We start from the raw sequence: 214,498 nt of genomic DNA, 5'->3' as shown, positions 1-214,498 counted from the left end.
TACCCTTAGCGGCCGCCGTTAAAAGGCGTATCGGCGGTCGTTAAGGGGTTAAACATTCCTCCTGTGTTTTTATTTTGTTATCCCTATATGCACCATTTATCAAATTTTCCGGGTATCTTTTTTCCTTAAATTTTCTTTTTAGAATTTTAGACTGAGCTACATAATCAGATTCTCTCGTACAATTCTTTCTAATGCGAAAAAATTGGCTGTGGGGTATATTAACCTTCCACTTCTTGTAATGCGCACTATTGAAATCTAAAAAGCCATTTGAATCCACTCTTTTGAAGTGGGATTTCATAATGATTTTTTTCCCACTATGGCTGATCTCTAGATCAAGAAATACCATTTTTTCTTTCTTAATTTGTGATGTAAAGGTAATCCCCCAGCTGTTATTATTGAGCTCCTTTATTAATTGTGCCGCTTCCTCCTCTGTCCCCTTCCATATGATAATCAGATCATCTATGAAGCGCTTATAAAGCCTTATTTTGTCATAGAAAACAGGCTTGGAAAGTAACGATGAGGACTCGAATCGCCCCATGAATAAGTTTGCAAAACTTGGCGCGACCCGAGTCCCCATCGCGGTGCCGAGCAACTGTAAGTACAATACGCCTTCAAAAATGAACACATCGTCTTCAAGAATAAATTTCAGACCCTTTAACAGAAAATCTCTCTGTACGGGGAGCATCTCTGTCTTTGCTAAATAAAAACCCACTGCATTTACCCCAATTTCGTGATTTATGTTGGAATATAATGAATTTACATCCAATGAGATAAAGGAATAGTTATCTTCCCATTCACTATCCCTCAGCTCCTCGATTAATTGTGTGGAATCTCTCAAATATGAAGGAAGAGACTTTACTAGATCTTGCAGAAACAAGTCAATATAATGAGAAAGATGACAAGTTAAAGACCCTATTCCTGATATAATTGGTCTGCCAGGTGGTTTTTCACAGTTCTTATGCAACTTTGGTAAATGATAAAATAACGCCATGGTTGGCGCAAGATTTGATAAAAACCTTTTTTTCTGTTTTATTGAGAATGTTCCTCTCATAGGCTTCCTTAATCATATGGTGATAGTCCCGAACAAAGGATTGTGTAAGATCTTCTTTTAGAATTTTGTAATATCTCATATCAGACAATATGTTCAAAGTTTCCTCAATATAGTCAGATCTGTTTTGCACAAGTCCTAGTCCCACAGGAATTAGGTTTAAAACAAACAAGGACTATAATCAATTCAAAAATAAAAAATTTACATGATATTGAAACAACTATATCTCAAATTAAATTACCTCTAAATATGTCTACCCCCGAGAATATTCACACCATATTTAATAAAAATGCAAAAAAGAAAAAACCTCCACCCATTGAAAAAAACATTCCATTAGAGCCCAGGATCATTATAATGAAAAATGCTCCAACATTACTAACTGTGTAATGCCACTCATTACAGGTGTCCTCCACTGAACAAAGCAATGCCGCCTGTTTAGTCCTGTTACCACATTTGAACTGCATTTAGCCTACTTTATTATTTGGGCCTACTAACTGTGTCTGCCACTCATTACAGTTTTCCTCCACTAAACAAAGCAATGCCGCCTGTTTAGTCCTGTTACCACATTTGAACTCCATTTAGCCCACTTTATTATTTGGACCTACTAATTGTGTCTGCCACTCATTACAGTTTTCCTTCACTGAACAAAGCAATGCCGCCTGTTTAGTCCTGTTACCACATTTGAACTCCATTTAGCCTACTTTATTTTTTGGGCCTACTAACTGTGTTTCCTCCTCATCCTGCCCATTGCCCAGTCACTGCTAGATGAGTCTGCTGGTACATTGACCCAGACCACTACATTCCCCTTGCACTCTACACAGCCAGAATCTGACCCTGCTGAAAGTCAGGTTTCCCTTCCCGCATACTATACCACCTTACATGATGACAAAGAGGAAGGTGCAGATGAAAGTGCAGGTTCCTTCATCAGGTGGGGGGGCATACTCATTGGCGACGTCACTGGCACAGGGCCCCTCATAGTACGCAAAAGTGTCTCTGCCAGTGGGAGGCGCCACCCGCTGTCAAACACACCGCCGTACTATGAGGGGCCCTGTGCCAGTGACGTCGCCAACGAGTATGCCCCCCACCTGATGAAGGAACCTACACTTTGATCTGCACCTTCCTACGAACAAGTGGGCCCCCCTGCTTGCTGAGGATCACAGCACTTGCAAAGTTGAAATACTTACCTCTCCCTGCTCCACTGCTGTGACGTATTCTGCGTTTCCTGGGCCCACGAAAATCTTGAGCCAGCCCTACCCCCCCCCCCCACAACTTTAGCCAGATGACCCCCAGTTTTCAATGCCTAACTATTATGATAAAGTAAATTAAGATTGACAAGCTTAAGTAATAAGAATTGATGTTTTGGGCATGAAAATGGGCACTGTAGGTGTTTTCCTGTCCTCCACTCACTGCTGACTTTGATTCCCTATTGACTTGCATTAGGTTTCGTGTTTCAGTCAGCCCCCGACTTTTCGCAATAATCAGCCGATTTCACCCGACCCAACAAAGTCGATCCGAAAAAAGTAAAAGTCCCTCAACTCTAGTAGAGATGGCTTCTGTCCTGGTCTCTATGACTGCCTGGGCAATTTGGTAGGTGGTCAAGAGACAGATGGGTGCTCTTCAGTGCTCTGTGCCTAAGAGGATGTGGCACTAATTGAAGTCAATGCGTTAGCTGCCATCCATCCGACAACGGCTTCAATTTGTTCGCCCCCCAGCAGCGGGGCACGGCGAGCTCCTACAAAGCTGCACATGAAGGACTGTTCCCTGCTAAAACTGGGGGATGATGAGTCACTGGTGCCCGCAGCAGGCACAGAATCCCCACGTCCTCTCCCTGCTCCACCTCCACGCCCACGCCCACGTGCCTTACTCCCTGCCTTCTTCATCTTGGTAGACTGATAAAGATAGGCAGAAAAGTACTAAGGGCTTAGTGTGCTTTATTCCTGAACAGCTGTTAACAGGTATAAGGAACACTAATTTTATCAAGTGTGGACTAGACTTTAATATGAGCTAATGTGGCCTTCACAACTCTAAAGTGGAGTGTTTGGTGAACTTTATAAACTTTTTGTTTTTTCCGCAGAACAGACTACACAGTGAGCTGCACTCACACAGAGACCATGCAGACAGCCGTAAATGGCGCTGCAAGGCCAAAAAAAAGCTCCTCTATGTAATTCTATATAGTGTTTTTCCACAATCTAGCTGGATACGGATGGAAAGCCACTAATAGGATAAATTTGAGAAAATGTGCAGCAGGCTGCACTAATTGAAAAACGGACAATGGTACGGTATGAGGCAGTGACGCACCCTGAGCTGACTACAACCAGCGGTGGCTGCAGACCAGACTACAGAGTGAGCTGCACTCACACACAGACCTTGCAGACAGCCGTGAACAGCGCTGCAAGGCAAAAACAAGCTTCTCGCACAGCGGTTGCTAAATTAGCCTGGGTAAAGCACAATGAAGCAAATCGCTATCTCTAAACTGGCCCTCAGTCAGTACACAGTGTCCTGTCCCTGACTGAATTCACAGCAGAGTGAACCCAAAATGGTGGCGGTGACTTTTATAGTGCATCATGACATCATTTCAGCAGCCAATCACAACCATGCCAGTACTTACATGACTACCATGCACAACAGGATGTGCCCACACTTCTAATCATTCCTCACTGGCTGATTTCTGGCTGTTTGAATTATGGGAACTTCCGATTCCGGTATCCGATATACTGAAAGTATCAGAACTCGGTATCGGAATTCCAATACCGCAAATATCGGCCAATACCCGATACTTGCGGTATCGGAATGCTCAACACTAATGGACACCCAACCAGGAGTGTTCACTGTGAAGAAGTGAGGGGCATCAAATCCGAGGGTCGATATATATCCCCCAGGATGTGGACGGAGTCCTATTAGACACATTGGAGTGCCTTGTATTCACAGCAGGACATCTGTGAGTCACAAGGCAAAATGAAAGTACGGTAAGTGTGCACCTGGTCAAGCTATTTTGCCAAGGCAATGTTCAGGAAAATCCGGTAAGGGCTTTTATTTTTGAAGCAGACTACAGGATGGTAGTGGGGCGATCCGCTTACTCCAAGCCGGGTCTTACAAGTGGCCCATGGCCACAAGTTCCAGTTAATACCCTGCAGTATAGGGTTTGGGTGTGTCAGTGTTTGTTTACAAGAAGCAGAGCAAGTTGCTCTGCAGCATCCAGCTTGTGTGAAGTAACACACAGCCAAGAGCAGCGAACGCCTGGCACCTCGCAGTGTGATACAGTGGTGTAGTCACCCTCGGTCACAGGTCTCATGTACGGACTGTTGTGATGCCCCTGCTGTGATCCGGATGCCCCTGCTTAGAACTTTGTGAGTTGTTTGGACATTAAACACATTTGCTGTGAACTTTCCTGTGGTCCCTGCCTATCTGTCACACTGCACCAACCCTGCTGAATTACATATGGTTGGAGAATGTGGGCAGTGTGACTTGAGGCATACCCCAAAGCATGCTGTATGTCGGTGATAAGGCCTGCAACACTGAAGCTTAAGCCTGCTGACAAGATGGAGGAAATAATAAGACAGTTGATGGTCTGCTCTCAACAGCAGAAGTTGCAGAAGTTTCAGCAGCAGCAGCTACAGCAGCAGCAAACCATCAATTTGATTCTGCAACAGGTTGCTGCTCAGCGTGAGATGTTCTCCCCACTGACAACCATCCATTCAGAGGCATGGTACAAAGTCCGGTCAGCGCTGAGTTAGATGGGTCTTGAGGATGAGATGGAGGCCTTCGTCACCGTCTTCAAGCGCACTGCTGAGCGGGAGAGCTTGGCATGTTCACAGTAGGCTGAAGTGTTGGCCCCCTTCCTGATGGGAGATGCCCAGAAAGCCTACCTGGAGCTCAGTTGGGATGATGCACTGGACTATGGGAAATTGAAAGGTGAGATCCTTGCCCGAATTGAGGTTTACACATATATACATGCACAACGGGTATTCCAATAGGTTTTTGTGGTGTCTTGTCCAGCCAAGTCTCAGGCATATGACTTACTGCAGCTGGAAAAAAATGACTCCAGCCTGAGACCTTAACTCCTTTCCAGATGGTAGAGAGGGTGGTGGTCGACTATGTGGTGAGGGATTTGCCAGCAGCTATACAGCATTGGGTGGGACAAAGGGACCCCATACTCTGGACCAGGTGGTTGGACTAGTTGAGCGGTATATGGCCACTCAGGAAATTATATGGGACACTGCTCCACTTCGGCTATCATGACAGGCAAGGTCCACAACCCTCTGCTGGTGCTAATCAGAACCGAGCCTGTACTGAGGGGGTAACCTGGAGTGAGGGTAACATAAGTCCTGTTTCTCCTAAATCGTCCCAAGGTCCAGTCGTGCTACAGCTATTAAGTGTTGGCAGTGCCAAGGGTCTAGACATGTGACTGCGTGTATACTCACTGAGTGTCTATGTATGCCCAGCCTGTCTGCACCACAACTACAGGCACTGCCGGAAGCGAACCCCAACTATGCCAGGTACTTGTCAACGGGTTCCAAACGGTGGCTCTATTGGACTGGGGGAGCTTAGTGACTCTGGTCCATGGGTCTCTTGTTGCCAGAGACAATCCCAATAGACAGAAAGTGGAGGTGGTGTGCATACATGGAGAACTCTGAGAGTACCCGACCATGGAGGTTACATTTTCCACACCATGTCGAGAAATAAAACATGTGGTAGGAGTGGTGACGACCCTTCCATATGGGACTGTGTTGGGAAGAGACTTGCCCCTGTTCTGGTCCCTGTGGGAGACCAGGGTTAACCTTCCCAGGGTAAATGTTATTCCGGGGGCAGAACCCAAAGATCCTGTGTCAGGGATACCTGTCGTAGGGGTCACCAACCTAGGGACAGAGTGTAACCCCGTTCGGTTTCCCCTAGAGGTTTTGGCAGGAGAGGTCAAGGAGACTCCACCGATCACAATGCTGAAAGTGTCTCCTGGTAAGTTTGGGGCAGCTCGGCTCCAGAATCCCACTGTGACCCAGGCACGGGAAAGAGTAATTGAAGTAAATGGGGTGCATTTTACCAGATGCAGAGGTGGTGTTCCCACGTATGGCAATCAACAAGGAGTTATTATATAGGGTTGATAAAATCCCGGATGAGGTGGTAGAACGGAGAACCATAAATGGCATAAATTTCACGAGAGTAGAAATAGTATAATAGGGACTGACAAGACTTCAACTACACCCTATCCAACAGATGGACACCCAACCAGGAGTGTTCACATTTCCAAAAATCATTGGCAGACCCCATCAAAGTGGCATAAGCTTCACGAATGTAGATATAGTATAATAGGGACTGAAAGGTCTTCTGTTACACCCAATCTTACAGATGGACACCCAACCAGGAGTGTTCACATTTCCAAAAATTACTGGCAGACACCATACCAATTTCACCATAGTATAAATTGTACAATACAGACCGACAGGTCTACCTATATACCCAATACAGCAGATGGACACCCAACCAGCAGTGTTCACATTTAAAGAAATGACAAATGAGGGCCTTACACCACAGAAGTGGCATTAATTTTACAAGAGTAGAATTAGTATAATAGGGACTGACAGGTTTTCCACTACACCCAATCCAGCAGATGGACACTCAATCAGGAGTGTTCACATTTCCAAAAATTACTGGAAGATACCACAAAGGTGGCATCAATTTTACCACAGTAGAAATAGTATAATAGGGACCGACAGGTCTTCCTCTACTCCCAATCCAGCAGATGGACACCCAACCAATAGTTTTCACATTTTAAAAAATCAAGGCCTGACACCACCAAAGTGGAATAACTGTCACAATAATAGAAGTAGTATAATTGGGACCGACACATCTTCCACTACAGCTAACCCAGCAGATGTAGACCAACCATAACTGTTCACTAGTGATGACCGAGCACTAAAATGCACAGGTGCTCATTACTCAGGTCGATCAAATTGGAATACTCGGGTACTCGACCCGAGCAACGAGACCAATGTAAGTCTATGGGAAACCCTAGTATTTTTACCTCGATCCCCCGCGGGGGTCAATTTAAGGTCTAAAAACATCTGAAAATGATGGAAACACAGCTCAAATGACATGGGAACATCATGAGGATCACCCCTGGAAGCATTTCTGACTCCAAGGTCACAGTTGTAAGCAATGTTGTCAGAGTTTCACGCCATTTTTACAGGTGCACCAAAAAACATACAAACACAAAACTAAAATGGATTTTGCTGGGAAATATGTTAAGGTTCATTCTTTCCAGGCTAATGACTTGTATATAAGGCAAAATAATTAACCCCAGACCAAAATGTTTCTCCACCACTTGGGCTATGTTCACATGCAGCGTTTTTTATGCGTTTTTCAACTTTTACATTGCTTTCAACCAATACAAAAGCAATCACTGGGAAATGTCATTGTAACATTTAAGAACCCCAGCTGGCCATGTGTTGTGTGACACATAAGGGGACACATCTTGTTTCATTTAGGAATAAGGCAAAAAAGCCAACGTTGTGGCTTCTTCAGAGGAAGAAACACATGTGCAATGTTTATATATATACAGTACATATATTAATATACTGCTAATCATTAAAACTACAAACACTTTTTATTCAGCCTGGGTGTTCCCACTTTATGGGCATGCTTTTCTTCCTCTTTTTTGCCATGTTTCTATATTTGCCCATGGTGAAACCCTTTTAGCATTATATGGCGGTGCCCTCCACACCTTTCCTTTTTGCCATTTTTGAAAGAGGGACTCAGTCTTAAAGTCTCAAAGCCTATTTTTAGAGGGGCATCAGGTGGCATTAATATTCTTAAAGGGACATTTTTAAACAGTGGGTCTCCTATGCTGTTATTGCCTATGAAGTGAGTGGCGGGGCTGCCAACAATTTCAACGCAATCCAATACCCCTTTCACGAGAGGTACAGGAAGGCTTCCTGAAAAAATGTTGCATTGAATGCAAGGCCTGCCCTGCTATTAAGTTATATGCACCCCAATAAGCGTTTGAACCCACATACTGGATGGTCACAGGAAAAACCATTTCACATTCTTCAGTCGGTCCTGCCATACTGTTTTCTTATGTATTACCTGCAAGGCCTGCCCTGCTATCAAGTCATATGCACCCCAATAAGCCTTTAAACCCAGGTACTGGATGACCACAGGTAAAGCCACTTCACATTCTTCAGTTGGTCCTGCCATACAGTTTTCTTATGGATTGAATGCAAGTTCTGCCTTGACCCAAATTTCCACGCACCCCAATCCCCTTTGGAAGAAACATGGAGGAGGGCCTAAAAAAAAAACTGTCCCATTACAAAGGAGTGTGTATGGGCTGACAAATATTTCCCCAAGGGGGTCAATTTAAAAAAAATATTTGTTGGGGATCACAGACACCCTTGCCAAAATATTGACTGTCTGTAGCAGCCCGGAACACGTGAACCCTTGTAATCTAGTGGTGGAAAATGATGAGAAGTGGAGGAAGGCCTCATTAAAAACTAGGCCCAATTTAAAAGGAGCGGGTCTCCTAGACTTGTAATGCCCATTCACTAAGTATATGGGCTGACAAACATTTCCCCATGGGGGTTACATTTTTAAAACATTATTTATAGGGATCATAGACGCCCTTGGCCAAAAATTGAATGGCTGTAGCAGCACAGAACACGTTCACCATGGTGTTCTAGTGGCGGAGAATGATGATATGTGGAGGAAGTCATTATTAAAAACTAAGCCCAACGTTAAGGAGCGTGTCTCCTAGACTTGTAATGCCCATACACTAAGTGTATGGGCTGACAAACATTTAACCATGGGGGACACATTTGTATAAAAATTATCTATTGGGATCACAGACACCCTTGCCAAAAAATTTACTGTCTGTAGCAGCACGGAACACGTGAACCCTGGTGATCTAGTGGTGGAAAACAATGTTGAGAGGTGGATAAAGGCTTCATTAAAAACTAGGCCCAATGATAAGGAGCGGGTCTACTAGGCTTGTACGAAGTGCATGGGCTGAGAAACATTTCACCATGGGGGGTACCTTTTTTAAAAATCTTTTATGGACATCATAGACAGGCTTGGCAAAAATTGTGCTGCCTGTAGCATCACAGAACACGTTAAGCGTGGTGAGTGACCTAGTGGTAGAGAATGAGGAGACATTGCTGAAGGCCTCATGAAAAACTAGGCCCAATGTCATGAAAAACTAGGCCCAATGTAAAGGAGTGTGTCTCCTAGACTTGTAATGCCCATACACGCAGTGCATGGGCTGACAAACATTTCCCCAAGGGGGATACATTTTTAAAAAATATACTATGGGCATCATAGACACCCTTGCCAAATATTGTACTGCCTATAGCAGCACAGGACACGTTAAGCCTGGTGATCTAGTGGTGGAGAATGAGGAGACATTACTGAAGGCCTCATGAAAAACTAGGCCCAATGTTAAGGAGTGCGTCTCCTAGACTTGTAATGCCCATACACGCAGTGCATGGGCTGACAAACACTTCCCCAGGAGGCATTTTTTAAAAATATACTATGGGCATCATAGACTCCCTTTCCAAAAATTGGACTGCCTGTAGCGGCACAGAAGACGTTAAGCCTGGTGATCTAGTGGTGGAGAATGAGGAGACATAAAGATAAATCATACTGAAATAAAATAAAAAAAGGATGTGAATCCACCGATGAAAGTAAATAACAAAAGAGGGGGGCGAACACAGGTTTATATATATGATGCCAGAAGCAACGAGATATGTTTGTCCCTAGCAACAGCTCAGAGACAGGGATATAAAAAAATATATATAATAGTATTTCAATATTTTCATATTGTAGAGGTATACACTGGCTCATAAAAGGATGCTGCAGAGATATTAAAACTGGAATATATAAGAATAAAAGGGAAAAATATACGTACATCTGATTTTGATGACAGTTCCCCCTGGGGGAGTTTATTTTGGTTTCTAATTAGTAACGGGCATCTGAAAAACACCCTTGCACAAAAATTGAGTGACTTTTGCATCACAGAATACGTTCACCCTGGTGTTGTACTGGTGGTGGATGATGAGGATAAGGAGGATAACATCAAACAGACGAAAGCAGGAAGCGGATAGCCATGTGTGGTTGGGGAGAGGTGCATGACAATACACCTCCACAAAAAAGACAATGTATTACAGGTTATGTTTCGGTGTTTTCACTTGGTGGTGTACAGAAATCTTGCCCAATCCAGCCCTTTGTTATTTTTATTAGAGTCAGCCTGTCAGCATTTTCAGTTGACAGGCGGATGCGCTTATCTGTTATAATTCCACCAGTAAAACTAAACTAAAAATGACAAAACACTAGCAGCAGGGCAGGCCAGGACCTCCAAGGCGTAGAGAGACAGTTCATGCCACGTGTCCAACTTGGTTACCCAATAATTAAAAAGCACAGAGGAATCACGGAGGACGTTTGTACAATCTGCAAAGTACTCCCTCAGTATCTTCCCAAACATTGCACTTTTTGTGACAGCACCCCTTGCCTCTCTGCCATCACGATGGGAGGGTCTGAGAAAACTGTCCCAGAATGTTGCCATTGTTCCCCTGCCTGAGCTGGATTGTATTTATGTCTCTCTCGCTTGGACTCCTTGGTTGTACAACAAACTCTGACGTCTGCTGCCAGCGTTCTCACATGGGAATTTTCTAAGTAATTCCGCTACAAGGGCCCTCTGGTACTGCAATATTTTAGTACACCTCTCTGCCTCTGGTAGAAGAGATTGAAAGTTCTCCTTGTAGCATGGGTCTAGAAGTGTCACCAACCAGTAATGAGTGTCACCAAAAATTTCTATAACGCAAGGCTCACATGCTACTAACACACTGCTAACAGGCAAGACTTCAGTGTCCTCACCAACAGGACGACTGACGATGCTGTCCTCCTCCTCCTCCTCCTCCCTGTCCTCAGGCCATGCTCACTGAAAAGACGGTATGACAGTGCAGCACCCCAGAGTCCTGGTTGTTGCAGTACTGCGGCTCCGCCACTATGGGGAGCTATGGTACGTCTGATTGCACTAAGGAGTTTCTCTGACCAGGTACATTCTCACCACACTTCACACTCCGGCCACCAGGGGGGGTGGTCCTATCTAGTAGGCCACTCCTCACAACTCTGGTAAAACTGGGGGTTGGACAGGAAGACAGGGAGAAGTAGCTGGGAAGAGCTAGTGAGAGGACCTGTCAGGGATGGGGATCCTGGCAGACTCCTCAGAGCAGAACTAACCAGCAAACAACGGGAATACAGAAAAGGAGAATACCAGCAGGGGTTTTGTTGAAAGAGGCAGCACCTTGCTGAGGCGCAAACAATCGGTGGCCGGAACGCCGAGCAAGTAAGAGACTTTAAGTACATTGCAAACCACGGCAGGACAGCTAATTACAGGTTGGCTGTCTCACTTAACACCTAAGCAGACAACGGAGGCAGCTGTGGGAGAGGGGCGACTCTAGAGTCCCGGAAGAACTCCAGGCCTACCCCGTCATACGGGTGCGTCCTACCATATCACCTGGAGGACGGAGAACGAACAGTAGAGACAGAAAGAAACAGTTGTGAGGACTATCCCGGGAGCTCAGCAGGGAAGAACTACAACACACAGCGCTAGAAGGTAGATACTGATTCCCACCTGTGAGGAGAACTCCTGATGTGTCGTTGGACCGGCCGGTCTCTGAAAACCCAGTTAACAGCGCTCTGGACTGAGGTCTCCAACATCTTCAGTAAAGAGGTAAAGAGACTGCAAACTGGTGTCCTCGTTATTTACCGCGACCTGCACCGTTACCACACCACTTATTGCACTGGACGTCCCCCATTGACAGACAGGGCCACGGACCGGGTCTAGCCACCGTGACAACCCCGAGACTGAGAACTAGAGGCCCGGCTCCGGGTACCCCTCGGCCCTGCGGCGGTGTGGGGGCGCTCCAACAGCTGTGCTTGTAGTACCATCTATAGCGCATGAAAGTAGCTCCAGTTCCTCCTCCTCATTGCCTACCAATCAATGTTGGGAAGACATGAGGCTGGGCTGAGTGTAATCCAGTGAGGAAGGCGTTCCAGCTCCATAAAATTCAAATGCTTTATTTCTCCATTAAAAATTGGTGTAGTACAAACAGTCCTTGCCTTAGTGCAAAAGTCCAAGTACAGAGTACATGCGACGCGTTTCGATCGTACCTGATCTTAGTCCAAGCATTGACTAAGATCGGGTACGATCGAAACGCGTCGCATGTACTCTGTACTTGGACTTTTGCGCTAAGGCAAGGACTGTTTGTACTACACCAATTTTTAATGGCGAAATAAAGCATTTGAATTTTATGGAGCTGGAACGCCTTCCTCACTTCGTTATGTATATCCATCTTAGTCCAAGATGATGTTCCGTGCACCTGCCTGGATTGGTGAGCTGGCTGTGGCTTCTTATAGCCTTTTCTTTTTGCACATTTGCACTGAGTGTAATCCCCCTGTATGGTTCCTTGGTCCATATGGTGACACTAATTATGGCGTCATCGCCGCTCACCATCTTGGTGCAGTCCTCAAGGTTTTGTAGGGTGGTACATATTTCTTATATCCATGTCCACTCCTGAGGTCTTATGCGTGGAGTCTGAACTGAATATCGACGGCCTTGTTGATGTTGGTAGTGAACAACTGCCCTCTTCTGCTCATAAATCCTTTCCAACATATGCAGTGTAGAGGTCCAATGAGTGGGGACATCACACACCAGTCAGTGAGTCTGAAGCTGCAAACGCTGCTGAATCACTGCAAGGGCGGCTGAAGCTGTAGCTGACTTTCTAAAATGGGCAGACAGAGGGCGTACTTTCCCTTGCAGATCCAGCAGCTCCAGGTAGCTTTTCAGAAAACATTGAACCACGAGGTTAAGCACATGGGCCAGGCAAAGTACATGTGTGAGCTCACCTTGCCTCAGAGCCACCACTAGGTTCCGGCCATTGTCACACACGACCATGCCTAACTGTAGGTTCAGCGGTGTCTTCCAAATATCTGACTGCTTTCAGCGATATCCACAACTCTTCTGCATTGTGTGGTTTGTCACCTATGCAAATTAGCTTCAGCACAGCTTGTTGCCGCTTGGCAGTGCTGCAGTGCTTCCAGCTTCTGACTGATGTGTTGATTTCACAGATGGAGGCTGAAGAGGAGGAGGAGGTGCAGGAGCTGTAGACTATGGGGGCAACCCTGATTGACATAGGGCCCGCAATCCTCGGCATGGGGAGGACGTATTCCATCCCAAGATCCGACTGGGTCCCGGCTTCCACTGTTAACCCAGTGTACCGTCAGTGAGATGTACCGTCCCTGCCCACAAGCACTTGTCCTTGTGTCCATGGTTAGGTGGACTTTCCCAGTAACAGCATTGTTGAGGGCACGGGTAATGTTGTGGGACACATGCTGGTGTAATGCCGGTACGGTACACTCAGAGACATAGTGGTGACTGGGGACCGAGTACCTTGGGATGACCACCGCCATCAGGTTGCGGAAAGCTTCCGTCTCAACGAGCCTAAAAGGCAAGATTTCGAGCGCAAGCAGAAGACAAATGTTTGAATTTAGTACTGTGGCCTGTGGGGCATTGGCTGGGTATTTCTGCTTTCATTCCAATGAGTGGGGTATAGACAACTGAAGGCTGTGCTGGGACAAGGATGTGGATGGGCTTGATGATGGTGCTGCTTGACTGTGGGCAACAACAGGTGCAGGGCTAGAGGCATCTTCACATGCACCGTGGACTGGGGATTGGCTTCTATGCAAAACAGTGGAAGAAGCAGTGGTGTTACCTGCAGACAGTGTTCCTGGAGACTGGGGTTCGGCCCACAAACTTGTGTGCTTTGCTGCCATGTGCCTGATTATGCTGGTGGTGGTCAGGCTGGTAGTTTTGCTACCCCTGCTGATGCGGGCATGTCAGTTGCTGCAAATGGCCTGTTTGGGGTTATCAGCCCAACCAGACTTGTTAAGATCTAACAGTTGGAATGGCAACTTCCCTCATGTTGATGTTACGGGAAACGGATGCATGCCTTCTGTCTGTGGCCATCACACTGCTTCTTTCTGCCTGTTGGGGTGATATGCCTCCTTCCCCATGTGTGCTGCTGTCCTCGCTCTGCATATCCTCCTGCCAGGTTTGGTCAATCACTATGTCATCCACCACCTCGTCTGCCACATCCGAACCCTGATCCTCCTCCTGACTTTCTGGCAATTGTGTCTCAGCATCGTCCACCTCTTGTGACACTTTCTCACCATCGCCTTTGTGTGACTATGGCTGGTCAAAGCTTTGGGCATTGCTACATGCGATCTCATCTGGCCCCACTTCAAGTTGACCATCCAAGAGTTGTCTCAGGGCACTCGGCACGGTGGGAGGAAGGATGATCAGGATGAGGAATATCCGGTCCATACTCACGGCTACTCAGACTTGACCATGTGAAAGACATTGTGGTGGTGGTGGTGGCTAAGTGACTGGAAGCATTATCCGCTATCCAACCAACAACCATTTCACACTGCTCTGGCTTCAATAGTGGTGTGCTGTGATCCCTTAGAAACTGGGACAGGAATGTCAAGCGAGAAGATTGTGGGTCTTTGTTGTGGCCCACTTTTAGCTTGACCACAGCCTCATCCTATGCATGCACCATCACGTCCACTTCCTTGTCCCTTGCCCCTTCCCTTGCCCATTTTAATTGGACTACTGTACTATTTCAAAAGCTCAACACAAATGTATTTATTTGGAGCAAAATTATATCTGATCAGTATGCCTTCAAAGCTACGATTTTTCCACCACAGATGCAACATGCCTCAGCCTGACATAACAGACTGTATAATTTTTTTTTTGTTTTTTAGAGATTTTTGTTTCAAAGAGCGGAACAAGGCTACCAGACAGAACTATGGAACTTATGCCTGCGAAGCTATGATTTTTCATACAGAGATACACCAGGCCTCAGCCTGACTGTCTACTTTTTTGGGGGGGGTTTGGAGAATTTTTAAAATAGAAAAAAACAGTGGAATAAGGCTAGCAGACAGAACTATGAAATGCATGCCTGCGAAGCTATGATTTTTCCACCACCGATACACCAGGCCTCAGCCTGATATACAGTAACAGACTGTATACATTTTTTGCTTTTTTTTGGATAATTAAAAAAAATAAATAAATAAGTGGAACAGGGCTAGTAGACAGAACTATGGAACACATGCCTGCGAAGATACGATTTTTCAAACACAGGTACACCAGGCCTCAGCCTGATATAATAGACTGTATAATTTTTTTTGGGGGGGTGAGAATATTTAAAATAAACAAAAAGTGGAACAAGGCTAGTGCAGCACCCCAGGGTCCTGGTCGTTGCAGTAATGTCATTTTCCTCTAGGGGAGAGTGATATTACGTTTGGAGGCAAAGAAGGACAACTGCATCCAGGTATCACAAACATGCAACACATTTCACACTCCAGGCCACCAGGGGGAGCTCTTGCTCCTATTTATTAGGTCACTCCCCACATAGGTAAAACTGGTTGCCTGTAGGGAAAGTTAGTTAGTTGCTGGCTGAGCTCTGCTCAGGTAGTTGGTCCCTGACAGGGGTGGGATCCTGTCAGAGATCGAGGAAGAAGGACACGGAGCTGTGCATGCCCTAAGAGCTGCAGCTCCCATAAAAAGACACGGAAAGAGAACTGTATTGCAGAGAGGGTGAGAAGAAGTCATAGCAAAGGAGTGGACACCATAAGGGGACCAGCCCTACACAGGCTGCCTCCTTCTGAGGCGCTGGATCCCGGTAGCCAGAACACCGAGGGAGCAATGACCCTTTATGCCTTGCTCTAAAGACCAGCCGGACAGCTAATTTTACGTTCACTGCCCGCCCTACACCCAGGAGGCACGGTGGCACCCCTTAGAGGCGGGGCATGATAGAGTCCCTATAAACTGCCTCAAGCCACCAGTCATACTGGTTTGTCCTATCCTATCTGGGGACAGAGAGACAGAACATCTACAACAGTTGTGAGGACCTTATGAGAAGCTTAGCAGTATGGGACTACAACACCACGGCGCTAGAGGAAGGCTACTGATTTCCACCTGGACAAGGGGACTCTGGACTTGCCTCTAAACCGCTGAGCTGAGGACACCACCCTGCTACTGCCCATCGACTCCCCTCCACCATCACCACCCGGCCGGGTGTGTAGCCGCCTGGAATGGTAAAGGCCCTGGGAGACCCTGAGAACCTCCGACGCCCCGCTGCAACCTAATAAACAGACTGTGGACGTCCAGGGGGAGTGGGTGACCTTCAGGTGGACCCATACCACCACCAACCTGATTGGGTTCCCTGGGGAGGCTCAGCAGGAGGGAGAGCGCATTGAGGTTATCATCCAGCAGGAGTACCGCTGGCAGCTGGCCCTGCAGCTGGGGAAGCAGAGTGAGAGGGAGGAGAAGCTCAAGTGCCAGGCCGCGCATGAAAGAGACTTGCAAGCCAAGGCCCGGGCCAGGAAGATAGGCCATGGGGACTGGGGCCCGCGGAGGTGCGGGACCGTTGTGGTGTTTCGCCTCGATGCTGGCTGGGGGTTCATCAAGGAACCGGACCTTTACCCCGAGATCTTCGTAAACAGATGGGATGTGGAGGCACACTTGATGGAGGGCCACCCTGGCAGGGACCTCTACCCTGGTGACCACGTCACCTACACCAGACATTGGGGAGACAAGGGATGGTACGATCTCCATGTGCACAAGCGTGAACTGAACGAGGGGAGATCGCCATCTAGAGGCTCAGAGCCATTGCCACCGGAGGCTCCACATTGCCCAACACTGCCCTCATCTGGCCAGGTGAGAGACACAGCTGCCCATGACAGAACACCCATTGTTCTGTGCTCCAGATGCGCAGGTGCCCTAGTGGAACAGAGGACTGTAAGTACGCAGACTCCCATTCAGAGTGCAGACGCACTGTACGTGATGCCTGGTAGCCGTTCATATCCGAGGGGACTGCCCCCACCAGTGCTACCACCAGAACTGTTTAAATAATTCAAAAATCTTGAACTGACTGTAAATAGTTAATTATATAAGAATAAACGCGTGCACAGCCGTTAGAGAGGTGCCAGAGTAGGTTCCAATACAATGAATAATAGCAAAAAACTCGGCACTCAGACTTAACTTCATCAGATAAAGTGTTTTAATGGTGTCCACGGGAAGTAACAGAAAAAACATTTCAGTCCTATAGCAGGACCTTCATCAGTCACAATATTTGATCATGAACGGAAGCTAGTGGACCCGAAAGATTGTGGCTTTTCATTAAAGGTACCGTCACACTCAGCAACTTTGCAAAGAGAACGACAACAATCCGTGACGTTTCAGCGTCCTGGATAGCGATCTCGTTTGACACGCAGCAGCGATCTGGATCCCGCTGTGCCATCGCTGGTCGGAGCTAGAAGTCAAGAACTTTATTTAATCGCCAGGTCGGCGTGTATCGTCATGTTTGACATCAAAAGCAACGACGCTAACAATGGATGTAGTGGAGCTAACAACCAGCGAGAACGAGAAGTGAGTCGCCGTTAGGTCACTGGATCGCTCCTGCATCGTTCTGGAGTTGCTGTGTTTGATGTCTCTACAGCGACCTAAACAGCAACGCTCCAGTGATCTAGTTTAGGTCGGGTCATTGTCTATATCGCCGCAGCGTCGCTGAGTGTGACGGTACCTTTAGGTCATATATATAGAGGTGGACACAGCCAGTGTCTCAGGGGAATGGCCAAGTCCGGCGGTATTGCCTTCTGTGGAATGGAGCCTGCGTGTCCTGGTCAGTGGAGGATGCGGTATCCACTCTGTCATCCCTCTGTTATCCTTGGGCTGTGTAGTCTCTAGGAACCCACAACCTGTGGTGAGCAGAGGGGATGCTAGGCAAACGGGGTCCCCTGTGCTCTGAGTCTTTTGCTTCAACAGTGCAGCCTATCCCCGGAGAACGATGCTCAGTCTATTATTGGGTCTCCCAACAGGAATCAGGGGCTCTGCACTAATACCGTGGGAACTAGGGGCCACTGTCTCTGCATGGGTCACTGTCTCTGCATGGGTCACTGTCTCTGCATGGGTGTCAGGGCGCACCTCCCCAATCACAGCAGAGTCTGCTTTAGCGTACTCACAAGATGCAGTCTTTCTGGACAATCTCCCTGTCTCTGTCCTCCGACCAGGAGCTCTCTCTTCCTCGGAACGCAGCTGCGTGCCATTCTGTCAGCTGTATCCACTGCTCTCCCTGCTGTGCCCGCTGCTCTCTCCGCTGCACACGCTGCTCTCTCCAGTACACGCTGCTCTAGCCCTGGAATGTGCGCCTTTTTCCTTTCACAGCCCAGCTTCCTTCCTGTCCCGGTCTCTAAGTCTGCCCCCAGGGAAACCTGCTGCACAGCTAAGTGGTTCCAGGCACAGAGCAGAGAAGGTAACCCCCTTAAAAGTGCTTTGCTGACAATCCCTGCATTGTCATTGGTGCTCTAAAGAGCCCCAGAATTGCAGGGCGGAGGCCCGAGCTCCCGCCAGATAATTCTGGAAATACTCGGTGGTCGCCGAGTACACCGAGCATAGTGATACTTGGGTGAGTAACGAGTAGTGTTGAGCATGTTCGCTTATCACTAGACAAAACCCAGTGTAAAATATCTGCCCTGTAGGTAAACTTTTTTTTTCAGCAAACTGGTGTCAAGAACTTGTATAAGACACTCCAACAAAATTTTACAGTGCAGCGCCCCCACGCGTAAGGGCAATGGGGTACTCGGTACTGGGTCCCTCTCGGTTCTGGGGATGTCACGGTTGCCCTACCCGGTCCATGGCCCTTTGAGGAGCGTCCAATTAAAGGTGTAATTTGTACGGTGTTCGTGATGCCACCTGTGGTGTTCGGTCAGGGCAACCGACGCTGCTTAGGGGTCCGCTGGGGGTGATGGAATGGCAGCTAGATGGTATACCTTCCCACAGGTGAAGTATGTCCCCAGGGCTTCCCAGATGTGTAGGTGGTGATGGTGGATGATGTAAGGCGCAATGAATAACGAGGACACAAAGGTTGCAGTCTCTTTACCTTTTACTGAAGACTTCAGCGTCCACAGTCCAGAGTACAGATCACAGGGCTGGCAGAGCCCGGCTGGTCTGAAGGCAAATCCAGAGCTCTCTTATCCAGGTGGAAATCAGCAGCCTTCCTACTAGCGCCTGTGTGTTGTCAGAGGTGTATCTAGGGTTTCTGGCACCTGGGGCAAGAATTCAGTTTGGCGCCCCCCCCCCCCCCCTTCCGGACATATGTGATTTTCAATCTTAGTCATGTACCCACGATTTCCTCTCCCTAATGCTCTCAATATTCAGTGAAAAACTGAGAGAAGCAGGATGACGAGAAGCTCGTTGTCACAGGACCACAAGTATGAAAATCGCATATGAGTGAAGTGTCCATGTGATGACTGCTGGAACCTGCAGAGCTGAATCCTGACATTGCAGCTCCTGAATTGTCACAACTAATGCACTGCACATTTTTAGGATTCTCCCTTGCCGGTGGACGGTCATGTCAGCCCAAGCATGCGATTTGTGTACTTCTGGCCACATTCCGACTAGACGTGCCCGGCCTCACTCAGTTCATTTTCATTGACTGAGGCCACACATGTCTAGTCAGCATGTGACCGCATTAATGTAAATCTCCAGCACGAGAGAATCCTGACAGCGTGCAGTGCGCACTGTGAGAAGTCAGAAGTCTGCAGTCACAAAGAATGACTGCAGACTCATTACAAACCTGGACATCTCCTTTAATGCTCCTAACATAAATAAAAACATGAGAGTTAGTCAGTATCACAAATAACATTTACATCCAGGTACCTTATAGATGACGTCGCCTCTGGAGTCGTTCTTCTTTTCTACATCTTGTCCAGACCCCATGATGAGTTTTCTCATCCACAGCCGTCTCTGCAGACTTCCATTTTCTCTGCTCATCTACAGCAAATCTCCACATGATGCCCTTAAAGATACAAGTGTCATTATAATGCTCCTGACTAAAAAATTTCCCCTCACTATATTGTCTGCACAAAATATGACCCCACACTGTCCCTCTTATGGTACATGCTCTTCACACTGCCCCCTCCTTTCTATACCGCCCCCCCACTGTCCTCTCACACTGTGTCCCCCTGTAGGGCCCAGTATTTATACTGTACTCTCTCATCACACTCCCCCTCCTTGGTATACTGTCCCCTCCTGGCTGTGCCCTTACACTGTCCGTCCATGCTATGCCCCCACTACTCAGTTTCTATTCTGTGTCCACTCACTTTTCTCCACCCATACTATCCTCAGCTTTCTCCCCCCATGCAGTGTTCTCAGCTTTCTCCCCCCATGGTGTCCTCAGCTTTATCCCCCCATACTGTCCTCAGCTTTCTGCCCCCATGCTGTCCTCAGCTTTCTGCCCCATGCTGTCCTCAGATTTCTCCCCCCACGCTGTGTCCTCAGCTTTCTGCCCCCATGCTGTCCTCAGATTTCTCCCCCCACACTGTGTGTCCTCAGCTTTCTCCCCCCATGCTGTCCTGGGACTTTTGTCCCCATGCTGTCCTTAAATTCTTTGGTGTCTTACCACCAACCACAACGCTGTGTCCTGCGTTATCGCCTATGAAGAGCTTGTGAGCTTGTGAGTAACGTCAGCAGCGTGCGTGATCATATGACCTGATGATTACGCTGCTGGCCTTTCACTGAGCAGGAAGTGCCGGGGGTGGTCAGGATGTTGTTCAAGTGTAGTGAAGACGCCGCCCAGTACACTACAAGTTCCCGGGAACTGACGCGCAGCACCTTCTGTGAGCCGGCTGTCAGTTTGACAGCCGACTCAGAGAACAGCAGAATTTCAGTGTGGGGGCGGCAGAATGCCGCCGACGGGGAGCCTCCTCCTTGGATCGCTCATCAGGCGGCCCGATGGCGTCCCCCATGTGCCCCGGCTGCCCCCCCCCAGATACGCCACTGTGTGTTGTAGTACTTCCCTGCTGAGCACCACGGGATAGTCTTCACAACTTTTGTGGTTGTTTCTGATGTTCTCTCTCTCTGTCCCCCAAATGGTATGGATAGGACGAACCCGTATGACGGGGATGGCCTGAAGCTTGTTTATAGGGACCCTAGAGACACCCCGACCCCCACAATTTGCCACCGTGTCTTCTTAGGTATTTAGGTCGGGCAGCCAACTTGGAATTGACTGTCCTGCCGGTCTCTGAAGTAATGCGTAGAGTCAATTACTCCCTCGGTGTTCCGGCCACCGGCTACGCACAAGGTATTATCTCCTTGTGCTGTGACTTTGTTCCTCACTCTCTACAATACAGTTCTCTTCTTGTCCTTTCTTAGGATACTGCCGCACGTGGGGCAGGCGCAGCTCCGTGTCTTTCTATCTCGCTAGGCCTCTGTCAGGATCCCACCCCTGACAGGGACCGTCTCTCTGCAGCTCAGATGTTCCTCCTTTCCCCCTGTCTGCCTGACAGGTGTTGCCTGGGCAAAGCCCAGCCAGCGTCTCTCTAACTTTCTATCCAAATCACCAGTTTTACCCTTCTGTGAGGAGTGCCCTACTAGATAGGAGCATGGCTCCCCCTGGTGGATTGGAGTGTGAAATGTGTTGTGATGCCATGATACCTGGATAGATGAACTCCTTTAGTGCCATCAGACGTAATATCACTCCTCCTGGTGGAAGAATGACATTACTGCAGCAACCAGGACTCTGGGGCGCTGCAACAGTACCACAAAAATGCCAGAATTTTCTGTGCACTCAGATGTGATCGCTGTGACGGCCAAACCCACAAGCCAATTGAGAAAAAAGTGTGCTCTGGCTTGCTTTTGAATAAAATAATCAGGATTTAGATGCAAAAAAAATATTCCTGGCCACTGAAACCTGGGACTATGTATATACGGTAAATATCAGTAATAGGCAGCAGCAGCAGCAGAAAGTAATGGAATGGACCCTCTTGCTGTATGCAATGAAGTATGTCACATGCAATTCCTGCCTGCCTAGCACTGATATCTATATACCCACACACACTGCCTGCATGCCTAGCACTGATCTCTATATACCTACATACACTTCCTGCCTGCCTAGCACTGATATATATATAGCCACATACACTGCTTGCCTCCCTAGCACGGATATCTCTATACCCTTTAATTAGTCCTTAGAAGGACTGTTGGTTTAGCTGGATTTGTGTATTCAATAATGGTAGACCCACACTAACTTATACACCACCAATTCTGTCCCTATCTCTGCAGCACCTCTCCCTATACTGCCAAAGTCCGGAGCTGAGTGGGACGAGCAGGGCGGCGCCAGGTCTGATATAGACCTGATGATGCTGTGCAGCTAGCCAATCACTATAATGCCACAACCAACATTGCTGCAGCTTTACAGTGTGTGTGACAGACAATCCCTGCATGTTGATTGGGGCTCTAAAGAGCACCAAAAATACAGGGCATGGACCCGAACTGCTGCTGAACAATCCCGGAAATGCTCGCCAAGCATTACCGAGCCTGCTCGCTCATCACTAGTGTTATCGTTTCCACCACCGTGGCTTGTTATACTAATGAGAGCCTTGTATAAAGGTCCTGTAGCTCTGAAGTTGAATCCCAAATTATAAAGTTCCCAATAAGTACTTGGCAGGTCTTCCCACATCACAGCTTCCCTAGATCATCACTGAAAATTGAACATAGCATAGCAGATCCACATAGAAAGTCATTTGTAAGGGAGAAGAACTGCTAATGCTCATACATGCTTTTATTGTGAAGTCTGCATATATACCTAGCATGTGTGAGTATAATGCTTAGCCCCTTCCATTCCATTCCAGTGACTTTTTACGTAAGGTGTGGTTTTATGGACATGAGCCCAGCCCTAACAAGTCAGGTGTGCTTTACAATATTACCAGCACCAATAACAGGTGGTGCTTGTGCAGATTGATATTGTGGTGGGCTTCAGTAAAGTGGAGCGGGAAGTGGCGCATACGCAGATTGAGATCGGATCGTTATTGAGCGACTTTCCTGGAGACTACCAGATCAATCTACGTAAGCAGTGCTTGCGACTAAGATAGCACAGGCGTGAAATTTAAATAAGGAGGAGGATAAAGATACCAGACACAGCGCTGTGGCTATGGCAGAGCCAAAGACTCTACCAACAGACCTGCCCCGATGCATGGAGACCAATACTTCTAATGATTTTAAAACAATCAGGCTGCAGATTTCTTCACTGAATTTATGTATACTATTGGTACACTGCTCAAAAAAATAAAGGGAACACTAAAATCCCACATCCTAGATATCACTGAATGAAATATTCCAGTTGTAAATCTTCATTCATTACATAGTGGAATGTGTTGAGAATAGTGTTGAGCATTCCGATACCGCAAGTATCGGGTATCGGCCGATACTTGCGGGTATCGGAATTCCGATACCGAGATCCGATACTTTTGTGGTATCGGGTATCGGTATCGAAACAACATTAATGTGTAAAATAAAGAATTAAAATAAAAAATATTGCTATACTCACCTCTCTGACGCAGCCTGGACCTCACCGAGGGAACCGGCAGCGTTCTTTGCTTAAAATGCGCGCGTTTACTTCCTTCCGTGACATCACGGCTTGTGCCGCCCATGTGGCCGCGACGCGACCAATCACAGCAAGCCTAATTCTGCATTCAGGACCTGAAATTACGTCACGGCTTGCTGTGATTGGTCGCGTCGCGGTCACATGGGCGGCACGCAACCAATCACAAGCTGTGACGTAATTTTAAAATGCGCGCATTTCCTGCCTCCCGTGACATCACGGCTTGTGATTGGTCGCGTCGCCCATGTGACCGCGACGCGACCAATCACAAGCCGGAACGTAATTTTAAAATCTTGAATGCCTAGAATTAGGCATTGAGGACCTGAAAATTACGTCACGGCTTGCTGTGATTGGTCGCGTCGTGGCCACATGGGCGGCACGCGACCAATCACAAGCCGTGACGTCACGGAAGGAAGTAAACGCACGCATTTTAAGCAAAGAACGCTGCCGGTTCCCTCGGTGAGGTCCAGGCTGCGTCGGAGAGGTGAGTATAGCAATATTTTTTATTTTAATTCTTTCTTTTACACATTAATATGGATCCCAGGGCCTGAAGGAGAGTTTCCTCTCCTTCAGACCCTGGGAACCATCAGGGATACCGTCCGATACTTGAGTCCCATTGACTTGTATTGGTATCGGGTATCGGTATCGGATTAGATCCGATACTTTGCCAGTATTGGCCGATACTTTCCGATACCGATACTTTCAAGTATCGGACGGTATCGCTCAACACTAGTTGAGAACAGTAAAACTTAAAATTGAGCAACGTAAATCACAACTAATATCCCACAGAGGTCTGGAGTTGGAATGATGCTCAAAATCAAAGTGGAAAATGAAGTTACAGGCCGATCCAGCTTCAGTGGAAATGCCTCAAGACAAGGAAATGTAGTGTGTGTGGCTTTCATGCACCTGAATGATCTCCCTACAATGCCTGGGCATGCTCCTGATGAGGCGGCGGATGGTCTCCTGAGGGATCTCCTCCCAGATCTGGACTAAAGCATCTGCCAACTTCTGGACAATCTGTGGTGCATCGAGATGCTGGTGCGAGACATGATGTCCCAGATGTGTTCAATCGGATTCAGGTCTGGGGAACGGGCGGGCCGTCCATAGCTTTAATGCCTTCATCTTGCAGGAACTGCTGACACACTCCACATGCCACATGAGGTCTTTTATTGTCCTGCATTAGGAGGAACCCAGGGCCAACCGCACCAGCATATGGTCTCACAAGGGGTCTGAGGATCTCATCTCGGTACCGAATGGCAGTCAGGCTACCTCTGATGAGCACATGGATGGCTGTGTGGCCCTCCAAAGAAATGCCACCCCACACCATTACTGACCCACTGACAAACCGGTCATGCTGAAGGATGTTGCAGGCAGCAGATCGCTCTCCATGGCATCTCCAGACTCTGTCACATGTGATCAGTGTGAACCTGCTTTCAGCTGTGAAGAGCACAGGGCGCCAGTGGCGAATTTGCCAATCCTGGTGTTCTGTGGCAAATGCCAAGCGTCCTATGATTATAGAGAAAACAAGTGCACCACTATATACAAAGATACCAGAGGAAAGGGAAAACTAGGGGTGCAAGCTCAGTGGTAAACAATAATGGCCAAAAAAAGAGAAAGCACCACTGCAATAAATGCACACCACAAAATTGTATAGCAAATTATTTAACAATACTGTACATTTTATTGGTACGCCACACAAAATATTAAAACATAATTAAAACCAGACAAGAATCAATCCACTAAGAAAATAAAAAGTAATGCCAAGCATCCTGCACGGTGTTGGGCTATGAGCACAACCCCATCTGTGGACATTGGGCACTCAGACCATCCTGATGGAGTCGGTTTATAACCGTTTGTGCAGACACATGCACATTTGTGGCCTGCTGGAGGTCATTTTGCAGGGCTCTGGCAGTGCTCCTCCTTTTCCTCTTTGCACAAAAGCCGAGGTAGCGGTCCTGCTGCTGGGTTGTTGCCCTCCTATGGCCCCCTCCTCATCTCCTGGTGTACTGGCCTGTCTCCTGGTAGCGCCTCCAGCCTCTGGACACTACGCTGACAGACACAGCAAACCTTCTTGCCACAGCTTGCATTGATGTGGCATCCTGAATAAGCTGCACTACCTGAGCCTCTTGTGTGGGTTGTAGAGTCCGTCTCATGCTACCACAAGTGTGAAAGCAAAACCAACATTCAGAAGTGATCGAAACATCAGCCAGAAAGCATTGGTACTGAGATGTGGTCTGTGGTCCCACCTGCAGAACCACTCCTTTATTGAGTGTGTCTTGATAATTGCCACTAATTTCCATCTGTTGTCTATTTTATTTGCACAACAGTATCTGAAATTGATTGTCAAACAGTGTTGCATCCTAAGGGTATGTGTCCACGTTCAGGATTGCTTCAGGATTCGGTCAGGATTTTATGCAGGTAAAATCCTGACCAAATCTGCACCTGAGGTCACTGGCAGGTCACCTGCGTTGTCCTTGAGTTTTTTCTGCAATGTAAGGACATGCTGTGTTCTTAAAAGACGCGCCGCTTGTGAGTTTTCTCGGGTGTGCCGCATGCATCTTTTACTGCATAGTGGAGACAGGATTTCATGAAATCCCCTCCACTATGCTGTAACATCTGGACGCTGCGTTTTTTATGCATGCTGCTCAATGCTGCGTCAAAAACGCAGCGTTTCCTGAACGTGGACACATACCCTAAGTGAACAGTTTGATTTCACAGAAGTTTGATTTACTTGGAGTAATATTCTGTTGTTTAAGTGTTCCCTTTTTTATTGAGCAGTGTATAACAGCACCATATGGGCACACCTTTTGTCTAATGCGCATAACCCTAAAGACAGGTATTCTTTATATGATCATGTGTGTGTACCCATCACCTCACCTTTATCTGAAGCACAATTAGCATCTGCCTCATAAAGGATCTGGTCAATAATGTTTTAACAAACTTTATATAAATCAGTAGTGCAGCAGAATTGAAGAAACTTTGTGTTCAACATAAATAAGTACACCCCAACAGGTCTTCAGAAAACCTTAACTTTCCTTTTAGAATCAACATTGTCGATGGGATGCCATGCTAAAAAAAATACTCCCACAAATGGGGGTCATTGAGCGACAAAATAATGTTATTTTACACACTCACAAATAAAAGTTCCTAAAAAATTACATGAAAACTATGTTGAAAAAATTGCTACAATCAAATAAAAGCCTTAGGAGCAAAGCTAAACTTTGAACTACAAATTTCTAATCAACAAGAATTCAACCACAGGTAAGTCTAATTATTGATTAAGCGTCCAGCAGACAGTTGACTATAAAAGGATGATACGTAACGAACAAAATCCCTTCCCATTTCAGTTTCATGACAGCAATAGCATCACATGGAAGAGAAATGTCACAAGACCCAAGAAAGAAAATCATTTCTTTACACAAGATAGGTGAAGGTTACAAGAAGGTCATCAAATAATTACTTATCATTCAGATCCTGTAGCAAAAATGATACAAAAATGTAGCAAAGATGGAACAGAGACATCAAGGCCGACTGGAGCCTGTTCTGATGAGAAAGGTTGAAGAAAATTGACATGCAAGATTGCTGCACTAGGCTAATGCTGGACAAAGTCAAACCAGGTGAGTGCTTCCTGTTACACAACAAAGTGTGCACTGCAAAGGAATGGCATGAATTGGTGTCGTCCACAAAGGAAGACCCTCCTAAAGCCATGCACATAAAAGCCACCTACAATTTGCCATGGTCTATGCTGAAAAATAGAAATACTCCTATGATTCTATACTCTGGAGTGCTAAGACCAAGATAAGTGTTTTAACTGATGACTTCAAAACTTTATGGCGTCATAAAGGTGAAGAATGAATGGTGAGCTAGTAATGGCAGTGTCCTTCCTAATGAGGGGAGATCTGCTGTTGTCAGGGAGCTACATTTCATTGATAGTATTATGAATTTGCAGATGTATTGCTCTGTATTGAAATAGAAGATACTACGATCACTCTTTGTTCTTGGTAGAAGTGCACTTTTTCAACATGACAAAGATCTAAAACATACAACTAACGCCACTGTTGTATTTCTAAAAAAGAACAAGGGGGAAGTGATTCAGTGGCCATGTATGTCTCCTGATGTGAGCCCAGTCAAACACCTAAAGTGAATTTTGAAGAGACAAGTTGAGGATTTCTCTCCAACCAGCATCCAGGCTCTAAAAAGAGAAAGCTGTTCAAAAATGGAAAAAGTTAAATTTTGCAATGCCGTCATCTTGTTCATTCCAAGAAGAATTGGTGATAACCTGAAAAATGAAGGAGGACATAAAAAATACTAGATGTAGTAATTTTTGATGTGGGATGTATTGATTTTTGTATCAACTAATCTGAATAAACCTGAAGATTTTGTAATGAGAGTTATATTTGCTATACTTACTTCCATGTTATGGGTTAAAAGAAAGGTTCGATAAAGCCCAGTGTTGTCAAAAATTTGGAAATTTTTCATGTGTTCAGTGAGATATTCATTGAAATCTTCCTTTTCAAAGGGGGTGTACTCATTTATTCTGAGCACTGTATGTTATCAGAGAATTCTGCTTCCTTCTTGACTTATGAACCACTTCATACCCTCAGGCCATGTGCACACGTTCAGTATTTTTCGCGTTTTTTTCGCGTTTTTTCGCTATAAAAACGTGATAAAAAAGCGAAAAAAAAACGCTTACATATGCCTCCTATTATTTACAGTGTATTCCGCATTTCTTGTGCAAATGTTGCATTTTTTTCCGCGAAAAAATCGCATTGCGGAAAAAAAGCAATATGTTCATTAAATTTGCGGAATTGCGGGGATTCCGCACACCTAGGAATGCATTGATCTACTTACTTTCCGCATGTGGCTATGCCCACCATGCGGGACGTAAGCAGATTATGTGCGGTTGGTACCCAGGGTGGAGGAGAGGAGACTCTCCTCCACGGACTGGACACCCTATAATTGGTAAAAAAAAAAAGAATTAAAATAAGAAATAGTGATATACTCACCCTCTGATGGCCCCGGAGTCTTCCCTCCTCTCAGCGGTGCATGCTGCCGCTTCCGTTCCTGTAGATGGTGTGTGTGAAGGACCTGCGATGACGTCACGGTCTTGTGATTGGTCGCGTGACCGCTCATGTGACCGCGACGTCATCGAAGGTCCTGCACACACACACCATCTATAGGAACGGAAGCGGCTGAGGAGATCGGCTGTCTGCAGGTGAGTATAACCATTTTTTTAATTTTTTTAATTATTTTTAAACATTCTTTTACTATTGATGCTGCATAGGCTGCATCTATAGTAAAAAGTTGGTCACACTTGTCAAACAGTATGTTTGACAAGTGTGACCAACCTGTCAGTCAGTTTTCCAAGTGATGCTACAGATCGCTTGGAAAACGTTAGCATTCTGCAAGCTAATTTCACTTGCAAAATGCTAAAAAAAAAACCGCGAAAAAAACGGGAAAAACGCAAAAAAAAAATGCGGATTTCTTGCAGAAAATTTCCGGTTTTCTTCAGGAAATTTCTGCAAGAAATCCTGACGTGTGCACATACCCTCACCCTGCCTGCTGAATTTATCACTCTGAAAAACTGGTAAAATCTGACTTTGTTGTGGAAAAATGGACTGCCAGAACAGTGAGGTGTCAGGTTACAACTACTATTTTACTTAATAGAGAATAGAGAAAAACAAGAGAAACTGATTGCGATGCGGTTAGTAGTTTAGTTTATCCTAGGACAACTGTTTTCTCGCACCCCCATAGCAAGATTCACATCTACGATGCTCAGTTCTGGTCTATAATAACATCTGTGCTGCGGGAACTTCTTTGTGTGTTATAAAGAAAAATAGGAATTAATCTCTCTGTGTGTACTGTGTATTGGAAACATCATAGTCTCCATCTCCATCTCCAAGGTCAAAGAGAACTGAAAATTCTGGTGAGAGTCTGGAGAGGGAGAAAAAAAAATTGAGGATACAAGCCATGTGATGACCAGAAATGGTGTAATTCTTCATGTACACACATTACAGCCTATTCTGAAAAGTTACCTCAAAGCACAAGTATGGTTTAGACAATTATTTCAGATTGCAAATTACAGAAAGGGAAAGTAGCAACATAATACATAAATACCACATATCTATCTAAAAAAAGAACTAAAGTAGCTCTGCGAAATGTAGGGTGCAAGCCTCCGAACACCAACTCAGTGTTCACCCATAAACTAGAATGAAATAGTAGGCAGCACTCCAAAATTAATAAGGAAGACGTAGGTGTCTAATGCTTGAGAAATGCTCACTGTTGTCAAAAAATACCCACACGTTTCGCTTATTGATTTTGGAGTGCTGCCTTCTTTTTTATTGCACTTGACGAAAAGTGACATTGCACTTTACTGGCTAAATAAAGAGCCTTTTTTTGCACATTTTTTTGCTGCCCTCCTTGTTTGTTAGTTATTTATAGGGTTTAGGTAAACCTCTGAAGGCATGCACCCGGCAACATAACTATTAACGCTGCTTCATTTTTTTTTATCTATCTCCGGTTTCTATCTAATCAGATAATCTATCTCATATCTACCGTATTTATTTGTTTATTTTACTCACTGATATAGCGCCATTAAATCCACATCGCTTTACAGACATTATCTGTCTAATATCTATCTGTGCATATACATATATATATAAACAGCTAATAACATTTGAAACACTAGCGACATCTACAGGATATTTATTGAGATAGCAGGAGAAATCCAGAGTAAAATGAATCAATCCCTTAAAATGATGAATATTTGAAATATGTCAGTCTAAATTAATTTCCTTCCCAATATTGCATCATGTAGCTTTCCAGTGGCTTTGACCTCAACGTCCCTAAAGCCAGAGTCTGTAAGGAGCTTGGTATACTCAGATGGCGTCCGTTCTCTGCCTTCTGTCTGGACCAACATATTCAGTGAGTGCAGCTGGGAAGTCACGGGGCCACTTCTGTCTTCATTTAAAAGGACTTCAACTAGCAGCACCCCACCGCCTAAAGATTACCGAGAGAGATAGTGGCAATTATTATCACAAAGGTAAAGCAAGAACCGTCTGACGTTCTGATTGTTATCTCTGGTTGTAACAATAAGCTCAATTTAACATATCAAGCTATGAATGTACATATTAATAACATATCAGATCAATGTCATATCAATTTACTTATTGATAGCATCAAAAACATATTAATATGCCATATTATAAGGCCGCGTCTGAAGTCCAAAGATTGTGATATCTAATAGTCTGATGTATTTGCTACTAAACATAAACAATTACTCAGACAACAGGAATTTATCATATCTCACAGTACAGTGCCAATGTCATTACTACACTACAATTATTAGTTAAGTGAGTATTTTGAGCGTCATCATTTTAATGCAGATTCTCCAACTCCAATATGTATAAACGTGACTGCTTATTGGATGAAGCAGATCAGGTGATGAATATTTGTGTAATGAGGAAAGATGTGACCTAAGGATATGAAGAATATCAACGTATGCAGAATTATTAGACTGCTTGTTTTCTTCAGGCAAAATGGGCCAAAAAATAGATTTAAAGGTAATCGATCACAGGTATTAACCCTCCTGTACCGTCTAAAGGGATATAGGTCATAGGAAGCTGAATAAAATGATATCTTGATATCTGCAGTTCAATGTCTTAATCTAGAGAAATCAAGTATTTCTAATATGTAAATGAGCTGTTAAGACTTGGCTCCAGAGATTATTTTAATTGAAAGCTGTCATTACCAGTGTGAGACATGTAATGACTGACAGTCTGCTCTCATAATCACGCACAGCTCTGCAGTGAGATCAGCGCTAACACAGAAGCAAAATCTGTCTCATAATAAACATTTGCAGCAGCACTTTTTCTCTCATAGTGTTGGCAGCTTGCCTGCAGAGTTGTGCCTGATGATAACCAACACAGCACAGCAGAGTTGAATCTTGTCTTATTGCAAACACATTTGCAGTGATGTCAGCTCTGCTCTTCCCCCCCCCCCCACACACACACTGGCTGCCTGTAAGACTGAACACCTGCACTGTAAATGTGTTAGTACAACGGAAGTGAACTTTGTTTTAAACCAGTGTTAGCTCTGCTGTACTGTGTTAGTTCTAAACTCTCTCAGAGCTGTCTGTGATTACACTGGTAACTGCCCCTTTCATTTAAAATAATCTCTGGAGGAAGAATCTCAGATCAGTATCTGGCTCATAGATTGTAACGCATATTTACACACACAAAAAAACCCTCTTGAGCAAAACATCTGATTGTAAATATCGAGGTATCATTTTATTCAACTTTCTATATCCTACATGCACATATAGATGGGTTAAGAGCGTTCATCCTACTAACAGATTCTCTTTAACTGACTAACACATTTTTATTTTTCAAACATTTTACAAAGGAATGCAATTGCTAAGATATTGGGTCGTTAGCACAGAATCATCAAAAGTTGTGTTGCAAATGGTCAGCAAGGTCACAAAACTATTGGAGAGAGGAATATTGCATGGCCTATAGGCCTTACCCTGGCATGTCAGGCATGTCACTCTGCACAAGGAGAAATATTACCCCTTAAACCCAAGTCAGTGGCATCTCATACAGCCAAATCAGATCTCATGCTTTGCACTGAGGAAGGGCAATACCACGAAACACGTGTCTGCAAACTGAAATTCTGGTTTGGCTTTTATCCTACTTTTTGCAGCAAAGTTTGTTAAATGGTCGATATTGACTTTTAGGTTTGTTATTTCCAATAGGTGGCAGTAGAGTTCATGTCTTCTTCCTCTCTGTAGAGGAAACTTGCAGAGAAAAAAAGATGCAATCATTGTCAAAGATTTGAGAAGAATTAAACATAAAGCAACCAGGAACCCGTTATCCTCCAGTAGTCTTACATTCCAGAACTGCAACCTCCCTGGAGTTCTCAGAAGTAAAGGGAGATAAGTGCTCAGAGAAATGGCCAAAATAAGGAAAGCTGGAACCCGACGAGCACTGAACAAGATATAAATGATGAAATGTCAAGACTGGGCCAAGAAATATCTAAAAACAGATTTTTAGAGATTTTATACACTGAAGAGATGAGAGTGACTATTGATGGACCAGATGTATAGGTCTATGGCTGGATCAGTAATGTGCAAAACCTTCACTACGTCAGTATTATTAAAGATGAGCTACAGTGGGGGGAAAAAGTATTTAATCAGCCATCAATTGTGCATGGTCTACCACTTAAAAAGATGAGAGGACTGTAATTGACATCATAGGTAGACCACAACTATGAGAGTCAAAATGAGAAAACAAATCCAGAAAATCACCTTGTCTGTTTTGAGAAGATTTATTTTGCAAATTATGGTTGAAAATAAGTAATTGGTCACCAAAAAACATGCAACATTTCTGGCTTTCACAGACTTATAACTTCTTCTTTAAAAGGCTCCTCTGTCCTCCACTCATTACCTGTAGCAATGACACCTGTTTGAACTTGTTATCAGTATAAAAGACACCTGTCCACAAACTCAAATAGTCACACTCCAAACTCCACTATGTTGAAGACCAAAGAGCTCTCGAAGGACACTAGAAACAAAATTTTAGCCCTGCATGAGTGCATGAGGCTGGGAAGACAGAATCTGCAATAGGCAAGCAGCTTGTTGGGATGAAGTCAACTGTGGGAGCAATAATAAGAAAATGCAAGACATACAAGACCACTGATAATCTCCCTTGATTGATCTGGTGCTCCACGCAAGATCTCACCTCGTAAGGTCAAAATGATCACAAGAACGGTGAGCAAAGACCCTAGAACCACACAGAGGGACCTAGTGAATGACCTGCATAGAGCTGGGACCACCGTAACAAAGGCTATCATCAGTAACACACTATGCTGCCTCCCTGGCAGATCCTGCAGTGCCAGACGTGTCCCCCTGCTTAAGCCAGTACATGTCTGGGCCCGTCAGCTGTTTGCTCGAGAGCATTTGGATTATCCAGAAGAGTATTGGGAGAATGTGATATGATCTGATGAAACCAAAGTAGAACTGTTTGGTAGAAACAAAACTTGTAGTGTGTGGAGGAGATAGAATGCTGAGTTGCACCCAAAGAACCTCATACCTACTGTGAAGTATTGGGGTGGGAACATCATGCTTTGGGGCTGTTTCTTTGCAAAGGAACCAGAAAGACTGATCCGTGTACATGAAAGAATGAATGGGGCCATGTATTGTGAGATTTTGAGTGCAAATCTCCTTTCATCAGCAAGGGCATTGAAGATGAAAGGTGGATGGGTCTTTCAGCATGATAATGATAATGATAGGAAGCATATGAAGTTCCTGGAGTGGCCTAGCCAGTCTCCAGATCTCAACCCCATAGAAAACCTTTGGAAGGAGTTGAACGTCAGTGTTGCCCAGCGACAGGCCCAAAACATCACTGCTCATTTCAGAAACTATATCTCTTAAAGAATTCATCTTAGGGGGCAGGGAGCATTTTTAAACCTCAGGTGGGTCATAAAATTGTATAACATTGGGCTGAGTACATGAAAAATTACTATTTTTTTCCATTAAATTGTTGCTTTGTCCCCAGGTTATATTAGGGGAAAACAAATAGTACAATTTGTAATGCAATTTCTCTTGAGTATGACAATACCCCATATATGCTTGAAAACTACTTCTGAGGCACAATGCAAAGCTTAGATGTGAAGGATCGCCATTTTCATGGCTTGGTTTTGGAATTTGATCCCTTGACCTATGGCTGCTTAGTCAGTATAGGTGTCTGCTGAGCTATTGCCTTTTCTTCAATGTCCAAAGCTGATAGTTCCAAAGCCCAGCAAGCGTCAATGTTTATTTACCGTCGGTGGTCAGAATAGGTTAAGTATTCGGGTTTCAGGTTTAATAACATTTTGGATTGACTGACAGCACTATAGTTGTTCAATAATAAATTTAATCATCAAAAATACAAATTGCCTAATAATTGTGCACACAGTATATTAAAGGCACTATGAAAAGGCACATGAAAATGTAAAAAGTCAAATTAAAATCGAAATAAAAAACACCAATATCTTGATACGCTATTTTCATAGTTGAAATTGAATGCAAAGAGTTTCTGGACTACATTAAATAACTGCAGGTTCCAAAGGTGAGACCCACATCTATCAGACATTTATGGTATAGAGATTTGACATAAAAATATTACCATTAACAAAAAATTATTATTTTTGTTAAAGATAATGAACTTATGATTAAAAAAAATCTACAATGGAAATTGTATCTGCCTTTGGTTTTTCCTGTCTATCACATTAACACATTTACATTGTCATTTTCCTACAGAGTATGAGCTCACCAGGTCTACAAGACTGGTATATCTTCCGCAGCAGTGCAAGGCATTTTTCTTCTGTCCAGTTATTAATAATCCTGGCCAAAATAAATAGGTCTGCCTCAGGAATAGGATCATTAAAGAAGTCTCCTTTAATAAAGATAAAAAGACATTGTAAACATAAAAAATTAAGACAATACAGGCATAAAATAACAAGAAATTGTTTTTCTTCCAAGAGTCATAACTTTTTGGTATTTTTGCAAGCTGCAAGAGGGCATTGAAAGGCATCATTCATTTGATGTTACATTAGTACCATTTTAGAGTATGTACATTTTCTTGATCACTTTTCGTGCCTTTCTAGGGAGACATGAAGTGAATGAAAAACAGTATTTACAGTATTCATTTTTTTCTTTACAGAGCCTACTTTATGGGTTAAATAATGTAATATTTTGATAGATCAATACAAGCTATATTAATTTATACTAATTAAAATTTTTATTTTTGTAAATATTATAGAAAATTGCAACAATTTGTCACATATTTTAGTTTTTCTAGGAAACTTTTTTTTGGTCATTTGAAAAATCAAATTAACCATCTTTGTCCCAAGATGGGCTTCACAGAAGTACAAAGATGGTGCTAATGGGGACTTAAGTAGTTCTTCGCTGCCACAGTACACATTGGAATTCTGAATGCATCACAGGGGTTCCATTGGGCAACAATACTTATCTCCCACCACCCCCAAGATTTAACTACTTACATGTTACAGTCAGTGCCTGACAGCAGCATATAGTGGTTAAATCTTGATCTGTCTCAACTGTTAGAGACAGGTGCACATTGTGGATTCAGATCATGGAGAGCGCTACAACCTGCACCTGAGGTGTAACGTACTTATACGTTACATGTCAGGAAGGGGTTAATCAATTATTGTTTATTTCAGTAATAGCTCAAGGTTTAGAAAGGAGAGGTCTGCTCTATTCACATTCTGCATTTTTTTATCTTAAAATATAATTTCCATTTCATGTATTTTTTACATATCTACATGTAAGCTTCAATTTTCTAAACTCTCCTAAAAATTATTAGATCAACTGGCTAGCTCTGCATATAGCCAGACTAAGTGTTCACCTTGCTGAATGTTGAGCAGTGTGTTGAAGCTGGTGAGTGAGCAGCTGAAATGTGATCTGTAGTTGGGAGAGAGACTAGCGCTCTCTCTCTGAAGAGAGACTGCAGGGGTCAGCTAGGAAAGCTGAGCAGTCTGTGTGCTGGAGCAGCAGAGTAACATGTGGAAGCTTCAACCTGTTTAGGGTGAACTGGGTATGGAATTGAACATTTCTGTTTGACGCTGAAAGCTGCTGGAGCTCGGCCTAAAGGGGATACAGAGACTGTTAGAATTGTACCTATTCTGTGTGAAGTTTGCTCCAGGAGAATGAACTGTGATCTATTCGGGTGAGCCAGTACTGACATATGCACTCCCTGACAGAAGTTATGTCGCTTTCCATGTTATGTAAATAAAAGCTTATCACCTGACGTTAAATTCATCCATTGGTTGTATAAATTATTCTTTTCAAAGCTTCTGTGTATGTGCCTGGCAAATGAACGGTGGTGAATGCTACCTAAGCCTATCTGAGACAAAGGTCATTTTAAGTAACCCTCAAAGTACAGATTCCATATCAAAAGTCAGTGACAAAGTACAATGTCCTCCATTAAAAACCATGTTATACTATATATCTGTACACTGAATGTACAGCTAGTAAGTCAATACACATCTTAAATGTTCTTCCTTTTTATAACCAATGAAATTTTGTTTACTGCACCTTCAAGGAAATTTATCTGTTGATCCTTATCTGTTATAAAATGTTTCTTAGCTGTTTGCACAACTTTGGGCAGGTCCATTATGGTGACTGTTGACTCATTGTATCTAGATACAAATTGTTTTGCAAGAGCTCCTGAGCATCCTACAAGAAAAAAATAGTTTTCCATGTAAACTGCTGACAAATATACACTGCTCAAAAAAATAAAGGGAACACTAAAATCCCACATCCTAGATATCACAGAATGAAAAATTCCAGTTGTAAATCTTTATTCATTACATAGTGGAATGTGTTGAGAACAATAAAACCTAAAAATGATCAACGTAAATCACAACTAATATCCCACGGAGGTCTGGAGTTGGAATGATGCTCAAAATTGTTTTGCAAGAGCTCCGGAACATCCTAAAAGAAAAGAAATAGTTTTCCATGTAAACTGCTGACAAATGTATGTATACATGCTGCATATACCACTAAGGCTGACGTCACACTAGCAGTATTTGGTCAGTATTTTACATCAGTATTTGTAAGCCAAAACCAGGAGTGGGAGATAAATGCAGAAGTGGTGCATATGTTTCTGTTATACTTTTCCTCTATTTGTTCCACTCCTGGTTTTGGCTTACAAATACTGATGTAAAATACTGACCAAATACTGCTAGTGTGACGGCAGCCTAAGAAAAGGTTTTACGCAGGTGTGGGAAAAATGCTACAAAGTAAGAATAATTTCAAAATAGAATTGCTTATAGTTTAATTTTATTAATTACCAAAATGTAAAGTAAATCAACAATAGAGAAATCTAAATCACATAAATATTTGGTGTGACGGCCTTTTGTCTTCATAACAGCATGCATTTTTTTGGTATGTTTGCACAGTCAGGGATTTTGTAGCATTATAGTCAGGTGTATGTGCATCACCCCAGGTAACCGGTTGTTGCAGTGATGTTGACTTTCTTTCAGGGAGGGTTGATATCACACTTGGAGGCAAGGGAGATTCTCTCTATCAGGTAAGGCACACACATTCAACACATCTGAATCTAGGCCAGGAGGGGGAGCTCAGGACCCGGATTCAGGGGAACTTCCTTGGACTTTATGTATCCTGGTCTGGAGAAGGAGTCAGTTCAGTTGAAGGGAGTAGCAGAGGAGTGAGGATAGGAGAAGAATGTCTGGAGCAGACGGAGGGGCCGAGCAGCCACAAGGGAGCTGCAACCCCTCGAAAGAGTGAGAAATTGAAGGAGTTGAATGTGGAGGAGCTTAGAGGGAAGAAGCACAGAGGAGGAAGAGGCTCAGCAGGGAAACAGCGGAAGGACACCCTGGGAGATAGAGCGCAGAAGCTGGGTACCGGGAGCCCGAGATTGTGCTGTTCTCCAGTATGCACAGCAGAACCGGAGGGCATAGGACTATATGTCAATTGCCTGCATTAAGTCTGGGGTGAAGCAGTAAACTGAGAGCCCGGGTCATGATAGTGATCCTACAAACAGGCTCGCACTGCCTATCGTACAGACATCTGTCTTAGGACAGGGGAGAAGGAACTTTGCAACTAAGCTTCAAGCGGCAGGGACCTCGCCATCTTAGCGCAAGTAGGAAAGGCTTATGGACCTCACCTGGGAGAGGGATCCCCTGTTGCCTCTAAGCCGGCCGGATCACAGCTACCTTGCACTTGGTACTCTGGACTGAGGACTGCTATCATCAGTAAACCAGGTAAAGACTGCAAACCTGTGTCCTCGTTCTTTACTATACCATCCACCACATCATCGGTGCCATACACTTGGGAAGCCCTGGGGACCCCGCTTCACCTGTGGGAAGCATCACCATCTAGCCGCTATACCATCACCCCAGAGGACCCCTATAAGTGGCGTCGGTCCCAACTGATGAACAATAGACATTACAAATGCCCTTAAAGACCTTCCCCTTTAATTGGGCACCCAGGGCCACGGACCGGGTCGCAGCCACGTGACATCCCCTTTAAGTATCGGACCCGGTACCAAGTACCCCGCTGCCCTGGTAGGGCGCTCCATATGAGAAACCATTATACCAAATGTGATAATGATCATCATCTTCATATGTAGCATTAATACAGTCATTAACTGAAACAGACACAGCTGTATAGGAGGTACAAAACTGGGTGAACAAAAGGCAAACTCTGCTACAGGGGTGAGGTTGTGGAAGTCTTTTTCATGTCACAGATCATACATTATGGCAAGACTGAGCCCAGCAAGTAGTTATACTGAATCAGCTAGGTCTCTCTCAGGCAAAGATTTCAAAGCAGACTGGGTGCAGTGGTTGGCCAATGAAACATTGTTCTACATGTGAAAGACAAGTCATGATTATTTCCCTTCAAAATCGTAAGATTTCCAGCAGCGTCATCAGCTCAGATCTATCTGAAACCAGTGAGATCTATTCTACACTTCGAGAACTCTGGACAGAAGTGGACTTCATGGAAGCATTGGGCTAAAAAAATGTAAGTCTTACAGACAAACAAAACCAAGTGATTCAACTATGCATAAAAATATAACAACTGGCGTGCAGAAAAATAGCAGCTGGTGCTCTGGATGGAGAAGTCAAAATTTAAAACATTTGGCTGAAATAGTAGGTAATTAACAAATAAAGTTGCACTCTGTAGTGCTATAGCAGGTAAATATGAAATATATGCTTATATTGTTGAACCCACACTGGTTTATGCAGTTTTAAATAAACCAGCTGAAGAAACGTTTCTGTGCCCAGGGGCGCTGCTATCATGAGGCAAGTTGAGCCCTTTGCCTCAGGTGGCAGTCGTCCCTGAAAGACAGGGGGCGGCAGAGCAGCGGTCAGGACAGTGGTGCCAACTCCCCGTAATCCCTGACATTTGCTGACAGAGTGTCACTAGTGCGGTGTGCTCGCCCCTGCTCCCATCCCACAACCTAATGTCATCCCCTAACAGAGTCTGCCCAGACCGGAAAGTGACTGTAACGGTGCTGGACGGCACTCGCAGAGCAGTAGAGTAAGTAAACATGATCTCCCGCCCGCCCGCGCTGCCTGCTGCATGGCTCTGTACCTCACTGGGGGGGGGGGGGGGGGGGTCTGCAGGGCTGTATTTTGTGTCTGTGTGGGGCTGTGTTTTGTGTCTGTGTGTGTGCAGAGTCTGCCTTTGAATTCCTGTTATCTTATCTGAGCACTATATGGCCACTTCCCTCCACCAAACTGCGTCCCTCAGAGACTCAGTCGTAGGTGATATTCTTCTCATTCCTCTGCAGTCCTTACATGGAGACACAGACCCCACAGGTCCCACCACATGAGACGAATACACAGCGCAGAGCTGAGATACACAACGGATACAACGCAGAACTGAGATACATGATAGATACAGCGCAGCACTGAGAAACACGACGGATACAGCACACAGTTGAGATACAGGACTATACATTACAGAGCGGAGATACAACACGTATACAGCATACACAGCGCAGAGCTGAGATACACGACGGATACAGCACAGAGCTGAGATACACGATGTATACACCATGCACAGTGCAGATCTGAGATACACAATGTATTCTGTACACAACACATTGCTGAGATACACGATGTATACACCGTACACAGCGCAGAGCTGAGATACACGACGGATACAGCACAGAGCTGAGATACACGATCTATATACTGTACACAGGGCTGTGCTGAGATACACGATGTATACACCGTACACAATGCAGCACTTAGATACACAATGTATACACCGTGCACAACGCAGCGCTGAGTTACACGACGCATACAGAGCAGAGCAAAGGCACAGGACTATATAGTACAGAGCTCAGATGAATGACATATACTCCATACACAACGCAGCTCTAAGATACACGATGTATACATCGAACACAGCGCAGAGCTGAGATACACGATGGATACAGCGCAGAGCTGAGATACCCAATGTATACACCGTACACAACGCAGAGCTGAGATACACGATGGATACAACGCGGAGCTGAGATTCACGATGTATACACCGTACACAGCGCAGAGCTGATATACACGATGTATACACCATACACAGCGCAGATCTGAGATACATGATGTATACTATACACAGCGCAGAGCTGAGATACACAATGTATACACCGTACACAGCGCTGAGCTGAGATACACGATGTATACAGAGAGCTGCAATCCAGGGCACAGACACGTCACTGCGAATTACAGACTGTACGCTCACATCCAGGACCGAGGACTGCGGGGTCTTTGGGCTCTAGAAATGGGGCGACTCCGTGTTAGGAATACAAGACGCTTACTGATATTCTTCACCGATCTCCACTCGGCAGCTCAACCAACGGCTTGTGCCGACACAGGAGGCAGCGTCCTACCATCAGGAGACCAGAGCAATGTGGGGCTGGCTGACCGCGCATTTCACTACCCAAGCCAGGCCCCTTCTCTGTGCATGCACAGGCCATGATGGTGATAGGAGACAGATCCCCACTCACTTCAATGGCAGCCAGCCCCCTTCTCTGTAATAGGCGGTGGTGGAGACAGGGCCACTGTCCGCAGTCGGCCAGCCCCCTTCACACACAGCATCTAGGTCACACCAGCAGAGAAAATGTCTTCTGTGAAGGCACAAGGTGGGTGGGGCGGAGCCGCTGGGACCAGTCATCAAGGAAGAACGGCACACTTTGTTGGTGCAACATTGCGCCATTTTGCACAGAGAGCAGCAGTCCTGGTGGAGGCAGAACTTGGGCATTTCAGGAGGTTTTCTCCTCCATTCGCATCCAATGCTGCTTGGAACATGGGCGTGCCCACGGTGGGGAGGCAGCTGCCCCCCCCTAGAAGCAGGGGCGCGCTGGGCACCTATCATGATGAGGCCTGGCCACCTGTTTTTCCTGCCACCGGCCCTTTAAATCTTCAGGCACGGTGGCTATATAGGTGCGTCAGTGAGTCAGTGGCCCATGTGCCCTGCACAGAGGGGTTAAGAACGCCTGAAGTTGAACACCAGGACGTTCTTTATGGGCGGAGAGAGAGTGCTCTGCTCTCCCCGTCTCCCACCACTGGCTGCAGCGTGCCACTGAACGTGTCAGGATCAGGTCTCAGGCATCCGGAGGAGCTCCTAGTACCTGAGGCAATCGCTACAGGTGCTGAGCTGGGGCTGGGCTGATGGATATACAGGTCACGTGCTGGGGGCTGGCTGTGGCTGGGCTGATGTATGTATATACAGGGGCTGGCTGGGCTGATGTATATACAAAGGCTGGCTGTGGCTGGGCTGATGTATATACAGGGGCTGGGGCTGGCTGGTGTGATGTATATACAGGTGCTGGGGGCTTGGGCTGATGTATATAGAGGGGCTGGCTGTGGCTGGGCTGATGTACTGTATATACAGGTTGTGCTGGGCTCAGTTAACTGGGGCTGGTGATGATATATATACAGGTGCTGGGCTCAGTGGGCTGGTGCTGGTTATTATGTATATACAGGTATAGGGCTCATTATACTGTATGGAGTATTATATGGGGCACATTATACTGCATGGAGCAATATATGGGAATCATTATTCTGTATGGAGCAATATATGGGGCATGTTATTCTGTATAGAGCGCTATGTGGTGCCCATAATACTGTATGGAGCAATATGGGTGGCTTATTATTCTGTATGGAGTAATATATGGTTCTCATTATACTGTATGGAGCACTATATGGTACCCAAAATACTGTGTGGAGCAATATATGGTGCTCATTATACTGTATGGAGCAATATATGGGGCATATTATTCTGTATGGAGCGCTATGCGGTACCCACAATACTGTATGGAGGACTATGTGGTGCCCATAATACTGTATGGAGCAATGTATGGGGCTCACTATACTGTATGGAGCAATATATGGGGCTCATTATACTGTATGGAGCAATATATGGGGCATGTTATTCTGTATGGAGCGCTATGCGGTGCCCACAATACTGTATGGAGCACTATGTGGTGCCCAGAACACTGTATGGAGGACTATACTGTCTGATTTATGACCTATTGTAGAATGTACAATAGTTATCACTCATGTAATGTATGGGGGGACTGTATATGAGATGGGAGCCCTATAGGGGGGCTGTATATGTGTTTGGGGGGGCGCCTCAGGCAGCAGTGTGGCTAGGTTCACCCCTGTCTGTGCCTACTAGTGATGGGCGAGCACTAAAATGCTCGGGTGCTCATTGCTCGGGTCGAGCAAATTGGAATACTAGGGTACTCGGCCAGAACAAAGAGCACAATGTACGTCTATGGGAGACCCGAGTATTTTTACCGCAATCCCCCGGGGGTCCTTTTAAGGTCTAAAAACATCTGAAAATGATGGAAACACTGCTCAAATGACACAGGGACCTCATGAGGATCGCCCCTGGAAGCATTCCTGACTCCTAGTTCACAGCCTTAATCATTTTTTTCCGAAATTCATGCCATTTTTCCCGGTGCCACAAAACACACATGAAAGCGAAACCAAAATGGGTTTTGCTTGGAAATATGTCAAGGTACATCCTTTGCAGGTTAATGACTTGCCTGTAAGGCCAAATATTTAACCCCAGACCGAAAATTTCCTCTCCCAATTAGGCTTAGTTCAGACGCTGCGTTTTTGAAGCATTTTTCAACTTTAACATTGCTTTCAACCACTACAAATGCATTCACTGGGAAATGTCATTGTAACATTTAACACCCCTAGCTGGCCATGTGGTGTGTGACACATAAGCAGACCCATCTTGTTTCATGTTGGGGTGGACGGGTGTCCCTGTGTTTTTCGCCATCTGTACTAGGTAATGTGCATTCATATATAGATGTTAGTACTAGATTCGCTGGCACCGTAGCTATGGAATATATGAATTGGATTACCCATCGATTGTTATCATGGCTATCATAGCTATATAAGTCGGTGGCTGCCACTATTATTGCACTTTGCACTTTATACTCTGTGGATTACTTGTATGCAATTACCTTCTTTAGGGATACACCCTGCCTTGGGCTTGGCTTGATGCTGATGACATCCTTTGTCATCTTTTTTAGCCCCATTGTATCTGTCTGTTTGGTATATTTTGTTTTACTTTCTATTGACTATAATAAAGTGTTAATAGTTTTGGATTTCATGACTGCCTTGTAGTGCTTGAGGTTTTCTGTGATTAGTTTTGCAGTTATCCATAGATATCCATACTAAGGTGGTGTTTGGGTAGACTTATAGGTATATGTACATGTTTATTCCACTCTGTGATACTTCAGGTCCCCACCACCCATAATGTTCATCAGAATATTCCTCCATCTTGTTTCATGTACGAAGGAGGGACTCTTAAAGTCACAGAGCCTATTTTTACTGGTGCATCAGGCGGCATTAATTAAATAAGGGCCATTATGAAACAGTGGGTCTCCTAAGCTGTTTATGCCTATGCTGTGAGTGGATGGGCTGCCAAGAATTACAACGCACCAAAATACCCCTGTCATAAGATGTCCAGGGGGGACTCCTGAAAATGTGTTGCGTTGAATTCAAGGCCTGCCCTGCTACCAATTCATATGCACCCCAATAAGCCTTTGAACCCACATAGTGGATGGGCCCATGAAAATCCACTTCACAATATGCATTTTGTACTCTGTACTCCTTTGTTTTACACATTGGCGGCAAGGCCAGCCCTGCTGCACTGGTTGCTGGGGACCTATCCTAATGTGAATCATCTTCTAGGGTGAAGCCTGTATTTACCGTATTTCGCGGACTATAAGACGCACCGGACCATAAGACGCACCCCAAATTTGGGGTGAAAATTGCAGAAAAAAAGATTTTTTATAAGATGGGGGTCCGTCTTATTGTCCGAATTTACAGTATCTTACCTGTGGGCTGGTGGTGGCAGAGCAGGGTCACAGGAGGCATGGTGTCGGCAGAGGTGGGGTGAGGCGGTACGGCGTGCACCTGAGCAGGGTCCCTTCCTGCTTAGGTGGGCGACGCCACGGCCTGGTGTCCATGGGAGGGTGGCAGCAGTGGTTACCGGCAGAGGTGTTGGGATGAGGAGGCACAGTGAGAGGTATGGCGTGAGAGGGGTCCCTTTCCCCGGTGAGGTGATGCAGCAGCCCCGGTAATGCAGCAGGGCCGGGTGAATCCTGTTGTTATCGGTGCGCGCGGCCATCTTCCTGAGGCCACGCGTTCGCAGATGGAGCTCTGCTGCCCGGGGCTTCAGGAAAATGGCCGCCGCAATCCCCATCTGCGCACGCGCGGCATCCCGCGGCCATTTTCCTGAAGCGCCGGGCAGCAGAGCTCCATCTGCGAACGCGCGGCCTCAGGAAGATGGCCGCGCGCACCTATAACAGGATTCACCCGGCCCTGCTGCATTACCGGGGCTGCTGCATCACCTCACCGGGGAAAGGGACCCCGCTCACTGCGCCTCCTCATCTCCACACCTCTGCCGCCACACCTCTGCCGCCACGGTCCACGGTAAGCCTGCATTGCGAATATAAGACGCACCCCCCATTTTCCCCCCTTTTTTGGGGGGGAAAAAGTGCGTCTTATATGCCAAAAAATACGGTATATGGGTAGGAAGGACCCTGCTACAATTAAAGCCGTCATAGGCTGATGGGTGTAGTGCTTGGTCAGAAACCTATATATAAATAACAAATGTCTGACTGAAATTTCCAAACAGAAAACTGGTGTGTATAGGTTGTGACAGGGCCACTGGCAATGTATGCGAGGTAGATATGTATCATGAAGATTGATATCTTCTGTGATGTGAAACTCAGAAATTTCTCTCCAGCATGTTATGTGCTGAGTAGTGTTGAGCATTCCGATACTGCAAATATCGAGTATCGGCCGATATTCGCTGTATCGGAATTCCGATACCGAGTTCCGATATTTTTGTGATATCGGAAATCGGAAGTTCCTATAAGTTCCCAGGCGTTTGCGGTGCGTATGGTTCCCAGGGTCTGGAGGAGAGGAGACTCTCCTTCAGGCCCTGGGATCCATATTCATGTAAAAAATAAAGAATAAAAATAAAAAATATGGATATTCTCACCCCTCCGACGGACCCTGGCTCTCACCGGTGCAAGCGTCTGCCTCCGTTCCTAAGAATGCAGTGAGTGTAGGACCTGCGATGACGTCGCGGTCTTGTGACTGGTCACGTGACCGCTCATGTGACTGCGACGTCATCAAAGGTCCTTCGCTCACTGCATTCTTAGGAACGGAGGCAGACGCTTGCACCGGTGAGAGCCAGGGTCCGTCGGAGGGGTGAGTATATCCATATTTTTTATTTTTATTCTTTATTTTTTACATGAATATGGATCCCAGGGCCTGAAGGAGAGTTTCCTCTCCTTCAGACCCTGGGAACCATCCAGGATAGCTTCCGATATTTGTGTCCCATTGACTTGTATTGGTATCGGGTATCGGTATCGGTGATATCCGATATTTTTTGAATATCGGCCGATCCAATCCGATACCGATACGTTTGAATATCAGAAGGTATCGCTCAACACTAGTGCTGAGGGGTTAATCGGCCATGACAGGGTTGTTTTTTTTTGTGAGTAGCTGTAAGATTAGTGGGATGACTACTCATCATAACTAACCTCAAGAGTGTGAATCGCAGGTTAAATGTCCGACCACTGAGTTTTATTTCTGTGTGTCTGGAGGTAAGAGAGCTCCAGAGAAGCGTTTATGTGAGATTGTGCTGAACTGAGTTATACCCCAAGCGGGCGGACCTCTGCAGGCAGAGGCTTAGGTCGGGTTCACATTAGCGTATGTGTGCGCAGCATATACCTGTATACCGATCCATATGCATCTTGCATACATATATTTAACTTTGTGTACATAGGGACATGCGTTTGCATCAGTTTGCATGCGGATTTATACACATGCGTTGTTTCGCGGTGTGCAGCGAACGCAACATGTTGCATTTTTTGAGGCGTCAATTTAGCGCAGACATACGCATGCGGATGAGTGTGTTAAAATAACGCATTACTGTCTATGGGAACGCATTGGTACGCAAGGACATGCATACGCATGCGTTCTTCACACTAATCATGTCCATGAAATGATTTCACCACCTGCAATACCCCTGCTGTATAAAAGGGGGTCTGGAGACAGGAAGTCCATTACTCTCAAGACTAGTGTTGAGCGATACCGTCCGATACTTGAAAGTATCGGTATCGGAAAGTATCGGCCGATACCGGCAAAGTATCGGATCTAATCCGATACCGATACCCGATACCAATACAAGTCAATGGGACTCAAGTATCGGACGGTATTCCTGATGGTTCCCAGGGTCTGAAGGAGAGGAAACTCTCCTTCAGGCCCTGGGATCCATATTAATGTGTAAAATAAAGAATTAAAATAAAAAATATTGCTATACTCACCTCTCCGACGCAGCCTGGACCTCACCGAGGGAACCGGCAGCGTTCTTTGCTTAAAATGCGCGCGTTTACTTCCTTCCGTGACGTCACGGCTTGTGATTGGTCGCGTGCCGCCCATGTGGCCGCGACGCGACCAATCACAGCAAGCCGTGACGTAATTTCAGGTCCTGAATGCAGAAATAGGCATTCAGGACCTGAAATTACGTCACGGCTTGCTGTGATTGGTCGCGTCGCGGTCACATGGGCGGCACGCAACCAATCACAAGCCGTGACGTAATTTTAAAATGCGCGCGTTTCCTGCCTCCCGTGACATCACGGCTTGTGATTGGTCGCGTCGCCCATGTGACCGCGAAGCGACCAATCACAAGCCGGAACGTAATTTTAAAATCCTGAATGCCTAGAATTAGGCATTCAGGACCTGAAAATTACGTCACGGCTTGCTGTGATTGGTCGCGTCGCGGCCACATTGGCGGCACGCGACCAATCACAAGCCGTGACGTCACGGGAGGCAGGAAACGCGCGCATTTTAAGCAAAGAACGCTGCCGGTTCCCTCGGTGAGGTCCAGGCTGCGTCGGAGAGGTGAGTATAGCAATATTTTTTATTTTAATTCTTTATTTTACACATTAATGTTGTTTCGATACCGATACCCGATACCACAAAAGTATCGGATCTCGGTATCGGAATTCCGATACCCGCAAGTATCGGCCGATACCCGATACTTGCGGTATCGGAATGCTCAACACTACTCAAGACTCTGGATGCGAGCACAAGACTCTGGATGTAAGTATAGAAGCTTTGAAAATGTCTGTCTCTCACTGCATTTTGTACTCTGTACTCACGTTTTGTTTTCTGTTCCTTCTAGACTGTGAGTTTTTCCTGTCCTTTACTCCGTGCCTGGAATTCTCATCTCTGTCTGGGATTACCTGTAATGGATTGCTCCTGTGGCCCTGTGTAAGTATTAGTGTGTGTACTTTTCAATTACTACAGTATGTTGCTCTGCCCAGTCTCACACTCTGCCCAGTTTCACACACATCGTCACTTTGTGTCTTATGTTTTCCTTTTTTCCCTTGTAGACTGTGCAGTGCTGCTGTCCCCGTGCTATGCTGCTGTGCTGCCTGATGTGCTGTTGGACTACTGCCTGTAATGTAAGTATTGGCCTTCAAATTTTTATTTTTTTTTGCTTTGGCTACATTGTGTTTGGCGCTTTTAAACAACTTACATTTTTCATATGTGTTCTTTTCTGTAGTGTGCCAGGAGTCGAGTTCCCGCCGCTGCACAGGGGGAATCTCGAACCATGTCCGTTGCGGTCTCACATTCTCCTCCAGTCGCAGTGGAGCCTGCTCAGCGAAGACGTCGGTCCCAGAGTCTGGCTCAAGCTGATACTTTTCTATTATTATTATTATCATTATTATTATTATAACTGTGCGCTTGGTTACTGCTGCCTTTTCAGACTCTGCCTTTGTAGCCAGTACTGATCAGCAGCGAGCAGGCATTTCAAGGACTAAGTCCTGCTTTTCCCAAACTGAGCGTGCCCAGCAAGTTTGTCCACTGCCACCCCTGTTCCGACCTTTTCCCACCTCCCGCTGCCAGATTAATACTCTGGTGACAGCAAGTCATGTAGGGGATTCGTGAGCCAGTGCGCTATACACCTCGAGCTTCTGGCTGCACGTTTTCCCACAGAGTGGGCAATGGTGGGATTCATTATATCCCTTCTGTCGGACAGGGCGTTGCAGTGGGCTACGCCACTGTGGGAGCGCGACGATCATGTGGTGCAGAGTGCTCCGCTGTTTCTGAGCACTCTGAAACAGGTCTTTTTAAGACCTCAAGTCACCCATGGTACGGCGCTCCAACTGCTGGCATTGACCCAGGGCTCGTCCATGGTCAGCCATTTTGCCGTCCACTTCCGGACTTTAGCATCTGAGCTGGAGTGGATAAAACCCTCATCCCTGTATTTTGGAGGGGGCTGGCTGACCATGTGAAGGATGCTTTGACCACTAGGGAGATTCCTGCCACACTGGAGGAGCTAATAGCTGTATCAACTCCCATCGACCTTCGTTTTAACGTGCAAAGGTTGGAGCGAGCCCAGTGTAGGCAGAGGTTTCGGCTGGCTCCCAACTTCGCCAGACCTCTGGAATCTCCGGTCCAGGCGTCTGAGTCACATGAGCCCATGGAGGTGTCACAAGCGGGATCTAAGTCCCGGACCGAACGTGCACTCAAGGTCTGTCATGTTTGCTGGCAGTCAGGACATCTTGACTCCAGATGTTCCCAGTGGTCAGGAAAACATCAGCATCTAGTGGTTGTAGGAGGAGATACACTAGACACAGTGACATTTTCCTCCAAACTGTCCTTCAAGGAGACAATTACCATAGGCCCATCCACTCTTACGGTAGAGCTTTGCATGGATTCCGGGGCGCAGGGCAATTTTATGTCATCTGCCTTTGCCCAGCGACACGCAATACCCCTGGTGATGCTCGCCAAACCTGTGACTGTACAAGTGGTAAATGGGTCGACACTGCCCTCTCAGATAACACACCAAACCATCCCATTTACTCTATCCATGTCTCCATCTCATCAGGAGATTATCTCCCTGATAGTCATTCGCCATGGCTACGCTACCACTCTCCTCATATAGAGTGGTCCTCAGGGAGAATTCTGGGATGGAGTGAATCTTGTGAGGGTAGATGTCTGAGGGAGTATGTTCAGGTTGCTACAACTGAAGTACCCGCAGATCTTTCCTCCCTCCCCAAAAGGGCTGCAGAGACCCTTCAGCCTCACCGCTCCTATGACTGCCATATTGAGTTCTTGCCTGGTGCTGAGCCTCCCCGGGGTCGAGTCTACCCATTATCTCTCCCGGAGATGGAGGCAATGTCTCACTACATTCAGGAGAATCTGGCAAGAGGATTCATTAGGAAGACAGTGTCACCTGCAGGGGCGGGGTTCTTTTTTGTGCAGAAGAAGAACGGAGAATTACGTCCATGCATAGACTTGCCACCGCTACAGGGCAAGTGGAAAGAGTGAGGCCCAGTGCTAGAATTGGCACATCTTAGAGATGCGCCTTTTCTGGGCTGGCTGAGAGCGGATGTTTTTAGCCTGAGGGGTGCCAGTATCCATGGCCCCTTCCTAGGCTATTAATATGAGCCCGCAGCTGTCTGCATAGCATTTGCTGGGTATTAATTATAGGAAGACCCTACATTTTTTGGGGGGATTCCTCACTTTAATAACCATTTATACAGCTGTGAGCAAATATTAATAACCTGGGAAGATCCACGGGTATTACCAACTTCCCAGGCTATAAACATCAGCCCCCAGCTGTCGGATTTCCCTCTGCTGGTTACAAAAGTTGCACGGGAGCCCACACCATTTTTTTCCGAAAAATCATCTTTTATTAATTAAATACATGTACAGTAAGCTGCTCACACACTGTATTAATTATATTCAGTGTAAACATCTATATATTTACCTATACTATTTGTATTTAATGTATGTAGAACATATCTTCTATCCTGTCGGCTCCCGCAGTGATTTTACAGTACACAACATATGAATTGTCGGCTTTTCTTGTATCTATGCAATATAAATACACATTACAATATATATATATATATATATATATATATATATATATATATACACACACACACACATACATACACCCATACACTCACACACATCTATTCTATGTGTGTATATATAAATATATATATATATATATATATATATATATATATATATATACAGTGGGGAAAAAAAGTATTTAGTCAGTCAGCAATAGTGCAAGTTCTACCACTTAAAAAGATGAGAGGCGTCTGTAATTTACATCATAGGTAGACCTCAACTATGGGAGACAAACTGAGAAAAAAAAATCCAGAAAATCACATTTTCTGTTTTTTTATCATTTTATTTGCATATTATGGTGGAAAATAAGTATTTGGTCAGAAACAAAATTTCATCTCAATACTTTGTAATAAATCCTTTGTTGGCAATGACAGAGGTCAAACGTTTTCTGTAAGTCTTCACAAGGTTGCCACACACTGTTGTTGGTATGTTGGCCCATTCCTCCATGCAGATCTCCTCTAGAGCAGTGATGTTTTTGGCTTTTCGCTTGGCAACACGGACTTTCAACTCCCTCCAAAGGTTTTCTATAGGGTTGAGATCTGGAGACTGGCTAGGCCACTCCAGGACCTTGAAATGCTTCTTACGAAGCCACTCCTTCGTTGCCCTGGCGGTGTGCTTTGCATCATTGTCATGTTGAAAGACCCAGCCACGTTTCATCTTCAATGCCCTTGCTGATGGAAGGAGGTTTGCACTCAAAATCTCACGATACATGGCCCCATTCATTCTTTCATGTACCCGGATCAGTCGTCCTGGCCCCTTTGCAGAGAAACAGCCCCAAAGCATGATGTTTCCACCACCATGCTTTACAGTAGGTATGGTGTTTGATGGATGCAACTCAGTATTCTTTTTCCTCCAAACACGACAAGTTGTGTTTCTACCAAACAGTTCCAGTTTGGTTTCATCAGACCATAGGACATTCTCCCAAAACTCCTCTGGATCATCCAAATGCTCTCTAGCAAACTTCAGACGGGCCCGGACATGTACTGGCTTAAGCAGTGGGACACATCTGGCACTGCAGGATCTGAGTCCATGGTGGCGTAGTGTGTTACTTATGGTAGGCCTTGTTACATTGGTCTCAGCTCTCTGCAGTTCATTCACTAGGTCCCCCAGCGTGGTTCTGGGATTTTTGCTCACCGTTCTTGTGATCATTCTGACCCCACGGGGTGGGATTTTGCGTGGAGCCCCAGATCGAGGGAGATTATCAGTGGTCTTGAATGTCTTCCATTTTCTAATTATTGCTCTCACTGTTGATTTCTTCACTCCAAGCTGGTTGGCTATTGCAGATTCAGTCTTCCCAGCCTGGTGCAGGGCTACAATTTTGTTTCTGGTGTCCTTTGACAGCTCTTTGGTCTTCACCATAGTGGAGTTTGGAGTCAGACTGTTTGAGGGTGTGCAAAGGTGTCTTTTTATACTGATAACAAGTTTAAACAGGTGCCATTACTACAGGTAATGAGTGGAGGAAAGAGGAGACTCTTAAAGAAGAAGTTACAGGTCTGTGAGAGCCAGAAAGCTTGATTGTTTTTTTCTGACCAAATACTTATTTTCCACCATAATATGCAAATAAAATGATAAAAAAACAGAAAATGTGATTTTCTGGATTTTTTTTTCTCAGTTTGTCTCCCATAGTTGAGGTCTACCTATGATGTAAATTACAGATGCCTCTCATCTTTTTAAGTGGTAGAACTTGCACTATTGCTGACTGACTAAATACTTTTTTGCCCCACTGTATATATATATATATATATATATATATATATATATATATATATATATATATATTTGTCTAAGGGTTTTTCTGTCTGTCTGTCTGTCTGTCCTGGAAATCCCGCGTCTCTGATTGGTCGAGGCCGCCAGGCCTCGACCAATCAGCGCCGGGCACAGTATCAACGTAGATGTCATAATGGTTGCCATGGCGACGATGATGTCATAAAGGTTGCCTCGACCAATCAGCGACGGGCACAGTCTGCCGCGAATTCTGGAATCATCATTGTCCATATACTATGGGGACAAGCATATTCTAGAATACCCGATGCGTTAGAATCGGGCCACAATCTAGTATATATATATATATATATATATATATATATATATATATACAGCTCTGGCAAAAATTAAGAGACCACTGCACAGATTCATAAAAATCAGCTTCTCTACATGTCTGAGAGCTATTCTAGTGTCAGTTGAATTCCAACCAGAGGACACCTCATTCTACTTAATGTGATTCTCATTAGGTTATCACCTGAACCAAATCTTACTTAACAAAGGAGAGTATAAAAAAAACCCTGCTGTGGTGTTCACAATCCTCTTGCAATAGGACAAGCTGGATGGCAAAACAAGTGCTAGTAATAGCTGAAAAGTAATAGGAATGAAAAAAATAACTTTACCAAGCCAAAGGAGTTGAAAAGAAAAGTCTTGAGTGAGGAAAAGAAGGGCTTAATTATGGCTCTAGTAGCTGAGGGATACAGTGAGCTTTATGGAGCCTCCATCCTTAAAATTTCTAAGACGGCAGTCCATTACAACAAGGTCAAGCAGCAGACATTGGGCATAACAAAGCTACAGACCGGCACAGGGCGAAAACGACTCTCCACTGCCCGGGATGACCATCATCTTATTCTTATGTCACTCAGCAACCGCGGTATGGCATCAAGTGACCTTCAAATAGAATGGCAGCTGGGTTGAAGTGCACGGCAAGAACAGTTCATAACAGGCTCATAGAGGCAGAGCTCAAGTCATGTAAAGCTAGAAAAAAGCATTTCATCAATCAAAGGAGAGCCCGCCTGAAGTTTGCCAAAGACCATAAGGATTGGACCATAGAGGACTGGAATTACCAACAAGTCCAACCATAGACACAGAATGGTACTTCCAATATACATATGAAACAACCACTAGATGGCAGCAGAATCACTGTCATCCATAAAGAAGCCTACCACGAATGAAGTAAAATAGATTTATTGAAAACAACATAAAAAATAAATATAAAAAGCTACAGCATATCCTCTAGGTAATACCTATGGGAAGAACATGGGAAGCACATAACAAAAAATGTCCAGAAGGACAAGTAAGTACGTATATGTATAGAGCACCTGCCCACCTGTGATCCTATATGGGCCCATAAACATATAGGTGCAAATAGCATCCACTTATGAAGTAATACCCGGTCCCAAGTACATAGGCAGGCTAAAAGTCCCCGTACCTACCCACTCTCCATATGTCTGTGGTAACATCCAAATACATATGACATGGAGAAGGGAAAGTGTACAAAAGTGCTCACCAAATAAAGATGTAGATAGTGTGCGTCCTCCCACGTCTCCTTCCCAGCGCCCCGACGCGCGTTTCGCCCTGGCTTCTTCCGGGGGCGTGATATGCTGTAGCTTTTTATATTTATTTTTTATGTTGTTTTCAATAAATCTTTTTTACTTCATTCGTGGAAGGCTTCTTTATGGATGACAGTGATTATGCTGCCATCTAGTGGTTGTTTCATAGAGGACTGGAGTAGGACTAATTTTCTCTGATGAGTCTAATTTTCGGCTTTGCCCAACACCTGGTCGTCTAATGGTTAGACGGAGACCTGGAGAGGCGTACATGCCACAGTGCCTTGCACCCACTGTGAAATTTGGTGGAGGATTGGTGATGATCTGGGGATGCTTCAGCAAGGCTGGAATTGGGCAGGTTAATCTTTGCGAAGGACGTATGAATCAAGCCGCATACAAGGTTTTCTTGGAAAAACAGTTGATTCCTTCTGCTCAGGCAATGTTCTCCAACTATGAGGACTGTTTTTTCCAGCAGGACAATGCGACATGCAACACAGCAAGGTCAATCAATGTGCGGATGAAGGACCACCACATCAAATCCCTGTCATGGCAAGCCCAATCTCAAGACCTGAACCCCACTGAAAACCTCTGGAATGTAATCAAGAGGATGATGGATAGTCACAAGCCATCAAACAAAGAAGAACTGCTTACATTTTTGCACCAGGAGTGGCATAGGGTCACCCGAAAGCAGTGTGAAAGACTGGTGGAAAGCATGCCAAAACACATGAAAGCTGTGATTAAAAATCATGGTTATTCCACTAAATATTGATTTCTGAACTCTTCCCGAATTAAAACATTTGAACATTTCTCATTTTCTGAAAATAAATACAAAATGTAGTACTTGGAAATTCAAAGACATGTTATCAACTTATCAGTAATGATGAGCAAGTATACTCGTTGCTCGGGTTTTCCCGAGCACTCTCGGGTGACCTCCGAGTATTTGTTATTGCTCAGAGATTTAGTTTTCATCGCCTCAGTTGCATGATTTACGGCTTCCAGATAAGCTGAATACATGTGGAAATTCCCTAACAAACAGGCATTCATCACATGTATTCAGCGTATCTGTAAGCCTAAATCATGCAACTGAGGCGATGAAAACTATATCTCCGAGCAATAACAAATACTCGGAGGTCACACGAGCAAGGAGTACACTCACTCATCACTAGTTGTCAGTAGTTTATAGAATAAAAGAGCAATTTACATTTTACTGAAAAATATACTTTTAAAGAGAAAAATAAGACAAACTGAAAATTTTGCAGTGGTCTCTTAATTTTTGCCAGAGTTTCTATTCTAACCTGTCACTCTGTAATTATACTGAATTGCCGACTTTTAATAATAATAAAAATAATAATAATAATAAATATATATATATATATATATATATATATGCTTTGAATAATATTTCCTTTGAAAACGATGTGTAAATGACAGAGAATTGCTGTATGTAAAAGCTCATGTTAAAATCGCATTGCAATCGGACAGCAATCGCACTGCATTCGGATATAAATTGGATGCTAGGTGTGAGAAATCGGATTGTACTCGCGCTACACTCGCATTACACTCGTGCGACTTTCGGCAGGGAGACTCGGACTGATTTTCCATATGTTAAGTGTGACGCCAGCCTAAGTGTTAGTAATTTGCTGTAATCTAAAAGAAAAAAAAATGTACCAAGGATACCCAAGTGACTTAATGTTTGTTATGGGATGTTATACTGACCCCCCAAACTCACTTCAAATGTGAGGTGGTCCCTAAAAAAAAATGGCTTTGTAAATTTTGTTCGAAAAATGAGAAATTGCTGGTCAACTTTTAACCCTTATAACATCCTAACAAAAAAATTATATTTCCAAAATTGTGCTGATGTAAAGTAGACATGGAGAAAATGATATTTATTAACTATTTTGTATGACAACATTCTCTGATTTAAGTGTACGAAAATTAAAATTTTGAAAATTGCTAAATTTTCAAAATTTGCCAAATTTCTGCTTTTTTCATAAATAAACGCAAGTTATATAGAAGAAATTTTGCCACTAACATGAAGTACAATATGTCATGAAAAAACAGTCACAAAATCACTGGGATACGTTGAAGCATTCCAGAGCTATAACCTCATAAATTGACAGTGGTCCGAATTGAAAAAATTGGCTTGGCCATTAAGTACCAAATTGGCTGTCAGTAAGGGGTTAAAACATATGTAAAAAATATATTATTTTTAGTATTTGGTATAGTATTTTTTCCTGTGACTTATGACTAATGGTTTACCCAACATTTATGATAATTTTGGGGAGTCTACCAAGATTCTAGTGATTGGCAGCAACAGTAATAAGGGCTGTGGTCATGATTGCAACTTGTCAACAAAGAGTAGAGTAGAGTGATTGCTTGACAGGACAGTTGTTTAGTCCCAGTCCTGGCCTGCTGAGGTCTTCCATCAGTCTCTGTGCACTAGCCTCCAGTGATGACATCTCATACTGACAGGTGACCTGACCTCCACAGTCAATCGCAGAGACAGTTGGTCACATGTGTTAATAGGTTATAACTGGAGAGCGTAAGACCAATGTGAGATCGACAACAGGCGTAAGATTAGAAATTTCTAATTTTTTTTTTTAAATTAAGCCGTTATACAATCTGTACAAAGATCTGCCTGATTTATTGGATATACGTCATTGCAGATTTCCATGTCACGTACTGTGGATTTACTGCATACATTTATGTATATGAAATAAATGAAATTAAATAAAATAATGAAATAAAAAAGAAAAGTCCTACAAATTTTACCTCCAAGATCAAAGACTGTGTGGAATGCAGAGAGGTCAAAAGCTTGTATAAGATCTTTTCCATAAACATTCCATATTGTGTCCATATTACGCATAAAAGTCACCATCTCGTCTTCTGATCTAATTACAAATTGGTCAAAACAAAAACGGGAACAGCATTTTATACCTCGAAATACAAAGCATTATGATGTAGATATAATGCAGATGTCTAAGCTGGGTTGGATTTTCTTCCGCTTTTTAAAAAAAGGACAACAGTGGACACCTACAGTTGTGGTTCCCACATGGGCGCCTCGATTTCCAATGCTGACTTGATGGTACATACTGTATGTCCACCCCTGAGCATATCACCCTGATGACCAATTGTGATATCACAGCAGGTTATTTGACCACATCCCTTTTGTGATGTCACGGCTTACCTGACTGAAACCTTCTTGTGATATCACAGGAGCCTACCTGACTGAAAACCACATGATGTCACCAGAGCTTGCCTGACAAAAGCTACTCTTGTAAGGTCACAGCAGCTTACCTGATTAAACCCTGTTGTGATGTCACGGCGTACTTGACTGAAACCTTCTTCTGATGTCACAGTGGTCACGTGAGTGAAGCTTTGTTGTGATGTCATTGCGGCTCACTTCACTAAAAACCACTAGTGATGTCAGAGCTAGCTTGACAAAAACACTATTGTAATGTCCCAGGAGTTTACCTGGATGAAACAATATCATTATAGCACAGTTTATCCAAAAACATAGGTCCCCTGTATATGACCTGTATGTGGCACTGAGAACCAGGCTTTGTGTTATTATGTAGGGTCTCCAGTACATGGACCCTGACAACAACATCTTACAGCACACAAATCTGACTAGTAGGACATCAATATATCCTGTGGGAATACTCACACCCTTATTTTTACAAGGAAAGAAAGTTCAGATCTGTTAGTTTAGTTGCTACCCCAATTATTAGGTATCCTAATCAGTGCCACAGAATTTGAATGAAGCAGCAGGGTGCATGGGCAGCCATCACTTCATTCATCTCCTCCTGACTACAGTCCTGTGGCTGGTGGACAATCGGTGAACAATGAGTAGACAATGGGGACAGTGTATGTCGGGCTCCCAGCGATAACACACAAGTTTATAGCCTCGGGACCAGAGCGTGAGGCTGCATAGAAATACATTCAGCTGATCACTACGGTCCCGAGTGCCGGTGGCAGTGCCAGGTACTGATGCGAGAGACTTGCGCTAGTTTGTCGCATTGCACACGCAAGTGTGACCCCGGCCTAACAGTCAGCTTCTATCTGGTTGACACGTTGGAATATCCCAAAGAATTATATGAATTACAGAAATTACATTTATTTTTCCTGTTCCGCTAGCGGAGAGGGCATCACGAGGGAGTCGGCATTTTGTTTTAAACTTCCAATATATTTAAACATTTCTAAAAAAGTCTCCAAAATTATTTCATACACACTGACAAAATAGAATGCAATTTCAGAATATCTACATAACAAAACCATGCTCTCTCAGTGGTTATACACCAGGAAATACTTTTACAATTGGGCCCAGGACTTAATATTCATTTGCAAAACCAATAATCATTGTTGCAAATTTATAGTATGTGCACAAGTTACCTGTAAATAGCTTCAAATACTTCTTTTGAAGATACCCCAAAAGCCCTCTCATACTGACATTTTCCTTCTCTGCAATATAATAAGGAGCATTATTTGGTTACATTTATAATTGACAAAGCGTTTCCTTCCGTACATGTTATGTGCAATTATCTATTCATGTACAAACATTATCCTGTATGCAAGCTTCAAAGCTTCATCTCCTGCACAAAGGAAAAGGTTACATTTCTGTCATTTTTTCTTATCAACACATCTTAGGAAAAATAGATTAAAAAATAAATAAATAAACCATTTGCCTTAATCTCACTCCTTCCAACAGTTTCTAATACCTAAGAAGCAATTCCAGTCACATATGATAAAGTGTGGACACAATGACTCTTAGTTTTTTGCTACTTTGTGTAAACTCTGCATGGTCCTGAAAACTGTGCCCAAAATACAGCTGTAGTTGTGCTGCAGTATGCGGTCTCAGTAGCATGCTCAATTACAGTATATGTGTGTATATACAGCTGTGTGAAAAAGTGTTTGCCCCTTTCCTGATTTCCTATTTGGTTGCATCATGTTTGTCACACTTAAAAGGTTTCAGATCACCAAACAAATTAAACCCTTTTGTGCCAGAGCCTGTTTTTGCCACTATCACTCACTTTATGAGGTTATAACTCTGGAACGCTTCAATAGATCTTCATGATTCTGAGATTGTTTTCTCGTGACAAATTGTACTTTACGATAGCTGTAAAATTTCTTCGATATGACTTGAATTTATTTGTGAAAAAATGAAAATTTGGCAAAAATTTTGAAAATGTTGCAATTTTCAAACATTTAATTTTTATGCCTTTAAATCAGAGAGTTATATCGCACAAAATAGTTAATAAACAACATTTCCCACATGCCTACTTTACATCAGCATAATTTTGGAACCAAAATTTTTTTTTTTTGTTAGGAAGTTAAGGGTTAAAAGTTGACCAGCGATTTTTCATTTTTTCAACAAATTTTACAAAACGTTTTTTTTTTTTTTTAGGGACCACCTCACATTTCAAGTCACTTTGAGGGGTCTATATGAAAGAAAATAACCCAAACCATTCTAAAAACTGCACCCCTCAAGGTGTGCAAAGCCACAATCAAGAAGTTTATTAACCCTTCAGCTGCTTCAGAAGAATTAATGGAATGTGCAAGGAAAAAAAACAAAAACATTTCACCTTTTCCCTCAAAAATGTTTCGTTATCGCCATATTTTCCATTTTCACAAGGGTAACGGAAGAAAATGCACCATAAAATTTGTTGCGCAATTTCTCCTGGGTACACTGATTCCACATATGTGGAGCAAAACTATGGTTTGAGCACACAGCAGGACTTGGAAGGTAAGGAGTGCCATTTGACTTTGGAATACAAAATTGGCTTTAATCAATAGCTGATGCCATTTCGCATTTGGAGAGCACCTGAGGTGCCTAAACAGTAGAAACCCCACACATGTGACCCCATTTTGGAAACTAGACACCTCAAGGACTTTATCTAGATGTGTGGTGAGCACCTTGAAACCTCAAGGGCTTCACAAAATTTTATAATGTTGAGCCGTGAAGATTAAAAAACACATTTTGCTATTTTAGCCTCAATTTTCACAAAGGTAGGAAGAAACAAAAAATTGTCCCCTAAATTTGTTGTGCAATTTCTCCTGAGTAGAGCAATATCCCATAAGTGGTCAAAAACTAATTTTGAGACACAGTGCAAAGCTTAAAAGGGAAGGAGTGGCATATTACAGTGCAGGTTTTGCTGCTTTGGTTTGAGGTGTCCATGCCACATTGGCAGAGCCCCTGAGGTGCCAGCACAGCAGAAACCCACATAAGTGACCCCATTTTACAAACTACACCTCTCAATGAATTCATCTAGGGGTGCAGTGATCATATTGACACCCACCCAAGTGTGTCACAGAATTTGATACCATTGGGAAGTGAAGAAAAAATAATTCAATTTTTACGACACAAAAAAAGTTTTAGTCCCATATTTTACATTTTTACACTGGAAAATGGGTAAAAATGGTACCAAAATGTGTTACACAATTTCTGCTGAACTAGGCAATACCCCATATGTGGCTGTACAGTACTGCTTAGCCATACAGCAAGACTCTGGAGGGACTGAGCTCTATTTGACTCATGACATAAATTATTATAAAGAGACCCTAAATGCCAGAAGCAGAATCCCCCTCAAGTGACCCAGTTTGGATATATGTATGTATACAGTAAGTAAAGTGATGATTTTGACTCCATAAATGCTTTCCAGAAACATGCAGCAGTGGATGTTGCTGAGTGAAAATTGCAATCTGCCATTGTAGAGACCGGGACGCTGTAATGACCAGTACGTTACAATCACCAGTACGTTATGCCCAGCCAGTTCTTCTGGAGGCATGTCGAGCGCCCCCACTGTCGCAGGGCCGCGGGGTACCCGTTACCGGGCCTCTCTGTCTCGATTTGCGGATTGTCACGGTGGCTAGACCCGGTCCGTGACCCTGCTGAGGGGCATTCAATAAAAGTTGAGAGTGATGATGTGTGGTGCAGGGTGCGATGAATAACGAGGACACAAGGTTGCAGTCTCTTTACCTCTTTACTGAAGGTTTCGAGATACTCAATCCAAAGTACTGTTAACAGGGCTGGCTGAGACCGGCTGGTCCAAAGGCACATCCGGAGTTCCCTTAGCAGGTGGGAATCAGTGTCTACCTTCTAGCGCTTGTGTGTTGTAGACCTTCCCTGCTGAGCACCCCGGGATAGTCCTCACAACTGATTCTGTCTGTCTCTGATGTTCGTTCTCTACGTCCCCCAGATGATATGGTTAGGACGTACCCGTATGACGGGGTAGGCCTGGAGTTCTTCCAGGACCCTAGAGTCGCCCCTCTCCCACAGCTGCCTCCGTTGTCTGCTTAGGTGTTTTAGGTGAGACAGCCCGCCTATAACTGACTGTCCTGCCGTGGTTTGAAGTAATGCTTAAAGTCTCTTACTTTCTCGGCGTTCCGGCCACTGTGACTTTGCGCTTCAGAAGGATGTTGCCTCGATCTTACAGCACGACTCCTTCTGGTCCTATCACCTCTGCGCTGTATTGCCATTTCTCACTCCTTCACAATACCCCTCGCTTCTTGTCCTTTCCTAGGAGACTGCCGCTGTAAGCACAGGCACGGCTCTGTAACGTTCCTTCTTGTTCACTAGGGCTCTGCCAGGATCCCACCTCTGACAGGTCCTCTCTCTCGAGCTCTTCCCAGCTCCTTTCTCCCTTACTTCCTGTCCAACCCCCAGTTTTACCCAAGTGTGAGGAGTGGTCTAATAGATAGAACCACCCCCCCTGGTGGCCGGAGTGTGAAGTGTATTGTGGGTGTGTGTTACCTGGTCAGGTGAACTCCTTTAGTGCAATCAGATGTACCATCACTCCCCTTAGTGGCAGAGCAACAGTACTGCAACGACCAGGACTCTGGGGCGCTGCACTCCCCCCTGGTTAAATCCAGTACTCCCGGACTGGGAAAAGAAAAACAACATTACATGTTAGCAGGAAACACACAAAACTTTGAAACACTATAAACAAGTAAATGCTATGAACCAGTAACTATATAACAATGCTTCCCTTTATGGGAGGTGAGGACACTTGAACGTTACGCAAATCTTGGGTCATGCACAGTTTATGACTCCCAGTCCAGTGAGTGAAACAGCGGGGACCCCGGGTAAACAAAGGGGTCCCCTTTTGTAAGTTTTTGGAGCAATTCACTGTCCATTACTCCGTTGTCCATTTTTAAACCTGTAACAAAAGATATGCACACAAACATTTTCAACTAAATAGCAGCCCTCATTAATACCTCCAAGTTTTGTAGCGGAGTGGAGTTCGATTCTTGGTGCTGCACGTCGATCTCCGCAGTGCAGGGGTTGCTATCGGCCTACCAGGGCCTGCTATGCTTGCTACCGCTGGTGTAGTGCACTGTCTTCTAGCTACGCTTCTAGTGAGTCTGGGTAACACTGGCAGGCTGGAGCTCTTAGGGCTGCTGCTACCAACAGTGGGTACGGCAAATTCGCCGATAGCAGAGGGAGGACTTGCCGGTTCAACGGTTGGCATGGCATCTTCAGGTAGGATCTGCTGAGATTGCGGGCCTGGATGATCTGGCACCAAAATTAGTTCTGGTGGGATGGGTTGACGGAACGTTAGGACAGGTACCACGATGGCCTGATTTATCTGAGTCCAGGACTGGGGAAAATCTCCAAGACTAGTGTGTATCATCTCCTCTTCTACAGGTGGGGAGGTTCCTGGAGCCGTTTCCCTCTCTCTCAACTTATCAGGGCAAACTTTAAGGTCATCCCTGGATATCGCCGTCGAGGTCTCCCCTCCGTCCTTGCTGATGAGACAGACCTTTGTGTTGTCGAAATCGGATGGCAGGATGGTATACGGTTCTGATTCCCATTGGTCATCGAGTTTGTGTAGTCTCCTTTTTCGTTTGAGTACTTGCTCACCAGGTGACAAGGGGATCGCAGGAGCATGCTGGTTGTAGTCTCTTTCTTGTTTCTGTTGGGCCTGAGCGAGGCTCCTTTCCATGCATTCCTGTACATGACGGTACCTTTGCTGTCTCTCTGCATCCCAATCTGTATCCTGCGAGGTATCTTCGGGGGTTAGGACCCCCATGTCCAGATCAACGGGTAACTTGCTAGATCTTCCTCGCATCAGGTACGCTGGAGTGCAGTTGGTGGAATTCACTGGAATGTGATTGTACATGTCCACCAAGTCAGGCAACTTGGTTGGCCACAGGTTCCGTTCCTCTACGGGCAAGGTCTTCAGTAAGTCGAACACCACTTGGTTCATCTTTTCACACATCCCGTTGGTTTGGGGATGGTACGGTGTGGTTCTGATCTTCTTACACCCGTACAGATGGCAGAACTCTTGGAACACCTCTGCTTCGAATGCTGGCCCCTGATCGGTCAGTACCTTCTCCGTGTACCCATGGGGCCTACAAAAGTACTGCTGGAAGGCCTTGGCGGCCATCCTTGCCGTTAGATCCTTGACAGGTACAACCACCAAAAATCTGGAGTAGTGATCTACGATGGTAAGAGCGTAGATATAGCCTGACCGGCTAGGCGTCAGCTTCACATGATCCAGCGCGACCAGTTCAAGCGGCCGTTTTGTGATGATGGGCTGCAAGGGGGCCTTTTGGCTGTCACAGTCCTTCCTGCGTAGGCTACATGGACCGCACTCCCGACACCACTTCTCAATGGCTCTCTTCATGCCAACCCAATAGAACCTCCCTCGGAGTAGCCTCTCCAGCTTCCTCCATCCGAAGTGTCCGACTCCATCGTGGTAGGCTCCCAGAACCATGGGCGCATCTCACCTGGGCACCACTATCTGCCATACTAATTCATGAGTACGTGGGTCGATGCTCCTCCGGCACAGCTTACCATCATGAATAAACAGTTTGCTTCTCCCCTTCCACAGCTGTCGTGCCTCCTGTGGATCATCTGGGCCGGGATGCAACCCTGCCTGCGTCAAGAGCACTTTCACCCGATGGACCGCGGGGTCACCATCCCGGGTCTCCGCCCATCTGTGATGGGGCAGGGGGTTCAGCGTGGCATCCTGTTGGTTCTTGTGCCTGTTCTTCAAATGATGGGAGTACTGAGCGGCTTTGGGGCGATGGAATGCGGGTAGCTCCACCTCTTCAAGTGCCTCCGGGTCCTCCCCTGTTTCTGGCAAATTGGGCATCCGGGACAAGGCATCGGCATTCGCATTCTTGCGTCCTGCCCGGTACTTGATGGTGAAGTCGTAGTTGGACAGCCGGGCCATCCACCGCTGTTCCAAGGCCCCGAGTTTGGCTGTATCCAAGTGTGTCAGCGGATTGTTATCCAAGAAGACGGTGAATTTCGCCGAGGCCAGGTAGTGTTTGAACCTCTCTGTCACTGCCCAGACGATGGCAAGGAACTCCAGTTTAAAGGAACTGTAGTTGTCAGGGTTCCTTTCCGTGGGACGAAGCTTCCTTCTGGCGTAAGCGATCACCCTCTCCTTGCCTTTCTGGACCTGGGACAGCACGGCCCCCAATCCTACATTGCTGGCATCCATATAGAGCAGAAACGGTTGGTCGTATTCGGGTAGGTCAGTACCTCTTCTACCATCAGTGCCGACTTCAAGCAAGTGAAGGATCCTTCCAGCCCCTCGTTCCAATCAAATGGGGCGTTCTTCCCCTTGGTCTTCTTTGATTGGCCCACCAACAGGTCTTGCAAGGGCGCGGCCTTCTTGGTGAAGTCCTTAATGAACCTTCGGTAGTAGCCTACCAGCCCGAGGAACTGCCGGACTTCGTGGAGGTTGCTGGGCTTCGGCCAGTCCTGGATCACCGTGACCTTGTCGGGATCTGGGGCCACTCCTTCAGCACTCACCACATGGCCCAGGTACTGCACTTTGGGTTTCAGCAGATGGCATTTGGACGGTTTCACCTTTAAGCCAAAGTTGGACAGGGCTTCAAACACCTCAGCCAGGTGCTTCAGATGGTCTTCGTAGGTCTTAGAGAAGACAATGACATCATCCAAATACAGCAGTACGGTTTCAAAGTTCTTGTGCCCCAGACAGCACTCCATCATCCTCTGGAACGTCCCCGGGGCATTGCACAATCCGAAGGGCATGTAGTTGAATTCGCAGAGACCCATCGGTGTCGTGAAGGCCATCTTCTCTTTGTCCGCCTCCGCCACGGGAACCTGCCAGTACCCACTGGTGAGATCTAAGGTAGAGAAATAGTTGGCAGATTTTTTAGGCAGCCAGAGACTCCTCTATCCTGGGCAGTGGGTATGCATCCTTATGTGTAATGCGATTCAATTGCCTGTAATCAACACACATCCTCATTGTGCCATCTTTCTTTTTAACAAGGACTAATTGAGCTGCCCAGGGGCTACAACTGTCTCTCACCACCCCAGCCTCCTTCATTTCTTGTAACATGTCCTTGGCACACTGGTAATGAGCTGGGGTTACAGGGCGGTATCTCTCTTTTATGGGCCGATGATCTCCTGTGGGGATATGATGTTGGATCCCTTTCACCTGTCCATAATCTAAGGGGTGTTTGCTAAATACCCGCTCGTACTCGTGGACCACCCTGTAGGCCCCCTGTTTCTGGTGGGATGGGGTAGAGTCAGTGCCCACATGCAATTCCCGACACCAATCTTTCGAGTGCCCTGCAGAACCGTTGTCCTCTGCCAGGTTAGACGGGGCCAAGGGTCCAGGTGTCTGTATCACACTATTATTGACAGCGAACAGTTTGGCGAGCGTGGCATACTTGGTGAGATGGACCTCTTCCTCCCCACAATTAAGGACACATACTGACACCCTTCCCTGGCGAACGTCGACCACCCCCCTGGCTGTTAGGAGAGTAGGCCTATTGTCTGAATATACGGGTTCTACCAGGGCCTGGTAGTCCTTACCCCTGAGGCCTATGGCTGCCCGACACCATATCAACATCTCACTCCTGGGGGGTATCACGATAGGGTTTGAATCACTCACAGTGACACGACCAATTTCACCACCCGTCAGCTCTACCTGCTGTCTCTGCATCAGAGCTCTGATTTCTTTTTGCAGGGTGCGTTGTTCACTGTAGCCAGCGGTTTCTGCTACCTGTTGTAACAAGACAATAACTTCTGCAAGGCAATTTTCTATAACATTGGTACCGATAGTCATCATGGGATTACATTCACGGCGGTCAATATCAACAATTACAATCCCCTGGGCCTTCAATTCCACCCGCCCCACCTTGATGGTGACCTCTTTATACCCCACTTGTGGCAGTGGCTGACCATTACTGGCTATTATGGTGAAATCGTCATCGGGGCCACGAGTAATATCAGTGTCCTCCCAATACCGTTTATAAAGCACGTAAGGCATAGTCGTCACCTGAGAACCGGTGTCCAGTAGAGCGTTCATGGGAATACCGTCGATCACAACAGGAAGAACTGGTCGCCCTCCAACGTACTTGGCTCTCCAATGCTGTGGGCCTGATCGTCCTACTCCTGGGGGTTGGCCCTTTGCCCCAGGGGTTGCTCGTTTAAAGGACAGTACCTTGCAAGGTGGCCCACCTGGTGACAGCGGTGGCAGATAGGTCGTCCGTCCCGATGGAAGCGATCGTCGTCCCGGCCTCTGGTCGGCAGAGTCCTCCTCTGTCGCATCCAGGGGACATCCTCTGGTCTGGAGGCCAGCTGGATCTTCTCCTTGGGGGCCTCCTGTAGGGACTGCAAGGTCCGGGCTAGGGCAGCAACGCTCTTGGTCAGCTCCTGCATCTGGAGGCGGAGTCCTGTGGGGGAGTCGTCCTCTAAGCTCTGGGCATCGGCCTCGGCGGCAACTGGAGCATCTGGCGCCACCTCCTGGTGGTACGTGAGGGCTTGACGCCTGGGGGGTACCGCACGGCTGGACTGTCGCTCCTGCAGCGCCTGGATGGCTTTATCCTTAAATTGCGCAAAAGTCAGGTCTGGATTTTGCATGGCCAGGAAGTGCAACTGGCCCCTTTGGTGACTGCACAGGAGCCCCTCAATGAACCGCTCTTTCAGGAGTTTATCCTCATCTTGCATGCTGCCGGGGTCACTCTGCTTAATGGCCCGCAGCGCCTCCTGGAGATTAAGGGCATAGTCCCGTAAGCTATCCTGCGGTCTCTGTTTGCATCCATAGAAAGTCAATTTAATTTCTGTAGCAGTACGGGTATCAAAGGTGGCTTTAAGCTTTGCAAAAACCTGCTGTGCAGTTCCCTTATCCGTGGCAGGCCAAGACTTCACTTCTCTCAAAGCCACTCCAAAGAGTTGGCGTATTATCATATGAACTTTCTAAGGCTCTGTCAAGGGGTAGAACTCGAGCAGGCTGCAGATCCCTTCTTTAAAGTCAGTCAATGTATGCGACTCCCCGGAGTATCGCGGGAGCCAGGCTACTCCGTGCAGGTACGGCATAGAGAAGGGCATTATGGCCGTTGTGGTGGTGGCAGTCTCCGACTGGCTGATGGGGGCAGCGGGCTCTGCAGGAACCGGGGGTGGTATGAGGGCCGCGGCTGCGTCCGCTGCAGGGACCGGAGCTGCCTCTGTGTCCACGGCTACGACCGCCGTCTCCGCTCCTCCCGACTCAGACATGGCCGTCCCTTCCTCCTACTAACCTGCTGGAGGTCGGGGTTCCTCTTCCGGGGTTGGCGCTTTACCGCGCTTTCTCGTTCCGCGCTCCTTTTGACCGGTTCCGCCCACGAAGCTAAGGCTCCTCCCTTCGTGCTCGGCGATGACGAATTGTGGCGGGAACTCTTGGCGGCTATAGCAATGCACAGTCTTTGCAACAAGTCACAGTCCAAGCACAATAAATCACAGTTCCAAAGCACACATGACCTGATTCTTCAGGCTTAAGTAGATCCTGTTCGTGACGCCAAGTTGGAGTGCCCCCACTGTCGCAGGGCCGAGGGGTACCCGGTACCGGGCCTCTCTGTCTCGATTCGGGGATTGTCACGGTGGCTAGACCCGGTCCGTGACGCTGCTGAGGGGCGTCCAATAAAAGTTGAGAGTGATGATGTGTGGTGCAGGGTGCGATGAATAACGAGGGCACAAGGTTGCAGTCTCTTTACCTCTTTACTGAAGGTTTCGAGATACTCAATCCAAAGTACTGTTAACAGGGCTGGCTGAGACCGGCCGGTCCAAAGGCACATCCGGAGTTCCCTTAGCAGGTGGGAATCAGTGTCTACCTTCTAGCGCTTGTGTGTTGTAGTCCTTCCCTGCTGAGCACCCCGGGATAGTCCTCACAACTGATTCTGTCTGTCTCTGATGTTCGTTCTCTACGTCCCCCAGATGATATGGCTAGGATGCACCCTTATGACGGGGTAGGCCTGGAGTTCTTCCGGGACCCTAGAGTCGCCCCTCTCCCACAGCTGCCTCCGTTGTCTGCTTAGGTGTTTTAGGTGAGACAGCCCGCCTATAACTGACTGTCCTGCCGTGGTTTGAAGTAATGCTTAAAGTCTCTTACTTTCTCGGCGTTCCGGCCACCGTGACTTTGCGCTTCAGAAGGATGTTGCCTCGATCTTACAGCACGACTCCTTCTGGTCCTATCACCTCTGCGATGTATTCCCGTTTCTCACTCCTTCACAATACCCCTCGCTTCTTGTCCTTTCCTAGGAGACTGCCGCTGTAAGCACAGGCACGGCTCCGTAACGTTCCTTCTTGTTCACTAGGGCTCTGCCAGGATCCCACTTCTGACAGGTCCTCTCTCTCGAGCTCTTCCCAGCTCCTTTCTCCCTAACTTCCTGTCCAACCCCCAGTTTTACCCAAGTGTGAGGAGTGGTCTAATAGATAGAACCACCCCCCCTGGTGGCCGGAGTGTGAAGTGTATTGTGGGTGTGTGTTACCTGGTCAGGTGAACTCCGTTAGTGCAAACAGACATACCATCACTCCCCTTAGTGGCAGAGCAACAGTACTGCAACGACCAGGACTCTGGGGCACTGCACATGCACCCATAAATTAGGTGGGCTCTCATCACTACACAAAATGCCAAACATGTGGATGATATATGTGGTTTAGGAACACTGTGTGGCTCAGAAGGGAGGCAGGCAGGGGCGTCACTACCGCGGGCGCAGCAGTCGCCGTTGTGACCGGGCCCGGCGGGTCAGGGGCCCGGCAGGTCAGAGCAGTGGCGTATCCAAGGGGCAGCCGGGGCATGTGCCCCGGACTCAGCTGACAGCGGGCTGCCTGATGATGCGGCGGTCCAAGGAGGGGGTCGGCAGGGCCAGGGAGTGGGGGGCTGTCTAATTATACTCACCTACTCCTGGCATGGTCCCTGCAGGTCCCTGGCTGCCCGGTGCCCCGGCTTCTTACTGTACTGAGCGGTCACATGGTACCGCTCATTACAGTACTGAATATACGGCTCCACCTCCCATAGGGGTGGAGCCGCATATTCATTACTGTAATGAGCGGTATCGGTGACCGCTCAGTACAGGAAGAAGCAGCAGCGCCGTGGAAGCAGGGACTGCACCGTGCCAGGAGCAGGTGAGTATAACGGGGAGGGGAGCGCAGCGCTGTGCGATTTTCACCTCTCCTCGTTCCAGCCGCCGCTTCGTCTTCTGTGGTGACGCTGAGGTCAGAGGGCGCGGTGACGTAGTTAGTGCACGCCTCTGCCTGAGCGTCAGTGCGGAGGAGGTGGAAGATGGAGCGGCCAGTGGCGGCTGGAACGAGGAGCGGTGAATATTGAAAGTGCCGGGGGCCTGAGCGACGGAGAGGTGAGTATGTGTTTTTTTTTTATCGCAGCAACAGCAAATGGGGCAAGTGTCTGTATGGGGCCATAACGTTTGTGCAGCATTATATGGGGGCCATAATGTTTGTGCAGCACTATATGGGGGCCATAATGTTTGTGCAGCACTATATGGGGGCCATAATGTTTGTGCAGCACTATATGGGGGCCTTAACGTTTGTGCAGCACTATATGGGGGCCATAACATTTGCGCAGCACTATATGGGGGCCATAATGTTTGTACAGCACTATATGGGGGCCATAACATTTGTGCAGCAGTATATGGGGGCCATAATGTTTGTGCAGCACTATATGGGGGCCATAACGTTTGTGCAGCACTATATGGGGGCCATAACGTTTGTGCAGCACTATATGGGGGCCATAACGTTTGTGCAGCACTATATGGGGGCCATAACGTTTGTGCAGCACTATATGGGGGCCATAACATTTGTGCAGCACTATATGGGGCCATAACATTTGTGCAGCACTATATGGGGGCCATAACATTTGTGCAGCACTATAATGGGGCAAGTGTCTGTATGGAGCATCTTATGGGGCCATAATCAACGTTTCTGCAGCATTATATTGGGCAAATGTGTCTATGGAGCATCTTATTGGGCCATTATTAACCTTTATGCAGCATTATATAGGGGAAATGTGTCTATGGAGCATCTTATGGGGCCATTATTAACCTTTATGCAGCATTATTTTTGGCATATTTTAATATGGAGCATCTTATGGGCCCATCATGAACTGTATGGAGCATTATTTGGGGCTCCTGATTCAATATGGCTATTCAAAAACACTTAACCTACTGATGTCTCAATTAATCTTACTTTTATCGGTGTGTATTTTAACATTATGGAGATTCGGGAATGTACCTTGGCTTGGTCATACAGTTTCAATAGAGTTAAGGCTCAAATGGGGGAGGTTTTTGGGGGGGCACAGGGGGGGGCCCATTTGAAAGTTCGCACCGGGGCCCATAACTTTGTAGTTACGCCACTGGAGGCAGGCATTTGAATTTGGGAGTGCAGAGTTTGGTTTAGGGGGGGTGAGTATCCATAACGCTTTTCCAGAGCCTTTGTATTAGCACTAATGTAGAAGCCCCTATATTTTTATATTCATAACAGATGATGGACCTGAGTGAGGACTTGCTTTTTGTGTGGATTGAGTTGAAGCTTTTATTAGGAACATTTTACATAACGTTAGGGATCACATTTATCTGGCACTCTACACTGCGCACTTACTTTGGGGTTTCCATCTAAATCTCTGAGTGACAAGACAGATGAAACCCCCGATCCACTCACTATAATGAGGCAGCAGAGTTACGCTGGACTCAGTCTGCCCTCTGTTCAGCAGTGTCCTTTTCAGAGGTACACAAAATTGTCTGACTTCGCTTTTATGTATGACTAAAAAGACGGACACCGCCGGATCACAGGTCTTATGGCATCCACAGTGCTGCCATCTGCTTCATTATGGGGAATCTTCTGCCGGGGGTTCCGTCTGAATCACCTATTTCAGAGATTCACCCGGAAACTCCGGTGTAAGCGCTCATCGCAGTGAGTGGGATAAATATGCGCCGAGCCTTACTGCCATCTTTGGGAGGCAGAATGAAAAAAAAATCAACAGCATGTGAAGAATTAATTGGTTTTATTTATTTTTTATGCCATTCCTCATGCAGTATAAGTGATTAGGCGACTTTATTCTTTGGGTCGGTGCGATTACAGCGATGCCAGATTTATATTGGGTGTCATGATCCAGGAGTTTTGTATCCTGTCTCTCTTTCCTGGTCTGATCAAGTCAAGGGTTAACTTTTCTCTGCCTTCTTCTGGTGCCAGGTCGGCATTTTCTCTCCACTGCATCCCTCAGGCATTGTCAGTTATAGTTTCAGCCTACGGCATGTGTAGCTGACTCTACATACCCTGATTTGTCCTGCTGCTTTTGCTGTCTGTACCCGTGTCTGTTTATTCCCCTCTTCCCACCCTGACTCTGTGTTCCCCTTTCGTGTTTGGATTCCCTGGTACCTGACTTGTCTTGGACTCTGAACTGCTGTTTTGTTTCTTGTCTTTGGCATATCTACTCCTGACCGGTGTTGACCCATTTGGCTTGTTTCTGACTCTGAGGTTTGTTATTCCTTTGATACTGCAGACTAATATCGACCCAGCTTGTTTTACAATCCCGCTGCCACCTGGTGATGGCCTCACTGCTGCGTTGCATGTCTGCTCCTGCTCCTCTTGATTACATTCCAGAGGTTTTCAATGAGGTTCAGGTCTGGAGTTTGGGTTGGACATGACAGGGATTTGATGTGGCGGTCTCTTAATTTTTGCCAGAGCTGTGCCTGTGTGTGCAGGCGCCGGGAAAGGTCAGAGAGGCCCAGCGCCTGCACACTGCAGTACTTTACTCTGCCCTCAACAGGCAGATAAAGTACGCCTGTGCAGGAGCCGTGGCCAGAAGCAAAGAAGAGGACATCATCGTATGAAGATGGGAGGCGCTGGACCCGGACCGCAACGCCTATCAGATCGGACTGCATCGGGACCGCCCCTGGGTGAGTGTCATCTAACTTGTTTTTCTTATCTTTCAGGTTACATCGTGGGCTTATCTACAGCATTACAGAATGCTGTAGATAAGCCACTGATGCCGGTGGCCGCAGCTTATAGGCAAATTTTGGGGTGACAGATTCCCTTTAAACTTTTTTGAATGCTTCAATTGTCGCCATGGGAGAAAAGAAGCTGCAGTTGTCTAATCGCCTCTGACACAGGAGATAATCAGATCGCCTCTGTGTAGCAAAAATGCTCACTTGCTAGGAGTGCCAACAGCTGGGCGGCGATCATAGCAATCTGGCAATGACAACCCCAGAGGTCTGTTGCAGACCCTGGGTTGTCTTGCCAACACATCAGCAACATGGGACCCGGGCGCTGAAGGGCAGGATTACTGACACGCTTCCAGCGTTAAATGCCGCAGTCAGAGATTGACAACAGCTTTTAACAGGTTAAAAGCCACTGGTGGATGGAGATTCCACACGCGGCTGTTAGAGGCACATGTCTGCTGTTCAAAACAGCTGACATGTGCCAGAAAAGATGTGGGGGAGACACGACATGAGCAGTACATGTACAACGCATGAAGTAAAGGGGTTACAATCTTAAGTGCACGGCATGTTATGGAGCATAAGAATCATGGCAGCTTTGGAACAGTCTGGCATGTGCACCACTAGCAACTTTAACTTGCCAGGAATAAGGCAGCAGAATTATACTTTTACTCTGTTTTGGGAGAAATGACAAGGTGTACTTTAGAGAGGTTGTCCACTACTTTAGCATTGATGACCTATTCTTAGGATAGGTTTTCATAGTGTGATTGGTCGGAGTACAACACCCCCGCTGATCAGCTGTTATTAGTGACAACGGTCCCTAGCCGGAAATACTCACTTGCGGAGCTGGCCATCTTTGGATAGTGGGTGGAGCAGGATACTGCACATCCATCTCCTATTGATCTGAATAGGAGGTGGATGTGTAACACCAAGTCTCATCTACTATCAGAAGATGGGCAGCCCCACAAGTGAGTATTTCCATCCACCGCCAAAACCGATAACAGATTATCAGCAGGGGTGTCGGACCCCGACCAAACAGACAATGATGATCTATTCTAAGGATAGGTCATCAATGCTAAAGTAGTGGACAACCTCTTTAACTACTTTACCACCTGAGACGTATCCAAATGTGCATGTGACCTGGTACTTAGTGACCTGGGATGTATGGGTACATCTCATCTTTAATGTGGCACTGCGACTGCGGTCACGGTGCTACCATTAAAATTCTGATGCCATCTTGGAGCTGGGCACATGGAGTCATCTCGGGGGGTGACGACATCCCCTTCAACTATGATCGCTGTGATTGGTTGTTCATTTCTGAACAGTCAATCGCAGAATTTTTCAGTGTTCAAAGCAATCACAGAAATACTGATGTCCAGCCTAGGATTGGTGCTGTAAGAGCACATATCATAGGCTGGTGCCTGGTAGCACTAGGATAACCAGTGCAAGCTCTGATTGGTGGGATGACATTGATCTCGCCAATCGGAGCGCACAGACACTATGACCTGCAAGTAACAGCACTATATAAATCCGAAACTAGAATGAGGAAGTACAGGGTGGTAATTTGCAGATCACAGCACATCTGTGCTGGGCCCTGTGACATTACAGATCCTGCTGCTGTCTGATCATCGCAATTTCTGCTGAAGGAAGTAGTAAGAAGAGTTCCTAGTAGCTGATCCTTGCCTGATCTCTCCGCTTCCACCCAATTACCCTCTCCCCTCTTCTCTGCTGCCAATCGCTGATCAATACTTGATTGATTTTTGCCAATTTTTTCTGATCAACATCCATACTCACTGTTTTCCAGGGCTTCTTTTCTCCCTCCTGTCCATTTTCCTCTCCCCCTCCCATTGCACTACCTCCATGCATGCATCCAGCAGCAGCTGAGCGATGATCAGCGACTCAAATCGCTGATCCACACTCGTGCTAGCTGTTCTCCACAACTTTTTTTTAACTATTTTTCCTCCCTCCCCCTTGCACCACTCCGTATTCATCCTGCAGTCAGTCGCTGGGCCACTGATCAGACATACACCACTGGTTAGCACCAATGCTCATTTTTGGAAATGACTTTTTTTCCCTGTCTATTTTTTTGTTTATGCCATTTTTGTACCACATCCGTGTGACCGTTTTGTGCAGATCAATAACTGACCTCCAATTGCTGCTTTTTTTTTCTTTAGAAAAAAAGATAAAAGTTTACAACACACTCATATATCAAATTTGGAAGTCACACAAGCATCACATATTAAAACAAAAATGTTCTGCTTGTCCTAAACCCAATATTCAGTGGAGGAGGCATATGCTTTTCTTGCCTCTGACATGAACAGCGAGGGAGAGGATCCCACCTTCCTTTATTTTTCCTCCTCATCCTCTTCCTCCAGTGATATCAAACCGCCACGTAGACGCCTCAGGACAAAAGCTGAACCACCATCCAATGTTTCTGACCATGTATGGACCTCAGTCCCCAAATATTGTGAGCCACTGATTCCTGATTTTGTGGCGCAATCAGGAATCAAATTTAAAACCACTGGACTCACAGAAATAGACTTTCAAAGTCTTTGTCAATGAGGATTTTGTAAACCTCATGGTGGACCAAACAAATTTGTAAGCCCAGCAATTTGTCACAAAACAGCCTGTTATCATTTTCCAGCTGGACTCCTGTAGACAAAGTAGAAATGATGACGTTTTGGAGCTGGTGCTTTAAGTGGGGCTACTGAAGAAGCCAGAACTTCAGCAATATTGGAGTGTTGATGTTTTGTATAGTTCTCCAGTGTTCCGAATGGCCATGAACCGTTAACGTTTTGAGGCCATCTAAAAATTTTTGCATTATCATGATAATGCGATATCCTTCCCAGTGATAACCCCAACTTTGATCGTGTTTTCAAAGTTCTGCTGGTCATTGAGTACTTCAGCAACAAGATTGGTGAGGTTTACATTCCCCAAGGGGACATCTGCATGGATGAGTCCCTAATATGTTTCAAGGGGAGGCTGAAATTCCAGCAATACCTGCCCAGTAAGAAGGCCAGGTAAGAAACTAAGCTGTGCAAATTGTGTGAGAGTACCTCAGGATACACCCAAAAGTTTAGAGTTTATGAAGAGAAGGGCTCCCAGATTGAATCCCCTGAACGCCCCCCTGTCCTGGGTGTGAGTGGGAAAATTGTGTGGGATTTGGTGCACCCATTGCTGGATCAAGGTTATCACCTCTATGTAGATAATTTTTATATCAGCGTCCCACTGTCCAAGTCCCTCTCTATGCGAACTACTTCAGCATGCGGTACTGCCTGCAAAAATCAGAGAGGCCTCCCTAATACACTAATTGGGCATCTGCTCAGGAAGGGCAAGAGCAGAGCCTAATGTAAAGACAACATGCTGGTTAAGTACAAGGACAATAGGGATGTCCTTTTCTTGACCACCATACATGGTGACGGCAGCACCACCAGCACTGTACAAGGTACCGCTACTAAGGTCTGCAATCCAGACTGTGTATTGGGGTACAATACGAACATGGGGGAAGTTAATCTCACTGATAAAGTCATCCAGCTGTACAATGCCATGAGAAAGGCAAAGGTGTGGTACAAGAAACTGGCAGTGCACATCATACAAATGACAATGTACTACACTTTATGCTACAGTGCTTTGCGAAAGTATTCGGCCCCGTTGAACTTTTCAACCTTTTTCCACATATCATACTTCAAACATAAAGATACCAAATGTAAATTTTTGGTGAAGAATCAACAACAAGTGGAACACAATTGTGAAGTTGAACGAAATGTATTGGATATTTTAAATTCTTGAAGAAATTCTAAAACTGAAAAGTGGGGCGTGCAATATTATTCGGCTTCTTTAACTTAATACTTTGTTGCTCCACCTTTTGCTGCGATTACAGCTGCAAGTTGCTTGGGGTATTTCTCTATCAGTTTTGTACATCGAGAGACTGACATTCTTGCCCATTCTTCCTTGGCAAACAGCTCTAGCTCAGTGAGGTTTGATGGAGATCATTTGTGCACAGCACTTTTCAGCTCTTTCCACAGATTCTCGATTGGATTGAGGTCTGGACTTTGACTTGGCCATTCTAACACCTGGATACGTTTATTTGTGAACCATTCCATTGTAGATTTTTCTTTATGTTTGGGATCATTGTCTTGTTGGAAGACAAATCTCTGTCCCAGTCTCAGATCTTTTGCAGACTCCAACAGGTTTTCTTCAAGAATGGTCCTGTATATGGCTCCATCCATCTTCCCATCAATTTTAACCATCTTCCCTTTCCCTGCTGAAGAAAAGCAGGCCCAAACCATGATGCTGCCACCACCATGTTTGACAGTCGGGATGGTGTATTAAAGGTGATGAGCTGTGTTGCCTTTACGCCAAACATATCGCTTGGCATTGTTGCCAAAAAGTTCTATTTTGGTTTCATATGACCAGAGATCCTTCTTCCACATGTTTGGTGTGTCTCCCAGGTGGCTTGTTGCAAACTTTAAATTACACTGTTTATGGATATCTTTGAGAAATTGCTTTCTTCTTGCCACTCTTCCATATAGGCCAGATTTGTGCAGTGTACGACTGATTGTTGTCCTATAGACAGACTGTCCCACCTCAGCTGTAGTTCTCTGCAGTTCATCCAGAGTGATCATGGGCCTCTTTGCTGCATCTCTGATCAGTCTTCTCCTTGTTTGAGATGAGTTTAGAGTGACGGCCGGGTCTTGGTAGATTTGCAGTGGTATGATACTCCTTCCATTTCAAAATGATTGCTTGCACAGTGCTCCTTGGGATGTTTAAAGTTTTGGAAATCATTTTGTATCCAAATCTGGCTTTACACTTCTCCACAACAGTATCACGGACCTGCCTGTTGTGTTCCTTGGTCTTCATGATGCTCTTTGTGCTTCAAACAGTACCCTGAGACTATCACAGAGCAGGTGCATTTATACGGAGACATGATTACACATAGGTGGATTATATTTATCATCATTAGGCCGGGGTCACACTAGAGAGGAATAAGGATGAGGGAGAGGCTCAAAATCAAGGCATTGCACAAGGACCAATGTTTCTCTATGGGGCAGCTTCCATCAGCCGTATATTTCTCGGCTGTATTTTAAAAAAATGAAAGTCTATGGGGGCTAGAAAAACACGGATTACTCACAGACCATGCATGCGACTTGCGAATTCAGTGCGGTTTACAGTAAAATCACACTGACAGCTTAGAATAGAATAGATAAAATTAATGTATACACATAGTATAGGTATATATATATACACTCACCGGCCACTTTATTAGGTACACCTGTCCAACTTCTTGTTAACACTTAATTTCTAATCAGCCAATCACATGGCGGCAACTCAGTGCATTTAGGCATGTAGACATGGTCAAGACAATCTCCTGCAGTTCAAACCGAGCATCAGTATGGTGAAGAAAGGTGATTTGAGTGCCTTTGAACGTGGCATGGTTGTTGGTGCCAGAAGGGCTGGTCTGAGTATTTCAGAAACTGCTGATCTACTGGGATTTTCACGCACAACCATCTCTAGGGTTTACAGAGAATGGTCCGAAAAAGAAAAAAAATCCAGTGAGCAGCAGTTCTGTGGGCGGAAATGCCTTGTTGATGCCAGAGGTCAGAGGAGAATGGGCAGACTGGTTCGAGCTGATAGAAAGGCAACAGTGACTCAAATCGCCACCCGTTACAACCAAGGTAGGCCTAAGAGCATCTCTGAACGCACAGTGCGTCGAACTTTGAGGCAGATGGGCTACAGCAGCAGAAGACCACACCGGGTACCACTCCTTTCAGCTAAGAACAGGAAACTGAGGCTACAATTTGTACAAGCTCATCGAAATTGGACAGTAGAAGATTGGAAAAACGTTGCTTGGTCTGATGAGTCTCGATTTCTGCTGCGACATTCGGATGGTAGGGTCAGAATTTGGCGTAAACAACATGAAAGCATGGATCCATCCTGCCTTGTATGGAGCATCTTTGGGATGTGCAGCCGACAAATCTGCGGCAACTGTGTGATGCCATCATGTCAATATGGACCAAAATCTCTGAGGAATGCTTCCAGCACCTTGTTGAATCTATGCCACGAAGAATTGAGGCAGTTCTGAAGGCAAAAGGGGGTCCAACCCGTTACTAGCATGGTGTACCTAATAAAGTGGCCGGTGAGTGTATATATTATATATATTATACATATATATATACACACACATACACATATAAATATATATATATATATATATGCCATTGACACACACATATAAATATATATTTACATTTAATACAGAGCTAGATAGCATAAAAGCCGGTAATTCAATTGCCGGCTTTTGCTATCTCCTTATCAAACCTGACAGGATATGAGACATGGTTTATATACAGTAAACCATTTCGTATCCATTATATTTTTACATATCTCTCACTAATAATGTAAGTAGTTTGTGTGTGTAAAATTTGGGAGCTCTAGGTGTTAAAATAAAGGGTTAAATCACAGAAAAAACTGGCGTGGGCTCCCGCACAATTTTCTCCACCAGAGTGGGAAAGCCCGTGACTGAGGGCAGATATTAATAGCCTAGAGAGGAACGATGGTTATTGGCACCCCTCTGGCTAAAAACATCTGCCCTCAGCCACCCCAGAAAAGGGACATCTGTAAGATGCACCTATTCTGGCACTTAGCCACTCTCTCCCCACTCCCCTGTAGCGGTGGGATATGGGCTAATAAGGGGTTGATGTCATCTTGCTAATGTAAGGTGACATTAAGCCAGGTTAATAATGGAGAGATGTCAATTAGACACCTATCCATTATTAATCCAATAGTAATAAAGGTTTTAAAATACACACACACACACACACACATTATGAATAAAGTATATTAATGAAATAAATAAACACATGGGGTTTTAATATCTTTATTGTATGCTCAATCCAATCGATGACCCTCATCTTCTGAGAAAAAAGGAAAATAAAAAAGCAGCAATATCCCACACCTGTCCGCCGTACAGTCATGTCCCACGATCTAAATCCATTTGAAGGGGTTAAATACATTTACAACCAGGATCCTGCTAATGCAGCCGCCCCTGGCTGTAAAAACTGGGGAATGAATGGAATGCAGCTTCGTTGACTTGCGTTGCCATCATAGAAGCTGCGCCCCCTGGAGGCATAAACTCATATGAACTCTAGCGTGAGAAAATATTCAGAAAAATTCCCACCAGGTCCCCCAAACTGCAATAAATGGAAGGTCACAAAAGAGGTACCATGTTTTTTATAGAAGGGGGATACGCAAGGACACCACTTATCAATGCGACATCTGCCCTCACAAACCTTGCCTGTGTATGAAGGAATGCTTCAGACTGTACTACACATCCGTGGACTGCTAAATTCATTTCTGACTTACACAACACACGCATGGCAACCTGATGAATACTACACTACTAACGTATACCAAACTGATGCATTCTACTCAATTTACATATGCAACTACATTATAAAATTCATATACCAGGAAACCGTAGATAATTTAAAGAATGGGGTCTCTTGTGAGGCATTTCCATTGTTTAGGCGTATCAGGGGCTCTGCAAATGCAAAGGCGTGTACTCAGGAAATATTGCACAACAAATTTTGAGGTCCGTTTTCTCCTGTTAACCTTGTGAAAATATTTTTGGGGGCCTAGAACAACATTTTTGTGGAAAAAAAATGTGATTTTTTTTTTATTTTTACAACTCAATGCTATAATTTTCTGTGAAGAACCAGAGGGTTCAAGGTGTCATTACACTTCTAGATAAATTCCTCAGGGGATCTAGTTTCCAAAATAGGGTCACTTGTGGGGATTTCCACCGTTTAAGCACATCACGAGCTCTCCAAATGCGACATGATGCCCGCATACTATTTCATGAAAGGTTGCATTCCAAAACCTCACTCCATCCCTTCCGAGCCCCAATGTGCATCCAAACAGTAGTTTTCTCCCACATATGGGGTATCAGTATATTCAGGAGAAAATGCACAACAAATTTTGGAGGTCCAATTTCTCCTGCTTCCCTTGTGAAAATAAAAAATTTGGGCCTAAAAGATAATTTTTGTGGAAAAAAATGTGATTTCTTTCATTTTCATAGCTGTATGTAATAAAGTTCTGTGAAGCACTTGGGGGTTCTAAGTGCTCACAACCAATCTAGATAAGTTCCTTGAGGGGGTCTAGTTTCCAAAATGGGGTCACTTCTGGGTGTGGTCACTGTTTAGGCAAATCAGTGGCTCTCCAAATGTGACATGGCGTCCGCTATTATTCCAGAAAATTTGACATTCAAAATGTCAAATGGGGCTTCATCCCTTGCAAGCCCTGCCATGCGCCCAAACAGAACAACATATCCCACAGAAAAATAAATATGAGAGTACACAAAGATCCAGCAAATATAATAATTTATTTGATCCATTTAAAAGCCACAAAATCAAATTAAAATAAAAGACAGAAATTGCGTATAGAGGACGCCCAGCAAAGTTAAAAATAAGTAATGAAGTGGACAACCAAGGGAAAAGAGTAAATGGCTACTCAATGGTTAACAGTGCAGTGAAACTCCTTAAGATATACAGTCCACTCAGTTTATATGAAGCCTCCAAAAGGCAGAATAAATGCAGCAATATAACTGGCAATTAATATGTCAAAAGATGTTAATCACAATCCAAAATAGCAGAGGCAAAAAATAAAAAAATCCGGCCAGTAAAGCTTACATACATATGAAAAAACTCGTATTACCTGTATAATGAATCTGCCACCGAAGGTATGCTCAGGCGTTCCTTCATCCTGATGTTCGTTTTGCCACCAGCTTTTACCGAAGGAGTCCGTTATATTTCCTGGATCTCTTCGTGTACCCTCATATTTATTTTTGTGTGGGATATGTTGTTCTATGTTGTTTTGAAGTGCCACTAATATTTGGGACTTTGTTTTGCATTCATGTTTCCAAACAGTGGTTTTCTACTGGGGTATCGGCATGTTCAGGAGAAATTGCACTACCAATTTTGGGGTCCATTTTTTCCTACTAATCTTGTGAAAAATGGAAAAAATTTGGATTGAAAGTTAAATTTTATTGAAAAAAAGTTAAATGTTAATTTTTTCCTTTCACATTCCATTAATTCATGTTAAGAACCTAAAAGGTTAACCACTTATGTGGTTTTGAACACCTTGCGGGTTGCATTTTAGAATGGTGTCTCTTTTGTATTTTTTCTATCATATAGACCCCTCTAGGGTTGAGCGAAACGGATCGGACAATTTCAAAGTCGCCGACTTTTGGCAAAGTCGGGTTTCATGAAACCCGACCCGATCCCACTGTGGGATCGGCCATGAGGTCGGCTATCTGCGCGCCAAAGTTGCGTTTCGTATGACACTTTAAGCGCCATTTCTCAGCCAATGAAGGTGGACGCAGAGGGTGGGCAGCGTGATGACATAGGTCTCGGTCCCCACCATCTTAGAGAAGGGCATGGCAGTGATTGGCTTGCTTTCTGCGGTGTCACAGGGGCTATAAAGGGGCGTGCACGCCGACCGCCATCTTACTTCTGCCGATCGTAGCATAGGGAAAGGTTGCTGTAGCTTCGTCAGAAGCAGGGATATTGTTAGGGAGGAAAGATTAACCCCCAAACCGCTTGTGCTGTAGCGATTTCCACTGTCCAACACCACCTTTTCTTTGCAGGGACAGTGGAGGCTAGATTTCTGTGCATCAGCTCTGTAGCTTATAAGGCTCCCTGATAGCTGCATTGCTGTTTGTATGCCGCTGTGCAAACCAACTGCTTTTTTAAAAGCAAAAATCCTGTTGCTCTTTCCTTTCTGCACAGTTATTATCTTGTTTATTTGTCCACAATTTTGTGTGCAGCAGTCTTTTTTATTGCTGGCTGCCATACTTTTCCTGAGATCATTGTAGGGAGATTGTTATTGTAGTACAGTCCCTTTTTTTATATATATATCTGCCAGCCACTGTCTGCCACTGAAACTGTGTAGTGTAATACAGTGGGCCAGATTTTTTCTGCAGTTTCGCACACATAAAAAGGCCAATCTAGCGAGATAGATAGAACAGGACAGAATGCTGTGCGGTCAGTATTAAAAACTAGAAAAATCCACCACAGAGTTTACAAAAATCTCCACACCTGACTAAAGGTGCGGAGGGTAAATCTGCTTCCCAGAGCTTCCAGCTTAACTGAATAAATCCATACTGACAAGCTGGACTAGAAAAAAAACATAGAATGTGCTGAACGATTAAGTCCACAACAAGTGGAAAGCAAAAGAACAAAGCAAGGACTTATCTTTGCTGAACTGGTCAGAATATCAGGGTAATCCAAGAGAGATGTGAATCCAAGCAGGAACCATTGACAACTGGCACTAGCTGAAGGATAGAGCCAGGATAAATAGCCGAGCCAGAATAGACGATCAGTGGAAGCAGCTGCTGACTGCTAAATCCAAGGAGCAGCAGTTCCACTTAAATCCACCGGAGGGAGCCCAAGAGCAGAACTCACAAAAGTGCCACTTACAACCACCGGAGGGAGCCCAAGAGCGGAATTCACAACAGTACCCCCCCCTTGAGGAGGGGTCACCAAACCCACACCAGAGCCCCCAGGCCGATTAGGACGAGCCAAGTGAAAGGCACGAACCAAATCGGCGGCATGGACATCGGAGGCAACAACCCAAGAATTATCCTCCTGGCCATAACCCTTCCACTTGACAAGATACTGAAGCCTCCGCCTCGAAAAAAGAGAATCCAAAATTTTCTCCACAACATATTCCAACTCCCCATCAACCAACACCGGGGCAGGAGGATCCACAGAGGGAACAACGGGCACCACATATCTCCACAACAAAGATCTATAGAAAACATTATGGATGGCAAAAGAGGCTGGAAGGGCCAAACGAAAAGATACCGGATTGATAATCTCAGAAATCTTATAAGGACCAATAAACCGAGGTTTGAACTTAGGGGAAGAAACCTTCATAGGAAAATGATGAGAAGATAACCAGACTAAATCCCCCACCCGAAGCCGGGGACCAACACACCGACGGCAGTTAGCAAAATGTTGAGCCTTTTCCTGAGACAATGTCAAATTGTCTACCACATGAGTCCAAATCTGCTGTAACCTATCCACCACAGAATCCACACCAGGACAATCAGAAGGCTCAACCTGCCCAGAAGAAAAACGAGGATGAAAACCAGAATTAAAAAGAAAGGTGAAACCAAAGTAGCCGAACTAGCCCGATTATTAAGGGCAAACTCGGCCAACGGCAAGAAAGCCACCCAATCATCCTGATCAGCAGACACAAAGCATCTCAAATAGGTTTCCAAGGTCTGATTAGTTCGCTCAGTTTGGCCATTTGTCTGAGGATGGAACGCCGAAGAAAAAGACAAATCAATGCCCATCCTAGCACAAAAGGCCCGCCAAAACCTAGAAACAAACTGGGAACCTCTGTCAGACACAATATTCTCCGGAATGCCATGCAAACAAACCACATGCTGAAAAAACAATGGAACCAAATCAGAGGAGGAAGGCAATTTAGGCAAAGGTACCAAATGGACCATTTTAGAGAACCGGTAACAAACCACCCAGATAACAGACATCTTCTGGGAAACAGGAAGATCCAAAATAAAATCCATGGAAATATGCGTCCAGGGCCTCTCAGGGACCAGCAAAGGCAAAAGCAACCCACTAGCGCGGAAACAGCAAGGCTTGGCCCGGGCACAAGTCCCACAGGACTGCACAAAAGAACGCACATCCCGCGACAAGGAAGGCCACCAAAAGGACCTAGCAACCAAATGTCTGGTACCAAAAATCCCAGGATGACCAGCCAACACTGAACAATGAACCTCAGAAATTACCTTACTAGTCCATCTATCAGGAACAAACAGCTTCCCCACTGGACAGCAGTCAGGTTTATCAGCCTGAAATTCCTGAAGCACCCGCCGCAAATCAGGGGAGATGGCAGAAAGAATCACCCCTTCTTTAAGAATGCCAACCGGCTCAAGGACTCCAGGAGAATCAGGCAAAAAATTCCTAGAGAGGGCATCAGCCTTAACATTCTTAGATTCCGGAAGATACGAGACCACAAAATCAAAACGGGAGAAAAACAGGGACCATCGAGCCTGTCTAGGGTTCAGCCGCTTGGCCGACTCGAGGTAAATCAGATTCTTATGATCGGTCAAGACCACAATGCGGTGCTTGGCTCCCTCAAGCCAATGTCGCCACTAGTGTTGAGCGATACCGTCCGATACTTGAAAGTATCGGTATCGGAAAGTATCGGCCGATACCGGCAAAGTATCGGATCTCGCCGATACCGATACCAGATACCAATACAAGTCAATGGGACTCAAATATTGGAAGGTGTCCCTGATGGTTCCCAGGGTCTGAAGGAGAGGAAACTCTCCTTCAGGCCCTGGGATCCATATGAATGTGTAAAATAAAGAATTAAAATAAAAAATATTGATATACTCACCTCTCCGACGCAGCCTGGACCTTACCGCTGTGAACCGGCAGCCTTCTTTGCTTAAAATGAGCGCGTTCAGTACCTTCCATGACGTCACGGCTTCTGATTGGTCGCGTGCCGCTCATGTGACCGCCACGCGACCAATCAGAAGCCGTGACGTCATCCCTCAGGTCCTAAATTTCTAGAAGGGAATTTAGGACCTGAGGGATGACGTCGCGGCTTGTGATTGGTCGCGTGGCGGTCACATGAGCGGCATGCGACCAATCAGAAGCCGTGACATCATGGAAGGCCCTAAACGAGCTCATTTTAAGCAAAGAAGGCTGCCGGTTCACAGCGGTAAGGTCCAGGCTGCGTCGGAGAGGTGAGTATATCAATATTTTTTATTTTAATTCTTTATTTTACACATTAATATGGTTCCGATACCGATTCCCGATACCACAAAAGTATCGGATCTCGGTATCGGAATTCCGATACCGCAATTATTGGCCGATGCCCGATACTTGCGGTATCGGAATGCTCAACACTAGTCGCCACTCCTCAAATGCCCACTTCATAGCCAACAACTCCCGATTGCCAACGTCAAGATTGCGCTCCGCAGGCGAAAACTTTCTGGAAAAAAAAGCACACGGTTTCATCAAAGAACTATCAGAATTCCTCTGAGACAAAACGGCCCCTGCCCCAATCTCAGAAGCGTCAACCTCAACCTGAAAAGGAAGAGAAACATCCGGCTGACGCAACACAGGGGCAGAAGTAAATCGGCGTTTAAGCTCCTGAAAGGCCTCAACAGCTGCAGAGGACCAATTCGTCACATCAGCGCCTTTCTTCTTCAAATCGGTCAGGGGCTTAACCACACTGGAAAAGTTGGCAATGAAATGGCGATAAAAATTAGCAAGGCCCAAAAATTTCTGAAGGCTCTTCACCGATGTGGGTGGAATCCAGTCATGAATGGCTTGGACCTTAACAGGATCCATTTCTATAGACGAGGGAGAAAAAATAAAACCCAAAAAAGAGACCTTCTGAACTCCAAATAGGCACTTAGACCCCTTCACAAATAGAGCATTATCACGAAGGATCTGGAATACCATCCTGACCTGCTTCACATGAGACTCCCAATCATCGGAAAAAATCAAAATATCATCCAAATACACAATCATGAATTTATCAAGATAATTGCGGAAAATATCATGCATGAAGGACTGAAATACAGAAGGAGCATTAGAAAGCCCGAAAGGCATCACAAGGTATTCAAAATGGCCTTCGGGCGTATTAAATGCAGTTTTCCATTCGTCACCCTGTTTAATACGAACAAGATTATATGCCCCTCGAAGGTCAATCTTAGTAAACCAACTAGCCCTTAATCCGAGCAAACAAATCAGAAAGCAAAGGTAAAGGGTATTGGAATTTGACCGTGATCTTATTAAGAAGGCGATAATCAATACAGGGTCTCAAGGAGCCATCCTTCTTGGCAACAAAAAAGAATCCCGCTCCCAATGGTGATGAGGACGGCCGAATATGCCCCTTCTCCAAAGACTCCTTGACATAACTCCGCATGGCGGCATGCTCTGGCACAGACAGATTGAAAAGTCGGCCCTTAGGGAACTTACAGCCAGGAATCAAGTTAATAGCACAATCACAGTCCCTATGAGGAGGAAGGGAACTGGACTTCGGCTCATCAAATACATCCTGGAAATCCGACAAAAACTCAGGGACTTCAGAGGAGGGGGAAGAGGAAATTGACATCAAAGGAACATCACAATGTACCCCTTGACAACCCCAACTAGTCACAGACATAGATTTCCAATCCAGCACCGGATTATGTTCCTGTAACCATGGAAAACCCAGTACAACAACATCATGCAAGTTATGCAACACCAGAAAACAGCAATCTTCCTGATGTGCTGGACCCATGCACATGGTCAGCTGAGTCCAATACTGAGCTTTATTCTTGGCCAATGGTGTAGCATCAATACCCCTCAAAGGAATAGGGCTCTGCAAAGGCTGCAAGGAAAAACCACAGCGCCTGGCGAATTCCAAGTCCATTAAGTTCAGGGCAGCGCCTTAATCCACAAATGCCATGACAGAAAAGGACGATAATGAGCAAATCAGGGTCACAGATAAGAGAAATTTAGGTTGTACAGTACTGATGGTAACAGACCTAGCGACCCTCTTAGTACGCTTAGGGCAATCAGAAATAACATGAGCAGAATCACCACAGTAAAAACACAGCCCATTCTGACGTCTGAATCCCTGCCGTTCTGCTCTAGTCAAAATCCTATCACATTGCATAGGCTCAGGACTCCGCTCAGAGGACACTGCCATATGGTGCACAACTTTGTGCTCGCGCAGGCGCCGATCAATCTGAATGGCTAGAGACATAGATTCGCTCAAACCAGCAGGCGTGGGGAACCCCACCATAACATCTTTAAGGGCTTCAGAAAGACCCTTTCTGAAAATTGCTGCCAGAGCATCCTCATTCCATTTAGTGAGCACAGACCATTTTCTAAATTTCTGGCAGTATAATTCTGCCGCTTCCTGACCCTGACATAGGGCCAACAAGGTTTATTCTGCATGATCCACAGAATTAGGTTCGTCATACAATAATCCGAGCACTTGAAAAAATGCATCTACATTAAGCAATGCCGAATTCCCTGATTCAAGGGAGAATGCCCAGTCCTGAGGGTCACCACGCAGCAGAGAGATGACGATTTTAACCAGCTGAATGGGATCACCAGAGGAACGGGGTTTCAAAGCAAAAAACAATTTGCAGTTATTTTTAAAGTTCAAAAACTTGGATCTGTCCCCAAAAAACAAATCAGGAGTAGGAATTTTAGGCTGTAAAGCCGGAGTCTGGACAACATAATTTTGGATACTCTGTACTCTTGCAGCAAGTTGATCCACACGAGAAAACAAACCCTGAACATCCATGCCAGCACCAAAATCCTGAACCACCCAGAGATTAAGAGGAAAAAAAAGACAAAACAGACTACAGAAAAAAAAATGGCTCAGAATTTTTCTTTTTTCCTTCTTTTGAGATGCATTTAATTCATTTGTGGCCAGTTGTACTGTTATGAACTGGTGGTTTAGGAGCAACATGGGACATGCTCTGGAATAGGTGGTACCTGTACTGACCGCAGTTCCTGAGCTTAACACAACACTAGAAGTAGCCGTGGGATGTTCCTGTCACTCCCTAGACACCTCGTCACAGCCGGAGGACTAACTACCCCTAAAGATAGAAACAGGAAAGCTATCTTGCCTCAGAGAAAATTCCCAAAGGACAGACAGCCCCCCACAAATATTGACTGTGAGTGGAGAGGGAAATGACATACACAGAATGAAACTAGGATGTAGCAAAGGAGGCCAATCTAGCGAGATAGATAGAACAGGACAGAATGCTGTGCGGTCAGTATTAAAAACTAGAAAAATCCACCACAGAGTTTACAAAAATCTCCACACCTGACTAAAGGTGTGGAGGGTAAATCTGCTTCCCAGAGCTTCCAGCTTAACTGAATAAATCCATACTGACAAGCTGGACTAGAAAAAAAACATAGAATGTGCTGAACGATTAAGTCCACAACAAGTGGAAAGCAAAAGAACAAAGCAAGGACTTATCTTTGCTGAACTGGTCAGAATATCAGGGAAATCCAAGAGAGATGTGAATCCAAGCAGGAACCATTGACAACTGGCACTAGCTGAAGGATAGAGCCAGGATAAATAGCCGAGCCAGAATAGACGATCAGTGGAAGCAGCTGCTGACTGCTAAATCCAAGGAGCAGCAGTTCCACTTAAATCCACCGGAGGGAGCCCAAAAGCAGAACTCACAAAAGTGCCACTTACAACCACCGGAGGGAGCCCAAGAGCGGAATTCACAACAGTACCCCCCCCCTTGAGGAGGGGTCACCAAACCCACACCAGAGCCCCCAGGCCGATTAGGACGAGCCAAGTGAAAGGCACGAACCAAATCGGCGGCATGGACATCGGAGGCAACAACCCAAGAATTATCCTCCTGGCCATAACCCTTCCACTTGACAAGATACTGAAGCCTCTGCCTCGAAAAACGAGAATCCAAAATTTTCTCCACAACATATTCCAACTCCCCATCAACCAACACCGGGGCAGGAGGATCCACAGAGGGAACAACGGGCACCACATATCTCACTTACAACCACCGGAGGGAGCCCAAGAGCGGAATTCACAACAATCTGCCAGCCACTTTCTGCCACTCAAACTGTGTAGTGTAATACAGTGGGCCTGATTTTTTCTACATTCTCCTACACATAAAAAGGGAGATTTATATTGCCACTAAGTGCATCTGCGTCAGTCCTGTTTGTGGCATATCTGCCAGCCACTTTCTGCCACTCAAACTGTGTAGTGTAATACAGTGGTCCTGTTTTTTTCCGCTGTCTCCCACACATAAAAAGGGAGATTTATATTGCCACTAAGTGCATCTCCGTCAGTCCTATTTGTGGCATATCTGCCAGCCACTTTCTGCCACTCAAACTATGTAGTGTAATACAGTGGACCTGCTTTTTTCTGCTGTCTCCTACACATAAAAAGAGAGATTTATATTGCCACTAAGTGCATCTGCGTCAGTCCTGTTTGTGGCATATCTGCCAGCCAGTTTCTGCCACTCAAACTGTGTAGTACATGTAATACAGTGGTCCTGATTTTTTCTGCATTCTCCAACACATAAAAATGGAGATTTATATTGCCACTAAATGCATCTGCATCAGTCCTGTTTGTGGCATATCTGCCAGCCACTTTCTGCCACTCAAACTATGTAGTGTAATACAGTGGGCCTGCTTTTTTCTGCTGTCTCCTACACATAAAAAGGGAGATTTATATTGCCACTAAGTGCATCTGTGTCAGTCCTGTTTGTGGCATATCTGCCAGCCAGTTTCTGCCACTCAAACTGTGTAGTGTAATACAGTGGTCCTGATTTTTTCTGCATTCTCCAACACATAAAAATGGAGATTTATATTGCCACTAAGTGTATCTGCGTCAGTCCTGTTTGTGGCATATCTGCCAGCCACTTTCTGCCACTGAAACTGTGTAGTGTAATACAGTGGGCCTGTTTTTTTCTGCTGTCTCCTACACATAAAATGGGAGATTTATATTGCCACTAAGTGCATCTGCGTCAGTCCTGTTTGTGGCACATCTGCCAGCCACTTTCTGCCACTCAAACTGTGTAGTGTAATACAGTGGTCCTGATTTTTTCTGCTGTCTCCTACACATAAAAAGGGAGATTTATATTGCCACTAAGTGCATCTGCGTCTGTTCTGTTTGGCGTATATCTGCCAGTCACTTTCTGCCACTTATACTGTGTAGTGTAATACAGTGGGCCTGAATTTTGCAGCAGTCTCCTACACATAAAAAGGGAGATTTATATTGCCACTAAGTGTATCTGCATCTGTTCTGTTTGGCGTATATCTGCCAGTCACTTTCTGCCACTTATACTGTGTAGTGTAATACAGTGGGCCTGAATTTTGCAGCAGTCTCCTACACATAAAAAGGGAGATTTATATTGCCACTAAGTGCATCTGCGTCTGTTCTGTTTGGCGTATATCTGCCAGTCACTTTCTGCCAATTATACTGTGTAGTGTAATACATTGGGCCTGAATTTTGCAGCAGTCTCCTACACATAAAAAGGGAGATTTATATTGCCACTAAGTGCATCTGCGTCTGTTCTGTTTGGCGTATATCTGCCAGTCACTTTCTGCCACTTATACTGTGTAGTGTAATACAGTGGGCCTGAATTTTGCAGCAGTCTCCTACACATAAAAAGGGAGATTTATATTGCCACTAAGTGCATCTGCGTCTGTTCTGTTTGGCGTATATCTGCCAGTCACTTTCTGCCACTTATGCTGTGTAGTGTAATACAGTGGGCCTGAATTTTGCAGCAGTCTTCCACACATATAGAAAGGGAGACTTGACTTCACAACAAGTTTACATACACCTTCTACCTTGTTTTACAGTACCATATAACGGTTGTTAATTTGGTTACATTTTCCCAAGAAGGAGGAAGTCTGGTGGAAGAGGTCTTGGCCGTGGGCGGTCATTGCCAGCTGGTAATGATGGTGGTGGTGGTGGTGGAGCATCTTGTGGTAGTGGGAAAAGCAAAATAGCACTTAAGGCTCAAGTTGTTGAGCCAGCGTCATCGTCTGGCTACACAAGGCCTCGAAGGCTCCCTTTTCTGGGAGTAGGAAAACCGCTTTTAAAGCCGGAGCAGCAGGAAAAAGTTTTGGCTTTCCTTGCTGACTCAGCCTCTAGCTCTTTCGCCTCCTCTTCCGAAAGTTCCAAATTTAAAAGCAGCGAGTTGTCAGTGGATGCTCACGGTCAGGAACAAGTCGCTTCCTTGTGTCCTTCACCCAAAGCAAAAGTGAAGGGTGCGGCAGGCGACACTACAGTTTACTCCATGGAGCTCTTTACACATACCGTGCCAGGGTTAGAAAGGGAAATAGTTCACAGCCCATTACAAGATGAATCGGACATGGAGTGCACAGATGCACAGCCACAGCTAGATTATTATGCTGTTCCATTGACTCAGATCACAACATTGCCCTCGCAGTGTACTTAGCCAGAATCTGACCCTGATGAGACTATGGTGCCCCGTCCCGAACGCTATAGCACCTTACACGGTGACACAGAGGAAAGTGCACATGACATTGAAGAGGAGGTGATAGATGACCCAGTTGTTGACCCCGATTGGCAGCCATTGGGGGAACAGGGTGCCACTGGCAGTAGCTCTGAAGCGGAGAAGGATGAGCCGCAGCAGGCATCACATCGCAACAGCTTTCATCTGGCAGGCCCGCATCAGGCCCAAAACGTGTGTCAAAAACCACAACAGGTGTAGGACAGCGTTGCAATCCGGTGACAGTAGCACGGCGTGCAAAGCCTGAAAAGGTATTCCATAGTAGGATGAGTGCAATGTGGCAATTTTTTAACCAAGATCCGAATGATCAGTCCAAAGTTATATGTAAGAAATGCTCCAAGACCTTTAGCAGAGGGAAGAATCTACAAAGCTTAAATACAATGTGCATGCGTAGACATCTAACCAGCAGGCACTTGGAAGCATGGACTAACTACCAAACTTCCAGTACCGTTGATGCACCTGCTCATATTGAAGTTAGTCAGCAATGCAACATTGCTTCCCTCACTGGAAGCCCACCGGTTATGACACCACCAGTAACAAATGTGGAGGTATTGTCGCAAGGCCAAAGCAGTCAGGGAATCACAAGGTTCTTGGTTGGAAACTCTGTAGGTAGGCCCACATCAAGAATACCATCACCAAGCCTCTCTCAATCTGCCATGTCCACCACCACCCGTGCTAGTTCCACCATATGCAACTCTCCAGTCTAGCTCAGCCTACAAGAAACTCTCGATAGGAAAAGAAAGTACTCTTCCTCTCATCCGCGTACACAGGGTTTGAATGGCTACATTGCTCGACTAATCTCGTTAGAGATGATGCCCTACCGGTTGGTTGAAAGCGAAGCTTTCAAAGCCCTGATGGCCTACGCAGTACCACGCTGTGACCTACCCAGTTGACACTTCTTTGCGAGAAAAGCCATCCCTGCACTCCACCAACATGTCAAAGAACGCATTGTCCATGCACTGAGGCAATCGGTCAGTAGAAAGGCGCACCTCACAACTATTGCATGGACCAGTAGGCATGGCCAGGGACGTTACGTGTCCATCACGGCACACTGGGTTAATGTGGTGGATGCAGTGTCCACAGGGGACAGCCATAGTGGCACAGTTCTGCCTAGCCCATGGTCTAGGAAACAGTTGGCTGTAGGCGTTTGCACCTCCTCCTCCTCCTCCAGAAGTGAAAGCTCATCCACAGAGCTCAGTCGCACAAACACTCCATCCGCAGCTGCCAGTGTTGCACCCATGGTGTCCCATTATGGAACAGCTAGTGGTAAGCGTCAGCAGGCTGTGCTGCAAATGAAGTGTTTGGGTGACAACAGACACACCGCGGAAGTACTGGCCGAGTACTTGCAGCAAGAAACTCAGGCATGGCTGGGCAGTGTACATCTTGAGGCAGGCAAGGTAGTCAGCGATAACGGAAGGAATTTTATGGCTGCCATAGACCTTTCCGAAATGAAACACATACCTTGCCTGGCTCACACCTTGAACCTTGTGGTGCAGTGCTTCCTCAAGAATTACCCTGATTTACCAGCCCTGCTCCTGAAGGTGCGCAGACTTTGCTCGCACATCTGCCGGTCGCCCGTACACTCCAGCCATATGTTTAACCATCAGCGATCGCTGAATCTTCCCCAGCACCGCCTAATAATACATGTTGCAAGAAGGTGGAACTCTACACTGCACATGCGAACAGAGGCATGCTGTCATGTATTTGTGGGAGGATACATATACACGGGCAGGCAGTTGGATGGCAGACATGGAGTTGTCTGGTGTGCAGTGGTCAAAGCTCCAAGACCTCTGTCAAGTCCTTCAGTGTTTTGAGGAATGCACACGGCTGGTCAGTGCAGACGACACCATCATAAGCATGAGCATCCCACTAATGCGTCTACTGATGCAAAGTTTGACACACATCAAGGAGCAGGCATCTGCGGCTGAGGAGGAGGGAAGCCTTGATGACAGTCAGCCATTGTCTGGACAGGGAAGTCTCTGGGATGAGGTGGTGGATGAAGAGGAGGAGGAGGAGGAGGATGATGGGGCTGAATATTTATGGGAGGAGGATGCTTCTCAGGGGGGAATAGAAACTGGTGGCATTGCAAGGTCAGGTACAGGGTTTTTGCGGTAGATTTACAAGTGAGGTAGATTTACAAGAAAGTGCTCCTCAACGCAGCACAAGCAGTGAATTGACACCTGGAACTTTGGCCCACATGGCAGAGTATGCCTTGTGTATCCTAAAACGGGACCCCCGCATTATCAAAATAATGACTGATGACGATTACTGGTTGGCCTGCCTCCTGGATCCACGGTACAAAGGCAAGTTACAAAATATCATGCCACATGAGAACCTTGAGCAAATATTGGCTACCAAACAAGCAACTCTTGTAGACCGTTTGGTTCAGGCATTCCCAGCACACAGGGGCGCTGACGGTTCTCACACGAGCTGTAGGGGGCAACATGGCAGAGGTGCTAGAGGTGCACAAAGCTGAAGTGGCATTGGACAAAGGGGATTTCTCACCAGGTTGTGGAGTGATTTTGCAATGACTGCAGACACGACAGGTACTGCGGCATCGATTCAAAGTGACAGGAGACAGCATTTGTCCTGTATGGTTACCAACTATTTTTCCACCATTATCGATGTTCTCCCTCACAGGTCATTCCCCTTTGATTACTGGGCATCTAAACTAGACACCTGGCCCGAATTGGCAGAATATGCATTACAGGACCTTGCTTGCCCAGCTGCTAGTGTGCTCTCAGAAAGAGTCTTCAGTGCTGCTGGTTCAATACTGACCGAAAAAAGGACACGTCTGGCTCCCGAAATGTTGATGATCTAACCTTCACTAAAATGAACCAATCATGGATTTCGAATTATTTTGCCCCACCTTCCCCTGCTGACACGTAGCTTGTGAGAAAAATTTCTTGTTTTTGGCCTCCTCTTACTGACTGCTCCAATTCCGCCATTTGCAGGTGCCGAATGTCCACCATAGGCCATTTGTATACCTCCCTAAATGGGCTGACTCCCCCCACAGGGCCGTGGTCACAACGTGGCGCAAGCACCCGTGTGAGTACCATTTGCCTGGACAGGTGGGTGTGCCCACTCTTGGGCCACGGCACTGGCACAGGGTCCCTCATAGTACAATGAAGTGTCTCTGACAGTGGTGGTGCACAACCAACGTCAGACACACTGTCGTAATATGAGGGGCCCTGGGCCAGTACCGCCGCCCACGAGAGAGTTTTCACCCCAGCTCGAACTGTGCTCTACCACTTGCAAAACTTACCTCTCCCTGCCCCACCACTGTGTAGTCTGTGCTGTTAAATCCTTAAATGGCACTGCCATAACAAATTTGTTGCAATGATAGATGATAGTAAAAATATACAGGGGCCCTGGCCTCCATTTAGACCCCTTAATACTTTGCGCTAACTACCCCTGTCTGCAACTCTGCAGAGGAGCCCACCCCTGTACCTTGCTATGCCACCAGTTTATTTATGACCAATTCCTTGGCTGACATTTAGCCCACTTTAGTATTTTGGCCTACTAACTGTGTCAGCCACTTCTAACAGTTGACCTCTGCTGAACAAAGCTATGCCACCTCTGTACTCCTGTTACCAATTGTGAAGTGCATGTAGCCTACTTATTTATTTGTGCCTAGTAACTGTGTCAGCCTCTCATAACAGTTGTCCTCCCACGCTGAAACAAGCTAGGCCGCCTGGTTAGTCCTACTAGCAGTTTTGAACTGCATTTAGACACCTTTTTTTATGTTAGGCCTCTGTCTGTCTGTCTGTCGGCGCCACACATTACAACTGTCCCCCCCTGAAAAAAACTAGGCCGCCTGGTTAGTCCTGCTAGCAGTTTTGAACTGCATTCAGCCACCTTTTTTTATGTTAGGCCTCTGTCTGTGTCTGTCGGCATCACACATTACAACTGTCCCCCCCCTGAAAAAAGCTAGGCTGCCTGGTTAGTCCTGCTAGCAGTTTTGAACTACATTTAGACACCTTTTTTTAGGTTAGGCCTCTGTCTGTCTGTCTGTCGGCGCCACACATTACAACTGTCCCCCCCCTGAAACAAGCTAGGCCGCCTGCTTTGTCCTGCTAGCAGTTTTGACCTGCATTTAGCCACCTTTTTTTTGGTTAGGCCTCTGTCTGTCTGTCTGAGCCACTTATTACAGTAGTCCTCCGCTGAACCCAGCTATGCCGCCTGTGTACTCCTGTTACCAATTTGGAACTGCATTCAGCCAACTGTTTTATTTTATGACTACTCAGTCTGTCTGAGCCACTTATTACAGTTGTCCTCCTCCTTCCCTGAACCAAGCTATGCCGCCTGTGTACTCCCCTTACCAATCTAGAACAGCATTTAGCCTAATTATTTATTTTGTCCTAGTAACTGTGTCAGACTCTCACAACAGTTGTCCTCCACCGCTGAACCCAGCAAGGCCGCCTGTGTACTCCTCTTACCAATTGTGAACTGTATATACAGCGCCCCAGAGTCCTGGTCGTTGCAGTACTGACGCTCCGCCGCTAAGGGGAGTGATGGTACATCTGATGGCACTTAAGGAGTTCACCTGACCAGGTATCACAGACACACACTACACTCCACACTCCGGCCACCGGGGGGGGTGGTTCTATCTATTAGGCCACTCCTCACACTTTGGTAAAACTGGGGGTTGGACAGGAAGTTAGGGAGAAAGCAGCTAGGGAAAGCTGGAGAGAGGACCTGTCAGGGGTGGGATCCTGACAGCGGCCTAGGACAGACAGAACGTTACGGAGCCGTGCTTGAGTGTTACAGCGGCTGACTCCTAAGAGAGGACACGAAAGCGGAGTATATTGTGGAGGAGTGAGAAACGGGAATACAGCAAAGGGGCGATAGAACCAGAAGGATTCGTGCCTCCAGATCAGCAACATCCTTCTGAGGTGTGTAACCGGTGGCCGGAACGCCGAGAAAGTAAGAGACTTTAAGCATTACTTCAAACCACGGCAGGGCAGTCAATTATAGGTTGGCTGTCTCACCTAAATCACCTAAGCAGACAACGGAGGCACTTGTGGGAGAGGGGCGACTCTAGGGTCCCGGAAGAACTCCAGGCCTACCCGTCATATGGGTGCGTCCTAGCCATATTATCAGGGGGACGGAGAAAGAACATCAGAAGCAGACACTACAGTTGTGAGGACTATCCCGTGGTGCTCAGCAGGGAGGTACTACAACACACAGGAGCTAGAAGGTAGGCACTGATTTCCACCTGTGAAGGGAACTCTGGATGTGCCTTCGGACCGGCCGGTCTCAGCCAGCCCTGTTAGCAGTGCTCTGGATTGCGGATCCTGAAGCCTACAGTAAAGAGGTAAAGAGACTGCAACCCCGTGTCTTCGTTATTTCATTGCACCACGCATCACCACCTTTAATTGGACGCCCCTTAGCAGGGTCACGGAGCGGGTCTGGCCACCGTGACAACCCCAGGACCGAGACTGAGAGGCCCGGTACCGAGTGCTCCGCGGCCCTGCGTCTGGGGGCGCTCAAAACTTGGTGTCACAAACAGGATCTACTTAAGCCTGAAGAAACAGGTCATGTGTGCCTTGGAACTGTGATTGACTCGTGCCTAAACCGTAATTTATTGCAAAGACTGTGTATTGCTATTATCATCAAAAGAAGCGCGGAACAAGAAACCGCGGTAAAGTGCCGATCCCGGAAGAGGAGCCCTGACCTCCAGCAGGTTAGCAAGAAGGGGGAACGGCCATGTCTGAGTCGGGAGGAGCGGAGGTGGCAGTCGCAGCCGTGGACCCAGAGGCAGCTCCGGTCCCCGCGGTAGATGTAGCCGGGGGCCTTATACCACCACCGGTTGCCGCAGGGCCTGCCCCCCCATCAGCCAGCCGGAGACTGCTGCGACTACAACGGCCATCATGCACTTCTCCATGCCGTACTTGCCTGGGGCGGCCTGGCTCCCGCGATACTCCGGATAGTCACATACGTTAACTGACTTCAAAGAAGGGATCTGCAGCCTGCTCGAGTTCTATCCCTTGACAGAGCCTCAGAAAGTTCATATGATAACAAACCAACTCTTTGGGGCGGCTCTGAGAGAAGTGAAGTCCTGGCCCGCCGCGGATAAGGGAACTGCACAGCAGATTTTTGCAAAGCTTAAAGCCACCTTTGACACCCGCACTGCTACAGAAATTAAGTTGACTTTCTATGGGTGTAAACAGAGGCCGCAGGATAGCTTACGGGACTATGCCCTTAATCTCCAGGAGACACTGCGGGCCATCAAGCAGAGTGACCCCGGCAGCATGCAAGATGAAGATAAACTCCTGAAAGAGCGGTTCATTGAGGGGCTCCTGTGCAGTCACCAAAGGGGCCAGCTGCACTTCCTGGCCATGCAGAATCCAGACCTGACTTTTGCGCAATTCAAGGATAAAGCCATCCAGGCACTGCAAGAGCGACAGCCCAGCCGTGCGGTGCCTTCCAGGCGTCAAGCCCTCACGTACCACCAGGAGGTGGCACCAGATGCCCCAGTTGCCGCCGAGGCCGATGCCCAAGTCCTGGAGGATGACTCCCCTGCAGGACTACGCCTCCAGATGCAGGAGTTGACGAAGAGCGTTGCTGCCCTAGCCCGGACCGTGCAGTCCCTGCAGGAGGCCCCCAAGGAGAAGATCCAGTTGGCCTCCAGACCGGAGGATGTCCCCTGGATGCGACAGAGGAGGACTCCGCCGACCAGAGGTAGGGATGACGATCGTTTTCATCGGGACGGACGACCTATCTGCCGCCGCTGTCACCAAGTGGGCCACCTTGCAAGGTACTGTCATTTAAACGAGCAACCCCTGGGGCAGAGGGCCTACCCCCAGGAGTAGGACGATCTGGCCCACAGCATTGGAGAGCTGTCATGTTCTCAATGGCAAGAGAACATAGCATCAGCATATATAGGAACTAGCTCTTGGAAGATGGGAACTGAGCTGACCATGAACTAAACCTAACGCACAACTAGCAGTGGCCGGGTAGCATGCCTACGTTGATTCTAGATGCCCAGCACCAGCCGGAGGACTAAATAATGCTAGCAGAGGAAAATATTAGTCCTAGCTCACCTCTAGAGAAATACCCCGAAAGGAGACAGAGGCCCCCCACATGTATTGGCGGTGAATTAAGATGAAATAACAAACGTAGTATGAAAATAGGTTTAGCAAATTTGAGGTCCACTTACTACATAGCAGAAGACAGAAAGGACACTTTCATGGTCAGCTGAAAACCCTATCAAAACACCATCCAGAAATTACTTTAAAACTCTGGCATTAACTCATAACACCAGAGTGGCAATTCCTGTTCACAAGAGCTTTCCAGACACAGTAACGAAACTACAGCTGTGAACTGGAACAAAAATGCAAAAACAAACATGGACAAGAGTCCAACTTATCTAGTAGTTGTCTAGGAGCAGGAACAAGCACAGAGAGGCTTCTGATAACATTGTTGACCGGCAAGCAACTAACAGAGCAGCAAGGTTATATAGCGACTCCCACATCTTGATGGGAACAGGTGAACAGAGAAGATGAAAACACCAGTTCAATTCCACCAGTAGCCACCGGGGGAGCCCAGAATCCAAATTCACAACAGTACCCCCCCCTCAAGGAGGGGGCACCGAACCCTCACCAGAACCACCAGGGCGATCAGGATGGGCCCTATGAAAGGCACGAACCAGATCAGAGGCATGAACATCAGATGCATTCACCCAAGAATTATCCTCCTGGCCGTATCCCTTCCACTTGACCAGATACTGGAGTCTCCGTCTGGAAACACGAGAGTCTAAGATTTTCTCCACAACGTACTCCAACTCACCCTCAACCAACACCGGAGCAGGAGGCTCAACGGAAGGCACAACCGGTACCTCATACCTGCGCAATAATGACCGATGAAAAACGTTATGAATAGAAAAGGATGCAGGGAGGTCCAAACGGAAGGAAACAGGGTTAAGAATCTCCAATATCTTATACGGGCCGATGAACCGAGGCTTAAACTTAGGAGAAGAGACCCTCATAGGGACAAAACGAGAAGACAACCACACCAAATCCCCAACACAAAGCCGAGGACCAACACGACGGTGGCGGTTGGCAAAAAGCTGAGTCTTCTCCTGGGACAACCTCAAATTGTCCACCACCTGCCCCCAGATCTGATGCAATCTCTCCACCACAGCATCCACTCCAGGACAATCCGAAGATTCCACCTGACCAGAGGAAAATCGAGGATGAAACCCCGAATTACAGAAAAACGGGGACACCAAAGTGGCAGAGCTGGCCCGATTATTGAGAGCGAACTCTGCCAATGGCAAAAAAGCAACCCAATCATCCTGGTCAGCAGACACAAAACACCTCAGATATGTCTCCAGGGTCTGATTAGTCCGCTCGGTCTGGCCATTCGTCTGAGGATGGAAAGCGGACGAAAAAGATAAATCTATGCCCATCCTAGCACAGAATGCCCGCCAAAATCTAGACACGAATTGGGTCCCTCTGTCAGAAATGATATTCTCAGGAATACCATGCAAACGAACAACATTTTGAAAAAACAGAGGAACCAACTCGGAAGAAGAAGGCAACTTGGGCAGAGGAACCAAATGGACCATCTTAGAGAAACGGTCACACACCACCCAGATGACAGACATCTTCTGAGAAACAGGCAGATCTGAAATAAAATCCATCGAGATGTGCGTCCAAGGCCTCTTAGGAATAGGCAAGGGCAACAATAATCCACTAGCCCGAGAGCAACAAGGCTTGGCCCGAGCACAAACGTCACAAGACTGCACAAAGCCTCGCACATCTCGTGACAGGGAAGGCCACCAGAAGGACCTTGCCACCAAATCCCTGGTACCAAAAATGCCAGGATGACCTGCCAACGCAGAAGAATGAACCTCAGAGATGACTCTACTGGTCCAATCATCAGGAACAAACAGTTTATCAGGTGGGCAACGATCCGGTCTATCCGCCTGAAACTCCTGCAAGGCCCGCCGCAGGTCTGGAGAAACGGCTGACAATACCACTCCATCCTTAAGGATACCTGTGGGCTCAGAGTTACCAGGCGAGTCAGGCTCAAAACTCCTAGAAAGGGCATCCGCCTTAACATTCTTAGAACCCGGTAGGTATGACACCACAAAATTAAACCGAGAGAAAAATAATGACCAGCGCGCCTGTCTAGGATTCAGGCGCCTGGCGGTCTCAAGATAAATCAAGTTTTTGTGGTCAGTTAATACCACCACCTGATGTCTGGCCCCCTCAAGCCAATGGCGCCACTCCTCAAAAGCCCACTTCATGGCCAAAAGCTCCCGATTCCCAACATCATAATTCCGCTCAGCGGGCGAAAATTTACGGGAAAAGAAGGCACAAGGCCTCATCACGGAGCAGTCAGAACTTTTCTGCGACAACACTGCCCCAGCTCCGATCTCAGAAGCGTCGACCTCAACCTGAAAAGGTAGAGCAACATCAGGCTGACGCAACACAGGGGCAGAGGAAAAACGGCGCTTAAGCTCCCGAAAGGCCTCCACAGCGTCAGGGGACCAATCAGCAACATCAGCACCCTTCTTAGTCAAATCGGTCAATGGCTTAGCAATATCCGAAAAACCAGCAATAAATCGACGATAAAAGTTAGCAAAGCCCAAAAATTTCTGAAGACTCTTAAGAGAAGAGGGCTGCGTCCAATCACAAATAGCTTGAACCTTGACAGGATCCATTTCAATGGAAGAGGGAGAAAAAATATATCCCAAAAAGGAAATCCTCTGTACCCCAAAAACACATTTAGAACCCTTCACACACAAAGAATTAGACCGCAAAACCTGGAAAACCCTCCTGACTTGCTGGACATGAGAGTCCCAGTCATCCGAAAAAATCAGAATATCATCCAGATACACAATCATAAATTTATCCAAATAATCGCGAAAAATATCATGCATAAAGGACTGGAAAACTGACGGAGCATTTGAAAGACCAAAAGGCATCACTAAATACTCAAAGTGGCCCTCGGGCGTATTAAATGCGGTTTTCCACTCATCCCCCTGCCTGATTCGCACCAAATTATACGCCCCACGAAGGTCAATCTTAGAGAACCACTTGGCCCCCTTTATGCGAGCAAACAAATCAGTCAGCAACGGCAATGGGTATTGATATTTTACAGTGATTTTATTCAAAAGCCGATAATCGATACATGGTCTCAAAGAGCCGTCTTTTTTTGACACAAAGAAAAAACCGGCTCCTAAGGGAGATGACGATGGACGAATATGTCCCTTTTCCAAGGACTCCTTTATATATTCTCGCATAGCAGCATGTTCAGGCACAGACAGATTAAATAAACGACCCTTTGGGTATTTACTACCCGGGATTAAATCTATGGCACAATCGCACTCTCGGTGCGGAGGTAATGAACCAAGCTTGGATTCTTCAAAGACGTCACGATAGTCAGACAGGAACTCAGGAATTTCAGAGGGAATAGATGATGAAATGGAAACCACAGGTACATCCCCATGAGCCCCCTTACATCCCCAGCTCAACACAGACATAGCTCTCCAGTCGAGGACTGGGTTGTGAGATTGCAGCCAAGGCAATCCTAGCACCAAATCATCATGTAGATTATACAGCACCAGAAAGCGAATAATCTCCTGGTGATCCGGATTAATACGCATAGTTACTTGTGTCCAGTATTGTGGTTTATTATTAGCCAATGGGGTGGAGTCAATCCCCTTCAGAGGAATAAGAGTCTCCAAAGGCTCTAAATCATACCCACAGCGTTTGGCAAAGGACCAATCCATAAGACTCAAAGCGGCGCCAGAGTCGACATAGGCGTCCGTGGTAATAGATGACAAAGAGCAAATCAGGGTCACAGATAGAATAAACTTAGACGGTAAGGTGCAAATGGAAACAGATTTATCAAGCTTTTTAGTGCGCTTAGAGCATGCTGATATAACATGAGTAGAATCACCACAATAGAAACACAACCCATTTTTCCGTCTAAAATTCTGCCGCTCGCTTCGGGACAGAATTCTATCACACTGCATACTCTCTGGCGACTTCTCAGTGGACACCGCCAGATGGTGCACTGGTTTGCGCTCCCGCAAACGCCTATCGATCTGAATAGCCATTGTCATGGACTCATTCAGACCCGCAGGCACAGGGAACCCCACCATAACATCCTTAATGGCATCAGAGAGACCCTCTCTGAAAGTCGCCGCCAGGGCGCACTCATTCCACTGAGTAAGCACAGACCATTTACGGAATCTTTGACAGTAAATTTCCGCTTCATCTTGCCCCTGAGATAGGGACATCAAAGTTTTTTCTGCCTGAAGCTCCAAATGAGGTTCGTCATAAAGCAACCCCAAGGCCAGAAAAAACGCATCCACATTGAGCAACGCAGGATCCCCTGGTGTCAATGAAAAAGCCCAGTCTTGAGGGTCGCCCCGGAGCAAGGAAATCACAATCCTGACCTGCTGTGCAGGGTCTCCGGCAGAGCGAAATTTCAGGGACAAAAATAATTTGCAATTATTTCGAAAATTCTGAAACCCAGATCTATTCCCCGAGAAAAATTCCGGCAAAGGAATTCTCGGCTCAGATACAGGTGCATGACAAACAAAGTCTTGCAAATTTTGTACCTTCGTGGCGAGATTATTCAAACCTGCAGTTACACTCTGAAGATCCATTACAAACAGGTGGACACAGAGCCATTCAAAGATTAGAAGGAGAAAAAAAAAAAAAAATTCTCAGCAGACTTCTTATTTCTCTCCTTTCTCAGCCAAGGATTTTAACCCTTTAGTGGGCCGGTCAAACTGTCATGTTCTCAATGGCAAGAGAACATAGCATCAGCATATATAGGAACTAGCTCTTGGAAGATGGGAACTGAGCTGACCATGAACTAAACCTAACGCACAACTAGCAGTGGCCGGGTAGCATGCCTACGTTGATTCTAGATGCCCAGCACCAGCCGGAGGACTAAATAATGCTAGCAGAGGAAAATATTAGTCCTAGCTCACCTCTAGAGAAATACCCCGAAAGGAGACAGAGGCCCCCCACATGTATTGGCGGTGAATTAAGATGAAATAACAAACGTAGTATGAAAATAGGTTTAGCAAATTTGAGGTCCACTTACTACATAGCAGAAGACAGAAAGGACACTTTCATGGTCAGCTGAAAACCCTATCAAAACACCATCCAGAAATTACTTTAAAACTCTGGCATTAACTCATAACACCAGAGTGGCAATTCCTGTTCACAAGAGCTTTCCAGACACAGTAACGAAACTACAGCTGTGAACTGGAACAAAAATGCAAAAACAAACATGGACAAGAGTCCAACTTATCTAGTAGTTGTCTAGGAGCAGGAACAAGCACAGAGAGGCTTCTGATAACATTGTTGACCGGCAAGCAACTAACAGAGCAGCAAGGTTATATAGCGACTCCCACATCTTGATGGGAACAGGTGAACAGAGAAGATGAAAACACCAGTTCAATTCCACCAGTAGCCACCGGGGGAGCCCAGAATCCAAATTCACAACAGAGAGCCAAATACATTAGAGGGCGACCAGTTCTTCCAATTGTGATCGACGGAATCCCCATGAACGCTTTGCTGGACACCGGTTCTCAGGTGACGACTATGCCTTACGTGCTTTATAAACGTTATTGGGAGGACACCGATATTACTCGTGGCCCCGATGATGATTTCACCATAATAGCCAGTAATGGTCAGCCGTTGCCACAAGTGGGGTATAAAGAGGTCACCATCAAAGTGGGGCGGGTGGAATTGAAGGCCCAGGGTATTGTAATTGTTGATATTGACCGCCGCGAATGTAATCCCATGATGACCATCGGTACCAATGTTATAGAAAACTGTCTTGCAGAAGTTATTGTCTTGTTACAACAGGTAGCGGAAACAGCTGGCTACAGTGAGCAGCGTGCCCTGCAAAAAGAAATCAGGGCTCCGATTCAGAGACAACAGGTGGAGCTGACTGGTGGTGAAATTGGTCGTGTCACAGTGAGTGATCCAAACTCCATTGCGATACCCCCCAGGAGTGAAATGTTAATATGGTGTCGGGCAGCCATAGGCCTCAGGGGTAAAGACTATCAGGCCCTGGTAGAACCCGTATATTCAGACAATAGGCCTACTCTCTTAACAGCCAGGGGGTTGGTTGATGTCCGCAAGGGGAGGGTGCCAGTGCGTGTCCTTAATTGTGGAGAGGAGGAGGTCCATCTCGCCAAATATGTCACGCTCGCCAAACTGTTTACTGTCAATAATAGTGTGATACAAACACCTGGACCCTTGGTCCTGTCCAACCCGGCGGAGGACAACGGTTCAGGTTCTGCAGGGCACCCAAAAGATTGGAGTCAGGAATTGCATGTGGGCACTGACTCTACACCATCTCACCAGAAACAGGGGGCCTACAGGGTGGTTCATGAGTACGAGCGGGTATTTAGCAAACACCCCTTAGATTTTGGGCAGGTAAAAGGGATCCAACATCACATCCCCACAGGAGACCATCGACCCATAAAAGAGAGATACCGTCCTGTACCCCCAGCTCATTATCAGTGTGCCAAAGACATGTTGCAAGAAATGAAGGAGGCTGGGGTGGTGAGAGATAGTTGTAGCCCCTGGGCAGCTCCATTAGTCCTCGTTAAGAAGAAAGATGGCACAATAAGGATGTGTGTTGATTATAGGCAGTTAAATCGCATTACACATAAGGATGCATACCCACTGCCCAGGATAGAGGAGTCCCTGGCTGCCTTAACATCTGCTAACTACTTCTCTACCCTAGATCTCACCAGTGGGTACTGGCAGGTTCCCGTGGCAGAGGCGGACAAGGAGAAGACGGCCTTTACGACGCCGATGGGTCTATGCGAATTCAACTACATGCCCTTCGGATTGTGCAATGCCCCGGGGACGTTCCAGAGGATGATGGAGTGCTGTTTGGGACACAGGAACTTTGAAACCGTACTGCTGTATCTGGATGATGTCTTCTCTAAGACCTATGAAGATCATCTGAAGCACCTGACCGAGGTGTTTGAAGCCCTGTCCAACTTTGGCTTAAAGGTGAAACCTTCTAACTGCCATCTACTGAAGCCCAAAGTGCAGTACCTAGGCCATGTGGTGAGTGCAGAAGGAGTGGCCCCAGACCCCGACAAGGTTACGGTGATTCAGGACTGGCTGAAACCCAGCAACCGCCATGAAGTCCGGCAGTTCATCGGCTTGGTAGGCTATTACCGGAGGTTCATTAAGGACTTTACCAGGAAGGCCGCGCCATTGCAAGACCTGTTGGTGGGCAAATCCAAGAAGGCCAGGGGAAAGAGTACCCCCTTCAATTGGAACGAGGGACTGGAAGGATCCTTCACTGGTTTGAAGATGGCGCTGATGGAAGAAGAGGTACTGGCCTACCCTGAGTATGATCAACCGTTTGTACTGTATACGGATGCCAGCAACGTAGGACTGAGAGCCTTGTTGTCCCAGGTCCAGAAAGGCAAGGAGAGGGTAATCGCTTATGCCAGCAGGAAGCTTCGTCCCACGGAAAGGAACCCTGACAACTACAGTTCCTTTAAGCTGGAATTCCTTGCCATCGTCTGGGCAGTGACAGAGAGGTTTAAACATTACCTGGCCTCGGCGAAATTCACCGTCTTCACGGATAACAATCCGCTAATGCACTTGGACACCGCCAAGCTCGGGGCCTGGGAACAGCGGTGGATGGCCCGATTGTCTAATTACGACTTCACCATCAAGTACCGGGCAGGACGCAAGAATGCGAATGCCGATGCCTTGTCCCAGATGCCTAATTTGCCGGAAACGGAGGAGGATCCGGAGGCACTGGAGGAGGTAGAGCTGCCCGCTTTCCATCGCCCCAAAGCCACTCAGTGCTCCCATCGTGTGAAGGACCGGCACAACACTAAACCGGATATCGCGCTGAATCCCCTGCCCCACCACGGATGGGCAGAGACCCAAGATGGCGACCTTGCGGTCCGTCGGGTGAAAGAGCTCCTGACGCAGGCAGGTTCGCATCCAGGCCCGAATGACCCACAAGAGACGCAACAGCTGTGGAAGGGGAGAAGCAAACTGTTCATTCACGATGGCAAGCTGTGCCAAAGAAGTGTCGACCTGCGCACTCATGAACTGGTATGGCAGAAAGTGGTTCGAAGGCAAGACGCTCCAATGGTTCTGGGGGCATACCACGATGGGACAGGACACTTCGGGTGGAGGAAGTTGGAGAGGCTACTCCGAGAGATTCTACTGGATTGGCATGAAGAAAGCCATCGAGAAGTGGTGTCGGGAGTGTGGCCCATGCAGCCTACGCAGGAAAGACCGTGACAGCCAACGGGCTCCTTTGCAGCCCATCATCACCAAACGGCCGCTCAAACTGGTCGCGCTAGACCATGTGAAGCTGACACCTAGCCGGTCAGGCTATATTTATGCTCTTACCATCGTGGATCACTACTCCAGATTCCTGGTGGTTGTACCTGTCAAGGATCTAACGGCCAGGACGGCCGCCAAAACCTTCCAGCAGTACTTCTGTAGGCCCCATGGGTATCCGGAGAAGGTACTGACCGATCAGGGACCAGCGTTTGAGGTGGAGGTGTTCCAAGAGTTCTGCAATCTGTACGGGTGTAAGAAGATCAGAACCACACCGTACCACCCCCAAACCAACGGGATGTGTGAGAAGATGAACCAGGTGGTGATCGACTTACTGAAGACTTTGCCTGTGGAGGAGCGGAACTTGTGGCCAACAAAACTGCCTGACCTGGTAGACATGTACAACCACATTCCAGTAAAATCCACCAATTGCACTCCGGCGCACCTGATGCGAGGAAGATCTAGCAAGTTACCTGTTGATCTAGACATGGGGGTCTTAACTCCTGAAGATACCTCGCCGGATGCAGATTGGGATACAGAAAGGCAGCAAAGGTACCGCAAAGTACAGGAATGTGTAGAAAGAAGCCTCTCTCAGGCCAGACAAAAACAAGAAAGGGACTACAACCAGCATGCTCCTGCGATTCCCTTGCCACCCGGTGAGCAAGTGCTCAAGCGGAAGAGGAGGCTACACAAGCTTGACAACCAAAGGGAAGCAGAGCCGTATACCATCCTATCATCCGATTTCGACAACACCAAGGTCTGCCTCATCAGCAGGGATGGAGGAGAAACCTCAACGGCAATATCCAGGGACCACCTTAAGGTATGCCCTGATAAGTTAAGGGAGAGGGAAGCAGATCCAAGAGCCTCTCCACCTGTCGAAGAGGAGAAGATGATACACACTGTTCTTGGTGATTTTCCCCAGTCGTGGACTCAAATAAATCGGGCCATCGTGGTACCTGTCTTAACGTTTCATCAACCGAACCCGCCTGAACTAGATGTGGTGCCATATCCTCCGGACCCGCAATCACCACAGACCCCGCCGGATGATGCCATGCCCACCGTCAGACCGGCGGAGCCTCCCTCGGCTATCGGCGAATCTGCCGTACCCACTGTTGGTAGCAGCAGCTCTGCGAGATCCAGGACTCCAGTGCTACCTAGACTCACTAGAAGCGTAGCTAGAAAGCAGCGCACTACACCAGTGGTAGCAAGCATAGCGAGCCCTGCTAGGCCAATAGCAACCCCTGCACTACGGAGGTCTACGCGTAGTGGAGCGCCCCCACTGCCGCAGGGCCAAGGGGTACCCGGTACCGGGCCTCTCTGTCTCGGGTCTGGGGTTGTCACGGTGGCTGGACCCGGTCCGTGACCCTGCTGAGGGGCATCCAGTGAAAGTGGAGAGTGACGATGTTGTGGTGTGGTGCAGGTCGCGATGAATAACGAGGACACCAGGTTGCAGTCTCTTTACCTCTTTACTGTAGGCTTCAGGATCCTCAATCCGGAATATGGTTAACAGGGCTGTCTGAGACCGGACGGTCCGATGGCACCTCCAGAGTTCCCTTTGCAGGTGGAAATCTGTGCCTACCTTCTAGCGCTTGTGTGTTGTAGTCCTTCCCTGCTTAGCACCACGAGATAGTCCTCACAATTGTTGTGTCTGTTTCTGAAGTTCCCTCACAACTGATTCTGATGTTCTTCTTCGTCCCCCAGATGATATGGCTAGGACGCACCCATATGACGGGTAGGCCTGGAGGTCTTCCGGGACCCTAGAGTCGCCCCTCTCCAACTGTTGCCCCCTATGTCTGCTTAGGTGATTTTGGGTGAGACAGCCCACCTATAACTGACTGTCCTGCCGTAGGTTTGAAGTAAGGCCTGGAGCTCAATACTTCCTCGGCGTTTCCGGCCACCGGCTATGCGCCTCAGTAGGATGTTGCCTCGTCTTACAGCACGACTCCTACTGGTGCTTTCTCCTTGTTGCGTTGATCTCGTTTCTCACTCTTCACAATAAACCTCGCTTTTTGTCCTTTCTTGGGGTACCGCCGCAATGAAGTGCAGGCGCGGTCCCGTAACGTTCTCTCTGTTCGCTAGGCCTCTGTCAGGATCCCACCCCTGACAGGGACCCCCCTGAATCTTCCCCTGTAACACCCTCTGCCACAGGATGTTGCCTGGTTCCAACCCAGTCAGCTTCTAACTAACTTCCTATCTAACCCCCAGTTTTACCAGATTGTGAGGAGTGGCCTAATACATAGTACCCTTAGCTCCCCCTGGAGGCCAGACTGTGAAGTGTATTGGTGTCTGTGATACCTGGTCAGGTGAACTCCTTCAGTGCCATCAGACGTACCAATACCCCCCTTAGCGGCGGAGCATCAGTACTGCAATGACCAGGACTCTGGGGCGCTGCATGTAGCACCAAGAATCAAATTCCCCTTCGATACAAAACTTGGAGGTATTAACTAAAGTTGCTAATTGTGTTTGTGTAAATATCTTTGTTACAAGTTTAAAAATGGACAACGAAGCAATGGACAGTGAATTGCTCCAAAACTTTCAAAAGGGACCCCTTTGTTTACCCGTGGTCCCCGCTGTTTTAAAGTTACAACCACTGAACTGAGAGTCATGAACTGTGCATGACCAAACTAATTACACTTGTCCTCCTCCGCTGAACCACGCTATGCCGACTGTGTACTCCTATTACAAATTTTGAACTGCAATTAGCCACCTTTTTTAATTGTAGGCCTACTCTGTCTGTCTGAGCCACTTATTACAGTTGTCCTCCGCTGAACAAAGCTATGCCGCCTGTGTACTCCACTAACCAATTTTGAACTGCATTTTGCCTACTTTCTTATTTATGCCTACTAACTGTGTCTGCCTCCCATTACAGCTGTCCTCCACTCAACCAAGCTGAGCCTCAGTTTTCATCCGATGTCAGATATTAAACTGCATTTGGCCTACTTGTTTGGTTGGGCCCTACTAACGTTGTCTGCTGCTCCTTGGTGTTCTTCTCCACTGAATATAGCTGAGCTTCAATCTTCAGTCTTTCGGCCTATATCAGATATTAAACGGCATTTGGCCTGCTAGTTTGGTTGGGCTCTAGTAACGGTGTCTGCCGCTCCTTGCTTTTCTCCTCCACTGAACAAAGCTGAGCTTCAATCTTCAGGCTTTCGGCCTATAGGAAATTTTAAACTGCATTTGGCCTACTAGTTTGTTTGGGCCCTAGTAACGGTGTCTGCCGCTCCTTGCTTTTCTCCTCCACTGAACAAAGCTGAGCTTCAATCTTCAGGCTTTCAGCCTATAGGAAATTTTAAACTGCATTTGGCCTACTAGTTTGGTTGGGCCCTAGTAACGGTGTCTGCCGCTCCTTGGTGTTCTCCTGTGCTTCAATCTTCAGGCTTTCGGCCTATATTTACAATATGAAACTGCATTTGGCCTACTAGTTTGGTTGGGCCCTAGTAATGGTGTCTGCCGCTCCTTGGTGTTCTCCTTCACTGAATATAGCTGAGCTTCAATCTTCAGGCTTTCGGCCTATATCAGATATTAACCTGCATTTGGCCTATTTGTTTGGTTGGGCCTACTAACGGTGTCTGCCGCTGCTTGGTGTTCTCCTCCACTGAACAAAGCAGTGCCACCTGTTTACTCCTGTTACCAATTGTCACGATATGGTATGAAATATCATATAAGTTTAGTTTCTCTGCCAGCACACATAGGGTGGGCGCTGACCCCCCCTTCACTGTGTTTTAGCTTGTCTTGTCAATGAGTGTAGAGATTTTATGGCCTCTAGCTCTGAGAGCCAAGGTATTTACGACCGGCATTTCCTGTAGTGGAAAGTGACCAGCTTTAACTGGATTAGAAACTTCTAGAATCCTGAAAGTCCTTTGTTCTGGTTTTGTAAGATATTACGCTAACCGTTTAAGTTAAGAACACGAAAATATATATTCTTACTTCCCCTCGGTGGATCTACCCCTCACTCTAAACACGGGCATCTAACTCCATCTGGTAAAGAAGTAGGGATTTCTCGGTAAATATGAATCCCAAATAGGACATACTTGATCTCATTAGACTGCCAGCGATAATCCGAGAAGAATGCTGGGTGTGATATGACGATGACATGTTTTGCAGCGGAGTTATAGAAATTAGATATAGGTTAGGGAAACGTTAGTTAACTGAAGAAGTAGGAGGGACGAGGTGATCCAACCCCTTTCTGGTATGTTACAGGCTCCAGCTATAACTGTCTGCCCAGATCCCCAGCTGAGTCTTCTTGTCTTTTCCTGGAGAGCCCTGAGCACGTCCAATGAGCTGGGACGTATGGTTGCCTGCAATGCAATGAACTGAGAATATGTGAGTGTTATCTTTTCTCCTTTAATCCCCTTTATGTTATAATTACCTTGTACATATTTGCAATTGTCTCATTTGTAACATCTTTGTAAAATATTTTGATAAAGCACTGCCTACATTTTGTGGGGTATATTATTTCATGCCAGTTCTTTCTCCATGCTCTAAAAATGTACCCTAAGTCTTCTGAAGGGAATTTACGCTACTGTGTTGGGTTAGCTTCGGACCCGTTTAATCAGAGCTGGTGGCAGCGACCGTGTGCAGGCCTTTGGGTGACTTTGCAGCAACTGCGGCATTAATTATTGTTCCTGCCTGAGTGGGAGTAGTTATCGCGTCGCTGCAGCGTGCCCAATAGCTCGTACATAGCAGGCAGCCTTTCTGGCGACTAATTACCCTAGGTGCAGTACGTAATCTGACCTGCGGGTAAAGGGGGTGCCAGAGAGCTGCAAGTGTTAAGTGGAACTGTAAGCGGGATACATAAATCCCTGCAGTTCATGGTATATTGAAGAGCAGTGGGATACCTAAAATAAGCCCCTGCTGTAAACTAAGCGGTCCCTAGCCTTGTGTGTGTTTTTTTATCACATTGTGGCAGTGGAGGGATAACTAAGATAAGCCCCCTGCACATGTGATAGCCGTCTGTTGGTCTAAAGTCACCCCAATCCGTGACATATTGGTGGCAGTGGTCAGGAATCCCTGGGGATTTTGTGACAAACTGCTGGCCGCGGCTAAGGGATCGTGACAATTGGTGGCAAGTCGGTGGGATATTAGAGCATTAGTGATTTGGTTTGAGCAATCATTCCTCTCACTGAAAACTTGCAGAAAGTTCTTGCGAGAACTCTGCGCAAATAAGTTTGGAGAACGAACTCAGTGTTTATTAGTTGTGAGACAATTGTGTACTGGTAATTATCCCCTCCTTTTCTCTTCGTTTTTATATCCTATCTTTTATTTGGCAACCATGGCTGCGAAAGGAGAAGCCTGGTACACCCAGCAGAAGAAGGATGCTCTTGCTGGGATATGCACGTACCATGGCCTGAACTCCCAGGGCAAGACCAAGACTCAAATGGTCGCTGAACTGGTGCGATTTGAAGCAGACCAAGCCAGGCCACAGAGCCCAGAGGCCGCAGAAGCTGGCTCAAGCGAACATGGTGCTGCAGCAGAGGTCCAACCACTGAATACCGGCCCTACTGGCAACCAAGGGGGCGCAGACCTCCTCCTGCAGCTGGCTCTGCAACAATGCCCCGCAGATGACCTAGAGAGATGTCTGCAGCTGATCCAGCAATACCAAGACCGAGCCGAGCGAGAGGCAGAGCGAGCCGAGCGAGAGGCCCAAGCGCAGCGGGAGTACCAGCTGCAGATGGCCCGACTGCAAATGCAGGGGTCGTCCCAGTCCAGCCGTGAGCCCAGCAGCGCTCAGATACCGAAGCCCCGGCCCGATCACTTCCCTGTTATGGAAAAGGACAGGACCTGGACACTTTTCTGCGGGCCTTTGAGAAAGCCTGCAGACAGTACCGACTGCCTACACAAGAATGGGCACGATACCTGACACCAGGGCTGAAAGGCAATGCTCTGGAGGTGTTTGCTGCACTCCCTCAAGAACAAGATGGTGACTATGAGGCTATCAAGCAGGCCCTCATAGCCAAGTACCAGCTTACACCCGAGGTGTACCGTAAAAAGTTCCGGACCCTCCACACGACAGTTACAGTGATGTGGTGCATGAACTGGGGACCCACTTTGACCAGTGGACCCAAGGACTGTCAGTGACCACCTTTGCACAGCTGCGAGACCTGATGATCAAAGACCAGTTCTTCCATCTTTGCCCAGCTGAGGTGCGACAGTTCGTGATGGACAGAGAACCCAAAGACGTGACGAAAGCAGCGCAGATTGCCGATGCCTATGAGGCCAACCGTAGATCGGAAGTGCGGAAGCCAGTCACACCAGCTGGAGAGGGGATAAGCCTGCAACCAACGCCACTACCCCTGCCAGCCAACACACCAGAGTTCCTTCCCCGTGGCCAACAGCACCAGACCTACCACCGAACCTCGCCAGTGTTCCCACTGCAGGAGGCCTGGTCATATCAGTCCCAACTGTCCAGACAAGCAGAAGAACCCCTCATCCAAGGCCCCAGGGCCTAATGCAGCAGTTCTTTTGGTGGGTGGTGTGGCTGGGAGGGTGTGTGACAACGTACAGCACGTCACCGTGGGAGGCCATGTTGCTACAGGCCTCAAAGACACCGGGGCTGAACGAACCCTCATCTGACCCGAACTGGCGGCCCCTGAAGAAATCATTCCAGGGAAAACCCTAACTGTCACTGGGATTGGGGGCATCAGCTGTCCCTTACCGATGGCCTGGGTTTATATTGATTGGGGTGCTGGGAGCGGGGTGAAGGAAGTGGGGCTGTCTGATAATTTGCCCACTGATGTTTTGTTGGGGACTGATTTGGGGAGGTTGGTGGCATACTACGTCGTTGACACCCCTCCCCAATCTACTAATGAGGGTAACGTTAACCCTGATGATGATGATGATGATGATGATGGGAAATCGCATGTGTTACCTGACCATGCTTTATCTTGTAATGATGCATCTGATAACTAGTGTTGAGCGATACCGTCCGATACTTGAAAGTATCGGTATCGGAAAGTATCGGCCGATACCGGCAAAGTATCGGATCCAATCCGATACCGATACCCGATACCAATACAAGTCAATGGGACTCAAGTATCGGACGGTATTCCTGATGGTTCCCAGGGTCTGAAGGAGAGGAAACTCTCCTTCAGGCCCTGGGATCCATATAAATGTGTAAAAGAAAGAATTAAAATAAAAAATATCGCTATACTCACCCTCCGACGCAGCCTGGACCTCAGCGAGGGAACCGGCAGCGTTGTTTGTTTAAAATTCGCGCTTTTACTTGGTTACGTGAAGTCCCGGCTTGTGATTGGTCAGGGCGGCCATGTTGCCGGGACGCGGACCAATCACAGCAAGCCGTGACGAAATTACGTCACGGCTTGCTGTGATTGGTCCGCGTCCCGGCAACATGGCCGCCATTAACCAATCACAAGCCGGGACGTCACGGGAGGCTGGACACGCGCCCATTTTAAAAAGCGCGCGTGTCCAGCCTCCAGTGACGTCCCGGCTTATGATTGGTCACGGCGCCATGTTGCCGGGACGCGGACCAATCACAGCAAGCCGTGACGAAATTACGTCACGGCTTGCTGTGATTGGTCCGCGTCCCGGCAACATGGCCGCCATAAACCAATCACAAGCCGTGACGTCACGGGAGGCTGGACACGCGCGCTTTTTAAAATGGGCGCGTGTCCAGCCTCCCGTGACGTCCCGGCTTGTGATTGGTTGCGCCGCGGTCAACCAATCACAAGCCGGGAGGCTGGACACGCGCGCATTTTAAAATTTTAAAATGGGCGCGTGTCCAGCCTCCCGGCTTGTGATTGGTTGCGCCGCGATCAACCAATCACAAGCCGGGACGTCACGGGAGGCTGGACACGCGCCCATTTTAAAATGCGCGCGTGTCCAGCCTCCCGTGACGTCACGGCTTGTGATTGGTTGCGTCTCCCATGTGACTGCCACGCAACCAATCACAAAGCCGGGACGTAATTTTAAAATCCTTAAGGACCTGAAATTACGTCACGGCTTGCTGTGATTGGTTGCGTCTCCCATGTGACTGCGACGCAACCAATCACAACGCCGGAACGTAATTTTAAAATCCTGAAGGACCTGAAATTACGTCACGGCTTGCTGTGATTGGTTGCGTGCCGGTCACATGGGCGGCACGCAACCAATCACAAGCCGGGACTCACGTAAAGGAAAGAAAAGCGCGAATTTTAAACAAAGAACGCTGCCGCTTCCCTCGGTAAGGTGCAGGCTGCGTCGGAGAGGTGAGTATAGCAATATTTTTTATTTTAATTCTCTCTTTTACACATTTTTACATTAATGTTGTTTCGATACCGATACCCGATATCACAAAAATATCGGATCTCGGTATCGGAATTCCGATACAGCAAGTATCGGCCGATACCCGATACTTGCAGTATCGGAATGCTCAACACTACTGATAACCATTTTTTCCCTAGGATTGATGGTGAAAATGTTGTACCTGTGCCAACTGAACCTGATAATGATGTTTCTGTGAAAGTTGATGTGTCCATAGGTACAGGAGTGCTCAGCCACGTCGCTCTGCGGAGTGAGACGGCTGAGGAACCCCTAGCAGGGGCAAGTGTCGGTGCTACCGAAAATGGGGAGATACGTGGGAACCGTGAGGAAGGTGATGCCATGCAATTGAACAGTGCCACCGAGGAAGGTAACTGGCCCATAAGTAGCAATGCTCCTGAGGTAATGGGGGTGGATGGGGAGGTAGAGCCCATAGCAGCGTCGGCTGATGGGTCTGTAGAAACCCCCGGGGAGACAGCCTACGTAGCTGCTGTCACCCGCAGTCAGAGTGCCCGGAACGCAGATAACTTTCTGCCTTCCGGACCCTCCTCAGTCATCACTGTGACTGAACCAGAGATGGACCCAGAGCAGGTCCAAGAGGGTTCCCGTGGGGAAGGGACCCTGACGTCGCTTCTGGCTTCCCCTAGCCAGGAGTTTCAGGCCGCTCTGTACACAGATGCGAGCCTAGAGAGTTTGAGACAACTCGCCGGGATGCCATTCTCCGAGACTGAAAAGGAGAAGGTGTTCTGGGAAGGAGGAAGGTTGTACCGGGAGACAGTACCTGGAGAATCACAAAAGGAGTGGTTGAGGGAAAGACAGCTGGTCGTCCCGCAGCAATTCCGGGGTGAGTTGTTGCGGATTGCCCATGAGATCCCGCTAGCTGGACACTTGGGAATCAGCAAAACAAAGGCCCGGCTGTCTCAACACTTCTATTGGCCTAAGATGGGGACAGATGTGTCAAACTACTGCTGCTCCTGTGTCACCTGTCAAAGAGTGGGGAAGGCGGGGCCTGCTCTTAAGGCTCCCCTGATCCCTTTGCCAGTGATAGAGGAGCCTTTCCAGAGGATCACGGTGGACATTGTGGGCCCGCTGGCCGTCTCCAGCAGCTCTGGAAAGTGATATATTCTTACTGTGGTAGACTACGCTACCCGGTACCCAGAGGCAGTAGCTCTGTCTTCAACTAGGGCAGATAAGGTGGCGGATGCCCTGTTGGCCATCTTTTCACGTGCAGGATTTCCCAGGGAAATGCTTACTGATCAAGGGACCCAATTTATGTCTCGCCTAATGGAGGCTCTCTGTAAGAGGATACAGGTGAAGCACCTGGTATCGAGTGCGTATCACCCACAGACCAATGGCTTGTGTGAACGCTTCAATGGTACCCTCAAACAGATGCTACGCATGCTGGTTGAGACACAAGAGCGCGACTGGGAGCGGTACCTTCCACACCTGCTATTCGCTTACCGAGAGGTTCCGCAGGCCTCGACGGGGTTCTCCCCCTTCGAGCTCCTGTACGGCAGGCGAGTCCGGGGACCCCTTGGGTTGGTAAGAGAATCCTGGGAAGAGGAGCCGAACCCTTCTGGAGTGTCCCTAGTGGAGTATGTCATGCGCTTCCATGACAAGATGCAGACCTTGACGCAGTTGGTGCATGAGAACATGACGCAGGCTCAGGCTGATCAGAAGCACTGGTACGACCAGAACGCCCGGGAGCGGACCTACCACGTGGGTCAAAAGGTGTGGGTGCTGGTCCCCGTACCAACGGATAAGCTTCAGGCAGCCTGGGAGGGCCCGTACGTCGTCCACCAACAGCTCAACCCGGTCCCCTACGTGGTCACACTTGACCACGCTCGGGGTAGGCGAAAGGCCTTTCACGTCAACATGATGAAGGCTCATCACGAACGTGAACCTTTCATAATACTGGTCTGCAGCTTGCCCGATGACGGGGAGGAAGACACCCTCCTGGACATGCTGGCCCAAGCCAAGGCCGGTGGGTCCATTGAGGACGTGGAGGTAAGCGCCTCGCTGGATGAACCACAGCGGTTGCAGTTGCAAACCACACTGGAACCCTTCCGGGTCGTGTTCTCCAACCGGCCTGGAAGGACTGAGTTAGCCGTCCACGAGGTGGACACCGGGAATCACGCCCCACTATGGCGAACACCCTATCGAATCTCTGACCAGGTGCAGCAGATTATGCGCCAGGAGATCGATGAGATGTTACAGCTGGGGGTGATTCGATGGTCAAAGAGCGCGTGGGCCTCACCTGTAGTTCTCGTGCCAAAAAAGGACCGGACCACCCGGTTCTGCGTGGACTACAGGGGGCTCAACGCCATTACAGCCTCTGACGCGCACCCAATGCCGCGCATCGAGGAGCTGCTTGAGAAGTTAGCTGGCGCAAAATACCTGACAATAATGGATCTGAGTCGCGGATACTGGCAGATTCCCCTGAGCCCCGAGGCACAGGAGAAGTCCGCCTTTATCACACCCTTTGGACTGTACGAGACCACGGTCATGCCCTTCGGCATGAAGAATGCCCCTGCCACTTTCCAGCGGATGGTCAACCTCCTGCTTCAGGGACTGGAGAAGTACGCAGTGGCGTACTTGGATGACATTGCCATCTTCAGTCCCTCCTGGGATGAACACCTGCAGCATGTCGAGGAGGTGATAAGGCGAATTCATCAAGCAGGACTGACTATCAAGCCGGGAAAGTGCCAGATGGGCATGAGTGAGGTCCACTACCTGGGGCACCGGGTAGGCGGAGGCACCCTGAAGCCAGAGCCTGAGAAAGTGGGCGTGATCGTGAACTGGTCCACTCCTGGGACCAAGAAACAGGTGATGTCCTTCCTGGGCACTGCAGGGTACTATAGGCGCTTCGTGCAGCACTATAGTAGCCTGGCAAAACCTTTGACGGACCTCACCAGGAAGAAGCTACCCCACATCGTCAACTGGACATATGGCTGTGAGGGGGCCTGTTATGGACCGGTGATTTAGGAGCGACATGTGACTAGCTCTGAGCAGGTGGTAACTATACAGACCACAGTTCCTGATCTTAACACAACACTAGCAGTAGCCGTGGGATGTTCCCGTCACTCCCTGGACACCTCGCCACAGCAGGAGAACCAGCTACCCCTGAAGGTAGAAACAGGAAAGCTATCTTGCCTCAGAGAAAATCCCCAAAGGATAGGACAGCCCCCCACAAATAATGACTGTGAGAGAAGGAAATGACATACGTAGTATGAAACAAGATTTAGCAAAGGAGGCCACTACTAGCTAGATAGATAGTACAGGAAAGAACACTGTGCGGTCAGTAATAAAAACTAGAAAAAGTCCACCGCAGAGAAAATCTCCACACCTGACTAAAGGTGTGGAGGGCAAAATCAGCTGCCCAGAGCTTCCAGCTTAGCTGAATAGATCCATACTGATAAGCTGGACAAATGAGCAAAACATAGAATGTGCTGAACAATAAAGTCCACCACAAGTGGACTGCAAAAGGACAAGCAAGGACATATCTTTGCAGAACTGGTCAGAGTGTCAGGGAAATCCAAAAGAGCAGTTACTCCAAGCAGGAACAATTGACAATTGGCATTGATTGAGGGATAAGGCCAGACTAAAATAGCCGAGCATGAAAGACGATCAGTGGAAGCAGCTGCTGATGCTAAATCCAAGAAGCAGCCATACCACTCAAAACCACAGGAGGGAGCCCAAGAGCAGAATTCACAAAAGTGCTACTTACAACCACCGGAGGGAGCCCAAGAATGGAATTCACAACAGTAACCCCCCCTTGAGGAGGGGTCACCGAACCCTCACCAGAGCCCCCAGGCCGATTAGGACGAGCCAAGTGAAAAGCATGAACCAAATCGGCGGCATGGACATCGGAGGCAACCACCCAAGAATTATCCTCCTGGCCATAACCCTTCCACTTGACAAGCTACTGAAGCCTCCGCCTCGAAAAACGAGAATCCAAAATTTTTTCAACCACATATTCCAACTCCCCCTCAACCAACACTGGGGCAGGAGGATCAACAGAGGGAACCACGGGTACCGCATATCTCCACAACAAAGATCTATGGAAAACATTGTGGATGGCAAAAGAGGCTGGAAGGGCTAAACGAAAAGACACTGGATTGATAATCTCAGAAATCTTATAAGGACCAATAAACCGAGGCTTGAACTTAGGGGAAGAAACCTTCATAGGAACATGACGAGAAGACAACCAGACCAAATCCCCCACACGAAGCCGAGGACCAACACACCGACTGCGGTTAGCAAAACGCTGAGCCTTTTCCTGAGACAACGTCAAATTGTCTACCACATGAGTCCAAATCTGCTGTAACCTGTCCATCACGGAATCAACCCCAGGACAATCAGAAGTCTCAACCTGCCCTGAAGAAAAACGAGGATGGAAACCAAAATTACAAAAAAAAGGCGAAACCAAAGTAGCCGAACTGGCCCGATTATTAAGGGCAAACTCGGCCAACGGCAAGAAAGCCACCCAATCATCCTGATCAGCAGACACAAAGCATCTCAAATAGGTTTCCAATGTTTGATTAGTTCGCTCAGTTTGGCCATTTGTCTGAGGATGGAACGCCGAAGAAAAAGACAAATTAATGCACATCCTAGCACAAAAGGACCGCCAAAACCTGGAAACAAACTGGGAACCTCTGTCAGACACAATATTCTCCGGAATGCCATGCAAACGAACCACGTGCTGAAAAAACAATGGAACCAAATCAGAGGAGGAAGGCAATTTAGGCAAAGGTACCAAATGGACCATTTTAGAGAACCGGTCACAAACCACCCAGATAACAGACATCCTCTGAGACACAGGAAGATCCGAAATAAAATCCATGGAAATATGCGTCCAGGGCCTCTCAGGGACAGGCAAAGGCAAAAGCAACCCACTAGCGGGAACAGCAAGGCTTAGCCCGGGCACAAATCCCACAGGACTGCACAAAAGAACACACATCCCGCGACAAGGAAGGCCACCAAAAGGACGTAGCAACCAAATCTCTGGTACAAAAATCCCAGGATGACCGGTCAACACCGAACAATGGACCTCAGAAATTACCTTACTTGTCCATCTATCAGGAACAAATAGCTGCCGCACAGGACAGCGGTCAGGTTTATCAGCCTGAAATTCCTGAAGCACCCGCCGTAAATCAGGGGAGATGGCAGAAAGAATCACCCCTTCCCTAAGAATGCCAACCGGCTCAGGAACTCCAGGAGAATCAGGCAAAAAAACTCCTAGAGAGGGCATCCGCCTTAACATTCTTAGATCCCGGAAGATATGAGACCACAAAATCAAAACGGGAGAAATACAGGGACCATCGAGCCTGTCTAGGGTTCAGCCGCTTGGCCGATTCGAGATAAATCAGATTCTTATGATCGGTCAAGACCACAACGCGGTGCTTGGCTCCCTCAAGCCAATGTCGCCACTCCTCAAATGCCCACTTCATAGCCAACAACTCCCGATTGCCGACATCATAATTGCGTTCCGCAGGTGAAAACTTTCGGGAAAAGAAGGCACATGGTTTCATCAAGGAACCATCAGAATTCCTCTGTGACAAAACGGCCCCTGCCCCAATCTCAGAAGCGTCAACCTCAACCTGAAAAGGAAGAGACACATCAGGCTGACGCAAGACAGGGGCAGAAGTAAATCGGCGCTTAAGCTCCTGAAAGGCCTCAACAGCCTCAGAGGACCAATTTGTCACATCAGCGCCCTTCTTTGTCAAATCGGTCAGGGGCTTAACCACACTGGAGAAGTTGGCAATGAAACAGCGATAAAAATTAGCAAAGCCCAAAAATTTCTGAAGGCTCTTCATAGATGTGGGTTGAATCCAGTCATGAATGGCTTGGACCTTAACAGGATCCATTTCTATAGACGAAGGAGAAAAAATACACCCCAAAAAAGAGACCTTCTGAACTCCAAATAGGCACTTAGACCCCTTCACAAATAGAGCATTATCACGAAGGATCTGGAATACCATCCTGACCTGCTTCACGTGAGACTCCCAATCATTGGAAAAAATCAAAATATCATCCAAATACACAATCAAGAATTTATCAAGATAATTGCGGAAAATATAATGCATGAAGGACTGAAATACAGAAGGAGCATTAGAAAGCCCGAAAGGCATCACCAGGTATTCAAAATGGCCTTCGGGTGTATTAAATGCAGTTTTCCATTCGTCACCCTGTTTAATACGAACAAGATTATATGCCCCTCGAAGGTCAATCTTGGTAAACCAACTAGCCCCCTTAATCCGAGCAAACAAATCAGAGAGCAAAGGTAAAGGGTATTGGAATTTGACCGTGATCTTATTAAGAAGGCGATAATCAATACAGGGTCTCAAGGAGCCATCCTTCTTGGCAACAAAAAAGAATCCCGCTCCCAATGGTGACGAAGACGGCCGAATATGCCCCTTCTCAAAAGACTCCTTGACATAGCTCCGCATGGCGGCATGCTCTGGCACAGACAGATTGAAGAGTCGGTCCTTAGGGAACTTACAGCCAGGAACCAAGTCAATAGCACAATCACAGTCCCTATGAGGAGGAAGGGACCTGGACTTGGGCTCATCGAATACATCCTGGAAATCTGACAAAAATTCAGGAACATCAGAAGAGGGGGAAGAGGAAATTGACATTAAAGGAACGTCACTATGTACCCCTTGACAACCCCAACTAGTCACAGACATCGATTTCCAATCCAACACTGGATTGTGCACTTGTAACCATGGAAAACCCAGTACAACAACATCATGTAAATTATGCAACACCAGAAAATGACAATCTTCCTGATGTGCTGGAGCCATGCACATAGTCAGCTGAGTCCAATACTGAGGTTTATTCTTGGCCAACGGTGTAGCATCAATACCCCTCAAAGGAATAGGGCTCTGCAAAGGCTGCAAAGAAAAACCACAGCGCCTGGCGAAGTCTAAGTCCATTAAGTTCAGGGCAGCGCCTGAATCCACAAATGCCATGACAGAGAAAGATGACAATGAGCAAATCAGGGTCACAGACAGGAGAAACTTAGGCTGTACAGTACTAATGGTAACAGATCTAGCGACCCTCTTAATACGCTTAGGGCAATCAGAAATAGTATGAGCAGAATCACCACAGTAAAAACACAGCCCATTCTGACGTCTGTATTCCCTCTGTTCCGCTCTAGTCAGAATCCTATCACATTGCATAGGCTCAGGACTCTGTTCAGAGGACGCTGCCATATGGTGCACAACTTTGCGCTCGCGCAGGCGCCTGTTATGACCCCAATGGCGAGGGTCTCAGAGATATCAGCAAGTCTGCAAAGTACAAAAATCCAGCTCATAGGGCAGTGGTAACTGGGTTGACCATATATCTACTCCTAACGCCAACCCTAGAAGTAGCCGGGGAACATGCCTACGTTGGTCGCTAGATGTCTCGCGCCAGCCGGAGAGCTAACTACCCCTAGAAGAGGAAAACAAAGACCTCTCTTGCCTCCAGAGAAAAGACCCCAAAAGTAGGATACAAGCCCCCCACAAATAATAACGGTGAGGTAAGAGGAAATGACAAACACAGAGATGAACTAGGTTTAGCACAGAGAGGCCCACTTACTAATAGCAGAATATAGTAAGATAACTTATATGGTCAACAAAAACCCTATCAAAAAATCCACGCTGGAGATTCAAGAACCCCCGAACCGTCTAACGGCCCGGGGGGAGAACACCAGCCGCCCTAGAGCTTCCAGCAAGGTCAGGATACAGATTATATACAAGCTGGACAGAAAATGCAAACAAAAACGAATTGCAAAAAGCAAAAAAGCAGACTTAACTTAATCAAGCAGGAACCAGGATCAGTAGACAAGAGCACTACAGATTAGCTCTGATATCAACGTTGCCAGGCATTGAACTGAAGGTCCAGGGAGCTTATATAGCAACACCCCTGACCTAACGACCCAGGTGAGCATAAAAGGAATGACTGACATATCCAGAGTCAAATCACTAGTAGCCACTAGAGGGAGCCAAAAAGTAAATTCACAACAGTACCCCCCCTTAGTGAGGGGTCACCGAACCCTCACCAAGACCACCAGGGCGATCAGGATGAGCGGCATAAAAGGCACGAACTAAATCGGCCACATGCACATCAGAGGCGACCACCCAGGAATTATCCTCCTGACCATAGCCCTTCCACTTGACCAGGTACTGAAGCCTCTGCCTGGAGAGACGAGAATCTAAGATCTTCTCCACCACGTACTCCAACTCGCCCTCAACCAACACCGGAGCAGGAGGCTCAGCAGAAGGAACCACAGGCACAACGTACCGCCGCAACAAGGACCTATGAAATACGTTGTGAATGGCAAACGACACCGGAAGATCCAGGCGAAAAGATACAGGATTAAGGATCTCCAATATCTTGTAAGGACCAATAAATCGAGGCTTAAATTTGGGAGAGGAGACCTTCATAGGAACAAATCGAGAAGACAGCCATACCAAATCCCCAACGCGAAGTCGGGGACCCACACCGCGGCGGCGGTTGGCAAAACGCTGAGCCTTCTCCTGTGACAACTTCAAGTTGTCAACCACATGATTCCAGATCCGCTGCAACCTATCCACCACAGAATCCACCCCAGGACAGTCAGAAGGCTCCACATGTCCCGAGGAAAAACGAGGGTGGAAACCAGAGTTGCAGAAAAATGGCGAAACCAAGGTGGCAGAACTAGCCCGATTATTAAGGGCAAATTCAGCCAACGGCAAGAAAGTCACCCAATCATCCTGATCAGAAGAGACAAAACACCTCAAATATGCCTCCAGAGTCTGATTAGTTCGTTCCGTTTGACCGTTAGTCTGTGGATGAAAAGCGGACGAAAACGACAAATCTATGCCCATCCTACCACAAAAGGATCGCCAGAACCTGGAAACAAACTGGGATCCTCTGTCCGACACAATATTCTCAGGAATGCCGTGCAAACGAACCACGTTCTGGAAGAACACAGGAACCAGATCAGAAGAGGAAGGCAGTTTGGGCAAAGGAACCAGATGGACCATCTTGGAGAAACGATCACATATCACCCAGATGACAGACATGCCCTGAGACACCGGAAGATCCGAAATGAAATCCATAGAGATGTGTGTCCAAGGTCTCTTCGGGACAGGCAAGGGCAAGAGCAACCCGCTGGCACGAGAACAGCAAGGCTTAGCTCAAGCACAAGTACCACAGGACTGCACAAATGACCGCACATCTCTTGACAAGGAAGGCCACCAAAAGGACCTGGCCACCAGATCTCTAGTGCCAAAAATTCCCGGGTGCCCTGCCAACACAGAGGAATGAACCTCGGAAATGACTCTGCTGGTCCATTTAGCAGGCACAAACAATCTGTCAGGTGGACAAGAGTCAGGCCTACCAGCCTGAAATCTCTGCAACACACGTCGCAGATCTGGAGAAATAGCTGACAGGATAACTCCTTCCTTAAGAATACCCACAGGTTCAGCGACTCCAGGAGCATCAGGCACAAAGCTCCTAGACAGAGCATCGGCCTTAATATTCTTAGAACCTGGTAAATATGAAACCACAAAGTCAAAACGGGAGAAAAACAATGACCAGCGGGCCTGTCTAGGATTCAGGCGTTTAGCAGACTCGAGGTACATCAGATTTTTGTGATCAGTCAAGACCACCACACGATGCTTAGCACCCTCGAGCCAATGACGCCACTCCTCAAATGCCCACTTCATGGCCAACAACTCCCGATTGCCCACATCATAATTTCGCTCTGCCGGCGAAAACTTCCTAGAGAAAAAGGCACAAGGTCTCATAGTAGCACAACCAGGGCTTCTCTGCGACAAAACGGCCCCTGCCCCAATCTCCGAAGCATCCACTTCAACCTGAAAGGGAAGCGAGACATCAGGCTGGCACAAAACAGGCGCTGAAGTAAACCGGCGCTTCAACTCCTGGAAAGCCTCCACGGCAGCAGGAGCCCAGTTAGCCACATCAGAGCCTTTCTTGGTCATATCCGTCAATGGTTTAACAACGCTAGAAAAATTAGCGATAAAACGACGGTAGAAGTTAGCAAAACCCAAGAACTTCTGAAGACTCTTAACTGACGAGGGTTGAGTCCAATCATGAATAGCTCGAACCTTGACTGGGTCCATCTCCACAGCAGAAGGGGAAAAGATGAACCCTAAAAAGGGAACCTTCTGTACACCAAAGAGACACTTTGAGCCTTTAACAAACAAAGAATTTTCACGCAAAATCTTGAAAACCATCCTGACCTGCTCCACATGCGAGTCCCAATCATCAGAAAAAAACAGAATATCATCCAGATAAACGATCAAAAATTTATCCAGATACTTCCGGAAAATGTCATGCATAAAGGACTGAAAAACTGAAGGTGCATTAGAGAGCCCAAATGGCATCACCAAGTACTCAAAATGACCTTCGGGCGTATTGAATGCGGTTTTCCATTCATCTCCTTGCTTAATGCGCACAAGGTTGTACGCACCGCGAAGGTCTATCTTGGTGAACCACTTGGCACCTTTAATCCGGGCAAACAAGTCTGACAACAACGGCAAAGGATACTGGAATTTGACAGTGATCTTATTTAAAAGCCGATAGTCAATACAAGGCCTCAAAGATCCGTTTTTTTTAGCCACAAAAAAGAATCCCGCACCAAGAGGGGAAGAAGAAGGACGGATATGCCCCTTCTCCAGAGACTCCTTGATATATGAACGCATCGCGGTATGTTCAGGTACCGACAGATTAAACAGTCTTCCCTTAGGAAACTTACTGCCTGGAATCAAATCTATTGCACAGTCACATTCCCTATGAGGAGGCAATGCACTTGACCTAGACTCGCTGAAGACATCCTGATAATCAGACAAATACGCCGGAACTTCCGAAGGCGTAGAAGTAGCAATAGACACGGGCAGGGAATCTCCATGAATTCCATGACAGCCCCAACTTGACACTGACATTGCCTTCCAGTCTAAGACTGGATTATGGGTCTGTAACCATGGCAACCCCAAAACAACCAAATCATGCATTTTATGCAGAACAAGAAAACGTATCACCTCCTGATGTTCAGGAGTCATGCACATGGTAACCTGTGTCCAAAACTGCGGTTTATTTTCTGCCAATGGCGTAGCGTCAATACCCCTAAGAGGGATAGGATTTTCTAATGGCTCAAGAACAAAACCGCAGCGCTTGGCAAATGACAGATCCATAAGACTCAGGGCAGCACCTGAATCTACAAACGCCATGACAGGATACGATGACAGTGAGCAAATCAAAGTTACAGATAGAATGAACTTAGGTTGCAAATTACCAATAGCGACAGGACTAACAACCTTAGTAAGGCGCTTAGAGCATGCTGAGATAACATGTGCAGAATCACCACAGTAGTAACACAAGCCATTCTGGCGTCTATGAATTTTCCGCTCATTTCTAGTCAGGATTCTATCACATTGCATTAAATCAGGTGCCTGTTCAGATAACACCATGAGGGAATTTGCGGTTTTGCGCTCCCGCAACCGCCGGTCAATTTGAATTGCCAGGGCCATGGAATCATTCAGACCTGTGGGAATGGGAAAACCCACCATCACATTCTTAATGGCTTCAGAAAGGCCATTTCTAAAATTTGCAGCCAATGCACACTCGTTCCACTGGGTCAGCACGGACCATTTCCGAAATTTCTGGCAATACACCTCAGCCTCGTCCTGGCCCTGAGACATAGCCAGCAAGGCTTTTTCTGCCTGAATCTCAAGATTGGGTTCCTCATAAAGCAAACCGAGCGCCAGAAAAAACGCATCAATATCAGCCAATGCCGGATCTCCTGGCGCCAGCGAGAAAGCCCAATCCTGAGGGTCGCCCCGTAAAAAAGAAATAACAATTTTCACTTGCTGAGCGGAGTCTCCAGAGGAACAGGGTCTCAGGGACAAAAACAATTTACAATTATTCCTGAAATTTCTAAACTTAAATCGATCTCCGGAAAACAGTTCAGGAATCGGTATCTTAGGTTCTAACATAGGATTTCTGGTAACATAATCTTGTATGCCCTGCACACGAGCAGCAAGCTGGTCCACACTTGTAATCAAGGTCTGGACATTCATGTCTGCAGCAATCACAAGCCACTCAAAGGTAAAGGGGAAAAGAAAAAAAAATGAGAGAGAGAAAAAAAAAACTCAGAGCTTTCTTTCTTATAATCCCACTTCTGCAATGCATTTAACATTTAATACTGGCCTGGCAAACTGTTATGACCCCAATGGCGAGGGTCTCAGAGATATCAGCAAGTCTGCAAAGTACAAAAATCCAGCTCATAGGGCAGTGGTAACTGGGTTGACCATATATCTACTCCTAACGCCAACCCTAGAAGTAGCCGGGGAACATGCCTACGTTGGTCGCTAGATGTCTCGCGCCAGCCGGAGAGCTAACTACCCCTAGAAGAGGAAAACAAAGACCTCTCTTGCCTCCAGAGAAAAGACCCCAAAAGTAGGATACAAGCCCCCCACAAATAATAACGGTGAGGTAAGAGGAAATGACAAACACAGAGATGAACTAGGTTTAGCACAGAGAGGCCCACTTACTAATAGCAGAATATAGTAAGATAACTTATATGGTCAACAAAAACCCTATCAAAAAATCCACGCTGGAGATTCAAGATCCCCCGAACCGTCTAACGGCCCGGGGGGAGAACACCAGCCGCCCTAGAGCTTCCAGCAAGGTCAGGATACAGATTATATACAAGCTGGACAGAAAATGCAAACAAAAACGAATTGCAAAAAGCAAAAAAGCAGACTTAACTTAATCAAGCAGGAACCAGGATCAGTAGACAAGAGCACTACAGATTAGCTCTGATATCAACGTTGCCAGGCATTGAACTGAAGGTCCAGGGAGCTTATATAGCAACACCCCTGACCTAACGACCCAGGTGAGCATAAAAGGAATGACTGACATATCCAGAGTCAAATCACTAGTAGCCACTAGAGGGAGCCAAAAAGTAAATTCACAACAGGCGCCGATCAATCTGAATAGCTAGGGACATAGATTCGCTCAAACCAACAGGCGTGGGGAACCCCACCATAACATCCTTAAGGGCTTCAGAAAGACCCTTTCTGAAAATTGCTGCCAGAGCATCCTCATTCCATTTAGTGAGCACAGACCATTTTCTAAATTTCTGGCAGTACAATTCTGCCGCTTCCTGACCCTGACACAGGGCCAACAAGGTTTTTTCCGCATGATCCACAGAGTTAGGTTCGTCATACAATAATCCGAGCGATTGAAAAAATGCATCTACATTAAGCAATGCCGGATTCCCGACTCAAGGGAGAATGCCCAGTCCTGAGGGTCACCACGCAGCAGAGAAATAACTATTTTAACTTGCTGAGTGGGGTCACCAGAGGAACGGGGTTTCAGAGCAAAAAACAATTTGCAGTTATTTTTAAAGTTCAAAAACTTAGATCTATCCCCGTAAAACAAATCTGGAGTAGGAATTCTAGGCTCTAAGGCTGGAGTCTGAAAAAACATAATCTTGGATAATCTGAACTCTTGCAGCAAGCTGATCCACACGAGAAAACAAACCATGAACATCCATGTCCGCACCCAAATCCTGAACCACCCAGAGATTAAGAGGAAGGAAAAAGACAAAACAGACTAAAGAAAAAAAAAATGGCTCAGAACTCTTTTTCTTTTCCTTCTTTTGAGATGCATTCAACTCATTCTTGGCCAGTTGTACTGTTATGGACCGGTGATTTAGGAGCGACATGTGACTAGCTCTGAGCAGGTGGTAACTATACAGACCGCAGTTCCTGATCTTAACACAACACTAGCAGTAGCCGTGGGATGTTCCCGTAACTCCCTGGACACCTCGCCACAGCCGAAGAACCAGCTACCCCTAAAGGTAGAAACAGGAAAGCTATCTTGCCTCAGAGAAAATCCCCAAAGGATAGGACAGCCCCCCACAAATAATGACTGTGAGAGGAGAAGGAAATGACATACGTAGTATGAAACAAGATTTAGCAAAGGAGGCCACTACTAGCTAGATAGATAGTACAGGAAAGAACACTGTGCGGTCAGTAATAAAAACTAGAAAAAGTCCACCGCAGAGATATGCAAAAATCTCCACACCTGACTAAAGGTGTGGAGGGCAAAATCTGCTGCCCAGAGCTTCCAGCTTAGCTGAATAGATCCATACTGATAAGCTGGACAAATGAGCAAAACATAGAATGTGTTGAACAATAAAGTCCACCACAAGTGGACTGCAAAAGGACAAACAAGGACTTAACTTTGCATAACTGGTCAGAGTGTCAGGGAAATCCAAAAGAGCAGTTACTCCAAGCAGGAACAATTGACAACTGGCATTGATTGAGGGATAAGGCCAGACTAAAATAGCCGAGCATGAAAGATGATCAGTGGAAGCAGCTGTTGATGCTAAATCCAAGAAGCAGCTATACCACTCAAAACCACAGGAGGGAGCCCAAGAGCAGAATTCACAAAAGTGCTACTTACAACCACCGGAGGGAGCCCAAGAACGGAATTCACAACAGGGGCCTTCCAGGCGTTGAAAACCACACTGTGCAACGCCCTTGTGTTGAAAGCAGTCAACAGCAGTCGACCGTTCCTGGTAGACTGATGCCAGCGAGTTTGGCCATGGTGCTGTGCTCAGCCAGGTTGACTCGGAGGACCAAGAGCTCCCCGTGTTGTACCTGAGCCGGAAACTTTTGCCGAGGGAAGTGGCCTACTCCACCATTGAGAAGGAGTGCCTGGCCATAGTCTGGGCCCTGCAGCGCTTGCAGCCCTACTTGTATGGTCGCACCTTCACTGTGGTGACCGACCACAACCCTCTGCGCTGGCTAAGCACCATGTGTGGAACCAACGGCAGGTTGCTACGCTGGAGCCTTGCCCTTCAGCAATTTGACTTCACCATAAAACACAAAGCGGGCAGGGAGCATGGGAATGCCGATGGACTGTCCCGCCAGGGTGAACCTACTGAGGTGCGCATGGAGGCATACCGTGGGGTTCTACCTAGCGCACGCCAAAAGGGGGAGGTGTCACGATATGGTATGAAATATCATATAAGTTTAGTTTCTCTGCCAGCACACATAGGGTGGGTGCTGACTCCCCCCTTCACTGTGTTTTAGCTTGTCTTGTCAATGAGTGTAGAGATTTTATGGCCTCTAGCTCTGAGAGCCAAGGTATTTAAGACCGGCATTTCCTGTAGTGGAAAGTGACCAGCTTTAACTGGATTAGAAACTTCTAGAATCCTGAAAGTCCTTTGTTCTGGTTTTGTAAGATATTACGCTAACCGTTTAAGTTAAGAACACGAAAATATATATTCTTACTTCCCCTCGGTGGATCTACCCCTCACTCTAAACACGGGCATCTAACTCCATCTGGTAAAGAAGTAGGGATTTCTTGGTAAATATGAATCCCAAATAGGACATATTTGATCTCATTAGACTGCCAGCGATAATCTGAGATGAATGCTGAGTGTGATATGACGATGACATGTTTTGCAGCGGAGTTATAGAAATTAGATATAGGTTAGGGAAAAGTTAGTTAACTGAAGAGGTAGGAGGGATGAGGTGATCCAACCCCTTTCTGGTATGTTACAGGCTCCAGCTATAATTGTCTGCCCAGATCCCCAGCTGAGTCTTCTTGTCTTTTCCTGGAGAGCCCTGAGCACGTCCAATGAGCTGGGACGTATGGTTGCCTGCAATGCAATGAACTGAGAATATGTGAGTGTTATCTTTTCTCCTTTAATCCCCTTTATGTTATAATTACCTTGTACATATTTGCAATTGTCTCATTTGTAACATCTTTGTAAAATATTTTGATAAAGCACTGCCTACATTTTGTGGGGTATATTATTTCATGCCAGTTCTTTCTCCATGCTCTAAAAACGTACCCTAAGTCTTCTGAAGGGAATTTACGCTACTGTGTTGGGTTAGCTTCGGACCCGTTTAATCGGAGCTGGTGGCAGCGACCGTGTGCAGGCCTTTGGGTGACTTTGCAGCGACTGCGGCATTAAAAATTATTGTTCCTGCCTGAGTGGGAGTAGTTATCGCGTCGCTGCAGCGTGCCCAATAGCCCGTACATAGCCGGCAGCCTTTCTGGCGACTAATTACCCTAGGTGCAGTACCTAATCTGACCTGCGGGTAAAGGGGGCACCAGAGAGCTGCAAGTGTTAAGTGGAACTGTAAGCGGGATACATAAATCCCTGCAGTTCATGGTATATTGAAGAGCAGTGGGATACCTAAAATAAGCCCCTGCTGTAAACTATGCGGTCCCTAGCCTTGTGTGTGTTTTTTTATCACATTGTGGCAGTGGAGGGATAACTAAGATAAGCCCCCTGCACATGTGATAGCCGTCTGTTGGTCTAAAGTCACCCCAATCCGTGACATATTGGTGGCAGTGGTCAGGAATCCCTGGGGATTTTGTGACAAACTGCTGGCCGCGGCTAAGGGATCGTGACACCAATTTTGAACTGCATTTAGCCTACTTTATTCTTTGGGACTATATCTGTGTTTCCTCCTCATCCTACCCATTGCCCAGCCAGTGCTAGATGAGTCTGCTGGTACATTGACCCAGACCACTACATTCCCCTTGCACTCTACACAGCCAGAATCTGACCCTGCTGAAAGTCAGGCTTCCCTTCCCGCATACTATACCACCTTACACAGGGACAAAGAGGAAGGTGCAGATGAAAGTGCAGGTTCCTTCATGAGGTGGGGGGGCATACTCGTTGGCGACGTCACTGGCACAGGGCCCCTCATAGTACACAAAAGTGTCTCTGCCGGTGGGAGGCGCCCCCGCCGTCAAAAACACCGCCGTACTTTGAGGGGCCCTGTGACAGTGCCAATGCAAACGAGTGGGCCCCCCCTGCTTGCTCGAGATCACAGCACTTGCAAAGTTTTAATACTTACCTCTCCCGGCTCCACCGCCGTGACGTAGTCCACGTTTCCTGGGCCCACAAAAACTTGAGCCAGCCCTACCCCCCTCCCCACAACTTTTGCCAAATGACCCCCAATTTTCAATGCCTAACTATTATTATAAGGTAAATTAAGATTCACAAGCTTAAGTGACAAGAACTGATGTTTTTGACATTAAAATGGGCACTGTAGGTGTTTTCTTGTCCTCCACTCACTGTCGACTTTGATTCCCTATTGACTTACATTGGGTTTCGTGTTTCGGTCGATCACCGACTTTTCGCGATAATTGGCTTATTTCACTCGACCCGACTTTTGACAAAGTCGGGTTTCGCGAAACCCGACTCGATCCTAAAAAAGTAAAGGTCGCTCAACCCTAGACCTCTCAAAGTCACTTCAAATGTGATGTTGTCCCCCCACAAAGAAAAAAACATGGGTTTTGTGAATTTTGTTGGAAACATGAGAAATCGCTGGTCGAAATTTAACCCTTATAACTTCTTAACAAAAAAAAGTACTTTCCAAAATTGCGCTGATGTAAAGTAGACATGTGGGAAATGTTATTTATTAACTATTTTGTGTGACATATCTTACTAATTTAAGGGCATAAGAATTAAAAGAATTAAAAGTTTGAAAATTGCATCATTTTCCAAATGTCGCCAAATTTCTTGTCTTTTTACAAAAATATAACAAGTCATATCTTAGAAATTTTACCACTATCATGAAGTACAATAGGTCACGAAAAAACATTCTCTGAATCAGCGAAATCCGTTCAAACGTTCCAGAGTTTTTACCTCAGAAAAGTGACACTGGTCAGAACTGTAATAATTGGCTTAGTGATTAACATGCAAACCACCTTGGGAGGTAAAGGTTTTAAGGCTTAGTTCACAGCGTATCATCCGCATGTGCAAAAGCATGTCACAACGCATGCAAACACATGCTAATGCAGCATTTTTTATCCGCATCATCTTATGCATGACGCCAAAAAAGCGCTGCGTTTGCATGCGTTTTGGAATACTTCTGCTTTATTTATGCGCCTGAGTTCGATAGGATAATGCTTTTCCAGGAGAATTTCCTTGACACAAGCCACGTCCAATGGGCGTGTCTCATGGAAATTCTCTATATAGACCCTTGTACAGATGACATCCTCATCTTTTGCTGCTGTATCCTGCTGCAAGATGGATCGTCGCATGGAGAGCTTATATCATAATCTGGATTTGAACTTGGCTTATGCCTTTGCTGTTGTTTGTTATGAAGAAAGGAAAACAGAAAGATGGAGAAGATATCATCATCGCTACTGGCAACACCCCATCGTTGAAGTCCGAGAGAGCTCTGGAGCCTACACTCGTACACTGACCTGGGTGCAAACCTTCAGAAGTTTTTTGACTACTCAAGGATGACGGAACAGAGCTTCGATAACTTGCTGCAACGTGTGCGAGGATCCATCACCAGGCACGACACACAGTTACAGCAAGCAATTCCTGCTGAGGAACATCTGTTGGTGACCCTAAGGTACATAATTTTGAAAAAGAAACACCTGTCATTAATATTATTGTTCTAAAAGCCATGTACTGATTTTTTTTTCCATTTTCTGTTCTGCAGATTCCTGGCTACTGGTGAGACCTGATCATCTCTCCATTTCCAATTCTGGATTGGAGTGTCCACCCTTTCTGGGATTGTTTCAAATACCTGCTGTGCTTTTTGTGATGTTCTGCATGCAGAATTCCTCCACCAACCCACAACTGAACTCAGGCTTGTAAATACTTCAAAATTTATGGACATTTGTAATTTTCCTAATTATTTTGGGGCTGTGGATGGCAAATACATTCACATTAGGAAACCAGTTGGAAGTGGATCCAAGTTTTTCAATTCTAAAAATTACTTTTCTTTTGTTCTCATGGCAATTGAAGATGCTGACTGTAGATTTGTCGTCATTGACATTGGCTCATTTGGACGAGGAAATGACTCACCGACTTTTAAAAACTCTAACATGGGCCAACGTTTGTATGGTAATGATTTTCATTTTCCCCAGCCACAACCTCTTCCCAACACTGAAGGCCCGCCAATGCCGTTTGTTGTGGTTGGGGATGAAGCGTTCCAAATGTGTGCCAACCTCCTAAAACCATACTCAAGTCGGGACTTAAATCACTCAAAAAATATTTACAACTATCGACTGACAAGGGCACGAAGAACTGGAGTGTGCCTTTGAAATGCTGGTCTCTAAATGGTGCATTTTGGGAACAGCCATTAATCTAAAAATGTATACTATTGATGAGGTTGTGAAAGCATGTGTTGTTCTGCACAACTACATCCTGGCTAAAGAGTGATCAAACTTTGAACTTGATGAACCTGTTACCACCACATTGCTTGATTACCAAGATCACCCTCTGAGGAGTTTAGTGGAAGTTGCCCAAATGAACAATACATTTGCTGCCTACTTTGTTTCTGATAATGGACGTCCGGCATGGCAAGACGACATGGTTTAAGCCGATAAAATGTACTTGTAATGTTAAAATTTAACTGTAATGGTAAAATTTAACTGTGATGTTTGCCGACTGAAATAATAAAAAACCTCTAGTGAAACACCTGTTCAAGTTCCCTCAACAATACACATAAGTGTGTGTTTGCCGCGACAGCGCATAAGTGTGGCAACAGTGCATACAGAGATAAAGAACACACTGTGAATGTGAAAACAAAAGCAACATTTTATTTAACAATAAAAAATTAGCTTTGGGGAATGTTGTAGGGTGTGGAGCTGGGATGATTGGCTAGCATGTGTGGATGATGAAGGGGTACCAGGGGACTGGCCTACAAAATGGGATCTGGGAGTAGACACATTAGAAGTAGAAGTGTGGGAAGGAAGAGACAAATTTGAAAACAAAGACACATTGGAAGGTGAGGGTGGAGGTGGTAGGAGAGTTTGAGGGGTACGTTTGCTGGTCCTAGTCTTCTTCTTGGTTTGCTGTGTTGAACTGGTACTGGCCTTCTGTTTGCTTCTTTTTTTCTTTGGGAGGGTGGAAGTGGTGGCTTGAGGCTGGTGTGCATCAGGACTCGGCATGGTGGTGGAGGTTAGACAGGTGCACAGCAGGACTCGGCATGGTGGTGAACCTGGTTAGTGGCAGAACAGCCAGAAATGTCATGTGTGGCTGCTAGAAGTACTGAGTCTGCTGTACAACCTGGCTGTAAGCAGCATGGCTGGCCTGCATCATATTCAGCTGGAGATGAGATCAGGCGTAAGGTTTTCCGACATGTCCCGCTCCTTAGCATTAAAAAAATGTTGTGCCAGTCTCTGAAGGTCGGCTTCCAGGAGGTCAAGGTGTCAGTTGACTTCCTGGAAAAGTGAGTTGACATGCGCAAACCCACTTTCTAGTCTGTCTCCAACGGCCTTTAGGCCATTCTGGAAGACCGAGCCTATGTGATCAAACTCGGCATGAGTGGCCTGTTTCAGGCCTTCTGCCACTGGAGAGAAGAGCCAAAAACCAGTGGCAGAGGACTGGGACAGGAGAAAACCTGAAGCACCAGCTGCCTGTTTTCCAGCCTGTGAAGCCTGCTCACTTGCTGCATCGCTGGTGGATGACTGGGACTGTTCGCTGGCTGTTCGATGAGGGGTCGCGCCAACAGAGGGAGATTCAGGTTCAGCGGTGCTGCTCCAGGTTCTGTTTGAAAGAGAAATGAAAAACATTACTACAAAAAAATAAACAATTTTTAAAGTGCCAACATATCCTGTGGAAAAGAAAAAATTCAGATGTTATACAATGGAACACAACACAAAAATACTTACGTTCGGTGACCAACCGCAGGCCTCAGGAAGGAGAGACTATGATGGTACTGGTATTTGGAAATCTTTTGAGCAGCACCACTTTGAACCCGACTCTCCTTTCTCATGTCCTTATTGAGGCGATCCTTCATCGAACGCCACCTGACTGACTCTCTTCACTGTGAAGGTTGAAAAAAAAAGAAATTGTACAACAATGTACCACAGGTTCACTGCCGCGTCAGACCACATTGCAATACTTACAAAAATCCTTTCTGACTTGTGGCGTGGTATGGTCCCAATCATCCAGCAGTGATCTGGCCACTTCATCCCATAGCCGCCGTATGACCACAGTGTCGGAGTGCCGCTGATCCCGGGTGTCCCACAACGGAACTCGCTCCTGCACCATTGTTATTAGGAGGTCGTTGTCAATAGTGGCTTCATGATGTGGAACCTAGAAATCAAAGAAACGCATTAATATAGTTGTAAAGATAAAACAAAACAAAAACAGTCAAGAATACTTACTAGCCGTCTTTTTACCTGAACTTGGGCCTGAGTCTGTTCCTGCTCTGCCGGACTGGAACTGTTCTGTAAAGAAAATACATGATTTTACCACATGTGTCATATTGACAGTCAATACTTACCAATCAGTAGCAAATGTACTCACTTCATCAGTCTCCTGTCCGCTCTGTTAGGTTTGCTCTTCACTGGAGGACATCTTTGATGAGGAATGCTGCAAGGGAGACAGAAGTGAGTACAGACTGCAGTGAGAGCAACAGACAGACATTTTCATAGCTTCTATACTCACATCCTGAGTGAAATCCAGAGTCTTCCGATCAGTATAACAGTCTTCAGAGCAGCAAAGCAGTAACATTCGCTTCCAGAGTCTTGAGAATAATGGACTACCTGTCTCCAGACCACCTTTAATACATCAGTGATTTTTAAGGTGATAACCTAGTTTCCTGGAACTGATTAATTTGCAGTACGCAGGCGTATCGAACGCAAGCGTACACATGTACTTGCGTACCAGTGCTTTCCCATACACAGTAATGCGTTTTTTTACGCAATCATTCGCAATCATCCGCATGCGAATGATTGCGCAATATTTGATGCCTCAAACCACGAAAAGATGCATGCGTACGCATCTACAAGTGAACGCATGCAAACGCATGTCCCTGCGTACACTATGTTAAATATATGTATGCATGACGCATGCAGATCTATGCAGATCAAACGCTGAGCACACAGACGCAAATGTGAAACCAGCCTCAGTTAATGTATCTGTACTAACATAAATAAATAATACTCTTCCATACGATGCAATACAAAACTACAACAATATAATACCTGTGCTGTCATTTTTGTAAAACTCTACATCTAAAATGTTCTCCCTATATGACCAGCAATAATGTACTGCTAAGACTATGGGAATTGATTCACTCCCTCCAGGAACATGTAGTAAAGAAATAACCCTACAGATTGAAAGCAAACATTCTACAGAACCAGCACAGTTAGGGCTCTTTCAGCTCTTTCAGACGACTGATCAATGGTCTGATCTCAGATCACAATGCACTGACTGGCCATGCGTCTCCTGACCCCGAGCATGACAGCCTCATTGAAATATATGAAGCTGTCATCCTCGGAGTCAGAAGACGTTCAGCCAGTCACTGCATTGTGACCCGAGATAGGACCGATGATCACTGACGTCTGAAAGAGTCCTGCGCATGTAGTATATATTATTTGTTATTAGTCTCTTGAGTCTAACAGTAAGTCAAGAAACATGTATCAGCTCTGAGGACCTATGGTCATCACCAGCACTAGTTCATCACAGAGCAGTATGGAGTGTCAGACTAAAGGGGACATGGAATTTGAGAAATCACAACAGAAAAATGAAAATAAGGGCTTTGGACATTTTAACTTGAAATTTAGCATTTGAAGTAAAATTTTTATAGAATGCAAGAGTCACTTTAATATGGCACCCATGGACTGTTATAGGGCTATAGTATACCTTTTTTTGTGCTTACAATTTTATTTCATGTAAATCTATAGGTAGGATGATAAATATCTGATTGCTGTAGAGAAAAAGAGAGGGCTGACAGCACTCACTCAAGGGAGCGCTCGTTCCATGTCCAGGGAACCATCCTGGATACTCCAACAGTCCAAAAATCGATGAACAGCGCTCCAGCCAGGTGTAATAGTATCAAAAAGAGAATTTATTACGCCATAAAACAGCAACGTTTCGACCAGAAACTGGTCTTTTTCAAGCATATACACAAGTGCAAAAGTGATGGCTTAAATAGTGTGGATACCACACAGGGCACCAATCACCATCAAGCTACTAATTACTAAAAAAATACACCACATAACATATATCAGATAAATGCATCAGTGACCAATAAAATATATTCCACAGTATAGATAAATGTAAAACAATTACAGAATGAAAAGATAACGCTTTGTTTATTTTCTGTTAATCCAATCAAACTCCGGCATCATCATCTCCATGGTAATATCCCACCAATGGGCGATCCTGTGCAGTATTCCTCCACACCAATCCGATGTATTGAGGGCATCGGCGCCAAAAAGTAAAAGTAGCAAATCCCTCTTAAGCATAAGTTCAAGCGCATCCTAGGGAACCAATCAGAGGTTAACTTACATGATCCATACCTACATCATAGCCCTGCGTCACATCCCTGTTTCCACCACTTGGTCGCAGGTCCTGCATAAGCCGCACCAAAGGAGCACAGGAGCGTCACATGGTCGGACCGCCCCGATCACGTGACCGCGACACGGGCACGCCCCGCTATGACACGCACGCGAACCCTCCTACGGCCAAAGCCGCATGTTGGGAGCGCAGACGCGTCATGCTACGGACCCGCCAACATCACATGACCGCGACCCAGGTAAGCCCCCCAGAGACACACCCCTTACCTCCTCAGTACCGGATATGCAAGTCCGCGACCACGGCTGGTAACCAAGGTGACGCTAATAGGAGAGACAGCCCTGACACGGTCATCTGTCAGGTTACATAGCAGCATGCAACCAGCCCATCATACCATATCGCTTTAAGCAAGAGAAATAGAAAAAGGGACAAAACATGAAAATGTACAGAGCAAACATTAGACATATATAAAGGGGATAGTTGGGAGACTATGGATCAATCACAAGTACCGTATTTTTCCGACTATAAGACGCACTTTTTCCCCAAAAAAATTGTGAGGAAAATGGGGGGTGCGTCTTATATTTGGAATGCAGACTTACCGGCATTGTGGCGGCGACAGAGGTGCGGTGAGCTGTATGGCGTGAGCAGGGTCCCGTCCACATTTGAGGTGAATCCGCGGCCCGGTATTGATGGAGAGCAGCAGAGCAGGGTGAGTTACGGTATTTTCCGGTGGCGGCGGCCATCTTGCTGAGGCCGCGCGTGCGCAGATTCACTACTCTGCGTCCCAGGGCTTCAGGAAAATGGCCGCGGGAGGCCGCGCGTGCGCAGATGGAGATCGCGGCGGCCATTTTCCTGAAGCCGAGTTCGCAGATTGAGATCTCGGCTTCAGGAAAATGGCCGCCGCGATCTCCATCTGCGCACGCGCGGCCTCCCACGGCCATTTTCCTGAAGCCCTGGGACGCAGAGTAGTGAATCTGCGCACCCGCGGCCTCAGCAAGATGGCCACCGCCACCGGAAAGATCCTTAATTCACCCAGCTCTGCTGCTCTCCATCAATACCGGGCCACGGATTCACCTCAAATATGGACGGGACCCTGCTCACGCCATACAGCTCACCGCGCCACATCATCCCCGCACCTCTGTCGCTGCCACAATGCCGGTAAGCCTGCCGCTACCAGGAAAACCGTGACTCACCCAGCTCTGCTGCTCTCCTTCACTACTGCTGTGGCGTCACCTCAAATGTGGAAGGGACCCTGGCCGCCGCCACCTGAGGAAGTGACCGCACATCTGCCGCCGCCACAGCAACCTCCCCATGGACACCAGGCCATGGCGTCGCCCACCTAAGCAGGATGGGACCCTGCTCAGGTGCACGCCGTTCCGCCCACCGCACCTCAGCATCACCTCACCTCTGCCACCACCATGCCTCCTGTGACCCTGCTTTGCCACTGCCTGCCCTCAGGTAAGAGATCTTAAATTCGGACAATAAGACGGACCCCCATCTTATAAAAAAATCTTTTTTTCTGCAGTTTTCACCCCAAATTTGGGGTGCGTCTTATAGTACGGTGCGTCTTATAGTCCGAAAAATACGGAATATCAAATCTTCAAATTATTCAATTCCCAAAAGGACATAAGAATATTAATATTTTCCAAAGGTCTCCACCAACCATCCCAACAATTATCTATATTGGGGAAAACACAATAACATGTGAAACACATATACAAAAATTAAAAATATGCATTAAAAACAAACCACTGATGACCTTGCTACATATAAGAGGAGGATAGAGTTATTTGGGGATACATACTTGTAGATTGAAATCCAAATTCAATCCCCTAGGTTGTAATGACCCCAATGTGTAAATCCATCTCATCTCCTTTTTTTTAAGTATCAATAACCTATCTCCACCTCTTCTTAATGTTGGGACACTGTCAATCACCCTAAAACGCAATTGATTTACTGAATGTTTGTTATTCAGAAAATGTTTAGGGATTGGTAAATCGGTGAGTCCTGTCCTGATAGTGCTTTTGTGTTTACTGATACGGGCTCTCACTTCCATTGTGGTCTCCCCAATATATACCAGACCACATGGGCACCTAATCATGTAAACCACATAGCTTGAGGTACACGTATATCGTTCCTTTAAGAAAATCTTTTTTCCCGTATGGGGATGGTAAAAAAATTCCCCTTTTAACATATTATTGCAACTAGCACATCCCAGGCATGGAAAATTACCATTCCGGGGTGTGCTCAAAGTTCGTTGGGTTAAAATTTTAGATGTACCAATATCTGATTTAACAAGACTATCGCCCAAATTGCGTCCCCTTCTATACGACATCATAGGGTAATGTTTAAAAGCCGGAATTGACGGTAAACCTCGTCGTAAAAAAGACCAGTGTTTTTTTAGAATTCTATCAACATGGCTGCTTGCTGAATTAAACGTTGACACAAATGGAATACGTTCACAAGGGCGTTTAGAGGAAACCTTCTTGCGGATGGACTCACGTGATAAGTTACGAGCTCTTTCACTAAACCTATTCAACTCTTTCCTTGGGTATCCTCTAGTGCTAGTCAGCCCTCTCTTTTTCTCTACTGTGGATTGAACCTGGACTGATGTGCACCCCTACCATAAGGATGGATACAACTACGGATCTAGAGGTGGGTGCTCTAGATAATGACATGACTTTCTCATACACTGATGATGATGCCATACGGATACTGTCTGGCTCAAGTGCGGATGTGACGTTTTTGAGTAAACCCACAACGGACATGCTGAAAAGGAGATGGGAAAATGACAGGAGGAAATTTGTCTCCCTTGAACTCCATGTCATGACCCTGATGGAACATTTCAGGGCGAGGAGGATTCCACGTGGGCTGCGGCCACATTTGAGGCCAACTCTTTTACCTGACAATGAACAATTCTGCTCCAAGTTTGAATCCATCTCTAATAAGTTTGCCTTTGATATCATGTTGTTGAACATAGAATTTCTAAAGAAAGAAATGGAAGTGATAAAGAAAGGCATTACTGAATTGGAGGAACAAATAAGGACACAGCTGACAGCACAGGACTGGGGTTCCTTGAAAAGTAAGGTTGATGAGAATTTGGAGAAATTTCGAACTGACATGGAAGACTATAGGATGGGCCAAGTCTTTTCATGGCACATGGGGCCTAATCATTTCTCTTTCAACAAGAAAGGCAAGTTTGATACATCTAAGAGGTGGCGAAAACCACAGGGGAGGAAGCGCTCCAATTTTGGTTTTATCTCTGCTGAGTCTGACTCTACTGAAGACTCCAATAAGGAAGGAACCAAGAGATCACATTTTTTAGAGAGAGAGAGGGTGGACACAACAGGTCCAGGAAACGTGGCCGTAGAGGGAGCCGTAAGCACAGGAGAACGGGGCCCATACAGGGAACAACGTCAGGTGAGGAAATATACGATGAAGACGAGGAACACGAAGGACAACTAGTGGATTATAAAGAACTAGTGGTAAATATTTCATCTATTGCACTCTCTGAGACTGAACTTAAAGTACTATCTAAAGGTTTGTCATTTTGTCCGTCTAGCAATCCGGATTGGTTTGCATTGGAGATTGATCTGCATGCCTTCTTTAGGAGGCTAAGGTTATCCTCATTTTTCTCTGATAAACCTCGTGATGGAAATACCATTATAGAAAAGTCAACACAGAGTTTTTCTTTGAGTGAGGTGGGATTATATAAGAAAAGTGATTTCCAACCAGCCAATAGGGACCATTTTGTGGAATCCTATATTGAATTGGTACAGAGGGATATTAAAAAATTAAAAAATACCTTTAAATCCCCGGGTAATCACAACATGACGACGGCTGATAAGAAGGTTTTGAAAGCATTGGCAGACAATACCCTGTTGACTATTAAACAGGCCGATAAGGGTGGGGCGGTAGTGATTATGGACAGTCTAAAATATAGAGCAGAAATATTGCGTCAACTGGGTGACCATTGTGTCTATGAGAGACTTTCTTGTAATCCCACGATTTGTTTTCAGAAGGAGTTACAACTTGTGGTCAGTGACTCCCTGGCAATGGGACTCATTGACCATAAGTTGTCTGAATATTTAATTGTTGATACTCCTGTTATACCAGTGCTATATGTGTTACCCAAAATACATAAGGATTTGTTAAACCCCCCTGGGAGACCGATTGTATCGGGGAGGGGTTCTATGTTTAACAATACTGCTATTTTTCTGGATCTAGTATTACGTACCTATGCTGTATCGGCGAGATCATACATTCGCGATACGAATGACTTTTTAAACAAAATTGATGATATCATGGTGTCTGATTCCACTATTCTGGCTTCATTCGACGTTGTATCGTTATACACGTCGATTGAACATACAAAGGCTTTGATGCTGTATCATGTGCGCTATCGGGCTCTGACGTGGCCCCGGAATGTTCACGGCTTGTCCTCACACTGTTGGAATTCATCCTCAGGAGGAATTATTTCCTCTTTGGGGATGAGTTTTTCCTGCAGTTGAGAGGTACCGCCATGGGGTCCAACGTGGCCCCCACTTATGTCAACATCTACATGGCGGTATTTGAGGACAGGTACGTGTATAAGTCCACCCTCTGGCGCCACGTCAGAGCCTGGTGGCGCTACATTGATGATATTTTTCTAATTTGGGATGGTACTTTAGCGGAATTGGAAGAGTTACATGAAGCCCTCAATGGGGTGTACCCGGAGCTACAATTTACCTTGTCACACTCTACTTCTCAACAATTTTGGGATACTTTGGTATACAAAGATGGTGAGAAACTAAAAACGGACATCTTTGTAAAGGATACTGATAGAAATGGTTTGCTATCTTTTGATAGTAACCATCCAAGAAAGATGGTCAATTCATTGCCCTGGAGTCAACTACTAAGGGTACGGAGAATAGTATCGGATGATAATATTGTTGACCAAAGACTGGAAGAGATGTGTTCCAAATTTATAGCTAGAGGATACCCAAGGAAAGAGTTGAATAAGTTTAGTGAAAGAGCTCATAACTTATCATGTGAGTCCATCCGCAAGAAGGTTTCCTCTAAACGCCCTTGTGAACGTATTCCATTTGTGTCAACGTTTAATTCAGCAAGCAGCCATGTTGATAGAATTCTAAAAAAACACTGGTCTTTTCTACGACGAGGTTTACCGCCAATTCCGGCTTTTGAACATTACCCTATGATGTCGTATAGAAGGGGACGCAATTTGGGCGATAGTCTTGTTAAATCAGATATTGGTACATCTAAAATTTTAACCCAACGAACTTTAAGCACACCCCGGAATGGTAATTTTCCATGCCTGGGATGTGCTAGTTGCAATAATATGTTAAAAGGGGAATTTTTTTACCATCCCCGTACGGGAAAAAAGATTTTCTTAAAGGAATGATATACGTGTACCTCGAGCTTTGTGGTTTACATGATTACGTGCCCATGTGGTCTGGTATATATTGGGGAGACCACAATGGAAGTGAGAGCCCGTATCAGTAAACACAAAAGCACTATCAGGACAGGACTCACCGATTTACCAATCCCTAAACATTTTCTGGATAACAAACATTCAGTAAATCAATTGCGTTTTAGGGTGATTGACAGTGTCCCAACATTAAGAAGAGGTGGAGATAGGTTATTGATACTTAAAAAAAAGGAGATGAGATGGATTTACACATTGGGGTCATTATAACCTAGGGGATTGAATTTGGATTTCAATCTACAAGTATGTATCCCCAAATAACTCTATCCTCCTCTTATATGTAGCAAGGTCATCAGTGGTTTGTTTTTAATGCATATTTTTAATTTTTGTATATGTGTTTCACATGTTATTGTGTTTTCCCCGATATAGATAATTGTTGGGATGGTTGGTGGAGACCTTTGGAAAATATTAATATTCTTATGTCCTTTTGGGAATGGAATAATTTGAAGATTTGATATACTTGTGATTGATCCATAGTCTCCCAACTATCCCCTTTATATATGTCTAATGTTTGCTCTGTACATTTTCATGTTTTGTCCCTTTTTCTATTTCTCTTGCTTAAAGCGATATAGTATGATGGGCTGGTTGCATGCTGCTATGTAACCTGACAGATGACCGTGTCAGGGCTGTCTCTCCTATTAGCGTCACCTTGGTTACCAGCCGTGGTCGCGGACTTGCATATCCGGTACTGAGGAGGTAAGGGGTGCGTCACTGGGGGGCGTACATGGGTCGCGGTCATGTGATGTGGGCGGGTCCGCAGCATGACGCGTCTGCGCTCCCAACATGCGGCTTTGGCCGTGGGAGGGTTCGCGTGCGTGTCATAGCGGGGCGTGCCCGTGTCGCGGTCACGTGATCGGGGCGGTCCGACCATGTGATGCTCCTGTGCTCCTTTGGTGCGGCTTATGCAGGACCTGCGACCGAGCGGTGGAAACAGTGATGTGACGCAGGGCTATGATGTAGGTATGGATGTATCATGTAAGTTAACCTCTGATTGGTTCCCTAGGATGCGCTTGAACATATGCTTAAGAGGGATTTGCTACTTTTACTTTTTGGCGCCGATGCCCTCAGTACATCGGATTGGTGTGGAGGAATACTACACAGGATCACCCATTGGGGGGATATTACCATGGAGATGATGATGCCGGAGTTTGATTGGATTAACAGAAAATAAACAAAGCGTTATCTTTTCATTCTGTAATTGTTTTACATTTATCTATACTGTGGAATATATTTTATTGGTCACTGGTGATGATGCGTTTATCTGATGTATGTTATGTGGTGTATTTTTTTAGTAATTAGTAGCTTGATGGTGATTGGTGCCCTGCGTGGTATCCACACTATTTAAGCCATCACTTTTGCACTTGTGTATATGCTTGAAAAAGACCAGTTTCTGGTCGAAACGTTGCTGTTTTATGGCGTAATAAATACTCTTTTTGATACTATTACACCTGGCTGGAGCGCTGTTCATCGATTTTTGAAATGTCTGGTTGCTGTGCGTGGTACTGCCGGGACTCCACCAATCACAAGAATGGGTGTCCTGATCCTCCTTACCACCACAGTGCCGTCTGATTAGATGTAGTGGTATGGTCACTCAATTCTTGCCTATGGAGCACTGTTCAGTACTTTGTGCCCTTTGTGCCATAGACACTGAATGGAGTGATAGTGATCATGCACAACCAGGCTGTTTGACTCTCTTCCAGCAGCAGTGAATAGTAATGGAGGATCAAGACTCCAGTTCTAGAGATTGGTGGAACTCCCAGGGATGGGTCTTCAAGAAATGATACTATGGATAGAAGTTAAATGTCTTTTATAGGAAAACCCTTTTAATTTACAATTTTATAATTTCTGCTGCATTTAAACATACAGTACCTTACAGCTTGTGGTAAGAAATGCCAGCACATGTATGTGGTCTGAGAGTAATACATCATCATATGAGAGAGGGTCCGAGGGCTGGACTTGACCAAATATACAGTGGAAACATCAGTATTGGAATAGTAACCTTAAAAGAAAGAAAAGTATGACATTTGTAATTTTTGTATTACTGCATATAAATGTTGTATGTAGCATGTAGATATCAATTTTGTCAATTAAGACTGCAGTTACGTTCATATTGTATGAATTGCAGACAGACTGACAGAATCAAAAGGAGTTATGTGTATCTTAAAGTGACTAGTGATGATCGAATAGTGAAATATTCGGATTCGGGAAAATCGGCACAAATAATTTCTAATATCTGTGTATTTGTTCCAAATAACGAATTCAGTGGGACCCAACAAGCAGGTCTACTTTACCACAGACAGGTGGACAAGATCTTGTGGACAGAGACGCTACAGTTCCCTTATGGCACACTACTGACTGAATCTGGTGGAGTCTGGGATAGAGTCAGAGGCTGGGACATCACACATCTCTTCCACACCAAGAATAGCGGTCCCAACTTCCATCAGGGATCAGTCTCCATGTATTACAGTTTCTGTCTCTCCTCCTCCTCACTGAAAGTAGACCTCCCCAGCTGAGAGGTCTGCAGGACTGCCTTGGCAAAGCAGCAACACGCTCTACTTAAGCTCATCTGTTTAGGTGATAAAGCTCACAACACAGATGAACTGTTGAAGGTGATAAATGAACAGACCGATCAGTGGCTCTCCCTACTGGCGTTTCTCATTTTTTTCTCACTACGCTGATTAGCGATCAGGTTAATGCTTTTTTAATTGATAGATTGGGCGATTATGAATGCGGCCAGGGCCGGACTGGCCATTTGGCAATTCTGGCAAATGCCAGAAGGGCTGGTCTGGTTGTGGGCCGCCTTGTCTGCTACATTGTAAACAGAATCAATGTTCACAAGACACCCTTACTGTTAACAGTTGTGACGGAGCACAAAGCCGGTCACTCCGTCACTTACCTCAGCATGCCGTGGGTGTAATTAGAATTATTGGTCTTGTAGTAAATCTTCCTTTCCTCCATCCAGGGTAATATTAGTGATATATCCCATCTGGTTCATGGGGACGGGGACAACATGGGCCTGTGTGATTTCAAATGCCAGGGCTGAATTTCATCCCCAGTCCGTACCTGAACGCGGCGATGCCAAATATGTGTATGTTTGACTTTATTTTTTATTGTTTTATTTTGGATGGGGCAAAAGGGGGGTGATCTAAATAGTATATTTTTAAAAAGGTACCCCCATTGGTGAAACCACATCCTTGTTGGCAAAGACTTCATAACATTTGTGTACCTTAAAGAGCTTACTTAAAAAGCTCCTTTTTGTTTTGCCTGGTTGCTCACATTGGACACAATACACTTCATATACATTTGATAAAGCAATGCTGTTAGTTTGGCTCAGTAGTTCATTAAAAATATTTCTTTGTCCACTATATTACTTTCTCTCCTTGAGAGCCATAACTTTGGCTGCTTCAAATGTACAAATGGCGAATATACCAATGGCGATTTGAAATCCAGATTAAAATACTGTATACCAAATGCATTCAAACAATCACATAGCTGCATTTCTTATAAAACATTTACAGATGTGACAGACAATGTTCATAGTGATAATCTAGGGAAATATTTGTTTATTCACTTCACAAACATTTCTTAGCCTCTATATGTTTGCTGTTTGTCATTGTAAAGCATCAAGGTTTACTGAAACTATGCCTGTGGTGGTTTGATGTAAATCCTTGTGGCTTTTATTTTCTAGGGGTTTATGGCCCCTCATCTGATGACTCCATGATATCTCAGTTTCATCCAACCTTGAAAAGTGGCCACTTGAAGGCTCGGGTGAAACTAGAGTTACTACATAGTGTAAATCACTATATAAGACCAGAGAAACATGACTAAGACAGATACCAAAATTGGGGTACCTGTACATGTACAATGTGCGGATACCTGCATAATTGGGGACGCCCATGCAGTGTAGGTAATCTCCCAGGGGTTCTCTGTCTTGGTGTTGCTTCTCTGATATTCCAGACGGATGATGTTTAAAAGCCTCTTAGTGATGATCTAAGTATACTGTATGTAGTTAATCTTCATATATATGCAATCTCTATATGTATTTAATCCTTATATGTACCGTATATACTCGAGTATAAGCCGAGACCCCTAATTTTGCCACGAAAGACTGGGAAAACTTAATGACTCGAGTATAAGCCTAGGGTGGAAAATGCAGCAGCTACCGGTAAATGTCAAAAATACAAATAGATACCAATAAAAGTAAAATGAATTGTGACATCAGTAGGTTAAGAGTTTTTGAATATCCATATTGAATCAGGAGCCCCGTATAATGCCCCATAAAGCTTATGATGGGCCCCATAAGATGCTCCATATTAAAATATGCCCCATAAAATGCAGCACAAATGCGGATTATGGCCCCATAAGATGCTCCATACAGACATTTGCCCCATATAATGCTCCACAAACGTTGATAATGGCCCCATAAGATGCTCTATAAAGATATATGCCCCATATAATGCTCCACAAACATTGATAATGGCCCCATAAGATGCTCTATAAAGATATATGCCCCATATAAACGTTGATAATGGCCCCATAAGATGCTCCATAAAGATATTTGCCCCATATAAAGCTGCACAAACATTGATTATGCCCCATAAGATGCTCCATGTAGACATTTGCCCCATATGTTGTTGCTGCGATAAAAAAAAAATTACATACTCATCTCTCGTCGCTCAGGCCCCCAGCACTTGCTATATTCACCGGCTCCCCGTTCCACCCCCGCCGCTGTGTCTTCCCCGTCCTCTGCACTGACTGTTCAGGCAGAGTGCGGCGCGCACACTAAACATGTCCTCTGACCTGAGCGTCAGTGGAGATGTCGGGGAAGACGCAATGGCGGCGGTGGAACGGGGAGCAGGTGAATATCGCACACTGCGTTATACTCACCTGCTTCTGGCACGGTCCCTGGTTCCCCGGCGCCTGCAGCTTCTTCCTGTAGTGAGCGGTCACATGGTACTGCTCATTACAGTAATGAATATGCGGCTCCACCCCTATGGGAGTGGAGTGGGGTCCATATTCATTACTGTAATGAGCAGTACCATGTGACCATGTGACCGCTCACTACAGGAAGAAGCTGCTGGTGCCGGGGAACCAGGGACTGCGCCAGGAGCAGGTGAGTATGATTACACAGCTGCTGCTCCACCTCCCCTGCCGACCCCTGGGTATGACTCGAGTATAAGCCGAGAGGGGCAATTTCAGCCTAAAAATATGGGCTGAATTTCTCGGCTTATACTCGAGTATGTATGGTACTTATTAACCTGTGTATTTTAACATATACAAAAGTGTATGCACTCACACTACTCAATCATATTATTCCTTGACTTTTGAATTTTGCATTAAAATTGCGTTGGATTGCAAGTATTAGCCTTATTTAAAGCCGTATCTGAACCTTAGTGTTAAAAACATGGCAAATAAAATTGCCAAATTCTCCTGTAAATAATTCTGCAAAGAGGGAACCATCATACCATTAAAAAATGCAAGTGGATTTTCATGGGCCCATCCAGTATGTGGGTTCCAAGGCGTAATGGGGTGCATATGACTATGCAGCAGGGCTGGCCTTGCTGCCAATGTGTAAAACCAAGGAGTACGGGAGTACAAAATGAATTATGTGAAGTGTATTTTCCTGTGGCCATCCAGTACCTGGGTTCAAAGGCCTATTGGGGTGCATATGACTTGGTAGCAGGGCAGGCCTTGCTGTTAATACCTAAGAAAACAGTATGGTAGGACCAACTGAATAATGTGAAGTGTATTTTCCTGTAGCCATCCAGTACCTGGGTTCAAAGGCTTATTGGGGTGCATGTGACTTGATAGCAGGGCAGGCCTTGCATTCAATGCAACATTTTTTCATGAAGCCTTCCTGTCCCTCTTGTGAAAGGTGTATTGGGGTGCGATTTAATTGTTGGCAGCCAGCCACTCACTGCATAGGCAATAACACCATAGGAGACAAACTGTTTAATAATGGCCCTTTAAGAATATTAATGCCGCCTGATTCCCCTCTAAAAATAGGCTCTGTGACTTTAAGAGTCCCTCCGTCATAAATGAAACAAGATGGGTCTGCTTATGTGTCACACACCACATGGCCAGCTAGGGTTGTTAAATGTTACAATGACATTTCCCAGTGAATTCATTTGTAGGGGAGAAAATTTTCGGTCTGGGTTTAAATATTTGGCCTTACAGGCAAGTCATTAACCTGCAAAGGATGTACCTTGACATATTTCCCAGCAAAACCTGTTTTGGTTTAGTTTTAATGTTTTTTGTGGCACCGGGACAAATGGCATAAATCTCGGAAACAATTGATTAAAGCTGTGAACTAGGAGTCAGGAATGCTTCCAGGGGTGATCCCCATGATGTCCCTGTGTCATTTGAGCAGTGTTTCCATTATTTTCAGACGTTTTTAGACCTTAAAAGGGCCCCCGGGGAGGAATGCGGTAAAAATACTCGGGTCTCCCATAGACGTACATTGGGCTCGTTGTTCTGGCCGAGTACCCGAGTACCCGAGTATTCCAATCTGCTCGACCCGAGTAACGAGCACCCGAGCATTTTAGTGCTCGCACATCACTAAAAACGATGTGTAAATGACATATAATTTCTCTATGTAAAAGATCATGTTAAAAATCGCATAGTAATTATACTGCATTCGGATGTAAATCGGATGCTAGGTGTGAAAATCGGATTGTAGTTGCATGACACTCGCCCCCCTTTTTTTTAAGTCCTGATATTGGAACTTTTTTTTCCCCCCACACATATGGGTATAAGCTCTAAGACTGGTGATACTAGAGGTCCCGAGGTAAGAGAGGGTTGGTCACACTGCTGTACACCCAGTATAACTGATCTAATATTAAATTAGAGGTGTTGAAATAAGAAGAGGCTGATCACATTGCTGTCCACGAAGTCTATCTGATCTAATTCTGTAAATATCAGGGATATTAAGGTAAGAAGAGGCTGCTCACACTGCAGTCCACCATGACTCTGTGAAATACAATACACAGTATAGTTAACCCCTTCACGACATGCTCTGTACATGTACAGCGCATGTTGGGTCTCCCCTTTTGATGTGGGCTCCAGTGCTGAGCCCACAGCTTTCCTTGCACATGTCAATTGATTTCAACAGCTGACATGTGTCCATAATGTGCTGCAATCCACCCACAGCTATTAACCTGTTATATGCCACTGACAATCTCTGATGTGCCAGAAGTGCATCACTAATCCCACCCATCTCTGCCTCTGTCACATGACTGCAGGTTGCCAAACTGGGGTCTGCAGTAGACCCCTGTGGTTGTCATTGCTGGATTTCTATGAGCGCCGCCCAGTGTTCGGCGCTCATAGCAGGTGATCATTTTAGTAACATAGTAACATAGTTATTAAGGTTGAAGGAAGACTTTAAGTCCATCTTGTTCATAGCCTAACCTAACATGCCCAAACATCTTGATCCGGAGGAAGGCAAAAAACCCCATGTGGCAAACAGTAAGCTCCAAATTGGAGAAAAAAATTCCTTCCTGACTCCACATACGGCAATCAGACTACATTAGTTCCTTGGATCGATGCCCTATCAAGGAAACTAGTGTATATAACCTGTAGCATTATACTTTTGAAGAAAAGCATCCAGTCCCCTCTTAAACTGTAGTAACGAATCACTCAGTACATCATACGGCAGAGAGTTCCATAGTCTCACTGCTCTTACAGTAAAGAATCCGTGTCTGTGATTATGCTTAAACCTTCTTTCCTCCAGATGTAGAGGATGCCCTCTTAGCTACACAAAGCAGAGGTGAAGCAATGCTGTGTGTAGCAGAGGCAATTGGGTGATCGCAGCTTCTAGTCTCCCATGGAGACTATTGAAGCAAGCGTAAAGTAAGAAAAAAATATTTTAAATTTTAAAAAATATCCAAAAAAAAAAGATCACCCCCATTCAAAATAAGACAATTACAAAAAATATAAAAAATACATATCTTGTATCAACGCATTCAGAATTGCCCGATCAATATATAAAAAGTTGTATGTACACCAAAACGGTATCAATAAAAACGTTAGCTTGGTGCACAAAAAAAATATGCCCCTCATCCAGCCCCAGGTCGCGAAAAATGAAGACACTATAGGTCTCGGAAAATGACGCAATTTTTTTTTTTTGTTAAACTTTGGATTTTTTTCACCACTTAAATAAAAAAGATCCGAGACATGTTTAGTATCTACAAACTTGTAATGACCTGGAGAATCACAATGGGACGTCAGTTTTAGCATTTGGTGAACCTGTTAAAAAAAAAAATCACACACAATTGGGGAATTGCACTTTTTTTGCAATTTCACCGTATTTGGAATTTTTTTCCTGTTTTCCAGTACAGTATATGGTAAAAACAATGGTGTTGTCCAAAAGTACAACTCCTACATGGCCATAGTGACATAAAAATATAAAAGCTATGACTCTGGGAAGAAGGGGAGCAAAAAACAGAAACCCAAATGAAAATGGCCTGCGGAGTGAAGGGGGTAATCTCCAGGTCACAGCAATGGAGCTTCCTAACGTAGAAAAAGTTGGGAGGTGAAGCTTCCTACTTCACATGCTCTATATCCTATTACCATTTTAGGACAGGTTTCTGCCAATGCCACAGGGTGGTATGGGGGACTGTTTGAGGGATTGTGTTGGGACGGCATGTTCAACCATGAGGACAACTTTACATGTGATGATGTCAGATTTGACTTGTACCCGGCATTGTAGACTCTAATGAGAAACTTTTAAATTTCCCAAATTAAGTTACCTTCACTATTTTTCAAGTCAACCTTTAAAAGCTTCAGTCCAACACAGGCGTCAAGCAAGCGCTCCATCCCATCCACAGTGGTGCTCACGTGAGAAGCAATGGTTGCTGCAGACACTGGTTCCTGTGCTTCATGTAGAAAATCAAATACTCCCAGCTCACATGCTGTGAACATGGTCTACAAAAGGAAAGCCAGAAAATTACATTCTGATCTCTGCTGCATGTCAATAGTTTTAGACATCTTATGTAAAAAAAACAACTGTATGTAAGTGGAGTGTAACCAACTTATGGTTAAGTTTGTCCTGGTGGGATCCTGAAGCCAAGTGCCCTTGTGCAGTTTGAGGAGTGGTAGGATAATGTGCAGCCATGAATCAAGAAGAAAACGCTAACTGTTTACTATTGTTTCTTCAGTAAGTCCAATTAAAGGCCAAAAAACTCATGTACTTTACCTGTACTTGTAAATGGATCTGCAGCAGGTATAGGTGATGAGATGGTTTGTATGAGCATCACCTCGAAATGATGCAGTATTACAGCACATTGTGCATGGTCTTATTGTGTTACAGTCAAATGCTATTTGTCAGCCTAGCCACAAGCAGGAAGCAATAGTATAGTAACTTTCTTTATTCCATCACAGTGTCCAGGTTAAAAACAATTAAATTGGCTGTTACTGATCATCCCGAGGACCAGGGCTGCATCTCCATCACCGCTCTGGTGATTGTTTATAGGCTGCAACAGTGACCGCTGCAGCTAATCACTGGGCTCAGCAGTTCTTCTGATTCAGTCTGCAAACAATCCCCAATGCAATGATCTTATTTTTAACAGGGGCATAAAAATGGAGCAAAAAAAGTTGAAGAGTAAACCACTTTATCAGCCCCCGAGAACATTTTCAACAAATCTCTGCACCTTGCCAAATCCAAGTGTTGTGAAATGTACTCACCCTTATCATTCGGCTTCAGTTCCAGGTGTCCTTACATGACTGCATTTATGCGATTTCAATTGTTGCGTGATGACTAGGGTTTTAGCCATTTCTTAATGCGCTATTTAGATGGTTGAGACTAGTGATGGGCGAACGTGCTATGATAATGTGTTATCCGAATACATTGCACATGCTCAAGTAATATGTTCGAGTCCCCGCAGCTGCATGATTTGTGGCTGTTAGACAGCCGCAACACATGTGAGGGTTGTGTCTTTGTCAGGCAATCCCTGCATGTTTTGATGCTGTCTAACAGTCTAACAGCCAAAATAAATGCAGGGACTCCATTATTCGAGCATGCCGAAGATACTCGGATATACCTGAGCGTGCTCAGATAACATCTTAGCCGAGCAGTGCACATTCACTTATCATTAGTTGAGACTCTAGTCGGCATGGGACCACAATTCAATGTGCTAATGAGCAAAGTGGTTGAGACTCTAGTCAGCATATGACCACAACTGTGCAAATCTCAGATTTTCAGTTACAGTTACGACTGATGTTCTAGGAAATAGAAGTTATTGCTGAAAGGGGTTGTTCCTTTTCAGCAAATTAATGTCCCGGCTGGAGTAACCAACTGTGCTGTACTCACTTTCACCGGGTCCAAGAGTGAGTCTTGGATGCTGCTCAATGTGTGATATTATCTGTGGCGCTGACATCACATTGTAGTGTAGGTTGCAGTTGCCTATTGCCAGGGCCGGACTGGCCATTGGGCAATTCTGGCAAATGCCAGAAGGGCCTGTCTGGTCATGGGCTGTCTTGTCTGCTACGTTGTTAGCAAAATCAGTGTTCTAAGACTCCCATACAGTTGTGATGGAGCACAAAGTCGCGGACTCCGTCACTTACCCCAACAGGCCACGGGTATCATTAGAAATATTGAGTCTTGTAGTAAATCTTGCTTTCCTCCATCCACGATAATGTTAATATATCCCCATCTGTTTCTTGGAAACGGGACAACATGGGCCTGTGCGACTGCAAATGCCAGGGCTGAATTTTAGTCCCAGTCCGTACCTGCCTATTGCTAATACTAATGTTTTGTTTTTGGGTGCAGACAGGCGGCCATATTTCTCTTGCCAGGATCACAGACCTGAGTGTGACAGTTGCACAGAAATACATCTTGCTGTCACACTCAGATCAGGAGAGGTGCGGGGCCAGTTCATGCATTGTGATGCCATAATCGCACGATAAGTACAGCCATCTGTCTGCGCCCTTAGGGTTATAGTGATAATAATTTTATTTATATAGCGCCAACATATTCCGCAACACTTTACATTATAGAGGGGATTTGTACAGACAATAGACATTACAGTATAATGATAAACACAGATGAAAACAGATACCAGGAGGAATGAGGGCCCTGCTCGCAAGCTTACAATCTATGAGGAAAAGAGGAGACACGAGAGGTGGATGGTAACAATTGCTTTCGTTGTTTGGGCCAGCCATAGTGTAAGGCTTGGGTGTTCATGTAAAGCTGCATGAACCAGTTAACAGCCTACATATGTAACAGTAGAGACACAGAGGGCTATTAACTGCATAAAGAATATGAGAGTGCAGCGCCCCAGAGTCCTGGTCGTTGCAGTACTGTGGCTCCGCCACTAAGGGGAGCTATGGTACGTCTGATTGCACTAAAGGAGTTTCTCTGACCAGGTAACACTCACACTACACTTCACACTCCGGCCACCAGGGGGGGTGGTTCTATCTAGTAGGCCACTCCTCACACTCTGGTAAAACTGGGGGTTGGACAGGAAGACAGAGAGAAGTAACTGGGAAGAGCTAGTGAGAGGACCTGTCAGGGATGGGATCCTGGCAGACTCCTAAGAACAGAACTAACCAGTGAACCACGGGAATACAGTAAAGAGGAATTAGGACCAGAAGGAGTCGTGCTGTTAGACCGAGGCAACATCCTTCTGAGGCGCAAACAGTCGGTGGCTGGAACGCCGAGCAAGTAAGAGACTCTAAGTACTACTGCAAACCACGGCAGGGCAGCCAATTATAGGTTGGCTGTCTCACACAAATCACCTAAGCAGACAACGGAGGCAGCTGTGGGAGAGGGGCGACTCTAGGGTCCCGGAAGAACTCCAGGCCTACCCCGTCATACGGGTGCGTCCTACCATATCACCTGGGGGACGGAGAGAACGAACATCAGAGACAGGCAGAATCAGTTGTGAGGACTATCCCGGGAGCTCAGCAGGGAAGAACTACAACAATCAGCGCTAGGAGGTAGATACTGATTCCCCCCTGGAAAGGGAACTCCTGATGTGCCTTTGGACCGGCCGGTCTCTGACAGCCCTGTTGACAGCACTCTGGACTGAGGGCTCTAAAACCTTCAGTAAAGAGGTAAAGAGACTGTAACCTGGTGTCCTCGTTATTTACTACGACCTACACTGCACCGCAACATTACCATCGCATCTATCATTGTGCGCCCCTCAGCAGGGTCACGGACCGGGTCTAGCCACCGTGACAACCCCAGAGCAGAGACTCAGAGGCCCGGTACCGGGTACCCCTCGGCCCTGCGGCAGTGGGGGCGCTACAAGAACATGATGCAAGGAACCTGATTATGGTTTAAGTTATTTGAATGGGCCACACAGGGATGGTTAGGTTAATGCGTTGAGGCGGTAGGCCAGTCTGAACAAATGCGTTTTTAGGGCGCGCTTAACACTGTGGGGATTGGGAATTAATCGTATTAACCTGAGTAGTGCATTCCAAAGAATTGGTGCAGCACGTGAAAAGTCTTGGAGATGGGAGTGGGAGGTTCTGATTATTGAGGATGTTAACCTCAGGTCATTAGCAGAATGGAGAGCAAGGGTAGGGTGGTATGCTGAGACCAAGGAAGAGATGTAGGGTGGTGCTGAGCCATGGAGTGCTTTGTGGATGAGGGTAATAAGTTTGTACTGAATTCTGGAATGGATGGGTAGCCAGTGTAATGACTGGCACAAGGTAGAGGCATCGGTGTAACGGTTGGTGAGGAATATGATACTGGCTGCAGCATTCAGGACAGATTGGAGAGGGGAGAGTTTGGTAAAAGGGAGGCCGATTAATAGAGAACTACAATATTTCAGACTAGAATGAATAAGAGAAACAGTAAGAGTTTTTGCAGTGTCGAAAGTCAGAAAAGGTTGAATTCTAGAAATGCTTTTGAGGTGCAGATAGCAAGAGCAAGCCAGTGATCGGATGTGGGGGGTGAATGAAAGCTCGGAATCAAGTATGACCCCAAGGCAGCGGGCATGTTGCTTGGGAGTAATGGTAGAACCACACACGGAGATGGCAAAGTCAGGCGAAGGTAGGTTAGTAGAGGGAGAAAACACGAGGAGTTCAGTTTTTGACAGGTTCAGTTTCAGATAGAGGGAGAACATAATGTTAAAGACAGCAGTAAGACAATCACTGGTGTTTCCTAAAAAGGCATGATGTCAGGAGAAGAAATGTATAATTGGGTGTCGTCAGCATAGAGATGGTACTGGAAACCAAATCTACTGATTGTTTGTCCAATAGGGGCGGTATACAAAGAGAAGAGGAGGGGGCCTAGGACTGATGCTTGAGGAACCCCGACAGTAAGGGGAAGATGAGAGGAGGAGGAACCAGCAAAGGATACAGTGAAAGAGCGGTCAGAGAGATAGGAGGAGAACCAGGAGAGAACGGTGTCCTTAAGGCCGATGGAGTGTAGCATAGTGAGGAGGAGCTGATGATCCACAGTGTCGAATGCTGCGGATAGATACAAGAGAATTAGCATGGAGTAGTGACCATTAGATTTAGCTCTTAGTAGATCATTAGAGACTTTAGTGAGGGCAGTTTCAGTAGAGTGTAAAGAGCGGAAGCCAGATTGAAGAGGGTCGAGAAGAGAGTTTTCTGAGAGATAGCGGATAAGACGGGAGTGGACCAGGTGTTCGAGAAGTTTAGAGATGAAGGGAAGATTAGTGACAGGTTAATAGTTTGTTTAGAAATTAGGTTAATAGTTAGCGGCACAGTTTTGGTCGAGGGATGTTTTTTAAGTAATGGATGTATGATGGCATGCTTAAATGAGGAGGGAAAGATACCGGAAGAAAGAGAGAGGTTGAATATTTTTGTTAGGTGAGCAGTGACAGCAGGGGAAAGGGACTGGAGATGTGATGGAATGGGGTCACTGGTGCAAGTGGTCAGGCGAGAAGATACAAGGAGCCTGATTACTTCTTCTTCTGTGACTGGCTCGAAGTCAGAGAGTGAGCTAGATGTAGTGGGGGAGGGAGGATAGAGCATGGTAAGAGGGGATTGGGAGATAATTTCCTGTCGGATATGGTCAATTTTTTCTTTGAAGTAATTGACCAGATCATAAGCGCGGAGATCGGTGGTTGGGGTCTGCACTCTTGGGTTGAGCCGGGAATGAAATGTGTCAAAGAGAAGTTTAGGGTTATTGGACAATGATGAGTTGTATGTTTTAAGCATAAACTTATAATGGATTAAATCTTCGGGTAGGGTAGATTATCTCCACAGACGTTTGGCGCACCTGGAGCACTGCTGCAGGAAATGTGTTTGCAGTGTGTGCCATGGTTGTCGCCGTCTGTGCTGAGTTGTTCTATGTGTAGGAGGTGCAATTTCATTCAGGGCACTTTGCAGGGTTAGTGATGGGGTAAGTCAAATGATTCTCATAATTTTTTCTTCAAAATATCTCTTGCAAGTATCCATCTAAGGCCACGTGCACATGTTCAGAACTTGGTGAGTTTTTTACCTCAGTATTTGTAAGCCAAAACCAGGAGGAGTGGAACAATCAGAGGAAATGTATAATAGAAACATGTAACCACTAATGTATTTTTCACCCACTCCATTTTTTGGCTTACAAATACTGAGGTAAAATACTGAAGAGACATATGCAAACCGTCATATGATCATGGCGGAAATATAGTAGTATAGAAATTCACAGGGTAAAACATTACTTCTTATAAACCCCAACAGAATACTACCCATAGAAAGAACATGTATACACTAAAAGTCGTATTGCAAAAGTTATAAGTAAAATATTCACTTCTCAAATAAACCAGTTGCATAATACTGGGAATCAGAGCTTTGTCCGTCTGACCATACATGTCCTCTGAAGTTTAGGTGAAACGACTTTTAGGTCAGAGGGACACAGCTCTGACACACAGTATTGCACAAGTGGTTTATCTGGCAAGTAAATATTTTACTTTGATATTTAACCCAGACAAAACATTAGTCTCCGCAATAGGCAATTACAATTTTGCATCCGCTACAATGAGCAACATCCAACCGCAACAATACAGGGATCAAGTATTTTCTATGCATATAGTATTAGAACCTGTGTCCCTCCTTTTATCACCTTTTTCTGAGTTTTTAAAAAAATATTTCTCAATAAAATATCTATTGTATTACTCATGGCTTTCACTTCATTGTATACTGGATAACACATAGATCTGGTTTATAAATATAAGAAAAACACTGTGTAAAATTTGTGCGTTTTAGCTTTTGCTTTTTTTCGTTCATTTGAAGGGGGGAAAAACTCTGCAAAAATGCTGAAAGTATTAGGCCGGCCTCACACTCAGCGTATGTAAATACGGTCCATTTTTTACAGCCGTAATACGCAGAAAAGTCCCCAAAATAGTGGTCCGTATGTCATCCATAGGCAGGGTGTGTCAGTGTATTTTGCGCATGGCATTCTCCGTATGTAATCCGTATGGCATCCGTACTGCGATATTTTCTCGCAGGCTTGCAAAACCGACATCTAATGGATTTATGTGCTCAAATGTTCGTTAAACATATATACAGTATATATATATGTCATTGAGACACATATATATATATTCTGTATTTATATTTAACTCAGCGCGATATATGTGAAAAGCCGGTAATTCAATTGCCGGCTTCTCATTTCTCCTTCCCAAACCCGACATGATATGAGACATGGTTTACATACAGTAAACCATCTCATATCCCCTTTTGTTTTTGCATATTCCACACTACTAATGTTAGTAGTGTGTATGTGCAAAATTTGGGCGCTGTAGCTGCTAAAATAAAGGGTTAAATGGCGGAAACAATTGGCTTGGGCTCCCGCGCAATTTTCTCCACCAGAATGGTAAAGCCAGTGACTGAGGGCAGATATTAATAGCCAGGAGAGGGTCCATGGTTATTGGCCCCCCCTGGCTACAAACATCTGCCCCCAGCCACCCCAGAAAAGGCACATCTGGAAGATGCGCCTATTCTGGCACTTGGCCACTCTCTTCCCACTCCCGTGTAGCGGTGGGATATGGGGTAAAGAAGGGTTAATGTCACCTTTCTATTGTAAGGTGACATTAAGCCAGATTAATAATGGAGAGGCGTCAATTATGTCACCTATCCATTATTAATCCAATTGTATGAAAGGGTTAAAAAACCACACACACATTATTAAAAAGTATTTTAATGAAATAAACACACAGGTTGTTTTAATATTTTATTGCTCTCTCAATCCACCTGAAGACCCTCGCTTGGCAAAATAATAAACCAACCATATACATACCTTCTGTTGATCTGTCACGTCCCACGAAGTAAATCCATCTGAAGGGGTTAAATCATTTTACAGGCAGGAGCTGTGCTAAAGCACTCGCTCGTGCCTGTAAACCCCGGGTGCTGAAAGGAAAGCTGGGTGATCTGTACTTACATTGAGTCGCGGTGAGGCGCCCTCTGCTGGATGAACTCATATGAACTCGAGCGTGGGAACTTTTCCAAGGCTCCAGTTCATGAGGACATCCAGCAGAGGGTGCCTCACTGCAACTCAATGTAAGTACAGATCACCCAGCTTTCCTTTCAGCACATGGGGTTTACAGGCACGAGCGAGTGCTTTAGCACAGCTCCTGCCTGTAAAATGATTTAACCCCTTCAGATGGATTTACTTCGTGGGACGTGACAGATCAACAGAAGGTATGTATATTGTTGGTTTATTATTTTGCCTAGCGAGGGTCTTCAGGTGGATTGAGAGAGCAATAAAATATTAAAACAACATGTGTGTTTATTTCATTAAAATACTTTTTAATAATGTGTGTGTGGTTTTTTAACCCTTTCATACAATTGGATTAATAATGGATAGGTGACATAATTGACGCCTCTCCATTATTAATCTGGCTTAATGTCACCTTACAATAGCAAGGTGACATTAACCCTTCATTACCCCATATCCCACCGCTACACGGGAGTGGGAAGAGTGTGGCCAAGTGCCAGAATAGGCACATCTTCCAGATGTGCCTTTTCTGGGGTGGCTGGGGGCAGATGTTTGTAGCCAGGGAGGGGCCAATAACCATGGACCCTCTCTAGGCTATTAATATCTGCCCTCAGTCACTGGCTTTACCACTCTGGCGGAGAAAATTGCGCGGGAGCCCACGCCAATTTTTTCCGCCATTTAACCCTTTATTTTAGCAGCTACAGCACCCAAATTTTGCACATACACACTACTAACATTAGTAGTGTGGAATATGCAAAAAAAGGGATATGAGATGGTTTACTGTATGTAAACCATGTCTCATATCCTGTCAGGTATGTGAAGGAGAAAGAAAAAGCCGGCAATTGAATTACCGGCTTTTCACTAACACCGCTGCGTATTTCTCGCAAGTCACACTGCTGGTCCGTGTGGAATCTGTATTTTTCTCGCCCCCATAGACTTTCATTGGCAATTTTTTTTGCGCAATACGGTGACAAACGCAGCATGCTGCGATTTTCTACGGCCGTACAAGACCGTATATTACGGATGCGTAATATACGGCAGATATGAGCTGGGCCATAGAGATTCATTGGGCCGTGTGTAATGCGAATTTTACGGACGTAGTTTATGCGCTCATACGTCCGTAAAACTTGCTAGTGTGAGGCCGGCCTTAACATGCTGCGGATTTTTTAAAAAAAAAAAGAAAAACAACTACTTTGATAGTAAAAATTCAGAAAGAAAAAATAAGCCTCAGGTGCTTGAGATTTAAGAAGTTTCATTCACTTTGCTGTTAGGCCGGGATCACACATGCGAGAAATATTTCCGAGTCTCGCATGGTAATACCCGGCACTGCCGCTGTCACTCAGGAGCGGAGCGTGCGGCAGCATGTATTGCTATGCGGCTGCACTCTCCGCTCCTGAGTGATGGCGGCAATGCCGGGTATTACCATGCGAGACTCGGACGTATTTCTCGCATGTGTGATCCCAGCCTTACTGTAAGACACTCCACAGAAAAAAAACGTACTGTGTGAACAAGCCTTAAAATAAAAAATAAAATAGAAAACTACAACCCTTCAGCTATTTTGCAATGACGGACTTTCTTCCAACCGTATATGTTTTGTTACTTACACTTGTGAACTAATATGAAAGTCTAACTTTGATAAAGGCTGTGAGCTGGGTAGTAATATCACATTTCCGTTATTCTTTATAAATACTGGTATAATCCATATATCATACAATAAATAGGATGTTATTATTATTATTATACCCTGATGTACAATAAACAAATTATATTATGGTACCAAGAAAGCAAGAAAAATGTATGCAAATACTTTAATACCCTGTTATGATTTTCCCAATGGCAGGGAAATCTAAATAACAACGGACTAGCTCTCGGGTGATGGGAACTAAAGTGACCGTGACCTGAACCTGACATGACACTGGAAATAGCCGGGGAGTGTTTCCTACGATGCCCTAGACACCACGCGCCAGCCGGAGATCTAACTACCCCTATCAGAGGAATATGCAGGCCTGCCTTACCTCCAGAGATGAACCCCAAAAGGAGATAGCAGTCCCCCACAGATATTGACGGTGAGTCAAGAGGAAAAGACATACGTAGGATGAACAGCAGATTTAGCACAGTGAGGTCCGCTTACTAGATAGCAGAAGTACAGGAAAGAGTCACTTCACGGTCAACTTCAAAACACTACTCAAAAACACCATCCTGAAATTACTTTAAAACTCCAGTGACAACTCATGCCACTGGAGTGGCAATTTCAGTCCACGAGAGCTTCCAGCTACAGAGAGTCACATTGCAAATAGCTGGACAAAAATAGCATTAACTAGAAACAAAATACAACTTAGCTGAACAGGATCTTGAGGCAGGAGAATGCAACAGAATGCTACTGATACATTGTTGGCCGGCATCGGACCAGCAGCCAAGCAGCCTTAAATAGGAAACTCCCCTAATGGGTGTCAACAGGTGATCAAGGATAGAAGAAGGCAAATAAGTGGCAATACCATAAAACACCACCGGGGGAGCCCACAAACAGAATTCACAACAGTACCCCCCCCCTTAAGGAGGGGGCACCGAACCCTCACCAGAACCACCAGGGCGATCTGGATGAGCACTATGGAATGCACGAACCAAATCAGGAGCATGAACATCAGATGCTGTCACCCAAGAATTATCCTCCTGACCATAGCCTTTCCACTTAACCAGATATTGAAGTTTCCATCTGGAAACACGGGAGTCCAAGATCTTTTCCACCACATACTCCAACTCACCCTCAACCAGCACAGGAGCAGGAGGATCAGCAGACGGAACAACCGGCATCTCATACCTCCGCAATAATGACCGATGAAAAACATTATGAATAGTAAAAGATGCTGGGAGGTCCAAACGAAAGGACACAGGATTGAGAACCTCCAGAATCCTATAAGGGCCGATAAACCGAGGCTTAAACTTAGGAGACGAGACCTTCATAGGAACAAATCGAGAAGACAACCAAACCAGGTCCCCAACACAAAGACGAGGACCGACACGCCGATGACGATTAGTGAACTGTTGAGTCTTCTCCTGGGACAACTTCAGATTGTCCACAACCTGTCCCCAAATCTGATGCATTCTATCAACCACAGCATCTACTCCAGGACAATCCGAAGACTCCAATTGACCGGACGAAAAGCGAGGGTGAAACCCTGAATTACAAAAAAATGGAGAAACCAAAGTGGCAGAACTGGCCCGATTGTTAAGGGCAAACTCTGCCAATGGCAAAAAATCAAGCCAATCGTCCTGATCAGCGGACACAAAACACCTCAAGTAAGTCTCCAAGGTCTGATTAGTACGCTCAGTCTGGCCATTAGTCTGAGGATGGAATGCAGACGAAAAAGACAAGTCGATGCCCATCCTGGCACAGAACGCCCGCCAAAATCTAGACACAAACTGAGTACCCCTGTCAGACACTATATTCTCAGGAATACCATGCAAACGCACAACATTCTGAAAAAATAGAGGGACCAGCTCAGAGGAGGAGGGCAATTTGGGCAAAGGTACCAAGTGAACCATCTTGGAAAAACGGTCACACACCACCCAGATGACGGACATCCTACGAGAAACAGGAAGGTCAGAAATAAAGTCCATAGAGATGTGCGTCCAAGGCCTCTTAGGAATAGGCAAGGGCAACAACAACCCGCTGGCCCGGGAACAGCAGGGCTTAGCCCGAGCACAAACATCACAAGACTGCACAAAAATACGTACATCTCGAGACAAAGAAGGCCACCAGAAGGACCTAGACACCAGATCCCTGGTGCCAAAAATTCCAGGATGACCTGCCAACGCGGAAGAGTGAACCTCCGAAATAACTCTACTGGTCCAGTCATCAGGGACAAACAGTCTACCAGGCGGACAGCGATCAGGCCTATCCACCTGAAACTCCTGCAAAGAGCGCCGCAGGTCTGGGGAGACAGCTGGCAATATCACCCCATCCTTCAGGATGCCAGTAGGTTCGGAATCACCAGGCGAGTCAGGCTCAAAACTCCTAGAGAGGGCATCCGCCCTCACATTCTTAGACCCAGGCAGATATGAGACCACAAAGTTAAATCGAGAGAAAAACAACGACCAGCGCGCCTGTCTAGGATTCAGACGCCTGGCTGACTCAAGATAAATTAGATTTTTGTGGTCAGTCAAGACCACCACCTGGTGTCTAGCACCCTCAAGCCAATGACGCCACTCCTCAAATGCCCACTTCATGGCCAAGAGCTCCCGATTTCCAACATCATAATTTCGCTCAGCGGGCGAAAACTTTCGAGAGAAAAACGCACATGGTCTCATCACTGAGCAGTCAGGACCTTTCTGCGACAAAACTGCACCTGCTCCGATCTCGGAAGCATCTACTTCAACCTGGAACGGGAGCGAAACATCAGGCTGGCGCAACACAGGAGCAGAAGAAAAGCGGCGCTTAAGCTCCCGAAAGGCCTCCACAGCCGCAGAGGACCAATTAGCAACATCAGCACCCTTCTTGGTCAAATCAGTCAAAGGTTTAGCAATGGCAGAAAAACCCGCTATGAATCGGCGATAGAAATTAGCAAATCCCAAGAATTTCTGAAGACTCTTTAGAGAAGTAGGTTGTATCCAATCACAAATAGCCTGAACCTTAACAGGGTCCATCTCCATAGATGAAGGGGAAAAAATATATCCCAGAAAGGAAATTCTCTGAACCCCAAAAATACACTTTGAGCCCTTCACAAATAGAGAATTAGCTCGTAAAACCTGAAAAACTCTCTTGACCTGTTGAACATGAGATTCCCAGTCCTCCGAAAAAATCAAAATATCATCCAAATACACAATCATAAATTTATCCAGATATTCACGGAAAATATCGTGCATAAAGGACTGAAAAACGGAAGGGGCATTCGCGAGACCGAAAGGCATTACCAAATACTCAAAATGGCCTTCAGGCGTATTAAATGCGGTCTTCCACTCATCCCCCTGCTTAATCCGCACCAAATTATACGCACCACGTAGATCGATCTTAGTGAACCACTTCGCCCCCTTTATGCGAGCAAAAAGATCAGTCAGTAAAGGTAACGGGTACTGGTATTTAACTGTAATCTTATTCAGAAGTCGATAGTCGATACAAGGTCTCAATGAACCATCCTTTTTACCCACAAAGAAAAACCCTGCCCCCAATGGAGACAAAGAGGGGCGAATATGACCCTTTTCCAAAGATTCTCTGATATACTCCCGCATAGCAGTATGTTCAGGTACAGACAAATTAAACAAGCGACCCTTAGGAAATTTACTACCGGGAATCAACTCAATAGCGCAGTCACACTTTCTGTGAGGGGGGAGAGAATCAGTTTTAGGCTCCTGAAAGACATCATAAAAATCTGACAGAAATGCTGGGATCTCAGAGGGAGTAGATGAAGAAATGGGAACCAAAGGTGCATCCCCATGAATCCCCCGACATCCCCAGCTCAGCACAGACATTGATCTCCAGTCCAAGACTGGATTATGAATTTGTAACCATGGTAATCCAAGTACTAATACGTCATGTAGATTATATAACACAAGGAAACGAATAATCTCCTGATGGTCTGGGGAAAGATGCATAGTCACTTGTGTCCAATATTGTGGTTTATTGCTAGCCAAAGGTGTAGAATCAATACCCTTTAAGGGAATAGAAACCTCCAGAGGCTCTAAATCAAACCCAAAACGCTTGGCAAAGGACCAATCCATGAGACTCAGAGCGGCGCCAGAATCCACATAAGCATCCACAGTAACAGATGATAAAGTACAAATCAATGTCACGGACAAAAGGAATTTAGACTGCAAGGTACCCATAGAAAAAGATTTATCAACCTTTTTATCAACCTTCTTTATGCGTTTAGAGCATGCTGATATAACATGAGCTGGATCTCCACAATAGAAGCACAACCCATTTTTGCGCCTGTAATTCTGTCGTTCGCCTCTAGACAATACACTATCGCATTGCATATGCACTGGTGCCTTTTCAGAGGTCACCGCCAAATGATGCACAGGTTTTTGCTCAGAAGATACCGCCATATGGTGCACAGGTTTTTGCTCAGAAGATACCGCCATATGGTGCACAGGTTTTTGCTCAAAAGATACCGCCATATGGTGCACAGATTTTTGCTCAGAAGATACCGCCATATGGTGCACAGATTTGCGCTCCCGTAAACGCCGATCAATCTGGATAGCCAATTTCATGGCATCATTCAGACCTGTAGGCACAGGGAACCCCACCATGACATCCTTCACGGCATCAGAGAGACCTTCTCTGAAATTAGCTGCTAGAGCGCACTCATTCCATTTAGTAAGCACCGACCATTTACGAAATTTCTGGCAGTATATCTCAGCTTCATCTTGCCCTTGGGAAAGAGCTATCAAGGCTTTCTCAGCCAAAATCTCTAAATTAGGTTCTTCATAAAGCAACCCCAAAGCCAGAAAAAACGCATCTACATTTAATAACGCAGGATCCCCTGGCGACAATGCAAATGCCCAACTTTGTGGGTCACCCCGCAATAGAGAAATAACAATCTTAACCTGTTGCGCAGGATCACCAGCAGAGCGAGATTTCAGAGACAAAAACAATTTACAATTCTCTCTGAAATTCAAAAAACGGGATCTGTCTCCGGTAAAAAATTCAGGCATAGGGATCTTAGGTTCAGACATTGGAGCACGTATAACAAAATCTTGTAAGTTCTGGACCTTTGAAGCCAGGTTATTCAGACCTGCAACCAAACTCTGTGGATCCATGATTCAAACAGGTGTAACCAAAGCCATTCAGAGATTAAGAGGAAAGGAAAAAAAAAAAAGGCTGAAGACTGCAGTTTAAGCAAGGAGTACAAATAAGCACTAAGGTGCACTTTCCAAACACAGAAGGAGAAAAAAAAAAAACCTTTTCATATCCTTTCCTGCTTTAGTGCATAGTTTTAACACATGTGGCCGGCCAAACTGTTATGATTTTCCCAATGGCAGGGAAATCTAAATAACAACGGACTAGCTCTCGGGTGATGGGAACTAAAGTGACCGTGACCTGAACCTGACACGACACTGGAAATAGCCGGGGAGTGTTTCCTACGATGCCCTAGACACCACGCGCCAGCCGGAGATCTAACTACCCCTATCAGAGGAATATACAGGCCTGCCTTACCTCCAGAGATGAACCCCAAAAGGAGATAGCAGTCCCCCACAGATATTGACGGTGAGTCAAGAGGAAAAGACATACGTAGGATGAACAGCAGATTTAGCACAGTGAGGTCCGCTTACTAGATAGCAGAAGTACAGGAAAGAGTCACTTCACGGTCAACTTCAAAACACTACTCAAAAACACCATCCTGAAATTACTTTAAAACTCCAGTGACAACTCATGCCACTGGAGTGGCAATTTCAGTCCACGAGAGCTTCCAGCTACAGAGAGTCACATTGCAAATAGCTGGACAAAAATAGCATTAACTAGAAACAAAATACAACTTAGCTGAACAGGATCTTGAGGCAGGAGAATGCAACAGAATGCTACTGATACATTGTTGGCCGGCATCGGACCAGCAGCCAAGCAGCCTTAAATAGGAAACTCCCCTAATGGGTGTCAACAGGTGATCAAGGATAGAAGAAGGCAAATAAGTGGCAATACCATAAAACACCACCGGGGGAGCCCACAAACAGAATTCACAACAATACCCCAAAAAGATAAAAGCATTCCAAGGCAATGGTCACAGTATTAATTTTCTCTCATTCTAGAAAATCTGTTTTATCCGATTTTCTCAGATGAGAAAAAAAATGTCTCCATCTTCTCCATTAAGGCCGGCCTCACACTCAGCGTATGAAAATACGGTCCGTTTTTTACGGCCGTAATACGCAGAAATGTTCCCAAAATAGTGATCCGTATGTCATCCGTAGGCAGGGTGTGGCAGCGTATTTTGCGCATGGCATCCTCCGTATGTAATCCGTATGGCATCCGTACTGCAAGATTTTCTCGCAGGCTTGCAAAACCGACATCTAATGGATTTATGGGCTCAAATGTTCGTTAAACATGTGTCATTGAGACACATTGAGACCTGGGAAAAGTTCCCACGCTCATGTTCATATGAGGACATCCAGCAGAGGGCGCATCACCGCGACTCAAGGTAACTACAGGTCACCCTGCTTTCCATTCATTCCACGGGGTTTTACAGGCATGAGCACTGCATTAGCAAAGCTCCTGGCTGTAAAATGATTTAACCCCTTCAGATGAATTTACATCGTGGGACTGACGGAACGACGGAAGGTATGGGATCTTGTTGTTGTTTTTTTTTACTTTTTTTCAGGTGACAAGGGTCTTCAGGTGGATTACCAGTATAATAAAATATTAAAACACCCTGTGTCTTTATTTCATTAAAATACTTTTAAATAATGTGTGTGTGTTTTATTAACCATTTCGTACTATTGGATTAATAATGGATAGGTGTCATAATTGACGCCTCTCCATTATTAATCTGGCTTAATGTCACCTTACAATAGCAAGGTGACATTAACCCTTCATTACCCCATATCCCACCGCTACACGGGAGTGGGAAGAGAGTGGCCAAGTGCCAGAATAGGCGCATCTTCCAGATGTGCCTTTTCTGGGGTGGCTGAGGGCAGATGTTTTTAGCCAGGGGGGGTCAATAACCATGGACCCTCTCTAGGCTATTAATATCTGCCCTCAGTCACTGGCTTTACCACTCTGGAGGAGAAAATTGCAAAACAAAACGGGATATGAGATGGTTTACTGTATGTAAACCATGTCTCATATCATGTCGGGTTTGTGAAGGAGAAAGAAAAAGCCGGCAATTGAATTACCGGCTTTTCTATAGAACACCGCTGCGTATTTCTCACAAGTCACACTGCTGGTCCATGTGTAATCCATATTTTTCTCGCCCCCATAGACATTCATTGGCGATTTTTTTTTGCGCAATACGGTGACAAACGCAGCATGCTGCGATTTTCTACGGCCGTAGAAGACCGTATAATACGGATCCGTAAAATACAACTGATAGGAGCTGGGACATAGAGAATCATTGGGCCGTGTGTTATGCATATTTTACGGATGTATTTTCTGCGCTCATACGTCCGTAAAACTCGCTAGTGTGAGGCCGGCATAAGTCTGTAAATGAAAACTGGACCACAATCAGATGCTATCTGCACAGACCCATAGACATGAATGGCTGAGTGCGATCTGTTAATCAGAAGCAACTTTTTCATACTGCTATCTTTTCCTTGTATGGACCCGATCCAAGGAAAAAAAAAAAATTGGACATGAGTGGGAAAATGCTATCAGTCAAAACGACAGATAGCACTCATCTGATTTTTACAATAGGAAGACCCTAGCCTAAGAATGATGCCTATATTGGCTAATCAGAAGAATTATATATTTGCGAGCCATATGTCTGAATAACTAATTTGTAAAGTTGTCCGATGAAGCCTCTGCATTCTGAAAACTTGCAAACATATTTTTTCTGGTTAGCCAATAAAGCTGTCACTCCTAGACCACTTTTGCCTTTTTGTGCATTAAAGAATTTAAATTATTATACCCTGAATGTATTATTCATCATATATTACTTTATAATGTATTACTTTATCATGCATTTCTTTCTTGTGCATTCTATATTTACTCTAAGACAAAATAGGTAAAAACTTCTAAAGTTAAAGATTCCACAGACAAATCTTTAAATCCGCTGAATATCTGCACAAATACAGCTGAATTCTTACCTTTGAGACTAAAAATCCATATGCATAGTCTAGAAGTTTCTGAGGGTATTCAAGTTCTTCCGAGGAGCACATGTTGATGTGATGTGCAACCGCTCAGTCGGCTTTTATAGGCTGCTTTCCAACTGAGAGGTGTAACTCTAGAGGACTTGGCAGGGCTCAGACAATTGCTTTCTCATCTGACCTATATATGAGACACTTAGAGCCATAAGAACCTTCAGCATATGGAATATGCAAATTACTTTTTCTTCAATTAATTTGCAGTCGAATTATAACTGCGTGCCAAGCATTACTGACTACATACGCTGTTTTCAGATGTGCTGGTTTTGTGGCAATTTTCTCCAGCAGTTGTTTTACACATAATTTACCTCATTAGTTTTTTTCATTTTGCATTAGAAATATTAAGCTTTTTTTGCTGAGGTAACCTGGTTTTACTATAGGAAAAATGTGTCTGTCTCCATAAAAGGTACTCTACCACGTGGAGATGTATCTGACTGAGAAAACGATGAGTTTAGGAAGGCAGTGAAAGGGTTAAACCTTGGAACATGGCAAATGGCTTTTACATACTCAGGACACTGATTCCAAATGTGTCCTATGATGTTAATTAACAAAACACACAAGAATGGTCATACACATTAGATAGCTGTCGGCTGTACGTTGCTTCGGCTGATTGTTTGGTTGACAGCCACCATGGTCTTCGCTCCCTTATATAGGAGTGCTCGCTGGGCCAAGTGCTCCAGTGTTCTCTATGAGGAAGTCACTGGCAAACAAGTAGACCAACAGCCTATGCCATGAAAACAGTGCCGTCGGCAATCAAAAATCAAACATCTCTCTTGTCAGTCGGCTAGTGCACCCATACACATTAGACTGTCGGCCGACACATACAAATCAGAAGGTTCGGACAATGGTTTAATGCATAAAGGGGCCTTAAGGGTCCTGTTTAAACTTACTGACTGACCAAGCTAAACAACCGCTGATGGGTAAACCTTTACCGATTGACAGTTTAATAACCTGTGTACACGGGCAGACCGCAGTAAATGATACACAATTAACCATCTGTAATAGATCTAAACAAGAGGAAACAAAAAAGTATACAAATGCCTAAAGATCACCTTATAAAAATATCAATTTGTTGTATACATAAGTAATAAACCAAGACAGTACAAAACATTAAAAACATTGAAAAAGGCTACAAGCCCAAATAATGTAACATATAGGTATTAGAATATAATAAAACTAGCACCTACCCTCATAAGCCAATATACAAAACAAGCAATGTGTCCAAAGGTCATAAGGTAAATGGTATAGCAGTATGCACTAAACATAATAGAATGCAATATAAAAAATGCACCAAACAATACTCAATTATTGGCTAAGGATTAACATGATAATCATCAGTAGCCAAATGGTCAAAGTACCTGAGTACATATAACATATGGAAGCAAAATAGTATACCAAATGTTAGAGGCCAAATTTGATTTATTATATCTGATGATAAAGAAACCTTGGATGAGGCAAAGAATAATGATGAGGGATGAAGCCCCACGCATTGCCACACCTATTGTGGCTTCATCAGGGAGAAAGGTGAGTGATTGTACACACTGGTGTCACTTTTTTATAGGTAGAAATTAAATGAAGTGAAAATCATTTATGTAAAATACCAATCAGAGGCCATGATGGAGACCAGGAGCAGCATTTCGGCGTCCGGAACTCATGCTTGTGCATGTGCGAGATGTCAGAATCTGCGCGTGGACGTATTTAGTATGCAACCTATAATGCACGTGAACAAGAATGTCTTAAGCAGTGCATAAGTTAAATGACATCAGAGCTCGCGTTCCATAGGGACAAAAAGGGATTTTGAGGATAAGAAAGCTTATAGATGGTCACACCTGTGCAACAAAATACCAGCTAGACCAACGAACAAGAATACCTGTTACTCTCGCACCCTGACTGGGTGACACGAGCATGGGATTGTGGCCCCACTGTGCCACAAGCCAGACTACCCTGGAAGAGGCATGACTAGGCAGCTACCTTGGTGTTCACTGGAGCCTCTGATGGTAAGGTCAGGCTTGTGCAGCAGGTAGCTGCCAGGTACCACTCCAGGGCGGTGTCTGGCTGTGGTAGCTGATCCCACTGAGGGACTAAACAGTAATAACAAGTGCAGGCAAGTGCAGATGGGTATGGCTGGTACTCTGGTAGGCACGGCTGGCACTCTTGGCAGGCAGGCACAGTGGCCATTCTAGGCAGGCAGGCACTCTAGGCAGGCAGGCGGGCAAGGCTGGCACTCTAGGCAGGCAGGTGGGCACGGCTAGCGGGACTGGAACCGGTTTGGGTAGGACAGGAACATAGGCAGGTATGAGTTTGGAACAGATGGGAACCAGTTCGGACTGGAGAGACAGGAGCTGTTTCAGGAGACATGGGAACACAGGCTGGAATGAGTATGATAAGGGAGTAAGTAGGAGCCAGTACAGACTGGAGGGACAAAGACACACAGGGCACAGAGCTGGAGCAGAGCAAAACCGCAAGAGGCAGAGCAAAGTCCAGGACCGCAAGAGGTGGAGCAAAGACCAGAACCGCAAGTGGCAGAGCAAAGACCAGAATCGCAAGAGGAAAACAAAGAGCAGAGCTGCAGGAGGTGGAGCAAAGGGCAGAACCGCAGGAGGCAGAGCAAAGAGCAGAGCCACAGGAGGTGGAGCAAAGAGCAGACGCGCAGGAGGCAGAGCAAAGAGCAGAAGAGCAGGAAGCAGAGCTAAAAGCAGAGCCGAAGGAGGCAGAGCAAAGAGCAGATCCAAAAGAGGGGGAGCAAAGGGGAGAATGAGTGAACACACAGTGAAATAGGAAAGACTACAGACAGGGGTACAAATGGACACAGGTATAAGACTAGGTTCAGACAGGATCAGGAAAGGGACAAGGTACAGAAGCAAGGACTCAGACCAGGGTACGAAGCCCCTCTGGGTGGCTAAAACAAGAGACATAGGACACAGGTACAGGCCAGGGTACAAAGCCCTGCTGGGTGGCTGAGACAAGAGAAATAGCAGGACAGGACCTGGCAACTCAGTAGCCAAAGGCAGACTGACAGAGTTTGTTGCTCAGGCATCCCCCTAGGGGTGGAAATGCCTTGAGTTCCTGATGCCTCTTGGCAATTGGCATGGGACACCTTAGGAGGGTGCACACAGTCTGTATAAGAAACAGGAAGTGCCAGGGCCGCCGCCCTAAGCATACAGCCAGGAAGTATGCAGCAAGCAAGGACATGAGGCCCAGAGCAAGGAGCTGGCAGAGGACAGAATTCACAGCATGGCTTGGAGTGGTGAGTAAGAGGAGAGATTGGAAGCCATGCAGTGATGCCGGCAGGGATGTTACAATCCCAACATGACACCAGCACCGAGAGAATCATCATCTAGCGATTTTATTTTTCATCAGATCCCAGCATCATGGAAAATGTACCAGGAGAGGTTTTCAAATCAAAATAAAAGAAACAGATGGTTCAAAGATTTGTCACCGATTTGCAAGAGAGAAATCAGATACAACTGGAAACGCTATAACTAAGGGTTCGAAATTGCTGCAACCAAAGTCAGGTAATTTGCAAATAATTAACTTGGCTTCATATATCTTTTCTGAAGCAGAAAAGTCTTTGATAGCATGTGGATTATTCTTTTCCCCAACTAATTTGTTCGATACCCTTTTGGATTTTCTAGAGTAGAACACGGAGGGATTAAGTAAGAGGATTCCCTTCCCACAGAAATTACCCTCTCAAGCATCTCTTCCTTTCTAGCTCTCTCCAGCTTTTCAAATCTTAAATGACTCTATGAGTAGGGTTATAAGAAATATGACCCTGGATTCATTCCAGTATAATAATCTAACTAGTAAATGTACGGAAGTCCATCCAAAGTTGAGGAACAGAGATGAGTGAATATTTCAGTGTTCGGATCGGATTACGATCGCCGAATTTGCAATATTCACCGATTTATTAGTTTGAACGCCATTCAAGGCAATGGGAGGTGAAAACAAACACATACACAACACCTTCTAATGACCCCCAAAGCTGTCAAAACACATCAAATTATAGGGAGGCACCAGGTAAGTGGCCTCAATTCACCCACAGTACAAATTGCAGCATGGCACTGCAGCAATCAGCCATGCATGAGGTATCGGGGTCTGGGCCAGCATTTACAGCTTTCAATAACGTCACAGTAAGACGAGGTGGGTGAGGGATCAGTGTAGGCCTCCTGTGCTGGGAGCCCTGATACCACATTTAGCAGCTCAACCTGCTATCATGCTCTGCCACACTCAGTTGACACAAATATCATATAAATTTCATAGACTACTATTGTCAGTAAAATTTAAGGATAGTAACACGGGTAGTTGACTCCAAAGAAGTGGAGGCCTGAGAGTCTCAGAGGACTACTGCTACAGGCAACATGCATGAAGGAGACGCAACCAAGAGTCTACAAATTTACAAAAATTAGTGGCAGACACCACCAAATTGGCATTAATTTGACCACAGTATAGATAGTACAATATGGACCGACAAGTCTTCCACTACACCCAACCTAGCAGATCGACACCCAACCAGGAGTGTTCACATTTCCAAAAATTATTGGCAGACACCACCAAAGTGGCATCAATTTCACTACAGTATAGATAGTACAATATGGACCAACAGGTCATCCACTACATCCAGACACATTCTGAGAGAAAGCTGGCTGCCGGGCATGATAAAACCTCCAAGGCGTGTGAGGCAAGCTCAGGCTAATCATCCATTTTGGTTTTATAACATGGATCTAACAAAGTGGCAACCCAATAGTCAGCACTATTTTTAATCAAAACTATACAGGGATATTATTGCAGATAGTGTAGCAAGAAGGCACTCAAATGTTGTGCTCTACCATGAGGTCCAATCCGATGCTATATTGGTGGCTGGGTAACACTGATGCTTGCATAACACTGATGCGTTATGCACAACGTCCGAACTGCGTTGGCCCAGGCTATACAACATCACATACTGTGTCAGGGCTCATTGCCACTGCCACAGTTGCTGCAACATGTGCAGAGTGGAATTCCACCGTTTTGGCACATCACATATGAACCTGTTAACTGGCATGGACAAAGACCTCTGTATCGATGCAAGTCGATGACCTGAGGGGTGCAAATGGCAGAAATGAGCACGCAGCTTACGTGCTTTCTGTAGCAGCTCACCCAGGCCAGGATAGTGGTGGAGAAAATGTTGTACCACCATATTGAGGATGTGAGCCATGCAAGGCACGTGTGTGAGCTTGCATCGCCGTATGGCCACCACCAGGTTTGCACCGTTATAGGACACGGCTCTCCCTGGATGCAGGTTCAATGTAGACAGCCATTGAAAAAACTCAGCCTGGAGGGCTGTTCACAACGCTTCAGCTGTATGACTGCGATCTCCAAGGCATATCAATTTTAAGACTGCCTGATTGCGGTGAGCCCTGGCTGCACAGTACGGAGGTGGTGGGGATTTGCTCTGCACTGTTGGAACAAGTGTCTTGTTAAGGCAGAGGTTGAGGGAGCAGGTGGTGGCCCTAGAGGAGATAGAAGAGGAGGCAGAAGCAGTGGAGGAAGGGTTAAAAGTAGAGGTTTGTCCAGGCAAACGTTGGAGATTTCAAGCTTTGTATAACAGCGCTTTCCCCCACAGCCACCAGAGTCCCTCTGTGCCCAGTCAGCGAGATGTAATGCCCTTGGCCATGCTTACTCATTCTAGTGTCATTGGTGAAATGCACCCTGGCAGAAATAGACTTGCGATGGCCATCAGCTTTTTTAAACCAACTGTATCTACAGGCGGAAAGGCAGCATTTCCATGGCCAACAGATTGGAGATGGTGGAGTTCAACCTCTAGCTTTGTCATGCATAGGAGGAAACAATCTTTTAAGTGACCACAACTGTGGTACAGTGGGCTGGCTGCAGTGCTGAGAGAGGGTGCAGTGCGGTGAACCAGACAAACTGCTGGACCATGAAAGAAGTGCAGGTGGACATGTTACAGTGGATTTAGGAACTTGTGGTGTGCTCATTTTCTGAGATCAGTCAAAAACAGCAGGCATGTCCACTTCCATTACAGCTGACGGTGGGCTCTCAGTGAGCGTGACTTGAGTGGGTAAAGAACCCAAGGTTCTGCAGTTGAAGACCTGCGTCTCCATAGTTGACACGGAAATAAAGGAGGAGCAAGAAGCAGCAGATGCGATTGATGGGGTGGCAGATGGTTGTTGAGGTCCGCAGAGTAACGCATGTTGATTGCGCATGTGAAGGTTCATACATGTAGTAGTCAAATTATTGCACTTTTTATCTCTACTCAGTTTTTTTTGCAAAGTTGGCAGATTATGTGAGGTCAAAATAACAAAAAACTGCATTGCTTGCAGACCTCAAATAATGCAAAAAATCGAGTTCATAATCACTTAGAAACAACAATACTAATGTTTTAACTCAGGCAGAGTTCCAAAATACAACATTGATGGAGCATATATATCACCGAGTAATTAATAATATATATCCACGTGAATGCACCACCCATATATGGACAATATGGATAACTGCCAACACATAATAAACTGGAAGCAAGAAAGATGCAGTCATAGAATCCAATAAAAACACCTTTTATTAGTAATCAATAAAAAATATATACACACAGAAAGCCAGACAATGTGCAGTAAGGCAGGCAGATGACAACAAAATGCCAATAGCAACATGAAAACAGTAGTCACCCAAGGTATGGTGGCCCCTACGGTAGCCCAGATACGGCACAAAGGTATATCACAGTGTATAACATGTCATAAAAAGCAGTATACAGCAAATAGAAGGTAGCCACAGCATCTATATCTATAAGTCTCCCATATCATTGGGCACTGGTGTAGCTACAGACATGGAGAGACAGTGTAACATACAAATTACCTAATGTGGAGGACCTGGACCAACGCAGGGGACACCGGACCACCCCGACGCGCGTTTCGGTAAGTGTGCCTTCCTCAGGGGGCGCATGGTGGTATGTGGGCATAACGGCACTATTTATAAAGGACCCTATGATGAAATAAAACTCAGCTGCACCACGCAGCCCACACCAGCCCCGCATAACCGATCAGCCGACAACCGGAAGCACATGGGGCCCCACGTGACCCGGAAGTACGTGATCGGCAGCCAGAGCCGGCCAGGGCAAAGCAGCGTCTGCGCAGATGGGTTTAGAAGATGCGGCGACCATATCTAGAGAGGGCAGAAAGGAGGGCAGAAATGCCCAAGAAGGTAAAGGCAGAGAAGAATTTTAGCCCAAAACATATATATAGGAAACAGCCTATATGCAAATAAGAAACGCAAATTACAACTATACCGAGTGGAACACACAGGGACAATTTAGATGTATATGGCCAAAAAGGCCCATAGATGGATCATATAAATGGTCACACCACATAGCGGCATTGACTAGTATGTAAGAATCCAGAGAAGTAAATATATATAAAAAACATATACTCATATTATCACATATACATATATAGAAAATCATGAATAGAACATACGATAATGAAAGACATATGCCCAAGATATATATAGTGGTCAGTTTGTAAATAACAGGAGATCCCATACATAACCTAGTGGTATAGAGTTTGGAATAAGATTATAATCAGAAAATATAAATAGACATATATAAATCAACAGACACACCATATGGAACATAGTGCAAGCACCACCTATAAAATAGGTGGACAATTGGCCCTATATTAGTCGAAAAAAGTCCATATAAACAGTCCCGCAGAATTCTTGATACATTCCAGGTTCCAAATATCTTCCCTCTTGATCTTGCCCATCAGATTCAGCATTCAATATATAGATATGTAAGAAAGTACGGATCCTAAATAGCGGAAGATAAAATTAAAATATTAAGATCAAATAAAAACATCATGATGCGGAAAGGCAAATTCAGGCACAGCAATGTGACGACTACAGAAAGGGGGCATAACTTATGTTCTCGTTTAGACCCAATGGATGTACTGTATTCAGCAACCCGATCCATCGCGTCTCTAATTGACCGAGACGTTTGAACAAGTTCCCCCCGCGGATATTGACATTCAACATGTCAATCCCACGGACTCTAAGCAACGAGCTATCACAATGATGTAGACCTAGGAAATGTTTAGGGATGGTTTTAAGAACAGATGGGTCCTTCTGGATAGCAGCCGCCTCAATCCCCAGGGCTGGCGTGGGCTGCGTGGCGCAGCTGAGCTTTATTTCATCATAGGGTCCTTTATAAATAGTGCCGTTATGCCCACATACCACCATGCACCCCCTGAGGAAGGTACACTTACCGAAACGCACGTCGGGGTGGTCCGGTGTCCCCTGCGTTGGTCCAGGTCCTCCACATTATGTAATTTGTATGTTACACTGTCTCTCCATATCTGTAGCTACACCAGTGCCCAATGATATGGGAGACTTATAGATATAGATGCTGTGGCTACCTTCTATTTGCTGTATACTGCTTTTTATGACATGTTATACACTGTGATATACCTTTGTGCCATATCTGGGCTACCGTAGGGGCCACCATACCTTGGGTGACTACTGTTTTCATGTTGCTATTGGCATTTTGTTGTCATCTGCCTGCCTTACTACACATTGTCTGGCTTTCTGTGTGTATATATTTTTTATTGATTACTAATAAAAGGTGTTTTTATTGGATTCTATGACTGCATCTTTCTTGCTTCCTGTTTTAACTCAGGCAGAATTCAGAAATCAATATTTTGTGGAATAACCATGATTTTTAATCACAGCTTTTATGCGTCTTGGCATGCTTTCCATCAGTCTTTCACACTGCTTTTGGGTGACCTTATGCCACTCCTGGTACAAAAATGTATGCAGTTCTTCTTTGTTTAATGGCTTGTGACTATCCAGCTTCCACTTGTTACATTCCAGAAGTTTTCAATGGGGTTCAGGACTGGAGTTTGGGCTGGGCATGACAGGGATTTGATGTGGTGGTCCTTCATCCACACCTTGGTTGACCTTGCTGTGTGGCATGGCGCATTGTCCTGCTGGAAAAACCAGTCCTCAGAGTTGGGGAACATTGCCTGAGCAGAAGGAATCAACTGTTTTTCCAGGATAACCTTGTATGTGGCTTGAGTCATATATCCTTTGCAAAGGTTAACCTGCCCAATTCCAGCCTCGCTGTAGCATGCCCAGATCATCACCAATCCTCCACAAAATTTCAAAGTGGGTCCAAATCATTGTGGCTTTTATGCCTCTCCAGGTCTCTGTCTAACCAATAGACAACCAGGTGTTGGGCAAAGCTGAAAATTAGACTCATTAGTGAAGATTACCTTACTCCAGTCCTCTATGGTCCAATCTTTATGTTAATTGGCAAACGTCAGCCTGGCTCTCCTTTCTGTCTCATTGATGAAAGGCTTTTTTCTAGCTTTACATGACTTGAGTCCTGCCTCAAGGAGCCTGTTGTGAACTGTTCTTGCCCTGCACTTCACCCCAGCTGCCATTTGCCATTCCTATTGTAGGTCACTTGATGTCATCCTGTGGTTGCTGAGTGACATTCGAATAAGATGATGGTCATCCCTGCCAGTGGAGAGTCGTTTTCACCCTCTGCCGGTCTGTAGCTTTGTTGTCCCCAAATGTCTGCTGCTTGACCTTGTTGTAATGGACTGCCATCTTGAAAATTTTAAGGATGATGGCAACATGAAGCTCACTGTGTCACTCTGCTAGTAAAGCCAGAATTGAGCCCTTCTTTTCCTCACTGAAGACTTTTCAACTCCTTTGGCATGGTTAAAAGTTATTTTTTCATTCCTATTACTTTTGGGATATTACTAGCACTTGTTTTGCCATCCAGCTTGTCCTATTGCAAGAGGATTATGAACACCACAGCAGTATTTTTTATACTTTCCTTCATTAAATAAGATTTGTTTCAGGTGATCAACTAAGCAGTAGCACATAAAGTAGAATGTGGTGTTTTCTGGTTGGAATTCCACTGACACTGGAACGGAATGTCTGTCAGACATATAGAGAAGCTGATTTTTACAAAACTGTGCAGTGGTCTCTTAATTTTTTCCAGAGCTGTATATCTACTATATAATTGTCTAAGGGGTACTTCCGTCTTTCTGTCTGTCTGTCACGGATATTCATAGGTCGCGGCCTCTGTCTGTCATGGAATCCAAGTTGCTGATTGGTCTCGCCAGCTGCCTATCATGGATGCCACGACCAATCAGCGATGGCCACAGTCTGATTAGTCCCTCCCTACTCCCCTGCAGTCAGTGCCCAGCGCCCACTCCAAACTCCCCGAAGTCACTGCTCACACAGGGTCAATGCCAGCGGTAACGGACCACGCTATGCCACGGGTAACTCACTCCGTTACCGCCGCTAATAACCCTGTGTGACCAAGTTTTTACTATTATTGCTACCCATACAGCGTCAATAGTAAAAACATCTGATAAAAATAATAAAAAAAAAAAAAAATCATTATATACTCACCTTCTGCCACCTTTCCCGCTCCTCGAGATGCTCCGGTGACCGGTCTATGCAAGCGGCAGGTTCCGGTGCTAAGGATGGTCTGCGAGAAGGATCTGCCATGACGTCACGGTCATGTGACCGTGACACGGTCATGTGACCACGACGTCATCACAGGTCCTGCGTGCCTGCGCGAGAAGGACCTGCCATGACATCACGGTCATGTGACCGTGACGTCATCACACCCTGGGACCGGAAGCTGCCGCCTGCATCCCACACAGGTGACAGAACCACAACGCGCCTTTGGAAGGTGAGTATATGTTTATTTTTTATTTTTTTAACCTGTGACATACGTGGCTGGGCAATATACTACGTAGCTGGGCAATATACTATGTGACTGCCCAATATACTACGTGGCTGGGCAATATACTACGTGGCTCTGTGCTGTATACTACGTCGATGTGCAATATATTACATGGCTCTGTGCTGTATACTATGTCACTGTGCAATATACTACGTCACTGGGCAATATACTACGTCCCTGGGCAATATACAACGTAACTGGGCAATATTGTCATGTCGGACGCTGTTCAGACCAGGTCGTTCGACAGACAGCGGTAATTCCGCTTTTGACCACTATTTGCTCATTGGCGTCGGCTAGATTTCATCTAGCTGTTCAGGGGTTAATTTACCTTATCCTCGGATTGGGAGCTGGGCCATGCCCATTGCCTTTAAATAGTTCTCCTGATCATTGGGCGTCGCCGATTATAGCTTCTGTCTTGTGCGTTGTTATCTCGGTCTGGAGTGGAGAGCTGGTTGTTGGAGATTCGTTGCTGGTGGTGTATTTTCCTTAGTCTTATTTACTCCTTCCTATATTTGTATTTATTTTGCACTGCACATTTATAGTGTACTAGCTGTACTACCCGGCTTCGCCCGGGGTAATAACTGCTGTTAGCAAAATAGAATGTGTTAACAAAAATTTATTCTGCACAAAAAAACCACAAAACAAATAGATAGAAATGTAATTATTAAAAGGCAAAAGCTAAGCTAATAGAAGCATTTTACAACATATATTTCAACACCAGAGATATTCCACACAGATTTAACTAAATTGGCCAAGTAATGTGAAGTAATCTTCTACTACTTATTCGAGAGCCTTTTGATAAACGACATTCTTAGTTTTTCCTTCAGGTGCAAAGACAAACAGATTTTTGGCTGTTCCAACTCTTGAACAGGCCACATAAAGTTGACCATGAGAAAAGCATGGAGATTGTAAATCTAAGCTAGCTGAAGAGCCCGGTGTTGCGTGGGCATAGTAAATATCTGTGGTTAGTTATAGCACCTCACTTATCTTATTTTCCCATCATGCCTCTCATATTCCCATCACATCTTTCATTTTCCCCCTCACATCTCTCATTTTCTCCCTCACACCTCTCATTTTCCCCCTCACTCCTCTTATTTTCCCCCTCCTCTCATTCCCCCCTAACACTTGTCATTTCGAGCTCACATCTGTCATTTTCCAATCACTCCACTAGTTTCCCTCACTCCTCTCATTTTGCACTCACACCTTTTCATTTTCTCCTCACACCTCTCATGTTCACCTCAGTATATACATGTTTGTCATCTCCCTTATATATAGTATACACCTGTATGTCATCTCCTGTATATACAGTAGTATATACCTGTATGTCATCTCCCCTGTATATAGTATATACCTGCTGTGTGTTATCTCCCCTGTATATAGTATATACCTGTATGTCATCTCCTCCTATATATAGTATATACCTGTATGTAATCTCCTCCTGTATATAGTATATACCCGTGTGTCATCTCACCTATATATAGTATATATCTGTGTGTCATCTCCTCCTGTATATAGTATATACCTGTAGGTCATCTCCTCCTATACATAGCATATACCTGTATGTCATCTCCTCCTGTATATACTATATACCTGTAGGTAATCTGCTCCTGTATATAGTATATACCTGTGTGTCATCTCCTTCTGTATATAGTATATACCTGTATGTCATCTCCTGCTGTATGTAGTATGTACCTGTATGTCATCTCCTCCTCTATATAGTATATACCTGTGTGTCATCTCTCCTGTATATAGTATATATCTGTGTGTCATCTCCTCCTGCATATAGTATATACCTGTGTGTCATCTCCCCTGTAAATAGTATATACCTGTATGTCATCTCCTCCTATATATAGTATATACCTGTATGTAATCTCCTCCTGTATATAGTATATACCCGTGTGTCATCTCACCTATATATAGTATATATCTGTGTGTCATCTCCTCCTGTATATAGTATATACCTGTAGGTCATCTCCTCCTATACATAGCATATACCTGTATGTCATCTCCTCCTGTATATACTATATACCTGTAGGTAATCTGCTCCTGTATATAGTATATACCTGTGTGTCATCTCCTTCTGTATATAGTATATACCTGTATGTCATCTCCTGCTGTATGTAGTATGTACCTGTATGTCATCTCCTCCTCTATATAGTATATACCTGTGTGTCATCTCTCCTGTATATAGTATATATCTGTGTGTCATCTCCTCCTGCATATAGTATATACCTGTGTGTCATCTCCCCTGTAAATAGTATATACCTGTGTGTCATCTCCTCCTGTATATAGTAGATATCTGTATGCCATCTCCTCCTGTATTAGACCTCGTTCACACGTTATTTGGTCAGTATTTTTACCTCAGTATTTGTAAGCTAAATTGGCAGCCTGATAAATCCCCAGCCAACAGTAAGCCCACCCCCTGGCAGTATATATTAGCTCACACATACACAAAATAGACTGGTCATGTGACTGACAGCTGCCGGATTCCTATATGGTACATTTGTTGCTCTTGTAGTTTTTCAGCTTATTAATCAGATTTTTATTTTTGAAGGATAATACCAGACTTGTGTGTGTTTTAGGGCGAGTTTCGTGTGTCAAGTTGTGTGTGTTGAGTTGCGTGTGGCGACATGCATGTAGTGACTTTTGTGAGATGAGTTTTGTGTGGCGACATGCGTGTAGCAACTTTTTGTGTGTCGAGTTGCATGTGACAGGTTAGTGTAGCAAGTTGTGTGCAGCAAGTTTTGCGCATGGCGAGTTTTGCGCGTGGCGAGTTTTATGTGTGGTGCCTTTTAAGTATGTGCAAGTTTTGTGTGAGGCAACTTTTGCATGTGTTGCAACTTTTGTGCATGTGGCAATTTTTCCGCGTGTGCAAGTTTTGCGTGTGGCGAGTTTTCCATGAGGTGAGTTTTGCACGTGTGGCGAGTTTTGCATGTGGAGAGTTTTGCGTGTGGCGAATTTTGAGCGGCGACTTTTGTGTTTCAACTTTTATGTGGCGAGGATGGTGTATGTGTGGTGAAATGTGCGCTGAGGGTGGTATATGTGTTTGAGCACGTGGTAGTGTGTGGCGCATTTTGTGTGTGTTCATATCCCCGTGGTGGTGTGGTGATTATCCCATGTCGGGGCCCCACCTTAGCAACTGTACAGTATATACTCTTTGGCGCCATCGCTCTCATTCTTTAAATCCCCCTTGTTCACATCTGGCAGCTGTTAATTTGCCTCCAACACTTTCCCTTTCATTTTTTCCCCATTATGTAGATAGGGGCAAAATTGTTTGGTGAATTGGAAAGCGCGGGGTTAAAATTTCACCTCACAACATAGCTTTGACGCTCAGGGTCCAGACGTGTGACTGTGCAAAATTTTGTGCCTGTAGCTGCGACACCTCCAACACTTTTCCTTTCACTTTTTCCCCATTATGTAGATAGGGGCAAAATTGTTTGGTGAATTGGAAAGCACGGGGTTAAAATATCACCTCACAACATAGCCTATGACGCTCTCGGGGTCCAGACGTGTGACTGTGCAAAATTTTGTGCCTGTAGCTGCGACACCTCCAACACTTTTCCTTTCACTTTTTCCCCATTATGTAGATAGGGGCAAAATTGTTTGGTGAATTGGAAAGCGCGGGGTTAAAATTTCACCTCACAACATAGCCTATGACGCTCTCGAGGTCCAGACGTGTGACTGTGCAAAATTTTGTGCCTGTAGCTGCGACGCCTCCAACACTTTTCCTTTCACTTTTTCCCCATTATGTAGATAGGGGCAAAATTGTTTGGTGAATTGGAAAGCGCGGGGTTAAAATTTCACCTCACAACCTAGCCTATGACGCTCTCGGGGTCCAGACGTGTGACTGTGCAAAATTTTGTGCCTGTAGCTGCGACGCCTCCAACACTTTTCCTTTCACTTTTTCCCCATTATGTAGATAGGGGCAAAATTGTTTGGTGAATTGGAAAGCGCGGGGTTAAAATTTCACCTCACAACATAGCCTATGACGCTCTCGGGGTCCAGACGTGTGACTGTGCAAAATTTTGTGCCTGTAGCTGCGACGCCTCCAACACTTTTCCTTTCACTTTTTCCCCATTATGTAGATAGGGGCAAAATTGTTTGGTGAATTGGAAAGCGCGGGGTTAAAATTTCACCTCACAACATAGCCTATGACGCTCTCGGGGTCTAGACGTGTTACTGTGCAAAATTTTGTGCCTGTAGCTGCGACGCCTCCAACACTTTTCCTTTCACTTTTTCCCCATTATGTAGATAGGGGCAAAATTGTTTGGTGAATTGGAAAGCGCGGGGTTAAAATTTCATCTCACAACATAGCCTATGACGCTCTCGGGGTCCAGACGTGTGACTGTGCAAAATTTTGTGCCTGTAGCTGCGACGCCTCCAACTCTTTTCCTTTCGCTTTTTCCCCATTATGTAGATAGGGGCAAAATTGTTTGGTGAATTGGAAAGCGCGGGGTTAAAATTTCACCTCACAACATAGCCTATGACGCTCTCGGGGTCCAGACGTGTGACTGTGCAAAATTTTGTGGCTGTAGCTGCGACGGTTCAGATGCCAATCCCGGACATACATACACACACACATACATACACACATTCAGCTTTATATATTAGATTCCTGAGTGACTGCGGCGTGGTGTATATTTTCCTTTATCCTTGTCTGTGCTAACTGTGGGTATTGGTGTATTACCTCTTCACTGGGTGGTGAGCGGCGGTTTCAGCCTAAGGTTGAAACAGGATACAGGGTGAGGTTCGAGGCCTGGACATGCACACCATCAGTGTAAATTCCAGGTAAAGGGTCAGTCAGGATTTCCCTAGTCTGAGGGAAATTGCAGGGGCCCGGGTTATTAGCTCTCGCTCACCTAGTCTCCCCATGACATTATATTCGGCCCAACAACAAAAAAGAAAAAAAAAAAGGGTGTCTTTTTTACCTTTTGTCATGGATCCCATGACTTCCATAACCCGCCAGTTGGAGGCGCTGTCCCTACAGGTCACTGAGTTGAGGGGGGCAGTTCAGCAACAGGGACTAGCAGTATCTAATGTGCAAGCCTGAGCAACAGGAGGAGTTGCTGAGCCTAAATTCCCTTTGCCTGAAAAATTTGCTGGGGAACGCAGTAAATTTGTTTCTTTTCGTGAAGCTTGCAAACTATATTTCCGTATGCGCCCGATCTCCTCGGGTAATGAGGCTCAGCGTGTGGGCCTGGTGTTGTCATTTTTAAGCGGGGATCCCCAAGCATGGGCGTTTTCTTTGCCATCTGATTCTGCTGTATTTGACTCTGTGGAGAGTTTTTTTCCTCTCTTGGAAGAATCTACGATGAACCTGACAGAATGGCTCTAGCAGAATCTAAGATACACACTATTCGCCAGGGGGAGCGAGTTGCAGAGGATTACTGTTCTGAATTTTGTCGCTGGGCAATCGATACACAATGGTCTAATCCAGCATTGTGGAGTCAGTTTATTCATGGGGTTTCTGGAAGGGTTAAAAAAGCCCTTCTGATGTACGAGACTCCTGCTTCTCTAGATTCCGCTATGAGTCTGGTTCTCCACATTGATCGCCGTTTGCGTCAGGGGGAGCATGAGACACTGCCTATGGGAGAGGGTTTAGGTTCACGTGAGGTTGCTGCAGGTGAGCCCACGGAGCCTATGAAAATCGCAGGGGTGTCACATGTGAAGCGTCGAGCCCCTGAGCTCAGGAAGCAGGGAGCCTGTTTTTACTGTGGTAAAACTGGTAATTTTATTAACATCTGTCCTCTGCTGTCTAAAAAAAAATGCAACGGCGGAAAACGTCTAAGCTCAGAGGGTGTGGAGGAGACCAATCTGAGCTTATGTATATCCTCCATGGTGGTTTCTCAATGGATGCTCCCTGCTAAGGTTTTTATCGCTGGCAGTGAGCTGCCAATTACTGTTTTTGTGGATAGTGGTTCAGCCACAAATCTCATTGATGAGGAGTTTGCGCGCACAGCAGGTTTTAGGATTGAAAAACTGTCTCATCCTATCCGCGTGGTTACCATCAATGCTGCTCCTCTCTCTCAGGGGGATATTACTGAATTTGTGGCTGAGGTGAAACTCCACATTGGGGTTCTACATTACGAGCGGGTTACATGTAAGGTGCTCAGGAATCTTCCTGCTCAGGTGGTTTGGGGTTTTCCTAGGTTGTCCATGCACAACCCGGTTATTGACTGGAAAACTCAGGACATAATTCAGTGGAGCGAGTTCTGCCAGGAGAATTGCCTGGCCACATGTGTGGCTGCGGTGACTTCAAGCGTTCCGGAGTCACTTCTGGATTTTGTGGATGTGTTCTCTGAAAAGGGTTGTTCAGAGTTGCCGCCACATCGTCCCTATGACTGTTCTATCAGGTTTAAACCAGGGGCCAAGTTGCCTAAAGCAAGGATGTTTAACATCTCCGGTCCGGAGAGACAAGCGTTAAAAGATTATATTGCTGAAAGCTTGAGCAAAGGGCACATCAGGCCGTCATCCTCGCCGGTGGCAGCAGGGTTCTTCTTCGTGAAGAAGAAAGATGGCAGATTACGCCCGTGTTTGGATTTCAGGGAGTTGAACCAGATTACGGTTCGTGATCCATACCTGATGCCACTGATACCAAATTTGTTCAACCAGGTGGCGGGTGCTAAGTGGTTTACCAAGCTTGACCTCAGGGGGGCATACAACCTCATAAGAGTCCGTCAAGGTGATGAGTGGAAGACGGCTTTTAATACCCCTGAGGGTCATTTTGAAAATTTGGTGATGCCTTTTGGGTTGACTAACGCACCTGCAGTGTTCCAACATTTCATCAATGATGTGTTCTCTCTAGTGTTGAGCGATACCTTCCTATATGCAAAGGTATCGGTATCGGATTGGATCGGCCGGTACCGGCAAAATATCGGATCTCGCCGATACCGATACCCATTACCAATGCATATCTATGGGACACAAAATATCGGAATGGTTCCCATCAGGCCCTGGGATCCATATTCATGTATAAAATAAAGAATAAAAATAAAAAATATTGATATACTCACCCCTCCGGCGGCCCCTGCTCTTAGCGTTGCCTCCGTTCCTAAGAATGCCGAGTTAAGGACCTTCGATGACGTCGCGGCTTGTGATTGGTCGCGTGACCGCTCATGTGACCGCTCACGCGACCAATCACAAGCCGCGACGTCATCGCAGGTCCTAAACTCGCTCATTCTTAGAACCCAAACAAAAACGATGATCGAAGAGGCAATGTTTGTTAATATAAAACCACAATTCTATTTAATACACACATATAAAAACATACTACCAAATTTCAAAAAGCAATGAACAAATTACAGCCGTTGGTCGAGGGGTTGCCATCATTTTTAAAAGATACTGGGGATCTATTGAAACGCGTAGATGGTTTGCAATTAGATGAGGATATGGTGCTCGTGACGGGGGACGTTGAGTCCCTCTACACGAGCATCAGACATGAGGATGGCATTAGAGCTACTAGGGTGTTTCTTAGTATGTCAAGCTTACCTCTGGACATCCAGGAATTGGTTATTGAACTTCTGAGGTTTACATTAACCCATAATCTTTTCATCTTTAAGGGGTCTTTCTTCCTGCAGCTCCAAGGAACAGCTATGGGGGCTTCTTTTGCCCCTGCGTATGCTAACCTGTTCCTGGGGCTGTGGGAGAGAGACCTCTCCCTGCCGGATCAGTCGTCGCCGGTGTGCCGCGTCCTCTCATGGACGCGGTACATCAACGACATATTGCTGATCTGGCAGGGGTCATTTGATGATTTGGAAAATTTTATGACATCTCTAAATCGTAATTATTTGAATATATATATTACCTATAAATACAATCCTGAGACCATTGAGTTTCTGGATGTATTGCTACAGAAGGATGCAAAAGGAGAAGTTCAAACCAATATTTTCCGCAAACCAACCTCCACTAATATGCTGCTGCATGCGACTTCATCCCACCCGGGACATATGATACAATCAGTTCCTACTGGGCAATTCCTGCGCCTCCACAGATTGTATTCAACTGATGATGATTTTTTCATTCAGGTGGAGGATTTAAAACTACGACTCCGGGAACGTGGGTATAGTAACCGCATGATTAAAAAAGCCTTTAATAGGGCTAAGCATGCGTCAAGGAATACTCTGTTATATGGTCAAAAACAGTTTAAGAATGACCAGAATATGGCCAGATTTGTGACAAATTACCATTCACAGTTTGCCCGCATGAGGAGTATCATGGAAAAGTCGTGGCACATCTTGAGGGCGGATCCAGTGATCGCTAAATTCCTACCAGAAAAGGCTGCAATTACAGCCAGGAGATCTAGGAATCTGCGTGATCATTTGGTCTACAGCCATTATGCTGGAGAACCTCAGAACACGTTCCTAGATCAGATGGCAACGCGACAGGGATGCTCCTCCTGCGGCCGCTGCGTTGCGTGTGTGAACATAGAGAGGAGTCGTGATTTCGAGAGTCAGGATGGCTCTCGGATATTTAAAATAAAAAAATGGATAACCTGCACAAGCAGATACGTTATCTATTATGGGGTTTGCCCTTGTTGAAAGATCTATGTTGGTATGACCAGCAGGCAGTTAAAAGTACGTGTCAGAGAACACGTGCTTGGCATAGAGGCTGCGGCAACTGCAACAGATGTGCAGACATTAAAAACGATCCCTCGCCATTTTAGGCAATACCATAATTGTGATGGGACTCTATTTAGAGTTCGTGGTATAGATATGATCGATGCTGGTATTCGGGGGGGTGATATGACCAAAAGACTGGCCCAACTTGAGTCCAGGTGGATATGGACCATTGGCTCATTATATCCATCTGGACTCAATGAAAATATTAGTTATGTCCCATTTCTCTAGTTCCATCTTATCGTCTGTTGACGGTCACTTATATATCTCTCACCATCTCTGTGTGTTTTTATTTATTGTTTTATTCATCATTATTATTCTTTTTTCTTTTAGAATTTAGTTACATGTCACATGATATATTCTGCAATAAGAGCCGGGACAGAATGAATTCAAAAATACCGGATGAAAACAAACAAAATATGGACGTTAATGAGATATCTGATTGTGATCGGACTATCTGACATATATACCTATGTTAACATTGTTGTTTGTTTTCTTGCTATGTTAGTAAAATGTTTTGTATTTGTATATTACGCACTTGAATCTTTGTGGTGACCGGTGATGAATAGGAGTAACATAGGTTACGGCAACCGGATGTTACATTTGTGTGCAGTGACAAGGCTATTCTCCGCCTTACTATGTCTCCCCCTTGCACGCGCATGTTGCTCGCTCCTGGCTACGCCTGCGGGCCCTTCGGCATCTTGTGACGTGGTGGATGCCTCCCGGCTCCGCCTGCGTGCTGACGCCGACGCCTGCCGGTGTCGCCGGTGACCAAGCAACAAGGCGCGTCATTTCCGGGGGGAGGGCATTCTATATCCGGTTTTGCGGCGTACCACGCTGCATCCCGGCATTATTTAATGGCGGATGGATGTGCACACACTAGGCCCCTTGAAAAAGGTGTCCAAAACGCGCGTCGGGGCGGACGCACGCTGCCAAGTGACACTACAGCAGTGACGCTATCTAGGTACGGGTAATTATACCTTTCCAGCGTGTATTGGCCTAAATCGGTCACAGTGGTTATGAGATTGATTTCAGTGATAACTAAATGGAATGGCATATTGGATTATAACTATGAGCTGATATTCATAATATATGTTTGTACCTCTTTGAGTACTGCCTTCCATTGATACCCAATATGGGAGTAAGCTGTGTGTCATGCGGCGTGGTGCGTCAACACTAGTGATGGCGTGATTTATGTGAGAGTTCATTGCTTTCTGAAATTTGGTAGTATGTTTTTATATGCGTGTATCAAATAAAATTGTGGTTTCATATTAACAAACATTGCCTCTTCGATCATCGTTTTTGTTTGGGTTCTATGTAGTAGTTGATGATGGGCGATATTAATCCTATTTAAACACATGGCTATAATCTAAATAACGAATATTCTATTATATTACCATGGTTTATTGTCATATATATTTGTGGATCGCTCATTCTTAGGAACGGAGGCTGCCGGTTGCAGCGGTTACAACCAGGGCGCGTCAGAGGGTGAGTATATCCCTATTTTTTATTTTTATTCTTTATTTTACACATGAATATGGATCCCAGGGCCTGAAGGAGAGTTTCCTCTCCTCCAGACCCTGGGAACCATACACTGGGAACTTCCGATTCCGATTTCCGATATCACAAAAATATCGGAACTCGGTATCGGAATTCCGATACCGCAAATATCGGCCGATACCCGATACTTGCGGTATCATAATGCTCAACACTAGTTCTCGCATGTTTTGGGGAAATTTGTTATCGTGTACCTAGATGACATCCTCATATATTCTTGCGACCGTGATGCTCATTTAAATCATGTCAGGCAGGTGTTACAGCTTCTCAGAGAGAATAAGCTGTATGCTAAACTTGAGAAATGTGTATTTTCTGTTCAAGAGTTGCCTTTCTTGGGTTATATTGTGTCTGCTTCTGGTTTTAAAATGGACGCCGCTAAGGTGCAAGCGGTGCTGCATTGGGAACGTCCTGATAACCTGAAAGCACTTCAGCGGTTCCTTGGGTTTTCTAACTACTATAAGAAATTTATCAAGGATTTTTCCATCATTGCTAAACCGCTAACTGACATGACTAAAAAGGGTACCAATTTCTCAGTTTGGCCTGAGGCTGCTGTGCGCGCATTTGAATTTCTTAAGAACAGTTTTGTTTCAGCCCCCATTCTTGTGCAGCCAGACATATCAAAACCCTTTGTTGTGGAAGTCGATGCGTCTGAGGTTGGTGTGGGGGCGGTACTATCTCAAGGCTCATCTTTGAGTGGTTTACGTCCGTGCGCCTATATCTCCAAGAAACTGTCGTCCGCTGAACGTAACTATGATATCGGCAAAAAGGAGTTGTTGGAAATCAAGTTGGCCTTTGAGGAATGGCGACACTTCTTGGAGGGGTCGGTACATCAGGTTACTGTTATTACCGATCATAAGAATCTGCTGTATTTGGAGTCAGCCAAGCGTCTGTCCCCCAGGCAGGCTCGCTGGGCATTGTTTTTCATGCGGTTCAATTTTTTTGTCACTTACAGACCGGGGTCTAAAAACACTAAGGTGGATGCTCTGTCCAGGTGTTTTCCGGGGGGTGAACCTCGGGAAGATCCAGTACCCATCCTCCAAAAGGGTGTTGTGGTTTCAGCTCTCACTACCGAGGTTGAGGCTGAGATTGCCGAGGCCCAGGAGGAGGTACCATCTGAGCTTCCCATCAACAAAGTTTTTGTACCGCTTCATCTCCGCTTAAAGGTTTTGGCGGAGCATCATGATGCTGTCCTGGCTGGCCACCCAGGGGTTAGAGGTACCTTGGAGTTGGTGTCACGTCGGTTTTGGTGGCCCAAGATCCGACAGGACGTGGTCTCATACATGTCAGCTTGTACCACGTGCGCTATGGTTAAGACGCCCCGCTCCCGTCCTGTTGGCGCACTACTTCCTCTTGAAGTACCTAGTAAGCCATGGCCGGAAATCTCCATGGATTTCATCACTGATTTGCCCTCATCAGCTGGGAACACGGTCATCTGGGTGATTGTTGATCGGTTTTCTAAAATGTCGCACTTTGTGTCTTTGCCTTCATTGCCTAACGCTAAGACTCTGTCTCAGGCATTTGTGCAGGAGGTGGTCAGACTTCATGGGGTTCCGTGTGACATCATGTCTGATAGGGGGTCTCAGTTTGTGGCAAAATTTTGGAAAGCATTTTGCTCACGGCTGGGGATCAAGTTGTCTCATTCTTCGGCGTTCCATCCTCAGTCAAATGGTCAGACTGAGCGTATGAACCAAAATTTGGAACAGTACCTACGCTGCTTTGTCTCTGATAACCAGGAGGAGTGGTCTACCTTTCTTCCTTTGGCTGAGTTTGCCATCAATAATCACCGCCAGGAGTCGTCTGGGGAGTCTCCGTTTTTTTGTGTTTACGGGCTACATCCTCAATTTTGTACCTTGAGTCAGAGGGGCTCTTCCGATGTTCCAGAGGAGGATCAGTTAGGAGCACAATTGTCATCAGTCTGGAGGAGAGTTAAACAGCGCCTTTTGAGTGTGGGTGCTAGGTACAAACGTGTGGCTGACAGTAGGCGTGTGTCAGGTCCGGACCTGAGTGTGGATGACTGGGTGTGGTTATCCACAAAAAACATAAGACTCAAAATACCGTCCCTTAAATTGGGTCCACTGTTATGATCTTTAGTGGCTGAGGATCACAGAAATGACTAGCTAAGTTACTGAACATAGAACGAGCTCTAGGGAGGTGGTAACTGGACTGACCGCAATCCTGATCCTAACCGATCACACTAAAGGTAGCCGGTGAACGTGCCTGAATTCCTAGACGTCTCGACGCAGCCTGAGAAACTAGCTACCCCTAGAGAGAAAGTAAGACCTCACTTGCCTCAGAGAAATAACCCCAAAGATATAGAAAGCCTCCAACAAATAATAACGGTGAGGTAAGGGGAAAATACAAACGTAGAAATGAAACAGATTCAGCAAATGAGGCCCGCTAATACTAGATAGCAGAAGACAGATAGGAAACTGTGCGGTCAGTAGAAAACCCTATACAAAATATCCACGCTGAGAATTCAAGAACCCCCACACCAACTAACGGTGTGAGGGGAGAAACTCAGCCCCTTAGAGCTACCAGCAAGTGAGGAATTCACATATTAGCAAGCTGGACCAGGACAGATAATAAACCAAGAAAAATATTGAACACTGATGATCAAAAAAATGAACAAACAGAAACTTAGCTTCTCTTGGAGAGACTGATAATGAAGGTAGGCAGGAGAGATCAAAATAGCACTGAATACATTGACAGCAGGCAACAACTGAAAGTCCAGGTGAGCTCAATAGGAAACCAACCAGCAGATAACAAGACAGCTGATCCCAGCCACAGACCTGCAGAATGACAAAAAGAGCCACCAGAGGGAGCCCAAAGATAGCACTCACACAGTACCACTTGTGACCACAAGAGGGAGCCCAAAAACAGAGTTCACAACAGTACCCCCCCCCTTGAGGAGGGGGCACCGAACCCTCATCAAAACCCCCAGGGCGATCAGGGTGAGCAACATGGAAGGCATGAACCAAATCGGCCGCATGAACATCAGAGGCGACAACCCAGGAATTATCCTCCTGACCATAGCCCTTCCACTTAACCAAATACTGAAGCCTCCGTCTAGAAATACGAGAATCCAAGATCTTCTCCACCACGTACTCCAACTCGCCCTCAACCAGCACCGGAGCAGGGGGCTCAACAGAAGGAACCACAGGCACCACATACCTCCGCAACAAAGACCTATGGAACACATTATGAATGGCAAACGACGCTGGGAGGTCCAAACGAAATGACACAGGGTTAAGGATTTCCAAAATCTTATAAGGACCGATGAAGCGAGGCTTGAACTTAGATGAGGAGACCTTCATAGGAACATACCGAGAAGACAGCCATACCAAATCCCCAACACGAAGTCGGGGACCCACACCGCGACAGCAGTTGGCAAAGCGCTGAGCCTTCTCCTGTGACAACTTCAAATTGTCCACCACATGGTTCCAAATCTGCTGCAACCTATCCACCACAGAATCCACCCCAGGACAGTCAGACAGCTCCACCTGACCCGAGGAAAAACGAGGATGAAAGCCAGAATTACAAAAAAAAGGCGAAACCAAAGTAGCAGAACTAGCCCGATTATTAAAGGCAAACTCGGCCAATGGTAAAAAAGTAACCCAATCATCCTGATCAGCAGAAACAAAACATCCTAAATAAGTTTCCAAGGTCTGATTAGTTCGCTCGGTTTGGCCATTCGTCTGAGGATGGAAGGCAGACGAAAAAGACAAATCAATGCCCATCTTAGCACAAAAGATCCGCCAAAATCTGGACACAAACTGGGATCCTCTGTCAGACACAATATTTTCAGGGATGCCGTGCAAGCGAACCACATTCTGAAAAAATAGAGGAACCAAATCGGAGGAGGAAGGCAACTTAGGCAAGGGCACCAAATGGACCATTTTAGAAAAACGATCACACACCACCCAAATGACAGACATTCTCTGAGAGACTGGAAGATCCGAAATAAAATCCATGGAAATGTGCGTCCAAGGCCTCTTCGGGACAGGCAAAAGCAAAAGCAAACTGCTGGCACGAGAACAGCAAGGCTTAGCCCGAGCACAAATCCCACAGGACTGCACAAAGGAACGCACATCCCGCGACAAGGAAGGCCACCAGAAGGATCTAGCCACCAAATCTCTGGTACCAAAAATCCCAGGATGACCTGCCAACACCGAAGAATGAACCTCGGAAATAACTCTGCTGGTCCATCTATCTGGGACAAACAGTCTCTCTGGTGGGCAACTGTCAGGTCTATCCGCCTGAAATTCCTGCAGCACTCGTCGCAAATCTGGGGAAATGGCAGACAAAATCACTCCCTCTCTGAGGATACCAGCCGGCTCTGAAACTCCCGGAGAGTCAGGCACAAAACTCCTAGAAAGAGCATCAGCCTTCACGTTCTTCGAACCAGGCAGGTACAAGACCACGAAATCGAAACGGGAGAAAAACAACGACCAACGAGCCTGTCTAGGATTCAGCCGCTTGGCAGACTCGAGATAAATCAGATTTTTGTGATCAGTCAAGACCACCACACGATGCTTAGCTCCCTCGAGCCAATGTCGCCACTCCTCAAATGCCCACTTCATAGCCAACAACTCCCGATTACAACATCATAATTCCGCTCGGCAGGCGAAAACTTTCTTGAAAAGAAAGCACAAGGCTTCATCACAGAGCAATCAGAGCTTCTCTGTGACAAAACAGCCCCTGCTCCAATCTCAGAAGCATCAACCTCGACTTGAAAAGGAAGAGAGATATCAGGCTGACATAAAACTGGAGCCGAAGAAAACCGGCGCTTCAGCTCCTGAAAGGCTTCCACGGCCGCAGGAGACCAATTAGTCACATCAGAACCCTTCTTGGTCAAATCCGTCAAGGGTTTAACCACGCCAGAAAAATTAGCAATGAAGCGACGGTAAAAATTAGCAAAACCCAAGAACTTCTGAAGACTCTTAACAGATGTAGGCCGAGTCCAGTCATGAATAGCCTGGACCTTGACTGGGTCCATCTCAATAGTAGAAGGAGAAAAAATAAAACCCCAAAAGGAAACCTTCTGTACTTCAAAGAGACATTTTGAGCCCTTCACAAATAAGGCATTAGCACGCAGGACCTGAAACACCATCCTGACCTGCTTCACATGGGACTCCCAATCCTCAGAAAAGACCAAAATGTCATCCAGATACACAATCATAAATTTATCCAGATATTCTCGGAAGATGTCATGCATGAAGGACTGAAACACAGAAGGAGCATTAGAGAGTCCAAAAGGCATCACCAAGTACTCAAAATGGCCTTCGGGCGTATTAAATGCTGTTTTCCATTCATCCCCCTGCTTAATACGCACAAGGTTATACGCACCACGAAGATCTATCTTGGTGAACCAACTGGACCCCTTAATCCGAGCAAACAGATCAGACAATAATGGCAAAGGGTACTGAAATTTGACCGTGATTTTATTTAGAAGACGATAATCTATACAAGGTCTCAGAGAACCATCCTTCTTGGCCACAAAAAAGAATCCTGCACCAAGAGGGGATGAGGACGGCCGAATATGTCCCTTCTCCAAAGACTCCTTTATATAACTCCGCATAGCGGCATGTTCTGGTACAGAAAAATTAAAAAGTCGTCCCTTAGGGAACTTACTACCAGGAATCAAATTTATAGCACAATCACAATCCCTATGAGGAGGTAGGGCACCGGATCTGGGCTCATCAAATACATCCTGGTAGTCCGACAAAAACTCAGGGACCTCAGAAGGAGTGGAAGAAGCAATTGACACCAAAGGAGCATCGCCATGAATCCCCTGGCAACCCCAACTTGACACAAACATAGCTTTCCAATCCAGAACTGGATTATGGGCCTGCAGCCATGGCAGACCCAAAATGACAACATCATGCAAATTATGCAGCACAAGAAAGCGAATCACCTCCTGATGTACAGGAGTCATGCACATGGTCACCTGAGTCCAATACTGAGGCTTAATCTCAGCCAATGGTGTAGCATCAATTCCCCTCAGTGGAATAGGGAATTTTAAAGGCTCCAGGACCAAACCACAGCGCCTGGCAAATGACAAATCCATAAGATTCAGGGCAGCACCTGAATCCACAAAAGCCATAACCGAGTAGGATGACAAAGAACAAATTAAAGTAACAGACAAAATGAATTTAGGCTGTATAGTACCAACGGTGACAGGTTTAGCGATTTTTTTTAAGCGCTTAGAGCATGCTGAGATAACATGAGTAGAATCACCACAGTAAAAGCACAACCCATTTTGACGTCTATGACTTTGCCGCTCAATTCTGGTCAGAATTCTGTCACATTGCATAGACTCAGGTCTCTGTTCAGAAAACACCGCCAGATGGTGCGCAGATTTGCGCTCCCGCAAATGCCGATCAATCTGAATGGCCAAAGCCTTTGAGTCATTCAGACTAACAGGCGTGGGGAACCCCACCATAACATTCTTAATGGCTTCAGAAAGACCTTCTCTGAAATTTGCAGCCAGGGCACACTCATTCCATTGAGTAAGCACCGACCATTTCCTAAATTTTTGACAATACACCTCTGCTTCATCCTGTCCCTGACAGAGGGCCAGCAAAGCTTTTTCTGCCTGGTTCTCAAGATAAGATTCCTCATAAAGCAGTCCAAGCGCCAGAAAAAACGCATCCACATTCAGCAATGCAGGATCTCCTGGCGCCAGGGAGAAAGCCCAATCTTGAGGGTCGCCACGTAACAAGGAGATAACAATTTTAACTTGCTGAGCGGAATCACCAGAGGAACGAGTTCTCAAGGAAAGAAATAATTTACAATTATTCTTAAAATTCAGAAACCTAGATCTATCTCCAGAAAACAACTCATCCACATGGAAAGAAATAGAACCGGAGGATAGAAGCTGCGAAGACCACAATAAAGGTAACAGAGTTACACACACACTCTGTTTATTAGCCTACGCGTTTCGTGGCAAACAGGCCACTTCATCAGGGCATCAAGATTCATCAGTAAAACCAGGTATATATACCCACGAATACAATCAAAAAAACACAAAACATGTATAAACCCCACCCTCTTACGACATCACTTCTGGTGGGAACACCCACTTTAGATCAAAAATTTGTAAATACACCCATAATATTGGATACAAAACATTAAAATACATTGAAACACAATGATCGATCTTTAAAACCATATATATTCATCAATAAATAATAAAAACAAATGTAAACATTTCTGGTATCCAGATAAACCAGGATTAGAACTCACGCTGGAAGAAACCTAAAAACTATCCTCCAGAGATTAAACCTCCGTCTTATACCACTAAACCACCAAGTGGTCTAAGGTGAGGGCAACTATTTATCTTGATTCACCAGTTTAACCCATTCAAAACACTTAAAATATCATATATTGACCCATAGCAAAAGAAACCAAGGGCCAATATGAGATAACTGACACTACATAGCGTGTCTGTAGTGTACTTCAATATCAATAGGATTAATTGGAACAAGAATCACATGAAATGAAAGAAGTAGGGGGGAGGGTAAATTCCCATATACTCTATTTCAACGGTTCATTCAGGAATTGAACCCATTTGATCTAGAGGTCTACAAACACTGCAAAGAAATGAGCAGCACCCTAGACCAGTCAGCCACCTGGATTCATGGAAAATGGGGGCCACTATAGTCAATAGTCTCTCGCCACATCGTCACACGGAGGAACTTCAACCATCAAAAAAATCCATCACAGAGGAATGTCAATGTGATGAAAATTCATGATATTAGATATTGGTTTCTAGAAGAGGTCACTTACCTCATTGGGCTTAAAGTGCCCAACTTAAATATCCAATATGTTTCTTTTTTAGCCAGGATCTCCAATCTCCTAGGTGTATTCACAGGCACATGGTCAATGGGGGTAACAGATAATTTAACGTTACCATGATGAACTATGGTACAATGTCGTGATAATCCATGTTTAGAAAAACCTCTAAGGATATTAAACCTATGAGAGTTGACACGTTTGTGAAGAGGTTGAGAAGTCCTTCCTACGTACTGTTTACCACAGTTGCACTGAATTAAATAGATTACATAATCTGTCTGGCACGTCATTCTAGAATTGATATTAAAAGCCTTCCCTTTCTTTACAAACAACATGAAACTGTCAACGTTGTTATTAATAGATCTACAACATTTACACCCACGTCTATTACATCGGTAAGACCCATTACGGCCAATCCATTCATTACCCACTAAAGTGCATCCAGAGGTGGAAATCTTTACTACACTGGGTGCCAAGACGTTTTTGATGGTGGGGGCCCTTTTAAATGTTACTGTTGGTTTCCTAGGAACCACCTTGTTGAGGATAGGATCATTTAAGATCACACTCCAATGTTTTTCTAATATATTCCGTATTTGTACATTTTGTGACGAAAAAGTAGTGATAAAATTTGTTTCAAAAAGGTTTTTCTTAGCGCCCTTATTTTTGTCAGGATGTATAAGCTCATTTTGGGAACAACCCTTAACAGAGTTATAAGCCTTTTTGGCAAGCTTCCCAGGATATTCTTTTTCTTGAAATCTCTCCCTCAAAATTTTGCTTTGTTCCCTGAATACTGCATCAGAAGTACAGTTTACAGTTACTGACGAGTGGGACACTATTCTTAAAGAATGCATGTTTAATTTATTAGGATGTTTGTTTCACAAAAGGATTACTCTGGTTGAGAAATTTGTTGAAAGGATCAATGCTACCTCTAAGGAGCTACTAGAGTTCAGTACTCACCCTGAATTTAGTAGGATAAATTCTGATATTACAACTAGAATATTGAGATTAGAACAAGATATCATAGGCAGAAAATCTAAGAAATTACAACGAGACAGAGAGGATTATAAAAAATTGAAAAAGCCAACCAAATATTCCTCCGTTCCACAGAATCAACCACCGCATGATGTGGGAATAGCCCCCACTGCCGCATCAGAGGCGAGTTTGATTGTAGAGGGTAATGTAAGAGTCTTTGAAAAAGAGCCTAGCCATGGAGCGAATTCCAATGGTGGCACCATGGATTTCGTTGATGCTTCCAGTTTTACACTGGCTGTCACTCCGGATGGTGTGAGTTCTATGACCGATCCGGTTGTGGAACCACATGGAGGGGTTTGTGAGGGTGGCACACTAAATAGAGAAAAAAAGACTAAAAAGAACAAAATCAAAAGAAAGAATAAAATGTCACACCCACACGATCCAAGGGAGGATCAGGTGAGTGAAAACATAATAAGGAGTACAGTTGATGGAAATGATAAAGATATCTCCGTCAATCTGGAGCAGATCAAGCTCCAAATGGAAAGGATAAGGAAAGATAATTTATTGGATTTGAACTCCACGGGCCAATTAAGTCCATTGGGTGTGTTGGTCTCGCTTGCCAATGAGGCCAGTGGAGGTGAGGCCAACATACTTGACTGCCTGCTACATGAGGAAATCTACCATGGGGTACCTCCCCCAATATTAACACCTAGAGTAGAGAATAATTCTAACTTAATAGATATTCAGGAGAACGAGATACAAGTTAATAAAACAAAGAAGAGATTATTTGTGGATAATTCCAGGTCTGGATCTTCCTCTGTTTGTTTTTTACCAAGGGTTGTAGAAAACAACAACAGTATAACGAAATACTTTCTTCCGATATCACAAAAAAGAAAAAACTTAGAAGAGGAACCCGGGGAAAGAAAAAGAACAAAAAAGCACATAACACCGAGACCAATCTAAATAATATGGAGCAACAAGTGCAGGTTTTTGTGAATAAGAATGGATGTAAACTGGAAAGAAGAGGTAATATTTTTAATCTTTCTAAACACAAACTGACCATAGGTGAAATAAAGGTTTTAAACAGGGGCCTGCCTTTTTGCCCAAATAATAAATCTAAAGATGTGGAGCTTTTCATGGACCTTCAACATTTCATCCGGAAATTAACTTTAAAAAGACATTTCTGCATAAAAGACGATAGAAAAGAGACTGTCGAGATGGATGGTGATAACATCAAACATTGTCAACTTAAGGACAAATCTAAATTCTACCCCATCCATAATCAGGGCCACCATCTAAAAACCTATATAGATTTGGTTTTGAATGACTTTGAGTCCTTGAATTTTAAGCGAGGGTCGATTAATAATCTGACGACAATTGAAATTGAGGGCATTAAGACTCTCAAAAATGATGCAAATTTGGTAATAAAATCTGCTGATAAGGGTGGAGGAGTGGTATTACAAGATTTAGATGCTTATATCTTAGAGGCCAATAGGATTTTGTCAGATGAGGGGACTTATAATATCTCTAATAGGGCTGAATATGAGAATGCGGTAACAAAATATAAAGAGTTAGTTAAAACAGCCGATGAGATGGGAATTCTGAATAAGAGCGAGAAAGAATTCCTTGGGGTAAAAAACCCAAAGATGGCAGTATATTACCATCTTCCTAAGGTTCACAAGGATGAGTTTAACCCACCTGGACGACCCATTATAGCGGGGATCAATTCTTTAACATCAAATCTAGCAGCATTTGTGGACTCCTTTATGAATGAGTCTGTCAGAAATTTGGGTTCTTATCTCAGGGACTCCACCCACTTAATACAGGAATTGCAGAAAATCACATGGGGTGGTGATTTTTTGTTTATATCTATTGACGTGACTGGTTTATATTCTAATATTGACCACACTATTGGCCTTCAATGTTTCAAACTTTATATTGATAGACTATCTAATGTGACCATGGCCCAAAGAGAGTTTTTGATGAAAAGTATGACTTTTATTCTAGAGAACAACTTTTTCACATTCGGGGAGACCATTTATCACCAGAAACGGGGGACTGCCATGGGCTCGAAGGCAGCGCCTACGTATGCTAACTTATTCATGGCTGCCTTTGAGTCCTGGTATGTCCTCCATTGCAAACACAAACAGAATCTGGTCCTATACAAACGTTTTATAGATGATATATTTATCATCTACGATAATGCAGATAATACGGTTTTTTATTTCCTTGATGCTATAAGGGATAATCATTGGGGTATAGAGCTCACTCCCTGTGTGGAAAGTAAAAATGTTACCTTTTTAGACTTGAATATCTATATTGATGACGCTGGAGAGATTATGACCAAAAACCATTTTAAAAATGTGGATGCCAATGGGTATGTTCATTATGATAGTAACCATCACAGACCATGGCTTAGAAACATCCCAAGGAACCAGTACTATAGGATTAGAAAAAACTGTACTTCTGATGCAGTATTCAGGGAACAAAGTAAAATTTTGAGGGAGAGATTTCAAGAAAAAGAATATCCTGGGAAGCTTGTCAAAAAGGCTTATAACTCTGTTAAGGGTTGTTCCCAAAATGAGCTTATACATCCTGACAAAAATAAGGGCGCTAAGAAAAACCTTTTTGAAACAAATTTTATCACTACTTTTTCGTCACAAAATGTACAAATACGGAATATATTAGAAAAACATTGGAGTGTGATCTTAAATGATCCTATCCTCAACAAGGTGGTTCCTAGGAAACCAACAGTAACATTTAAAAGGGCCCCCACCATCAAAAACGTCTTGGCACCCAGTGTAGTAAAGATTTCCACCTCTGGATGCACTTTAGTAGGTAATGAATGGATTGGCCGTAATGGGTCTTACCGATGTAATAGACGTGGGTGTAAATGTTGTAGATCTATTAATAACAACGTTGACAGTTTCATGTCGTTTGTAAAGAAAGGGAAGGCTTTTAATATCAATTCTAGAATGACGTGCTAGACAGATTATGTAATCTATTTAATTCAGTGCAACTGTGGTAAACAGTACGTAGGAAGGACTTCTCAACCTCTTCACAAACGTGTCAACTCTCATAGGTTTAATATCCTTAGAGGTTTTTCTAAACATGGATTATCGCGACATTGTACCATAGTTCATCATGGTAACGTTAAATTATCTGTTACCCCCATTGACCATGTGCCTGTGAATACACCTAGGAGATTGGAGATCCTGGCTAAAAAAGAAACATATTGGATATTTAAGTTGGGCACTTTAAGCCCTGGTGGATTGAATGAGGTAAGTGACCTCTTCTAGAAACCAATATCTAATATCATGAATTTTCATCACATTGACATTCCTCTGTGATGGATTTTTTTTATGGTTGAAGTTCCTCCGTGTGACGATGTGGCGAGAGACTATTGACTATAGTGGCCCCCATTTTCCATGAATCCAGGTGGCTGACTGGTCTAGGGTGCTGCTCATTTCTTTGCAGTGTTTGTAGACCTCTAGATCAAATGGGTTCAATTCCTGAATGAACCGTTGAAATAGAGTATATGGGAATTTACCCTCCCCCCTACTTCTTTCATTTCATGTGATTCTTGTTCCAATTAATCCTATTGATATTGAAGTACACTACAGACACGCTATGTAGTGTCAGTTATCTCATATTGGCCCTTGGTTTCTTTTGCTATGGGTCAATATATGATATTTTAAGTGTTTTGAATGGGTTAAACTGGTGAATCAAGATAAATAGTTGCCCTCACCTTAGACCACTTGGTGGTTTAGTGGTATAAGACGGAGGTTTAATCTCTGGAGGATAGTTTTTAGGTTTCTTCCAGCGTGAGTTCTAATCCTGGTTTATCTGGATACCAGAAATGTTTACATTTGTTTTTATTATTTATTGATGAATATATATGGTTTTAAAGATCGATCATTGTGTTTCAATGTATTTTAATGTTTTGTATCCAATATTATGGGTGTATTTACAAATTTTTGATCTAAAGTGGGTGTTCCCACCAGAAGTGATGTCGTAAGAGGGTGGGGTTTATACATGTTTTGTGTTTTTTTGATTGTATTCGTGGGTATATATACCTGGTTTTACTGATGAATCTTGATGCCCTGATGAAGTGGCCTGTTTGCCACGAAACACGTAGGCTAATAAACAGAGTGTGTGTGTAACTCTGTTACCTTTATTGTGGTCTGCGCGGCTTCTATCCTCCGGTTCTATTTCTTTCCATGTGGATCCATACTGTTTGCCGGGAGCCTGCTGCGACCATACGTGCTTATCCAAGGGAGTTGTGACTTATCACAACCAGACCAGGTGAGTCTGTTTTGTGGGGGTCCAGGTGATTGCGATACCTGAAGGTATTACTCTATGTGCGCTTCTTTTTCTTGTTTTTACAGAAAACAACTCAGGAATAAGTATTTTTGGCTCTGACATAGGACTGTGAACAACAAAATCCTGAATGCTTTGCACCCTTGCAGCAAGATAATCCACACTAGAAGTCAGACTCTGAATATCCATGTCTGCAGCTGAACTCAAAGCCACCCAGAGATTAAGGGGATGAGAGAAGCTGGACAGACTGCAGCAAAGGGAGGAAAAAAAAAAATTGCACTCAGGACTTCTCTTATCCCACTTCTGCGATGCATTAAACACTTTTTGGCCTGCTGTACTGTTATGATCCTTAGTGGCTGAGGATCACAGAAATGACTAGCTAAGTTACTGAACATAGAACGAGCTCTAGGGAGGTGGTAACTGGACTGACCGCAATCCTGATCCTAACCGATCACACTAAAGGTAGCCGGTGAACGTGCCTGAATTCCTAGACGTCTCAACGCAGCCTGAGAAACTAGCTACCCCTAGAGAGAAAGAAAGTAAGACCTCACTTGTCTCAGAGAAATAACCCCAAAGATATAGAAAGCCCCCAACAAATAATAACGGTGAGGTAAGGGGAAAATACAAACATAGAAATGAAACAGATTCAGCAAATGAGGCCCGCTAATACTAGATAGCAGAAGACAGATAGAAAACTGTGCGGTCAGTAGAAAACCCTATACAAAATATCCACGCTGAGAATTCAAGAACCCCCACACCAACTAACGGTGTAAGGGGAGAAACTCAGCCCCCTAGAGCTACCAGCAAGCGAGGAATTTACATATTAGCAAGCTGGACCAGGACAGATAATAAACCAAGAAAAATATTGAACACTGATGATCAAAAAAATGAACAAACAGAAACTTAGCTTCTCTTGGAGAGACTGATAACGAAGGTAGGCAGGAGAGATCAAAATAGCACTGAATACATTGACAGCAGGCAACAACTGAAAGTCCAGGTGAGCTAAATAGGAAACCAACCAGCAGATAACGAGACAGCTGATCCCAGCCACAGACCTGCAGAATGACAAAAAGAGCCACCAGAGGGAGCCCAAAGATAGCACTCACACAGTACCACTTGTGACTACAAGAGGGAGCCCAAAAACAGAGTTCACAACAGTCCACAGTTTATTGGTCCATTTAGGGTCACCGCCGTCATTAACCCAGTAGCGTACCGATTGGAGCTCCCTACGGTGTGTAAGATATACAACGTGTTCCACAGGTCTCTTCTAAAGAAGGGGGTGGGCTCTGTGGACGCGGCGCCTATGCCACCTCCAGTCTTGGTGGATGGTAATTTGGAGTTTGAAGTCTCCAAGGTGGTTGACTCTCGTGTAGTGTGTCGCACTTTACAGTACTTGGTACACTGGCGTGGTTATGGGCCTGAGGAGAGGTCCTGGGTACCAGCCTCGGATATTCATGCGGATCGGCTGGTCAGGTTTTTTCATCGTTGCCATCCAGACAAGCCGGGTCCTATAAGCCGTGAGGGCCCTGGGGTCCCTCGTAGAAGGCGGGGTACTGTCATGTCGGACACTGTTCAGACCAGGTCGTTCGACAGACAGCGGTAATTCTGCTTTTGACCACTATTTGCTCATTGGCATCGGCTAGATTTCATCTAGCTGTTCTGGGGTTAATTTACCTTATCCTTAGATTGGGAGCTGGGCCATGCCCATTGCCTTTAAATAGTTCTCCTGATCATTGGGAGTCACCGATTATAGCTTCTTTCTTGTGCGTTGTTATCTCGGTCTGGAGTGGAGAGCTGGTTGTTGGAGATTCGTTGCTGGTGGTGTATTTTCCTTAGTCTTATATACTCCTTCCTATATTTGTATTTATTTTGCCCTGCACATTTATAGTGTATTCCTGAGTGACTGCGGCGTGGTGTATATTTTCCTTTATCCTTGTCTGTGCTAACTGTGGGTATTGGTGTATTACCTCTTCATTGGGTGGTGGGCTGCGGTTTCAGCCTAGGGTTGAAACAGGAGACAGGGTGAGGTTCGAGGCCTGGACATGCACACCATCAGTGTAAATTCCAGGTAGAGGGTCAGTCAGGATTTCCCTAGTCTGAGGGAAATTGCAGGGGCCCGGGTTATTAGCTCTCGCTCACCTAGTCTCCCCGTGACAAATATACTACGTCGCTGGGCAATATACTATGTGGCTGGGCAATATACTACATAACTGGGCAATATACTACGTGGCTGGGCAATAAACTATGTCACTGGGCAATATACTACGTCCCTGGGCAATATACTACCTCACTGGGCAATATACTACATGGCTGGCCAATATACTATGTCACAGGGCAATATGCTACGTGGCTGGGCAATATACTACGTCACTGGGCAATATACTACGTGGCTGGGCAATATACATCACTGGGCAATATACTATGTGGCTGGGCAATATACTACGTGGCTGGGCAATATACTACGTGGACATACATATTCTAGAATACCCGATGCGCTAGAATCGGGCCACCATCTAGTATTATTTATATATACTGTAACTGTGTGAGTGTTGTGGTGATACGCTACCTTGTGTGTGTTGGGGGACACTCGTTTGGCATAGGATTCAAGCACTCAGGCATGGTACCTCACACAATTCTGGTCATATCCAGTTTATTAAACGTCATAAACTACATGACATACAGTCTATTCATGCAGCAGATAAACTTCTCTGCCACTTATTACAATCCTCTTGTCCAGGGTTACCTTTCAGGAGTTCCACTCCTCATGCTGACTTCACGTCAGTCCCAGGTCCTCAACACGGACTGTCCAGGTCGACGGTCTCACAGTGCTTCCAGGATGACTCCACCAGCCAGGAGCCTCCAACACTGACCATACAGGACCTACAGCCTTACCAGGTGCTTGCAGGACTCCAGCCCATCCCAGGACAATCCAACACCCTCGAGCATTCAGTCCATAGCCTCAGCAGTGCTTCCAGGACTCCAGCCCACTTCAAGACAATCCAACACCCAGGTTATTGCAGGACTCACGGTCTCAGTGCCTCCAGGACTCCAGCCCATACCAGGACAATCCAACACTGACCGTACATCAGGTCCACGGTCTCAGGTGCTTGCAGGACTTCTCCAATACCAGGAGTCTCCAACACCAACTGTCCAGGACCTTGCACAGGAACCTCCCAGGCACATGTTACTCACACCCTGGTCACATTACATACCTGTAACCACTCCCCTGGGTGGGAGTGTGGGTGTGTGTGGCTAGTTCGACCCTCCCATCTCTCATAACTACCCCTGCCAATCTCCCATTAGTATTATACAATTACTTGTGGGACTACAGGTCCCAGAACACAACATATCTTTAGACTGACAGCGCAGAGTGTCCTCCTCTGCGACACACATACCGGCCATTTATAATCCTGCCGGACTTTCTCTCACCAACACAGTTATACATCCAAGCGCATCCTGCAGGGCACACACAGCGCCCCCTGGCTGTAACATTGGTCACTGCACCACAGTGTATACAGTGGAGCCATATGCACATATATGAGATTTCTGCGTGAGTGTGCATGTATGTAGGAAAATGTGTGTGTTAACGGAATAGAGATGTGTGTTTGCATGCAGCTGAGCTGTGAGTATGTTGGAGAGATTTATGTATGCACAGCAGGGTTGTTTGTGTGTAAGACAGCTGTGTGTAACTGAACTTTTTGTATGTATGTAGCAGACCTGTATGCATGCAGAGCAGAACTTAGTGTTCATCTATTGTGCATGCAGCAGTGATGTGATTATGTGTGCTGCAAAGAATGCATAACTTTTCTGCAGGTAATTTATATATATGTAAAGTATACATGATGCAGAGAAACTAGGTGCCATTAATGATACTTAACAGGCGCCAGGGCCAGACTGGCCATCTGGCAATTCTGGCAAATGCTAGAAGGGCCGGTGGCAGTAGAGGGCCGCTCGCCAGTGCTGACTCCCCCCAGCACCGACTCACCCCCCCGCCAGCGCCACCACATTCAACTATACCGGCGTCTATGACCCAGTACAGTTCAATGCAATGATGGAGGAGAGAGCATCGTCAGTCCCCTCTCCCATCATTCCCTGCTCTGCCTCTGACACTGCAGGTGCGAGATGACATCATTGCGCACTCACAGTGTGCCAGGCAGTGCAGTGGCAGCTGCTGAGACTGAAGCAGGAAGCTGGGCGGGCACGAGGAGAGGTGAGGAGTGTGTTTTGTTTTTTTAACTGGACTGTGGGTCCATTCTCAGGGGGGACTGTGCAGTATACTACTACATGGGCTGTGCTGTATACTACTGTGTGGGCTGTGTGTGCTGTTTACTACTGTGTGGGTTGTGCTGTATACTACTGTGTGGGCTGTGCTGTATACTACTATGTGGGCTGTGCTGTATACTACTATGTGGGCTGTGCTATATTCTACTCTGTGGGCTGTGCTGTATACTACTCTGTGGGCTGTGCTGTATTCTACTCTGTGGGCTGTGCTATATACTACTGGGCTGTGCTGTATACTACTATGTGGGCTATGTTATATACTACGCGTGCTGTGTTATATACTACATGGGCTGTGTTATCTACTACACGGGCTGTACTATATTATGCAGGCTGTGCTATATACTATGCGGGTTGTGCTATATACTATGCGGGCTTTGCTATATACTATGGGGGGGATATTATATTCTATGGGGGAGGCCGTGTTATATACTATGTGGCTGTGTTATATACTATTGTTGGGCTATATTATATTCTATGGGGGAGGCTGTGTTATATACTGTATTTTTCTGACCATAAGACATACTTTTTTTCCTCCAAATTTGGGAGGAAAGTGTGGGTGCGTCTTATGGTAGGGATGTAGCATGTGGGGAGGGGGGCAGCAATGAGTGGGATCGCACTGTTATCCCACTTCAGGAGGCAGAAAAATGTCCCTGCTGCCCGGAACCAGTGCTGGGGAAACCATGTGGTCCCGATGATTAAGTGCAGTGAATATTCATTAGCTACTCCCCGCCCACCTATCAGCTGAGCGGTGAGGTGGGAGCAGCAAATGAATACTGCACTTAAAGGGAACCTGTCACCTGAATTTGGCAGGACCAGTTTTGGGTCATATGGGCGGGGTTTTCGGGTGTTTGATTCACCCTTTCCTTACCCGCTGGCTGCATGCTGGCCGCAATATTGGATTGAAGTTCATTATCTGTCCTCCGGAGTACATGCCTGTACAATCAAACACCCGAAAACCCCGCCCATATGACCCAAAACTGGTCCCGCCAAATTCAGGTGACAGGTTCCCTTTAAGCAGCAACACACATGGTTTCCCCAGCGCTGATTCCTGCAGCAGCTTGGGAGATCCGTGTGTCCGGGGGAGGAGGAGGCAGCAGCAGCAGGGTCCGGGGGAGAGGAGATCGCTGCGTACCTTCCTGGGCTGGAGCTGAGTGCTATGCAGTGTGAACAAGGAAGACATGTGATGATGTCAGAAGTGGGCGGGCTAGAGCATCACATGGCAGCACAGAGCCCTCCCCTTTCTTGACATCACCACAGGTCCTTCATACTCCCCACTAGAATCTGCAGGATTCCTCTTATAACCTGTGCTGTGCTGTGGAAAGGCAACAAGAGGGAGGGCTCTGTGTGCAGTCATGGGATGCTTTTACCTCACCACAGCATGGCTGGCTGCCACAATTAAGAGGTTACTCTTTCCAAAACACAATAAAGCACTCTGCCACTACTTTAGTGAACTATAACTGCCAGCATGTCATAGGATCTGCAGGACATGCTGGGAGTTATAGTTCTCCCATGGGATTTTAAAGCAGCACTCCAGTGTTATTTTGCAGTGCTGGAGTGGTGCTTTCAATATAAGCCCTGTGCCCCCATTCTTATACTCAGAGAAAAAAGATAGGCCTAACAAAACGGGAGTCACCACCATATAAATAACAGGATAACAGCTTTCTTTCACAAATATGCAAAAGACAGAACATTTAAAAACATTAAAAACAAAGGGATGTGACATATCCCTAAGTAAACAAAAGGCCCATAATACGGCCACAGCACCGCACCACCCTCAAAGGGGTATTAATTACACATGCCCAAGATGATAAATAACCTATCCCATAGATTAGTGTGATGGCTGGAAATAATGACTGAGAATAACCAGCTCCCCCAATGCTTACTATCACTAAGATGCAGAAATAAGGTGCATGCCTAATGATTACATGCAATCAGAAAAGAAAGGACCATGACCTGGAGCACGAGGGTAAGTAGAGCAGCCAATAGATACTACAAAATGCTTACACGGGCATGTGTACCCTAAAGGAGGTTTAGTGCGGGCAGCAGACACCCAACGCGTGTCGCCACACTGCGGTGGCTTCGTCAGGGGTGATGTCTGCATGCCCTGCCTTCAGCTTAAATACAAGTCATAAATGACTTACCGATATACAGCTGTGTGGGCGGCCAGAAGGGCCGCATGGAGCCGCAGTGATGGCGTTTGATTACCTGCCGGGCCCGGCATGTGGTTACTGCGCATGCGCCGGCGTCCCAGAGCGGAAGTGTGAGCTCCGCTCCTGGTTGCCGTAGCAACGCATCCACAGTAGAAAAGAGCGCTTGCGCTAGGAGACTGAGATAAAGGACAAATACTGAAAAAAAACAAAACAACAGAAGGGGCCTGCCTAGAAAAATAGCGTAATAATTGGCAGCGGAAAACCCTGCCACTACTTGACAGAATGATAATAGCCATGGATGTACTTACAATGGGCACAATAGATGATAAATAAAAGGAGAAAAAGTACACAGGAGTGCACAGAGATGGAAAAGGGGGGGGAAGGGGGGGGGAAAGGGGGGGAGGGGGGGGAGGAAAGGGAAAGAAGGAGGGAGGCCACACTGTGCACTCAGTGGGCAGAAGGCACAAAAATCACACAATATGCCCTTAGATAAAGATATAAGTGAGCACAGACAGGGCAATAAGATGCCTAGTATTAACAGTCACTAAAGACAAAGTACATTGGGAGGCAAAAAACCACTCAGAACAAAAATAAACATATGAACATGCTTTTGAACAGGGTAAAACAAATTGGGAGCCAAATGTATGGCTTCAACCATGCTGAGAAATATACTAGCAAAACTATACCCACAGCTAATTGTCCATTTCATTGTTTATAGAAGCCGGTAAATAAAAGATCTTCATTGATGCCAAGTGGAATGACGCAGTTCAGGTCAAAGATCCACTTGGATTCCCGTTTTAGAAGTTCAAGGGTAATATTTCCACCCCTCATGTTCATGTTTACTGATTCGAGTCCTAAAATCTTCGTGCCAGCCCACTGTGAATTATGTTGAGCCAAGTAATGCGCCGCTACTGATGTAAGGGTTTTCCCCTTTAACTTGTCCCTTTGTGCTGTAGAAATATTGGAGAAGTGTTGCTGCATACATCTCCTGAGTTCCTGTGTGGTTTGGCCCACGTAGACCTTAGGACATGGGCACACCAACGCGTAGACCAAATTCCGAGTCCTGCAATTAAAGTAGGTCTTAGTGGGCGTCTGTGAAGACAGAAAAGGCACCATCACTTTTTCATCACGACTGGTGAAGGGGCAGATACTGCAATTACCACACGGAAAGGTGCCCCTAAGTCTAACCCCTCTACCAAGCCTAGTGACCGGCCACTGGAAATGACTGTGGCTCAGTTGGTCCCTAAAACTTCTGGCCCTCCTGGCCACCAGATTGGGTTGGGGGGCAATGTGGGGGAGGAGTTTTGACTCACTCTGTAAAATACTCCAGTATTTGGACAGGATCCCCCGTAAGTCTTGCCACTGGTTATTGAAAGCTGTGATTATACCCAGCGGCTTGTCACTGGTCCTGTGCCTGCCCTGTAACAGGTCATCCCTCTTGCTGTTATTGGAAGTCATATAGGCCTGGGAAATAATCTGCCTGGGGTAACCCCTCTCCCGGAAGCGTGCAGTGAGCTCGAGGGAATGTCTGGTAAACTCCTTGTGCTCACTGCAATTCCTCCTGACCGTGGTGCCCCCATTTGCTCTTTCAATGCAAAATTGACTGGAATTGAGATCGGAACCCATGTCGCGATTGGAGAGCCTCTGACGTGCCTAAACAGGGGAAACCCCCACAAGTGACACCATTTTGGAAAGTAGACCCCCTAAGGAACTTATCTAGATGTGTGGTGAGCACTTTGAACCTCCAAGTGCTTCATAGAAGTTTATAATGTAGAGCCGTAAAAAAAATTTCATATTAGTTTTCACAAAAAATGATTTTTTGCCCCAAATTTTTTATTTTCTTAAGGGTAACAGGATAAATTGGACCCCAAAACTTGTTGTGCAATTTGTCCTGAGTACGCTGATACTTCATATATGGGGATAAATCACTGTTTGAGCGCATGGCAGAGCTCGGAAGGGAAGGAGCGCCGTTTGACTTTTCAATGCAAAATTGGCTGGAATTGAGATCGGAACCCATGTCGCGTTTGGAGAGCCCCTGACATGCCTAAACAGTAGAAACCCCCCACAAGTGACCCCATTTTGGAAAGAAGACCCCCTAAGGAATTTATCTAGATGTGTGGTGAGCACTTTTAACCCCCAATTGTTTCACTAAAGTTTAGAATGTAGCGCCATGAAAATTTAAAAATCATTTTTTCGTTTCCTCAAAATGATGTTTTAGCCCGCAATTTTTTTTCTCCCAAGGGTAACAGGAGAAATTGGACCACAAAAGTTATTGTCCAATTTGTCCGTTTGAAATGCAGACTTAGATGGATTGGTCTGCAGGTGTCATGTTGCATTTGCAGAGTCCCTGATGTACCTAAACAGTAGAAACCCCCCACAAGTGACCCCATATTGGAAACTAGACCCCCCAAGGAACTTATCTAGATGTGTTGTGAGAACTTTGAACCAACAAGTGTTTCACTACAGTTTATAACGCAGAGCCGTAAAAATAAAAAATATTTTTTTTTCCACGAAAATTATATTTCAGCCCCACATTTTTATTTTCCCAAGGGTAACAGGAGAAATTGGACCACGAAAGTTGTTGTCCAATTTGTGCTGAGTACGCTGATACCCCGTATATGGGGGGAACCACAGTTTGGGCGCACGGCAGAGCTCGGTAGGGAAGGAGCACTGTTTTACTTGTTCAAAGCAGAATTGGCTGGAATTGAGATCGGACGCCATGTCGTGTTTGGAGAGCCCCTGATGTGCCTAAACAGTGGAAACCCCCCAATTCTAACTGAAACCCTAACCCCAACCCTAACCCCAGCCCTAACCCTAGCCCTAACCCCAGCCCTAACCCTAGCCCTAACCCCAACCCTAACCCTAGCCCTAACCCCAACCCTAACCCTAGCCCTAACCCTAGCCCTAACCCTAACCCTAATGGGAAAATGGAAATAAATACATTTTTTAAAAATTTATTATTTTTCCCTAACTAAGGGGGTGATGAAGGGGGGTTTGATTTACTTTTATAGTGGTTTTTTGGGCGGATTTTTATGATTGGCAGCCGTCACACACTAAAAGATGCTTTTTATTGCAAAAAATAGTTTTTGCATCACCACCTTTTGAGAGCTATAATTTATCCATATTTTTGCCCACAGAGTCATGTGAGATCTTGTTTTTTGCGGGACTAGTTGACATTTTTATTGGTACCATTTTCGGGCACATGACATTTTTTGATCGCTTTTTATTCCGATTTTTGGGAGGCAGAATGAACAAAAACCAGCAATTCCTGAAATTCTTTTAGGGGGTGCGTTTATAGCGTTCCACGTGTGGTAAAATTGATAAAGCAGCTTTATTCTTCAGGTCAGTACGATTACAGCGGTACCTCATTTATGTAATTTTTTTATGTTTGGGCGCTTTTACAAAATAAAAACTATTTTATATAAAAAAATAATTGTTTTTGCATCTCTCTATTCTGAGAGCTATAACTTTTTTATTTTTCTGCTGATGATGCTGTATGAAGGCTTTTTTTTGCGGGACAAGATGACGTTTTCAGCGGTACCATGGTTGTTTATATCCGTCTTTTTGATCGCGTGTTATTCCACTTTGTGTTCGCTGTTGTGAACTCTGTTTTCAGGCTCCCTCTTGTGGTCACTGGTGGTATGGTGTGACTTTTGCTTTGGGCTCGCCCTGGTGGCTTTGTTTGTTATCCTGCTGGTCTCTGGCTATCAGCTGGTTCGTTATCCTCTGGGAGGTTCCCATATAGCTCTGTTTTGCTTTCACTTGTTGCCGGCTGTCGATGTAATCAGTGCTACTCAGATTCCTTCTGACTACCTTGTTTCCAGTCCATCCAGGACAAGCTAAGTTTTGTTTGCTCATTTTTTGATCAGCAGTGTTTATCATGTTTTCTTGTCCAGCTTGCTAAGATGTGATTCCCTCGCTTGCTGGATGCTCTAGTGGACTGAGTTTCTCCCCACACACCATTAGTTGGTGCGTGGGTTCTTGAAGTCTCAGGATGGATATTTTGTAAGGGTTTTTTATTGATCGCATAGACCCCTGCTCTATTTTCTGCTTTCTAGTACTAGTGGGCCTCTTTTTCTGAATCTGATTTCATCCCTACGTATGTGCCTTCTTCTTACTTCACCGTTAATATTTGTTGGGGGCTTCTATATCTTTGGGGATTATTTCTCTGGAGGCAAGCGAGGTCTTTCTTTCTCTTTAGGGGTAGCTAGTTCCTCAGGCTGGCTCGAGACGTCTAGGAATTTTTTAGGCACGTTCACCGGCTACCTCTAGTTGTGTTTGATAGGTTCAGATTTGCGATCAGTCCAGTTACCATCTCCCTAGAGCTTGTCCTTAGTTTATTCATTTGCTGGTCTATTCGTGATCCTCAGCCACTAAGGATCATAACAGTACAGCCGGCCAGTAAAGTGT

At 45.6% G+C, this 214,498-nt stretch overlaps 1 protein-coding gene across 1 annotated transcript; it reads right to left on the bottom strand.

The window, feature by feature from the left end:
- Positions 1–28,907: 28,907 nt before the first annotated feature.
- Positions 28,908–169,696, bottom strand: LOC143815468 (acetylserotonin O-methyltransferase-like). Its single transcript, XM_077294684.1, has 8 exons — positions 169,590–169,696; positions 152,215–152,389; positions 145,337–145,466; positions 58,248–58,316; positions 56,628–56,746; positions 36,629–36,769; positions 34,845–34,967; positions 28,908–30,534 (listed from the first exon to the last, which is right to left on the bottom strand). The coding sequence occupies exons 1-8, from the start codon at positions 169,659–169,661 to the stop codon at positions 30,317–30,319; spliced, it is 1,047 nt and encodes a 348-aa protein (XP_077150799.1). The 5' UTR covers positions 169,662–169,696; the 3' UTR covers positions 28,908–30,316.
- Between the last annotated feature and the right edge of the window lie 44,802 nt (positions 169,697–214,498).

Source organism: Ranitomeya variabilis, chromosome 3 (assembly GCF_051348905.1).
Source record: "Ranitomeya variabilis isolate aRanVar5 chromosome 3, aRanVar5.hap1, whole genome shotgun sequence".
Lineage (NCBI taxonomy): Eukaryota > Metazoa > Chordata > Amphibia > Anura > Dendrobatidae > Ranitomeya > Ranitomeya variabilis.
The sequence above is the reverse complement of the archived record's forward strand: the minus strand, read 5'-3'. Positions and strand labels throughout refer to the sequence as shown.

Coding starts and splice junctions, on each gene's coding strand:
- LOC143815468 (XM_077294684.1), bottom strand. CDS start 169,661: ATGTGCTCCTCGGAAGAACTTGAATACCCTCAGAAACTTCTAGACTAT. Junction 145,467..152,214: donor TGACTTGAAAAATAGTGAAG/GTAACTTAATTT, acceptor CTTTCTTTTAAG/GTTACTATTCCAATACTGAT. Junction 56,747..58,247: donor GTATTTGAAGCTATTTACAG/GTAACTTGTGCA, acceptor ATTTGTAATTAG/ATCAGAAGACGAGATGGTGA.